The sequence below is a fragment of the Cinclus cinclus genome, chromosome 14, assembly GCF_963662255.1.
Source record: "Cinclus cinclus chromosome 14, bCinCin1.1, whole genome shotgun sequence".
NCBI lineage: Eukaryota > Metazoa > Chordata > Aves > Passeriformes > Cinclidae > Cinclus > Cinclus cinclus.
In genome coordinates this window covers 14,297,735-14,546,762 of record NC_085059.1, presented here as the reverse complement: position 1 = coordinate 14,546,762, position 249,028 = coordinate 14,297,735, and the positions used below count along the sequence as shown (strand labels likewise).

At 43.8% G+C, this 249,028-nt stretch overlaps 11 protein-coding genes and 1 long non-coding RNA gene across 27 annotated transcripts; 5 read left to right on the top strand and 7 right to left on the bottom strand.

Moving 5' to 3' along the window:
• The first annotated feature begins 7,813 nt into the window (after positions 1 to 7,813).
• TBC1D9B (TBC1 domain family member 9B) lies at positions 7,814 to 29,835 on the top strand. 4 transcript variants are annotated; one of them, XM_062502511.1, is made up of 23 exons: positions 7,814 to 7,931; positions 10,206 to 10,316; positions 13,168 to 13,286; positions 14,288 to 14,516; positions 15,180 to 15,438; positions 16,095 to 16,302; positions 16,435 to 16,647; positions 16,801 to 16,962; positions 17,524 to 17,674; positions 18,021 to 18,235; positions 19,007 to 19,124; positions 19,811 to 20,096; positions 20,767 to 20,896; positions 22,063 to 22,161; positions 22,865 to 22,933; positions 23,711 to 23,951; positions 24,241 to 24,306; positions 24,455 to 24,526; positions 24,935 to 24,985; positions 25,171 to 25,185; positions 26,047 to 26,085; positions 26,531 to 26,637; positions 27,419 to 29,835. In XM_062502511.1, exons 1-23 carry the CDS (start codon positions 7,814 to 7,816, stop codon positions 28,103 to 28,105), a joined length of 3,765 nt encoding a protein of 1,254 aa, XP_062358495.1. In that variant the 3' UTR covers positions 28,106 to 29,835. The 4 variants fall into 4 exon arrangements, with proteins under 4 accessions (XP_062358495.1, XP_062358498.1, XP_062358494.1 ...); XM_062502514.1 differs by lacking the exon at positions 24,935 to 24,985; XM_062502510.1 differs by lacking the exon at positions 25,171 to 25,185 and having other exon boundaries at positions 26,038 to 26,085.
• A 236-nt stretch (positions 29,836 to 30,071) lies between these two features.
• On the bottom strand, positions 30,072 to 31,107 carry LOC134049836 (uncharacterized). Its single transcript, XR_009933631.1, has 2 exons — positions 30,702 to 31,107; positions 30,072 to 30,345 (listed from the first exon to the last, which is right to left on the bottom strand). It is a non-coding gene; the product is annotated as an uncharacterized LOC134049836 (long non-coding RNA).
• Positions 31,108 to 31,306: 199 nt separating this feature from the next.
• MRNIP (MRN complex interacting protein) lies at positions 31,307 to 35,084 on the top strand. Its single transcript, XM_062502129.1, has 7 exons — positions 31,307 to 31,471; positions 31,558 to 31,617; positions 31,741 to 31,838; positions 33,048 to 33,117; positions 33,419 to 33,555; positions 33,799 to 33,901; positions 34,114 to 35,084. The coding sequence occupies exons 1-7, from the start codon at positions 31,412 to 31,414 to the stop codon at positions 34,675 to 34,677; spliced, it is 1,092 nt and encodes a 363-aa protein (XP_062358113.1). The 5' UTR covers positions 31,307 to 31,411; the 3' UTR covers positions 34,678 to 35,084.
• A 126-nt stretch (positions 35,085 to 35,210) lies between these two features.
• SQSTM1 (sequestosome 1) lies at positions 35,211 to 39,593 on the bottom strand. 2 transcript variants are annotated; one of them, XM_062502121.1, is made up of 8 exons: positions 39,348 to 39,593; positions 39,119 to 39,214; positions 38,107 to 38,336; positions 37,842 to 37,998; positions 37,283 to 37,372; positions 36,515 to 36,759; positions 36,098 to 36,305; positions 35,211 to 35,513 (listed from the first exon to the last, which is right to left on the bottom strand). In XM_062502121.1, the coding sequence occupies exons 1-8, from the start codon at positions 39,523 to 39,525 to the stop codon at positions 35,356 to 35,358; spliced, it is 1,362 nt and encodes a 453-aa protein (XP_062358105.1). In that variant the 5' UTR covers positions 39,526 to 39,593; the 3' UTR covers positions 35,211 to 35,355. The 2 variants fall into 2 exon arrangements, with proteins under 2 accessions (XP_062358105.1, XP_062358106.1); XM_062502122.1 differs by lacking the exon at positions 37,283 to 37,372.
• Positions 39,594 to 46,176: 6,583 nt separating this feature from the next.
• MGAT4B (alpha-1,3-mannosyl-glycoprotein 4-beta-N-acetylglucosaminyltransferase B) lies at positions 46,177 to 96,107 on the top strand. Its single transcript, XM_062502052.1, has 15 exons — positions 46,177 to 46,273; positions 81,321 to 81,500; positions 82,179 to 82,319; positions 83,146 to 83,279; positions 85,825 to 85,871; positions 87,954 to 88,067; positions 88,521 to 88,596; positions 88,972 to 89,086; positions 89,824 to 89,954; positions 92,793 to 92,900; positions 93,816 to 94,009; positions 94,397 to 94,475; positions 94,926 to 95,013; positions 95,881 to 95,993; positions 96,069 to 96,107. Exons 1-15 carry the CDS (start codon positions 46,177 to 46,179, stop codon positions 96,090 to 96,092), a joined length of 1,641 nt encoding a protein of 546 aa, XP_062358036.1. The 3' UTR covers positions 96,093 to 96,107.
• Positions 96,108 to 97,670: 1,563 nt separating this feature from the next.
• On the bottom strand, positions 97,671 to 104,840 carry LTC4S (leukotriene C4 synthase). The gene is made up of 5 exons (XM_062502279.1): positions 104,783 to 104,840; positions 100,646 to 100,745; positions 98,793 to 98,863; positions 98,057 to 98,138; positions 97,671 to 97,818 (listed from the first exon to the last, which is right to left on the bottom strand). The coding sequence occupies exons 1-5, from the start codon at positions 104,838 to 104,840 to the stop codon at positions 97,671 to 97,673; spliced, it is 459 nt and encodes a 152-aa protein (XP_062358263.1).
• A 3,981-nt stretch (positions 104,841 to 108,821) lies between these two features.
• MAML1 (mastermind like transcriptional coactivator 1) lies at positions 108,822 to 128,884 on the bottom strand. Of its 3 annotated transcripts, XM_062501889.1 has the most exons (6): positions 128,442 to 128,884; positions 127,277 to 127,291; positions 118,236 to 119,633; positions 116,837 to 117,097; positions 113,819 to 113,927; positions 108,822 to 111,660 (listed from the first exon to the last, which is right to left on the bottom strand). In XM_062501889.1, the coding sequence occupies exons 1-6, from the start codon at positions 128,739 to 128,741 to the stop codon at positions 110,669 to 110,671; spliced, it is 3,075 nt and encodes a 1,024-aa protein (XP_062357873.1). In that variant the 5' UTR covers positions 128,742 to 128,884; the 3' UTR covers positions 108,822 to 110,668. The 3 variants fall into 3 exon arrangements, with proteins under 3 accessions (XP_062357873.1, XP_062357871.1, XP_062357872.1); XM_062501887.1 differs by lacking the exon at positions 127,277 to 127,291 and having other exon boundaries at positions 118,236 to 119,636; positions 128,373 to 128,884; XM_062501888.1 differs by lacking the exon at positions 127,277 to 127,291 and having other exon boundaries at positions 128,373 to 128,884.
• A 2,810-nt stretch (positions 128,885 to 131,694) lies between these two features.
• CANX (calnexin) lies at positions 131,695 to 149,749 on the bottom strand. The gene is made up of 15 exons (XM_062501950.1): positions 149,708 to 149,749; positions 141,822 to 142,010; positions 141,275 to 141,348; positions 140,640 to 140,698; positions 140,272 to 140,413; positions 138,892 to 138,973; positions 137,571 to 137,763; positions 136,505 to 136,694; positions 135,664 to 135,777; positions 135,054 to 135,210; positions 134,536 to 134,751; positions 133,990 to 134,109; positions 133,748 to 133,886; positions 133,485 to 133,567; positions 131,695 to 132,894 (listed from the first exon to the last, which is right to left on the bottom strand). The coding sequence occupies exons 2-15, from the start codon at positions 142,005 to 142,007 to the stop codon at positions 132,841 to 132,843; spliced, it is 1,809 nt and encodes a 602-aa protein (XP_062357934.1). The 5' UTR covers positions 142,008 to 142,010; positions 149,708 to 149,749; the 3' UTR covers positions 131,695 to 132,840.
• A 13,180-nt stretch (positions 149,750 to 162,929) lies between these two features.
• Positions 162,930 to 169,228, top strand: LOC134049671 (leukotriene C4 synthase-like). Its single transcript, XM_062502254.1, has 5 exons — positions 162,930 to 164,077; positions 164,870 to 164,969; positions 165,946 to 166,016; positions 166,251 to 166,332; positions 166,777 to 169,228. Exons 1-5 carry the CDS (start codon positions 164,020 to 164,022, stop codon positions 166,901 to 166,903), a joined length of 438 nt encoding a protein of 145 aa, XP_062358238.1. The 5' UTR covers positions 162,930 to 164,019; the 3' UTR covers positions 166,904 to 169,228.
• Positions 169,229 to 176,206: 6,978 nt separating this feature from the next.
• Positions 176,207 to 191,211, top strand: HNRNPH1 (heterogeneous nuclear ribonucleoprotein H1). 6 transcript variants are annotated; one of them, XM_062501860.1, is made up of 16 exons: positions 176,207 to 176,444; positions 182,356 to 182,415; positions 183,162 to 183,299; positions 184,149 to 184,304; positions 184,506 to 184,649; positions 186,179 to 186,317; positions 187,303 to 187,481; positions 187,699 to 187,770; positions 187,849 to 187,982; positions 188,149 to 188,284; positions 188,454 to 188,537; positions 188,670 to 188,720; positions 189,053 to 189,136; positions 189,578 to 189,640; positions 189,747 to 189,839; positions 190,427 to 191,211. In XM_062501860.1, exons 1-16 carry the CDS (start codon positions 176,396 to 176,398, stop codon positions 190,549 to 190,551), a joined length of 1,707 nt encoding a protein of 568 aa, XP_062357844.1. In that variant the 5' UTR covers positions 176,207 to 176,395; the 3' UTR covers positions 190,552 to 191,211. The 6 variants fall into 6 exon arrangements, with proteins under 6 accessions (XP_062357844.1, XP_062357845.1, XP_062357847.1 ...); XM_062501861.1 differs by lacking the exon at positions 189,578 to 189,640; XM_062501863.1 differs by lacking the exons at positions 189,053 to 189,136; positions 189,578 to 189,640.
• Positions 177,053 to 182,349, bottom strand: LOC134049432 (deoxycytidine kinase 2). Of its 3 annotated transcripts, XM_062501868.1 has the most exons (7): positions 181,451 to 182,349; positions 180,722 to 180,837; positions 180,126 to 180,319; positions 179,760 to 179,907; positions 179,396 to 179,511; positions 178,027 to 178,126; positions 177,053 to 177,344 (listed from the first exon to the last, which is right to left on the bottom strand). In XM_062501868.1, exons 1-7 carry the CDS (start codon positions 181,548 to 181,550, stop codon positions 177,306 to 177,308), a joined length of 813 nt encoding a protein of 270 aa, XP_062357852.1. In that variant the 5' UTR covers positions 181,551 to 182,349; the 3' UTR covers positions 177,053 to 177,305. The 3 variants fall into 3 exon arrangements, with proteins under 3 accessions (XP_062357852.1, XP_062357851.1, XP_062357853.1); XM_062501867.1 differs by having other exon boundaries at positions 177,053 to 178,126; XM_062501869.1 differs by lacking the exon at positions 178,027 to 178,126.
• A 1,091-nt stretch (positions 191,212 to 192,302) lies between the features above and the next one.
• Positions 192,303 to 207,603, bottom strand: RUFY1 (RUN and FYVE domain containing 1). 3 transcript variants are annotated; one of them, XM_062501858.1, is made up of 19 exons: positions 207,336 to 207,419; positions 205,760 to 205,836; positions 202,479 to 202,652; positions 202,059 to 202,176; positions 201,320 to 201,421; positions 200,881 to 201,004; positions 200,423 to 200,481; positions 199,623 to 199,688; positions 198,959 to 199,028; positions 198,418 to 198,519; positions 197,859 to 197,975; positions 197,375 to 197,542; positions 196,478 to 196,575; positions 195,912 to 196,031; positions 194,994 to 195,123; positions 194,485 to 194,579; positions 193,982 to 194,030; positions 193,747 to 193,824; positions 192,303 to 193,100 (listed from the first exon to the last, which is right to left on the bottom strand). In XM_062501858.1, the coding sequence occupies exons 2-19, from the start codon at positions 205,767 to 205,769 to the stop codon at positions 192,957 to 192,959; spliced, it is 1,824 nt and encodes a 607-aa protein (XP_062357842.1). In that variant the 5' UTR covers positions 205,770 to 205,836; positions 207,336 to 207,419; the 3' UTR covers positions 192,303 to 192,956. The 3 variants fall into 3 exon arrangements, with proteins under 3 accessions (XP_062357842.1, XP_062357841.1, XP_062357843.1); XM_062501857.1 differs by lacking the exon at positions 205,760 to 205,836 and having other exon boundaries at positions 207,336 to 207,603; XM_062501859.1 differs by lacking the exons at positions 205,760 to 205,836; positions 207,336 to 207,419 and adding an exon at positions 205,654 to 205,669.
• Positions 207,604 to 249,028: the final 41,425 nt, after the last annotated feature.

Genomic DNA, 249,028 nt, shown 5'->3' with positions numbered 1-249,028 from the left:
GGTTGTCTGATGGAAATTGCTGAGTAACAGCATGAGGAGCTGTGTCGGCCCAGCCGCGGCGATGCAGGAGAGGTTTTACAGTGGCCCTGGGAGTTTGTGCTGAACTGCAAATGCGTCTCTTACAAGGGCGTCTGCTGTTTCCAATTTTTTGGTTGTCCAGATGGTTGGGCAATGTCAGAAACGGAACTGGTTGTAGAGGGGATGGCCAGTGACTGGTAAAAGCACTCATATATCTCAGTCAATCCATACCCTTACTGTGAAATAACCCCTTCTGAGAGGGACCTTTACAAGTGCATTGAGTTTCCTACAACCCACTTAACCCCAGACAGTGGCGAGCCAGTCTGACGTTCAACCTGCAGAGAGGACCTGCATTTGCAGAAGGATTTCAAGGAACTTGATGCTTGGGTATTTTTCTCCAAGTTGATTGAAGCAGGAGTATAATGGTATACACAGAATATACTTTTGGTCCTTCTGTGTGCTGAAGTCAAGTGAGTCTCTTCCTGTAGAGGACATTCACAGAACCAGCACCTGATCTACCTAAAAACCGTTAGACTTTTTGAAATACGCAGGAATCAAATTAGCTTTCTTTCTCACGTAACTTTTTTTTGGGGGGGGGTGGGGGGTAAAAAATCCACCAAATTTTTCACTGAGGTTTTTTAAAAGCCAGCATGTTAGCATTACACAGAGAAGAAAAGAAGTAAGCTTCTTATCCCGCTCTCCTGTTGAGATCTGCAACAGTTATTTAACAAATAGGTTCTCTGAGCTGTGCCCTTTCCCACTGACATCAATAACAGGAATGCAGAAAGCAGGAAAAGAAAGGAAAGCAGCTACTGCTTTGACACGCTGCAGGAAAAATAAATTTTTACCAGCATGTGAGAAAAGCTGTGGGGAAATGGATATTGTTTGCAAGCTTCTGCGAGAGCAATGCAGAAATGGAGAGTGAGAGAGGAACCTCTGGAGCTAAGTCATCCCCAGCATTCCTCAAATGAGCCGACGTGGAGGAGGAAGCACTTCTGCTCCACCGTTTCCTACCGGACAATAAATAGCTGTTAATGAACGTTTGAATTCTTCTCCATTGCAGTCTGAGTTACTGTAGGTGTAGAAACTCATTTGTGTCCTTGTAATGTGAAACATAGTTTCACTCTCTGTATAGGAATCTTGAGAAATCAGTTAAGCCAAAAAGAAAGGTAAGACTTATCCTGCTATGCTTTAATTTCACCTGCTTTTGCTACAAGCAGGGGAATTTCCCATCCTTTATAATGTTTTTAATTGTATAGCAGTCTGCTTAACATATATCCTTTTCTGAAGTGTGGTTCAGCTGTGTCTTTAACATGGATGTTCAAGAGAAAAAGAAAAATCCAGCTCTGTAAAATGAGGAAATGAGCCTCTTTGCCGAGCATGCTTTGACTTTTGTTGCTGTGCGTCAGCTTTATTTAATCTGATAATTCAAGAGTGGGTGGCGTGAAGTATAGGGAGGTTTTTCTCATAATACCCACATTGATATTTACCAAATGCACTTTTATTGCCATTCAGCTGAATCTGGAAATGCGCTGAAGCCCAAAAGTTTTTTAAGAGCACAATTTTGACACCCACTTCCTCCTACAAAGCAGAAGTGAAGGTCACAGGAAGTGTCACAGGGGCTGGGGCAGCAGCGGGTCGTGGTCAGCATCCCTCCTCTGCTGGCAGGTGTGTGGGGCAGGCAGCGACAGCTCCGGGCAGCGCCTGCGAGCCCAGGCACAGCTCCACATCCCAGCCTGGCTGAGCTGGGCCTGGGCCCGGGCACAGCTCCCCAGGCCAGCCTGGCTGAGCTGAACCAGTATGGGACTTGGGGGCGGCAGAAGGGCTGGTTAAGCAGCCCCCGTTTTCATAATTGCATGTGTGAGATCAGCAGGTTCACGTGGGAGCAGCGCCCTAGGAACGCACCCAAGAGGAAAATCACTGTCTCTCAAGGATTTTCTGGGGCTTGTTTTTATCCATGAGGGCAGTCAGGTTATGTAAACCCAGATACCTGGGCGTTCTGGGTTAAATACAAACATGTCTTGGTGTCTCCAGCCAGCACAGAGCTGGTCCAGTGGGATTTTGGGTAGGACAGGCTCTTGCAGCACTGCGTGGGGTGCTGATGCTCCAAGCAAATCCTTCTCATAGTGGCTGCCCCATCCCGACACAGGGATTTCCCCTAAGATCACGGGAATGTCACTGGGGCACAGTTTCAACATGAAACCAAATCAAATCATTTCTCAGCTCCAACTGAGCCCGTTTGCACAAGCTGTGTGCCAGAATATACAGAAAAGCTAGAAGATGCATGGAAATTAAAAACTAGAAAGCACAAAGCCCCCAAAAACAAAACAATAAATAATGTAATTTATATTTTGCTAAACCATATTTCTAACTGAACATCTTGGTTTTAAGCACGGGGAGGGCAGATTTGCCTCAATGGAGATTAGAGTCTGGCATAGTGATATAAAAATGGATTTGTGCTGTAGCATCTTGGATAGGGGAGCTGGTATTTGTAATTGACATCCTGGATTTGGGACATCTTGCAACACTGGAAAAATTAAAAGCTTGTTCAAGCAATCGGTCCCTATGTGCGTGCCAGGACATGCTGGAGCAGGCCTTCCCCAGTTAGTTATATTTAGGATGGGGAAGAGGTACCACAGCAGCATGGGTGATTTTTCTGGGTTGTGCTGGTAAGTTTGAGGTTTTCCTTTCAGTATTAATCAGTATATTAAAAAAAGCTTGATGAGCATCGTTCTTGTTCTGCTGCAGTGGTGCTGTGTGTGGTTGAGTCATTTCACAGAAGTAAAATACACAGCAACCTACCAAGTACTGTAAGTGCCAGGAACTTGGAAAATCATTTTCAAGGTTAAAAAAGGTGCTTTTTTAACAGGAAAACATTCAGTTTATGACTTCTGCATATTAAAAAAAAAGCTCTTCTCTCCAAGTGTTTTCCTAAACTATTTAAACCCCAACACTTTGCCTTCCCTTTCTCAGCTTCCTCTTCTATGAAAGTTTTGCATGTTCCCATAAGACATTTGTAAAATCAAAGTTTGCTTGTGTTCTTAGAGGATAATTGCCAGTAAGAAACCAGACTGTAAGTGTGCTTTTTACCTATAATATACAACATTAAATATTAAATTTGAAGCATGTTAAACTTTACCTAATGACCCTCATAATTGCTCCCTCCAGTGAGCTCATATGTTGGAATCTGCATTGTCCCTTTGCTCTAGGATGCTTGTTCTGGCACCTGAGGATGCTACAGGAATAGCCAGGTATCCTGCATTAGCCAAAGAAAGACTAAAACCAGTTAATGAACATGTATAGGACTATGTTATGAGACTTCTACACATCTTTTTTCTTTAAACACATTAATGTAAAATAGTGCAAAGGCTTGGGAGAGCCAAGAGCTTTTTACTAGCTCCTGGAAAGCAGAGGGAATTCTGTAGGCAACATGGGTCACACTGAGGTTTCAGGACTTCTTCTGTCCAATTTAGGTTTAAGGTAGTGCCACAGTCAGGTCATGAGCTGAAGGATGAAGGCACCAGGGTTGAGCTCTGCAGCCTGATTACTGGCGAGTGAGTTGACTTAATTATTAAAAATATTTGTCATTTGCTTTGCTAATAGTAATTTGTTTTTTACAGCGGAGAAAATAGCACAGCAGCTCAGAAGCCAAGGCACAGTGGGGCAAAGGCAAGAGCCACAGGGCTACTGCCAGCCCTGCAGGATGGGGAGAGGACAGGAGAGCTCAGGGCAGGGACCTCAGGAAACACCTTCAAATTCCCAAGTAAAGCTTTTTCTCCTTTTTCACCCTGTGTTACCCAGCTATACTTGACCTAATTTTCCAGCCTGAGCGGTGCAGAAGAGTGTGTGATGTGCCATGACAGCTTGCATATGTGTTGTTATATTTAAAGATATCTTCACTTTTTCTTTTCCCTGCTAGACTTGCTGCACCACAGGGCAGCCTCAGCTCTGGCACATGCAGTGGGAAATGGTGAGCAGGGGAGGGAGAGAGAGAGGGAAAGATATTCCAACTAAACAGATTGGGGGAAATCAGGGGAGAGGTAGACAGTACTTCAGTGTGCTGGTGCTAATTTCTGATTTTATTTCCTTGTCATGGAAATAATTAAGAGAAAAAGCTGTGCTCCCTACTCCTTCCTTGTGGGATGCAGTGACAAGAGCAGAGTTCCAGGTAGGATTTTGCTCCTCATCCAGGGCCATGATGCTCTGTAACTCCTAGCCAGTGATGTCTGAGATGTTGACCAAAAACCCCCAAATTCACAAGGGCGTGTCAGGTTTACCTGGTGCTTTAGGGGGTGAAATCTGCTCACAGAGCCTTTGCAAAGCACCACTAATTGACACCTTGCTATCTGTCAGTTGATTGGTCTTTTCATTAACCTAGTCTTTTTAAAAGTCTGCAACATTCCCAGACACTCTTAATTCTCCCAGTTAATCTCTATCTTTCCACTCCGTTGGTTACCACTGGCTTCCTCCTCCTCTGGAGAGCTGGGTGAAGGTCCCTGTTGTGCAGGCACTGCTGTTCACCTGTTCTCCAGCATTTTCTTCAGCACTGTGCCATCACCATGCCCATCAGCCCCTCCCTCCAAGGGGATGCATTGATCCAAACCAGAGTCACAGAGGTTCTGGTGGGCTGTGCTCAGCCAAAGCAGGGTGTATGGGATGTGGGCTGTTGTGGGATGCTCGTCCCCTGGATCCCTAAATGGAGCATCCTTTTGTTCTTCTGCCTGTTAGCCTCATGGAAATGCTCACATTAACACAAATGGATGTGTAGGTTGTGCAATAACATCTGAATATTTTTTCTTTCTTACCACAATAATGTCCAGGGTCTCTGGGCTTGGGGGCCTTGTGGTATAAAGTGTTGCCCAAAAATAGTCCCTTTCCTAAGGAGTTAATAATTAAGTATTAATATTCCTACAAAGTAAGAACTACATAGTGTTTTATTGAAAGTTGAAGCTACATAGAGTGATTTCAATGCAAGGCTGAGGTGTAACATCAGCTAGTGCCATACAGCTGGGACTGGGGGTTTGCAGTCCAGAAATCAGATGGACATGTATGTGAAGGCTCCCTCACTCATGCTGGGCTATTCCTTTCTCCACTTGTCTCCACAGACCCCTCAGGACTCAGGAGCTTTTATTCTTTTCCCTGAGCTCAGCTGTGTGCATTTATGTGCCGTTTGCCTTTTTTCTTTTTTTTTTTTTTTTTTTTTTGCTGCTTCTCACATACTCGGGGCTCATCTTTGCTTGGCTCCTTGGCTCTGACTTGATCTTCAGCTGCCCAAACCTCTCTGGGGGATAAGAGCCATTAACTCCCAGCAGAGCAGCTCTGCTGGGCCATGTTAAGGCATGAATCACCAGATTTGCTGTGGATCCCCCGTGCCTGTGTCTATAACACCCTCACACTGTCTCAGGCAGTAAGAGTTTAGCTGCCTGCAGCCTCCCCACAGACCTGGGCTGCACTGGGAGAGAGGATCATGCAGGAAACAGCTCAGCAACCCTCTCATGCTCCAGCACAGGAGGATGGATGTGAAAGTAAACTTGTTCTTTGCTGCTGTTAAGCCAGGGATGTTTAATAGAGTGTTTGGGGCTGTCAAAGCAAAGCTCCTGGTGTAGGTTTGTGAAATCCCAGCAAGGCAGCACCCCAGCCTGTTGCTTTCTGCTTGTGCTGGAAGGTGCTACGTGAACGAGAGGCCTTCCCCGTGCCACCACTTCAGCAGGCGGACTTTGCCCACCCTGTATGTCCAGGCTTAACTCTCAGCACTGGTAAGGTCTGTCACACTGCTCTTATAAAGGGGAATAACCTTTCCGAGCAAAATGAGAGGTAGCATCACTCTTCTGCTTGTCCCATCAGCCCTGCTGCAGTTTGCAAGTAGTTGTTAGATACTAAAAGCTTCTCTGTATGACCGTGCCTGTCCAGGATCACCTGCTCGAGGCCATGGCTAACTATGCACTGACTCCACCAAAACAGGATCATTTTATCTCAGCAGAGAGGGGACCCCCCCCCCAGCCTTTGGGCTCAGGAGACTGCAGCAAACAACAAAAACCCCAATTAGCGTGTAAAATGAAAAGTCTGTTTGAACTGGCTTGCTGCCAGGTGGGTCACACCGGTGTGACCAGGTAACCTGAACTTGCTAGCAGCTGCCAGGGGTCTGGGGACACTGCGGGGACACAGGGACACACAGTGCCCTCCCGACAGCCAGAGCTTTCCAGCCCCTCTGGAAGTGTTGCTTGCCAGCAGCAGAACTTGTTGACATGTTTTGATGTAAGTATAACACTGTATTGTAGTTACGTGGTATATGCCGATATGTTCATAGTGTATACCGACTAGTTAGGGTTTGCATATGTACTACATTTCAATAAAAAGCAATTTAAAAATACGGAGTTTGTGAGTTTGATGTCTGAATATATGGGAGAATGAAAGCATCGCCCAGTGACTCCAGTCCCTCCTGCATTTCTTATAGTTCTGTCTTAGAGGACAGTGTGGAACAACATTGTCAAAAGATCAATTTTCAGAGAGGATTTTTCCTACTCTGATGCATTTTTAAATTTATTTTTGCTGTACTAGTGCCTAGAAATCCCAGGCCATTAAGGGCCACATGGTTCAAAGTGGATTATGAATATGCTGGAGACACTAGTCCACGTTCCCACAGCATTTGCCACCTTAAAGATGGCACAGAATGAGAAAGAACAGCAATAGTGAAACAGGGAAAGATCCTTCAGCACCTTCTCCCAGTGCTCAAACCCTTCCCACAGGACACCCAGCCTTTAGAAACCACCCTGCTGCTCCCCAAAATCAGCCGTGCCATTGAGGTGAAGGCACAGCCCTGCAGGCTGAGCCAGCTAATGAAGATTTATATTACAGTAGTGTACAAAGGCTCCAGATGGGATTAGAGCACTGCACTAACAAAGAAGACAGATCATCCAGGGTTAGGGGATTTACGACATAAAAAAGCCATGGCATTCCCACCTTCCTGGGAACTGGGCATTAAACACAGAGATGGCAGATGTCAGTGTTTTCTGCTGTTATAACACTTTGAGAGTTTGCCTGGAGGCTCCGTAATGGTTATTGAAACAAGAATAGCGGTTCGCTGGATTATTGGTAAGCTGCTCTGGGGCCAAGGGACTAGAGGGAGCTGCATCTCCGATTGTCCTGTGTGCTGCAGAGATCATCCTTGGACTGGGCCACAAGCTTTGAGAGGGCTCCAGAGCTGCAAGGCGAGGACCAAAATGAGCCAGCTGCCAGGAGGGGGATGCAAGGACCCCCACCCTGAGCTCACGAGGCTGAGATGCTGGAAATGCATGTTCTTTGCAGCAAGAAGGGAAAATTAATTCTCATCCTTCCAGGGGGGAGATGCCTGGGCAGGAGCGCTGGACATGTCCCTGCTGCACCTGTGCCCGACCACCCTCTGGGGTGGATATTTTTCTAATATCCAACCCAAACCCCCCCACCCTTCCCGACACAACTTCAGGCCGTTCAATTCAGTTCTTTTCAATGCCACAGGGTGCTACCGGGAGGCAGAGGAGCTTTGCACAGTGGGGCAGTGACCCCCGACTGCCCACCGCGGACAGTCCAGGAGGCGGCACCCGGCACCGTCCGGACACGGGGCTCGAACCCGCGACCTCAGCGCTGCGGAGGCAGTGCGGGGGCCGGGCCGCCAGAGGGCGCGGTGGCGGCGGGCGCGGTGCGGGCCCCGTGACCCGGCCCGGCCGCTCCTCCCGCACCGCTCCCGCCCCGGCCGGGCCGGCCCAGCCCCGGGGGCCGCTCCGCTCCGCTCCGCTCCGCTCCGCTCCGCTCCGCCGCAATGTGGCTGGGTCCCGAGGAGGTGCTGCTGGCCGGCGCACTGTGGGTCACCGAGCGCGCCAACCCCTTCTTCCTGCTCCAGCGCCGGCGGGGACACGGCAAAGGGGGCGGCCTCACGGGTGAGGCGCGGCGGGGCCGCGGGGAGGCTCCGGCCCGGCCCGGCCCGGCCCGGGGTCCGTGAGCGCGGGGCGGGGCTGGGAGGGCCCGGCGCGGGGAGAGAGGAGCGTTCCGCCCGTCTCCGCGTTGGGTACGGGCCCGGAGCCGCTCGGCCGAGGTGTCCGCCCGGGGCCCGTGTCCGCCCCGGCCGGCGCTGGCAGCGGTCAGGCCCGGGCAGCTCCTGCCGGGGAGGACACAGAACTGACGGGGTGCCTGGGACCGGCTTCTTCTCTCGCCAAAAATGGTTTCTCAGCCCTGCTCGCGTTGCTCTGAATTATTAATATTAAGGTGGTTTGTTTGCATACTCTGTGTGTGTGTGTGCGCGCTTTTTTAAGATGTAGAGGAGGACAATAAGATGTGGTTTATAATTAGTAGCAGTATGGAAGTTGTGCTGTACGTGGCCAGGGGTGAAGATGTGTGGGTGCAGCCCAGTGGAAAATACCCCTGGGTAGGAGGGACAGCCGTGTTTGTGACATAAACTGCTAAAATAGCATGACTGTCACCAAAGCATAATATTAACAGCAAATCCCCTCACTTTTAAAAACCGCATTAATGTGCAGAATGCTTTCAATTTATGTGAATTACAAAAATGTGAATTTTACTTTTGTCAATTACGCATAAGGACTGTCATGTATTAGCCCTTCTAGAGAAATTTTGAAATAGTGCAGCTCATAAATATCATTAGGATATTTCATCTTTTCAGTGTTCAAAATTATTTTGAACTGCTCTGTTTGATGTCACATAACTTGTGCAATTTTGCATATAGGCCTATACTTGTATTCTACAATTTTCGAGTTTTTTTCTGGAAAGAAATTATGCCTGGTGCTATTCTGGGAACATTTAAACCGATGTGTTCCTGATGTGTTGAAGCTTTGAGCTGTGTTTTACTTTTTGAGTTAGTGTGGCTCAGTGAGAGTCTTCTTCAGAGCTCTTGCAGGTTAAAAGCCACATGTCCTTAAGGAGCTGTGCAGTTGCACAGTGACATCTCAGAGTTAGAGTGGGATGTTCAGCTGAGCTGGAAAGGTGTTTGAGTTGCTGTCAGGATCAAGTTATTAAACATCTCATTACAGGTCTGCGTGTCAATATTTGACACGTTCAGCATTGTCATAGGAAGGATTCAAAATTAACTTTTAATCCGTATCCTGCCTAAAATTGCACAAGAAGCCCAGAGCCCAAACAGATCCTGCTGTGCTGGTTACATACGTGTTTGGTTCAAGTTTGTCACATGGGCTTGCTGTGGGTGATGTTTCACTGCAAGGACAGTCAGTGGTATATTCTTAATTTGTTAATTGCTACATAAATAGCCGAGAGAGATAAGGGAGAGGAAGTGGCATGTTTCTTGATAAGGAATGAGATATGGGTGACTACAGTTTGCACAGGCTTACCGAAACCATGAGAGCTGGGAATTGAAACTGTATCCTCCACAAAGTCAGAGCCTGAGGAGCAACCATGCTCCCTCTCCAAGTTCTAATACTAGAGACCTTTTAGTCATGTGTTAGAGATGCTTATAATGCATTGTCTAGAATAGCAAAGCAAATAATCTTCTTAGATATGTTTTATCTAATTGAAATATAGATTCCATCGAAGTAAATTGATTTGCATTGCAATGTCTGGTCCATCAACATTTGAAAGTGTCTCCTTTGTTATTTAACATCATATAAAAATATTTTGATTTCTGTATTGCCAAATTTTGAGTTGCTGACATCTTTCTTTAAAGTACTTCTGGAAACCTCCTTGAAAACTGTGAGCACCAGTTTTTCTAGATCAACTTGATTCCATTTGGACAAGTTACCTACTTTTGGCATTGGTGATTCTGAAAAATACAGTGTTGAAAACTCTTGTGTCTTTTAGCTTGGTAGGCTTAAAAATCACTGTTAGAAGCAGAAACCCCACAGAGGAAAATACATTTCACTTTCACTAGAAAACTCTTTACGAAGGTGGGGGGCTATAATGGTGGGGGGCTACTGAGGCTTAGTAGGCATTCAGTTGCCATCTAAACTTTGTCCATTACCAATGGGACAGGCTGTAGTAGGTTTTTAGGTAATTTATCTCCAGTGACTGGATATGTATCTGCATTTTCTCAACCAAGCGCCGCAGCTCTTCCATCACAGACTGTGTGCGTTCATAGACTGTGAACATCAGCATTTTCTGCAGTGATCATCCTCCTGTGTTTTTGCTTAACCCAGTTCTTAGCTTTGGTATTACACTGCTGTAATTTCTGTCTCTTTGCTTCCTAGGTCTCCTTGTGGGAACACTAGACGTGGTTTTGGATTCCAGTGCCAGAGTTGCCCCATACCGGATTCTGCACCAGACTCAGGACTCTCAAGTGTACTGGGCAGTGGCCTGTGGTATGTGACTCTTGTTGGGGACGGGATTTGAGTTATTCTCTTGTCTTTTTGGCTCAGATTACTGATTATCCCACATAGGAGTATCCTATGACTGCTCAGGACACTTCCAAGAGCTTCCGATGGTGTAGTGGAAGATTGCAGAAATGACAAAACTCAGTGCTGTTTAAACTCTAATTGAGGAACTTGAAGCTATGCAAAAGCTTCTGTTTTTGCAGATGTTAACGATTTTCTTTTTTCCAAGATGTACCTTTTATTTGCAAGGTTGTAGTGAGATTGTGCAAAGAATAACACACGGTGGTTTTGGTGGGATGATGAGTGTTGCACTGCTGCTTACCAGGAGCATGGCACAAGATGGGAACATGTAAATTGTTCAAGGTACCAGAGGTACTTTGGGGAGCATCTTGGTCTGGTTTATGTTTTTTCTATTATTTCTGGCCTGGAATAGATGTGTATATAGATCTGTAAAATGGACTAGAATAGGTTTTTTTTAACATCAAGGATCCTTGGCCTCTTTTGCTTGAGAAGTGTAACTACTGTTTTAGAATATATTATGGAACCATCTGATGCCTGTTGGTGAGCTTTGATTAAAGCTTTAGGTCCTAATGCTTGCTAAAGAGGAAGTATCTCCAGACATATTTGCTAGACCAATTTTGTTTATAATAAGAACCTTCACTTCTCGCTTTGTGGTGAGACATAAAATCTGATCAAGGAATCATTTGCTAGGCCCACAGAGGCTGATGTCTTGTTTTTCCTCTTCCCACCTTCTCCCCAGGCAACCAACACAATATTCTCCGTTGCAGAGCTATTTAAATTCTGCAGAGGAGAGGTTTAGCTATTGCTGTGTCTCACAGAAACTCAGGTTCCCCTTTGAGGAGGGTGGAGGCAGAGAATTAAGAAAGACAGAAAACAAAATGGTAGGTCAGGAGCTGCATAGAAAAAATGGAGAATATTTAGTGCAGATCTGTAATTCTATGGTATCTTGACACTCAGTAAGTTATTTTTGTTCAGTTTCAGGAGTGTTTTAGTTGATACCCTCTGTAGCTCGGTTACTTTTAAGCAGTGCAGCATGTAGAAGTGAGATGGGCTGGGTAATACCCAAATAGAGTTTGATAAATTACTGTACTGGAGTAAATATGTTGTCTTCATCCAAAGTTTTGCATGTTTTTTTTTTTCATATCTGGTTCTCATTCTGTCAAAGTAAGAGTACTGGCATTCCTTTAAAGTTGTTGAATGTATGCTGCTCTCTAGTTGAAAAATGTTAATATTTTATTTACAGTTCATTTTGTGTAAATACTAGTTGGCAGCAATCTGGTCACACATGCAGCTTCAGCTCTTCAGCACTTTATTCTTATAACTCATAGGAATCACAAACTTTTACTCCTTCATGTATGTCATTCTAATGTTGTTCTTACAAAGATGTCAGTTAGTGAGGTCAGGATTATTTTAGCAATTTGGCTGCTGTCACTTGGTAAGAGATGCAGCTCATGAAACAAAACAGGACACAGACTTTATTCCACTGCTGTTGTTGCTGAACCTGTGGAGTTTTTTTCACAGTCAGAGCATCCTATAATTGATAATTCTGTGTCCTTAAAATAAACCATTTTGTGTTACTCAAAATCATTTATGCTCTAGAAACATTGCCAGATGCTGCAGTAGATGTCAAGTAAATTTATACACAGAGGCAACAGAACAAACTTTTGTTGTCATGCACATTGGGCCATACACACAAATCCAAGTTCATATCCCTGCAGTCCTCTCAGATAGGACAGTTCATTTGCTTCTAGTTTAGTCTCAGATTAGCTGGCATTGTGTTTTTATGGTTTGGTGTCCAACTACAAATTTGTGAAGAGGATTTCATGGCTGAAGCTGCCTTCCAGAGAGCTGTTTGTGTCATTTGTTTTTCTTCTTTTCCATCATTAACTACACAGAGTGGTAAAATGTATTCATAGAGAAACTGAGTGGTGGTAGGCATGCTGTTAACATTTTTAGATATCCCACTGCAAAAGTTTGAAACTAGAAGGTAAATTTACTGGAACATGGCAAAGAGAAACTTGAAAATGTCTTTGATTTTCATTTCAAAAGATCTGTTTTAATCTGCATTTAGCACTGTTTTTTATCTTGTTAGAAAAAAAACCGATTTTTTTTATCTCTTCTCCTTTTTTTCTGTCTACAGTGTAGCCATAGCTACCAACATAGAGGAAGAAAAGACAAATATCTGAAATAATTAATGGAAATTAAGGCAACTTTCTAAATAAAAGTTCTTTAGATTGGTTTTTGAACTGTTGTAAACTGTATGGTTGAGGACAACTAACTGTTGGATAGAAAGTTTGCTGAGAAATCTTTCTCTAAGAAAGTGGAGAACTTTTTGACATAAATATTTTGACTGCTTTTTGATATGTATACTCCCTGCTGACCATTGTCCCTGGGAAATGGAATCTCTTTGTTGGTGTTAAAAAATGCCAGTTGTTCCTGAAAGTTCTTCCAGTTCTAAGGTTCTTCTGGTAGTTCATTATTTTTATTCTAGAATGCCAGTAATTAAAAAAGTGCTTCTTGACAGGAACATAGGAATGCTTTTTGTCTGGGAAAAAGGCTGTGTTTTGTGTGCATTGGAAAAACAGGATGATCTCTTGGTCATGTGCTGAATATCCTTGGTGACAATGGAGACATTTTATTAGAAACATAATGTTGGTGTACATAAAATATCCTTGACATTTACACAGTTGGTGAGTGCGATTTATCCTAGTCACTGTTCAGTAATTAATAGTTTCCTGCTGTGAACTTGAAGGAAAAAAGACCTTTTTCTAATAATTTTTTCTTTGCTCTTGGCATCATCTTTCTCCTCTTCAATTAGGATCATCTCGTAAAGAGATCACAAAGCATTGGGAATGGCTGGAGAATAACTTACTGCAGACTCTGTCCATCTTTGACAACGAAGAAGATATCACCACCTTTGTCAAGGGCAAGATACATGTAAGTGGCATGTTTCCCTGAAGGACTTCCAGATTCTGGGAAAGGATGGGGAGATGGTTGTAAGAATTTTTTATCCTTTTCAGTCATATATAGGTATGAGGGTGAAGCGCATACAGCATTGTCAGCATCGGGTCACAGTCAGAGCAAATACTGAACATATGTGTTTGAAGGGGAAGGGTTAAGAGCAGTAGGTCTTTAAGAAACAGCCTGCTTAGGATGCTCCTACTAATCCAAATATAATACATCTTCAAAATGGTTGCCAATTATGCCTTTGAAGCAGGGAGAATTGTTTAACAAGGGTTCGTCTAGCAACAAATGGAGGAGAGAGAATTCTAGTTTGCAAACAATGTACTTGCCCTGCCAGTGGTCTGATAGACACCTGGGTTGTAAAGGAGCTGCACCCCAGCTTCCACTGACTTTGGAGTCAGGTGTCTGCTGGTTTTGCAGTTAACACACTTCAAATTCCCAGCCCACAAGTCCTCCAGAGCAGAAACTTACAAACAGAGTTCTTTATTGAACTGCAGGAAGTTGCATCTTTTTCAGCTCTCCTGCCAGATTCTTTGTGTTTTCCACGTGTGTCTGGGGACGAGAGAGATTGTGGTCATTTGTTTTTTCGTCTGGCCAGTCAAGATCTGACAGACTGCAGATCTTGCAGTCTTGCATCCTGACAGATGATCTTCTTCCAGTTGAAGAAGCATGTGTGCAAGTGAAAAAAGACTTCAGTTCTCCAGCAGGGTGTTCCAAGTGTTCCCAGGCCAGCCATGAGGAACTCAGTCAAACATTAAACACGAGTGCTTGTGGCATGTGTTCAGGAGTGGATCCCAGACTCCCACAGTATCTGACTACCCTTTCTGCATGTCTTTGCTGTTTCTGACATAACAGGATGAGTGCTGTGTCCTGTTCCTTTGTGCCTTCTAGATTGCTGCTGTGACCCTGTGCTTTGTGCATTATTTCTGTCAGCAGGCACCTTCACTTCTGTTTCTCCTCCCATGTCCTTTCAGGGCATTATTGCTGAGGAGAACAAGAATGAGCAGCCCCAGAGTGAAGAGGATCCAGGCAAATTCAAAGAGGCTGAGCTGAAGATGCGGAAGCAGTTTGGGATGCCCGAGGTGGAGAAGTTGGTCAATTACTATTCCTGCAGCTATTGGAAGGGGCGTGTCCCCAGACAGGGCTGGCTGTACCTCACTGTCAACCACCTCTGCTTCTACTCCTTCCTGCTGGGCAAAGAGGGTGAGTTATGAGCCTACAAGTTTTGTTTCTGTCATTTCCCATGGTCTTTTCAGTGCAGTTGATCTTTTGTGTGAACTCATTTTTAAGCTGACAGGTTTGTTTTTTTTCCTTTTATGAATCCTTGAGGAAGGATTAGCATGTCTGTCTTAATATGTAAATCAGTTCTTGCTCTCACAGGCACTTCAGTGCTGTTTAGACTGAATGCCTGAGTAATTTTTTAAAACATTTCTCAAGTTGTCTGTTTTACTCAAACTGGACTACTTTTTACAAGTTAGACTGGGTTAGAGAACCAAGCAGTATTTTTACCTTGGTGAGTTTTATCTGGAACACCTGCCAGGACCCAGTATGTACAAAGACTGAACTCCTGAGTCCAAAGCTAATTTGCTGGAAAGAAAGAATGAAAACTCAAGTAATTGTAGCTGAAAGTATTTATTGGATTCAGAACAGTCCTTTTGGAACTGCATTATTTCTAGTCTAGTTAATCCCAAAGGTTATTATTTTTGGAGAATCCAGTAAAAGTATGACTAAAAGAACTGTCCATGTATGAGAGGGGGGGAAAATGCTGCTCCATTGAGAGCTTGCAGGCTGTTTGACCTTCATTTCTGCTTGGTTGTTGTTTTGCCTCAATTGCAATAATAGTATTTTTTAAATTCTTTTTCTCAGTTACACTGGTGATCCAGTGGGTGGATGTAACCCAGCTAGAAAAAAATGCTACACTGCTGTTCCCTGAGTGTATTAAAGTAAGCACGAGGGACAGTGAACTCTATTTTTCCATGTTTCTCAACATCAATGAAACGTTCAAGCTGATGGAGCAGTTGGCCAACATTGCGATGCGGCAGCTACTGGATAATGAGAGCTTCCTACAGGACAAGTCTCTCCCAAAGCCCAGGAGGCCTCTTAAGAACATCTCTGCATTAAAAAGGTACATGTTCCCAGCAGTGAGAAAAGAAGACAGGTAATAAGGGATTGTAAAAATAAATCCGCATTATTTTGTAATAATAGTAGCATCCCCAGGTGCTACTGGGGTTTTATTACTCTAGGGGCTGCATCACTTAACTTCAGTCATTAGCGTTCTGCTTGTTCTCTCTTTTCCCCCATCCCAAATTGAAGCTGAGTTCATACACACCCTCGTGTCTTCCTTAGGCACGTCTAGGCCTGTCAGAAGGAATCTTCAACTAGAAACTGCTGAAATTTAATATCTAAAAAAAAAGGTGAAGGAAGAAAATTGCACCAGCCCCTTTGTCAAGTTAAGGATTATAAAAAGAATCACATTTTTATTGTAATAAGTCCTCCCACTGGGGACTGTTCTCTGCAGTTTCAGGATCTGATGTAACATTTCAGTTTTGCAGATGCACTTGCATATTTTATCTTGTATTGCAGGACATACCTTGTCAGGGAGGCATGTCTGAAGGCTAAAAGAGGAGTCAGAGGAGGGGTGGCATCTCAGTTAGAGAAAGGAATACTAAGAATACACAGCACAGTCTGAAGGTTGTGATTGGAATGAATGTTTGACATTAGTGTTTAGGTTTTTCAAGTGAGTAAGAAAGCTTCAGGATACTACCCTTCACTTTTCCCCAGAGACTTGGATGCTCGAGCCAAAAATGAGTGCTACCGTGCCACTTTCCGGTTGCCCAAGGATGAATGCCTGGATGGACATACAGATTGTACCTTGTGGACACCATTCAACAAGATGCATATTCCTGGCCAGATGTTTGTTTCCAACAATTACATCTGTTTTGCCAGCAGGGCAGAGGAGGCCTGTCATCTCATCATTCCTCTCAGGGAGGTAGGGATTTCTTAGCTATACATTAAGACTACAGGCCTCTCCTCTCTCTCGTGTCCTTCTGTCTTTTGTGCTGTGCTTTATGGATAATGGGAAACATGCCCGATCCAAGTGGCTCTTGTCTTTGTCTTCTAGGTGACAATAGTTGAGAAAGCAGATAGCTCCAGCGTCTTGCCCAGCCCTCTGTCCATCAGCACTAAAAGTAAAATGACCTTCTTCTTTGCCAATCTGAAAGACCGGGATTTCTTGGTACAGAGGATCTCTGACTTCCTGCAGAGAACACCATCCAAGAAACCCTGTGGCATTGACAGGGAATGGAAGTGGAATGTGGCTGATCCTAGCAGCGAGGTAAAGAGATAGCTGGGAGGAGCTTTATCAACTTTTCAGAGCAGTGTGCCTTACAGTGTGTTTGCAGTCCGTGTCACCAGCCAGTGCTGTCTCTGTTAGGCCATGAGCAGAGGAGGGAGTGTGAGCTCAGATGTTTTCTGTTCTCTTGCCCAGGAGGTTCCAGAGCTGCCTTCCAGCAGCCTCCTGCCTGTTAGTCCCACATCTGCTCTTGGCCATCGACCCGTCAACTTCTGTGCTGGGCAGGTGCCAACAGCCTCACAGGGACTGCTCAAACTCTTCAGGAGGAATTCTGAGGAGCTCTCTGGACCCAAAGGGGTAAATAATATTTTTATGTAAAACAATTAACTATAAATAGTTTGCCGTAGGTTTCTGATTTCCTGGCCTGCTCTAGAATGGAAATGCATTTTGTCCCTGCTCCGTATCACTGCAAAGTGTGTCACAGTGGTAGTCCTGCATAGAATTAACTTGACTGTCAGTTTACACTGTTTGTTCTGACACACCTGAGATACTTGACAAGAGACGGAGAAATGAGTGTTACCAGTGTTCTGGGATGTGAATTCATGGCTGTGAAGAAAAACTTTTCTTCAGAGAAAGCAGGAAGTTTGTATCTCTGCTTGCTAGTTAATCATAGTGATCCATGGTTCTTCTTGCATTTATGTGGAGATTTGCAAAGTGTGGTTGTAAGGATTTGACTTTAAGCAAGGTTATAATTGGGTAGATTAGTACTCTTTTCTTCAGCAGAAAAAAGAGGGGTTTTTAAATGTCACAATGTATTTTTCCTGTGAAGTGCAGGCCTGAGTATACCCAGAAATCATTTGTCCTACCAACATCAAAATGCAGTAATCTCCTAAAATAGCCATATTTGTTCCTATGAAGGCAAAGGAGAAGATGAAGGAAGAGTCTTGGAACATTCATTTCTTTGAATATGGGCGAGGGATGTGTATGTACCGCACTGCCAAGACGAGGGAGCTGGTACAGAAAGGAATCCCAGAGAACCTCCGTGGAGAACTGTGGCTCCTTTTCTCCGGTAGGATGTTGTGCTGCGTATTTTGACAGCAGGAATAAGCTTTCTGCACATCTCAAAGAAAAAGGTAGCTCATTTCAGAAGAAATTAATGACAGGTTAATTCCATCTGAATGATACTTTGTGGTGGCTTTCTTTAATATCCTAGTAGTTGTTTGGCTTCTTTTGTCTGTATTTCAGTGTTAGCACCTAAACTCTAACATGATTTAACAATAAGTTTGTTGCTATATTTTCACATCTATTTGTAGTTCATGAGTTTTTGCAGTGCTTTTTGGCTCCCTCATCTCTGAAACTGGGTATGAAATCTGTGTTTCAATGCACCAGAGGTAAAGCAGTGTTTGTCATTTCAGGGGCTTGGAATGAGATGGTGACTCATCCTGGTTACTACGCAGATCTTGTGGAAAAGTCAATGGGAAGGTACAATCTTGCTACAGAGGAAATTGAGAGAGATCTGCACCGCTCTATGCCAGAACATCCTGCCTTCCAAAATGAATTGGGAATTGCTGCTCTCCGGAGAGTCTTAACTGCTTATGCATTCAGAAATCCAACAATTGGGTACTGTCAGGTAGGAAAGAAATCTTAGACATGTTAGTCCTACAGTGACCATGATTGGCTTGGACTACTTCTGCAGTTTTTTGTTCAGTTTCAAGCTTTTCCTTCATGCTGTCTATGTAGTGGTGAGAAAATAGGAAAGAAGTTGTGCTGCATCATCTCTTAAATATCCTTTGAATACAGTATTTAAATAGACTTTTCACAGTGCTGTTAGGCGTAATGTCAGAGTCTTAAGAATTTTCCTGCCCAAGTTTTCCATAGTTCAGCAAAACCATCTTCTGGTTTCATTAAAAGGAACGATTGAATCAAATAAGTGATGTTGCATATGGACAATCTATTGAAAACTAAGCCATTTCCTGATTTGTGAAAAAAACTTGGTAGAAATTCAGCTTCATTTTGTGTATTGCTAGGATGTTACAGGTTCTCATTGTGTTGTTCTTTTATGGCCAAGTTCTTACAAAGATTTTTACGAAGACCTTGACAATTATTCTTGTTCATGTTGTTTACTGAAACTGTGTGACTAAAGGTCATCAAATCATTTGCTGTCTCATGAACAGAGGAACTGAAAACAGGAAGAAAAATTGGCTTAGGGTCATCTATTGTCTCAGATACCAGATATCAGAAATACTGTAAGCTTCTCTTCCAGTAGAAGCTGGAAATAGATGTGATTCTTAGTTTGCTGTATTCATGCTTTGAAAGTTTAGCTGGTCTGTAATAGCAGAGCTTTCATGAGGACCTCCATGTTTTTGCCCTGTACCTGTGTGTTTGCCATGCTGGCTCCTAGGCCATGAACATTGTCACCTCAGTGCTGCTGCTGTACTGCAATGAGGAAGAGGCTTTCTGGCTCCTGGTGGCTTTGTGCGAGCGGATGTTGCCAGATTACTACAATACAAGAGTAGTAGGTGAGTCCTTGTCAAATTCCTGCTGCAGTATGGATGTGCAGCTGCACCAGCATCTCCCAGGAACATTTTGTTGTTCAGAATTAATTAAATGTGATGCATTTTAAAGATAATGAAGCACAACTCAGTTGCTTTTAAAGTGGCAGGGGTGTGATGGAGACAAAGGAGGAGACACTGCAGGTCTCCAAGGTAGTAGTTCTGCCTTGTAGTAACAAGGAAGATGAAGTCACCAAAAATCAATATCAGGAGGGATCATTAGCGGTAAGGAGTAATATCTGGAAGAACATTACTGAGTTTTAGTTTTCCCCAGTTAAATCTGTGGAACAGGCTCTCGGGGAAGGTTAGTGAAAGCACCACTTCATAGGCTTTTAAAGTTAGTTTCTATAAAAGACTGTAGTCTGGTGTAAATAGCATAATATCACTAATTCTCCACTCCTCCATTCAAGGCAAATGCACAAATGAGTGAGAGGTTCTGTGTCAAGACGTTGTGTCTGCATGTTCTACAATGTTGGAATACTCTCATTGATTTTACTGAGAACAGGAAAAAATTGATGTCTTAATTTTAGTTACAGTGTGCAGAGGTTTTCATGAAATTTAGTGAACTCGTAGTGTTTTGTTTAATAATTGCTTAGCTTGGTATGTGACACCACCATTTTGAGTTCTACCATTGTTTTGTTCATCTCTTTCAGGTGCATTGGTGGACCAAGGCATCTTTGAAGAACTTACACGAGAGTATCTTCCACAGCTGTCTGAAAAGATGCAGGACCTAGGAGTGATCTCCACCATATCCCTTTCCTGGTTTCTCACTCTCTTCCTGAGTGTGATGCCCTTTGAGAGTGCCGTGGTCATTGTTGACTGTTTTTTCTACGAGGGAATCAAGTTTATCCTGCAGGTGTCGTTGGCCATACTTGATGCCAACATGGAGAAGTTGCTACACTGCTGTGATGAAGGTGAAGCCATGACTATTTTGGGCAGGTACCATTCATTGTTCTTATTTATAACAGAATAGTAACAGTGACCTTTTAGTCATCATCTCTTTCTACCTAATAGCAGGTCACAGATAACACTCTAGGATGAAACCTGTGCTCCAGAGAGGTTTTCTGTTGCTTTCTGCAACAGCTGAAATTAATTGTTGGCTCAATGAGTTATGGAGGAATCACATACTTCTGGAGCTGTTTTGCAGTGTAGTGAATTCCTGCATCTCAGTTTGAATTTGAATCTTAAAAGTTGTTTATTTGAAGTTTACATATTAATTCTGCTTTACTATTTAGGACAGATTCTGGCAGGAGTCACCTTCTAGAAACTTAAGACATTATCAAGCAGATAGCTCCCAAGTCTAGTAAATGTAAGATTTTCTTGTTTGAAATGGGAATCTCTTCTATGTGCAGCAAGATCTTCAGCATATAACCAGTAGCCTACTTTTGAAAGAGCAAATACCCCCAAAATAGGGTGAAAATCAACTTTACTTCAGGTACATTGAGGGTAGCATTGCAGATTATATGGGAAAAATTAAATTCTCCTTTATGTTTAGATTAGTGATACAAAGAAGTTGGGAGTAATGCATATAGGATATTATTTCTTTTTCTGGACACTAATTCTGGAATCTTGCATCTTTTCTCCTTTTTATCTCCTTTTTATCTCACAGATACTTGGACAATGTAGTTAACAGGCAGAGTGTCTCTCCTCCTATTCCACACTTGCATGCACTGTTGACCAGTGGAGATGACCCCCCACTTGAAGTTGACATCTTTGAACTCATCAAAACTTCATATGAGGTAAAGTTCTGGCTTGGGTTTTGCCCAAGAGATTTCTTCTCTACTAACATCCCATTTTATGCTTTGTGTAGCCAAAATCCGAGGGATGTTCATAGAGTGAGATGCTTAAGGAGTGCAGGCTGAAGCCATTGTTCCACCTGCTTGGTATGAGTAGAGCCTGACACTGTTGGCTGTTGCAGACTACAAAGAGTCTGCCCAACATCAGAGGGTCTAAAATGAAGACTGCAAATAAGGAAGAAGTTGTGGACTAGAGATTTCTTCCTGCTTTGTCAAAAAAGTCTCCATTATTACTTCTATTGAGGGTTGTCATGCTAAGAAGTTAAGGAGGGAAATTCAGTGTAAAAATCGTGAAGAACTGTGCAGAAACATGGAAGAATCCCAGTTCACAGTGACTGGAGTCCTCTCCTGTGAACGACATTATAGCAATAGGGAGTTGGCTCCAGAATGGTGCCAATGCTGTTAAGATATCTCTGTACTGATAAAGGTGTTCCTCACAATTCATACTGAGAGCAAGCTCATAAGAAATTTGATTCTGAACAATTGAAAGAACACAGGCAAAAGAACTGATGTTTGGCAGTTCTCTGCTATTCTCTGCTAAGTGTGGGATCATTTCCCTCCTTATCTCATTTTTCACTCCATCCCCTTCTAGCTGTGCAGTCAGGCAGCTATCATTTTCCTGGGTGTTCTGTTTGCTTCTTCAAATTGGCTGTCTCTGTTCTTGGTTTCTTATGTGTCACTGAATTCAAATTATTTGTCTGACCTAGTCCATAGAACAGCTTCTTCACTCTGACGTTTCTGGCTGAATCTCATCCTAGAGGAAAAAATGACAGGGCTGGAAGGAATGACAACCTGTCCTCTTATCTCTGCCACAGTATGGGACCTGTATTTCTGTCAGTCCTGACAGATCTTTTTTTAGCTTTTCTGTGGAGATCTCTGATGTTGGATTTCTCATGAACTCTGAATTACTTTTCTTGCAGGACAGAAGTGAATAGGGAATAGAGCTCAAGTTTTTTCTCATCTTGCTGCTGGTAAAAGGCTTCTAGTGGGTTTAGGTCATCTCTGAGGGTATAAGTATATAAGTATACTTGTTAAAGAATTTGTAATTGAAGATGGGTTGTTATCTCTTCAGGAGATGATGTTGACCTGATCTACTTCCTTTCTTGTAGAAATTTGGCAATCTGAAGGCAGATGACATTGAACAAATGCGTTTCAAACAAAGGCTGAAAGTGATCCAGTCTCTGGAGGATACAGCCAAGAAGAGTGTGGTATGTGACTCCCAGACTGAATGAGCTACCAAACTGCACATTCTTGGGAAGTGTTTTGCTGTGAGCATTCAGAAACTCTGTGCTGTAGCAGACCAGGTTTTAAGTGACTGAGAGAATGATTGAATGAGATGTTTGGCATGGAGGGAGTTAAAAAGCATCTGTAGGCTTTGACATAGCCTCCCATGCCTAGTGCTATCTGTTTAACTGCTTGCATGGAATCTTTGAGAAAAGCTGTCTAGCAGATAATTATTTTACTGCCATTTAGAGAGTGCATTAGGGAATTTTACTGAAGGGTTCATGGCCAAAGGGGAGTGTCCACATTTATTGCCATTATCTCCCATGTTCTAGGTGGAGAATTTCATCAGGGTGTTTATTTCACTGTTGTTCTTTAATGCATCCAAGTCAAACATCTGAAGATAAAAACATGAGAGAGGGTGAAACAATCTGCTCAGCCAGGTCTGCACAAACAGGAAATAAGCACAGTAAACTACTGAAAATGTCAGCAGTTTCTGCTTGACTGCAAACTGCCTTCCTGATTGGTTTCCAGAGGTATTAGAATGGTGATGTTTTTCTTCCCATTCTGTGTGATATCTCCTTGTACTTGTTTTCTTCTCTTCTGTGTTACACAGATTTTTCAGTGAGTTGTATTTGATTTTTCTGCTGTTGCAATAAATCATTCACTCTGTTTTATATGTAACTACAGGTCCGAGCTGTGTCTGGTGACATTGGTTTTTCTATGGAAGAGCTAGAAGAGCTGTATGTAGTGTTCAAGGTAAGAAGCCTTCCTTGAGAGTGAGGAAGAAATGTTGTCACACACAGTACAAATAACAAAATAAGTTGAAAGGGAAGCAATGACTTTGCTTTAATTCTTAGTGTGACCTATCAGAAACTGATGCGGCATTGTTACACATGGTGCCAGTAGGACTGGCCGTGTTACTATCTGATTATTTATTTTTCATTTTCTTCTCCCAAAGGTGGCCAAACCACACTCACATGATTCACAGTACTTGAATGATACACAGAAAGAAGCAGTAGAGTCAGTGGAAGAGAATGTAACATACCCCTGAGAATGGGGAGCTAGGATTGACCGTACCAGTTTTTATTCTCAAATTCCCCATTAACCTCATCTGTAATTGTAACAAGATTACCTAAGGGCTTTGCCTCTATTTGTCAGCATATATATTTTTATAAGAATGGTATTACCCAGCTGCATTCACTGAAGTTGGTTGTGCTCTGTTGTAGACTCGGAAAGAGAGGCTTAGTTCTAAAAACTGCATGTTCCCTTTGCAATAAAGCCTAAATGACATTTTGTTAAGACCTGAAATCATGTTTTGTATTTTTCACTTTAAATAATACCTTGTGTTTTTCCTGAAATCTGTCTCTTCCTTCATTTCATATTATTTTGTAGCGAAGTAACACTAGGAATAACAAGGCAGATAATGTGTTTCCTGAAATGTCTTTTCTTTGCTTCCTCAATGCTGTTGAGCTGTGACAGTCTCCACTCCCGTGGAGCAGCATAATCTGCCCTGTTAATCCTTTCCATGCAAAGGCCAAGTACCTGATGAGCTGTTACTGGGGGAACAACCGTGCGGCCGCTGCCCGCCGGGACCAGAGCCTGCCCTACCTGGAGCAGTACCGCATAGACATGGAGCAGTTCACAGAGCTCTTCATCAGCCTCACCCCCTGGGCCTGTGGGGCACACACCCCTGTGCTGGCAGCACGGCTCTTCCGCCTCCTGGACGAGAACAGGGATTCTCTCATCAACTTCAAGGAGTTTGTGACAGGAATGAGTAAGTGGTGTTTTTTGGAGAAAATGGAATGTTGTAAAAAATGTGTCTCTCCTTTTCCAAGAAGAGAACTAAAAGGAAATAATGGTGGGTTCACTGTCATTGGGGGAGAGGGTGGCAGGAAGCCTCGAGCTGGGCTAAATACACCTGTTTGGTGTGGATTTCATTATTGATTCTGCACAGGACTTGGAGCAGTCATTGTATGGGAATTCATTCTGGTTTGAACCTGTGAGCAGAGGGTGATTCTTATCATTAAAGTGCTTTTTTTTCTTAACTTTTTTTTTCTTTCCAGGTGGGATGTACCATGGTGACCTCACTGAAAAACTCAAAGTACTGTACAAACTGCACCTGCCTCCTGGTGAGTGACTGCTTCTGTGCACTGCTGCTATTGAACACGAGCTGCTCTGACATCAATTGACATGGGATGCCTCAGGAGTTTTGGTAATGAAGTGGGTCATACTGCTGTTCAATTAGACATTTTAACATTTGCTTCTCTGTGAATACAGCTCTGAATCCAGAGGAGACAGAGTCTGCTTTGGAGGCCGCAAGTTATTTCACAGAGGATGTGACAACAGAAGGTAATGCAACACTGCTGCCTTTACCTCTCAGTTAGGCAGCTGTTGCAGCATAGATCCACATGTTCTGAACAGTGATTTTGTGCAAGGAGTGGTCTCGTGCTGGTAGTGTTAGGACTGCCAGTGTGTTTGAGTTCACTGTCTTTGTTGCATGATGGGAAGAAGTTTGAAGCTAAAACTCCTCAGTGCCCATTCTATGCAGGATACAACATGCTCTGAAGCATGGGCACAGTGTGCTGAGGAGGAGCTGTGTGCTTTCACCAGCCCCTGTCTCTCACCATGATGTAGGTTTATCATGCAAATCTCATTGTCTCTCTTCTTGTTTTTGTTTCCTTCTCTGTGTCTGTCTATGTCTGACTTTCTGTTTTATCTGGCATATTGTCCCCTCAACCCTTTTTTCTGCTGCTCAAGTATCTCCTTTTGTCTCAGAGCTGGATATCTGCCTGCACTGTGAGTCTCAAGGTCAGTCCGTGGATTATGTGCATGCATTGAGCATGGTTGTGGTGCTGATACCACCTGCCAGCCCAGTGAGCTGATGTAAATACTCTGAAATTATTGTTGCTGCTCCTCACTCATGACACTCACTATTAATAAAGTGCTACAAGTAATTAAATGTCTTCCGGTATATTCTACCTATTGAGTTTCAGCCTTGGTCAAAATAGGTTTTATCTGGCTTTCAGTGGAATTCATCTCATCCTAGAAACTGGTGGTCAAAAAGATGCTCAGAACAGAGTGGGGGGGGATGCTAGGCTTGCTGGCCTGGGTATAGGTGATGCCTATTCCAGTCTTCCACTTTAAATGAATTAGGATGTATACCACTGAGTTGCCAAACTGTTGGTAGACTAGTTTACTGCATTTTTTAAATTACATTAGGGATTGTCAGATAGGAGGTCAAAGTATGTCAATCATGTTAACCATTCACCAAAATACAATGATGCTCAAAAAAATCTGAGTAACTACAAGAGGTAATTGTGCAGTTGGATGCTAGGTGGCTGATTTAACAGTCTGAGTTGAACCAAGACTTCTATTTGCTCTAGTGACAATATAGGGAACCAGAAGTAAAGTTCATGAAGTTAGACTGCAAATTGCTCCCAAAATGTCACTTCAGGCAGTGAATAATGAGGAGTAGGCATTAGTCACATATGTGCTCAGTAGTGGTTTGAGTTTTTTCCATTCATTATCTTGCTTTGGATGACTGAACATCCTTGTCTTTAAGCCATCACACTGCTTTTCTGTCCTTCATATCTGTCTTTTCACACTTTCTTTTAAGACCTCTGCCCTCAGCATTTCAGTCTACTTTTTGAGTGTTGCTCTTTGTCCAGTTCATCCCATCAGCCTCATGCTTTCATCCTGTTCTGTTCACTCCTAACCATGATGTGGGAGTGTGAGATCTAACTCCTGTTAAATGTACTCTTGTATAATTTATATGTGTATATTGAGCTGTATTAAGTTCTTTGGGTGTTGTATTACTGAAAATCAGCTATTAATTATTTTATAATTCTATAATTCTTTAGAAACCCAAGAAGATAAAGGAAGGAGAAATGAGAATGGTCCAGACAAAGGTAATTTCATCATCAATAGACCACATTCTAATCTCTCCCATATTATGACCTGTTCATTGTCTCATGCTGATCAAGGAGACCTTGTAAAGTGTTCCTTGTGGACAGAGGTAAAGCAGGAGGTGAGCTGGGAAATAAGCATCTCTTATACCTTACTGCTCCAACACTTTTACATACCAAGATGACAGCATTTGTAAATCATGTTGGGTAAGTTGTCAACTCACAGAGGTCTTCTGTGACAAGTCAAGCTGATGCAGCACTGTTAAATTTTTTGCTCTACTGAGCTGCATCAGATAAACCAGCAGAAAACAATGCAGCCTTTCCTGGCAGATGCTTTCCTGGGCTGTCAATAACACCTTCTTCAAGCCTGATATTTGTTTGCTCAGCATTCATTTTTTAAGTCTGAAATCATAAACCTCCTGACTAGTGGCTTGTTCTTGCCTTGCAGAAGAGAAAGGTACCAGTCCACAGGACTACAGATACTACCTAAGAATGTGGGCCAAGGAAAAAGAGAACAAGAAAGAAACCATTAAAGATCTCCCCAAAATGAGCCAGGTAAGAAATGAGTATGAAGGTTTCCAGTTGGGTCATTGGCAGTTTAGTGGAATTCTGCAGAATGTGAAGCCATTGTGCCGGTATGTTCAGTCCTTGCCCATAGCTTTCCCTGCTTTTTTTCTGATCTGGTGAGCTTTAGAACCTCTAATTCCACACATTTCTGTTGAATTCTGCAGTGGATATGGACAAACTGCTTTGTATCAACCAGTCAAATGTAATGAATTCACTCTGCCTCACAGACCAGTTTTTCCTGTAAGAACTGCACTCTGTTTTCAGGACGTTTCGAATATGCCATTAGTCACAGAAACTTGTTCAGCTTTTTTGATTTTACATTGCTTTGAGTTACAGCTGTTTGGTGGAGAATGAAGAATGTGGTTGCAGAAGAAAGTGTCAGATGATTGGTGTGATCGTTTCTGTCTCTAATTTCCTTAATGGGTGCTACTTAAACCAGTTCAGAAATGCTTAGAGGCTGACCCACAAGAGTAGCAGAATAGAAGTAAAACTTCAGGTTTTCTTGGCATTGGTGAATATGTGACTAGTCTGTTCCATCTGTCAGCAGAAAGCCCACCACTGTTAAATTACCAGCTGTGTCTCAATTTAGCCACAACAGAGAGGAGGGAGTTTGTCTGTGTCAAACTGTTCTTAATCAGCACAGTAAGTTGCCTCTTGGTGAAGAGGCAAATAAGCACTGAGTCATTTGAGATGGTGCCTTGTTGCTACATCTGCCACTGACAACTTTTTTCAGCCTGATACATGACTATTTGGTCTTTGTCTTTTAAAGGAACAGTTCATAGAGTTATGCAAGACCCTTTACAACATGTTCAGTGAGGACCCCGTGGAGCAGGAGCTGTACCATGCCATCGCCACTGTGGCCAGTCTGCTTCTGCGGATTGGGGAAGTTGGAAAAAGATTCTCCAACAAGCCCGTGAGGAAGTCTGAGGACTGCAAAGCAAACAATACCCAAGATCCTGTGAGTGAAGAGGAGTCACCAATATCAGAACAGAATTCAGCAGTGGAACAGCAACCCCAAGCTGACCATGAGGACAAAGCCAGCACTGATACTCAGCCTGAAAAAACACAGCAGGAAAATCAAACTCTAGGAGATGGGTCAGGGGAAGGACAAAGCTCTCCTTTACAGCTGCTATCAGATGATGAAACCAAAGATGATATGTCCATGTCTTCCTACTCCATGGTCAGCACGGGCTCCCTGCAGTGCGAAGACATCGCGGACGACACGGTGCTGGTCGGCTGTGAGGGCAGCAGTGCAGCTGCCAGGTATGGCAGCACCATTGACACTGACTGGTCTATCTCCTTCGAGCAGATCTTGGCCTCCATGCTGACAGAAACAGCCCTTGTAAACTACTTTGAGAAAAAAGTCAACATTCTCCAAAAGATAAAGGATCAGAAGAAGGTAGAGAGGCAGTTCAGTTCATCCAGTGACTATGAACTTTCCTCTGTGTCAGGGTGAACTCAAGAAAGCAGGAGTTGTCTTTGGGAGATAAAACAGGAAATAGTGTGGCAGATGGCAGGATGGTTTGGTATTTTCTGTTTGGGGTTTTTTTGTTTATTCAGAGACCAGTAACTACACAATTACAATAGAATCCAATTGATAAGGGGCTCCTGACAGTGACTGTGTAGGTGTTTCTTTGGCTAGTCTGGCTGAGAGAATTAGATTTACATTCTTGAGAGCCATTAGAGCCTAATAGCCCCTGACATATAGAATTACCACCATAAATTATGCATGTCTGCCTTTTGCTATCTTTTATTTCAATGAAGTTTTATTTCAGACAGTAACTGCTCCTTGCCTGCCCTTGTTTGCTGTAGGTTCCTGGGTAACTTGCACAGCAGATGCAGCCTGGCTTGAAACCATGCTCACCTCTGGCTGCCAGTCTGAGGTCTGAGAGCTAATGCAGTGTAGTCAAGTGCTGTAGGACTCCGAACTATAAATAATCTTGTATGTTCTTGTAAGCTGTTCTGTGACTCAGCAGCTGTAAAGCAAATGTGCCCCACTGCTCCCAGCCCAAGATCTAAACACAGACATTGCTCAGACCTGAAGGTTTCTTTCACATGTGATTTGGCATTTTTGTAGTGTATGATCACTTGCTTTCTCCTTCAGAATTCAGGAATTTACAGGCAGACCTGATTTTCTAGCATTTGCTTTTCTATTTCTTTGAAAGCCATGGGTTTTAGTTTGTCTGGAAAGCCACAAGCTCCTTGACTTCAGTGCAGAAGTGATACTGAGTCAATCAGCGGGCCCATGATGGTTATAATGAGGGAGTAAGTTCCTAAAATAGAAGTCAGTGAATCAGCCTCAGCATTCCAGGGCAATGGCACACTGGTTTGCTGGACTTTCCATGTCAGTACATTCACTATTTACTGCTGATTCCCTGTTTATCCTAGCTAGTGATGGGTCCAGTTTTTAGGAGGACCTCTAAGCATACTCTGATCAGTCAGCCCTCACAAATGCTTGGGGCAGGAAGTTGTGCAGGAGCACTGTGCCACCCGCTGTTGCTCAGTGTCCTTTCTTGAGAGTGTAGCAATGGACGTGCTCTTAGAAATTACTGCACATCCAAGGGCATTTGTAGCTAAAGTGGAAGAATTCAGAGCAGTGTGACTCTGCCGTTAGCCCCTTATGGGAAACCTCAGTTCCAGAGCTCATTCTAGTAAGAGACAAAATAACTGGGAGACTAAGTGAATGGTCTTTTAAATCAATTATAACCAGAAGAAACTATGAGTTACCCTTCTGGTAGCAGGTTGTGTTCTCCAAGGGAGAAGTAATGCTGTTACTACAGGTGAACTCATCTCAGCATGGAGGCAGTGGCCTTGCAGGGGCAGGGCAAGAGATGCTGCTGCCCTGCCAGAACAGACCCCGCACTGAAGGCAAGGTTTGATCCAGCTTTGGCTGGCACTTGGGATCTAAAGGTAGGAAGGACACATGTGGATGTTCCCATTTAACACTACTTGGTGTGCTACTCAGTGTTAATTCATCCTCGTGACATTTTTGGTCTCTATTCACAGCTGGTACATACTTCTTATTTCCCTGCCTCCTCTGTCCTGTGTCACTGGAGAGCAGCCATTAGTAAAACTGCTTTTACTAATTATTCAGTAATTTATTGTAATTTTTTTAAAGTACAAATAATACATGTGATTTTACACTGTCTTACCTGTCATGTATTCAGTAAATGAGTCAGAATCCTATAGGCTATTTGACTGTCTTTTGTTTCTCTCTGAGCCCATGGAATATTGCTGGTTCTTTACCCAGTTATCAGAAAGAGTGTGTCACTAAAACTGTGGTAAAAACAAAAACCCTCCAACAACATTTTTAGTGTTAGAGAATCGAGGCATTTCTTTATTCTGTCCATGATATGCAACAAGAATAATTTCAGCCACACATAGCCTGGGCGTGCAGAGAAAATGATTCCATGACACAATGCTCTTTACTAGATTTTTCAGATACTTACACAATCAAAATCCATAGAAATTCATTGGTTCAATGTTCATTGGTCCCAAGTTACACAGTTCTTAGTGTTTGGTTTCTTATTGGTTAAGGATTTCTTCACCTCCCATGCTAATGTGGTCCGCATTCCTTGGTTCTCTTCGCTGACCATGCCAGGGCTGATGCTTGGAGTTGATGGTCGTTAGTGGTCGTTATCTTTTGTGTATCCTCTATGCTACTCCCATTCTGCTGGCATGTAAGGGTCATCATGCCTTGAGTGATGAAACAGTTCTTTGAAAAAAAGATTTAAAATTCCTTTCCCCCAAGGCAAAGGTGAATGAAACCCCGACTAAAGTTAACATAAATTTAAACTTTGTGTATTTTCCAACAAGTGGACTTCGTGTGACTTCACTCTTTGCTTTCCTTCCTTTTTTCTTTCTTTTTTTGGTTTATTTTTTTAAATTTTCTCTTGTATTTTTTCTCTTTTGTCCTTTATCCTCTACATTTTTCCTCGTTTTTTTTTTCCTTTCCCCGCCTTTATTTTCCCTCTTTCCCCTTTTTTTCCTCGTTTTTCCCCTATTATTTTCTTCCTCTTTCCCCCTTTTTCCTTACTGCTCTGTAGCCTTACTTTTTCCATAACACAGACCAAGCCATCCGCAGCTCGGTGCAGCCCTGTCCGGTGCCGGTGCTGCTGGAGCAGCATCGCGGAGGTCGCGCCTGCAGAGCTGAGCTGCCGCTGCGGGCTCTGCCCCCGTGGAGGGCGCTCCGGCCGTGACTTGATGGGTTTGGGAGAGGGGAGAGCCCGTCCCGGCGCCGGTGTCGCTGCCCGACCGTGGGTCCCGGTGCCGGTGTCCATGCCCGGTGTCACTGCCCGGTGCCGGTGTCCATGCCCGGTGTCCATGCCCGGTGTCCATGCCCGGTGCCGGTGTCCATGCCCGGTGTCACTGCCCGGTGCCGGTGTCACTGTCCGGTGCCGGTGTCCATGCCCGGTGTCACTGCCCGGTGCCGGTGTCACTGTCCGGTGCCGGTGTCCATGCCCGGTGCCGGTGTCCATGCCCGGTGTCACTGTCCGGTGCCGGTGTCCATGCCGGTGTCACTGCCCGGTGTCACTGCCCGGTGCCGGTGTCACTGCCCGGTGCCGGTGTCACTGTCCGGTGCCGGTGTCCATGCCCGGTGTCACTGTCCGGTGCCGGTGTCCATGCCGGTGTCACTGCCCGGTGTCACTGCCCGGTGCCGGTGTCACTGCCCGGTGCCGGTGTCACTGTCCGGTGCCGGTGTCCATGCCCGGTGTCGCCGCCGAGGGGCGCTGGCGGCTGGCGCGGGGGTCACGTGACCGCGATGGCGCAGAGGTTCTGGGTGCTGAGGTGCTGCCGCTGCCGCCGCTTCCAGGGGCAGCAGGTGGGGACGGGACGGGACGGGACGGGACGGGACGGAGCGGGGGCAGTGGGCTCCGGGCCCTGACCGACTGCTCTGTGCCCTCGTAGGCGAAGCGCAGCGGGCGGTGGAGCTGCAGCGTGTGCGGCCAGCGGCAGGCCGTGCAGAAGGTGAGGGCCGCCCTGCACCCTCAGCCGCGTTTGCTGGCCTCGGTGACACCGGGGCTGTCGCCTCACCTCGTGCTGTGCCCCTCCGGCTGCTCCCTCAGCCTTGTCCTCACGCATTCTGTGCAGGTTTATGGGCAGGGCTCGGGGCTGGAGTGCAGGCGCCACGTCCAGAAGCTGAACTTGCTGCAGGGTGAAGCCGAGGAGGTGCTTGGTTGGACATCTTGGTACAGTTTAACCTTTACCTGCTTCTTGCTTTTGATGTGCTGCAGCTCATGTGCATCTTCACACGCTGTGGGCCTGTTGGCCAACCTGAGCATGTCCCGGGAAGATTTTCTGGCCTGTTGAGAAACCTTGACCGTGCAGGTTTTGGCCTCACCTCACAGGAACAAGCTCTTTGTTGGGGGTTTAGTGTCCCTGTATGTTTATTTTGATAAGGATTTCTTTCAGATAACTATAGCTGATCAATAGCATATGTTCATCAGGCCTTTAGTCATTAATATGTACACAATAGGGTGTGGGTTTGTTGTGTTGGTTTTTGATTTTTTTTATTTTAATTTGTTTTTTCTTATGTACTGTTTGATGAGCTGATGGTGGAGATGTCCCTTTACAGATAACAGTCCTCATCAGATTACATCCTTAGAAAACATCTGTTTGAAGAAGTTGCTGCCTAACTGTTGGCACTTAGAGGGTTCACACTGTGGATCTGTTGAGTAATCACTTCAGCTATTGATAAAAGACTTGTTCAGTGCAAACACTTCAGTGTAATTCCTGCTGGTCTGGAAAGCTGAGTAGCACCTTCCTGTTTATTTCACTTCTGAATCTGTTTTTAAATCATCTAGTCTTGAAGTGGTCTTGAACTGGTCCAGCATTCTTTTTACTCAAAGTTATTTTCAGAGATCTGTCAAGGGTAGTTATGTAACTCAGTTGTGTCTACACAGTGCTTCACAGTTAAGCTTGGGGAAGAAAACGCATTGTTCACTTTATCAAAAAGTGTTGCTATTTTTATTCTCAGTTGTGAAATTCAAAACATTATGAAACAACTTCCCCTTTCCTTGCTTTCATGGGATAAAATGAGTGAGTTTAAACTGTTGTATCAAACAAACACTGTTACATCCATGGCATTGATCAGCTGAAATTTATCATTTCATAATTACTGGCTTTAGATCAAACTTGCAACTCTGTATAGCATCAAGGAGGACTCTAACTAGAGCCTCTAGCTAGATTTAATCAAGGATTTGTGCAATGTATCTTGCAAATAATTCATTTGGTATAAGTTTTTCCATAGGTCTGGTTTTTTTCTGATACATCTCCTATCCAGTGTTCCTACCCATGTTTTCTGTTCAATCCCTTGTGTTATGACTGGTTGATTTGAAGCCTATAAACCAACAGACAGGAGTGTGTTTTATAAATTGTAGTTTATACCTCTGTTTTAGGTGTGTAGAAGACTCTGTAAATGACAACAAAAATAGACAAGCACAACATGAGGGCAGCTCAGTCCAGCAGGTAAGATCCTTACAAAGCTGAGGTAAATACAAACCCATTCTGTTCTGAGTGAATCCCAGTGAAACCAGTGATCCCTTTATGTGGTTCAGAGAGCTGAAATGGTTTATGAAACCAGAGAGGTTCCTGCAGAGACAGAGGGAGACGTACACAGAAACTGTTCCACTGGAGACTGAACCTGAGGACAGATACAGGAGGATGTCCTGAACTGATTCATGATTTGAGGCACTCAGCACATGTGTAACAACACCAGAGATGAGAACCCCCATATTTTGCTGTTTTTAGTAATTCTCTAGTATTGTAGGAGGGAAGGACAGAAGGCAGTCGCTGGAGTAAATATCTGGACCAGGAGAGTGAGGATCAGGAAGATGACGAGGAGGAGGCAGTTCTGGAAAGGCAACAGTTCTGTTCCCAGAGAAAGAACACCGTGGGAGAACAAAGGTACAGAGAGAACTTGTTTTTGCAATTCCTGCCCCGGAGTGGTGGCACTTGAGTTGGAGGTGTGGGAGGGAGCTCATCTCTGAGATCTGAGCTAAGGTGCAGGTTGCAGTGTATGACCTGAGTTGAGCAGGGGTTTGGTATTTGGGGATAAAGAGCCATGCGTTTTATGAACCTCTCCAGTGATCTGTGAAAAGAATCACAGTGGATCTAATCTGTCCTCTTTTAAATGGTTTTCTTGGACAGGAAACACCCTAAGTGCTTCCTCTCCCATGATGTTCCAGAGCATGCAGAAGAAAGTGGAGTTTCTCAGCTCATCTGTCAGGCCAAAAAAGTTAAAACCACTGAGGTATTTTAGCTATAGAAGATGCTCCTGACCTCTTTTGTATCATCATCATTTTGAATTTTTGTGAGTCTTTCTCTGCTCTTCTCCAGCAAGCCAATGAATGACTGGGGAAAAAAAATGTGTTGGGGGTTTCTCTCTGATAGGTTTGGCTTTGCCTAAGTGTCACCTTTAATGCTTCTATGCTGCATTTATAACCAAGTTCTCCCTTCTTACAGCGCAAGAAGTGCTTTGTAGCAGTGCCTGATGGACAGGATGGAGATGCTGGTTCTGGAGGCAGTGTGGCTCCTGCTGTCTCTGAGTCTGTAGTGCCTGCAAACACACAGCCTCCAACTGCTTGTACCAAACCATCCAAGTGGGGAAAATTCCTTTCATTATCTGACAGCTCTAGTGCTGCTGCAGTGACCATGGCACTACAGGAGGGCAGTGGAGGTGTGGGACTGGACAGCACCACTGCTGGTGGGGCCTGGAGGTGCTCAGGACAGGCTCGAAGAACTCTGCCTCAGGGTACAGGTTTTGAATTTAACAAGTGTGGTGCTAGCACTGAGGATCTGGCTTGGAGAGTGCCCAGCAGGAGTTGCTCAGTTGAGGATGAGCTCAGAAAAGCTCATAGCCAGGTGCTAGGGGTGGGATCTGCTGCAGACACCACTGCAGGAATGTGCTGCTTGGATGCCACAGGGAGGGCAAACACCTTTAACTCTAACCCTGGGCCAAAGCTGAGCAACATTTCTTGCAATCAACTCTTCTGCACAGGTGATGAGTTTGATGATGATCTCTGGTAAGTTCAAGGAGCTTTGGCATGTCGTTCTTGTCTCTTAATGCATTTTATGTGTTGTTTACTGAAGCAGTTTTGAACTAAAGGTAGTTTCAAAGCCACAGAGAACTGCACTGTTAAAGTTGTTTACTTGCATGAGGGTTGTGTTTGGGGGAAAGGGACTGTTGCTCTCAGGTTACAGTGTTATTCAGCAACCTAAGCAGCTAGAAATAGGAATGGAAGTAGGTCAGCTGGGGGAAGAGAGCTCCCAGGCTTTAGGGATTCCTGGCGTGTAGAATTCAAGTTTGTGATTTATTCCTCCTTACTAACTCCAGCTCTCTTTCCCCCAACTATATCTTTGTTGAAGCCTCCCATAGCAACCCTTTCTTCCAGAGCTGTAAGGAAGCTCCCCAGTCAGTAAAGCAACTGGTTTTCTCTTGCTAAGTATAGCCCTAAGTATACAGTAAAGTATGTGCAAAAAAGCAGTTCTGGGCTGCTTTATGATTTTTAGCCTCTTCTGTAAAAATGCAGCTGTAATACTGAAATGTTCACACAGACATATCACATGCAGTAGTATTTATTTTTCCTCCATTCTACAAGCACTTAAGAACATGAGACAGAAACCCAGAGTAGGAAGAATGATGAACCACAGTAACTCATTCTGTGATATCTGCTTTCAGCTACTAAAGTACTTTTTCTGTTACTACTACAAGTGAGGTGGCTGCTTAGAATACTGGATGGCATCGAGTGCTGCCCCGATGTCGCAGTTCTTGGTCTGCAGGAGACGAGTGAGCCATCCACCCTCATCAGAGAAGCCCATGGAGAGCATCTGGGACAGGGACTCGATGAGGCGAGGGTCAGCTTCTGTGAAAAGAATAGTTCAGAGTTCAGCTATTTCATGCATGACTTTACTAGCACTCTTTGTCTCCCATGAGTGCAGATGTTTGAGATAAACAATACATAACCAGAGCTAAGCAAAGTGCTTAGTCAGGGCTCAGCTGGCCTTGCTGTGGGACTCAGTGCTGCTCATCTCAGTTGAGAGGCCTTGGATAGTGTTACTGGCTCCCACCAGAGAAGTGCTGCCCTAAAGCCACAGGATGTACTGGTCCACATCCTGCATTAAAAGGCTCTCAATCACTACACAGCAAGGACAGGATTGAGGACAGCACCCATCTCATGTTGCTCAAATGGCCTATCAGCCTAAGGTCAGATATCTGGTTAAGACTTAGCAGCCCACATTCAAGAGAGGAACCACCTAGGATGCCTGTGATGCACTTAGGATCATCTCTAACAGGGCACAAGAGCTGCAAAACCTGCCCATGTCAGGGACAGGTTTAGCTCTGACTTAAAAGAACATTGGTTTCTACCACCTCTAAAACAAGTCTGCTTGTTGGCGATTCTCAAGCCAAAGCTGCTCTTGGCTACAAAACCTGCACACGCACTCCTACCTGGGGGAAGATGTGGGTACAGAGCAGCTTCTCGCAGTCCTGTAGGTCCTGGCTGGGGAGGATCCCGAGGCACATCCAGGGAGCTGGGACCATCTGTGTCTGGCATTTGCAGAGACTGCAGTTCACCTGTGGAAGGATCCACTTCTTTGGACGATAAGTGGGTCCAGTCCTCCTCACCCCCTGATGAACTGCTAGACTCACTGTGTTCCTGAAATGGAAGAAAAAGGTCCAGGTGCTGTAGTGCTTTCCAGGCACAAAGCACACTCCTATTTGCCTCAATATTAAGAACTACATCCACAAGCAATCCCATCAACCTTTGCTGTAAATCTGTAAAGGTGCTGTATATCACTTAATCTAATTTCATTTTAAGATTCACTCCCACCGTGTGTGGTAAGTTTACTGTCATAGTTCCTGTACCTGGGACTGGAAGCTGCCATCTTCCATTTGTGTGGGCACAGGATCTACCACCATGTCTTGTATCTGTTCTGCAATGATGTTTACTTGTGTAGCAGACTCTGTATTATTCCAGTCTGCTTTGGTCTGAACATTCTGGGTTGGAACAGTGCTGGTTGCCTCAGCATTGGTCTTGTCTTGGTTGGCAGAAGTGGGAGTCACTTTGCTTCTCTGTCCTCCATGCTCCACATCAATATCAACTTCAATACCTAGAAAAGTATTTGAGATGGACTGAGTTTTAAGAGGTTTTGCCAAAGCAGAATCCTAAATGATCCTAAATGGAACAATCCTGCTCTACACCCTTAAGGTTTCTGTCATACTACAATTTACCATGTAACATGCAGGAATTAAAATGCAAAGCCTTCTTTAATAAAGAATAGCTAAGCACCAAACAGTCATCCTCCTCTACAAAGACCAGCCATATACTTAAAGGGCCAAGGTAGAAGTTACGTCTATGTCCACATAAACCAGGCAAAATCCAAAGTCACCACTGGCTTGAAGTTAGTGTTACAGCACTGACACATTAATGAACTCTTTCCTCATTTTCTCTAAAATAAAAGGCACTGACTGTTCTAAGCCTAAGCATTATTAGTATCCAAGTGTAAATTAAGCCTTTGAGGCTTCAGAGGCAGGAGGTAGTTCCAAGACCAGTCACAACAACTGACTGCTGCTCCTGTTACACAGGCCTGTAAGCCAGTCTCAGGGAGCATTAACAAACTGTAGGTCACTTACCCAGGGGGCTCAGAAAAGCTGCAACACTCTCCCCAACATTCTTTAGGAAGGTGACATTTGGGTCCTGAGGCTGGCTGTTAGTAGAAGCTTCTAGAAAAACAATTTCTGTTAGCACACACAAGCTCAGAGGGAAAGGACACCTGCAGAGGGTGTGTCCCCACAGGAGCTTAGTGCTCATTCCTGTCACTCACATACATTACAGAACAAAGCACTACTGAGAAAAACTAACTGAGCTACCTCTGGAACAGAAAGCCAGCATTAGCATTGTTATGGCTCATTAGCCATGCTGAAAGGCAGATCTGGAGTAGAATAGTGACATGCATGACCTAACAGCTCAGCTTGGTTGGGTTCCACATACTTGATCTGCATCCTCATTGATTGCATGGACCCCAACACACCTTAAAGCAATCACACTTCGTGCTGAAAGATGCCAATTACTTCAAGCAAATTAGATTAGTTCCTTTGTTTGTTTTCCTACCTAGACTCTATCCTGTGCTGCAGAACCTCAGCTAGTTTGAGGTTCCACCACCACCTTGTCTGCCAGGGCATCTCCTCTTACCTTCTGCAGCAGGTGCACTGGGGGCTGCAGCGCTGGCTTCAGCTTGCTCCGCAGTCTGGCAGGGAGCTGCGGGCCCGGGATACCCCCAGCAGTGCATCCATGGGAAGGGTGGAACACCATGGCGCATTTTACGGAGCCAGCGTCCTCGGGGAAGCCACTGTAAAGGGTGACATTCACATGACACCGGGTTCTGAGTAACTGAAACGCCTAACCTGAATTTGAGGAACTTCCCACTGATCAGTTCCCTTCCACAGATTCTGCTCACCTCGAATGGATTAAGCAGTGGGCTTTGGAACATCACCATGTTGTGCTCCTTGTGGATGCCCTTCCCCTCACAGGTGCTGCAGAGGTCATAGTCTGGACAGACACTGCACTTGAACCTGGTCCCCACCACGGGTCCCTCACAGCCATCACAGATGACATTGGGGTGCACCATGTTGCGGGGAGGCTCCTGGCTGCATTGTGAGCGGTGCTCCCGCTTGCACTCCTTTTTCTCTGTTAAGGAGAGGAAACTGTGCATCAAGAACAGGTTCCTATTTGCAGGCTGGAACTCAGGCAGAGGAGGAAGCACAAACAGCCCATCAGAGCAGTGCTGACTTATTAGGTCAGTTTATTTTTATACTGCTGTCAAACCTAAGCCAGGCTCATGTAAGAGACCTTAAACCATGTACAGAGAGGTTTTGCAAAGATACCTTCTCCTGAAACCAAGCATGCCTTATCCTAAATATCTCCTGGCATGCTTTAGATTAGTACTGCACTGTATCATCTAGTTTCTTATACTACCTTCCCAAACACTACAAGAACAAAATGTTTCTGGAGAAGGAGTCAGGAAGGCAGATGCCAGGAAACATAACATGGGAATGGGAACAACAGGTGTGGCTCGCTAGATGTACTGCAGATAAAGCTTTGAGGTCATCTACCTGAACACAAGAGACTAGGGAGCAACTATGCACCGGGGAAGTGGAACTAAGGCTAACACATTGTTGCGAATATTTAAGATACCACTGCTACCTTAGTGTATCCAGGGAACGAGAATGACAATAGAGCCTCGCACTGGGCCAGCTGATAGGGCCAGAAGGAAACCTGTGGTTTGTTTATTCCACCACAGATTCATGCTGTCATATTACACCACCCTTTATTTAACCTCCCCCCGCAGAGGCCGCACCAGGCCCTTGAGGACACGGGGAAGGGCCAGGGCTGGCTTCTCCCGCTTTGGGAGCGGTGCCAGAAGCGCTCAGCCGAGACCCGCCGTGCCCTCCGGAGCCGCGCCGCCGTACCTTTAATATAAACACGGAACACGCCATCCCGCACGTAGGGCATCGCCAACTCCAACTCCTCGTCGGTAGAAAAAGCGATCAGGTCCCCGTCCTCATCTGGGAAGGGCAAAGTGCAGGATCAGGGCCCGGTCGGCTGTCACGGGGTACCCAGAACACCGAGCCCCGAGACCTGCCACCCCCCCGGACAGCCTCCAGGGCCCGGCCCGCAGCGCACCCCGGCCCCGCTCACCCTTGTAGTGCATGCGGAAGGCGGGCGGCGGCCCGGCCCGCAGCAGGCCCTGGAAGAGCTCGGCGACGCGGTCGTAGATAGCCCGGTAGCGGGCTGGCGGCGGCAGGGAGAAGCGGCGGATCTCGCGGGCCGTCTCCTCCTTGCCCAGCAGGTAGGCTTTCACCGTCAGCGCCGCCATGGCTGTGGCGCAGCAGGAATTGCGGCCGGGAGCCGAGACACTTACACAGACACGAGGCGGAGCGCACAGCAGCGGCAGCTCCGGCGGCCGCGCTTTTATCGCGCCCCTGCTCAGGCCACGCCCCCTCCCCAGGCTAGGCTCCGCCCCCGGGGCCGGTTCGGGTTCCGGTTCTGGTTCTGGTCCGTCCCCATCCAGCGCGAACGGAAAACGGTCAAGGCACGTTTTCCTGCGGCCGGGAGAACCTGTGGATACGTGCAAATTCCCGTATCTGCTCCCTGCCCCGGGTTTGCGTCCCGGGGCCGTGCCAGGAGCGTTTAGGGGCGCGGGGTTGTTGCGGTCTCCAAAGCACCGGCGGGGAGTGGGTGCGACATGGGTGCGTTCTGCGTGGCCCCCGAGACACACGGGTGGGGAAACACCACACCAGGGGCAGCGCTGGGCTGCGCTGGTCCCGTCCCCGCTCGGCAGCGGCCACCAGCACCCCCCGGACTACGTGCCAGCACGGCGCTTGGCCATCCCGGTCCCGCCTGTCCCGTCCATCGCGGCACTCGGAGCCGGCTCGGCCGGGGAGCAGAGGTGGGAGCCACGCTCCAGCCCCGCTCGTGCAGCGCCCGCCGGAGCGGTTCGCGAGCCGAGCGTGGCAGGAATACCTAACGCTTCCCTGACCCCCTGTTTCGGAAGGGGGGGCGACTAAAAATAAAGACACTGGTGTAAACACAACTGACATTAAGGAGGATGTGCCGTGGCCTTTCCAAGCTGGTTGGCAGCAGTATTTTTTTGCAAATCAGACACAGTTGACAGACCTCTTAATCCGGCCGCAGGAGGGTTCAGCTGGCAGAACACACCGTCTGTCCTGTCCAAACATAATTAAATAATGATGGATCAATGATTATTAGGTTCCTTGTTGGTGTTAATTTCCTCTCACCTAAGGGCCTGACCACTCTGACTCTTGGTGCTGTATTTCTTAGTTTAAGATATTAAGAACTTAAGAGAAACTGTGTCATGATTTATTATCTTCTGTAATCAAAAGAAACATAAATTTTAATTTCCACAATGTGAAGGCAGTGTATTTCTTGACCTAAAGTATATATGTTAAAATGCTTGGCCTTTCATGTAGACACATTTTGGGCATATGCACGGCAATGTTGAAATTGAGACCCTTTCCAGGAAAACAGTATTTACAGTGGAAAAGTTTGCCCCTTTTAAGATAAAATGTTTTCTAGAAAATTCAATTTCTAGGTATGACGTGGCTAATATTTCCACTATGAAGCAGTGGGTTAAAGTTTAAACGCCACCAGACTCAAGTGGAAGCATGGATGATGCTGTGTAAGAAATGATTCAGCAGCTTTTACAGCAGGAAATATTGAAAGGTTTGGACAGGCAGCAAAGCCATACTGCATTCACCTTCCCTTTTGCCTGTTTGCTGTGTGTATCCTTATGTCTGAAAATGTCTGTGAAAGCTGATGACTTGACATTGTTGGATTATGTTTTTTCTCCATAAAATCAGAGGTGGCACCAGCAGAAGCAGGACATGCAGTACATGACACTGCCAGTGTTGGATCTGCCTCACCAAGCAGCACCTCCAGGATGTTCATGTCATGTCCTGTTTCTGAGGACCCCAAGGACCACTTTTGTCTTGTCTATAAAGCCAGAGATTGGTATTTTAAGACCCAGCTCCAGCACATTCATTCCTTAGGTTCCAAGTTACTGCTGTCCCAGACAGCTCCAATTCCTATTCCCTTCTCCATCCCTGCCTGTGTTTGAGGGGTGTTTGAGGCACAGGGGTTGTCCTCAAGTTCCTGTGTCTTTTCATGTCAGTTCTGTCTCCAGGCTAATTGATTGATGCATTTATAATTATCAAAAAATGCGCTAAAATAAAATCAGAAATCTGAGTTTTCCTCTGTGTCCACTTTAATCCAGCTGCCCTGGTGGGACATGCTGAGTCACGCTCAGCCTTCTGGGTGTGACATCATGAACTTTTACAAAACATAAGGCGAACAGGCTTTCACCGGTCTTTTGTTGGCTTACCTCACCGATCACGGGACAGGGGTGACTCAGTGAATCTCCTCCTCCTCCTCCTCCTCGAGGTCGGGGATTTCCTCCCAGCGAGCCCTGCTCCAGCTCAGACCTCGCCCTCCCCGTTACCTCCAGTCCTGGGGTTTTCCTCTGGCCGGTTCCTCAGCCCCTGGAGAAGCCATGTGAGGAGTTGTGCTGTATTCCCAGATCCACTTGAGAACTTTCTCCTTCTGTTTATTAGTGGATCTGAATTTTGGCATACGAAGCAGTGGCTCTGTGGATATTTTCTTATAATTCTTTTGGAATTCCAACAGCAGCACAGCAATCCCTGCCCAAAAAGTGGCTTGTTGGCCCCAGGTGCTGAGCAACCAGCTTCACAGATGGATGTAGCAAAGGAGCAGTAAAGGGAACAGGAAAAAAAAGCTGTTGGAGTTTAAAAATTCAGGTTAGAGAGGAAAGGCTTAAAAAGGAGCAATTAGCATCCCTTCAGTGCTCTGCTTTCTCTCTACACCCACTTCTGCTGAGAAATGTTTAAAAATATTTGGTGAGGTTTTTGTTCTGAGGGCACAATCACCAGAAATATTCCTTCTGTCCAAACGTCTTATGTTTGCAGTAAAGCCCTGGAGGGGGGGAAGAAGATGAGGTGGAGGAAGGGAAATGTCCAATCTTTTCCTTTTTTGCAAACTACAGCAGAGACTGATGAGGATTTTCCAGAGGAAACTTTCCCCCAGATCATTGCCCCAGCCTGAGGTTCCCATCAGTGTCCCAGCACTCCTGGTGAGGAGGGGAGGGTTTGGCCCCTGTTTCCCCCGGCTCTGGCAGGACACGGTGTGGTGATGGAGGGACCATTCGCAGCTCTCCGGACTGCACCAGGTGCCCCATCCACACACTGCGATCACACGCGCTCCTTCCAGAGGCTTCTGGAGAGGTGCAGGATCCTCCAGACATGCCGGGACAGACGCTGTGACTCAGCCCGGTCCCATGATCGCTTCCCTCCTCCTCCCGCCCAGTGCGAACGCTGTTCATGCCTCGGAAGCAGAACCTTCCTTCCTCATCGGCACACGCTGAGCAGAAAACCGAGCAGGGAGTTTTTTGCTGTCTCATTTTTGAGGCTGAGCTTTCCTGAAGTTTAGCTGTGCCACGTCAGGTGTTTACACAGGCTCAGCTGCGTTTCTCGTTGCTGTAACAGAGGGAAACTCTTAAGGGCAGAGGACTCTGGGACAGTTTTTCCTCTGAGACACAGGAGCAGATAGGAAGAACAGGTGGAGAGCAGGCACAAGGTACAAGCGTGCTAGGGGTGTCATGCAGTTCCATAAGGATTTTGTGTTCCTGGAGGTGAGAAACAGTTTTTTGCAACCTACACAAATTGCTTGGGGCAAGTGTTGCTTTGAGAACCTGACTTGTAGCTTTTGTCCAGGATTAAAGCATCAATATGTCAACACTTTGAAGGTAAAGCACCCTGTTGTCATCTTCCTCTCTCATGGCTAAGAAGATTAGGAAACATTTATACTGCAGTGAAACAAGTCATGGTGATGTTTGAACACAGCAGCCTATAAAACACACAAAATGAAATTATTTTGTTTCTTGTGTAGAGCAACCTGGGAAGGATCAAGGCTAAAGACTGGCCAAACAGCAGAGCCAAGCTCTTTAGAGCACTAGATAACATCAGCTATAAATCTGGATTACATTTTATAGCTAGACCTAATAAATGTTTTCTCCTTCTAATTTTTGTAATGGTCTCAGGACCTGTGGATTGCTATGGGAGTGTTTCCCATGAAGGCCTCTCATTTCTGCAGCATGCTCAGCATTGACAACATCAACTGTTCCAAGATCGTGAGATTACCTTAAAAAAACCCATTTTCTCTCCATTTGCTGCCAGGGTTTTGGGTCTCTGCAGTTCACATTTTAATCTTTGCTCTGCAAAAGGACCAAAGCTCAAAACTTGCTTAAAACTTTAAAAACAGAATAAAAGGCAAAACTGGGGAAAGAGGGATGGACTTCAAGAATAAAAGAGACCTTTGCAGGTCTGAGAGAAAAATGGCAGGTGCTACAATTTGGTTTAGTCTCTTTTTTTCCAAGAGAACCCAAGGTTTTTATCATGAGAGGGTGGTATAAAGCTCATTAATTTCTTCAGACTTTTATGAAGACAAAGTATAACAGCAGAAATTAGATTAAACTTTATCCTTGGGAAAGAGTCTAATTAATTTTCTTGGAGAAATTATTAATGTTTCTCTCCTCTCTTCTGCTGCAGACACACCACATGTCCCAAGTGGTGGGAGCATTTTGCACCTCTGATAATAAACAGCCAACATTTAATGGATTATAGCGTTTCCCCACTAACAGCTTTGGTGGGAACGGGACGTTGCCATTAATTCCTGTGGACCTGCTGCTGGCTCATGCTCTGGCGGGGGTTGCTTGGGCAATGCTTTGTAAAATCCAGGTCAGGATGCACAAGTCCAGGCCCCTACCCCCGGTCTTTTCCAGCATTCCCGAGAGTTCTGCTCAAGGCATTTCCCTGCTCAGGATGCGTTCCGTGTGAGCAGCGCTCACACTCGGCCCGGCAGCTCCTCCCTGGCTTCTGCCAGCGGAGGGACGAAGAAACTTTTAATGCCGTCCAAAGGGCTCCCTCTGCCGATTTCCTCCCTGGATTTTCTAACCACCGGCACAGGCCATTTCAAGATTTGAAATATGTGCTTTATTTCATGAACTGAAGAAAATTCTGAGGATGCAGTTAGGAAAGAGTGCAGAAATGGGTGACCTGTGCTTTTCCTCATAAACGTGCTCGACGAGGGACCCAGAGCACCTCGAGGCAGCCCCTGCACCCTCCTGCGTGCCGGGCTCCCTTCCCTGCTCACTTTCCACAAGGAAACAGAGTGGACGCCTGAGGACACATTTGACAAATTTTCCTTTTCAGGAGGGTTCCCATGTCTGCTGGAGTGCTGCTGGGAGGAGATGTGCCCGTGGAGGGCAGCGGGCTCCCAGCCCATCCCTGCCTGCCACCTGGGATGGCTCCAGGGTGGCACCCAAGCATCGCCACTCCTGCCTCTGGCACGGAAACACGCCTCGCTGTACCTAATTGATCCAAACATTTCGAGCAATAGACTTTGATCGCTGGAAGCCAGTCCTACAATATTTACACATCTGAGAAATATTTACTTGCTAAAAGAGCTCTGGGGAATGGGAGGTGACAACTGCCGCTGGTTCAGGAACTGTGTACCCATGTACAGGGCTGCCTCACATCATGGCCACCCACAGAAACATGTTCAGATGATGAAGGCAAATAAATGCCTGTGGAGCCTGAGCTCACAGTACAGTCTATAATGAAATTAGATGGACTCACTAACACAAGAAAACAGAAGCAAAATAATTTTGTAATCTGATTTCTTCTGTCCTTCACCCAGGCAAGCTGCTTTAGGTCATAACCCCCAAATGCCAGGTCCTTTGGAAGAGGGATAATGTCCTTCCAGGCAGCAGCTTCCGTTTGTGATACTCTTCTGGCACTGATTTTCTCTCAATAAACATTGGATGCTGTTTCCTTAACCAAGACAAAACACTTCTGTAGGAATGGCAGCCAGGATGCACTGCATGATTCTTGGGGCTGCTGCCCCTGACCTCATCCTGCACCCCCAGCTGTGCACGTCCTGTGGGGACATCCCTGTGCACAGGGGCTGGGCACCCACCTCTGTCCAGGCGCACCCACCCGTGACACCGCAGGGACTGGGCCGTTCCTGGGGGTCCAGGTACAGGGATGTGCAGCACCCTGGCACAGCCACAGGTACGTGCACACCCCCACACACTGCAGACAGATGGACCCATGTTTACACACACACGCACATATGGACACAGAGTGAGACACATATGGACACAGCCACGCACACACGCACGCAACACACACTTGTGCAGACCCACGCAGGCACCCACAGATGTATCTGGAGCTTTGTAGGGACATTTGGATGGGCATGAGGGGGAAGGCATGCATCAAGAGGAGTAAGCCAAGGATACAGATATGTACATTTAAATACATAACCCATGAACGTGCACCCTTGCACACACATGCACATGTGCATGCAGATGTACACACACACACACACACACGTACATGGATGGAAGGGACAGATACACACACACAGGTGCCTACACATGTACACACACACACACGGACACAATCAGACACAATCTCACTCTCACAGTCACATTCACAGACACACAGACACAGACATAGATAGATATGTGCAGACAAACAGATGTGCAGACACGCTCTCACACTCTCACACACACACACACACACTCACACTCACACTCACACTCACACACACACACACGCACACTCACACTCACACTCACACTCACACTCACCCCGCCCCTCTGCAGTCCCGCATTGACCCGTACGGGGGCGCCCTTCGCTCGCTGCCGCCCCGCCCCTCGGCCCCGCCCCTCGGCCCCGCCCCTCGGCCCCGCCCCGCCCGCCCGGCGGGCCCGGCGCGGGCGCTGCGTGCGGGCGGTGCGGGCGGTGCGCCCCGCTCCGCTCCGCTCCCGCTCTCGGCTCCGCGCTCCCCGCTCCGCTCCGCCGGGGCCCCCGGGGCTGCCGAGGCCGCGCCGCGCCCGGGACATGCGGCCGCCCCCGCCGGCGAGGAGGCGATGAGGCTCCGCAGCGGCACGGCGCTCACGCTGCTGCTCGGCTGCCTGTGCGCGCTGCTCTCGCTCTCCTGGTACGGCGCCTTCGGCGGGCACAAAGGTAAGGGGGGCTCGGCCGCCGCCCCGCCGCCGGGGAGGGGGTGCGGGGACTCCGCGAGTCGAGCCCGGCTGGACCCCGGCGCTGCCTTGGGATCCAGACCCGGTGAGCATCCTTCGGAACCTGGGGGATCCCGAAGGGCAGGGTCCTGCCGGAGCCCCAGGGGTGCGGACTCGGCGGGAACCTGTGGAACCCCTGGGGCGACTGCCCGTACCCGGCGAGGCGGGAGGAATTCCAGCCGGCGGTCTCTGCTCGGCACTCGGGTGCGCTGCGGCCAGGGATGCCCACGGAGGGTCGGGGGGCTGTGGGGTGATGGGCGGGATGTTATCCGGGTCGGGGTGCGCTTGGCCTGGCTTTGGTGATGTGCTTCTTTGCGCTTCCATGTTTATGGCCAAAACCTTCATGGGTGATGGGAGCCAGGTGGGTTAAATCTGAATGAAAGTGTAGTAGTGCCAGCAACTGGGGGGAACTCTCAAATGATGGGGAGAACTTTCAAATTTGGACAAACTGGTGAGGGGAGATCTGGGCATCTCTGCCTTCCCTGCATGCGTCTCTTGTGGCTCGATGCCAAGTCCAGTAACTTCAGTGGATGTGGGACAGGTGTGAAGGCTGTGGCTTCAGCACACAAATGTTGGTGCTGGCTTTGCACTGAGCAGGCACCTGCAGAGCAAAGGTGCAGGGGCCTGTCCTGCCGAGGCTGTGGAGGAATCCTGTGCAGGTGTTGCAGAGATGCTTGCTGCTGGTTTTTCCTGACAACACAGTAGTTGCTTTTCTCCACCCAGTCTCTCACTCAAGCGGTGTGCTGGACTTATTCTGACCTGGAGAACAATTCTGACAGTTGCTTCTGAGTTGAGTCCCTGTACTGTGTATGAGTGTGTAACCTCCTACACCTGTGGTAATCGCTCAGCTCTTCCAATTCCTGCACTTTTAGAGGTCATTAAAGGTGTGTGGTCTGACCAGCCAGGCCTTGACTCTCTCCTCCCACTTGCTATATAACCATTTCTCCCCGCTACAGGTGAGAAGCAGCTTTTGCTGGGCATAAGCTATGACTTGATGGATTTGCAATCCTGTGGCACACCATCACAAGGTGAAGCTTGCACACAGTGCAAGGCCAGCATCAAGGCAGCTCTGATGGGCAGGATTACATGAACCCATCCAGCCCCTTCCCTGGCAGCAGGCCAGGAGTGCCTGGGATGTGCCATTTTGTCCTGGCAGCTGCAGGTGTCTGACAGGTGGCTGCTTGGACTCCTCTGCCTCATTCATCACTAAAGGCTCTCCTGTTGTGCTGCTAAGGTGGTTTAAATCTCACCAGAACTGCCTCCTGCAGAGGTTTGTTTGCTGGGCGTTTGCAATGCAAGAGTGCTGCCTCTGTACCAGTGGATTGGTTTGCTTCTGCTGGTGATATTTTTAACTGGCCAAAATGTTTGCATTTTGGTGTTGCTGTTGTGTGTTGCTTTCAGACAGAAGTGCAAGACCACAGTAGTTGTGCAGGGGCAGAGGAATTCTCTGAGAACTGCTGTGTGGTTACCACTGAGCAGTGGCTTTGCTTGCAGATTCCTCTCATAAATAAAGCAAAAGCAGCGTGCAGTGCTGTGTGGGCTCTGAGCAGCCCCTCCTGCTTTCAGAAGCAGGGTGGCCAACCCCACGAGGCAGTCTGTGCTGTCTAGGCTGTGTTGTCCTTTGACACGCTTTTATTTTTCAACAAGAAGCTTTTCCCTATGGCTCATGCAAGTGCCAAAATAATAACCCTGGGTACCACTGTCCCTGTCCTCGGCAGGACCCTCTCCGGGATTCGCGTTTTCCTCTGGCAGCAACAGATTATCAGCTGCACACGGCGATGGCTACAGCAGGTCCCAGCCAGCACGGCTGGCTGTGTCAGCACAGCAGGTTTCCAGCTATTGTGGTCTTTTACGTATCAGGACGTTTTTTCAGTACAGAGCTGGAGACCTTGAGAGGTCATTCAGTCCATCTCCTGCCCTCCGCAGGATCGCTGATAACCGGCTCCTTCCTGACAGATGTTTGTCATATTCGTTCTTAAAAACCTCCAGTGACAAGGACTCCTAAGCTCCCCAGAGAATGTTTGACATTTAGCAGCCATCATATTAGATTTTTCTTATGATTCGTACAGAAATGTCTTTTTCTTCAGTTTAGTTTCAGGATTGCTCTTCTTTTTTTCTATTTATTTGGAACAGGCAGAAAAGTTCCTTCTGTCCTTTGCAGCAGGACAGTAGATATTTGGAAGTTGCTACTGTTTTCTCTTACTAATACAGATTAAATCACACTGGTTCCTTTGATCTCTCTCTTTTAGGTCATGTGTTCTTGGTCTGCAGTTGCTCTTGTTACTCTCTTCTGGACCATTGTCCTTGGTGAGGAATGATGCTTAAACTGGGATAAGGGGCTGAAGTTGCTGCCCCTGTATTTTTGCTCAGAAGACTAAGGGTTACTTCGTATCTTTTACAAACAATGATCCTGTTTATACATCCTGCTGTGTGTACTTTTCACTTTTGCCATAGGTGACTCATGGTTTTTTGTTTTTTTTTTTATCCCATCAACCCTTCAACTGTTCTTCTCCAGATGTTGTCCTGCTTTTCATTCCTTATCTTGTGTTTGCCTGGTTAATTATTCTTACCAAATTACATTACCTCACGCTTGTCCTTATTGAACTGCCTCTATTTTTTTTTTTCTTTTCAAGACTGTTTCTTCTAAATTATCAGGATTGTTTTGAATTCTGATCTTGTCCTGCATGCTTGCAGACCCTGTCAGCTTGGTGTAGCCTTCCAGGGCAGTCAGCCTGTTTTCTCTGTCATCAACCAAGTTGTGGATGAAAACACCAGCTGATGCTGGATCTGGGAGGGGCTCCACTGGAAGATACTTCAGTAGAACCCCCTCAGTGTGTGGTCAAAGAGCAGTGCCCCGTTCACTGGTGGTCTTCCTAGCAGTGGTGGTCTACCTTGGGGCAGCTCAGGCCACTCCCCTCATCCCTGGTTATGTGATGGGGATGTCCCATCAGGCACTACCAGAGGTCTCTGAAGTCTTTGTTTCTTCTCCCCTTCCTGCAAGTCCTGACACCCTGTCACAGTATGAAATATGAGAAATTTGATGTGATTTGTTCTTGATGAACAGAGGTTATCTCTTGCTCAAGTTCTCCTTGTCTTCTAAGCACTTAACTTCAACTGAAGTTAAGATTGTATTTTTCAAAGATAGGCTTTGTTTTTGCCAGTCCTCTGTAACTTCAGTCATCCCCTATGAGTGACTGGAGGCAATTCCCAGTGTTCCTGAGTTGCTGATGTCATTGAGTTCTGGGGAAGTCTGGCAAGGTGTCCTTATTGCCTCCAGTGGGGAATAAGATGGTATTAAAATGTAAGGCATTGCAAAATCTGCTTGTCTTCTCACTCTGTGCTGGGAGGACAAAACAATTAATTGAAAGAAAATAAACCAGAACAAACCATTTCTAGAGCTGCTTTTCCGAGACCTTTTCCGAGTTTCAGGCCTTGTTTACCTGCTAATGGTGTTCTGCTGTGCTGTGGTTATTAGTAAAGTTTTGACCTCATGGTCTGCAAAAACAGATGCTGCCTCTTTCCAATTATAAAAGGGGTTTGAAATAGTCTGCTGGAGTGGGAAGAGAAGGGCAGCCTCAAATAGCACAGCCACTCACCCAGGCAGCCAGTGTCCAGCATCACAGGCTGCTCGGAGGTGTGCCACGTGCTGTGCATCATGGTCGTGGGTGGCTTGGCCAAAGTCTGATATTCTCTCTTTGCTGATTTTAGATTTAAATATGGTTTCACTTCCCAAAACCATGAGCTGCTGTGCAGAAAGCTGTTTTGTAACCTGGTGTCAGGTGTTGGGTGTGTAGGGGTTAACTGTAGAGGATCAGGCCTTGGGGAAGGTGCAGGCAGGTTTGGGGTTAATGTGTCCAATTTTGGGGGCTCCAGGGGACTCAGGGCTCACTGAGGGATTGGTAAAACCAAGGTTTCATGACTTTAGGTGAGTCATAAGTACAGATGGGATGAAGGCAAACAATTTAACTTACCAATTAAATTGTTGTGGTTTTTTTAATTTCCAGTGGTGAAAACTGTTCAGTTCTCATCGGTCATAATGTTTGTTCTTATCTTGACTGACTGACCAGCCATGTGCTGTTTATACATCCCTTCTCTTTGTCCTTTGCAGCCTATGCTGGAGCCATAAATGCTGTAAGATATTTGGGGTTTACGTGTTGGGTTTTGAATTTCCCATTGAATGGGAAATTTTAAATCTTGTGTTGAACCTTTTTGGAGACTCCCAACATGCTGCCCATTGGAAATGCTGCATGTAGAGTTTGGCATTGTACCTCCTCAGTATGGCTGTATAGCTCAGGGCAGGCTCTGTACCCATGTTGCCTGTGCAGGCTTCCCCTGGCAAATTTTTTCTCTGTCAGCTTTTAATGATTTCTAGTTACCCACTGCCAGTCAGTACCTGGCTTCCAGTGTAAAACCCCAACTTCAGTCAACTCTGCACCCATAGATAAGCCTGCAAAGTGGGGTTGCTGTTTGCATAGTGGCTTTACACCTCTGAGATCAGTTGTAACTGTGTGGTATTTTGGATGCTCACCTTGTGGGAACTGTTTTTCCTGTGGGTGTTGTGGAAGTGCTTCAGAGCAGGTGTGCACAGCTCCTTGGAGGACTCACCCCTCGCATCCTGGCTGGGTGTCTTGGTGCAGGTGTGAGCACAGGGTTTCTCCCTTGGTTTGTGAGTGTGGTGAGGAGCAGGATGCTGGGTTTGGTGGATGTGGGGCACTGGCTGCAGCGTGGACGTTGCTCTGGTGCAGCAGGGAGGGCTCAGGCAGCATCTCTGTAAGGAAATGTTTCTTGTGCAGTGCTGCCACGGTGGGATGTTCTGTTCACTGGGGGTGTCCTTCATGGGAAGTAAACTTTCTCCTGGAGGGGTGTTCCTCTGAGTGTGTTTACAAAGTCCTCTTCTAGTGCAAAAAAAGCCATGAGCACTGATCCACTCTGGAAGCAGCAGAGTGTTGATGGTGTTAAATACGAGCCGTGTCCTGCGGCATGTGGGGTTCCTGCTGCTTTTTCATTTCTGTTACCTGCACCAGCTTGACTTCAGGTTTTTGTAGTTTCTTTGAGGTCTTGGGCGCTGCCTGTGGCAAAAGGGATAAGAGTGAAAGCCCTGGTTTGAGCTGGGATCTCTTCATGGCAACCATTGCAAGCATTTCCCAGGAGGAGAGATGCCAGCAGGAGACCCAGCAAGTGCTTTTGAGAGCTGGGGAGGTGCAGGCGAGGACGTGGCTGGGGAACCATGGAGTCTGAAAATCTGTTATTAAAATGCATGGTGAATAACAAGATGTGCAGGAGCATTTCTGAGAGACTTTTCATGGCCTGGGTGGTGCTTAGCAGACACTGTGTGAAATTGGTGGCTGGAATGCAGCGGCATTTGCAAAATTTTTTTTATCACACTTGTGACTTGAACAAATTAATCCCAAGAGCAAGAGGCACTGTGCAGTCTGTTGATATGCATTTATCAAGATAAGTAATTCATTGTCTGGAGTCACCTGTGTATCTGTTTTTATTTATTTGCAGTTTTTTAAAGGTCCTTAAATGGTGCTCTTGACCTGTATTATGTGTGCAGTTGCTGTGTCCCATTGCTGCTCCCACAGTAAGAGCTGTGGTTGTGTGATGGAGTTGAAGTTAAAAGGGCTCTCTCCTAACCTGTGTTCTTCAGCATAGACTTTTGAGTTGTGTCCTTGCTATGCTGTGTCCCTTCCTGTCTTGGAAAAGTCGACTGGCTGGTTTCATGCCTCAGTTCCCATCTGCTCTCTGGGGACAGTGACATCTCTCCTCCCAGGGGTTTGGAGGATACTGCCATGCTTCTGTGACAGCGGGGTCTGTGTTAGTGCATGGGAGAGGAGCAGTCAGAGGAGGTTAACACACACCCCCCCAGTTACATCAAGTACTGCTCTTGGTTTACTTCTGTTGTAGAACAAAACTAATTTGCAATTCCCTTTGATTAATCCAAAACAAATTATTGATTTGTACTTATATCCTGAATGTTCATTGATTATTCACTTAGTGTTTAATGTAAAACACATCTATAGCTGGCTAGTTTAAGTGAAGCTGCCAGTCATCTCTAGAAAACCTTCAAGCCACTAAGTGATGGAGAAATTGCTTTAGCAATAGATGGACAAGGCTGCTGCTGGTACACTTGGGTTATCCATGGTTCTCCCTGTTCACAAACCTAAACCAGTCAGCAAAGGACCAATATTTCTGTTTGTGGTATAAAGAAACACAAACAAATATCCATACTGAGGTGCTTGGCTCAGCACAGCTCATACACAGCCACCAGGACTTCGAAGGAAAACCTTAAGGCTGAGCCACCTGCCTAAAAATACTTGGAGATGATGCTTAATGTTCCAAGTGAAGATTTTCCATATCATTATTGTGCCCATTCTAATGTTCAAGTTTCCTTTTTCATGAGACAGAGGTCAAGAGGTTGGGATATTGGGTGGATGAAGAGGGCTGCTGTGGTGGCAGAACTCACTGGGTAAATTAAAAGATTGTGGAAAGTATTAAAATAATTAAAGAGCTTCAGCGGGGTGGCCAGGTTAGCATTGTTAGGAGGAGAGGCTTTTCAGGGAGGGCTGATCAAGTATCTGCTTAGCAGCTTCCTGATACAGGCAGAGGATTGTTGTCTTTGATGGAGGGAAAATTTTGTTCTGCCTTTTCCATTTGAGTTGCAGCATAGCGGGCTTTTATTCAGCAGTGCCCTTCTTGGGTTTATTTTCGGGCTTACGTCAGGCTTCCCTTGCAAAGCAGGAAGGTCTGGGAGTGGCAGATTCCTCTATTAAATAATCTCTTTCTGCATTAATTGTGTCACTGGCCAATTCTCCTTCTGTTTTTGTCCCAGTGTCAAGTCACATTTGAGTCTCCAGGATCAGTGCATTAGCAGGGATGCATCTCTGATGCACAGAGGTAGCTCTGTAACTCTGTCTTCTCTCTTGCCTGCCCCTGCCTTACCAGTATTTAAATATTCCATCACTCGTGTGCTACATACAGGATAAATCCTTACCTAAAGGTTAATCTGTATTTTGAAGTGATTAGACATGCACACCAGAATGTCTTGTGCAAGGTATTTTAATTTCTGCTTATATTAAAGTGGACAGCAGTAGTGTTAAATGTAAATCATTAGGATTTAATGAAGTTCCTGGGTAAAAATTAATCTCCACCTGTCTTTTATGTTCACTATGAGTTTTGTTGCGTTGCAGCATCCATTAACTTGTGGCTATAATTGTCACTCTGGTGGTTTAGGAGTTGTTGGTAGTGGGATGGATGCTGAACTGTGGGAAGAGTTGGCTTATGTCAGTGCTGCTGCCTGGTCCATACCTGTTCATCAATTAGTTTTTAGACCATCCTGATTGCATTTTCAAGTCTGCCTTAGACCACTTAGTTTTTTCTTTTGTCCCTGTGATGGCAAGAGCTTTCTGGAAGGTTCAACCTGGAGACCCCTTTTTGTCACTCACTGCTTGTACTTACATGGCAGTAAGTCCTCTGTGTATTGCCAGTGTTCTGAGGAATATCATGGCTTAGGGAGGAGGCCCTGTGGTGCCAAAAGATTTTATAGCCTTTAGAAGCTCTTGTAAATAATCAAAGAAACACTTCCAGTCCTGAGAAATTATCTCCTTAAAGATCTGTGTATATATATTATGTGTAGTGAAAACATGTGGTGGTTTAGTTAAAGTGTAGTAGTGAGGCCAGCTCTGCCAGTACCAAGAGCTTCACACAGAAGCTGGAGAAGATTTCTGAAGGAGAACTAAATTTCTTTATTCCTCCCCAAAAGACAGTCAGGGGAGCAGAGCTGCTGTGCAGTGTCCCCAAGATGTGTCCCCACGTGAAAAACAAGAGCAGAGTTTGTGTTCTTTGCTGAGTGAATGGATGGATCTGGTGGTGGCTGAGTTCTCTCACTCAACCACAAACAAGGACCTGTCAGATGAATTATTCAGTTAATGCTGGCAGAAGTGTTGGGGTGCTCCCTCTGCTCTGTGCCCAGACTGTGATCTTTTACTTTTATTTGATCTCACCTTTCATGTTTTAACTATTCCTTTTTTGTGCCATCTCTCATTATGCTCTCTAGAGCTGGCTTTGATATCTTTTTTTTCTTTGTCTTCTATTTCCCTCCATCCTTTCCTCTTCTTTTGATGTTATAGAAAATGATCAGGATGGAGATTTTCCCAAGTCTTCCCTCTCTTAATCTTGACGAGTTCAAGTTACTCACTTTTTGAAGAACTTTAACAGATACTTTCCTGAGAGTGTGGCTTTGTTAACACCAAGCATTGGTTTTGGGTAGAAACTAGTTTAGGCTGGCTGGGGGGGAGATGGTGCTGGTTGTTGCACCGAATTCCAGGGGTTGTTCTGAGTCCATCTGGGTCCTTGGAGTGATGGTGAGGCCAGGCACAGCTCCCAGGATGAACCATCCTAATCCCAGAGTGTAGCTATGCCTTGGGAATGTTTCCACAGGTGTCACATGTGGGGTGGCTGGTGCTGATGGGCATCAGGAGTTCATCCTGCACTTCACATATAGAGCTTCAGCTAAATTGAAGGAAAAATTAAAGTAGTGTTTAAAAGGAGATTAATTAACTTTGAGGAGCAAGAAGTATTTAGGGAAAAAGTGGAAATGCAGATTGTGTCTGAGCACAAGCTTTGTCATTTGATGGCTGAAATCCTCCACTTTGTCGTGCCAGTGAAACCACATGAAACATGTATTTTCCCCGAGCTAAAGAGCTGACCTGGGTGGAGAGGTAAGTACTCAGAGTGGTGGATGAGCATAATTAGGACATGGGCTGTGGGTTGGCTCTGTATAAATCAGTTTGTGTTTCGTTAATGTCTGGTTCCACTCTGTCTGTCTGTTTTATTGGATTAATTTATTACTTTCTGAAAGTGCTTCTCCAGTGAGCTAAAATATCTATTTACTGGAAGTATTTGGTTACCATGAAGAAGTGTATTTGGCATGTGTTTGGCAAATATTAAGTACTTTCTTCTGTTTCTTTTGCAATTTAATCTTCTATTTGTCTTGGGTATTGATTGCTGAAGGCCTTGGTAATTATTTGCTGATCTTGAAAACAATGATTTTAGAGGCTCGAATTGCTTTTGTAATATTAATCATTACTTTGGTGTGCTTGCTCTAGAGGATGAGGTCCCTCTGGCAGCTCCAAGATGGACATGTACTGTCTGAAATGATACTGCCATCTTAAAATAACAAAATCATTACTGGTGTTTGGTTCCCAGAACTAAGCAGATACTTGGAGAGATGCAAACCTGTCAGTTGCAGTCAGCTCACAAATTTGCTGTTCCTCTTGATGGGAGGAGTGGCTGGATTCTGAAGTCAAAGAAAAGTATGGCTGTATTCAGTTTCCAAATGAATTTCATGGTGTGTTGGTGCCAGCTCTGGCACAGGGCTGGTGGGGCGAGGGGTGGCCCTGCTCTGGTGGCAATGGAGCTCTGCCGGGGGGGAAAGAACCACTCTCCAAAGGGTCTCACACTTGCAAGTGAACGTGGTGCCATACAGAGGCACATCTTGCTTTGGGGGAAGGTGAGAAATTGAAAAGTCTCTGCTGGGAGCTGAGTAATTGGCACCTGCTATTATTGTGTCCCTCCTCCCCCTTTTAATAACTTGTTTATAGAGATACCTCTCCTACAGATCTCATTACACATCCATAAAGCACGGTTCTTTAAAAAAATACACGCATTCCTATTCACGTGGGGTCTGAATACCTACCTTCTTTTTGCTCCTTAAGGAGAAGGGATGGTTTTTGTGGTATCCAGGCATCTTTCCTCACTGCTGCTCAGAGTCACGGCTGCCCATGAGGAAACGAGCTGTGTCCTTGTCATACCTGGATGGAGATGTAATTCTTCCATTAATACAAAACCTGGCAGGCAGTTAGAGTGGCTGGGAGGGGAATTTTGTCTTCTTGTTATTTTAGGCCTTGAAGCAAGGGGCTGTGATGGCTGTTTGAGTGACGTTGGCCTGACCTCCACTGGAGCTTGCACAGTGGCACACACTGCTAGAGAGCACGAGAGGCGATGTTTGGCACACGCCCCGGGGTCTCTAGTGCAGTGAATCCCACTTCCAGCTCATGCAGCAAGTGGTACGTTTAATTGGTTTTAACAGTTTCTTCCTTGTTCTTTTATTAGTGGATCATGGTGCAAAAGGAAGCTGGGAGCGTTTTTGGATCTTGTCCTGGGTAATTTGATGAGTAAGTCTTGCTGAGCTTCATCTCTCTGCAGGTGCAGTGATGCATCTCCTGCAGGGGATGCAGTGGGTAGAGCATCTCCTCCTCCTCCTCCCAAACACATGTGTGGGGAAGGAAGAGGAGGAGAGGGCAAAATCATGTCCATGACAATTATTTTCTGATTCTTTTAATCACCTTATAGAACAAGAATGATAAAGGGAGCCTTAGAAAAGAGGGCATTCCAGCAAGCCCCGTCAGGGATGTAATCTCTTGTCTTCATACCGAGGTATAAAGATAATTCCAGTTGGGATTGAAGCAGCGGATGGCAAATAATTCTTGAACAATCCGCTTATGGCGTTCCAGGATGCGAATGAAAACCACTAATGGGATAAAGAAGGATCTAGATAATTATCTTGACTGCATTAAATCCCATCCTTTCAGGAGAATACTCTTGCCCGGACACCAATTTCATGTATATCAAATGCTAAAGCTGACTAGACATTTTCAGAAGCTGGCTTATTCCAACATAGCCATCCTCTCTTGGTGATCATCTATCTTTTATCTACCCGGTTGGTCATAATAGATCTGATTTCTGGTCTCTGCTGCCCTGTTTCCTTTTTTCCCCCTCCCTGCAGCAGGTTAAAGCTGTGACACACATTCTCTCCAGGGCAGATTTGAAACCTCCTTCATCTTTTTCTCCTTTCATTTGGTCTGCTGTTTTGAGAGACTTTCTGGGTTTTTTTTTTTTTTTGCCTGTTTTACAGCTGGCAGTGCTGTTGTTTTAAGTCTGGCAGAAGAGCTGCATGTAACATTTAGGTTTGCAAGATATTTTTTTAATTGATCAATTCCTTTTTTCCCCCATCAAGAGCTCTGCCTTGCAGTGTGGGGGATGGTGTGGTGCTGCAAAACAAATCTAGTTGTACAGTCAGCTAATGAGGCTCTTGTTGTAGGCTCTTTGTGTTTGAATCTAATGGACACCCCATGGATGGAATGGAGAGTGGCAGAAACAGAAAGGAATGGTTTTCTAGTGGCTGAGACCATGACATTTGGATGGGGTTGGCTCAGTTAACAGCATTCAAAGCTTTGCGTTACAGAAACTCTGTTCTCTGAGACCCTGTGGTCAGAGGAGAGGGTGACACAAACACACCTCTAAGAATGTGAGTGACAGAAAAGCACCTCTAGGAAGTGGCTGATTCTTCATTATCTCCCAGCAGCTCAGGCAACTGCATTTTCCAGCTGTCAGAGAGCCATTTATCTCCAGCCTCACATCAAGTGTTCCCCAAGTGAACTGAGGCATGTCTGAGCTGGCTGCAGCATCTTTTGGTGAGCCAGGCTGTGTGTCCCACAATGGGAGCAATCTGGAAACTCTCAGCTGAAGACAGCTGCCCACAAGCTCTCCTCCAGCTGGAAGAGGAGGATTGGCAGTTGGCACCATTCCTTTGCACTCCAGAGGACAGATGCTGTTCATGGCTCTTTTGTCAGGGAAAGAGTCCCATCATTCATTTGGAGAGTGCCCAAATTCAGTTTCTCAGTAGCAGACCCTCTGAAACCACAAGGTTCCCATTTTTACTTGTTGGCATGGTGGCTTTGTTAAGGCTCAGTTGTTTTTAGAAGTACGGAAGGGCTTCCTTGCTCTTCATGAGAAGTCAAAGAAGAAATTCTGTCCTGTCCAAGGTGGATTTGGGTTTCCAATCTCCCTCTTGTGGCAGAGAGAGGTTGCAAGGGCCAGTTTTGTGCTGAAATCCAAGGGGTTTGTGTGTCTCTTTTTGCTGTGAACTTTTAAGTTGCTCTTGACACCAGAATTGTTGTTCACACCACCATGAGCTGTCACTTGCCTGTCCCAACTGGTGGATGTCCTTAGAGGTACCTGAAGCTCAGCCCTTCCATCCCAGGCTTGGATTTGGGATAGATAGGCTGCACAAGGGTGTGATGTGCAGCTGGGCACACCCCAATAAGGCTCTTGCCAAGCAGGACTGTGTGTAGAGAAAAGCATACATGGGATCCTTGCAGCCTCTGGAAGGCTCTTTAGGAAACAATTCATGTTTAAAAAATGTTCACATTTTTTGTTTTGGTGACACGCTTCTTGAACAGCATTTCTTAAATTGAAATGCTCATGCAGAAGAGTCGGTATCGAGGTTTCTTCACCTTCTGATTACAGCTGTGTGCCCTGTGGCTTTAGGAGCAGGGCTGAACTTGAACACTGATGCCTGCTGAAGGCTTTTGCCTGAAAATACTGGCATTCTACAAGAGGAGTCTGGCAAGGTCTGACAGCTGATTCCTTAAAATCAATTGATTGCTGTTTGAAATAAGATATCCATCCTACGCACTCATGACATGCACAGAGATCTTGATGGGCATTTTCACCTGGGTCTTGGTATCACTGCACACCCATCAAATGAACCACTCATTAAGAAATCTCATTACTTGCTCTGTTAAAGGTGTCTGGTTAGCTGAATTGCTAATTGAAGTGTCCTTTCTTCAACCCAGTGTTGTGATGGAGCAGTTCCTGGAGCTCTTATGCCAAGTGTTACCTCCACAGAGCATTAGAAATGATCTCCTGCCATCTCCTGCTTGGATGAGCACTACCCAGAGAAAAACCGGGTTTTTTACGGATGTCTGCACAGCTCTCAAGTGACTTGCGTGATGCACACACACAGAAAGGCAGATATTTCATGTCTCTTTGGAAATCTTTCAAGACAGTGGCAGACTGCTTAGCCTGGATCATGCTGTCTGTTCATACCTTCTAAAATGCAGGTCAAGGAGTATTGCTGTAATAAAGGTCAGGAAATACAACCTTTAGCCCTTTATAGCAGTTGTGGTCATGAAAGGAAGTATTTTACTCCTGGGATTGAAACTTTCAGCACTTGTCTGTTGTTCCAAAGTGCTGGTTAGTTGTTCTGCAAGCCTGCAAACCAAGGGTGGGCATTTCTGCAGGTACCCCTGATGGTGCTCAGAGGCCCCAGCTGAGACCAGGATCCGCTCTAGTGTGCCCTGAATGTCCTGGGTGCACTGGAAACCCTCCCAGGGAGCTTCAACATGAAGGGCTGGGCCAGGAGGAGTGGGTTCCTGTGGGTGAGGTGGTTGTCAGTGGCAGAATTTGAAATCCACATTGACTCATCAGCACTGTTTGGTTCCAAGGTCACTGCAGTGCTGGGATGTACATGGAGGTCGTTTGCATCAGACTTCAGGATTTCATGGAGAGGAGGAAGGGAAGATGTTGACAAGAGAGAGCTTGTAGGTAGGTAGAATTCAGATCACCTCCAGCCAGTGCAGAAAAGGTCAAGAAATTCTTTAGTCTGCTGGTGTGTGGCATAGCACACCAGTGAGAAGGTGTGGATTTTGTACAGGCACTCATGTTTAGTTTGGCTTCCAGGAGAAGTCCTTTTCTCCTGCTGCCAGCTTCTTTGGAGCTGCCCTCCTTCCTTCTGCTCTGCCTACATTTCTTGCTGTGATTTCAATTATTTATACCATTTCTCTTCCCCTTAAACTGCTCCAGTGCCTGTGACTATGGAAGCAGCTGTCGCTTCCCAAGCCCGTTCCACTGATGTGTGAAGAGCCAATCCCTGTGCACACAACTCGTTAAGAGCATTTCAGGGCTCTTCAGTGTAGGCAACTATGTGGATGTAAAATTGCAAGTGGATCTTACCTTACAGAAGATTTTAAGTGTGGCTGGTGTAATAATGATCTACTTATCAATGTCAAACAGCAGGAGGGAGCCGCTCAGGGTAACAGGTGAGAGGAGGAAGAGTTTTGCAGAGGAGTATGTCCCCTTCTTCTGATGAAAATTAAGTGGCTTAAAACTAGAGGTTATTCTTTTCTTGGTTCCACCAGTGTGCATTCAACAGAACCTCATTAAAATAATTCAATTTCTTTTTGACACAAGTTGATGTCACAGAGGTGACAGGGAGGCGCAACCTCACCCAGCTGGTCTGGATCCAGAGCTGAGGCTGAGAGAGGCAAATGCAGCCATTCAATTTAGTCCTCCCTCATTTTTACCTTTGCAGCATTAAGCTTGGAGAATGAGCAGAAAATGTTTAAATCCCTTTCTTCATTGCTGCTATGTTAAAACTGAATTAACTCTCATCCAAAGGCAGCCTGTGCTTTAGGAAACATCTGCCGTGGTCCAAATTATGTTTTGAGGTCAGAATTAAAATGTATGTAACTGTTGAGTAGTGAGTAATGAATACTCAAATCCCACTCTGCCAGCAGTTGTTTTGCAAGATGTGATTTGTTCACATCACTTGTACCTGTGCAGGTACATGAGTGTGTTATTAGAATAGGAACCAGCACAACTGTCACAGGAAAGAATGGTTATAAGGTGAAGCAGCTTGCTAGAAATGTATTTATTTATTTTTTCCTTTTTTTATTTCGAGCTTGCATTTATTTATTTGACTTCTGCAAATATAGCTTCTGGAGTGTAATTGATGTGAGGATGCAATTGTATTCATGGCACATCTGTGTCAGGGGCAATATTTATGTGCAATGGCTGCTCCATGAAATATCTGTTCTCTCCTCTTGGCTCCTCCATCCAATAAGTAAATGTGAGCTCTCAGGGAAACTGCACACAATTTTTAGAGCTGTTCTAGATATAGTCCTTAAAGATTTTTTTGATTGTGTATCTGAAAAGAGCTCTTGAAAAGATAGAGGAAGTCTGGAGTAGAGAATGACCAAGGAGAAGCTGGTTCCCTACTGTATTTGATGGGCTTTCAGTCTGCTAATGAAGAAAAATTAAAGCTCCCACTTCACAGAGTATTGTCTGAGGACTGAGACTCTCGGGGTGTGTTTGAGTGCGTGGGCTTCCTTCTGGCTTCCTTTGGATAGACACCACTGAAGTTTGAAAAAATTGCTCAAGTTCCTTAAATTGTGTCCTGTCTTTCAGTGGGAATTGCAGAGATAATTGCAAAGTAAACTGAGGAGAGATTGACAAAAATGAATGAGGCAGAAGTTTGGGCAGGACTTGGAGTGTGCTGAAGTCATACTCCTGGTGCACAGTGCCCAACGTTGGTGCCACGTGTGTTTCAGAGGCTGCTCACATGGTTCTGCCAGATTCCCAGTGGATGAATGGATGTCTCTGCTCAGAGTGAGGACTCCTGAGGCCCCACAGCAGTAGGGTGAGGGTGGAGTAGGTGAGAGTAGGAGTTACCTGACTCCTAGACAGGAAGGTGGATTGGTGAAAAGCAAAGCCCTCTACAAGGCTGTCTGGGTATCATTCAGCCCATTTCACAGCTAAGAAATCAGGGTGCAGGAGAGGTTCCCAAACTGCCAGGTGCATAAATCCCTTTGGAACCTCTCTCTGAGCATCCCTCCTGTAGCCCCTGAAAAAGCCATGTCTACAGAAGGATGGGTTTGCATTTCTCTGCTAGCACATTTGTTACTGGGGGAATGGTGTTTATTGGATTTTTCCAAGAATCTACGCTTGTCCTGGGCTGGGAAGTGTATGGGACTCGGGTCAGGAACCTTGAGGTGTGTCAGGAGGACAGACAGAGAGAGCATGCTGTCTGCAGCATCTCTCCCTGCTCAGCCCTGTGTGGTTCAGCAAGGCTCCAGTGCCAGACAGAACACACGTGGGGAGGCAGCTGGTGCCAGAGCTGCTGGAGGAGAGGAGCAGTTGGCCATTACTGTGCTCAGAGGTTGGGTGGATTGATTGTGCTGCTGTGGAAACCCAGGGCCAGGGGACAGGGGTGGAAGGTCACACCACAGGCTGCTGTCAGCGCAGAAGAATGAGGGAGATTTTTATGTTTTGTGGCGCCTCTTTTCCTACTTTGGAAAAAGCTTTTATTTTATGTGTCTGTGTAAATGCTTTATAACCCGAATGCTGTGAGTACTTTGAGTAATTGCTCAAAAATTGATGGTGAATTTTGACCATGTACATACAGTGCCTTCAACTTCCAAGGATTCTTCTCTCAGATTGTGATGCATTTTTTTACTGCATTTAAATGAGTTGTTTTATATAAATTCTGAGTGCTGGCAGGCTTACAGTAACTCGGGTTTTTTTTAAGCTTGTTTTTAATAAGGGACTAAAACAATGTCCTCCTTCCCAACAGCTTTCAAACTCTTCGCCTCACTTCAGCCCAGTTCAGCCATGGTATGGAAACCCCAGAGATGATCTAAAGTCCTCTGGGTATTTTGAAGGTAGCCAGGATTTCTTGTTGGCTCTGTCAGGCGTGGGTGAATCTGTACAGAAGGTGTTATCTTCATAGCCCAAGCCACAAGAAGTTCTTTAATCAAAGCTTTTGGCTGAGTACAGGATGCCCAGATGTTGGGTTCCCCCCGGGGAATGTGGGATGTGTTGGGGTGGCTGTAGCCAGCAACATTCTCTGTGCCTGGTCAGCAGCTCAGCCCATCCCTCATAAACTCCTGCCAATGCAGAAAATAAACAAGACCAAGTTTCTTGTGCTTTCTCACACTTCTAGCAAGAGTTAGAAGAAATATTTGAAAGAAAGAAAGAAAATATTTGGAAAGGTGTGTGGGGGAGGGCAGCGTTAATTTGCCCATCCATTTCAGTATTCCCACCTATGGCCAGAGTCTCATTCTCTAATTTTTGTTGCTCTGGCTGCTTTGTTTTTCCTTCAGTGCAATCAAGATAATGCAGTACAACAGTGCACTAAGAATTCCAGATATTCAATTACCTTTCAGAAGTTGACTTAATTGGCTCTTTAAGTGATAGCTCTCTATTGTGTGCAATCAGCACCACTCAAGGAGGGAGCAGGAAGAGGAGAAGGACTTTGTTTCTAATCAATAAACAGAGCTCTTTGAAATAATGCTGCTTGCAATTTGTATTGCTGGTTAAATTACACTGAAGATGATCATATGCACCTTCCTGGAGGAGCACGGCTCTAGCAGAATAATAAAGCTTTGCTGTCCACAAATGTGAACTGTTTTACTCTGTGTTTCAAGTTAATTCAGTATTCTCCCCTTGAACTTTTATTCCCCCCTCAAGTATTACAGAAAACCAAAACCAAACTGCTGCACAGCTTGGCACAGATGGTTTGGAAAAGTCTGATCTGGAATGACTAATCATTTGGTTTGCACCTCATAAAGTATGCAAATGAATGTGATACCTGATGATAAATAATTCAAAATTGAGATGCAAGGAAAGGTGAGATTATAGAAGCAATAAATATATGTAAATCAACCTTAAGAATCTCAAAAGATTGAATTTGTCTTTCAAGCTGCTGTCCATGAAACAGCTGCTTCTTGGTGCAGGTTTGCTGCCAGTGCTTGAATCCAGGGGACTTTAGGCCAGCAGGACTTCCAGTTTGTAGTCACAGTTTGGCCAAAACCACAGATATAAGGGTCTGTCCCCCTTGCACAGCTCTGTTGCACTTCAGGTCATCACTGATCCTGGTTTAGGCAGCAGGAAAGCTTTGCTAAAAGGACCAGATTTCTTTTATATATATGGTTTTTTGGTTTATTTTTTTCCTAGTTATTGGGTTAAAAATGATTGTCTGCTTCATTAAAGCTAAAATTACTAGTAATAATTAACTCTTTAGTCATAATTAAAAATATTTTGAATCCAGAAAGGTCTTCTTGAGATTGCAAAGGGCACAAGACTGGAAGTCACACTCAGACCCCTGTGTTACCACTGCCTGGGGCAATTCTAGCTCCCATCCCCTCCCATGGGAGTAGGCAAAAACTTCAGATGCAGACCCATATGGAACCACAGGTTTTAATGATTAAGCATCCAGCACACTCCTGAGTAGGGTGTCTGTCTCTGCCCTCCATTTTCAACACCTTTTGTAGGGAATTTCATTCATTTTGTGGGAGCAGCCGTGGGATGTTCTTTGCAGGAACTGGTTGCTCAGGCCAAGCTGGGATTTAATTGATTAAGGATGCTTCTTCCTTTGCTCCCTGCCCCATCCTGGTAAGAGATGGATAGTCACCCTTCCGTGCAATGTTCTTGCAGCGGGCGGGAAGGTGCTGTTGATCCAGATTTATAACCCTGCACCGAAGAGCAGCTTTCAGATCATTTCACGTGTCAGCTTTGTAGGAGTTTTCGCTAAACTGTGGAGGTGTCTTGACTTTGCCCTTTTATCAGCCAGAAATAGCGACGCTACAACGTCCTGCTCCAGCTCAGCGTTTGGCAGCGTTCCTGAAGTCACCAGCAGCCTTCTCCTGGCAGCCGCCGGCCGGTGCCAGGCGCCTGCGTGCCCAGACGCCCCAACAAGGCTGCGTTTGTTCACCCAGGGCTGGTACGGTCTTGCCTCGGTGCAGGAGTGGAGCTGAATGGTCATTTTGTGATGACAGCAGTCACAGCATCCGTGGAGTGCCACCGGCCAAGTGTGTGGCTGATGGTCCCAAGTGCTGGGTTGGTTCCATGCTGACCTTGCAGGGCACCGCGGTGTTGGGGAGTGTGTGCCCTCTGTTCAGCACAGCAAGGACCTCTTGGTTTGTTCCTAACTCTGGGCTGAGTTTGGCCATGTAGGGGAAGGAAGGAAAAGAAGCAACTTTTTTTGTTACAAATTTACTCTGTGGCTTCTTCGGTTCCTGGGAGGAGCTGTTGTGATAAAGTCTGATATATTTTCAAATCTGCCTACGAAAAATGTAGGATTTATCTTTCAAATGAATTTTGGTCTGCTGCGCTGCCAGCAGGGTTTTTTTGAATAGCTATTTTTGTGAAATATAACCCGAGAATTCGTATTGGCTTAACATTTAAAATGTAGCCGGGGGAAGATGGAATATTCATCTTTATTGTATTTGTTTCTCCTGTAATGAGACCTTACTGTCTGTCATAAAGGAAGTGGTTCTCCGGCCCAGGGAGCATGCCCAGTGATTTTCTATTTGCTCCATTAGCTCGTGTGCAGACCTCCTGATTTTCTGTGTGCATGTGCTTTTCTACTTGTTTAATCCTGCCAACTGCTCTTCTGGTTAGAAATCCATTTCTATAATGCTGGGTATTACACAAATTTGTTGAAGCTCTTAATGCAGATAACGGGGAAGGGGGGTGAGCCTGCTTTGCCCAGTCAGCCTGAGCCAGCTATCTCCTTCCCATCAGTCACACAGAACTTGAGCTGCACCTCACTGAGGGCACAAAATGCATGCAGTAAAGAAAAATAAAGTTTAAGGAACAGCTAGAGTGCTTGGATTTTGATTTACGAAGTCCAAGCACAACACAAATTGGATGGCTTGCTGTGCCCTGTGGAAATCTCTTTGTCTGCCGTTTTTTGAAATATTTCCACAGCTAGTTATCATGGTATTGTAGCAGAGAGCTCTTCTATAAAGAGCTTTATGGTCACTGCTGCTGTTTATTATGACTCTGTACAGCGTGTTAATTGCAGCTCCTCGTTCACGAATATTCATCAGGAATTGCAGCGTGGATGCCAGCAGTGATGCTCTGCATTTTTGGGTTCTTGTGTGCATGATGTTTTGGGGACCAGAGCTTGAGCAGTGAGGGGCATCCTTCCTGTGTGTGATTTGCAGTGTTTGTGGAGCTGTTTCCAGCAGGACTGAGCACATCCCTGCCTGTTGTACTGTTCTGGTTGTTTTAATCTGTTGAATTCATCCGTGGCACTTTGCCTGGTGGAGAGTGGTGGGAATATTGTCAGCAGTGGTAGAGGATGCCAGGCTGCTTTTTTTTAATTATTATTGGTAGTAAAGCCATACAAAGTCCATCCAGGGCCTCATGACAATGGTTTGAGTGGCTGTCAAGTATGCATGTACTTTTTGTTTAAGCAATGGAGCAGGCAATCTGCTCAAAGTTTCCTGTGAGTTTATATACTTGTGTCAACTTCTGACTTAACTATCCAGTTCTATTAAAAATAAAAGGAGCAAAATTATTCTGGCACACTTTCATAGCTACAGAATCTGGAAACTCTTCAGCTTCTTTCTCTTTCCTGATTTCTTCCCAAGAATAGTCACAACACTTTCTTTTTTAGGACTTTGCCCTAAAAATCACATCTGTGAAGATCCGCTGGGATGGGTTATCCCACAAGCAGGATTATGCCCTTAAATGGAAAATAAGCCACCACAACAGCCAAAGTTTGGAGAAAAATATTATTGTGGGAAAACAAGGTTGCTAAATGTGTTATTCCATGCTATGGATCTGCAGAGTCAGGAAATGCTTGTTAGTGCAGAGAGGAAATGCTCATGTCTTCTAAATGCTTCTTGCATTCCTTTTTAATTGTTGTTATAGTAGGAAAAAAATGGCTCTAATAAAATACCAACTACTGTCCCCTCTGTAAAAGGGACAGGAGGTGTGAGAAATTGGAGGGAGACCGGGAGGCTGGTCTTGCTTTATGAGCTCTTTACTCACTGGGTTCTGCTCCTCCCTTTCCCCCCCAAGCTGGTGGGGGTGCAGCTCCTCTCCAGGCTGCCTGTCTGGTTCTCCAGCCCTGCTGCCTCTCGGCCAAAGATTTGGGCTAAATAATCCAATTAAGTTTTGCCTCTTACATAACTCTCTTGGCTTGAGGCAGCAGCCGGACTGACGGGGATAGAAGCACATCTGGAAATAGTGTACTAAACATGCTGGAGCCAGAATGGTTTGGACAAATTTGCTCATATGCACAAGATGTCCTTTGAACAGCAAGATGAGTGTGCATGGTCTCTCCTTCTGAAGAAGTTGAAGAAAATGCTCCTATCCATAAATTTTTTCCCTGACTGGGAAACTTAACTGGCTGTTTTCCTCTCCCTTCTCCTTTGGATGATCATCCAGCTCTTCCTTTTCAGCTCCAGAGGATCAGCCAGGCCCTGTAGTACACTGATCATAAATAGCACATATGTTTTTGGCTTTTTTATTTCAAAGGTGGGAAGGACCTCCAGCATTATTTAGTCTAACTTCTTATCTGCTACCCATCATAGCAGTTGCTTTTTATTTAATCTGAAATACAGCTGGTGTGTAACTGGAACACAGCTCTATAGACAAAAGTATTTTTTATGAGAATTCATTATAACCCTGGTAATTTATCCTAATGCTTAACGACACTGTTAAAACATGGGCATTTTCTGTTGGCTTGAGGGTTGGGGAGAAAATAGAATTCAGCCATTCTGTATTTCAAGTAGTGTACCCAACACAAGCTTAGGGAAGAAAAAAAAAAGTGCACATTTTGGCACTCTTGTGTGTCTCTTCTTTTGTTGGCATCCATTACTCTCAGTAGGAAAGTTATGGGCATTAAGAGCAGAATGCGTTTTCCTTCACGTGCAGTGATATGTGCTTATAGCTTTGTTTTATAGTCTGCTGTCTAATGTTAAGAATTTATTTGTCAGGTGTGCAGGGCTGGTTTAGCACTCATGTCCTGCCTGTTCTGGGTGTTTGGATGGCTGCTTGTCCAGCACCTTCCAAATCGGTGCTGGGGAAGGGTTTTAGAAACATCACCTCCCTGAAATCTGATATCAAACACACACACACACATATATGCACACACACAGAGTTCCTGGGCTTGTCCTCTGTAAAACATGCCCAGGGAATTGGCTGCAGTGTGTGCACTGGCCAGGCTGCCAATGAGCCGTGCCAGAGGTGCAGTGGTACTGGAGGTGGTTTGGCAGAGGGTGTGTTTTGGTCCCAAAAGGGGACATTGCTGAGGGGTCCCAAAAGGGGACAGTGCTGAGGGGTCCCCAAAGGGGACAGTGCTGAGGCAGCGCTCTGTGGCATCCGGACCTCACTGTGGCTTTTAAAATGGTTTAGCTATTTCTGGGTGGTGCACAAAGATATGTACCTTGGCAAAAACCTCCATGCCAGGGAGGTGATGCAGAACATTGGGTGGCTTCTCTGGGGCTGCTCCAGTCTGCAGCAATGTAGGGCTAATATGATATTTCTTCCAGTGTATGGATTTATAAGGCTGTCAGAATGCCCTTACTCTCACCAGACTTTGGACATGGCCATGGGAACCTTGTAGGAGTGTCTTTGTAGTCATGAATACCTACATGCAAAGTCACAATCTTACAGTTTACACATTTTGGGGTTTTCCATGGTCATAAAACTAAATAATGAGTTCCCCAAAAGAGGCTGTGTGTCTTGAAGCACTCCATGCCATCGCTGGATTTCCCCATCTCCATTGCTCCCTCACCCATGGGTTTGCTGGCAGTGGTAACACAGCTGTGCTGCCACTACTTCCACATTGCAGCTGTATCTGACTGACTGCCCGTGCTTGATGTTTTATTCCTAAAGGAGAAAGAAATCGGATTAGATTTTTCTCAGCCACGCACAGTGGTGATCCTGGGTAACAAAGCTGATCCATGAGCAGGAAGCTTTGGGAAGCTGGGTGTGAGGGTAAGTTATTAACTGGGGACTCACCCAGGGTGATTTGCTTTATGGACATATCAGCAAGGCACTCCAAGGGATTCCAGGAGGTGCTGAGCAGCCTCCATGGCTTTCACAGACCATTTTGGGTGCCTCGTGGGTACCTGAAGCACCTCAGTATAGAAATTACCTGCCTGGATACTGAAATCCAATAAATCTCTTTGTAGAGAGGGAATAAGGGCTCAAATTTTGCTCTACATAGTTGTGCTGCAGGTTCCAAGGGCAGTTTCCTTGCGGGTGACTCACAGTGTTGTTATCCCTGTGCGTGCTGAGCCTCGCTCCTCCCTGGTGGGATTTTTCCTGAATTTTGACCTCCTGGCACCCCTGAGACAGGAGCTGGGTCAGGCCCTGCAGTCCCTCACACCCACTGGTGTAGTTTGCTGTGATTTCTGCGGTTTAACTCCTTCAGTACCAACTGTGCCTTTGCTGAGCTGCTGTGCCCTCTCTTGTCTTTCCCTCGTACCTCCCTGAGCTGACAGCTGATCCCATGTCATCCTCCACATGCTGCTGTGAGGATGTACGGCTGCAATGGAGCTTTCTGGGCTGTGTGAGATGCAACTGTTTAATCATGGAAAACTCTCCCTGTGGGGTCTGATGCTGTTTGCTGGGCATGGCTTCTGTCAGCCCATCTTGCATTCTCCTTGTGGCACCTAAACATGTCAAATTTCTGTAACAAAGCTTCCCTTGGGGTTGAAGATCTGGAAAACTGATCCACAGCAGCCCACATTGCAATTAGGTTACCTTATATGTGGCACCAGTAAAGGTAACTGTGTGTGAAATACTGAAAAGCTAAATCCATTTAAATAGACATGTTCAAAGGGAATGTGAGGTGTGAACAGTGTGCCTTTGCTCACAGGGAGCATGAAGGTCTTCTTGAGGATTCAGCAGCATTTTAAGAATAGTTGTGAAATTAAGCATAAATACCATGGTCCTGTGGTCCAGGCTCCCTGAACCACTCCTATTTTTGGAGGTGGTAAGCAGCAGGCTGTGAGGCTCAGTGCACTGCCTTTAAGCCTTTAGGTAAACCTGACATTGCAAGAAAGCAAAACCTCCAGGGATGTGGTTTCACAGACATTTGAACTGTTCTCCTTTTGGGCTGTTGTCCAAAAGGGCATCCTGGTTCCCATTTGCATCACTGTCTCAGTCAGCAGGATGATCTGACCCAAAATTGAACCTGCAGCAAGGATGCTAAATTTTCCAGCTGGATCAGGCCATGGGACTGTGGGGCTGACTGGGTGTTGGTGCCCTCTGAGGAGACTCAGGGAGCGCTCTGCACATTTTGGATCTCCTGGCTTGCCAAAAGCCACTCATGACACCTTGCCTGGAGCTCGGCATAGGGGTGTGGGAGATGCCAGTGGCATTTCAGAGCAGCAGCTTGTTGAGAAGCTTTCAGGCATCATTTAATAAGCAACCAAAGGTCTTAGCAGTAGATCACCCATGTAGTCAGCATCCTCCTCCCCTCCAGCTGTTTATTTTCTACCCTTGAAATGTCCTGCAACCCCCACCTTGTGCTGTGCCATCACCAGCATCTGTGTTGCCTGTCAGCAGAGCTGATCTGCTGGAATAATGCTGCTGCTGCTGGCATGGGCTGGCAGGCACCTCTGCAGCTGGGCTGTTGTGGGGTGTGGAACGCTGATTCTGGGTTAGTCCCTGCATTTTGGAATAGCAAGAAGTTAACTTACTGCAGGTTACTATTGCTGGCAAGTCGGGAATTCTGTCTTTGTACTTACAGTGATGTATTTTCTGCAAGGGGAAGAAAGAAGGGCAGGTTTTATGCATTCTAGAGCAGCTGGTCTGGCTTTGTGGGAGAGGGTGTTGACATTGTTTGATAACCCTTTCTCATGTTTTCTTGGCTGGGGAATGACAAAAGGGAGAAGTGGGTCTTCCCACTCTTTTAGTGTTATGTTTTTCTTCCCAGGAACTATAATAGCATATAAAATGAAACAGGAGCCATCAGATAGCATCAACAACTATAGCTGGCCTAAGTGTGCTATTTTATGGCAATGTCTTGGTTTTTCTCTGGAGAAAAGAAAATGTACCCCATTAAGTGCTCATGTTACATGCCTGCACCCCAGGGGATAAATATTTCAAATATTAATGCTGAGTAATTTTTAAAAGGTTCTGCTTGCATTTTATTTTGAGCATTCTGCAAATTATTTAAGACTGCTAAAACAAAATGCAATTTAGATCAGCTCATCCTGTGATCAGTATGTGGTGATTTTAAAATCTGCTCTACCCAACAGCATGGTCGTGCATCTGATCAGGGGTTGGTACAGTAGGGAAATAATTGGAATCTGGTGGTGGCTGTGGGTCTGCAGGTAGGCAAGATGTACAATTTACATAAACAGCAGAGTGAGGGGAGTGCTCTCAATATCCTTTCACTCCAGTACAGTCACATGCATTGCAAATGAGTTACTCTTTTGGAAAAAGGAGTCAAACCTGACTTGCATTGAAGTTCTCAGCTATTACCATCAGCAGAGCCAGGGACTCCAGCCAGAACTTCTGTGATTTCCTTGATAGCCCTCTTAGTACATCACTCTAACTTTTCCATATGTGTTCTCTGATTTGTAACACAGCAATACTTTATTTCACTGTTGTAAAATTCTTTCATACACTCAGCCCTGCCAAAAGCTTCATATGTTATTGATTAAACAAATTCCCACTGATCCAGGATCTCGGCTGCTCTGAGTCTGGTGGTAACTTTAGTGGAATGATGAGTGCAATGGTCGATTGTAGAGGAGGTGGGGAAATACAAGGCACCAGCACTTACTGCTGTTAATCAATAAACTCACCTTCAATTTGCAAAGTGGATCTGCTTTTTCCGCTGGTCAGTGCCACATCTCTCCTGAGATGGACTGAGCTTGTCCATCAGCTGTGAAGTGCTGGTGGCTCAGGGTCATTTGTTGGGGGGGGGGGATAATGATGATGTTTGATTTTAGTAATGTTGGGAGAAGGATTAACAAGTTTCGTTTCCACTCCTTCACAGGCAATTACCGACAGCTGCTGCTAGAGAAAGGGCGTGATGATTAACACAGTGACCTTTGCAAGGATTGACTTCCCTTGGAGGGATTCCTTTTGGATGGACTTGCAAACCATGAGCACTAAGCACAGAGCAGGATGCGTGGGGGCTATGGGTTTTGGTGGAACAAGGTCTCTGTTTCACTATTAACTTAATTAGGTTATAATAAAAAGGGTTTTCCTGTTGGACTGTGAGGCGTTTGCTCTGCTTCAGGGTTTTCTGCTTCTGTAAAGCTCCAGAGCTGGGCCTTGCCAGCACCCATGGGGACATGGTCCTGCAGGCTCCAGCCATCAGCTGTTCCTTTGGGGTTGTTATGATTCATGAGATTTTACTCACTGGCTTTGCTGCTCGTTGTGAGAATGAGGTGAACGGGAAATGCAGTCAGGAGGGTTTGGTGAGAGCCAAGCAAATCTGATTTGGGCTTGTCCTGCACTGCAATGGTTCACAATCCATCCATGACAAGTGACATGGCTCATGGCATGGTAAATGCCCAGAGCTGTGCCTGGACCCCAGTGATGCACAGACGAGGCTGCTGCAGGTTCCTGCTTGTTCATGTTCAGAGCAGGAGAACAGCACCCTCTCCACTGCCAGGCTGTCCCTGCTGCTCTTAGGTGCATCCAAGAGCATTTTCCATGCCCATGCCATGGAAAGTGCATCAAAGCAAATGCATATCCTTTTAAACCATACACAGGTTTGCTTGGTAGGATTGACCATATGTGCAAGCTCCCAGCTTTTCCCATTCCCCGTTGCCCCCCTTCCTTTCCACCCCTTGCCCAGGTTTGCCTGTGTAATGTCTTCACTTAAAAATAATGTCGAGCTGCAATTATTTCGAGGTTTAATGACCCATGATTTCTGTAATGCTTTATTTTGTTCACTTTCAGCATGTTTTTATTCCCCAGTCAAATAAAGGGTATTAAAAAACCCACCAAGTACAAAGCCTTCACTTTCCATTTGAGAGAAAAATGCTTCGAAAGCTGTATTGGTGCTGCACAGGTAAATAATTAGATTGCTAATGAATTAGCTTTGCTTTGAAGACAAAAGCTTCAGTGTTCCTAATTAGGTTGTGAAGAGAGACATAGAAATGCGTGGTCTTTCTCCCATGGAAAAGGTATAAAAGGGGGCTCCCAACCCAGCTGAGATCAGAGACCACTGACAGGACAGTGTTTTACCTGACCTTGAGCTCAACACCTTCCAGCTCTTTGACACTGTTCAAATTCCTCAGTGAATTCAGAGAAATGATACAGTTTATCTGTGCAACACATTTCCTTTACAGTTTCAAATTAATATTTGAATGAAATGGTAACTTACTCCTATGTTTTGAAACAGGGAGAATGGAAGTCTGTGTTATATTTTCATTATATCACTCTATTATTTATGTTTTTCATCATAAACCCTATTATCATGCCCATCCTAAGATGAATTATCTCATATATTTTTTCTTTCCTCACAGAGCAGGATTTTTTCCCATGCCTTTGATCATTGTTATCACCCTCTCAAAAGCCCCTTTTAAGTCTGTATTAATACTCTTTCAGATGAGGTGAAAACTATTGTGGGATTAGGCAGCATAATTTTAATAATGTTGTAATCTTCATACTATTATTCCCCATCCTGCTCACTAACCACACTAACATTTTGTTTGCCTCCCTCCCTATCCCCCGTTTTTTCCCCCTGGATTGCTGCTACCTGCAGATGCTGTGGTTTCCTCCCTAGTTAATATTGCTTATTAAGAACCACGTGAAAAATACCTTGACTTCCCCCTCAATTAAATTGCATCTCTCAGTTTTGGTGTTGCTTTGCCATTTGGTTGACTTTTCTCCTGGTGATTTGCTCCTTTTCTGGCTTTGATGAGCTTATCTCCATGTCCATTCAATATTTGGCTACTTCACAAATTCATCTCCTTCCCCAGATCCTCACTAAATCTATTAACTGGTGAGTTTAATACCAATCCTTATGGCTTCCTCTGGATAGTTAACCTTTTGCTATGATGGAAATTCACTGTTTAATCCCATCTTTTCTCTCTTTAGATCAATGGCAGCATTTGCCCTCTTCCCCTTTCCTCCTTAGCTTTTTTGCAGCAAAATGAATTTCCTCTGATTTCTTCATCTCGTAAATCCCTTGAATGTGTTGATAAAACCCCAGGACAAATCAGAAGGACTGGTCCCTTTGTCAGATGGTGGTTTATACCTGCAGGGAATTTCCTCTCCTGCCAGTGCTTTTGTTTGTCAGGTGAAGCCCAGGGGATTCGAGGTGATCTCGGAACCCTTTGTATCCTTCACTGTGATTCACCCACAGAGCTGTGCTGCAGAAAGAGATCCCAAACCTGCTCTGCAGGTACCCAAGAGCAGTCTGACAGTTTCTGCTGCCTCCTCTGCCCTGATTCAAGGCATTTTAGGCAGCCGTGATGGGCATTGCTATTTGCCTTCCTAATTTCTGAGTTTCTACATCTGTGCTTTGGAGCCTGCATCCCCCCCTGGGGAGCCTTTGGTTTTGGGCACAGGCACCCCTGTGACTTGCTCTCCTCATTGGAATGGGGAATTGTGATGTTCACCATCTGTGTTGTGTTTCAGCATCCCCATAATGGGAAATCTACTCATCTCCATCTCTGAAAACTTACTACTTAGGACTACTTAGAAGCAAAACAAAAAGCTTATTTTTTTAAATACCGGTGTGTGTGTGTGTGTTGTCTGAACTGTCTCTCCAATGCAAACAGTAGCTCATGTTTTGGAACAACAAGGCGCAGGGGATATGAATTTTCCTCTCTCCTTCTGATGACGTATGTACAGAGACAACATTAAACTCCAGCAAGGAGACGTGCGTTGGAAATATGATTGACACCTACTGCTGCAAAAAGAAATAGTGACTTAAAGGTGCCCGTGTTCCTTGGGGAGGGACCATCAGTGGAGAGATGCATTGCATTTCTATCTCATTACACACAGCTGCTGAAGGTTGAAATGCTGTTAAATATACCACAGGCTCTTCTTAAATGTCTGTATTAAAGAAAACAACATACACACACACACACACCAGACTGGAGCTGGGGAAAGCTCTTGCTTTATTTGAGGATCATTTTTTCAGACAGGCTGACTTTTAATAATTCTCCTGCCCTGGCTGATGAGTTCTCTCAGCGTGATGCTGATTCCATGGGATGCTCAAACCCAGCAGCCAACCCAGGGGCAGCACAGGAGCCTCCAATGACTGTGGGGGATCTTTTCTGCTGCCATTTCCCACCTGGGCAACCAGTGCCTTTTACTGGGTGTGGAGGGTGGGTACTGATTTTTCTAAGATGCTGTAGACTGTGGTGCTCCAGAACTGCTCTGCATCTGATCAGGACAGGCTCCAAGTTGGAGCATAGTAGAGGCACTGAGGGGTGCATTGGCATGGTGGGTGCATCAAAATGTATTATTCAGCCCCAGTTCAGGATAGCACTGTAGTGCTATCAGAATAGTAAGTTCAGGATAGATGTTGTAGGTACTGATTGAACTGAAGTAAAGAGTAAATAAAGGGCAGAGGATGAACACAAAGAACTAAACCATAGCTGCTGGTTTTGACAGCTCTTTTGACCACCCGTGCCCTTTATACCTCATCCCTGGAAGTGTCTTGGGCCAGGTTGGATGGGCCTTGGAACAGCCTGCTCTAGTGGAGGGTGTCCCTGCCCATGGCAGGGGAGTGGAATGAGATGAACTTAAAAGCTCCTTTCAACCCAAATCATTCCACGACTCTGAAGACTGGTCCTCCCTATAAGTGCCAGTGCTGGCACCACCTAACCCAGCCTGATTGCTTTGAGCTGGGAAATCCAGATGCCATCCCTCTCCTTCCCTAGTCCCTGTCCTGCCTGAAGCTCTCCACACCTGTAGCTATTTTCCTAACAATAATCAGCTTTCTAGTGGTACTAAAGTTACTACTTTCCATGTTATTTTTTGCCTTGGTGGTAACCACAAATTACAACATAATATAATTCTAAAAACTTGAAAAATTTTATTTAAAAACTTTATTTGCTTTAGATTTTTTTTTCTTTAAAAATTTATGTAAAAACCTTATAATAAAGGCTCTTGGGGTGTACATATAAGCAGCAGCTAGAAAATGTCTGCTTTGAGTATCCAGGTGGTTTGGGACACAATGGAGAAGTAAATGTCGCATAATGTTTACTGAATAGAGCATCCGTGTTTGCTGTGTGGTGATGGCACTGCTGAAACACTCACACTTTCTGTGCAGATGAATCAGCCCCCAACAGAGTAATTACAACTGCTGGAGCCTTTTGGGAGGCCCACCCTGCCAGATACCACCCACTTCCCAAACTCTACCCTTGACAGTGCTTGAATTTGTTGCTCGGCATGTCTTGGTGTTCAATTCCTTGATGCAAATCAGGTTCTCAGTGGCTGCATATATCCCACGCTGCCAAAATATTTATGATTTTAAAAGATGAGTCTGTAACTGGGGGCAATGACCTGCTGGCTCATAGAAGGGAAGGTGATGTGTCTCTCAGCTTTCTCTATCTCACAGGAGCACCGTTTGTGTTTCTTTAGATCTGAAGTAAAAGACCTGCTCAGTCTTCATCCTGGTGGGGGGTGAGGAGGGGTTGATATTTGGGTATTTTGGATGCTAAACTATCCTTTCTTACTTAAGAGTCTCTGCAGTGGTTTTTTGAGGTATGATTTGGGGATTTGTTTATAGTGAGTCTTTAGAGCTGGTTTTTACTTTTTAAAGCTAAATGAGAAAAGGGCAACATTTTGCATTTAATGGTGTAAAAGGGTTATCGTGGAGTTGCTGCAGTCTCTGTGTACCTGCGTGCAAAGTGCTTCACACCTGTGTGCTCTACCAGCCACCAGATTTCCATGTAAAGCAGGGCTGTTCCTTTTTTGCATCTCAGGAGCTGAATTTAATTCACTGATACGGCACAGTAACTCCTTCTATCCTTTTTAATGGTCCAGTGAAATTCTGTTAGCAAAAGACCTAATGAATGTTGCTATTCAATCAGGGCAATCTAGAGTGTAATGTGTGGAGCAGTGCCAGCATTATATAAATCATTAAACATCAAAATGTTAAAAAAAAAATAAAATTCCCTCATCATACTCTAACTCCAGGAGCTGCTGGGAATGGCTGGGGCTGGAAGCAGCTGGGGCCAGCATGGGATGGGGACAGTGGCTTACCAGCCTGGTTCCTGTTCTTGCCTGTTAGCATTTTTGGATAACACAAATGCTCCGCCATGGAGAAAGGGTTGTTTGTGTGCTCTGCAGTCCCCTCAGGCCCTTGCAAGTCCTAGAGGGGGAAGTATTTATTTCTTAAAGGGGTGCTTTAATTAAAATGAGGGAGAACAGTCATTACAGAGACATTTTCTGTAGGCAGATTAATTTTCTGCTCCAACTTCATTTACATTGTAAGAGAACTGCACTTCTTTTTGCTCTTTTGGCTTTGGGAGTTTGTGCAACAGCGGTCAAAAGGTGCAGTTATGCTCTAGAAGTCAAGATTTTATAGAGATAAACAGTTTAGAGGTTTGAGAGTTGTTTTTAGTTTTTTAAACCAGGTCTCTTGAAAGTCTTCCTAATGAGAAGCAAGTCTGGCTAGCAAAGACTGTGTGTTTGCTTTTGAAAAGATTGAATTGAAGGGAAATCTCTGGCGTTAGCCATGGGTCCACTCTGCTGGGAGAGGTTATCAGCAGAGAACAAAACCAAAAGTAATTGGAACTGAAATATGGATGTGTTTAAAATGCACTGCAGACTCTCTGGGAGGTTGGAATGTGATTGGAAAGACAAATGCAAAATACAGAATTATAACATTCCCAACTCTGTGTATGTGTATATGTGACTCTGTGTGTATATGTGTGTGTGTATATATATATGTATATATTTGTGGATGGATGACTGTGTGAGATTTCAGGATAGGGATTTTATTGTCACTGGTCTGATTTTGTGTCTGTCTACTTGTTTAGCATCAGATTATTTTGCTTTCACTCAAAAACTGAAAATAGATGTGGATGCAGTTGGTCCAGCCTTCACTTCTGCAAGCAAACATAGTTTGCACTTAAGAGTCACTTGAATAAGAATGAAGACACAGCATTCTCCATGATAGAGAAATACTTTTTATTAAAGGGTTGCTGTCTTAGATGGATAAAATCTTTAAGAAGGCGCCAGGAGCTCAGCTCTTTGGGGCACCCCCAGGCTCCTGGGGAGCAGCCTGTAAACCCCCCCAGCCTGTGTCCAACCCTTGCACACTGCTGCTGGGAGGTCACAGAATCTTCTGGCTTGGAAGGCACCCGCTAAGATCATCAGAGTCCAGCTCCTGAAAGGGCCTGTTCAAGCCATCCCTGCCCTTTGCTGTCCCAGTGGCTTGTTTTGTTGCTCAGCAAATGCAGCCCAGGCTTCTCAGCTGAAAACACAAAGCCTGGCAGCTGTGTCCAGGCACAGCCATGCGGGGGGACCTCGGTCAGTGAGCGATGCTCACTGGTGACACTGATGTGCTATGGCCACTGTCCCTCAGCCTGGGGCTGCTCCCCCTGCAGGGATCCTCACTCAGAGCTGCTGCAGTGGGCATGGCATGGGCAGATGGTGACTGGCACTCAGCTGTGCCCAGCACTGCTTCCCTGCCCTGCTGAGCACCGGCTTGTATGAGGATACCTGGTTCCCACTCGGAGCCTCATAGCCAACCTGCTTCTAAAAACAGATTGTGAAAAAACATTGAGTGCAAATATGGGCCCTGGCAAGGTGAGAAATGAGCCCTTTGTGCATGTGTGCTGCAAGTTTGAGAGGTTTTTGGTCTCCCAGGTCAGTCCTGCAGCCTGTCACCTAACGCTTCTTTCTTTCTTTCTTTCTTTCTTAAACCAGTATATTTTAAGCCCAAAGCAATGTGTTATCTCTCAAGAAAAAATAAGCTAAATATTTTTTCTTGGTTTTTTTTTTTAAGATACAGCTAGGAGTTTTTGTCCTGCAGTGCTTGAGTCTAGGGATATTTTAAGAGCTCTGTTATCTTGTGCTGGGAGGGAATACAATAAATATGTAGATAGGGAGTGCTGCTGCTTTGAAAGGTATGTGAAGGGTCTGTGCTGAACTGACACTAGTTGAAAAATTTTGTTCAGCCTAATTAGCAGCAAATCACTTCTGTGTCCAACCTTGCTAGTAGAGATGGGAGTCAATCCCTCCCCCCCTTATCCTCTGCTGCCCTTTGTGGGTTTTCAGAGCCCTCCCTGGCTGATTGGTGAGGGTTTTTGTGAGGACACAGATCTGCAGCCACGTGTCATTGCAGGCCGACAAGTGCAAAATTACTGGAAATTCGTGGGAAACTGTACACCCATCTCAGGCTTTGTCTAGGATTATTCAGGCTGTCATCAGAACCAGTCACGATCGATCAGCTTTTAAATTTCATGAAATTTTAATTAAAGAATGGAAAGCCTACGAAGACATCATATGACAAGAGGGCTGGAAACAAATACAATTTCACTTCCAACCATTAACCAGAAAAGCAGCAAATGGTTGACTGCACATCACCATTGCAGTCTCAGGAAAGTACAGCTCTTGGCTTCGGAGGGCAGGTCATTAGTGACTGAATAATCAGTGACATTTCCCTTCTAAATCTGACACAGATGAAGTGCAGTGCTCTGGAAAAAGCCATTAAGTGCAAAGCCTCGCCTTTACTGTGCTCCAGGTATTGCAGAACGAGATCTAATGGCAGCCTTTAGCTGTGATTTGGCTTTGATAGCATTCACAGGATAGCAACCCCCCAGGATGCCAAGAGCCAAATGCTTCCAGCCTTGCACAAGCCATCATGTTGTGCAAAACCAGAAAGTGAGATGTGTTCCTTGCTGGTGTTCCCAGATGCAGCCAGTAAAAAATACAAGTAGGAAAACCTGTAATGTGGAGTACTGGGAAGCTGAATGTAGCTGTATTCTTTATGTCTAAGAGGTACCAGCAGGTGAAGGTCTCACTCATCGTGGGATGAGTTTTTAGAGCCTCCTGTGAATTCCTGTGGGAGCTCTCAAAGCTGGGTGTTAACCTGTTTTTCTGCACATTTGAAAATGTTTTCTTGATGGGAGTGGAAAGCAAGCAGCACCGTACAGGAAAAAGGAAGGACTGGTCTTGTTTATGTCTCTGCCTTGAATTTCTCTGAATAACGTGTTGTCAGATGGACAGAGTCATCAAATGGGTGTAACTTCCTCTGCTCCCTCCCCATGTGCAGTGGCTTTGGAAATAATGTCAAAAGGTTAATAGGAGCCAGACTGCCTTGGGGGGCTCCCTTGTGCTGAAGCAGTGAGTCTTTAAGGAGGTTTTTCTTGGGGGAAAGACTGAATAGGGGAAACTTTTTCTTGGCAAAAGCATTACCAGTAGCTGGACTGGGAAGCACTGTTGTCTTGGAAACTCTGTGCACTGAAGCTGGATATGTCTGATTTTCAAAATTCCTTTTTCTTCATGGACCCCAAAATAGAAGTTTTTATTGCAGTCAATGTATCTTTTTCAATTGCTTTGATTTATATTTAGCCCTGTGTTGGGAAGTTCCAGTGCAGTGTTTTTGATCATTAGCTCTCCTAGTCGTGTTTGGGTTAAGAATCTACTATTCAGTGGATAATCTGCTTTGGGTATAGTCCTGTGAGTTATAATCTTACTGAAAACACATGAATAACCACAAATAAAAGTGTATTTTTAATGAACAGTTTCATTAATAATGGAAAAAAATGTCCCGGGAAGGTTTGTTGTGGTTCACTGATTCCACTCCCAGCTGTTGTACAGTTAGTTCTGACTGAAAGCTCTTGATAGTTTTATTGCTCTGTTTATAGAGCCTGGGATAAGATGTTGTTTCAAAACAAAAAGCTTTGTTACCCTATCAGGAGGGTTTTTTATGCATTTATAATGTTTCCTAAAGGTGTGTATCCAAACACTTGAACTCATATAAACATCCAGGCAGCTGTTGCCGTGTGATTTTCTTTATCCTGATGTGTTTTGGAGAGGTTGGATTCCCCAAATCTCTTTTGACTGTTAAAATTTGGGGCTCTCTTCCAAAGCTGGAGGAGGTGCTGTCTGCACCCTTGTCTCACTGCAGGGCAGCATTCCCCCTTGCCAACTTCTCTTTCCATCACTCGGAGCCTCCAGGAGATGGTATTTGTGTGTCCAAAGAAGGGCAAATGAGCTGGGGAAGACTCAGCCTGTAGAGAAGGATAGATTGGCTATTAGGAAAAAATCCTTTATGAGAAATCTGCCAATCATTCACACAAGCTGCCCAGGGAAGTGGTGGAATCACCATCCCTGAAGAGATGTAAAAGATGTGTTGTTGATGTGGCACTTGGGAACATGGTTTAGTGGTGGACTTGGGTAGCTGGGTTAATGGTTGGACTCCATCTTAGAAGTTTTTTCCAGCCCAAACTGTTCAGTGATTCTATTTCTACATGACCCAGAAACCCAAGCTGAAAGAGGAGAAGTGGAAGTAGCTTTATTATTGTAGTTCTGCAACTTAAACTGCCCTCCCCGCAATCCTTTTGGCAATGGGTGCGTACTGGAGCACAGCTCCTTAAATCCATAAGTTAAGGACTGGGGAGGCAGGGGAGGTACGAGTGAAACCCTTCTGAGCACAGAGGACAAAGCTTGTCTCCCTTCTCCATCCTCAGGTGACATTGTGGACATCTACCAGCGGGAGTTCCTCGCGCTCCGGGACCGGCTTCACGCAGCTGAGCAGGAGAGCCTGAAGCGCTCCAAGGAGCTCAACCTGGTCCTGGAGGAGATCAAGAGAGCACTGTCAGAGAAGCAGGCCCTGCGGGACATAAACCGCACCTGGAGCAGCTTATCTGGTGAATAACCAGGCACTGAGGGTCTGGGGCTGTGTGGAAGCTGTTGCTAATGAGGAGGTAGAGGGGTGTGTGTGTGCAGGGCTGCAGACAGGACCTGCTCTTCTCTCCCCCCGGTGTGAGCAAATTGTGGAGTTCAGAGAGACTTGGGAGCTCTTGAACTCCTGTTTAATTAGAGGTGCATAAGCATCATTAAACATGGATTTGCCTCTGCTGAGGATATTTGCCAATTTGCTTGCTTACAAGCTTTTTTTTCCACCCTTGCAAGTCATACACTCTGTTTCCTATGGCTGTATTCAACCCATATGGAAAATGGGTATCCAAAGAGAGGGGGGAGGAAGGAGTTAGGCTGGCTGAGCACCCCTTGCCAATTTATTTGTTCTTTTTTTTTTTTTTAAGTTGCTCAGTTGAAGAAAATTGGATCTCTACAGAAAGATCTGATTTGACCTTCATTTTATCTTCATTCTCCCCTCTCCTTCCCAAATATTTTGGGACTTCTTTAAGGCCCTCCTGGCTCCTGCTGAACTTTAATTGGGTTTGTGGTAGCATGTTAAAGGTTGGCCTGATTTTTTATAACCCAGCAGTAGTCTCAGGTGGCCAGGCTGCTGTAAAGAGGCTTTTTGCCTTGCAGTCTCTTCCTACCTACCGTGCCTTGCAATTGATTCCCTTTTCCTTTTTAAGACGAAACCAAGTTAAAACTGTGGAATATCACCAACAAGAATGTGCTGCACCTTCCCACCATCTTCCATCATTTGCCACATTTGCTGTCAAAGGAGAACAGTCTGCAGCCAGCCGTGCATGTGGGACAGGGGCGCACTGGAGGTAAATGGGAATTAGTGCTGCTTCTGGTGCTCTTCCTCACCTTGGTGCCTGTCCCTGCCCTTTCCTCTGGGTCTGGCTGTGGCACAGATATGAGCAGGACTGGAGGAAGGGCTGCATGCATCATGCAAGCTTCCTTGGTTATGGTGACATGTGGGGTGGGTGAGCCATGTCACGCCTGCAGGTCTACAGGGGAGTGCTGTCTGTGCTTTTGACTGGCCTAAAATGTTCTTGAAGCTTCTGCCAGATGTTTGCTGCTTTCCATATCCAGACTTTGCATGGAAGGGCTTCAGATGAAAGCATAGTTTGTAGGGTGCTTCATGGAGACTGTAACCCAACAAAGGAGACAAATCCCATCGGGAACAAGACTTGGGTTACTTGATGATTCCCCCTGCTCCCAAATCCCAACCCAGCGCCAAAGACCTGATTTGCACCTACTAAACTGGAGTGCTTTTGGCCATGGGAGGGATTTGGAGAACAAGAGGTGGTCTTCAAGTTGCTGTTCACAAGTTGAAAAAGCCCCTGGGAGTGGGACGGGTTTGGGGTACTTCCTTAGAGATCATTCCTTCAGGGAGATAAAGCAGAGCATATCTGACTGCCCATGGGTGCCCTGCCAGCCTGGCACAGTGAGGTGCTGCTGGTTGACACTGGGCTGAGGACAGGAGTGTGGGAACCCTGCGTAGCTCAGGAACCCACCAACCTGCTGCTCACTGCTGGTTTCTAATGACAGAGCCTGGCACTGACCAGGTGAACCATGAGTTGGTCATGGGAGCAGAGCAAAGTATCCAACACTGCTCCCTCTCTAAAATCTCTCCGTGGCCCTGGGCAGTGTCCGTGGTGATGGGAATCCCCAGTGTGAAGCGGGAGGTGCATTCCTACCTGACCGACACCCTCAACTCCCTCATCTCAGAGCTCACCCAGCAGGAGAAGGAGGACTCCGTCATCGTTGTCCTCATTGCTGAGGTAAGACAGAGCTTTGCCAGTTTTCCCCATCCTGGCCCCCATTCCCCCTGGCCCCCATCCCACTGTCTGCCAGACTTGGTGCCAAACAGGATGCTGCCCACCCGGACACCAGCTCTGCCATTTGCTGGGAGATAAGCCTGGCCTTGGGCTGTCGTCCAGCGGGATCAGCAGATGTGTCTTGCCCAAAATGAAATGCTGGTTGGGCCAGAGAGAATCAGGATGTGAGCAGGCAAATGTGTCCCTTTAGCAGCTGCTGGTGTGGCACAGCTCACCTATATCATGATGCTTTGAATGGATATCCACAAAAAGAGCTGGAGCAGCCCCATGACCATGTCTAGGAGAGCTCTCAGACCTGCTCTTGCAGCAGCTCTGTTTCTCCACATACCTGTAACATGGCCCTAAACCCTTCTTGAAACCCAACAGTCAGTGATTTGGGGTTGAGACCAATATGCCTCTTTGTACTGGTGCCTGGAGCCCAGAATCAGTTGCTGAATCCAAGGGCTAAAAAGCCTTGATAAATTAATCTGCAAGAGCTGCTTTTATCTATGGGTTTAGATGGTTATTTTTCTCCATGGCTTTCCTCTCAGGATTATTTTCTTGAGCCTCAAGTGCATTTGTCTTAATTTCCAGAAATCCAGTGAGAAAGATAAACCTCAGTAGCCTGTTACTGGGAGTGGAACAAAGATGAATGTCCAAGTTTGCTGCCTGTTTACCCATAATTTGACATTTTGAGTAGCATTTGGCCTTCGGGGCTCTGGCTGGTATTTTGTACAGGGAGAAGGTGTGCACAGATGGGTGCTGCCCAGAGGGCCCAGGACAAGGTTTGGTCCTGGCCATCATTTGGCTCTCTTGGAGCCAGGACAAGTTTGGTGACTGTTTTTGGGGTGGTTGAGAGGTTTTAAGCAACGTGAGCCAGACCAGCTCCCGTTTTGGACTGCAGTAATACTGCTTTAGTTGACTTGAAAATAATGTGTGTGCATGATGTGCATGCAGGTCCTGATTTTCGGGATGTACCTATGACGAGGAAAAGGAACAACAAATAAATTAATTCTGATCCTGTGACGTGCAGGAGCATACATACCACATCCCAGTAACAGTGATGGCAGTTGTTGCAGATTCCTTTGGCCAAGTTTGGTCTTGGAGCTGCACAACATCCTTCTGTGCAAGTGTCTACCACTGCTGTGCCTGCTCTGCCTTTTCTCAAAGTGTTTTTCTCCATGTACCTGCACTTGTTAGAGCTCCTTGGGCATGGGATAAAGAGTAAATAGTGGAGAGGGTGGTATGAACCTGAAGCAAATGCTGAGTAATTTGGAGACTCAGCAGAAGTGCAGCAGCTGAATATCCTTTCTGGGATAGGGACTTCTCATTCCCAAGTGTCGCTGCTGGCCACTTCGGGTGTCATCCACAGTGGCTGGGCTACCTGGAGCTTCTTCAGCTGCCTGAGGGGAGCCCTGGGGTGAGATGGCTGGCTCGGCTGTCACCAACCCACTGTTTCAGACACTTGGAGTGGAGCTGCATGGTTCCTGCCAAAGCCAGGAGCATCTTTCCCGCTTTTGTTTTTCCCACTGCTCTTTTCTTGGCACGCTGAGGTAAGAAATCAGTCCAGAACTGGGACTCTGAGCCCTGTTTAGGAAAGGGACCTTTTCCTCTAGAGAAAACTGAGGAAGGGACCTTTTCCACTCCCTTGTCTCCATGCCAGCACAGAAGTGCTGTGCTCAGCCTGTGACACACATCCTGGTGTCTCATTCTCACCTCTCCTGCACCGAGTGCAGCAGCAGCTGGTCCCGGCTTCTGTGATGCTGCATCAGCAGATCCACCCAGGACATGCAGCCTCGTGATCCTCATGGCTGCCCAAATCAATGCCACCACCAGGAAACAGGAACAGTTTCTGCTTGTGGGTCTCCTGCCCTTTGTTCTGAGGTTTTGTTTTCTCTGTAACTGTGCAGATGGTTTCTGTCTGGTGCCTGTCCCTGTGCTTGCATTTGTCTCACCTGCAGACAGCAGCAAGCAGTGCTGGCAACCTTTGTCTCCCAAATGTTTTGGGTTGCCACATTGATTGTGAGAACAAACTGGGGCTTTAGGAAGAAAAGTGTCAAATGAACCAGAAATGAAAAACTTATAAATAGACCCTTCTTTTTCACCAAAGAGTACAGAGTATTCGCTGCCAAGAGTATTCTCTTGGATGCAAGCCAGCATGTGTAGGGAAAAACCAAATAACCCAGAGGTTAAAACTTGTGCAAACACATGGTGCTGTCAGGAGTAGAAGTGCCAGAAGTACCACATGGGGAAGATGTGCAGGATCTTGTGTGCTTTGGGATGGATTTTGGTGTGTGATGCTTTTGGTTAACACTACCCACAGAGGAGGGCTTCTGGGAGCCTGTCAGCATTGGAGAGCAGTAAAGCTGGATAAAAGGAGACATGAAGGTGAATGAAGATGATACAGAGGTGCTGACAATACCCTGGGGTGTGTTGCAGAAGATTTCTGAGCCATAGGGGACACAGGCTGAGGCTGAAGGGTCTAACACTGCTTTTCTTTTGTTTTCAGACGGATCCACAGTACACAGCTGGAGTGGCAGAAAACATCAAAAACTTGTAAGCACTTCCAAGTGGCTTCAGTGTATGGTCTGTGCCTGCAGCAAGACCAGGGAATAGCTTCATTAAGGAGAAAACACACACTTTTCTGCTTCCCTTTTCTATTTTGTTGTTGTTGCTTGGATTTTTTTTTCCTCTTTTTCAACTCTGTGCTGTCTTTGCTAATGCCACTCCCACTTTCTGCTTGTTCTAAGATACATCCCATATGTAGCTTCTAGGAGGCTGCTTTGTGCTCAAAGTATTTAACACCCGTGGTCATTTTATTTCGTTCTGTTTTGCTCCTTCTGTCCTGGGGCATTGTGAGGAGATGGATCGTTCAGACTTCCAGCGATCCTGGCAGTTGTTTCAGTGTCTGCTGCAGCCCTGTACTTGCTCTGTGCAGTTTGGGCAGCGGAATAAGCACATACAAATGCTTCTGCCTTATTTTGCTTTAAAATCCGTGATCCATCTTTCTTCCCACTCCAGCCTGTTTGTTTTCCCCTTGTTCCAGGCTCTAGTTTCATTTGTTTCTCATGCTGGCTGCTATTTATGTCCTGGAGCCTCAGTGGCTTTTGCAGCTTCGTCTGTGGCTGTTTAGGCAGAAGCTGGTGATGGATTATTAACCATGAGCCGGCCCAGGCGTTAATGGCATCACAGCTCTGTGCAAAGGGAAAAGGTGGTGAGAGAAGGGGCGGTGAGTCCCCTCCAGCTCCTGCGATTGCTCCTTCCCAAGGGATCGCAGCCACCGCACGAAGGAGAAGTGAAAGGGCAGCACATCCTGCCAGCGTCCCTTGTCCCCGAGCCAGTGATGGGAGAGGGGCCGGGACGTGCCTGGGAAGGGCTGTGTTCCCGGGTACTTGCAGAAGAGCTGAAACAGAGCCCTCCATCTTGCTGTGCAGGAGCTGGCAGGGCTCCCCTCCTTGTGCCTGCAGGCAGCAGGACGCACTTATCGGGGGATAATGGACTGATTGTCCGATGGATCCTGATGAAATTACCGGGCGCTGCTGCAGAGAGCGCCTCTGCGTAGAAGTCCTGAAACTTTAATTGACTTAATGATTTGATTTCTCATCATCCCCCTCTCCGGTGCCTCCTGCCCCTCCCTGAGTCACTGAAATGATTTTTCTTCCAAATTGAATTGAGGTGGTGTGGGGCCAAGGCAGGCTGGGCTTGCTGCTTTACTGCAATGTTTTGTCAGCTCAGTGAGAAGCTGCTGTTTCTCTGCTGCCTGAAGAAGGGAAGATTTGAAAATGTTAGCTGAAAGACCCGCCAGTCCCAAGGAAGGAGTAAGGAAGAGAAAAAGAAGTGAGAAGTTTTTGGCAGTCTCACTGCTTTGTCTCCCTCTGCCCATCTCCGGCCCTCCAGGCTCTGCACAAAGGGAATCAGCCTTGCACCAAATTTCTTGAAAATGCAGTATAAAAATAACTGGTTTTCCTGCTTATCACTCACAGTTAGAGCAGTCCCAGGGTATCACTTGCACGGCTGATGTAGGTGCCTGATCTTCAGATGGGTGACATTATTTTCTGTTTGAGTTTGACTCTTTAAAGGTTTCTTAGCCACATTATAGGAAAAGTAGATGCTGATTTTGTCAGCGTAAGAGAACTAGGTAGACTTCCTGCTGGAAGTTCCTCTCTGAACTCCAGCACAGCAGTGGTTTAAGCAACTTAGCAGAAATGTATAACACAACCTCAGCAAAATTAATTTTAATTACTGATGCATTTGGAAAATCTCTAAATGCCTGAATTGTCAAGTCCTTTCTTTGTTGAACCAGTTTGCAGGTCATTTAATCCTGTAAAGAGTACGTGGTGCTCAGGGCTGGTCTTTGAAGCTGACCAACAAGTGTGTGGAGGAGGGAGGAGGATGCTTGTGGGGAGCACATGCACATGGGGCTATTAGAGATTGTGGGAGGGAGAAGATAACTTAAGTCTGTGTCAGTCCTGCTGATGTCTTCTGATGAGGTCTGGAAGTGCACTAGATACCAGGGAAGATACCTTAGAGGCTGTGGTTTTGTTTGGTTCTGTGGCTCAGTGTTTACCCAATGGTTTGGTCTGCAAAATGTTATGTCAGACATGGAGGTATTTCTTTACTGCTGCTTTTCTCCCTCAGATTCCCCAAGGAAATACACTCGGGTCTCCTGGAGGTAATTTCCCCATCTCCACATTTCTATCCTGATTTCTCCCACCTGCGGGAATCCTTTGGAGACCCCAAGGAAAGAGTCAGGTAAGAATGAGTGAACTTATAAACTAGCAAGCCCTGAATTAATGCACTGTAGCAAGTTCCTCACTGACTCCAGCAGGGAAAGCTGCTGCAGGAAAGTTCTGCAGGGCCAGGCAAGGACTTTAAACTTGAATTTTCAAAGAGCTGGAAGGACATGATTTGGTGACAGGGGGATGAACTGGCACCAGCTTTTGCCAGGTTTCTCTTGTGCTGTGGTGTTTCCATCATCAAGCAAGGAGCTCATTTTAACCCAAATTATCTTCATTTTTGAAGTCCTTGAGATTTCCAGTAACTCTAAGCTGACCAGGGACCAAAGGGAGAGGCCGTGTGCCACCCCCTCTGCCTCCCTCCCAGGGCTGTGTCACCTTCCCATCTCAAACCCAGTCTTGGTACGTGCCCTGGAGCAGCCACTATCCCAGCAGAGACCAATGCTCCCAATGTCTTTGTCTCTTGCAGGTGGAGGACAAAGCAGAACCTGGACTACTGCTTTTTAATGATGTATGCCCAGTCCAAAGGCATTTATTATGTGCAGGTGGGTTTGGTGCTGGTGCTGGAGGGAAGATGGATGTACCTGTGAGTTCACTGTACTGGCTCATACCAGCTAAGAGAGAGCATAGAGCATATGCAATTCTGTGATGCAGCAGAGTGGGAGTGGATTTTAACCACATAGGTTCAAAAGCTGGGTTTTTAAAATACTTTTAGACTTGGAAACCTCCCACTTAGGAAAGGCAGAAGTCCTTGTTTCTCTTACCTGTTAGATTGAGTGGGAAAAAGTGCTTGGAGCACCTTCCAGAATAAACTGGGTCTGTGCCAAAGCTTTCTTCTAGTCTGTAGTGTGATTGCTCTGCATAGAAACTGTTGCTGGGACCTGGATGGGACATTGGTACTGTGCCTTTTTGTCTTACAGCTGGAGGATGATATTGTGGCCAAACCAAACTATCTCAGCACAATGAAGAACTTTGCCTTGCAGCAGCCCTCTGAGGAGTGGATGATCCTGGAGTTCTCTCAGCTGGGGTTCATTGGTAATGTTCTCCCCCACTCATCCCAGTCCTATCAGGCACAAGGCACAAGAGCCTGCTGGCCATTCTTAGCCCAAGAAATTGTCCCCACAAGATGATAAAATACTTGGACTTGATCCCCTCCTATTTTTGCAATGACCCTTGTGTTTGCACAGGGGAGAAAGATCCTCACAGCTGGTACTGCTGATGCTCACTTTTAGTAAAAATAGACCTGGTGAGTGGCCCAGCCAACAGCCAAGCAGCTTAGACATGGCCAGTAGCTTTTAGGCTGGATGGGATCTGGATTTGCCTAAGAGAGTGCAAAAGGAAGTTTACATCAGCCCAGAACTATTTTGGGAGCAGCAGTACATGGTTGCAGTAGCAGCTTGATCTGTTATTTTGGATACTGATTTGACTGGCTTGAAACTTGTAGTTTTCAGGGCAGGAAATGGTCTGTCCTGCAGCTGGCTGTGTTTTTCATCTTTGTTTCTCTTTACTGAATGGGAGAGTTTTAGACCTTTTGATACTGTTATGACCTCTGAGACTCTAATGCTTTCTAATTCTGCAATATTAAATCTGGAACTGTATTAGCAGTGTCAGCAGTGCTGGTACATGAACCAGAGCCATGTGTTGTTTCCTTTACATAGATGGACACATTTAACCTCCATAGCCTAGTCTCCCAAATTTTCTTTCCCAGCTCTGATTCTAGACCATTTCATACCATAGCTTCTCTCTCTCTTTGCTCTCTCCTTGTGCTCTAGGAAAAATGTTCAAGTCTCTGGATCTGAGCTTGATTGTGGAGTTCATCCTGATGTTCTATAAGGACAAGCCCATTGACTGGCTGCTGGATCACATCCTCTGGGTGAAAGTCTGCAACCCAGAGAAAGATGCAGTACGTAAACAACCTCTGTTGAAGGGAAATGTTTTGTTGTGTGTGGGCAAATGTATGCCTGGCTGTGCCTCCAGAGGATCTTTTCTGTGAGCTCTGGTACTAACTGACTTTGCACCGAGCCATGCCATCCCTGTGGAGCGTGCTGCAGGGTGTCCTTGTGGATTGTGTAAGTGGACACCTGGGAGTTCAGGCTTTTGTAGTCTGCAGCTGCCAGGAATGGCATTATTTCTGCATCTAAGCACTAACAGGGTATTCCTCCTGCAGTCCTCGAGGACAGGAGTCGTTCCCCATTCTTCTGTGTCGTTTTGCACTGTGGTGTGCTTCTCTCCCTGAAGCGTTTCCCACTCGCTGACTACAACCCCAGAATAACCCCTTGATGCTGGATCTTGATGTGCTGTACCAACCTGGAGCACACATGGAGACTGCCCAGAGAGCTCACCCCAGATGACCCAGAGCAGACCCTCCTTGCACAGTCTGCCAGAATGAAGCCAGATCACACAAAGCTCTTGTCAGGGTTTCTAGGAGGGTGCAGAGAGGTGAAGTGGGCTCTGTTTTTGTGCTGCCACTCCTTTTGCAGAGCCATAAGCCCCTGTGGCCTGTGGAGGTTGTGTTTGAGCTCCAGCAGCAAGGGGCTAAAGCTAGTGGGACGGGCAGAGGAGGAGAGTGTGTCGCAGCAGATGTAAGATGAGCTCAGCATCAGATACTCTCCTGTCTTCTCTCTGAACATACTGTGTTTACTCAAATTCTTGCTCGCCCTCCTCCCCCAGTGGAGAACAAGCAGCAGTCCCTGTGTAGAGCTCAGAGCCAGTGGCTTAGAACAGATTTCATGGTGACAACCATGTTGTGGTGATAAATGCTAGAGCAAGTGGTCACTCTGGGAATTAGTATTGTATTTATGTGCTGGGGGCATGGACCATCCTTAGAGCTCTGCAGAACTGGGGCAAGGATGTGGTTTAATGTGGCCTGATCCCTGGCAGAGAACGTGGTGTCAGCTCCAGTACCCCTTGTGCAGCAGGACCAGTCTCAGATGATGTCCTCTGAATCCTCCTGGCAGTTCAAACCATGTGCTCGGGTGTGACAGAGCAGTCGCCAGGACTGTCTGGCAAACCCACAGTCCACACAGCTGTGGGTAAAGCTGGATGGGTGGGATGCTGGGATGGAGCTGGGAATGATGCTGCTGTCTGTGCCCCCACCTTCAAAATCCTCAGCTTGAGCACTGATTAAATGCAGATCCTGCCTGCACAGGATCATCTTCTCCTTAACTCATCTGTGCTCATCTTTTCCTACCTGATGGAACCAAGGTTTTCTCAGGGGAAACCGTAAACCTCTTAAACATGTTGCCTTTTTGAAAATTAACCTACTTTCCATGTGGATTTCTGGCTGTTTTCCCCCAGTGTTTGCATGATTAACTCTGCACAGCGCCCTTTCAAACATGACTTTCTCTTGTAAATCCCACTATGCAGAATCAAATTTGTAACAGGGAGGATCTGTCTTTTTGATTGAAAGTTTGTTTGACCTGAGCTTTTGGTAAAGTGCTTTGCCTGCTCTGGGTATATTCTGCTCCTTCTTTTTAAACTGATTTTAGATTTACCTGGGGTAGACCTGTTTGGAAGGATGACCTTCTCACCACCAACTGAGCTATTCCCCATCCTGGCTTGTCTGTGACAAGGCTGCTTTCAGGAAATGTTTCTTTAGCAGTGCAGGAAAAGGGGAGAAAGATAAATCAGGAGATGCCTCCATCCCTCTTCCTCCTCCTCTCCCCATCCAGAGTGAGATAGCCATGATGAAGCTGTATCCAGCATTGCTAGCAGTGAGTAGGGTCTGTCCCATTAGTATGGCTAGTTTTAATTTTCTAATGTAACGTGAGTTGGATGAGGGGATTATCTCTTTTGCAGCTCACAGGGGTCATGGCTGGAATTTCCCAGCTCTCAGCCTGTGGTGGGGGTTTGGTATGACACCCTGTCTGTACCAGGCATCCAGTGATGCTGCACCCACCACAGGATTTCTTCTGGGTGGGAGGCTGCAAGAGCAGATGGCATTAGGGATGTGCATGCATTTCTTTTCTTGGAAAAAGCCAAAATTGGATAACAAATACCCTCTCCATACAGCTTTTAACCTGTATTTTTGTCCTGCTCCCCCAAACTGAGAGAAAAAAGCTATTCTAAAATGTGAGTTTTCATCTCCCCACGCTCTCAGTGATTTTCCCTTTTGTCCTTTATTCCCTCTCCATCGTCTCTCTCCCTCCACTCCATGGTAAATCACTGCCAGGATCGCAGTTGCATCTCCAAGTTTATTTATGTGGTGGATAGGCATGAAACAGCCTAGCAATGGCACGTGCTGCACATCTGCTCAAGCTCCTGCCAGCAAACTGGGAACTGCCCATCCAGAGAGAGCCCACACTTGGTGCCTGTTCACCTGGGTTCTGAGTCATCCCAGGGTTACTGTACCTTCAGACATCAGGGATCTCAAGCTCTGAGTTGTAGGGAAAAGGCTTTCCCAATAACCCAATGGCAAAGGAAACTCAGTTCTCTGGCTGTTCTTCCCTGACAGCACAAAGGGGATTTGCTCAGTGTTCTTAGCTATGCTTGGCAAGGAGAAATTTGGTGCTTAAACCTGGACCCTGCCCAGCAGAGCCTGGGGTGTGAGTGGCTGAGAGTTTCAGTCCAGTTTCTCTAGAGTGTGGTTAAAAGCCCTCTTGCAAGATTAGAACCTAAATACCACAGAAGGGCATAGAGACAGGTTTGTCTGTCACTCCTTGTGCCCTTGTCCATCCCTCTTGTGGGCCACAGTGGCCTGCAGAGGTTTGAGCCTGGGGCACTGGGGGCTGTCTCGTTTCAGAAACACTGCGACAGGCAGAAGGCAAACCTGAGGATCCGCTTCAAGCCCTCACTCTTCCAGCACGTGGGAACCCACTCCTCCTTGGCTGGGAAGATACAGAAGCTGAAGGTGGGTACCAGCTTTCTGTCCAAGCTGTAGGTGGCCTGGCCTGCGGTCACCTGGGAACTGACTGCTTCTGGGTTGGGACATCGGTGACAGCAGCTGGTGGCAGCTGGATTTCTGTGAAGTGGTTGTGCTTTATTCTGAATTACAGTGAGCTCAGGTAGGTCCTGCTCCTCAGAAGGACAGTGACATGCACAGAGAGTCACTGCAAGATTTTAAGCCTTGGTGCCAGTCCTGGGCCACCCATCCTGAGTGCCAGACCATGGTCCAGGCAAGTGACTCCAAAGAATCTACTGAAAAACCTTGGAGAGATGACTCCTGGGTTGGCCTGATTTCCTTCACACTCCACTCCATGTTCCTGGGATTTGGTGATAGGCAAATTATAACTCACTGTATAAGAGCTGGAATTGTTGATGTGTGTTTAAACATGAACAAAATGCAGCTTCCCACAACTACAAGTGCAGAACCCATGGACAGACATCCCTGGGCTGTGCTGTTCGTGTGATCCCCAGGGAAATGGATGGTATAATCCAGTTTGTAACACAGTGCAGTGCTGTCAGACCATGTAATCCAGTCATTTTATGCTATTGTCAGGCTCCCAGCTGCTTTCTCCTCAAGTGTAAAGACTGTTTCCAGAGCTCCTGGGGCAGGGACAGGCATTCACGGACATTTGGACAGTGAAATGCTCCTTGGATTGCTGGATCAGAGCACGGAGCAGGGATGTTTCTCTGCCTGTCCTGAAGCAGTGTCCTGGGATCATTCCCCTGCCTGGTGCCTTGCCCAAATTACTTCCATCTCTCATCCTCCTCTGCTCTGAAAATCACATTTTAATTTGCAATGCCTTGTAGCTGAGGCCCTGGTTCCTCACAGGCCAGAGCAGCTCATGGCCCTTCTCTGCCCTTTTGCTTTGTGCCCACCAAGGACAAGGACTTTGGAAAACAGGCACTGCGGAAAGAGCACGTCAACCCTCCTGCTGAGGTGAGCACCAGCCTGAAAACCTACCAGCACTTCACCTTGGAGAAGGCTTACCTGCGGGAGGACTTCTTCTGGGCCTTTACTCCCACTGCCGGGGACTTCATCCGATTCCGATTCTTCAAACCGCTCCGTATCGAAAGGCCAGTGCTCGAGGGGTCAGCGGGGGTGTGGGGACAGCCCAGAGCATGTGGACACACTTGACTTTTGCTCTTCTGGTAATTTAAATCAAATTTCTTGCCCGTCTCCTGCTTGGCTATCCAGGAGGAGATAGCAGTGCTCTTCCAGGGGAAGGATAATTTGACTCTTTCTCCATGGGGCCACCTTTGCCAGAGCCCTTTGCTTTCCTGCACTTGCAAGCAGCCCATGGTTTAGCTGATCAGGCACAGAAAGTGTCCTGCCAAATCGTGCTGTGGGATCTTTGGGAAGGTGCCTGTTAGGTAGAGTTGTTTGATGATTCAGATGGGGTGAAAGCCATCATGTGTCCCCTCGCTCAGTGTGCCTTTCTGTGGATTTGGTCCCTGTCACAGGTTCTTCTTTCGCAGCGGGAACATTGAGCACCCAGAAGACAAACTCTTCAACACGACCGTGGAGGTTCTGCCGTTTGACGTAAGTGTCTGATTGAGATTTGAGGTGAGGGTGGAGTGGGAAGCAAAAGAGGCTGGAGAGGAAGGAGCTGCTTAAAGCCATCAGGAAAATCTTTACAAGATTTGAGTGCCTCTTACAGGTGCTGTCAGGAAGCCAGAGGGTCATGCCTGGTGTGATGCCACCTCAGGAGTGGGGTGCTTTGCTGACCAGGGCTGTGTGAGCCATCCCTGGCTGGGGATGCTCCAGTGGGAGGGATGGCTGCAGAGGAGGGGATGGAGCCAGAGTGGTGCAGTGGAAACAGCAGTGTGAGGACTGCAACTGTCCTCTTGTTTTGGGCATGCATCTCAGGGTGCCAGGTATGGGACAAAATGCCAGGGTTTGCTGGCAAGAACAGCTCTGGGGTTGCTGCTTTTCCTTGGGGCTTTTGGGTGACTCTTGCCTCTGGCCTTGGACAAAACTCTTCTTCTGCAGAGTCTACAGTCAGATAAGGAAGCCTTGCAGGAGGGAAGAGGCACAGTCATCAAATACCACAGGACAGCGGATGGCTACATCCAGATAGGTACAGAGGGGTGTGGGGTGGTAAAGTGCCTGCTGGCTTTGATAACACAGCCCATGTCCTCACCTGCATGTCAGTCAAGAACCTTAGAGCTGTTTGCTTGGCAAAGAGTAATTTCTGCTTGCCAGGAGCCAGGTTGGAACAGGATTTAATTGCCATTGTCTCCTCTCCTCCACTGCCCTCACTCTCAGACCAGGTTGTCCTCCTCAGTTTTCAGTCCTGCATTTCTGCCAGTCTCTGCTCAGAGCTGGGACCAAACGATGCAGATTATTCCTTGGCTTATCCTGGTGTTAAAAGCCTCCACCATGGGCAGTTTTGCCTTCTCTGTACTCAGACCACTTGCATGTCAGACTTCATCTCCTGCCACTGAGCTTGTTTCAGTGCTTGCCCTGCCCTTGGACAAGAAGGAGCAATTGCAGAGACCTGCCAGTGTGTGGTACAGCCCTGGTGTCCCTGCTGTCATTTTTTTTAAAGTAGACAAATAAAAGAAAAATTTCCTGGCACATGCAGTGTTTTGCCGTTTTCTCATTCCTCTGCATGTTGGCTGGTTTCTCCCAGTTGCATTTTCAAAATAAAAGAAAAATCACAACCAGAAAGCACGTCAGGACACTCTGTCCCCTTTCACACGGCAGTGATATGTCACCAAATACTCCAAATACATTTTGTTTTGTTTACCTGATTTTTTTTTTCTCCGAAGTGTGGCATTTTGTACTGTATTGCCATCCACACTGCTGGTTTTTTGCCTGTTTTGTGTTGGGGAGCTGCAGGCAGGGGCTGCTGGGGCTGTTGGTGGTACCCTGGGGGAGAGGGGAAGTGGAGGGGCAGTGCTAGAGAACCATCCCTGTGTCAGCCTTGTGCTCTCCCCACCAGGCTCGTTCTCCAAGGGTGTCGCAGAGGGTGAGGTGGATCCATCTTTTGGGCCACTGGAGGCCTTCAGGCTGTCCATCCAGACTGACTCCCCGGTGTGGATCATCCTGAGCGAGGTAAGCCGAGCTCCCTCAGCACCTCCCCACCCCTGCCCTGCTCATCCCTCTGATCCCATCCCTCTCTTCTTTCAGATTTTTATCAAAAAAGCAGAGTGAAACAGGCGTGAGGCAGAGCGGGCACACTCGTGGATCCCTGGTCCTGCTGCCTCCCTCCCGCTCCCTGCTCCCCGCGGCGCCTTGCCCGGACCAGGACAGCGGGGCTGCGGGGCCAGGATGGGCATCGACTTCTCCTGAAGAGGAGCAAAAAGCAGAACCCAATCCCTGTGCAGAGGGGTGGCTTTGCTCCGCTCCCTCGGCCCCTTGGGACACACGGACACGGGACAGTTTGGGGTCGGGATGAGCTTTAGTGAGCGTGGGGACAAAAAGCACCTTCAGCCCCGGACAGGGCAATCTTTGGCTGTATTTGGGGACAGAGCAGGTCACACTGAGTCCTGCCAGACCCCACCAGCGCGCTGGGATGGAGGCAGCAGGGACCGAGGTCTGCCTTGCCCTCTCCCAGGCAACAGTCCTGGCCACAGCTGAGGATTAAGTGAGGGCAAAGACTGACCCTCCTTCAGCAGAGGAGGAACGAATCCAAAGGGGTTGGAGCTATGATTATGGCAGGGAAAACAAAAAAATAAAATATGCCACACTGTGCCTGCCAGCATTGAACACAGCCCCTTGACTCTCGGTGAAGTCTCCAGTGTCTTCATGCCTTGAGATTGAGTGCAGAAACTGTCTTTTTTAAAAGTAATTGATTGATGTGGGTTTTTTGGGGAAGGAAAAAAAAAAAAAAAAGCAGAGGTAGCCCAGTTCAAAAATAGTAGGGATTAGTATAAATCCCCATGTCCTTTCAGCTATACACTGGAATGCATTATACTACTTTAATGTGCTGTATTTTTTATTATTGGATACATTTGATTTTTCAATTACATCTCTCTATATAAATATATAAACCAATGTGCACTGTAATAAAAGCTAAATTTAAACCTTTGGTGCTGTAGTGAGAGTCAGTTGCAGCAGGGCTGCTTTAGGCACCTGTGAATACCAAGTTCACAGCAGAGGGTGGAATTCAGGGAGGGCAAAGTCCTGTTGCAGGGTAGGTGATAAGTGAAGCTGGGGCAAAGTAAAACTCATTCAATCAATGCCAAACACAGACTTTAGTACTTGGACTAAGATCATGCTTTTCTCCCAATATTTGGACATGGTTTTAAGCAAGCTTACCCTTCCTTTTCAGTTAATCACAGCAGCTTTTCCTACGAAACCCAGTCCCCAACTCAGATTTTCTCACACCAGTCTCTGAGCACCTTTGACAATCACAGGTGATTTCTATTGAGAAAAAGAATTTATTTTTGTGTATCCATGGTGTGATTCTTCAACACAGATCATTACAGCATTAAGGAGGAGGGACAACAGCATGTGGGTCAATCTGTGCTCCATGAGGCAGAGCCAGAGGCATTTTGGAGCAGACAGTGTTACAAAGCCCAGCAGTGAAGCTCCTCAGCAGGGGCAGGGGCTGGAAAGCATTTGCTTTCTAGAAGGCAAATTATCTCTGAGAGCAAAGGAGCGCCAGCATCCACCTCCCTTCAGCGGGGAATGCAGAGCCAGGGAAATATTCTCTCTCTGATGGTGCCACATGACCGGCTCCCCTGTGACAAGGGCAAACAGTGGGTTTTGGGAAAGCTGTGGCCCCTCTCACCAGGCACCATGGAGCTGGAGAGGCCACAGCAGTGCTGCCATCCATGTGGAGGAGCTGGGCCACAGGAAGTGTGCCAGGAGCCCGGCCAGTGCCAGCCCCACCAGCACCCAGAGCAGCCAGGCACTGGCATACAGTGGTCCCAACCTGGGTGGGAGAAAACACCATCAGACACTGCCAGCCCAGCCGGGGCACAAGGCACTGCTGTGAATCCCCACCCTCCTCTGGGACAGAGGTGACACAGGAGGGGCAGGAGGGGAGGAGAAGGAGGAGGTGGTGAAAATCTGCCTGCCTCCATGGGGAGGAAACCTGTTCCTGGGGCCAGGTCCTGCTCCCAGCTGCTCTGGGCTGGTTTGGGGTGCCCATGGTCCCATCAGGTCCTTACCGTCCCTGGGCAGCCACAGCGTAGCCCTGGAAGTACTTGAGGCGGGTGTAGAGGTACAACAGTCCACATGCTGCAGTCACACCTGGGGGGGACAGGGGAGCTCTGCTGGGATCCCTGGACTCTGCTGGAGCTGCGTTCCAGCACAGCCCCCAGCAGATGGGGCATGACCAGAAAAACCAACACAGTGATTTGGCTTTAAACCACTGTGGGAGTTTAAATGAGTTTTCTTCCTTCCCTTTTTGTGAGGGATGAACTGCTCTGCCCCACAGAGTTGCCCTGGGACTTGGGTTGGCAACGCTCCCTTTCATGGTTTCTCCTCACAACTTCCCTGTGGCAGCAACCAAATCCCTGAGCTCACTTGCTGGGATAGACAGTGGATGAATAAATGTTTGGGTTATGGTTTCTTGTTCTGACATAGTTCTGCCTCTGCTGCTGCCACCCTGGGACAGCCTGACCCTGTCTAGGAGAGGCACCAGGAGGGGACAGACAGGCTCCAGCGAAGGAGCAAGGGCTGCCAGTGCCTCCTTCTCCAGGCAGGAATGGGCTCAGCTGCTCCTAGCTGGGGTTGGGGCACTTCTCAGCTAATCCAGCTAAAGGGGAAATTTGCTTTCCATGAACAAGAGCCTCACAGGCACAGAGAGAATGCCTTAGTCACAACGGGATTTAAATTTGGGCTGGGGGTCTTTTTGTGTATTCACATGGTTTGGGTGTGAGTTCCCCCCCATATCCCTCTTACCTTGATGGAAGAAGATTCCAGCAACCCAGAGGAGGGAAATGAAGATCGGGAAGTACTCTGAGCAGTTTGCCCTGGTGAGAACCAGAGATGAGAGTTAAAACTGCCTCCTTGTACATCAGAGCCTGGATAACCAAGGCTGGAGAAGGGAACTGGAAACTCACATCAGGGCAAACTAAAAGACCTGATGAGAACAATTGCTGTGCTGTGGGAAAGGGGCCTTTTCTGTGATCAAGAACACCCAATATCTGTATTGTAGAGAAAAAAAGCAGCCAAACAACACACAGCATTCACCTCTCCTGCATTCACATGGTCCTGAAATGACAAGCTGTGGCTGAGACAAATACTTGTTTCTGCTGGACCCTTCACAGGCTCCATCCCACACATCTGCTGCACCACCAGCTGCTGGGGGAGAGCCTTCTTGTCAGTATTTAAGGAGCTTTCTCTTCCCCTTGGGTGAGCACAGCCCAAATTTGGGAGTCACACAAGTTACACTCCAAGAAGGAGCCTTCTCTCAGATAAAATTTATCAGGAGGTGATCAGATCTACAGCCAGGTTTTCCTTCTTTTTCCTTTAGTAACAAAAATACAGATTTTCTGCAAGAAGAGGAGGAGCTGTGCCATTGAAGACATCGGTTTTGCTTCTTCCACATTTTACCATTCCCTAGGCAATTTAATCTTAATGTTGGCCAAAAATGTACAAACTTTTGGAGAATGGAGCCAGACTGGGAGCTGGAAAAAGGCTGAAAAACCTTATTCTGTAAATGCAGTTTGAGCCTCAGTGTGGGGAGACTGCCAGGTTTCTTCAAGAGAGTAATACATCAATACCACTTTTTCCCTTTTTTTTTTCAATATATCAAATTATCCATTTGTATACTCTTCCAAAGGGAAAAGAGAAGAAAAACCCACAGAGAAGCACTCCTTTCTCAAGTCCAAGTTCCCCGAGGTCACCTTCCCTGCCCATTACAGCCAGGGCTTCCCGGAACACCACAGCCCATGGCATGACTTGGTTAACATCTATTTAGTATTTAATTAAAAGCCACATCAGCAGCTCCCCAGCTCGAAGAGGCTGATGTCTCCAGGCAGGCTGGCCTTCCATGGCATCACAGAAGGACTGAGGCTGGTGTTTCTGTCACTCCACAAATGTTTCCTGTGCTCTGGCAAGGGAACGCAGAGGCTTTGTTCAGGATTTAGTGCCGGGCTGGAACTACCCTTCACACCACTCCAGCCAATTCCTTTCAATCCCTTACAAAACAGAATGACTGAGATGAAAGACAGAATCTGGTGCTTGCTGGAAGCCGAAGGGATCTGTGAACGTTTCCAGTTTAGCTCCTGCATTGCTCTCTCCATAGGAATAGAGCAAAAGGAAACAGCCCTCAGCAGGGGCCCACAAGTGCTGATTCTCACAGTACAATGGCTTCTGAAAGGGAAAAAATTAAAATGCCCTCGTAGCTGGTTCTGCCAGCAAGGCCGTTTGCTTCAATTCAACAGCAAAATATTACACGAAAATATCAGGTTATTAATAAAGCTTTGGCTGCTCTTACCATTTGGCGCCATCAGTAATATTAAATTTAATGATTCTAATCGTGAATGCTCTGCACCTCCTCCATATGGCCACTAATTTGTAATTTGGCTGCCTCACGATGCCAGAAGGAGAACTATCATGGATGGACAGAAACGCCCCCACCAGAGTGCTTCAAATCAAAATGCAGACCTTTGCACACAAAGCATTGGAAAAAAAAAGCCATCAGTAGCAGTGAGTGGAAAGGTGACATGAGGGGGACCAGTCTCTCCCAACAATGATAGTTGATCCAAGTTTTATCTAGACAAAGTCACTGCAAAAAGTCAAAATCTTACTGAGCTCTGAAGGTCCGCTCAAATTCAGGGTGACCTTTTGTTTCAGGAGGGGAAATCTTGTACTTCCGACGGGCATAGATTACCTGCATTGCAAAATAGGCTGAAAACAGAACACAGGAGTGGTAACAGACTAGTAGTGTTTATGTAGCCAAGCTTTATCTGGCTTGGAATCAAGCAAGTGGTTAGAATGAAAGAGCTGATATGATCTAGGTCCATAGTCCAGGGCTGTCACACATGACCTGTAATAAATGTGCTATTTATTTCACACTCATGCTTTGAATTCAGGTTTGGTTATCCCAGCTGAGTGCCACTGCTGGATGACACTTTGCATCATCTCACGCCCAGCAGAGCCCTCAGTGCTGCTCCCCAGCAGATAAAACACACAATAAAACTTTACCAAGTCCACACTGAGTCGCAGAGTTATTTTTTAAATCTTGCACTTTGTGTTTAGAGTACATGTAGACCCTCAGCCAGTCTCATGGGAATGATTTGCAACACTTTCTGCTATACCTGGTGGGTGCAAAGGATGGCCCATATCACAGAGCAGCACCCAAACTGTCAAGAACCGGGATATCTTTAAGTTAATTAGAGGTGCTCTTAATCATGGCAATAAAAGGAAATGGGGAAGAGGGTGATTATTTCTTGCTCTTCAATCCTGCAAGGCAGCCCCAAGGCTCCAGCAATTCAAGGAGCAGAGGTGCTGCCCATGCCTGTGCCACATTTGAGCTAAGGCACTGACTCAATGTCTGCTACATCAGTCCTTTTTACATTTGTAAAGGACATGGAAAGTCACTTCAAAACAATGAAAACTTGCCAACGTGAAGATTTTGAGTGTTTCACTATTTATTGAAAGCTCCTACTCCCATGGGCAATTGCTGATGCTCTGAATGTTTTATTCAGGTGCACTACTATACTGCTGCCTTTATTGAGAACACCTATTTTCATATACGAGAAAACAAAATTATGAAAACAATTATTTTGGTATTTGTGGTGGTGTCACTGAGACACTTGAGTGAGCAAAGTCCTCACATAGCAACATTTCCAGAGACTTACAGAGAGACACAAAGAGCTGGGGTGCAAGGCTTTCTTAGTGTAACAAAGATAAAAGCAGAACAGCAGGAGAAAGAAGGGGAAGTAGGGACAGATGTTCCAAGATTAAAGACAAGACACGTGTCTGCAGAAAACATATGTAGAAGGGAATTGGAAATGTAAATAATCTGATGTTATGTGACTTGTGTATCACAAGGTTTTAGTAACATAAATACAGTCATTCCTTTCAGAACACATTTAAGAACAATTAAGCGTGTTCCAGTGTCTTCCACAGTGACCCAGCCCTAAACAAGAGGTGCTGACAGAGAAAAGTGGGTAGAAACAAGAATGTTCCCCCCTCTTTGATTCATTTGTAGCAGACTGATCAGGGGTGAGGATGTCACCCTTCTCCAGAGGTCCAGCAGGACAAGGCACAGTGTTCCCTCTGTGAATCCAGAGGTGTAACACACAACTGGAATTCAGCAGCTGCTGGCAGAGCTCTGGGAATAAGATGAAACCATAACCCACCCTGTTACCTCTCCTACTCCCTGATGCTCTCAGGGTCTCATCCCAGTCTCCTCTCCAGAAATGGACTGAGCTGAAGTTACAGCATCATGAGCAGATCTGGCTTGTGGCATAAGTGCCCTGCTGCACTGTGCAATGCTCTTCATTCTACTTTGTGCCATCTGCACCTTTCCTAAAGTAGGATTCTTGTGACTGATAGGTGAGGTAAGAGTCATTTCACATCAAACCTCTCCATCAGCTCTACACTTACCATCTTGCTTCTACACAGGGGCTAATATTCAGGCAAGTCCTACACAGATCCCTGACACTTAGGGATGGGTAACATACAGAACAACCACCCAAGAGGAGCAGGAGCCTTTTGGAGGACAGCTGGCTGTTCCCCAAACCTGGTGCAAGGGTGAAGAACTAGGATGAAGAATCAGTCCACAAAAACACTTCTCAGAATGAGGTGTTGAGAAAACTCACACTGCATGAGCCTTCTCAGCAGGGACTCTTGGAGAAAAGGAGTTCAATCTACTCTGCAGAACCTTTCAATGCATTTTTTTTGTGATTCATGTCATGAGGTTAATCACCTGTGTGGATTCCCATGTGGCTTAGGGGCTGAGCTCTCCCTGAACTTTGCTCTTCAGAGGAAATACTCTTCATTCTCTATTTGATTATGTCCACAAACTTGTCAAATCATATCATAGCTGCTCTCTGCCACATTTGAGTGAACCTGGCAAACAAGCCCTGTGGGGCCTGACAGGGACATTGCATAAGTTTTCTTTCCTTTGAAGCTGTAAAATAAAGGAGCGGGGAAGAAAACTGGAGTAGAATAATTTTGCTCTGTGGTACAATGTCGACCACAAGGCTGGGGCACACATCTACAGAGTGCCAAACTCAGACTTTCACTAAACTGAGAATGACTAAATTAAAAAGGGGAAAGTTTCTTGAAAGAATGTGGAAAGTGCAGGCTCCAGGAAATTCAAAAGGAAACATAAAAATCAACCAACGCTGTACCAAGGTCAGCCATTGAATTACATCTCCTTCAGCAGGATGTGATGGAGGAGTAGCTGTAGGGATATCTGTATCTGTAGGGATAGCCCACATCTGTGCTTCAGTGCTCACCTGCTCAGAGCAAATCCCAGACATGTAACTCACCTACAGAATGTCCTTTCAAAGCATGAGAGAAAGCCACTGCACAGCTCTGATCCCCAGTGGCACAGGCACATGTATTTCATGGTAGAAAGGAAACGCACAGTATTTTGCAACTGCTCCTTGGCTTCCCATGCAGAGATCATAAAACCAGGCTACTTCATCTGGTCAAACAGTTAGGAGGGTGCCAATGCTTGGTATTTATCTGCTTGCATCACACCTGGCTTGTATGCCATGAAAGTAAAATGCTTAATGCTCCAACCTTTAAAAAGTACTTGAAATTCTCATTAAACAAAAATACTTGAGACAAAACTGCTATCTAGGGATTTGCTACTGAGGGTTTGCTAAAGGAAAAGGGCTCAGCAGCATTTCTGTAAATCAATTTCAAGTTTTCTTAAGGTCTTTGTACATTAAACACTCACTCCACCCCCATTTAGTTTAATAAGAAAACAATTTGTAGTACAAAACTTTCTTCCATTTGTAGTTGTGGCATGTCTGTGTAAATTGAGTAGAAATTACTGAAATTTCACAAGTCTTGAGCTGTATTTTTAAAGTGGCATTTTTTTTGAAATAATGTTTCTATTAAGAGGTCTATCACCTGATGGCTAAAAGCACATGATGTTGCTCAGATATTCACATCCATTTGTAAGCAGAGGTGTAACAGCTGTATGGTGGATTAACACAGTAACAATAAAACCCACCAATTCTTCCCTTATAGAATTATGAAGATTGTATTAAAATGGGGGCTCTGTTACCATCCCAGGCAGGGGAGTGACTGTCCTGAAGCTCCAGGGGGAGAGATTTTACCCAAAGGACTCACAAATAAACAGAGTTTGGCAACAACACTGTTCCTCCTAAATGGTCTGAAGACAATGCATCTATTTAAATCAGAAGTCACTGAGTTCCTTTGAAGAGCTCTGTGTCTATTTCTAAGCAGAACTTGCATTAGTTTCCAAATTACTGTGCTCAGTCCATCTTGTCATCTGCTCTGTGCCAAACGAATGCACAAGGATCTTGGTCACAGAGCAACACCTGTGTGCACGAGGCTCTTTCCTACATCCACACCAGGTCTGTCTGTACACTGATCTCCTCATCAGCACATTTACTAACCTGTCTTCATTTGGGCTATCTATCTCCAGCCACTGCAAGTTACAATTTACCTGCTCAAATTCAATCACAAACTATTTTACTTTAAGAACATTACATTGAAATTGCTTTAAGTCTAGAAGTTTTACTTGTTGGCTTTAAGGATTATTTTAGTCCCTGTTAAATGATGAGCACCCTCAGGCATGACCCATCTGCCATGAACAGCCAAAAATTTGTACCATTTTACCATGCTGGAAAACAGTGACTTTCATTCCACAGACACACTGAGAAAACTATAGGAACCACATCCCAAAATGTTTAACATCATTAGCTTAATACTGGCATTGTACAAAGGACATTTACCTTGCTCCAGGACCCCCAGAACTGTGACCGTGGCCAGCAGGTCTATCTGATCTCTCATGCTGCTGACTGTGGAGCAAACCCCAGACTGATGTGCTGGGTACAGCTGTCCCAGCACTCTCTTCCGTCACCACCCACTTCAACAGAGCTGCCTCTGAGCACCAGTGTTTCCTCTACCACAACTTAACTCACCTTAACTCTCTCCACACCACGTGTTTTCCAAAGCAGTCACCAGAAAATGTCTATTCCAGCCAAATGCCTTTTGCTGAACAATAGAGCAGGGAAGAATTTTGCATGAGCAAGCTGTGAAATTCTTCTAATTACATTTACAGATTTTATACCACAATTGAATTGTATGTTGCTGGCAATGGAAAGATGATGGAATTCTTTCCAGACAGTTTTTCTGCTAGTTTTAATGAGCTCTGAAGCATCTCAATTATGTGCAAGGTTGTAAAATTTATTAACAACCATTTACAAATTAATGACTTGACCTTATGCTCTTATTTCAAGTAGTGGAGTTGACCACTTGAAAGATTCAATACACTCCAGCTGGAATAACTTAATGCTGTTACCAGATTCTGTGATTTAACAGAACACTTAGATACTTTATCCTACTAATTACTACTCTAAAGTTTACCAAAGAGGAATACAATTCTTTTCTAGCACTAACTCACCCTTAGTCATTTTCTGAAGTTTTTAAGAAGTACAAACCTTTCCCTGGCTAACATACAAAATGAAAGTTCTCAGTTCTGAAGGCAGGATGCAGAAACATACAGACCCTGAGAAATGTTACACTGACATCAGAGTTATAATTGTAAAATATAAAATTTGAAAACCAGCAATGTCTTAGCCCTGAATAACTTTTCTCCCCGTTCCACAAAAGTAAAACAGGCATCAGTTCAAAAAGTTACCTTACATTTTTAAGCAACTTTATATGGATGAGTACACTGACTTTAAAATTTTTAAAATCAAAGAGAAGGAAGGTGTTCACTTAATGTTGGTGGCTGAGCCATTGCATTTCTCTCTATTCAGTCACACACACAAACCCTCACTACAGAATTTATGCATGGACCAGACCTACAGTTTCTCCCAAGAGGGACACATCAAGTTCTTTTTCTGGTTTGGTGCTCCATTGCTTCAAAACCCCTTTGTGACAGCTCAACAAGTTGAAAATTCAGTTAATCAAATATCCCATGTTACACTTTTTATAAATAACCACACATGTAGAATAGCAAAATCGCTCCCTTTCTCTCAAAAAAACACTCATATGATGTGACTTCAGACTCCTCAAGGAACAGCAGACTCAGACGAAACAGAACTAAAACCTAAAAGTTAGCCTTAACTGAACCTATTGGTGACCAAAGATTTCATCTCTGGTGTCCAATATAAAAGTCAGAGGGGAAATGCTACCGGGGTCTTCTTACAGCAACATATTTCAACAAACAATTTAGGCTCAAGAAAACACTTCCATTGCAGACTTCTGTTACTCTCAGGAAAAACACCAGCTTCAAGGAAAAAAAAAAAATCAAATTAGCTTCTGAGCAAAGGTTCATGACAAGCTGCCACTGACTCCTTAAAATCTTTGGAAAATCATAGATTTCATTTCAGTGGGGGACAGTTTGGGAAAATTCTGTCTCACTCAACAATAACTAAAATGCAGCATTTTAAATGGGACAATAAAGCAAAAATTAATGTAACTTCACAGTTCCCCATGAGTGAAAAGCAGCCGATTCTGCTACTGCTACTAATTGCTACATTTGGTTCTTTACAAACTTTTGAAGTTACAGGTCTCCTCCTCTCCCTAACAGAACACAAAACTTGTAGAGTAGAAATACATTAAAAATACACTCTGGTAAGTCAGGATGCTGGGAGGAAACCCAGAGGCTGAGCTGGGGCTGCAAACACAACTGCACAATGACACCAACTGCAAAGCCTGGAGATGACCCTTCAATGTCTGAAGCTGGGCAGTGGCTATGGGACTTTAGCAGCCTTAAGCCAAGACCTCCACACACGTTGCTGCCGGTCCTTTGTTCCTTGTTCAGAAACATCAGCTCCTGCTTGCAGCACGTGTCCCACGTCTCAGCTGCATCCCTGTGTGTGCCATGTGCCTGCATCAGACAAGTCTTGAGGAAATCAGTTTGAACCTCTAAGGGTTGTTATTCTGAGGGATTTGGCACATTTTGGAGCTCTACAATTTTGCATATGTGAGGCCTCAATAGTTATTAACATATTTTTCACTACTAACAACCACCTCTGCAGTAGAATTTCCCAGCTTAAGGCCTACAGTGCATTCCAAAAAAAAAAAAAAAAAAAAGCCCGGAGGGAGTGGGAGTAGCACAAAGTTAGGTTTTCTAAGGCCCCTTTATCCACATTGGTAAGACACAGCAGCAGAATTTGAGCCTTAGTAATAGCTAAGCAAAAATTGTGTGTTGGGATGAAGGGAAGGAACCATCTCACTGGGAAGGACAACACTGAACTCTGCTCAGCTCATGCAAATGTATCAAGTCACACCATGTACATTTAATACACTAGCAAAATATTTATTTTATAATGATAAAACAGAAGTGAAGGATTTCTTTTTGGTGTGCACCAGTAATTGTAGTAAAAGAATAAGGGGATTAATGGACTCTTTATACATTTCAATGACAAAAATTCATAAAGGTTAGCATCAAATTCAACTGTTTTCCATTTACAAGCATAAAACTTACCATAATACCCCCCCAAACACATATATAAAGAATTATAGTTTTAAAATCTATAAAAAGTAAAAAATATACAGTCAGAAGATCTAACTCTTATTCAAATCTTTAATATAAAATTGTAAACATTTATTTACACAAAGGAAATGTGTATAACAAAAATTTGAGCACCCTTTTCAATTGGATCATGGTTTTTGGAAGGCAGTGGATGTTGCACAGTGACACTCTCACCTTGCCTGCCCAACCAAAACCGCAGTTTATAAATAAAGCCATGGGCGGCTGGCTGGGTTCAGTTCAGGGGAGATTGGTTTTATTGCTCTGAAGCTGCAGCAAATGGAAAGCCCGAGTGCAGACACAGACAGTGACACGTTTCAGGGCACCAGGGCAGAGCCCAGCCCTGCCCATGAACCCACACACATCAGAACCGTATTTTCATTTCCATTGAGCTGTTCCAACCTTGTTCCAGTGGCACCGTGTTCCCAACGCTCCGACTGCGTTCCGTGCACAGGGACCAAAGCCAGAGCCAGGGGCTGTTTGGATCCTGTTCACACACGGAGATCAATGGGCACTATAAGCCAGTTTGTCTAGAATCACACTGTTTTACCCCAACAGTACCATGAAAAGGCCCTGTCATCAAACCCAGAAACCTTCCTGAACAAACCCTCTGGTCAAGCAGAGCAATATCCACCTTAGCTTCCAGAAACAGTGGAGGAAAGAACACACCTGCATTTTCCTGGACATTTTGCTGGATTGCCTTTTTGGTAGTAATAATGCAAACAGCAGATGTTCTTTTCCTCCAGTTAAGAAATCACAACTGGATGGACTGTATTTTGACTTATTCAGAACAAAGTATATGTGCAAAATCTACTGGAAAATAGAGCAGATTTCACCACAACCTAAACAGGGAGAAAGAAAAGCTGAATCCTACTACCCTGTTATTTCTGTCAAGTGTTTGTAAGGGGGAGAAAAAACCAGTGACATGGAAGGATGTCACTTGAAAGTGAGGTCCCAAGCACCCCTGACAGGAAGGGAAGGCACACTGGTGCAAAGTTAACCCTTAAAATTAAAAATACAGCAAACACTCCTTCCCCTGCCATTGCTAGTTTACATCTATACTCTTCTAATGATGCTTACCTTGGACCAGTTTTTGGTTAACTTAATAGTAAACCAAGCTCACTAGCTCTTTCCATAGATTGCCAGTATGGGAAAAGCTGGCATCAGTTAGTTGCATCTCAATTACTTATTCTAGAAAATATCAGAAGTGTCAACAACCAAAGTCACCAACACCTTCATCTTCCCATCCAAAGACAATCTTTGTTACCTTTTCAAAAGCTCTACGAGGGATTAAGCCTGCTTCAGTGAAGTTTTATCCACTGTTCAAAGGTGGGATCCACTGATCAATGCACATCTTTCACCAACAATTCAACATGATAAAATAGCAAATCTGATCAACAGAGCAGAATTCATCCACGCTAGCTAAGTGTGCTGGACAAACAATGTTCCATGCATATTTGGAAAGGGTTAAACTATTAGTGTTAAAAAAAAAGCAGTTTTCAAAGTGCAAATTGTCTCATAAAGGAGCTGCAGATAGAGCAAAATATTTTCCTTCTTTGAAACCAATGATATCTTTCACTTCCCCTCACCCCCTCTGGAAAAAACCCTCTCTCATAATTCTGCAATGCAGAAAACTCCTGGAGAAGCCAGTCTGTGTTGAAGGAAATTGCTTTTAAATCACAATGGTGGGTTTGGTTAGAAAGTTTAGAGGAGTTTTCCAAGAAAGTGGATTTAGAAAGGGAAGAGGTATTTGTGCATTTAGAACAAAAGCTTTCAACTTCATTTTCATTTTAAAATAAATGTTAAGGCAAGGTGGTTTGTTGGTGGATAAGGGATTTTTTTGGTAGAGAGTAAGGACTTTGGAACATTGACTGTTCCCATTGTGGTTTCTGTCCTTTCTGGGATCAACCCCAACATACGGATAAGAAGTCTCCTTGGGCTGAGCTGAAGAACAGCATCTGCTTCAAGGGTTATTAAAAACATAAATCCACCAGTCTATAGAAAGATTATCAAACTTGTAAGCCAGTATCAAAAAAACAAAGCATTTAAAGGGGCAGACTTCCACACTGGAGCAACCCTGATACAAGTATTCTCCCAGGCTGCCTGTGCTATTATTGCTAATAAGGACTTTCCATGTCCCAGCCAAATTCTTTTTTCCTTATTTTTATCCTGAAGTGACAAAGTCTTGTGCTCACTGCTAACTTCGGGGGATGAACTGATCTCAAAGGTTAGTTTTACTTTTTACAACAAAGAAAACTAGATGAGCTGTCATGAAGCAAAGCCTTCATTTAAATACAACTACCTTTGGAAATAAGTTATGAAGAAACAGGTGCAAAGTAAATGGCTTTATAATTCATGTTAAACCTACTATAGTTTAAAAGTTCTCCCATAAGAAATTCCCCCTTTAAACACAGCAAGGTACAAGCCAAGAACTGTGCCTCTCTACAACAGAGTGCAAACTGCAGCTTAGAAGACTACAATCTATGAAGATGACTACCTAGACTAACTGGCCAGGTTTTAATACTTTCTCTCATCTATTACCAGCATCTAGAAATATTTACTGTGAAATATCACTTGCTTACTGAGAGTACAGGCACATGCTTCAGCAATGGGGAAAAGAAACAATTCCAAACATTTTGCAAGCATACTCAGGTGCATACAGCCTCTTCTCAAACAAAAATCAGAAGTTGATGGACAGTACTATAACAGCATGTCAAGCTATGAACAATTAATTATTGCAAGTAATAGCTGCAGACTAAGCCCTAAACACAATTTGTGCAACTATTTGCGTTCTTTCTGCACTACTTCTGTGGAATTTTTGTTTTTAAATAATTAAAATATTTAGTCTTGGAACACTGCAAGTGAGATTTGTGGAAGGCTGGCTAGGACACACTATTTTTTGACCTGTTCAAGTGTGCAACTCCTCAGAGACTGCAGACAAAGCGCACTCCTCCTGCAGACCTGCTTGGTGCGCCGTGACCACGTGTCAACACTCATTGAGAAGCAGCTCCAGTCTTTTTCCCAACCATTTACCTCTAATGCCTGCAAGTCTCCTCAATGCCACAGGTTTTTTGGTCCAAGAGTCGTTTATATCTCATGAAATAATTAAAAAAAGTAGAACCCCCCCAGCCCCATTTTAATGAGTTCCTAACAACTCATCCAAATCGTTCATCCACTCCTCTGAAGTCCTGTTTTTCAGCAAAGAGTCTATCAGATCTGTGTCACCAGTTAAGTTCTGAAGTCCATTACTGCCTGACTGGCCGCTGTAGGCGAAAGGCAGCTCCTGACTGGTCGTCCTCACGGGGTACCCTTGGCTACAGTGCAGGTTTCCTCTGTTGGGAATTTGCTGATTCGGGTTCTGGTTGAAAGCGTTCAGGTCTGGAACAGTCTGGTTCATGCCAGGCAAGACTTGCTGTGAGGGTACCTGCTGCTGTGCGGGCGGGTTTGTCCGCGGCTGCGCTCCCAGGGAGGACGACAGCATCTGCCCAGAGACAGCAGCGTTCATCGAGCTCATGGGCCTGCTGGTGCTTAGGCTTACCTGAGGCATTCCCTGGGCAAACTGCTGCGTGGACATCTTTAGATGTGTTTGCTGCATGTGGAAAGAGGAGTTGGCAGTAAATGGTCCTAAGCCACTGTTTGCTTGTGTCTGGTTGTTAATGTTAGGGATACCTTGGTGTTGCCAAGATGAATTTTGAGCCCCCATAGCAGCTGGTACTCTCGCCATCTGTGGCTTAGATAAGGTTGGATTCAGTGCACCCTTGTTGTGCTGCTGAGAAATAGTAGAGTTTGGTAAGGTGTTCTGCCCGTAGGCAGCAGGAACGGCAGTGCCCTGGCCCAAGCTGCCCTGTCTCTGCATCGGGGTCTGTCCATTGGCACTCGGAGCCGTGTGCTGGGGAACCATCTGGGTCATGCCAGGTGCCAGGTTGTACAACCCCCCACGCTGCATGTTCTGCATGCTGGGGTACTGGGACACCCCCCGCTCCTGCTGGCTGGAGCCCGACTGCAGGGGAGCAACAGGAGCGTGTCCAGGTCCCATCTGAATCATGTTCTGGCTCTGAGGAAACATCCGGGGACTACCAGAGCTGGACTGTCCTAAATTACTGACCCCGGGCATGGTTGAAGATGACCCTGAAATACAAAGAAATATTTTGCACATTAAACACCTCAGGTTCAACCAGAGCCAAGCCAGGCTTGTAGGCACAATAACCCAGAAGACAGGTGCAGCTACATTTGTATAAACTGACCTCTGCAAGCAACACACAGAGAACAGGAGTGTAATTAAAGAGTGTCAACTGTTGCTCCAGTTAGCACCTCCACCTTGATCTCAAACACAGATATGCCAATGTCCTAAAAATATCTGAATACCACTTCTAAGAGTTCAGCATCATTAATTTACAAAGAATTATGACTTTAAAGGCAGGACTCTGATATTTCTTTGTGAACAAAGGTAAACACATATACTTTGAAGTGCATACACAATTTACTAAGCTGTTAAAAAATACCTCTTACTACACACACAGTCAGTCATTCCATGCATACACAAGAGTGCATTTCTTATCATACAGCTGTAGGGTTGCCAGTTCTGCACTTTGCCACTTCCAGGAATATCTTCTATTTATCTAATATAGAAATATCTAAATCAGAAATTTTTGGTGAAGCATCTTTTGGATTTCCACAGTGAAGTATTCACTATGTTATTATGCAGTGCTGATAGCCAAAGAAAGTGATTTGGAAAAATGTCTTCTGAGCAAATCAAATACAGTCCTTTGTTATTGCAAATTCTGAGCTTAAAATTTCTTCTTGTAGAAGAAACAGCCTCCTATTTGAAGCAAAAAAGCAGAAAAGCTCTGTGAAGTGTAGTGCATATAACACCCCCCACAGTCCTTACAGTCAACCACGGGAAACCTACCTGCACTAATAATTTCTCTACTTTCAAAACCAAAAGTAAACTGCTGAATTTTTTCAGATTTTATGACAGCTGAGGAGTACTGGCTCTCCACTGTTACTAATATGGTATTTGAATAAAAACAGAATTATGAAAAACAAATTCAAATAGAATTCAAATTATACTGAATTAATTATCAACAAAGCACATAATAAAAACATCAGTGTTGAGGGAATGGATAGGTGGGGGAAGAATCTTACTGTGACAATATTTACAGTGAAGAGATAGCACACATATCAGGATTTAAGATGCAAAAAATAGTTACAATCATCATTACAAGGAAAAAATATTTTTAATAGTACTGATGTTCCTTATAGCAAAACCTACTCTAATTCTAATACTTGTATGCCTATCTTTCTGTAGAAAAGTGGCAAGATAAAAAAAATTTCAGTGCAATATATAAAGGATGCTACTGATCCCTGTCTTAGCACACAATCCTTTTGTACTGGCGTCAAGTTTTTCAGTTAAGTAACAAAACCCAGTTGTAGCTGCACTTGACACTGCCCAGACACGAACACTGTCAGGGTGAGGGTATTACATTTCCATTTGCATCTTCCCCCTTCAGTATTTATTTCTAGAGGAACATGGAGAGTAAGAAAACAAAACAAAGGGAAATTTTCTTGTACTCTAGGTTTATAAAAAAAAAAGACAGGTGGCTTCTTGATGATCCCTCAAGTAAGAGATTTTAAGGTAGAAAGATGAGCTTGTATTACTTTCTAGTTCTGTCACATTTTGAAGCTATTCAAGCTGAATAGTTATAACATTTTATTTATCAGAATTAATACGCTACAGACATACTAAGCTGCTTCTCGTACAAAAAAAAAACCACATAAGACACTTAACATGCAATGACAAGAATTCAAACTGCATTCCCTTTTAAAGGCAGCAGGGATAAAAATGTTAGAAACTTTTAAACTCATCATAGAGATAAGAGAAATAACACACCACTTATTTTTCTTTAATGAGGGCCTGTAAGAGATACAGGCAGTAGTGATGTCAGGCTCCAGAAAAAAACCTTCTGAATCTTAATATATCAAAGACAGAGAGAATTTCCCACCTGCACAATGAAATATAAAAAAGGCCTGTAGAACAATGAAGGTACTTAAAAACTTTACACATTTTCCAAACAACATTAAGAATCAGAAGCTTAAGTTGTCCCAGATACCTGTGACCAGGGAAGCTGTAAATTTGCAACTGAATCAGAGTATAGGTCAAGAGCTCTTAAGGCAGAGTGACTTTAATAAATTAATTAAAAGCTATCCAATCCAGGAAATTTGAAGACACCTTGTTTTTCACTCCTGGTATTTTTCTGCTATTATTTCAATTGCCATGTTTACTGACCTGTGAACTGTCCAACCTGCTGCTGGTATGGATTCTGTGGTTGATCCTGGTACTGGGGAGGAGGCCGTGTCAGATGCCGCTGCAGCTGCTGCTCCTGCCGCTGTTTCTCCTAAGAAAGATCCAAGGAAAGATAATCTGAAAACAGATCAAGCTTTTTCCAAGGGCTATTGTGCATAAAAACAAGCTGCCTGCATAATTCTATGCACAGCTGGTTAACAAAGGGGCTTCTGCAGCCCTACAGTCACTTCAGACTTTATTCTCAAGGCTCAAACACAAACAGTTTAATCTGATGAGTGACGAGATCAGGATCTCAGAGACAACACCACGCACTACAAGAGTTACTGCAGTGCATGTCTAAAGCCTTTCAAAAGGTCGAAAATCTGAGATATTAGTCTCCTAATCAGTAACATAACAGGCATTTTTAGTAATACCCTAAAGACAAAAAGAGATACAGATACAAAAGGAGCAAAAGTGAGTGTATTTTTTAAATCCCCATATTTACTTCTTTGGTCTTATTTCCGAATCAATGTATTTTAGACCCCTCTTCAGAAATCAATGAAAGTGCAAGTCAGAAACAGCAAAAACTGAAAATGTAAACATTTTCTAGTCCTTGTCTGCAAACATGAAAAGATACACACAAATCCATATTCTCATACATCACAAGTTTTCCTAAAAGATTATGGAAAAATGCAGAATTAAATCCATAATAAAAATAATACAAGTTTTGCAACCCTTGTTTCAAACCGCTTCCTTAGCAATGCACTGATCAACTGAAACAAACCCTACTCATGACACAAAATAATGTGCCTTTTTAAAATAAAAGCAAATTCAATCCATACCTATTTTATGATCAAACCATTTGAAAAATAACCCAAGCAATTTTTCTATTAGGAAACTTTGGGGGAAAATGAAATTTAAAATCATGAGGGGAACATATATGTAGTGACAATAGACTCAGATTCTGACAGCGTTAACTTTGTGTTCAGTTAACTTAGTGTTAACTAAAAGTGACTGCTTTGGCAATGTGAAATATATCAAGCACAGCATTTCAGTCTCTTCTTCCTCAGATACCTTCAGCCAGACTGAAATTCTGAGTTACACAGAGCACATCAGGGGACAGAAATTCCCTTCCAAGAGTATCGGGGTAAAGCCAGAAGCCTTTCCAGAAGGGACTGGTGCAATGTAACAAACAGCAGATACACATCACCACAAGCTGTTGAGACATGCACAGAACTAAGAGGGCAGGACTCTTGACAGAGGCCCTGCTGCTTGCAGGACCAGTCAGACCTGAAAGAGGCTGACCACGGAAACCAACAAGAGATGCCATAGTTCTGAGGGAAACTAAGAACTGCAGAACCTGGCTTGGGGGAAAAAAAATAAAAATACACAGAATGCCAAGTGAAAAGACAAATTTATAGTGGCAGGGAATGGCACTGGAGCTACCTGAAACTACAAGTCTCCTGCAAAGTAGACATCAGCAGATTCAGAAATCTTTTTGTAAAACCGCATCCAGCATCACATGCATCCAAAGAAATATCAAATCAGAATGCTAACAAGACCTAGCTTGACTAGGCAGTGCAAGGCCAATAAATGTGCCAAATGCAGTATCTAAAGCTGTTCAGCTCTAAGGCAAAGCCACTCCTTATTTGGGACCAGGGTGCCAGCATCACTCTAGAAAAATGGAGATTTCAGAAGTTAGTTCTAGTACTTAGTTAGTTGTAGTTACCATAACTAGGACATGAATGAAGTTTTTTTCATGATACTGATATTTACTGCAGCAACATGCGCTGGCAAAGCAGAAGCAAATAGATTGGGAAAAAATATTTCAATGCTGTGTTTGAGATATGCTACTTATCCCCTCCCTGCTGTTCAGAGAGATCTGACACCTGTTAAGTCCATTATTGTCCTAAGGAAACCTGTGGGGCCACAATTCTAACAAAGCTCTAATGATCACCATCCACGAGACATGCAAAACCACAAGCAGAAGGTCACACCCCATATTTCCTTTCTCCCCATCTGCTCTCAAAGAATACCTGTTTGTTAACATTTTGGAAAGTAATGATGACTCATCTTTGATGCCTGATATTAACATACAAGTAACCAAAGACTGACTGATTTACTAAAAGGTATTCTAAGCTTACAGATCACATAACTCATAGAGAAGATGTGATTTTATTCATGATTTGGGCATTTTCTTTCAGTCTTTAATAATATAATTCCCCTATAGTATTCCCTTAGTCCAAATTGTTTTAACCCAAATATGAAAAACATATCTTTACCAACACTCATACACTGCCAACCACATTACTATGTTTTGTCTACAGTGGCTCCCGAACTGAGGGAGTTTTTCTGTCACCTCTATCGAGACCTCAATTTTATCAGGATGTCTCCAGGTGATAAAAGAGTCATTGGCTAGGACTTGGCACAGCCATAGCTCCACAAGCTCCACAATCATACATCCACAATGCATATTATACTACAACCTTCCCCACAAAATGGGCTTCCATACATTTTCAGTTCAGAGGAGACTGTATAATTTCCTTCTTTCTTAAAGCTTCTGATGGGCAGCTGATTCAGGGAGACCTTAGAGCACCTCTCAGTACCTAAAGAGGGCTCACAAGAAGGGTGGAGGGGGAAGGTATCTCAAAACAGCACGAAGTGGTAGAGCAAGGGGGAATCCAAGACCTCCAGCTGAAGGAGGTTAAGTTCAGATTAGGTATTAGGAAGAAATTATTTACTGTGAGTGTGGTGAGGCACTGGAACAGGCTGCCCAGAGAAGCTGCGGCTGCCCCATCCCTGGAAACGGGAGGGTTTCAAGGCCAGGTTGGATGGAGCTTGGAGCAACCTGGTCATGTGGAAGGTGCTCCTGCCCATGGCAGAAGAGTCGGAATTGAGATTTTTAAGGTCCTTCCCAACCAAACTATTCTCTGATTCTAAAACACCAAATGCTATTTCATGCACCAAAGCAAAGCAGCACAAATTAATAAAACAGATAGCTGTTTCTCTCACCCCTCTCACCTGTTCTGCCAGCAAATGCTGCTGCCTCTGTTCCATTAGGAATTGCTGCTTCTGTTGCTCCATGAGCAGGTGCTTTTGTTGTTGCTCTCTCTGCTTCTGCTGGTCCATCAGCATTTGGTGTTGCTTCATCACTGCTGCTTGCTGCTGATAAGCTGGGTTGCTGTGGTTACCTGCCATGGAGACATTTGGAGCCTGGGCACCCACCCCAGGGCCTGAGACAGAAACAGGAACACGAGGAACAGTAGGAGCAGGGTTCTGATCCTGCAGAACATAGGAAAAGTGACAAAAGTTACAGAAATGCAGTAACTTCTTCACCTGTGAAGCTTCTTATGGAAGTTCAGCTAATTAAAGACAGCCAAACACCCATCTATACAGCATCAGACACAAAACTGCCACTTTGGAGTTAGGGTCAGAAGCTCCACAACATGTAGAAACAGAGGCTTTGACTTCAGTCTCAAAGTATTTCCCAATTTCCAGTTCAAACAGGTGCACACCAGTGTGGTCTTTATCACAGACTAATCAGAGCTTTTTCACAGGTTTTCTGTTTTGTTGAGGGAACATATGACTAGAGTTGATCTCAAACAGCTTTTGCTGGAGAAACTTTAATCCTTGTAACAAATACCTTTTTTCCAACAAGCCCTCTTGTATGTGCATTGCAGGTACATGTTACAGAATTCCAATGAGTCTATACTTCCACCCACTACAGAAATTTTCACCTGCAGCATAACCTACCTGCAGTAAATGTTCTATATAAGGCAAAGGAGCACCATCTGGAATTTTCTGTTACAGGAAAACCTGAAGCATATGCTTCAAGCAAACAAACCTTACCATTATTCATCTTAATGATATATTTCTCTCTTATACCATGCTTCCCCAATGCCCAGAGACTTAACCAATAAAAATCCATAGAACTGAAAGGCTCCACAGAGCACCCAAGAAATCAGGAATGCAGCCCCCACTTCCACCCCTCTGCAAAAGTAGGTCTTTTAATAGCAAGCCAACTCTGATACAAGTAGGGACTAAAAACAAGGTAAAGAAATCAAAGCTTCTTTGAGAACAGTGTGTAACACTACAGTTTTATGAGTTATTTTAGTCAAAAGTTTACAAAGCATCTATTTATCTTTGTAAGTAGAAGCTTCTGTGAAACATGACATAATTTGTTGCCCACAAAGTATATTAAGCTGGAAATCACAGGTTACATGACCCAAAACCCAGTACTAAAAACTGTCCCCAGTGGAAAAAAGACCTCATGATTCTTGTCTAAGATTCTTGTATACAGGATTTTTCTCTTTAAAATCAATGAAAACATTTGAAACTATACCAAGGAATCTGCACTCCAGCCTTACCTACACAATAACCTTAAATCTGCTACTGAGCAAAGGTAATTCAGGACATTCACCTGACCATGTGGCAGTCGGTAGGTGATGTTTCCAGACTTGGGTTTCAACAGGATCATCCCATTTTGGTCATCACCTACATGGGACAGTGGTGGCTGCTGGCGCTGCTGGATGTATGCCAGCATGGGAGTCTTGTTCTGCCCAGGCACTGCCACCCCCTGCTCACACTCTGCTTTGTAATGGGAAAGAGGTTTGGTGTTCCCATAGTCCAGCATAGAGCCTTGACTATTCACAGGGTTCTGGTTCAAACTGTTTTGCTGATGACCCAAAATGTTCACGTGATAATTGCCTCCAGCTCTCGGTGAGCTTTTATTTCCCAAATTAGGCATCATGAGTTTCTGATTGTTGAAGTCTGGCTGATAAACGGATGGGCTAGTAGGATTTTCCATGGTATATGGGACTGCCAGTGGACTATGGGAAGGCCCAGACTGTTGCCACGTTGACATCTGATTTGTTTGGTGGACTTGTGAAGCTTGTTGCTGGTTCTGCAACATCTGATCTCTCTTCTGCTTGGCAGCAATCTGCTGAAGTTGATGAGCAGAAGACATTTCTTTGGCACTTCCTGCACACTTCCCAGGTAACAACACAGGCCTCTGGATGTTCTGAGAGTGATTTGATGCCTGCATCATGGGCTGATTAGGATTTTCAGTCATTGACTGACCGGAAGGCTGGAACATAGCCTGAGAATTACCAACTGTTGTAGAAGCGGCACTTACAGGTACAGAAGCAGCACCAATAAATGCTGAACCTGAAGAAGTGGATCTAACCTGGGGAGATCCCAGCTGCTCTTGTTCAAAGGGTGCTGGGGAAAACTCAGTCTTTATGTTAATATCTTGTGGCAATGGAGTCTGTGCAGCTGAATTTGAAGAATCTGCATCCTTTTTGTCTTCAAAGTCATCATTAAAGAGATCCTTCATGTCTTCATCGGGCACTGATCTATTGAGCTCCTCAATAAGTTCCTTCCATTCTTGCTCATTTAGGTTAAGATCGGGCATCAGGTTATTCTGAGATATAGAACCCCCTGCTACAGGATTCATACAGGGAAGCTCATCTACAGGTTCCTGCTTCAGCTCTTTGTTCAAACTCAGAGGAAATGAATCATCCGCATCACCACCTCCATTCATCTGCAGGCTGGAATCTGGAAGACACTTCTTGTTGATGCCATCGAGCCCCATTGGCTGTTTCCCGTTAAGTTGTAAGGTATCACCAGTACCAGATTTCTTGTCAAGATGATGGAGTGGAGACACAGGGGGCATTCCATTGGAAGAACCACTCACTCCCAGACCATCCTCACGACGCAGTTTCTTGGACACAGAAAACACATCACCATAGCCATTCTGCTGGTCTCCATTCTGAGGGGAAGCAGCACTATCAAGCTTTCTTTTCACAGTCTCATGAAGCTGCTGAAAAAGAAAAGGAATATTTTAGTTATGTAGTTCTGTATTACACAGATCTGGATTTGTATTTCTTACCAGAACACTGTCTTGCTCTGAATAAAACATTTCAGAAAAAAAATTTTAAAAAATCAACGACTGGATCTTTGTTTTGGTAACATTTTGTTTTACAAGTTAGCACACGAGATGACTTCCTCACTATAATCTCTTAGGGAAATTTTTCAAAAAACACATACTACTTCAAACAGAGAGCTCCTTCAGACAAAACTAAAAGTCACAACAATAGAAAGTTGAAAAATGGCTGTGAACTGGAATATGTAATGATTTTTCCCATTCAAAATGAGAAAAATATTAAAGAATGTTAAGAATAAAATTTTAGATGAGAATAAAAATCTGTATTTTATTTCATCTATCACACAGTATAATTGTTCCATGAGACCATTTTATAAAAGTCTCACATTTAAATATTTATAAAACAGTCTCACATTTAAATATTTAGAAAAAACGAGTAATTCTCTTGTGATAATAACTTTCAGAGAAGAACTATGTATATAAATTTTGTACGTAATCACACTTCTGGCACTGAAGCAAAACCAATTCACCACTTAGCGATCGTTGCTTCACACTTGTGGAAAATGCAATTCAGAGTTCAGTTCTATCACAGCAGACCAAGTTCATTCCTTCCCTCCTTTCTCCTGAAGTATTTGCCAGCTGCTCTGACCAGCAGAGCCCCAAGCAGCTCCACAGTTGGCCTCTCACAGATGGTGAAGGCACAGATTCTCTTTCTCGTGGTGCCACCTAGAAGCGACCAGCGGCTACAGCAGCAGCTTCACAGCCAGAGCCCGAGCGCCTTTGTTCGACTTCTCCTTCCTGCCAGCATTCTAGCAAATAGAAAGTTCTTTCTATTGACCTCAAAAACATCTGAAAACAGAATTCCTGCACACATCAAAGGTTACTATAAACTTTTCCTTCCCTCGGGTGCATTGTGTAAAAAAATCTGAGCTTTGCTGATACTGGAAAATGCTCTACCAACACAGACAAACCTGCAGGGCAGAGACGCTGCTCCAACAGAGTCGGGAGCTTGAAGGGGGAACAGCCATCAGCTCCCGACCTGGGTGAGACACCCTGGTACATCTCAGCAGGATACTCGACAGGAATCCCCACCAAAAGCCACCCATCTGGGCTGTGGGGTCACTGAACAATAGGCCTCTCAGATGGCAGGAGAGTAGCTCATTAAACAAACCTCAAGACAAGTATGGTGCTTTTCATATTACTTGCAGTCTTCACAAGGCAGTCCACTAACCCCTGGGGGAAACTCTCATCCAAGGGAAAACAGGAAACCTCAACATCTCAGTATTCAAGCAAGTGGCTGTATGTAGGGCCAGCATAAATTATCAGAAGAATTTTGCACACTTGCCTGAGCAACAGCATTCTTTGATTTACAGACAGAAGGACTGGTTCACAGTTAATTGTTTATATTTTTTTAACCGTCTAAAGTGAGCTGATCTTTGGGGGGAAAGAAACCCCAGACCATTTAATTCCTGCACAGGTAAGAGCAAAGCTCCCATTATTTGTTTAAAGCTTGCATAGCTAACAGCAAAGCCTTATTTTTATCTGTGGGACAGACTCAAGCTTTCCTGGAGACTGTGATCTTCTAGATGGCTCATGGAAATAGCAGCAGAGTAGCAAGATCAGCAGAAGACTGAGTAGGATGAGATGAGGAGTACATTTGGAGAAGAGGCTGGAACTTGAAATCTCTTTAATCTGAACATCAGGTCTTCAGCTTGGAGTAGCAGCTCTTCAGTGAACTTTTCAAATACCAACTTGAAAGAGTAACAGAAATTTACTTTTTTGTAAAAAGTACAATTACTTTTTAATTAATTAATGTACTTTTTAAAAGTAAGAAAAAGTGCAAAACAACAGAGAGCAAGAAAGCTCAGCTCCATCACAACATTTGGCTTTCAGCATTTCCCATTGTTTACTTCATACTCCCACCAGGAAAACTGAAGCTCAAGGTGGATGAGTAACTTGCCCAAGGTTATATGATGAGTCAAATTACTCAAAGTTTGGGAATAGGTCCTCTTTAATTCTAAACAGTTAGGGGAAAAAACCCACCCCCTGAAAACTTACATCAAAAAAATAACTTTGTTTTGTGAGCTACACTCATGGCAGTCTAGAAAAAGATACAAACCAGGATATCCAGCACAGGAACTCTCATATCTCCACGGGTTTTAACAGTCATAACACTCAGATATCTGATCCTTGGAGACATTTTGACTGTAAGTTGCTCGAGACAAAATCCTCCTTTCACCTAAAACTGTATTCCTTTGGTGAAAAAAGGGAGATCAAGTTCCTCCCCAGTTTGTCTGTGTCTATCCAAATAATCTGGTCTGAGGGGGAAATAATAAGATGCATGTGAGATACAAGTCAGACTGCAAGCTATCTACATATCAAGCTGCTCAAACAGAGTTCTCAAGGCAAGAAAAACCTGTTCTGTTCTGACAAAACTCAGGAGAAAACCAATGAACACATGGATGAAGTAAAGCATAGCTTGCTACTCACTAAGAAAACCCCTTCAGCTTTAATCTTCCTGGTCATTTCCACCCTGTAAGGCACAGTGTTCCTCCAGTATGCTGTCCATGGTTTCCTTAGCAGAATCAATCTATTTTATTTGTAGCAGTGAGCCAATCATTTCCACTGTCACAAGATCAGATACAGAAGTGTCTTCTCATTTTCTCAGCCTATTCAATTTTCCAACAAAAGATGAACTCCCGAGATCACTGCTATTTAGCTATGCCTAAAAGTATTATCCCAAAAGCATTTATCTGAAGTATTTATAGCAATATAGAAACAGTGAAAGGCAGGGGATGTCAGCAGGCCTTGGTCCTTTGGCCCAGGACAGGACAGAGAGTTTGTCAAAGAGCCACTGAGGGGCCACAGGCTGCACCTCCTCCACATCACATCACATCACCTGAGCTGCATTTCATTCACGTGAGCAGAACACATGGTCCTCAACGTTTTCATAAACACTTCCTTGGCAGGAACACACATGCCCAACTGCGCATGCCTCACGCACAGAACACAAGCTGACAAAACCCAGGTGCTATCCACAAGAGCAAAAGGTGTCCAACACAGCAGCCTGTGGCCATGTAACTCACAGGCTGACAAGGACACAGGCTGCAATGCCAGGGAGGTGTGCCCAGGGAAATGACAAAGCTTCCAGCAGAAAACAGGGAGCACACAAATCATTTTGATATATTCAATCTCTGTTTGAAACACACCAGTTTTATCACAATGATGCTCGGCCCAACTGTGGTCTCCCTGCAGGGGCAAATTGACTGATTTCATAAAAGCTGTCCAAAAGCGACTACAGAAGCCCAATGAGAAACCACAAATGCTTAAATCTTAATCTATTGCCTGTCTGTTAGCACTGGCAGAGTTCAAAACTTCAGATGCCAGGGCAGTGCTCTCTTACTGCCTTGGTGGGAAGGGGTATTAATCACTGATCAAAACAGTGGCACAAAGTTGTTGTGATTAGTTTTGTTGGATTTTTTGCTCAGGTGCTTTTTGTTTGGTGTTGGCTATTTTGGTATAGACTTAATACCTGAAACTAGATTTAGATAATCATCTGAAACCAATGACATTTCAATGTGTTGGAACTTAACAGGCATGAAAGTTTAGTTCACATTGTTTGCTTGAAAGCAAGAAACCCTTTACCATTCAGAACAGCTAAACTGAAGACAATCAGCTAAAGTCCTTTTACAAAAATCCAGTACTTTGCTATACTTTGAGTCCTGTAACTGAAGATGGTAAATACATACATATATAAATACATACATATATATAGACAAATATATATATATAAAACAATACAAACTGTTCATAGGTTTCATTTTAAAAAAAACAAACTACCTCATGAACATGACAGAAAAGAAACTTCTTAAAATTCTGGTATTCATATTGTGCATTTCAGGCTCTGTATAATGTTCTTATTTAGTTTTTTTAAGCTAGAGATTTAAACAGATTACAGAGATTTAAATATTCTTACAGGATTCAGTAGAGCTTTAATTTTTTATATTTTATTTTAAATTATTTTACCATTCCAACACCACAATTAAGTCTACAACGATTTATCCTGATATACCAGCAAGAGAAACATAATGCTGGACATTTTCAAAGAAGAAATGCTGTATTAGACTACAAACATAATACAAAAACTAGCTCAAACATGGCTCCTAGCAATCTCACCTAGAAGGGGAAACCAAATCAGAACACATACATACATTTTTCTGCCATGGAAGTGGCAGTATTGCAGCCCAGATAAACTCCCATGTACCAGAGTTCACACTAGGTGCTCTATAGACACTGATTCTCCTCTCCTGCCTCACCAAGGACAGGAGCAATAAACACAGCAACTCCTTAAACTGGAATAACAATGCAAATACCAGACATTGTAGCATATGAATTCTGGATAGGAAATATAACATTTTGACTACACACCATAGTAAGAGCTCCCCCTTTACTGTGCATCTACCCTCAGCTTCCAAAGCTGCATTCCCCCTGCAAGGAAAGCATTTTATTACCAAATGTGTTCCTGCATTCCACTGTGCTGTCAGAACCAAACTGCTGGACTAACCTTAATTTTTACTTTAATTCCAGCAGACTTTTGTATTTGGGTGACTGCCTGCTGGAGTGAAGAAGGGCTGTGGATAGGCATGTCTATAAATATCCCAAGCCTGCATTAGTCACAAGGGGCAGCTTCTGCTACAGGAATTGTTCTGCTGAATCAAAAAAACTTCTGTGCCTTCAGCAGCAATGCCGGATCCTCCACCTCACTTGAACTTAAACAGCAGCAGCAGCAGCTCAGTCACTCCCAGATCCTTACAACTTAGGAAGCATCACTGCATATCTAACTAATCTGGTAAGGGAAATGTTTCAAACATAAAACAATACCTCACAGAGAATTAAAAGGAGACAAAGAAAAACCTGTCTGAGTTGTTTGGCAACAAACTATCAGACTTGTCAGCAAAAGCAAACAATGGTGGCAAGACTACACTGCATCATAGCTATATATAAGTAACATGTAAATAATTTGCTATTTTTGTGGTAAAGCATAATTTCACAATTTAACACCCCTATACTGAAGCTTACACAGAAATGAGGTTTTCTGAACTGTTAGAGTACCAGCCTGAGCTTCGTTAGAGGAACATCATTAACACTTTTCAGTACAATATGGGCAACCTATTCCCTTAAATTTATTACTTTAGGTCTTTCAACCAAGAAACACTGCATTGCTCTCCTTTGATGTAAATTTAATTTTAAACTCTTTACTTGGTGCCTTTGCTTAATTCAGTATTTAACTAATATTAATATAAAACATCTATCACTCCCAATTAAATGCTGCTCTTCAGCTTCAACACATAGCATTCTCAACACAGGCCACTGACTAGACCTTCTGTGCTCATTCCAGAAATACTGTTTGTGGTTTTGTGGCAGTCCTAGACAAAGCAAGCTCTTTGCACAACAACTGCTCTCAGGTGGGGAAAAAAAAACAGTAAGAAAGAGAGAGCAGCTCTCCTTCCAAGACACCACATCATAAAACAAGGAGTGGAGATGAAGATCCAGATTTGCCATTCTCATTCACATGTCAATGAAATGCCTTCTGTTCAGCTCAGCCACACACTGCCTTATAGTCTATCACAGAAATGTAAGGAAGCCAACCTTTCTCTTGCAGAGAATTTAAACAGCATTATTCAGTAAACTTTCATGTATCAGAACCTAGCAGAGAAAAAACTGCTCTAGGAGACAAGCCTGATCTCTTCCCAACTTCCCTGTTTCTCAAAAATATAAGTTTAACACAGCAAACACATTATCCAAATATCAAGCATCTTCTACTTTGAACACAGCCTTAATATTGTCATGTTAAACCACAGAAATGTGAAGTAGATATCAATATTTGGATTTCACACTAAATAATGGTCTGGAGCTTTTTTAGAAGTAGGAAGCTGGAAGATTTTTCAACATTTTCCTCAAATGAAGGACAGGCCTACATGATGCAGAAATAACCTACGGTATTTCTGTATCAACACTGTATTCTCTCAGTTTCTGTAGCGCAAATCTTACAGTTGCTTAGTAAGAAAACAAGGAAGAATCTACCCCTTACTTCTGCCTGTAAGCATGATCCATCCAACTTCAGGATCTAAACTAGAGAAAAAGACTAATGGAACAGAAAATACCTGATCTTGTCCACGTGACAAATCACAGAAGACACTAAGGAGGAAGTGGCAGTGTCACCCTGTTCCCTGTGACCATGGTGGATTTACAGAAGGTGCTCTGCAGCACAGCACCTGGCAGTGCCCACACTGTCCATACCTGGGGCAAAGCAGCTTCATGTCCTACTGCTACAAGACCTCACAAAAGCCTTCAACTTCACATGAACTGCTCTCTCCTTCGGGGACCAAAATAAATACTTCATTAACAGTCAACATAAAGTACCAACTTACAAGTGCAGCTTCATAGAAAAATCTGGATTGTTACAGCAGCAACAGCTAATATAATGCATGTTGCACTGAGCTAGCAGCATTCTTTGGAAAGGAATGTGTTCAGGATGTTTTAAAAGATAATTCTGGTGTTCATCCAAATTTTACTGAACACTGGAAATCAAGACCATGTCCTTCCCATTCAAAGCACATGCTTAGTCTTGATGTCAACCTCACGGGCAGAGGTAAAATACCAACCTAGAGAGTGACCTTCTAGGCTAGAGGAATCAAATTAGCAGTAGAGGTGTTGTTGTGTTTTTTCCAAGACTCGAATTACTAAGCAAACCAACTTTATACCCCAGTAACGAGGTGATGAATCAGCAGCTGCAATTAAGCTCACAGTCATGGATCCTAGGAAGGAAACAGCAGGCCAGCCCCGAGGAAGAGTCATTCACACACTAAACCCCTCTTCTGTTGTGTAAATTGGCCACTGGCAGCAGCTTCCTGTACAAGGGCTTCCCCAGATGTGCAGTGCACTACAGAACCTGCTGCTGTTGAGAGCCCTCACTATAATGGATGCTAATTAGATCAAATCCACATCCAAAGTGATTTAAGGGAAACAACACCAATGAATTAGAGACATCTTTCTTTTAGACGATCAATATGAAGTCGTGTGGTGACAGTCTAAGCAACAGGATTTGACATGCTAAAGAACCCTGAATGTAATGAAAATACACATTATTAAGGGGTAGAGCCCCATATGCAAAGAGCCCAGCAGGAAATAAACAGAACCCCTCACCAAGTTTTCAGATAATAAAAAACAAGTTTGAGTCATTTTTGTTTTGACACAAGTTTACATTCAAGATGAGTCAGTTAAACAACAGGTAACTGTAAAGTTTTGTAGAATCAGTGTCAGGAATGCACAAGGTCTCCTCTCTTCCTCAAGCACCCTTCTGTAGCAGTCCTCTGAAGTGTTCTGTGTCACAAGGACCTCAGTCTCCCCAACAGTCAGCAAGTCCTCAAGTCCCATACGTGTATTAGCAAGAAGAGAAACAATTCAGCTAAGTAACACTTTCAGTTCATCTTGTAAATACTACAAACTGCACCCAGGCTGCCTAATGCTGGTCACAGTAAAGACGACATTGATAAACCTCTGTTTCACTATTTCACATTATGCCCTGGACGCTCGAGTATACAATAAGCTGCCATGATTCCATTTTAAAAACAGTAAATGAGGTCCAAGATGGAGAGAAGTATATCCTCCTTCCTTTCTAAACCAACCAAATACACGGAGCACCCTAAAAATATGATTTATGCTATATATTAACCTGGAAATAGTTCAATGAAGTGTTCCCTTTCAAAGACACTCAGAGTGGTATTGAATCATTTTCATGCAGGCCACCATTTAAAAATACCTGATTTTAAGGCAGACAGGTATTAGGACTGACAGCCTTTAAGAGGTTATCCTACTAACCTACATTACTGACACATTAGCACACAGCAGTATATTTAAAGAGCCCAGAATAAGTTAAGCAATAGCTATCTTGATATACAAGCACGGCTATGCGAGTATGTCCCGACAACCAGAAATGCTAGAGAAGCCAGAGAAACATTAAGATTTTGAGCTAAGCCAGTTTTTAATGGGTGGAGTGGGATTCTCATAGTGTTCACACCCACTAGAATGAGTGGCAAACAAGCAGCTGCCTTTCCACTGAAATTCTTTCCAACATGTACCAGAATTAACAGACACATTGCCTTAGAACCCACTCCCCCAGTACAAAGCCTATCCTTATCAAATGACTCCACAAAACCCTAACACCCCAAATTAAAGACTTAAGCAAGCAAGCAAGCAAAAATCCAAACCGCAGTATTAACGCCCCTCTGACAGTTTCTGCAGGGGCATATTAGATGAATTAGCCAGAAATATGATTCATAAAATACTCTGAATGGTTAAAGCATCACAGAAACCCTACCACTATTACTACCCCCCCCCCCCCCCCCGCCGCAGTTTTTATACACTTTTCCAGCGTGCAGAAGTGACGACCGAAAACAAATCAGACCTCATCGGCTGCGAAGTTTTAACACAGCAGACAAGGTACTCCGCAAAGCAGCCCCAACCCCAGCCCTCTCACCGGAGGCCACCAGGCCGGCCGCGAGCGCTTGTTTTCCTTCCCCCATCCAGCTCCAGACAAGAGGTCCCGGTGCCAGCCGGGCATGACCGCCGGTCCCTCCCCGGCCCCAGCACCCGGCCCCGAGCGGCGCTTACCGCGATCAGGGCGCTGCTGCGGCCGTGCTGCTGCTCTCCGCTCGCCGCCTCGCCGTCCAGCCCGTTGGCTCCGCTCCTCTCGGCGCTCCCCGCGGCGGCGGCGGGCGGAGGGGGCGCGGGCGGCGGCGGCGCCGGGGGCGGCTGCCGGTGTTTGCCGGCCCGCTTGGCCTTGGCCTGCAGGCAGCGCTGGTGCAGGGCGAAGGTTTGCTGGCGCTCCAGCTCCAGGCGCTCCGGGGACACGGCTTGGTAGCGGGACTCGCAGGCGCTGTGGTGCCGCCGGCAGAGCTCGATGCGCCGGCGGAGCCGCTCCATCACCGCGCTGTGCCGCGGAACCACGAACTCCGCCATGGGGCAGGGGGGCAGCACCATGGGCCGGGCGGCGAAGGGGCGGCCGCCGCCGCTCACGGGCTGCTGGCTCCGGCGCCCGCCATGGCGGAACCTCCGCCGCCCCTCCGGCCGGCCTTACCTGCGCTCCCCGTCGGGATCGCCCCGGGTCTTCCCCCCGCCCGGCCCGGCGCCCGCTCCTCTCCCCTCCGCCCCACTTCCTCCTTCTGCCCCGAGCCCGGCGCCGCTCCGCTGCCCCGCTCTCCCTCGGCCCTGCCCGCCCCCGCGGGGCCCAGCGGAGCCCGCCGCGCTCCCCTCGCCGCCGCCTTCAGGCACGGGTCGGCTCGGACCCCCGGCCCCCCATTGTTGTCCGCGCCGCCGCCATCTTGAAATTGTTTTTCCCCTCCAGAGCCGAGTTGAGAATAAATGGGCGGAGCTTCCTGGGTGGGGGGCACGTCACGGCACGCGGCGCGTCACGAGCCGTGACCGATGCCCCTCCCAGCCAATAGCAGCGCGCGGAGGAGCGAATTAAGCGGCGCAGGCGAGCTGGGGGCGGTGCTCGGCGGGGTTTAAAGGAACAGGTAGGGAGGGGCGGGGCGACAGGAAGACAGCCAATCAGAAGAGCCGGGAGGCGGAGCCTAGGGTGACGGAGAGGGAGGGGCGGGCAGGGAGCGCCTCGGGGCCGGAGCGGAGCCCGGCCCAGCCCGGCCCCGTGCCCCGGGCACCGCTGCAGGCTCCGCTCTGCCCTGCACAACCGCCCGCTCACCGGGCAAAAAACTGCAAGAGAGGTACAGCTCACATCACCCCGCTGAAGACTGATCCAGCTTTACTAGTTAAACAAAGAAAGCCAAACAGAGTTAAGTGTCTTTATTAATTAGTTTTTACATTTTTTTTCAAGTTGCTTCTACAAGTACCACTTTGAAATGGACATGAAATCACAAGAGTGTCCAGCAATACTAAAAAAACCCCAAAAGAAAAACCTAAACCAACCAAACACCCCTTTTACAAACCATGAGGCAAGAGGGGTATTGCATAAACCATGAGTTTGGGATGAGCACAGCAGTCACAAACCCCGTATCTGTACCCACAGCCTCACTGGAGGAGCTAAGTTTGTGAGGGAGGAGCAAGGAAAGAGCAAGAGAAAACCATGGACATGTACAAGTAGTCAGTACTTGCAAGAAACCCTTCTCAGGCCCAAGAGCCAATCTCAAAAACAGATATGGATAACACAGTGGAGAGGTGAAAGCCTCAAGCTGTGACAACTCAGTACTGAGCAAAGCCAGAGAGGGTTGATCACATCCAGGGACACTGCTGGAAGGAGTTAGTGGGTTAGATGCACCCTGACCTATCAACTGCCCCTACCAACCACTGGCTCCAGGAGAAAAGCTCCTCTCAGCACTTCTACCTTGGTATCAGAGCCCAGGTTTTGTTTTGATTCACCATGTCAGCCTAACACCCACCCCCCATTCAGACAGCACATCAAGCCCACCATCCTTTTCAAGAGCTGCCACCCTTGGCTGCACAGACACAAAAGGCCCAAATACACTTTCAAGGATCTGAAACAGTTCCAAACACAGGTCCCAGGTTACACCCAGGTGAAGCTTCACTACTCTAAAAAACACAGCTATGCTTTATGCACTCAGGATAAGCAGGTAGCTATATTATTTTCCTCCAAGACTTGAAAAATAAGAGCAATTCTAAGGTTAAACTGAGGCACCCAAGCCAGAAAGCAGGATAAAAAGTAACTTGTCTATCCATTTTGGAAAGTCTTCATTTATTGTAGTGATTATTTAAAGCATACACTATGGTATCAAAAAGAGCCATAACATGCAGACAGGAGACGTTTTCAGGAGATTTAGCAGAAGCAAATGTAGATTTACAATTAGCTTTAATATAATGCTATTTAAAAGCTGATAGCAGATCTCAAGTTCACTTTTGATGCTTTGAAAGAACACATATGCACACATGGATTGTTTGGGAGTTTAAGGCAATTTGCATATTAAGATAAAAACCCATTAGATTAATTAGATTTTTATGTTGTGCTCAAAACGTTAGCTGAATTGAAACCATTTACACATACTTCATCTCAAAGGACTGAGAGTCATAAATAGCAGCTGCTCCTTTATAAAAATACAGTCCTGAGAACAAGCTAGTAGCAAGGCTTAAGCTATGACATCTTCCATGTCAAAGTATAAGCTATTTTTGCAATAAGGAGCAGTATTGACCAGGTGTTCAACAGGCAATGGCATTCTAAACATGCAATAGCTCCCAACATAAGTCTGAAATTACTTCCAGTATCTTGCTTACAATAGTTTATTTGTACACTGCAGAGAGATCAAGAAATCCTGCTATGCATTTGTGATCACTAATATTTCAAACACAACAACCAAGGGATACAACGTAAGGACAGGCAGCAAAAGGTGTTTTACAAAAAAAAAAAAAAAAAAGACAAAACAAAACCAAAAAAAACAAATCCAAACCCAAACCTTTTAGTAATTGGTTAGACCGCTTGCAAGGTAATTGGAACACTCTTCCCCCCCACAACCCCTGGGAATTATTCCACACACTATACCTATCATATGACCAAACAACACTGGAGTGTTTAAGTTCAGTGCAAGAAGAATAATTTCAGGACATTTAATTTCATTCTTAATTTCATTCTAAACAAAGGCAAAAGTTTATCTATACAGACATCCAAACACTAACATATTTGGTACAGTATAATGAATTACATCCATCTCACCCTCAAAGGTAATGCTTTTGTAGTGCTTACCTGTGTTCCACAAAAAAAAAAGGTGTTTGAAACAGCGTAGTATGGTAGACTCGACACTTTAAAAAATTTATTCAGCTGAAATTGGAATTTCCTAACATTCACAATATAATTTAGAATGCACTTGTTACATGAAGAGCAGATAAAAAGACTTAAACAGTTTCACATACAAGTTAAGAGATTCCACATGCTCCTTTCCCACTTACAATACTGACATCTTGGTTGTGGTTTTTGTTTTTTTTTTTTTTTTTTTTTTTTTTTTTTGGTTTTTTTTTCCTTAACAAACAGTTCAACTTGCCTACCTGTCTACCTCCCCCATTTCTACAGCAGACATACAGTGACAACAGTGAGAGGATATGGGACACTGCCTTATTCAGTGTTTGGACCCTGGAAATGAGTAGGCCTAGCTATGAAATCGAGTTTGACAATGAGCTGAACATGAAGTGCTTCAGCAACTGAGGCAAAGCTGCTCTCAGGAAGAGCCGTATCATCACAGAGAGGAAAACACTGGTGGCTGAACAGAGGGCAAAGAGGGAAGTAGCTTAACCACACCTCCCCAGCAACCCTCAGCTTTACAAAGAGTTCAAGAACAAATAAACTTGGTTGTCTGAAAGCTCTGCAGGATTAAATGCCACATTAAGATGACCCACTCCAAATCCTAGATCATTTGTCAACATTTAACATGGCTTTAGCCATGCACAATATTCATATATCCTATAGACTGCCTGACCCCTTCCTTCTACTCCCCTTCTTCCTCTTTTACCTCCTCCACAAAAATGAAGTTGATTGATTAGAGAGTTTCACTACTGGTTTCTCCATACATCCCCTCTAGCTGTCTTTTCTTTTGAGGGCAGGGGTGCTGTTAAATGCATTGACAACTTTTCTTCAAACAATTACCAAATTTTAAGGGGTATGAAGACATTTAGGAAATTACATATTTGTAAAAAAAAAACTAGTTATAAAACTGCATTTTTATCACCTAGCACTTTCAGGATTCATTGTTATATTTCACTAATTAATATATTAAATTAAGCCAAGGTTTGAGACTGGAAAAATTCTACCAATCTACTTAAGAACAGAAAAGAATATTTAAACCAAAAATGAAAAGGTTAGTTATGTTACATTCCAAAATCCACAGCCCATTATATTAAATGCTTTCTTTCTACAGGAATGATGCTCTTTAAAACAGATGATTGCAAATATTTTACTGCTAGACACTCCTTTACATTGGATAGTGTGACTGGAACCTGTGGATGGTGAAATCTTGAGGTTTGTCCAAGTTTCAATGTAAGGTGTCCAAGGTCCTCTCCCAGAACCATGTTTGAAAACAACAACAAAAAAAAGAAATCACAGATCAAGTTCTTATGACTTTTTTCAATCTTTCCTTGGCTTTCTGTTTCTGGGTGATCTATTCACAGTTTCCTCCTCCTGCAAGAAAGTAACTTGTGTAAACATCAATAAAATAAAATCTAAATCTACACCTAATAACCATTTTTGAGAAAATATATGACGAATAACCCACTTACACTTCTACATTAGAATTTAGTCTTTGAAAGGACCTAGTGCTTTGTGTACTTTGTGGCAAACAGGCAAATTCTTTGTTTTCACAATGGATGCACACTATTTGTTGGGAGTGCTTAACAGCTTCTGCTGCTGGGAGAATCCTTTAACTTCAAACAACACTCCACCCATTCTTGAGTCAGCCATTGTGTCAGTGTGGAGCATCTAAGGTCACATCCTGACTGCACTTGAATCTGAATAAGCCTTTTGCCTCAAGAAGATGCCTGCCAAGTCCCACTCCCATCTCTACTGCTCTACAGCAGTGCCTTTAGCAGGGTACCCTGCTGAAGTCAGCCACAGCAATTCCTATTCTTCAGGGTGATTAAGTTCTCCAAAGATCTGAACTGGGAAGGAGGGTCACATGAACCAGGTTAACTTTTAACACTGTAGTAAGGCCTGTTCTACATAACCTATGAAAGAAAATGCACAAGCTTCCTTGAAAGATTAAGCACTCTTACCTCTGATGCAGGTTTCCTGTCTTCCTCCTCCTCTTCTTCCTCTTGACTAGCACTTCCTAGATCAGCATCACTTTTCTGCTTCTCTTCAAGGGGAAATTTAAAAAAAAAAAAAAAAAAAAAAAAAAAAAAAAAAAAAAAAAAAAAAAAATCATTCTCCTTCCTCACTTATCTTCACTTCACCATTGGCTTTACTCCATATCTGCCAATCCTGCTGGTTTATTCCATCATGGAGAACATCGTTCAAGATTATCTAGTTTACCTACCAAGCTTTTCCTCATTTGCATCCTCCTCTTCCTCCTCCTCTTCTTTTTCCCCTTTATCTTTTTCTTCTTCTTTCTCATCATCCACTATGTCAGGCTGAGGAGCATCGGTCTTCTTGTACTCTGCAGCACTTGGCTGTTTCTGAAAGGCAATGACAAACCCAGGCAATTATTTGTGACATTCAGGCACATTTTACTGAACCTACTTTTAAACATGAGACTAATTACCAGAGGAAATGCATTACCTTCCCAGAACAGCAGAAAAGGACAACAAGGAACACTGGCAAAGCCACAGTGAGGATGTAGACTACCCAAAGCCAGGGACGCTCTTCAGCAGCTGCCATCATCTGGCCCACAACACCAGGCTGTAAGACCAAAAAAACTCTCAAATTCCACCCCATACAGCAAGCTCTAGCAGCTAACTTTAAGCTACAGAATTTTCAAAGAGGCTTTTTGCAACTTTCAACGTTGTATTTCAGACCTCAAAAAATTCAAGCTAACCTCTACAAGTACTTTTTCCATAGTTTACAAACTAAGAATTAGGCTAAACAGTCCAAATATCAGAGCAAAAACTCAGAAGAGAGCAGTGAGTACTTAGTTACTTATAGCAACCATTAACACACTGTAATTATGAATTGAGGCTCTGACCTCGTTTAGCAAAACCCTCAGCCCAAGCAGGCTACATATTGTATGTACACATACAGGTATATATTGACAAAGGCTGTGAGGGAACAGCAGAAGTGTGTGCATCTACTGTTCCACTCAGCAGCACACAAACCTTCCTCTCTCACCTCTGCAGCACCATCAGCTGCCTTTTTCAGTCCCCATCCATCACTGGCCCAATCATCAGCCACAGCTCTCTCAGTACAGATGATAAAGTTGTCAAAAAAGATGTCAGATGTCATGGACCATAACTCAAGTCCCACAGCACTGAAGGGAGTCATCTTGAAAGGTTCTAAGTCTTCAAAAAAATCTGGGTTTGGGATCTTTCTAGGTTTCCATATACCCTAGAAAAGGCAAAAGACATCCAGCCTCATCTACTAGAAGACAAATTTTAGTTTTCAGCCCATTATGAATGGAGAGATATAAAAATCCATTGCACTTAATTACATCTACAGCTGCAACTCAGTCTTTGGGAATCAATACAATGAAGCGATGCCTGGTAAGAAAGCACTTTCAATCTGTACACTTCAAACAGTACAGTCATAACAGCACTTGAATTTTTAATTACATCTGCTGAATCTAAATCATTCTGCTTTTTGTAAGAGATGCTGTGTTGGCCACCAGCTTAAGCCATGAAAACACCAACCTGATAGTTCACGTTATCAATCATAGGAGGTTTCCATTTGCCTTTGTAGTTTGGATTGTCGATCATTGGGCGCTGCCAGGTACCACAGCCAGGAGCTGTCTCACATTTAGGATTTGCAATCTGAGGTGCCTCCCATTCACCATCCATATCTTCATCCCTGAAAAGGCAAATTCAGTTTTGAAGTCCAACCCTTGCCTTCATACAGAATAAGGCTCAGACAACGTCTAATTTCTGGGAAAATCAGAATTCCTACCACTAAATGGAGACACAAACTTTGTATAGCATAGGTCTATAGATAAACATACTGCAGAAGGAAAAAGGACTTCAAAATCTAACTGTGGTGCACAGAAGATCAACAGAAGTCAGTCCCTGAGCACAACCTCCCCCACTGCCCCTTCCAAGCAGGTTCTACTTCACAGTAAACATCCCCGCCCTGTTCTGCTTACAGTCACAGAAAAGCTGAAAAATTCAGAGGTGAATGCAGGACATGAATCCTCAGACCACTGCCTTAGCTCAGCAGCAACTTTGTCAGCAAGCAACAATGAACTGCAAGAGTCAGTACCAAAGTCAGGAAATATTTCCTGCCATTTGCAACAGGCAGCAAACTCACCAATCTTCAGGTTTCTCAGCATCAGGGTCTGCTACATACTCAGGCTCATCATCCAGCCAGCCCTCTGGTTTCACAGCGTTTTCATCCGCAATCTTTGCGGGAGCATCCTCATCCCTTGAGGGCAGAGCATTATGTATTAACATACACAACACGTACGACTTCTTAAGCCTGTGGCATGACTCCACAGATTCTGAACAAGCCCACTGTTCTAGACAGCGAGTCACCTTCCCTTCTGTCAGGGTCACCCCATGATTTCAGAAAGGAATTGCCTTGCAATCCTAACACATGCCTCATGGCATATCAAAGCGCCAACTGCAAAGTACTACTACTACCAATTATTTTTAAACCAATTTAGAAGGGGCATATTACAGCAAACACCACTTCTTAGCAGCAGCTACAAAAACACATTCGTGCTTGAAATTGAGTCTAAGAATTACAAAGCCAGAAAAGCAAGATCAGTTTCTGATTTAGGCAATCAGGTTTTTCAATTACCTTATCTATACACCACACAAATTACAAAGATCCTTCAGTTATACCTTTTGCAGCTCATCTTTTCATCTCATCAAGGATGAAACCAACAGGTAGCATAGGTATTTCTGTAAAATCTTTGTCTGTGGCCAATGTAGGAACAGGAGCACTAAACAGAAGTTCCCAGAGGATGTGGAACCTTTTTTGCTGCCTTTGTCTACTGAAGTGCTGTTAAGGTGCCTAAATCTACAGTGTTTTGATTACAAGGGTGAGACTCAAAACCTTCCAGAAGTCATGTGAGAAAGACATTTTGATCAGGACCAAATTATGGGGCTAAGGACTCCCTCAATTCCACACCCTTCCAACACTTTACCAGTCATCTGGTTTAACAGCATCTGGGTCTGGGATTTTTGGTCTCTCATCCCAGTCCTCAGGTTTCTGGTCATTTGGGTCCTCAATCTCTCGGGGTGGATTCACAGGAGGAGACATATCATTTAGCAAATTCCCACTGTTGACAACCGTTTGATCAACCAGTATCTCAAAACTATTGTCAGGATTCAAGACTGTAAAGAAAAAAGTTGATGTAATCATTGCATGTACGATACAAATGAGTCATAAAGCATCACTCATCCCCACTGTACAACCCAAGCTACCACCTACCCATCGACTGCTTTAAAGAACTGCTAAGAACCCCTCTCCTTCCACCAAAGTGCAACTAGTGATGATGCACCACATCTCACCCTGTGAGAAGGCAGACTCCTGGCAGAAGTCCTATGTGTGTTAGAAGCAGAGGCTTGTAGAATAATTTAGCAGTAACCACAACAAGTTGACTTTGGCACAGTAAGTATTGCTTTAGTAGTAAGAATGTATATACTCATATTTTACTCCAGACTAAGACTTCCTACTACTACAAGATTTTAATCTCACTTTTTTATCTACTGCTGTCTCTGTAGTACCAAAAGCTAGAGATGCCCCCAAGTGCTTCCTGAAAGATTTTGATCATAGCTTATGTATCAGACACTATTTCAAGAATGCCTGAGTTTGTCCGGTACATGAAACCAGAAAAAAACCCAAACAAAACTAAAAATATGATGCCTCTACATCTAATGATTAGTGTACCCCACTTCACCCATAGGCAGCATTCCGGAAGTTTATAAATGCTGATAATTATTTCAAATATACTTAGTTCAAGTTACAACTACCCTGAAATTCAGTTCTCTTTTAAGTATCAAGTTCAAGTCACATGATCTTTCTTACATGAATCAAGACTTCCTGGAAAGATGAAATAAACCTTTGCATAGACAATCACTTTCTGCATTTGAAGCTTTCAAGTGTGGTGCACTGGCACAAATATTCACCTGTTCATCTGGCTCACTTTATGAGCTTTTGGTGCAGAAAACGTAGTAACTATTAATACACGTAGTTAGCAGTCACCATACCTAGAGTATAAAGATGAGTCTTCTTATCAGTAAAGTAAGTCTTCAGATCTGCATCTGGACGCTTTGCGTGCTTCTCCTCGTATTTGCCAGTCTTTGGGTTTTTGTGCCGGAAGATGAAGTGCAATTTATAGTCCTCTCCACATTTGTCTGGGCCAAACATTATTGTATATGGAGTTTTGTCATGGAACTGGTCCTTTGAAAACAATGCAATACTTCACTCCATTATTTGGAATACAACTTAAGTCATTGTCTGGCATAAGAATCGCCAATTCATTAAAAACTATTCTGCAACTTGTGTATCAAGCCCATGAAGTCCCCACACTAAAGCTTATGCTCCTCACATAAGTCTCCAGAAAAACTAGTGTGCAGATAACTATCCCAGCTATTTCATTTTGCACCTTTGGGCTCTACTTTCCCACATGGAAAACAGCAGCTATTCAAGTCTTACCCAAAAGATTAGTGTGACACCCACAGTGTTTAAGTATATCTCCACATTACAACCAAGTATTTTAAAAGCTAACAACTAAAAGTATCAGCTACTGGCAATAATCAAAGCTAGCAAGGCCACTGAGTTTCTTCGATACAAAGTGAAGCCAAGCTGCATTTAGTCTACATTTATGAACTGGGGTGCTGCCTCAATCTAACTGGATATAATCACAACTAAACTCTGCAAGTCTATTTGCTCTCACTAATGTTATCTGAAAATTCAGTGCACATATGAAACTGATTAGGCAGCCAAGTTGGTGTTTGTTTTGGAGTTTTTTTAATAGTTTGGAAGTGGTATTAATAATACTGATACCTTGGGTTTAAGCTTTTTTAGCATAACTCCAGTGACACTGCAGAAGGAAAGAAGGACGGATAACAAATCATAAAAGGTACATCCTATAAAGTTGAGGAAAATGGCTAAAGAAAACCCATAGGCTACAACAGCCTACACGAGGTTACCCAGCAGGTCAGCTTTGTTTGAACAGGCTGAACCACTTCAATGAGAGGACAAAATGTAGTTCTTAGGCCTCAGGAGCTGGATACTCTCCTAAGCACCTCCTGTTTCGTTCCAGAACCCAGGAAAACCTGAAGTACTGCCAAGTTTGGCAAAGGTCTACAACTGCTCAGCTATTAGGGAACTTCAGTTTCCACTCAAGGGGCCATCATATTTCAGCACTTATCCTCTCCAAGTCAAAGCACTGGTAAAATGCTGAGTGCAAAGCACTTGGGCAATCAGGCCCCACTGCCTTAACTAAAAGGGTTTCTTCAGAAAGAAGCAAAGAAAAACTTCCAAGTTCTTTCACAGCTAATACCCAAAAGTAGTAGCATTACTCACCAGGTTCAACTCAGGGGTTTTTGAAAGTAGTTTCACATAGGCCCCACCACACTCAATTCCATTTTGGAAGTTTACTTCATACCTAATTTTAGTTTTGGATAGAAGAAGGGAGAGCACATTACACATGAGGAAAAAATACTTTTGTAATATACAACTACATTTTTTTCAGTACAAATTAACAGTAACACTGTTTTGTTCTTGTTTGCTTTAAATCACTTACCCAGTGAATACTAAAGATACAGTCATACAGATTTATAAAGATTTGTAAGGATAAGGACAAAGAAAATACTCACAAGAGCCTAAGAAACAGTTAAAAAATTGAAGATTTAGAAGAATTAGCCTGACAAAAGATTAAAGAAATTGAGTGCTGGCCTAGAAGACAATGACCTAGAAGTAGAGAGAAGAAAGAAAAAGCTTTCTGGTGCATGATACTTCAGCAGGGATTGAGGCAAACCAATTATTTTCCCCACAGCTAGTACAGTAAACAAACAACTCAACTTGCAAGACCACAAAGCAAAATCAATTGGATATTAGGAGAAGCCCCTTTAGGGTTATAAGCATGCAACAGTATATTTAGGGATACCAAGGAGCCTGAAAAAGGCAAAACATCTGTCAGGAATAAGCCAAGTATGCTTGATTCTCTCACAATGCCAGCAGCTGGAGTGGATGACCATTGGGCTTTATTTTTAGCCTTGTATTTTGAGCCAAAACTAAACACTGCAAAGCAAAGTGACCAATTTACTATCTTGTGCAAATACAAATTAATTTACTCTTTGTTTAAAATTAATAGCATTACTAATAATGCACAGTTCAACTGTTCTCACTGAATGTTTTCCCCCTGACTTGCTAGTCTGTCACACATGCAAGTAGATTCCTCTACAACAGTCAAGACAAGAGCTATATAAGCTGTTCATCTTCCATGGCAAATTAACTAAACCACAGGAAGGAGGAAACAAATGCGTCTTTACCCCTCAGAAACAGGGGGCAGTTTACTGTATAAGAAAGTGCACTGACCTACTTACAGACCAGTGTTCGTTCAAAAGGCCAAGGACTTCCACAATTAGCAGTACAAAAGTCAGTTGCCTGACCTTGTTACGACAATTAAATCAAATGAACTGAAGCCACAAGACAGGTTACTAAGTCTAGTTTGCAGATATTTCTTTTTCCAGGCTTCAGAAGGACCCATGCTGTTACTAACTCTCCACTTTGGGAATCAGTTTCTATTTTACTCCTACTCAAAACAGTTTAAAATAGTATGTTAGAGCATCTTGTGTCATCTAGACCCCAAGACAACCCAAGCTCAGTTATGGAAGTTAGCTAGCTCAGCTTGCTACCTCGTCACCCTGGAATCAACAGAACACCAAATTATTCTTTACTTACTGTATAATAAGGGGTTTAGTATCAAACACAAATGGCTTGGAAAGTTTAGATGAAATTGCATGATGCTTGGCTCGAGTTACCATTACAAGCCCTTTGTCTCCTGGAAGCTTTGTTTCCTTCATGTCTTGTACTTCCCATTTACCTGGGGAAAAAAATTGACCAAGCGTTCATTCATTTTAAAATCTGAGTGGATATTTTTGTTTAAACCAGAACTATATTTTATATTGTTAGCCAGGTATATAAACATTCCTCCAATTTTCTTCAGTGAATATAATTTTAGATGAGATACAGAAAAGACAGACCACTTTTTTCATATATGACAAGCAACATCAGCAACATTTATTATCCAAAACCTGGGTTGGACTCACCATCATATTTGGCAATCTCATCATCTGTATCGTCTTTCTTGGCTCTGGAAAGGATCCATCTAGAAGACAGATATCCAATGGTTGGACAGACATATTTCCCCCCAACCATACACACTAAAAATCCTGCCCTTAAGATAAGGCAGCCCTTGCTGCCTCATGACTACACCCCTATATCTTGATGTCCTGAAGAGTTCTGTTCCCAAGCCTGCAAACTTTTCTTGTTTGCCACTTCCCACCCCAAGGTAGGACCATGGTCTCATGAGCAATTACCTTGCTCTTGTAAAACTACACCACCACAAAAAAAAAAAAAAAAAAAAAAAAAAAAAAAAAAAAAAAAAAACAAAAACCACCACACCAAACCAGAAGTAACCCCTTACCATCCTCACATCACCTGAGGAAAGTAAAAAAGCCAAATGTAATGGCCTCACTTCCCCTTTATTACTAGAACTTAAGGAAATAGTGGTTTAACTCAGCACTTGAACAGCTAGCTTCAAGAAGCCATTACTGTATTCCCAACTGAACAGTGGCCCTTGGATTCAGTTTCGAATAACACAAGTTCTGCAGAGAGGGTGGCATTGCTTTTAACAGATTTTACATTATTTGCTGTACTGAATCATCCTTTGCGTTATACTCACCCATCCAGAGTTCCTTTATCGAAAGATTCTGCAAAATACACTTCACCAGTTGGGACAGGAGGCCTGTAAGTAACCTATTGGGAAAGGGGGGGGGGGGGGGGCATTTATGAACCTTTCAAGACACATTCTATATTCTACAGAAATATAGGCATATAAAAGCTCACACTCCCTCTTACACTCAAGTACAGCTCACCTGGACATTCCTGAAGCACAGATACAGAAATTACATAAATATTGCTGATTGTGCCAAGTTGCTGTGCTGTTGTCTGCAACCAAAACTCAAGTATATTCCTAGCTGGAAATTTTAGCATTAACTCCTGATACACCACAGATTTCAAGGTTAGATCTAAGTCTTCTGGAAGAACATGGGGAGCATGAGAATAGGAACAAAGCAGCCAACCTTAATTTCAAGCCCTACTCCCAGATAACATCTTTAATAATTTTACAACATACTAATGGTTAAGAAAGTAAAGACAAATCTGATCAGACTCCCATTAACCAAAACACAAGCAGTAATTTAATTGTTAAAAGAAGTTCTATGCCAAACCTTTGGAGCTGGAGGAGGACTGCTTGTTTCAGACTTTGACTCTTCCACCTCGTCAATACCATCATCCAAGTCATCCTCAATATCAACTACATCATCAACATCATTGTCTTCATCTGTATCATGTGCCTGAACAGCAAGGATCCCAAGGGCTAGCAGGGTCACACACAGTAGCCATTTCAGCTTCATGTTCTGAATAAATAAGACAAGGCAAAGTGGTCAAGCCAGCACTGCACACAGAACACCACACTGCTGCTTGGTACAAACCCGAGCATCCAAGGCAACAGGTGAAGTGCAAACTTATCTGTCCAGCTCTGTTATTTACTGCATCTGCCTGAGACAGCTCTAAAAGCTGGGGAGGAACACAACATAAAGCTAAGTATTTAATACCAAATAGACATTAACTGAGTGGAGAACCACATGTGCATGTTCTGCAGCTCATGCTGCAGAAGTGTCATAATTTTGGTCTTACACTGCCACAGCCCATAAGCAGGACAGAAGACACATACATGATACCACAACATATGTGGCTGTAAAAGCCTAAAAATAAAATCTGTTCTGTGCTTATGAAGGACTTTAAATACACCATGCAGGAACTCAAGCTTCCATTCAGTCCAGAAATTGAAATAAAATTTTCTACTTTATTCAAAACTAGTAATTTTTGCAGAGTAATCAATCCTCATCTCCTGTTTGATATATTTTTTGGTCCTTTCAAATGCAGAGCTCTGTTTTCAGTCATCAAACCTCTTCCTCAGGTTTTGTTGTAGAATTACTGCCAGCCAGTCATTGCTACTACTGGCAGATGCCTATAAGCAGGTGCCTTGAAGCACCTAGAAACTGCCACTTGATTCAATTCCCTTCTTTCAATCTCTAATTTAACAAGATGACCACAGAAAGAGTAGCTGTTAACCAAAGCCTTACAGACCTACATTTTCACACTTAAACTAATTCATAAGGTGCTCAGCACATTGTCACACCTAAAACACCATAGACATTGGCAAGCCATAGCTTAAAATATCATGCAAGTAAAATGGGTTTCAACCTGATTTTCCTCCCAGAAAAACAAGACCACTGTATCTTTAGGCTGATATAGAAAGCAACACTCCCAGAATGCTGCTCAATTTTAGCTGTCCAAAACCCTCCTAACAACAACCCGCACCTTGCTCATCTTTCCTCCTATGAATCCCACTCCAAATTTTCCTTCCAAAACCAGAGATATAACTGAGACTGAATTATTTTTGAAAACAAGTATAAAACCAAATATTCCTCCCTCCTTCCCTTAGACACCTACCTCATGCTACAACCCTGCAGACTTACAAACATAACTCAAGCAGTTAGCACTGCCTGTAGGGGCTTAAGATCATGCTAGGAAACAAACTTTCAAGTTTCTAAAGCATGTTTAGGCAACTAAAAGAGTTTAAATTCTCAAAGGCTTATCAGCACTATCTAATATTCTAAAACTATGCTCACTCTAGATCTACCATTCTTAGATTATTCTTTAACTTACTTCTAATGACAGAGAGGATTCTACAACTTTATAACTGTAGTTTTATAACTACAACAAAATTGTATTTTAAAGACTTGAGCTGAAGGCATGGCCAGTTTGTCACTACAGCAACATGCAATTGCAGCTGGTTTTCCAACAATAGTGATGGCCTTGAAGGTTATGATCCAAATGCATATGCACCAACATACCCTACTCAGTTCAGGCAACTGCACCCAAACACCTCCGAGCCAAAAGGACAATCATTCCAGAAGGAATAGCTAACAAAAACTTTCAAGGGCTGTTATATATGAGCAAAGCTTGTTTGCTTAATGCACAGTGTACAGCCAAAACTGAAAATAGTTTCAGACCTCAAAACAGCTCATAGCTCTTAATATTAGTGTGAGATCCACAATACAAAACCAAGGACTGAAAACAGTCAAGCAGACATCAATACCCTTGGAGCTGCAAATTCTTCTTGCACAGATAACATGTTCTTTGAATAAACTCATACCCACCAGCATAAAAGCAGTATAGAAACAAGAGTCTGAAACTTCATCTGAAAAAATTTTCTTTAGAGCTCTGGATGTGCCCTGTGTGACTGAAGCAACCACGGATGAGATGGCACAAAAACACCTTTCCATGGAAAGGGTTTCATTTTGTCATACCTTACCAATAGGGCATCACTAAATATTTTTAAAATAGAGCTCAATTCAGGAAGATAATAGAGCTTTATAACTGCTTTCAAATTATCCTATGCAGACAGAATGAGCATGTCATGATTTGGAAAGTGATATGACAAAGTTAATCTTAAAAATACCAAGGTTAAAAATGAGCCAATTATCTCCTAAAATTCTTTCCTTTCCTAAAAGGAAGGAGTTTCTGCACCCCTCCTCCCAACCTTGTGCAAAGGGTATTAATGGTTTAGCATGCAAGTAATCCTTTAAGTAATCTCATCAGTAGCCAACCAGCATGGCAGTTTTGGTGAAAGAATTAAATCATCCCCCACAACTTTCCTACTAGTACTGACTTCATATGTAATAATTACCTACTTCACAATCCCACCCCAACTACAACCCTTTGAAAATATTTGTCAGCAGCAAATGGACTTCGGTAAACACTCACACCCAAGTGGCAAAGTCACGTGGCTTCAGAAATTCTTCTGTCAAAGCATCTTAGTGAAACCAGACAATTCTGCCAGGGACCACACAGCAGGAGCAGAATGCTGCTGCATGCCTGTGCTCCTGACAGAGCCACAGGTATCTACCCTGCTGTACTTATTTAATGCTCTGTCTGAATTTGAGGCCTTGATGAACCTCATTTCAAGGAAGAAGTATTTAATGGTCAAGTTCCCAAGCAAGCTTCTCCCCCCCAGAGAGAAAGACAGCCAAAAAAGTCTGAAGAGAAGCTAATCTAGTTTCATGTCCTTACCTCCTTACAGTCATTGGGAAGCAACTGTCACAAATTTATATCCCTGCAGAAAGCTGCTTAGGACACTTCCTACATATTAAATCAGTCCCAAATTCAACATAAGCTACCATTCATATACCTTGAGTACAGGCTGGTAGCTTATTCTGCAACTGCCAGTTATCATGCCAAAATCCTTATTCTGTTTAACCTGAAACAATATAAAAAGCTGACTAAAGAGTAGAAAAAAGGCACTATGTTCTCAGAAGAGCAATTTAAGTGAAGCACACATTTTCGATATTTAAAAAGCTACTTCTATCCATAATGGATGCACTACTACAGGAAAAAAAATTCAAATTCACTTAACACAATCCTTAGGGACACAACATAAACACAATTATGCCCTAGTAAATTAGGTTATTCCTAAATAGAAGAGGAGGGGAGGGGGAGAGAGATGCAACTCAGGTTTTATACAAAACAGGCATAAATCAGTTTTTCAGTGGAACTTTAAATTGTTGGCAACTACAGCTGTTCAATTAGTCACCTCAACCATGGTCTACCCTTCAGACACTCTCACCTACTCTATTACAATCAGACTTCTCCCTTAAAGAAGTGTCCAGTTTCCAAGCAATTACCATCTTTAGCCATTTTTCACTCTGCCTGCACCTCCCTTCTTCAGGTTCAACTGTGAAGTATTTCTGAAGGTTGGTGTATTTCTGATCATGCAGTTGCTGAAAGCCAATAACAAAGGAACACTTTTATAATAAGGGAGAGCTTCTGATGTCTCCATTCTACTTCAGTGCAACCGTCACTTTCACCATAACAACGTTTCAAGTCAGAGATAACAACTCCATGTACTTTTTTGTTAATAAGGTCTTTAGTCACTTACAGTCATTGGCACACCACTCCCATTGACGGGAAAACCACTGCAACCCCAGAGTTCTAGATTGTCAGTGTTACAAATTACTTGTTTTCTCTCTGCCAATACCCATGGCCAGCTTCCACCCCAGAAAACTTCAGAGCTGACATTTAAGCACTGTTCACCTGATTGTCAAAGGGCTGAATTTTACCCCAGTATTTACAATATCTATAGCAGTGCTGGAAATAAACTCCTGGATACCTGTACTACAGACTTTACTCTTCCACAAAGTAAATTCAAAATCTAATTAGAGAGGGATTCAGAAAGAGAATCAGGATCTTACCCTAAAAACAGTACTCCTAACATGTAGGACTAAGTGATTACTACCTTTGGAATTCAAGGCTTTCAAGAAAGTCATGCATCTTCAAACAGTAATTTTTATTTATAACTCCCCTTTCTCTGGGCATAAAGGAGAAAGTTCCTCTTAATTATTGGCACAACACTGGAAACTCATACAACAGACAGTAGTCACTATTCTCCCCAACATACACATCCCCTGGAATTGAGTGAAATTACCCATAGAAAAGATCTTCAAGTCCTGTGGCATCATTCTCCCAGAACATACTGTTTAGTAACTTCCCTGTCAGGTCAAACAGAGCCTGCAAAACCAGTTTGATCATCTCCTTGGTTACTAATCTATTTCAGTGGTTCATCAAGCCAGTTCTTAATACAGTGTATTTCAGCATGTATAACTACATCTGAATGGCTACTGGCTATCTGGTTTACTACGCACTGGTTTTCTTACATAATTAGCAGTCAGACTAAATAAATCTTACGAAAATAAGTCACTACAATCAGACAATTTAACTGGATGAGCATCAATGGTTTCTGTTCTAGCAGTACCTGAAATCTCAGCTGAGTGACTTAAGCAAAGGAAGAACAAAACCTGCTAGCAAAGTCCTGTGCTCCAAACACTGGGTTTCAGTGTGGTGTTTGCAGCAGAAGCACACCACTGAAAACAAGGACAACACCTCATGCAAGCCAAGAATTTGGGAAGAAGAATTTTAAGTCAAACATAAAGATGATTCTTCAACACACAGAAAAAAAGAAATTTGCAAGGAGACAAGAACAGAAAGGCTGAGACACAGATATCTACTTTCCCTCTCAAATGAGAGTTCTGTGGGTTTTGAGCAAAGGCTCAGTTATCCTACTTGGTAATGCACCAATTTCCTAAAGTCAGAACTACTGAAGAGCAGAGGAAATCTCTTCTACATCTCACAATCCCTGCTGCCTTCCACATCCTCCCTCCTCTGCGGTGCCAGGGTAACTGTTTACACAGCCTCATGATGAACCAGCGCTGGTTTAAGATGGCTCGAAGTCCTTCTGCCATGTTATTTTAACCCTGAATCAATACCCCAGGCCAACCCAGCAGCAAAAGCAAAAAGAGCTGTAGCAGTACCAGTGAAAGTAAATAGCTAAGGACAGAGGAAATAAAGCTGTTGGCAGCTCAAGGCCACAATTTCAAGCGCAGGTCTGTCACCTGCACCTGCCTGACCTGTTTTTAGGCAGACTTGGGGGATGGACACCATGGTGAATCTGAAAAATGTGGCCAAATACTGTAATTTCAACAACCAATAGTGTCTCAGCACCCCTCAAAAGGGGATATAATAAAATTATTTTCATGTATATACAACTCATAATGCAGACAACACTTTTTCTCCCTGAAATACTGTTTTTCAGCTGGACAACTTCCAGCATTGTGAAGACTCCGTCTTTAACATCATAACTCAATGAACAGCAGATAAAGCTAAAGAAAACCACCTCACTAACAAGAGAAGAGAGGCAAGAACTCTCCATGGTGGTGGTTTACCCTCCTACACACCTTTTTTTTTTCTTTAGTAAGGGGTGCCTGGGATACACTTCTTCATGAGGAAGAAGTCTCCTGTAAAGGATTAGCCAAACCTCTTCTGGAGAGTCCCACAGAAAAGGCTGCCTCCTCTTTGGGTTGTAGAGAGCACAAACCAGGCAAGGGATAAGGTGTGAAAAGGGAAAGCAACAAAGCTTGCTTTTAATAGGCATTTCAAATATGCCAGTTTCTAAAAATAATTTACAACAGTGCAGATAGAGGATAGAAGCAAAAAGCAGATATTGTTTGTCAGCATAGATATCCTTCCTGCAGAACTGGAAGTCCTTGAAGGGTAAAGACAGAACTGTGAGGCTTTTTGACCTCATAAAACAGATGGGCAGCTAGAAAAATTATATTAGGTGGGAGTAGATCTGGAGAGACACCAAGATCTTTGAAACCATCACACCTAGAAATCAATTCAAGTTTGTCCTGCTATAGAACTGATTCCAGCAAGAACAGGCTGCCACCATGACTACTACCACGGGAAGAAAATCAAAGGCCAGAAAAAGAAGTAAAAGGCAGAGCTAAATGCAAGTTTCAGCGCATTCTCTGTAAAGGATTTATTCATTTACTCAGGGGAAAGTGCTACAGCACAGCCAATGAGAGGGTAATCTGAGAGAATTTGAAAAAACTTTCTTACTATTTTACACTAGATTCCCTTCCGAGGAGGACAGGTGATCTCAAAAAGCAGTTTACATATTATACACAGCTTGTGATGCTGGCGATAAAGCACAAGTAGCTTCTTCACGATGTTTTTTTAGACTAGAAATACTAGATATTAATACAAATACAAAGTTTTACTCAGACGTCTTCCCAATTTTATTAAGTGTTTTGCATAAGCCCATCAAACACAGTCAATACAATCAAATTAACAATAAAGTAGTCTTTAAGTCAGGTACCTCAGCCTGAACCTAGAGCAACATATATATACCAACCTATATTTAGCCATTATTTTATCTGCATTAGCTCATACATTATTATAGTTCTGCTATCTCTTTGCAGTACTTTAGTAACAACCAAAACCACAACTGCAAAACTGTCCCATAAAACCCACGTGCTAACTGTGCTTACTTGACGACGTTAAGTAAACACACTGCATTTAGAAATACATTACATGCCTAGAGACCAGTTTTCAGACATCTAACATACTCTAAATAAGTTCCAGAAGGAGTTTTCCACGATGATCTGCAGAAGCTCTGCAGCATTTATTATGTTAACACTGATCATGTTGAGGTCTGGACCCTTATGATTACTACTACCATTAATACACGTCCTTTTCCCTTCACAACCAAACCACCTGCAGCATTTCTCTTTCTGCAGCCTAGAAAGTTCTGAACCACAAACCTGAATGTGAAAGTTCACACTCTAGAATCGGTACAGATAAGAAAGCAGTGTGCTCTACACGCTTTAATTCAAAGGTGTAGGGTCTTCTCTTTTCAAAGCACACAATACAATCCTCAGCCAAAAAATGAGATGTCATTTATACACTATTTTAAAGACACCCAAAGCAAACAATATTTGGGGAACAAAAACCAAAGCAGGCATTTCAATTCCTTTAAATTCCCGTAACTTCCTGCTGCAGATTCCTCGCCTGCACTTCACCTGTTGGGCCTCCAACTCCGCGCCCTAAGCTCCCCCTTTCCAGAGGCTTCTCCTTCCCCTCGCACAGCCCCTACCAGGCCCCCGCCACGCTCCGCACCCACCTCCTGTTCTCCCCTTGCGGGACTTCATGGGGAGCACATTCAAGATTATTTCCGACACTGAAACACGTAGCCAGATAAAACCTGAACCACGCGCTGCACACATCTACGCCCGACCCTCGCCTCCCTCCCGGTTCCATCCCGCGGCCCTGGCACCAGCCGCTGCCCAGAAGGGCGCTCCCAGAACTTACCAGAAGAGTCGCCGCTGCCCCCAGGCCTCCCCGAGCCCTGCGGGTGCCGGGCGGGACTCGGCGCCGCCGCCACAGCCCCGCGCAGGCCCCCGGCCTCAGGGGCACCCCCAGGTCGTCCCTCTCGCCCTAGCTCCGGGGGTCTCCGCCCCCTCCCACCCCCAGGTTGGGGCCGGGACCACGCACGAGTCGCCCAGCCCCGGGGCCCAGCAGCGCCCCGCCGCACGCCCCACGACAGGCCCGGCTCCCCCACCGCCTCACGCCGCGGGTAGGTCCGTTCCCCGCCCCGATGTTCCGGAGGCACAGCGGCTGTGGAGGGAGGGCAGGGGCGGACAGACACACTCACCCTCCGCCGGCCCGGCCACCGTGTCCGGGCTCCCCTCACCTCCGTCACGTGCCCGCGCGCCCGCCGCCGCCCGCCTATCTGCCGCGCGCCAGCCCCTCCCCCGCCTCACGGCGCTCAGCCTCTCCCATTGGCGGAGAGCGCGCCCAGCCGCCCGCCCAGCCGCCATTCGTGCACTTTGATTGGTTAATATCACCGCCGCTCAACAGCCGGCCCGCCTCTAAACACGCCCCCAACGGCGCTGCCCTTCGTGGAGCGCTGTCATTGGTTGGCGAGGTTGCAGGAAGTACTGGTTGATTGGGTGGCTGCGGGCAGGCCGTTGAGATGTGGGCGGGGTCCCACGGGTCTCGGTCCAGGGGCGCTGCGGAAGCTGACAGAGCATTGAGGGCAGTAGGGGGCGGTAAGGGGCGGAAGGGGGCGGGGCCAGCACTTCACGCCCTCCCCGCGCCCCCCCCGCATCCCCTCACGCCCCTCACCCGACGCTTCGTAAAATTCCATTGTGTTAAACAGCTAAGCCATCTTTGTGTCTCCTCGTTCATTAGAAAAGGCGTTCAGGTTTTCTTGCCTTTTCAGAAAATTCAGTGTATCTGCTGGTTTTTTTCCTCAATTACAAGCCGAGGGGGCTCCGGTGTGTTCGAAACATGGCAGTGCTGCTCAGCAGCTGCTTGCTCAAAGGCCTTGTGCAATTCCAGAACCTTTAACCTGTGCTGTGTTTTGAAAATGAAAGTAACGTAGTTTTGTAGAGGTGAAATACTGTGTGAATGTTGAACATTTGTATGTCAACTCAGTAAAGAAACACAGAAATAAGTGTCCCTGCTGGGCCGACAGACAGGCCGAAGGAGATGCCAGGCTTGATGGCACCACATGAATGAGGTCAAGATTAAACTTGAGGAGTCTCCCTGTCCTGCTGCACGCATAGCCATGTGGGAGGGCAGGGAACACAGCCCCACAATGAGGAAAATAGGCTCCTGGTACCGTGAAAGTTACAGCACCTTTGAGTTGTCTCTGAGCTGCATCAGCTGAGAGCAGTTCCATAGAAAGCTGTGACCAAACCACCCAGTTCAAAGCAAGCTCCTGTGTGGTCTGTGGACTGCAGCCTGTTCCAGGAGATAGGTGGTATTTTGTAAGAATAACAAATCCAATATTAATAGCGAAAAGTAAGAAAGAAAAAGGTGGTGGTTTTTTTTTTTCCTTTGTAAACATTAATCTGTTTTGAGTTGATGCAATGAGTCAGCAGTTTAAGTTTCCCCACAGAGAAAATTCCACCGTGTTAGGACAAAGCAAGCAGGGCCCCAGCGTTCAGAAATAAGGCTCAGCATAAATGAAATCAGCAAATCCCTTCTTGCACTGAAGTTTGGAATCAAACGCATTTTTCCAGAAAGACACCAGGCTGATTCCTAAACTGCTCTGTTGAGCTATATCCAGACTAAGCAGAAGATGCAGACAGGCAGGGGAACAGTTGCAAACAACAGGCAACACAGGAATATCAAAGGCTTCAAGAAGAACCTAAAAACAATATGGAAAAATACTTTAAAGAGTAACAAAGCAGTATATTTTAGCAAGTGCTCTCCTCAATCCAGGCAAACCCATTTTTCCACCAAATATCTTTCAAGCCTTTCTTTTGAAATAGGTTATTAGCTCCAACATGACTGCAGGACAGCATAATACTCCTGCTGAAATCACAGAAATATCAGGAAGTCAATATACACAAACTTGTGCTTCACCTTTCTCTCCCACCCTTTCCCAAAAAAGAAAACATTCCTTCCTTTTACAGCCTGCTGAATCATGGCACAGGCAGGCAGCCCTGGAGCTGGCTCTTGCCTGTGCTGCTTTGTCATTGAGGAGAACAGAGCAATGTAAGAGTAATGTAAGTTTATAAAAAAAAAAAAATGCTAAAAGCATATCCTATGCAGGGATTTTCAAGATGTTTGAACTTAGATGAAAGAAATGCAGAATGAACACGGAAGACATAATCCAGAAGGAAAACAAAAGGGATGAGCAAAGGAAACAGAAGAATCATGCACCAGAGATTTAACTTCTTTGGCAGCTGAGAAGGTGATATTTTTAGACTCTAGAGTGCCAGGGCAGGGAAGATGAAAGAAAGAAAATGGCAGCTAGTACATGGCAAACACTACACTGTCAAGGAAAAAACATTTTGGTGTGTTCAGGTTTTATTGCAGCAGATTTACTTTGTCCCTCTGACAAACACTCGGGAAGTGTGTTTTTCTCTGACTTCGGCAGTGCAGTTGGAAAGGCAGAAATCAGGCAGTGTGGTGAGACTGGCAGAGCCTGAATATGCACGCCTCAGAGGTGAGAGGCAACGCTTAGTTTATAAGTGCACTAGAACTTTGAGTAATTCCATTTTGGGGAATTTTCTTGTCCTGAGTGTTATCAGACAGAAACCTAATGTGCTTTCCACTGGTTCTTCCTTAATTGCCTCTAACTTGATCTTCAAAGTGTTCCTCCTTTCTAAATCATTTTAGTGCATTGTCACATTGCTAGAGTTCTTCTTGCATTTCAAGCACTAGTAGTACATCTTTTCAGATTTGTCTCCTCTGGAAAACTGTCAAGAAGTGAGTGGAAAATCCAGCATGTCAGCGTGACAGGAGGGACATCACACTGGCAAGAGAGCAGGCAGTCAAGACAGACAACCGATGAGAGAACACTGACTTTTGCTCTTTCAAACTTTGAACTGCAGGAGGGAAGGCAAGCCTCACATCTCTGTACGGAACAATGTCCATGTGCCCTGGAATGCTTTCCATGGAAAACACATTTTGTTACAAAGACATCTCTGGAGACAATGCATGAGAGAAGGATGGGTAAAGATGCATGAATGTTATCACAACGGGGGAGGATAATCATCTTAAAGGGAAATAATGAAGTCCCATCATTTTCAGAGCTAATAAACATGGATGTAAGAAGTGTTATAAATTAACTGTAATAAGCTGTAGCAGATAAACAGAAGAAAAATTGACAGAGAAGCAGTAACAGAGCACTCACAGATGGAAAGAGACAGGCAGACACAGTACTGAGGTGGAAGAAGACAATCTATCCACCTGATATAATTTGCACAGCCTGGGAAGTGTCCCTGAGAACAGGAACTTTACAGACAACTTCTGGAACCCAGAAATTCAGAGTTACCCAGGACAAGACAGTAGGTGCAGGTTTAGTCTGGACGTAAGTTAGGGAAATCCTGATGGTTGTACCCAGCTCTCCTGGCTCTCATAGGCATTGCACCAGTTTGCTGGGCACCATTTGCCTTCTGTTGTGCCCCTCTCTGCCAGTTCTTTCATGGACCTGGTGTAGGTTTGCTTGAGAGTGGCCCTTATATATCCCCAGAATTGTGTCCTTGAGGGTCTCACACTTGAGGCATTTGTATCCAAGCATGGTTGCAACATTTACAACAGGAGTTATTCCCTCACTAGGGAAATGCAGGTTGCCCTTTGGATTTAAACACAGCTGAAGACTTGCCAGCAACAGCAAGAGACTGCCAACACCTTGGTGTTCTGAGGGCATCAGCAATGCCCAAAACCTTTTGCAAAGAAAATGCTCGATCCCCACAGCTCTCTGAGAGCCGGGGCACAGAGAGGGGCTGTGAGTGTGATTAGGAGCAAGGCCAAAAGAGACACTGTGCTGGAACAGTCTTTCCGCTTTAGCTCACATGTTTCAGATTCACCAGATCAGAGACTGACTGACAATAGCTGCTCTCCCCCAGCTGCTCATGGCTCTGTGATAATTCCTCTACGATAACCTCTTGAGTTGGTACCACCTTGCATAGTACCTCTGGGGGCTGTCTGGCTCAGGGCTTGTGCTTTTTGTGTTTGGAAGCAGTTGTTTGTTTTGGGGAACACTCCCCCCCCCCAAAAAAAAAAAAACACCAAGACACTCCCCCCCAAAAAAAAACCTACAAAAAACCCAACACAAACCCACAACAAAACAAACAAACAAAATCCACTCCTCCCCCCCTCCAAAAAAAGAAAAATAAATAATTTTTAAATGGTCAAGTTTCTGAATGTCTTAAATTTTGACAGATTGATTGGATGTGATTAATTCCAACTGAAATTCAGTTAAAACTGAAATTCCATTAAAACACACAATATCCTAGGGAGAAAGGAGAGAGGTAAATGGGTTTGTTATTTAGGGGGAAGAGGGGCAACATGATGACCAGAATGACCCTAGGAAGGAAGCAAGGAAGGAAGGAAGGAAGAAAGGAAGGTTATTCTTCTCCCATAACAATGTAATTGCTCTGGGGCACGTGCCCCAGAGAAGTCCCGTGGCCAGGATTGCCCAGGAGCCCCCCACCCACATCCCACTTGTCCTTTGGCTTCAGGGGACAAGAGCTCCTCCAACCCTGCACAAGAAACCAGGCATCTGGAGCCAGATGCAACTCTGGGTTAACTGAGCTGGCCTCAGCACAGTGTTCCTCCTCAGCTCTCTGCTTTCCCCACCATATCCTCTTAAAAAACAAGCAAAATCATGGTAGAGTTGCTGCATTCCTGACATGCCATGTAAATAGCACAAGGCCACCACCTGGAAGCCCTGGCCCACCCTAATCCAAATTTACTGAAGTCAATAAACAAAGAATTAGCAGCACTTAACTCAGTAACCTCTCCAGACTGGCCACTCTCCCACTTGCAATCATCAGCTGCTGGAACTGAAGAGGCTGGAAAGCAGAAAACACACATTTCATCCATTTTAATGGGTTTTTGTCTGTGTCTGATGAAAAAACTCTCACCACTCTCTTCTTTTAAGGAAGACAGAGACCCAGATGTGGTCGGTACCCTGCACACTGTCTTTTGATCCGTATTTTTTATACTTCCCTACTGTTTTCACTTTAATCTTGCATGTGGTTTTACGCTGCACCTCTTTCTATTACCAGCATGCCGCCCTCCATGTGGCTTCCTTCTGCGTGCTCGTGTGGCTCTCCCGTGGCTGGTGTTGGGCCCCTGTCCCAGCTGTTAGCAAATCAAGTAAAAGACACATGGTTTGATCTCTGCTGGATTAGCAGAATTGGCTTTTTGAGGAGATGTGCCTGAATGACTTGAGAAATTGGATTTCTAACACCCAATGCAACTTGCTGATGAAGGCAGGTAGGTGCTGAAATACTCCATTGTCAGAACAGCCCAGGTGGGATATACATCCTATTCAGTTGTCCCTGCTATGGAGCATCATCTTCTGGTGTATGGCCCTCAGAGAAAACTGAGGCAATCTATTAAATTGCCATCAAGAACCCTGTAAGTCAGAGAACTCTGTAATGTGCCGGCACTTGCTTCTGAGAAACAACCCCCCAGGAAAAAACACTTCCCAATAACAGCTCCTTCCGCATCGTGTATCAGATGTATGGAGGAGCAAGTGCCCGCAGGGAGGGTCACGGCACAATGCTCTGTGGCCACGGTGGCTCCAACCAGCTAGCAAGGATTTCATGTGCATTCACTGTATCCCTAATAACCACTGGGTCATAAATTGGAGCTGCAGGGCAGAGGGACTTTGCACGTTTAGCTCCCTCTTTAAAAACAACAGCAGCGCCGCAGCTGCTTGAGGGGGTGGTTCATGCTGGGGTGGGGTCTACGCCCAGGCTCACCCCAGGAGGGTTTCCGCAGGCGGGAGGGCAAGATAAGTCTGATGCATATCTATTTTCTAAAGAAAATCATAAGAAAATTGCTTTCTCTATATATTGTTGTATCTTGCGCTTTCCTAAGGACAGCGAAGGGGGCTGGACAAGGGAACTGTAACAAGGCAGGTTATAATTAGCAGAGGGAGAAGCTCTTTCTGTTGTTTCTCCCTGGGGTAGGTCTTGCGAAAACCAGCTGTTCCCAACCGCAGCTCCCCGCTGCCTTCTGGTGGCAAAAATGCATTATGGATCTCTCTCCCGGCCCGGGATCCTCCTCCCAAGCCGGCGCCAAGGCACTTGCATAGGGCGTGTGGTTCGGGGCCCCGTCTCGCACCCTTCTTGGCCTCTCGTGCCCTCCCCTCCCTGCAGAGCCGTACTGAAAAACCGCCTCTTGAGAAAAAAGCTCCATTCTGTGCCAGGAAGGAAGAGGACAAACAAACCCTGTGTTTTGAAGGATCTAACTCTGCCTCCAGAAATTAGACATGTCTCCAGCACTTCTCTGCTTCACAGGAGCTCCAAGATCCTGGCAGCCCTTTGTCAACATCCCCAAAAAGTGCAGGCACCTCCAAGGCTCTGGATGCCCAGGGTCAGCTGGTCAGAAATGGTGAATGGATTTCCACTCCTGGTTGCTGGGAACAAACCAGCCAGCAGTGAGGGGCTTAGAGGATTTGCTGCTGCTTGTATTTGTGATAGACTTCTCCTAGGAAAGGATTAGTTGCGGGGTCCAGAGGTGGTCCCGTGCCTGCCTGGCCTCTGAAGCCCAGCAGGAGCAAAGAGTGTGTCCAGGACTTTGTCGCTGCCAGAGTGCCCGGCTGCCAAGCTGTGCCGTGCCCGGGGACAGCAGTGAGTCAGCACACATGTGGCAGAGCGATGAACAGCACCACGGCAAGCCCCTGCTTCCAGCCCACTGCATGGGGCTGTGTGCAGTGGAAGTGACCTTGGGGGTCCAACCCGGGCTCCTGCAGAATTTTCTGTGGAAATATGCTGAGTTTTCTAGCATTGTTGTAGAAAAAACAAAATAACATTACAGTTAGATGTGCATTTCCTCCCTTGGTTACAGAGGAAAATTTACTGTCAGTCACTTGTTGTCAGTCTGAACTCTTTCCCAAAAAGTGTCTGGAAACAGGCAAAAAGTGTGCACTGTGGAGATGTACCGGAGGTTTCTTTTATGGGACTGTCTATGTTTTTATTGCATCTCACCCAGCAGGTCTTTGAAGTGTACGGTGAACCTGAGACACAGCCTGTGGTGTCCTTATTATCTTTGTATAAATACAAAATAAAACCCTTTGGCTGGGAAGCCAAGGCTGTCCACATCATCAGCAATCATCCTGAGAATCCTTCAGCCCTACCCCTCACCAGAGGGCTCTGCTTTGGAGCTGCTTGTTCATGACAAAGTAGAGACAATGATGACTGTATTAACACCAAACATTTCTGCCCATTCTGACTCATTCCAAGACAATAACAGAGCCTGTCCTCCAGGCTCACCTACCGAGTTTGAGCCTTGCTGCCGCTGCTGTTTGATTGTGGGGGAAGGAACAGAAATTGTGCTTAATGCTATTTCAGAAATCAAATAGCCTTTTTTAAACAGCAGATGTAGGCAAGAGCATGTCTACCAAGAAGATCACTAGTATGATAAATTATAAATTCTGAAGTGTTGATCATTTGAGGACTTTGAGAGTGATTTTAGCTAATTTTCACAGGAGTTTAAAAAGTGCTCTGCCGATAGTAGTTGACTGTGTTAATCTACAGCAAATATTGTACCTCTGGAAATTATAGGTGAAGATTTTTCTGTTTGCTTTAGTAATAACTTAAACGCTGGTCCCTGGTAAGTGCTGTACCAACAGACTGGATTCATTTTGTATCCCTGCAAATGCTGGACAAAAGCACTGAATTGTTATGTAAAACAGTGAATACCAGCACTCATGCCAGGGCTTTCAAATAGCACAGCCCAGGTTCCTGCCTACTGTGCTGAACTGTGCTTTGCCTCCCCAGGCCCTGGACAAAAGGCTGCTCCCATCCTGCAGTGCTGGGAGGCAGGGAACGGATGCTGGTCCTGCAGACTGAAGTTGGCATAGCCAGGAGGCATCAACCACTGATTTGGTGCTGAGAATTATCCTAACAGGAGAGGCCACCATCAGAACATGTCAAGTTAGACAGCATCCCTGTCCTGTGCAGTATGGAGCAGATAGGTGTTCTAAATTGAGATACAACAGGCAGCAGAATGCACACCCCAGTACTGTTCATATCACCTTACTGCCCTCACAGGCACAAATCTAAACCACTATGACCACATAGTTTGAGGACAAGTATGATGGCTTCTGAGGGATTTGTATCACTAAGAAAGTCTTCCTTAAACGTTAAACACCCCTTTCTGTAAGAGGGCAGTGGAATCATGTCAGGAAACTGGAAGCAGTGGAATTCTTCTTGTGTAAAGGCTACAGGAAATTCTGTAATTACAGCAGGTTCTTTCTGCCTTTTTCCCAAGCAGAGGTCCAGGGTGCCAGTAGAACAGTTCTAGCAAGGAGCTGAATAACTGCCCTGTGTCACTCAATGGATCCTCTTGTTGTCAGAGCACTTACAGACACCATCCATCCTGCTTCAGGCTTTGGGAGGCAGAGTCACCAAAGTAGCATCATTTCAATTGCCATTTCAGCCTCTCAGTAGTTAAAAGCAAAGATGTGCAGGCATGTCTGGTATTTAGCACTGTTCCATTAAATTCTTTAACACAGTTGTGTCATGTAACCATTTCATACCCTAAAAATAAACCCAGCTGGTTCTAAAGCAAGCCCGTTGTCACAGTGTGGAATTGGTCACCATTTTACGACTGCTGAGAGGTGGTTTCTCAGGTTTGGCCAAAGCTCCCTGTTATTGATGCTTCTTACAGGCCTCTGGGAAAAGAAAGATTTTCTAACCCTGTCCCGACTTCCCAGGGCACAGCTCCTCACTTCCTGCTACTGTGGGCCAGCACTCCCACAGCTGGGGAGGCTGAAGTCACTCAGAAGATGCTAGAAGACCTGTACCAGGCCTGGTCCCAGTGGCACCTCTGGGATTGTTCTTAGCCCAGCTTTACAACCCAGAAGCTGGGACAGAAAGGGAAAGGCTCAGGAGTGGTCTCCATTGTTGGTACTTTAAATGGTGCCCTCCCAACTTGAGGTGCTAGAGTAGGAGTTACCTGCCCTTGCTGGGGGACAGCAGAGTTGGGTCAGCCTTCACACAGCATCTGGGCTCCATATGAGGCTGGAGGAGTCACATTCCTGTGACAGCTCTCCCCAGGGACTGTGCCCAGCCCCACTCTCCCTGCAGTTGCCACCACTGTCGAGTACACACAGGTCAGCTTGACCTTGGCCAGTCCCTGCCACACAAAGGCCACAAGAAATGATGGCCAGTAACCAAAAACCTGTCTGCTCCCACACTCACATCTTGCTCCCATGGTCTGTAGGTCCTGCTGTCTCCCTGGTCTGGTGCCAGCAGGTGTTGTGGAGGCTGGCTATGTTTAATTTCTCATTTGGAGATGGGAGAAGAAGCAGAGCCTGTTTATGTTCCTCTGTGCTCAGTGCTATGTGACTCAGGCAGCCTCTTCACTGTGCTTCCAGTGCACTGCAGCCTCCCAGCTGCAGAACAGTGTGTGTGCCCCTCACTGGCTGTGTCCCACCCACCGCCTGGGCTCCACTCCCTGCCCAGCACATCACTCGGAGCATCGCCTGGGATGACAGTAAATTAGTTCAAAGAACAGTCCAAATGATGGTCTGCTTTCATCCACAGAGTTTGCCTTTGATTCATTCTGAACATATATTTCAAAACTTTTTGAGACTGCTGATGTCAATGGAGGTCTACAGGAATACCTGTCAGTTTCCTGTCCTCAGTGCCTTCTGCCCTTGAACAAGTTTGTGCATGGACCTTGTGCTGATGGCCGGACACTCCATGGTCTCATCCTCTGTATTTATATTTACAAAATGTAATTATTTATTATTTATATAGTGTATATCTCACCTGGCTGATCTGTGCCCCAGTGTTATGGATGGGGTGACACAGGGCAGGATGCTCAGCAGGACTCAGGTTTGGGCACAGTCCTGCAGCACTAAGCAAGGAGAGAAGAGCATCTTCAGTGAGGACCTATGGCAGATCTCCCCCAAACCATCTCCTTTCCCTCAACCCTGTACAGGACAGAACTTTGGTGTGAAAAGTCACCATGAGGCAGAGGGACCAGTGCCCTCCTGATTGCTCCATCCCTGAAGATATGACTTTGCACAGCAACACCTCCCCACTTCAGGTGAATTCCCCTGACTCTTTCCCTGTTTCTGACAAGCCAAGGGGCTCTCCTTTGCAGGAGATATATTAGGAATTCCGGTCTTCCCCCTGGAAAATGTCTCCTTAGAGCTGTCCTCACTCTGCCCCTCTCCAATGCATTGCTCAACTTTATCTCATAACCAGCTAGGTCCAGTCAGCATCTGGGTGTGCTGGTCCAAATAAGATAGAAATGCTGAACAGCTCTATTTCTTCACCTCTGTAATTCAGGAAAAGGGAAGCTGCATTTCATGACCACTCTTCAGACTTTGAAGTATTCTGATGTATCCCATACACTTGCAATTTTTTTCCCTACATCATTAGAGGATAATACTAAGTGTACATTAATATAAGAGCTTCCAAAGATGTTTGAAAGGCTTGTTTGTCCCTCTGCAAAGGGAAATCCTCCCCCTCCCTGACATATGCACTTACTGCTCCAGAGATTTGTTCTTCAAGCAAGCCACTTTCTGGCATTGTTTCTTTTTGTTTATTAGCTATTCCTGACTCTCTGTTGAACAGGAGGTAGGAAAATTGGCAAAACACATAGGAAAGGCTTTCCTTGTGTGACAATAACACAAGACAAGGCAGGGCTAGAGAGACATTTAATTAATACTTTTAACAGATGTTGATCATAAATTAAGGAGTATAAATTATTTGCTTGTACCAGTGCCTACAGATGATGAATTAAGGGGAGAGTTTTGGTATTGCTTTTGTACTGATGTTCCCTTCAGTCAGACTTAATGTGCATATGGATAAAGCTCACCAAACTCCATTAGAAGAAAGCTTTAAAAACATTTCTCCGAATTATCCCTTAATAAATGAGTATATATATTTACTTATTTGGTTTTCCAAAGACTCAGCTTTCCATCTTGCTTTCTAGAAAATTACTTTTTATGTTTTCCCCATTTGATCTCTAGAGTGAAGCACTTTACCTTTACTGAGACAAGAAGTGCTGTCAATAGGTGCTTAGCTGTGCTCCTGCTCTATGCAGAAGCATTCAAGCAGCCCAGAGACTGCCCCCTAGAAATTTTGCTATAACTGAACAGTGAACATTTATGTGACCTCTTTGATCTGATCTTTTTTATATATATATAAATGCCAGGAGTATGGTCTCAAATCAGTCTGGATGAAAAGGCTAAGGCACATCTCCAATATACACTGAGTTTGTACTCCAAGAGATGAGCTGTATAATGGCAACCTGGATGTTGCTGACAAAACCAACCACCTGCTCTTTTACCTTGTGAAAGGAGGACCCTCTGGAGAGATGCTTATTTTAGAAAGACATGGTAATTCTTGTTGTGCAAAGTCTTTATTTTTTTTTCAAAATGCAGGACACATTTCAATGCACTCAGAAGATCTGATCCAGCTTAGGCCTTGCTCTGAGTCTGTTTGGAATCACAGAGCAGAAATTGTCTGCAGCTGTTCCCAGGAAGTGGGAACATCTGGCCAGTTGTGCCTTCCTAAGGAGTAAAATAAAGAATTCTTTTTTTTTCTTGCTGTATTTTTAGCATATCCTTCCTTTCACAGATGGAAAATTAAAGAATTCCAGCGAAACCTCAACACATGTAGGTCTGAGTTTAAGAGAAGCCTCCAAGGGAATGGGAGATCAGGAGGGAGCATTTTCAACCCCACCATCCTGCCCTGAAGAGCTGTACTTGAACAGACTGAGTTGCTCAGGGCTGAGCGCTCTTTCTTTCTCTCCAGCTAGAAAAAATCTTTCTTTGTGAGAAAAAATTCTTTTGAATTAACCTTCCCCTCCTTTTTTCTTTGTGGTTGTTGCAAAGACAGTAATTGTTCTCACAAGCAATCCCACAGTCATGGGTTTGGATGTACATAGTGGCTGCAAGAGGATACGGAGGGAAACGAAGCCCAAGTACAACCTGCATTAGAAGATATTTCCATATTTGTGCAATAGGATTGGAAGAACAAGGTGCCTCCATGTTTCACAGCTGAAGGGTGAGTTGCTCATCTGCAAAATGTTCTCCTTTCCACTGACAGAAAGCTCTTGAGCCATTGTGCACTCCTGAAATACATTTCCAGGGAATGCTACTGCATGTAATGGTGCTGGACTCAGCACTGCTGGCTTCTCCTTGCCCTGCTGTTCTGGGCAAGTAATAGGTGCAGTAAACTCTACGGATGCTTAAAATTCCTCCAAGGCATTGTGTTGATAATTTTTCTCCCCGAGATTATTTTAAATCCCTGTTGGTGTCACAGTCCAGCTCAGAGTGTATCCCTACAGTAAAGTAGGAGGCAGAAAGGATTGTTGGCTGCAGGAAGAGGTGGCAGAAGAAACCGTGGGCACAGACAAATGCCTGCAATGATGACTCAGTGGGAGGTGTAAGGACTTTGGTCTGTGCCTTTTGACCTCTAATGTGGGGCCACATTCACAGAGCATAACCTGGAATGCAGAGCCAGGGAGTGGGAGAGGGGTACAGCATCTCAGTAGCTCCCACACAGCAAATCCACCCTGAGGTGGACCTGGGACGGCAAGACTTGTCTTTGCCTGGAAGAGAACTTGTCTGTGTCAGCCTCGGAGGGTGAGGCATTGCAATACGCTGCCTGCTCATGACAATCTCACCCACGGGCTTTTGGTGCTGGGACCAGGTACTTGTGCTTTTCTTTCTAAGCACTGAGGGAGAATGGAAAATAAAGTGAGTTCTGATGGTGAGACACAGGAATAAGGAAAGGGTGCTCTTCAGGAGTTTAAAAACAGCTTGAAAAATTATGCTTATGGAGGAGGGAAGAGGAGGGGGGAGACATCTGTGCTTGTTTATTCATTCATGTTTCTATTGGCCTTTATTTTATTTAGACTATGCTAGTTGATAACACTAGAAGTATTTTGTGTTTAGTGATGATCCAGAGAGCAGGAACTGCTCTGTGGCAGCCTGTGCAGCTCCTGCTGGCCCAGATTCCATTACACACATTTGACACTGTTAATGCAGCTTACAGAGCACTGTCATCTGATGGAGGTGTAAGCTCAAATTTTCTCTACTCAGTTGTTTTCTTTATTTTCTTTCACTAGCAGGCTGTTATCAGACAGGAGCAGAGGGAAATCAAACATCTTTAAGCACTGCAAGACCTCTGCCCTTCTTGAGCTGTTGCAGGGGAGTTCTTAATTTCCCTGACAACTAAATAGAAGAAAACAAAATAAAGTGTTCCTCATATTTCTAAACAGTCACTGCAATGAAAAAGTTTCAATTCTGAAATAAAGGAATTAATCTCAGAGAAGGTGTTTGAAAAACAATGGGGTGTGTATTTGATATTTGGAAAAATACTAAGCTGGGACATTATTATAGCCATTTTGGGTGCCTTTATAGCTTATAGAGAGGCAGAAAACCAGAACCAGTATATTGCTTCTTAGAAAACCTATTAAAGACATCAGGTGTACAACGTAATTTCTGTAAACTGCTTTAATACAACTTTCTATAACAGTGGTGTTCAACGACCACTTTGTCTTAACCTACTTTCTTTTTCCCTGGTCTGATGGGAGAATTCTTTGAATGAAGGGAGAGGAAGGAAACAAACCTGATGGTCCCAGGAGCTTCTGTCTGTGCCAGCTGTTGTGCTGTTAGATGGGAACTAGATAAATGGGTCTCTTCTGATATGTGAAAATGTAATTCTCTTTTGGTGATGTCCTGATTAATTCTGCAGGTTTTTCCCCACAAAAACTCACTCCGGTGTTCATGGTGAGAATTCATTAGGCTGACAATTGATCAGAAGCCTTTAATGCTCATCTCCCAGCCTTTCTGGGATGACGGCTGGCTCTGAAACTCCCTTGGTGTCTGACAGTCATTCTGCAGGACTCATCATCACATCCTCTCTTACCCCCTCCGAGCTTTTTTCACACAGGGTCTCAGCGTTGTGGCTGTAGGTCATTCTCTGTACCCAGTTCGTGCTATCCAGAGTCTGTGTAGGATTATGTAAACAGGGATATGTACCTTGGAATGCTGCCTGTGCTCTGGTGTGACACAACGGACCAAACACAGCTTTGGTTTCTCCTGCAACATCAGCAACGGGGATGTGCCTGGCCTAAGGCAGATACTCTGGGGGGAGTGGATTAGTGGACTATTGAGATTTGTCCATCCATTCAGCTCCCAGTTCCCTTATCTCTCACATTTGTCTCTCTACTGGCATTTCCACTTCCTCATAACTCTGTTCCTGGAAAAGGGAGGGCGGGAACGGAAATACTCCATTAAACTTGTCTCCACTGATTTCCATTTCCACAGTGCATATGATAAAGGCACGCCAGGCTCATTCTGGATGTCAATACCATAGACTAAATCTTTGGTTGGTTTGTTTGTTTGTTCAATTAGAACAAACCTAGGCTGCCAGATACCACTGAAAACTGCCACATCAACAAGGACTGAACCTGGCCAGAGGAACTTCTGATCAAGATTTTTTAGGGTCTGGAAAAGTCAGTATGTTGGACCAGATTCACTGGCTGGCAGCTGTGACAGTCCTGGGAGTTCTGGAACAAGGTAGGGACGATTGAATGTGTGTGCTCAAATACTGGCTGGATAAATCTACTGTAATTTTACAGATTTTCTTTTGCTTTCATATTTAATGCCTCCAGTTGCACTGACATTTCACTGCTTTTCAGACAGTGAACTGATATCTTGTCTGGGTTCTGGAGAGCATTCAACCAAACGAGTGCATGCAAAACCCTTTTTCTGAAATAACCCCTTGCATTCAGAAATTTTTGGTAGGTCTTTCCCTCTACAAACATGTAGAATTTCCTTCTCTGCGTTTACAGCAGCTCCTGAAGTGCATGTACATGTGAGCCTACAAAGAGCTCTGTGGTGTGAAAAGGTAGAAGGATGGGCTGTGGTGGGTCACAGAGAACATCTCCCAGCCATGAGTCCACATTGCATGACAATTTAATTCAGTGTCTGGTTGTCTTACCTGTGGCATCAGTTCCATCCCTACACAGATATCAGAATTTAGAAGAGGAAAAAAATAAAAATTAAAACCCCTTGAAATTGTCAGTAATAAAGTGCATCTGAATTGTGCAACAATTTTACCCTCTACTGATTATGCAAGAAAGCAAATAACACTAGTGGTACATGACTGTATATTCCTTGTTTCACTATAGCTCTGGGTCATTCTTTTTCCTTATCTAAAAGGTGCCTGGAATTTTATTCTAACTTTCTCTGCTGTGTGGGGTTAGGAGAAGACTGCAGATCTTTTTTTCCCAGCCTCTGGCCAGCTCCTGATTCCACTGTGCCCAGCCATTGGACTGACCACTACTACTTTTCTGTCTTTTGCTGCAGCCTACTTCTTCCTCCAGGTGATCTATGCTAGGAGACTGTTTGGCATTTCACCTCCAAAGATCTCAGGCCCTCCTGAATTTGAAAGGATCTTTCGAGCACAGTAAGAAACTCCTCTTATTTGATGTTTGTCAGATCTCATGTAACAGCTCTGCCTTTTCCCTGATTTGCTATTCTTTTCCTGGAACTGTAATTAAACAATTACCTCCCTCGAGGTTAATTAATGGGTTGGAGAGTCAACATCATGATTGGGCTGGCTCTTGAGTCCTAAACCAGCCATTGCTGATAGAAACCACACAGGAATCTCTGCTGTACAGCGAGGGGCTCCTAAAGGCATAACCCTTGGTGCCTGAGACTTAGACTGGTTTTATCCAAGTGGTGTCCAAACCTCAGGCAGCTTCAGCCCTGCTCTGAATCTCACTCATGGGGAAGATCCTAGAGAGATCTTAGCTGGAGCTGGGATGAGGATAATCCAGCATCTCTGCTATGACTTCTGCACTTGGGATGCAGTGAGGAGGGAGGAGCTTCCACTTTTGTTATAGCTGACCACAGGCAAAAAAGCAACTGAGTAGCTGGAGCTGGATCCCCTCAGCCATCCCCTTCTTTGCTCCTTCACTAGCCTAGATTCAGCTTCATCCAGCATCTTTTGGTGGTACTTTGGGAGGACAGGGCACGGCATACAAACAATCCCAACAGTTCTGTGCTCCCTCCAACTCCTACACAAAGCCCAGGCTGCTCTGACCTTATCTACTTGAGGGACTTTCCTACAGCTCAGAGCTTTGGGGCATCAACAGCAGGGTTTGAAATGTAGCACTTGGGAAGAAACAGTGGGAGCCTTTCTGTGCACAGTCTGACCTGGGAATCTTAATTTCTTGTACCCTGGAGACCCTATTCTTTCCACTGTTTAATTTCTGTGAATAAAGCTGGGACAGCAAGTGTGGGAAAAAGAGCAAGCCTGGAGGCTTTTTCTCACAACATCAGTTCTAAAAAGCAAAATCTTCCAGTGCCTGGAATGAGGATGAAAAGGAGGAAGAGCTTCCTTCCTTTCCCTAGTTTATGGTCTTTCTCTTTCCTGCCAGGGTGAACTCCTCTGAGTATTTTCCCATCTTCCTGGCACTTCTGTGGCAGGCTGGACTCTTCTTCCATCAAGGTGAGAATATCCTATTACCTGGTTTGTCACTGTATCTGTTCCCCTGTGTGCTGCCTCAGTCCTCAGGTCCTGCTCAACTTCTGAACAACAAATTTAGCAGTAATTCTGTCTCTGATGGGAGGATAGAGCCAGAGGACATGGAGTCTCTGTTCCTTCACTTTGGACTCCCTCCTTGGTTCCAAGTAGCTCTGAAAAGCCTTTGGAGATGGTCACTGTGATCTCTCCTAAACACAGGTCTGGCTGCAGCCTTGGGTCTGCTTTATCTCTGCGCCCGCTACTGCTACTTTATGGGATATAAGGCATCATCCTCAGAAAGGTAAACATGCTCACACACACTCTTGCATGCTCTTACACACTCTTATACACAATTACACACTCTTGCACACTCTTATACACTTGCTCTTGCAGACTCTTACACATCCTTGCACACTCTTACATGCTCAGACAGGCACACACAGAGTTACACACACATACACACAGCAGCATTCAGGGGAGTACAGAGTAACTCCTGGGGTTATATATTTGGGAATATAATGTGCTTTGGGAAAGCTCAAGGCTCTTGGGTGCTCTGGGGTTCCTGCATGACTCAGTCTTGTCTCTGAGCCATAATGTGAACATGGATATAGGGCTGGGGCAACAACACAGGTAGGGGGCAGGGGATAACCAGGGGCTGCCTTTCCACCCACTTCTGTGGGAAGGAAGGGACTGGTCCCTCCTTCCCAGGTGCTCGTTTTCAGCAGATGCCTCTCTCTCCCACCAGACTCGCCCCGATATACTTCAGTGCTGGAGTTCTCTGGATTCTCATTGCAGTGTCAGCCCTGGGCATCCTGCATTTCTTCCTCTCTCACCATGTGGGGCTGAACATCCTCCAGCTTCTCACAGCATGACCCACTCCTCTGTGCTTCATCACTGTCCTCATCTTCAAGTCCTGCTCTTTCCTGCCTGCCTTAATAGACTGGCTGCAACTCAACAGCCTTCAATGAGAAATCCACCTGAGCCCAAACTTTTAACACCTCCTTCCTCACTGTCCAGCACTGGCAGGAATCGTTGAGTTGTTTAGGAGATATTTTTCCTCCATGGTATTTTGTGTGCCAAGTGTTTCACATCTGGCGGCTCCAGCGTGTCTGACGCAGAAACAACAATCCCAGACAAGGACATATAAAAGCAAACTCTTCTCTCAGTCTGAGTTTTCCAGGGAGTTGCCAAAAGGAAGTGCCATGTGTTCCCCATTCTCCGGCATCTCTGCCCTCAGCTTAGGCACAGAACACAGATTCATGCCAGTTTTCCAAGGCCCACACCTAAGAAAGGCATTTGTTTGGAACCAGATGTGGGCTGAGACATCACAAAAGAGGTGATGGAAAACTGGAGCAGCCACCAACATGTTGTGCAAAAGTCTGTTGGTACTCTCATGATGGTTATCTGCCACTGCTGTAAATCGGACTGTGCAAACTCATCACCACTGCTGCACGTGCCACTTCAAACTTGGCTCAGTGACAACAGGCACAAATAAAAGGTCACTGAACTTGCTGTCCTGGGTGTCTCTTTGTGAGTCCACAGCTAGCAGAGAACAGAAACATGAGTGTATGAGTGCAAGGTGGATGCCTTTGTTTCCCTGACATGCAGTCCAGTGAAGCTTGTAATTCTGTGTGCCATGGGAGGAGAGCTCTGAGGAAGGCGAAGCTGATTTCTGGAGATGTTGAGCTCATGGATTGGGTGGTAGGCCACTCAGTACCAAAAAGTGGTTTATCCAAGTGGTCAGGTCCCTCCTGCATCAGGAGGGGCTGGATTTTCATGACTCCAGTATTCACAATACTGATGCTTTTGGCCACTGGTGTCCTCATGTTAGTGCCACAGCTCAGGAAATGCCAGCAGTGCTCTGTGTGTCATGGGAGGAATTCACACCAAACCCAGAGAGTAAAAATAATTGCATGAGCATGATGCCAGTCCTATCACATTGTAAAGCCCACTGCTCTCCCCTCCTTTTCTCACCAGTAGGCATATCTGGACTGTAAGAACAAAAGGCATGGCTTTTTGGTGGAAATGACTAATTTTTCGCATTGTTTCTTTTCCTTCCATGCAATTCAAATTGTTTTCTCCAGCAAAGCCCCCGGTCCATTTCCTTTTCAGGCTCTCCTGCCTTGGAGACATGCTGCAGCATTGAAACTGGCAAATGCTGCAGAGTAAGGCTTAAAGCCAAACAAAAATAACTGTACAACACTTGTCTCTACAAAGTGTGCAGTGCAGTAGGGCCCCATCCTCGCTGGAATCCTCAGGTGTCACAGCAAGATAAACAATAACATGACAATTTTTCTACTGTCATCTTTGGTGACACATTTCAGAAACGTCTGAGCAAAGTTTAACCCTGGCTATGCCTTAGCAAGATCAGGGAGGAACAGATTTCACAGTGAGATTTCATTTAGCCTTTGCATTAACACGTCCTACCATCTCCAGAAGTTATTCCCCAGACCTCACCTTTTTACCAATATAACCAGCCACCTTCCAGAGAGTTAATGCAGAAGGACCAGCCCCAGCTGCTGGTGCAGGTCCTGACTCTGCATCCAAATTCTGCTTTCTGGGGTTAGTCCAAGTGAGTGCTCACTGGTTCTGTAGACACAGTCTCTGTCTTTTATCCTACAACCAGTTTTCTAAACTCGCTGTATCAACCTGGAGCCACTTCCCACCTCAGCCCAGCTTGTGTCCGCTCTGTGTGTGACAGGGCTGCAGGATGACTCAGAGGAGGGAAATTAACGATTCAGCAGTGAGATTGTAGCCAGCTTCTCCCCCTGGATGCACAGAAGACCATTAAAAATCCTGGCACGGTGCAGTCAGGTTCTGGCCTTGGTGGCTGCCATTACCAGTTCTGCCACAGAAAATCTGACGGGCATATCATCAGCCCTTCAAACCTTTGTCAGAGGAGCCATTTCAGGTGCTCAGAGCAGAGGGGAAGCTTCTCCCTTCTGCCAGGGCTGCTGTCATTGCTCTGGTGCTTCATCAGTCAAAGAAAACCATTTTACACAATTGATGATTCAAACAGTCGATGATTTTGGGATTCATTCAATTCATGATGCTGCTGCCCAGCGCAATGTGCTAGTGCTGTATGGCACCAGTTTACCCCGCTGAACCTGCTTCAGAAGGGCTGAGAGACCGCTGGGCTGGCACAGGGTGTGCTGGGGAGCTGCTCCTGCCACCCCGGGTCACTGTCCCGCAGGTGTGAAAGCCACCCCATGAGCATCAGCTTAAAGGCGATCCAGCCGCCAGCGGCACTGCTGCGCTCCAGTGGGCTCTGGTCCAGCACTGAGAGGAGAGGTCCCACCCCTGTCTCCGCCACGGGGGCAGGGCCAAGCCGTCAGCGCCGCTCCCGCCGGGATCCGTGTCCCTCTTCCCCCAGAGATGCTGTCCCGGTCCCTCCCGCGCTTTGTGCCCGCTCCGGCCGCCCCGGCTCCCGCCGCTTCTCCCCGGTGTCGGGAGGGGGCGCTGGTGCCCCGCGGCTGAGCGGGACGGGGCCCGGGCCGGGGGGTCCAAGGACAGCGACCACCGACAGCTCCGGGCCCGCCGCCTGTGCCCCAGCACGGCCGGCTGCACCCCGGGACCTGCCCAGGACAGCGCTCACCAGGCAGCCGGCACAGCCGGGCCTCTGGCACTCACCCACGAATCAGCCTGCTTCGAGTTTCATCCGTGCTGGGCCAGGCTCTGGCTTTAAGGTATTGGGTAAGAGAGTCCTGGAGCCTCGCGGGAAGCTCTTAGGGACGCCTACGACACACGGAAAGCAAAGCGCTCTGCGGACTCCAGAGCTCCTTCCTGCTTCCACCCCTTACGGCTGCCAGTTCATCGCCAGCAGCGGGGAGAAAAAACGTTTGGCGGGCGGCGTTTGGGAGCAAATCCACTCTGATAGTGCCACAGGCTCCCATGATAAGCAGCCGGCCGGATAGGAGGCCAGCAGAGAGCAAAGGAAACCAGCAGAACCAACGAGAACTTTTTTTATCACGAGAGGTGCAGAGGCTGAACTCGTAAACAATCCTCTGTCCCCGGCGGGGCGGGTTCCACGCGAGTGACGGTGGAAATGCAGAGCTGTGTCCCCGGACAGCGTGGCTGCCGCCCGCACGCAGGTGTTGCCACCGCCGTGTTCCCAGGATCCCAGACAGGTGCCTGCAAGGCTTTTGGATCACGGTGCAGAAGTTTGTAGCTCATTATAGTGAAAAGTCCGAGGGCACCCAAGTGGGCTTCCTTTTCCGTGAGATGCTGGGCCCGTGCTGGATACGGGCAGGGATAGGTTTGGTGCGGGCAGCGGGGGCTTTACAAATGGCCATCAGACCGAAATACTGTGCCCTGGCATGAGGAAGAAGAGCGCCGGTGCCCCCAAGCCCACGGAGAAGCACCCCCGTCCCTCCGGAGCGCGGCTTGGTGGGACGGATGGAGGACACTCTTGAATTTCCCCGGGAAGCAGGACTGCTAACTTTCTTTGGCCGGGTGTTTGAGAGGGAAACACCCGTGGGGCCGGGAAAGGAGGGTGCAGCTGGTGGCCCCGGCTTTGTGGCACTGGCGTGTCAAGCAGGTTTCCATAGCACCAGCATCCATAACACGGGGCCAAGGGGAGGGAGAGAAGTAGGTCAGACAGGGCTAACAATACCCAGACGTGTCTATCCGTGGCTCAGTCTGACCCAGGAAAGGGGTGAAACGGAGAAGAATGGGAGAGGGAAAGGAAAAAAAAAAAAAAAAGAGTATCCACAGTCTGACCAATGCATTCATTTCCCTCAGAAAAATAAGGACTTTTTAAAGCCACCTTTGTGTATCAGCGCTGAGCAACCGAAACTAGCACCCACCTCCTTCCCATCTGACAACAGGCTACAAGGGAATTCAAATGCTAATTTGGAGCCAGACTTCTCAATGGGCCTTTATTTCTGCAGCAGCACCAGGATCAGAGCTTTCGGGAGCCAGCCGGCAGGGGCTGTGAGGATGCAGTCTCCGAGCAGAACTGTGGGACACTTCCCCTTCCCCTCACCATTCCTCACCGTCACTTTGTTACCCCTTGTCATAGTTTTATTTGTTTACATGCAAATGACTTCAAGGGCAAGGAAAAAGAAAGGCGGGCACATGGAGTTGTGTGAGTGAAATTCCCCACTAGTGACCCATTTTATGTGCCGAGTCTGCAGAGGCCTCGCTTTCATTGTCATAGCATTTTGGAGGTTGCCTGCTTTGCAGTACGGTCGTTTTGAGCTATGTGTCCATCAGTGCCAAAAGTAGGAAGAACATTATGGGCAGTAAGATACAGAACCCTCTTGATCCAAGCAAACACATGGATACACAGATCTGCTGGGCATGTAACAGAGCAAGGACAGGGGAAGGAGTACTTTGCTCAGGGGGAACTGGAGAGTGTGGGCACAAGAGCACAACCATCACTGGAGAGGCTGAGATGGACTGGGGTGAAGACTGTGACTGCGGCTGACCTGTGTCATACCTGCATGGAGAACACCGTGCTTGGCTTAAACATCACCCCCACACCATCACGGAGGAGATGCAGCAGTGGATGCAGGCACAGGGTGATTTAGACTGGCCAGTGAGAACAGGCCCCTCACCTGCAGGCAAGTTCTCGCTTTATATTAACCACAGGCCACAACCCAGGGCAGTAAAAAACATTCCAGTACTTGATAGCCCAGTAAGGTCTAAGCAAAACCAAAGCCATCTGCAACTTTGTATGTTAGCAGGTTGGGAGGCCAGGAAAATCTACACTCTAAAGTTACAATTTGCCTAATTCTCATCAGTTTTCTACCTCCCAGCTATTACCCACCTATTTCTCATAAGAGAGCTCCAAGAATTCACCTTTCCCCAGATAAGGGCAGAGCCACAGTATAAATAAGAAAGACAGGGCTTAACATGGCCCTTTGTGAATGGCTCCCTCCAAAGAAAACTGCCCACCTGCTGTGGAGCCTTAGGGAAGGGCATGCCCAGCTCCAGCCCCCCACCAGTGCTGTGCCAGCCTCTGTGCTCAGGGACTAAAGGTAAAAGTTATGTAGGAAGAGACAAAGGTCAGCACTCAGGAGGACTCACAGAGCACTTCTGGAGTGAGAGAATAAAAGAAGATCTGTGCCTGAGCACATGCATCAGCTGTGTTGCTCTGATGTGGCACTGGTTGACAAGAGAAAGCTTGGTAACCCCAAATTACTAAGGCAAAATTGCCTGCAAGGGGTAAAAGTCAGGGATCATCATTCCTGTGAGGTCGAAGCCAGTGAGCTGTTGTGGTCTCTGCTTCTGAGCCTGCATTTGGCGAGTGGCTAAAATAGGCTCAATTTCCTGAATGTGGATTGCCAGGATAATAACAGCTCAGGACTGCTGTCTGCCCTGATACAGTACCACAGCACACTCTCCCAGCATTGGACTGAGTCACTTCGCTGTCCAGTATCTACAGCTTTACAGCTCATTCTCCATTTTGGAGGGTGTAAAGAAATGCAGACAAGGCTCCTTGGAAGTACGTGAATGGCCACTTTCCCATCTCTCTCCTGGCAGCATACGGATGAAGTGCCAAGGTGCTGCAAATGTTCTGCCTGAGTGAAGAAACCTTTCCCTCGAGCAGCCTGATGAGCTCAGCACGACGCTGCTCAGCCAGATGGCTCCTGGACCAGAGCTGACTCATGCCCACAGAGCTCAGGCAGCAGGACAGGCAGATACCTGCAGCACGCTGTGGGAGACACCTCATCCCGGCTGGCCCTGCACTCACAGTGGGGCAGGTCCAGCGGTAAAAACCTGGTGCTCTGCCCACTGCTATAATTCTAATGCTGCAAAACTGAAACGGTGACAGGCCTGGGTTCCACTGTCAAACAGAGAAACACCAGGCTGGTGAACGCTCACCCCAGCCCTGAAAGGGCTGAAACCATCGAGGGAGCAGAACTCTTCATTCTCACAGTAGCAAAGCTGTGGATAAGCTGATGGCACAAAGGGAAGGGTGATAGCTTCTAACAGTGCAGCAGTGGCCTCGGAGAGAAAAAGGGACTTGGGTATCTCCTTTCCACTAAAACAGTGTTTATCAACCTCCCCAGCTGTTTTCCAGTTTGGCTTCTTAGTGAATTACAATTTAGGAAAACTGGGAAACATGAGCTACATCCAATCCATGCTGCAGACCACCATTTCCAGATAAATTAATGAAGGTAAAAAACTAAAGTAAAAAGGAAGAAAGGTGAAGTATAGCCAAAAGTCCACTTAAATTGTCCAAAGCAAACATGTGAAGGAGACTGCACTGGCAAAGCTGTGAACTGGTGGCATTAGTAGGTGATGAACATGGCCACGTTATCTAATATGGCAGAACACATATCATGAATTTTTAATATCATTGTTTAGCTTCTGTTTGTCACAGCATTACAGAGAGAAGCTGTTTCAAAAGGCATGGGAAATAACAGGATTATAATTGAATGTTAGGGCTTTTGACTGGAGATCACACACACAGAGAAACATACAAAACATTGGTACTATAAGACTTCCATGTATTCCCTGTTTTCAGAGCCCACATGAAACACAAGTCAGCTGCAGCAGTGTTTACTGAGAGTTAATCAGGTTTGCAGATTAACTGTAAGATCCTGAATTGTTGGTGCTTATATGCAAACATGAGGCACATGCACCACACGTAGCTGAGACATGAAAAATTAACTCTGCGATGGCAGCAGCAGAAGAAATAGGTAACATCTAAGGAGGAAAGGGAAGATGTATACAGTGATGATGGACTGAGTTCTGTTGTCTCTTCAGAGCAGGTACTTAAATTCTGATCAATTCTACCTGTAATGGCAAATGCTGATCCATGAAAGAATCATTGGTAATTATTTTTCGCATTGCAACAATCTCCAAAACCTACTCAGAAATGAGCTTCTGCTTCACTCCCAGACACAAAAAGTGTCTCCATATGCTTGGATTACTGTGGAATTCTCACAGAAGATTCTTGAGCAGGTAGCTGGTTTCAAGAGCTTTACTTTGGTCCAGCTTAACATTCCACATGTGTACTCAGCTTTATGCATCTCTCTGCAGGCTGGACTGGGGCTCCTCTCCATGAACCCGTAGGGAATTTGAGGTGTTGCACAGGGGCTGTGACTATCTGGCAGACTCCTACTCTGGAGGCCACCTCTTTGCCCATTTTCTACCGGATGCACTACAACATCCAGCAGGCTGAGTTTGAGTTGGATTACAGCCCTCACTCTCCCAGGTGACTTGAATGAGGCAAAACCTGGTTTTGAGAGCACCTCCTCCCCCCTGCTATCTGGGCAGTGGGTGTGCCTTTCACCTTTGCAGGAATGAAACAGTGAACTTCTGAAGTAGAACAAAGCCCTTTCAGGAAAAAACATGTACTCAGAGCTGCAGAGTGAGCTGCTGGGCCAATTGGAGAGGAAGGTGCAGGCTCACACCATAAAACAAAAACCAGATAAACATGAACCTGAATCCTAGAAGAAATCGTGGAAGGAAGAAACTGTACCAATGTTTTCATGAAGATTTTTGTCTCCTGTCTCCCTCTGTGCAAGTGCTCACATACCATGGGACCACCCCCATGTGAAAAAGCACTTAACCAGCCAGGGCCTCTGAGGAAAAGGGCTGCTCTGTTAGCAGTAATTCCATTTCAGTTGTTAATTACTTTTGTCTTTCAAACACAGCATATACATTGGCTAATCACAACTCTTCAGATAACTATTTATGTCTTCCCTTGCTCATGCTGCTCACAGTCACATTCTTCCCCTGGAAGTGGCTGTACCGAACTTACTGTGGGATATGTCAAAGGCAGGCTGAGTTTTTTGCCTAAGATTAGTAGCAGTTACGTATTTGCAGAAAGAAGTCATATGATCTTTATTCTAATACTGGAAGGTTATCCAGAACTTCTTGTCAGTGTGAACACAGGAAGATTTTAATTTCCTAAGAGACCTCTAAAGAGAGGTCTTACATGAGAATCCTGTTTAATTAAATAAACATTAGATCAAGAAAATATTAGGCAAATCAGGCTTCATTTCTCACTGCAAATTAGATAGCAAGCGAACAGTCATTACAGCTCTCTTTAAATCCATTTAACCATGTAGATCATGATGCATAAACAACAGAAAACCCATTTTCTGTCATTTTCCAGGTGCATTAATGGGGACTAAAATTACCAATCGGGTCCAATGACACATAGTAAATGTACCCCAGTGTATAAATATTAATACATACTATAAAAAGCCAAAAATTATGTCGCTACTAGAAACGCAAAGGCCTCAATGGGGATTAGCAAAGGGATTTGCTTTGCACTCGCTAAAACTCGGCCAGAAACAAAGCTCGGAGTCGATGCCGCACCTCCATAGTCCTAAGGTCACCTCTTATCTGTTCAATCCCACAGCAAGGCTCCCTTGCAGCTATTTTAACCTGAAGTTGCTTCAGCTCGTGATTCGTTGCCGAGACTTTGGTCTGGTTGGGAGAGCGGGGTCTGAGGGCGCAGAGGGCATGTGGGAAATGGCCATTCCCGGGGATTCCAGGAGCAGCTCCAGCACAGGAACCTCCTGCAGCAAACCCACACAGCCCCAGCCGTGCCTGAGCGGGGCCTGCTCAGGTCGGGCTGTGCTCCCCACAACCGGGCAGCCGCACAGCGGGCCCCGAAGCTGCGGAGGACGCCCAAGGCCTCCCAGGCCGGGCCCGCGCAGGCCCCGCCGCGCCCTGCCCCCGCCGCGGCGGGAGGCGGAGCCGAGCCCAGCTGACACCGGCGGCGGGCGGTGCTGCAGTGCGCGGAGCCGCAGATCGCCGCCGGAGTCCCGCGGCTGCAGCACGCCGTGAGCACGGGTGCCGAGGGAACGGGGACGGGTGTGGGGTGGCGGGGCAGGCGTGGGGCGAGGGACGAGGCTGCCGCCATGTTCGGGAACCGGGGAACGGAACGGGCGGGGGTGGTACTCGAACCAGAGCCGAGGACCGGGGCAGGTACTCGAGCCTTGGTCCTGGGGGACTCGAACCCGGTCCCGTGGGGAGCACAGGGGCGCGCGGGACCCCCGGGGCGGTCGCGCTCCCCCCACTCCATTATTCCGCCCCCCCCCACCCCGCGCGCGGAGGGCCGGACGTGACTGGCTGCGTTCAATTTGTCACGCGGCCATTGGCTGGCGGGGGCGGGCGGTGCGTGACGTCAGCGCGCGGCGCTGCGCGGCCGGCGGCCATTTATAGGCGCGGAACGGACGCTGCGCAGCCGGAGCGAGCGGGAGGTACCGGGAGCGCGGGCGGCTGTATCGCGGCCCATCCCCGCGGGAGTGCTGAGAAACCCCCCGCGGAGCGCCGATCCACCTTCTCCGAGTGCCCCTTCGGCCGCCGCTGAGCTTTTGTTTCTGTTCGCGCAGCGCCTGAGCGCCCCCGCCCAGCTTTGTTCTTCTTGCGGCCCCTGCGGGGAAGGCGCGGCCAAGATGGACCCTTGTCACACCGAAGAGACCGAGGGGGAGATCCCCGGCCTGGGTAAGGCCCAGCAACGGGGGGCAGGGAGGGAGTGGGGGGAGGGAATGAAGGGCGGGTGGGGGCATGGGCGATCGGACCCTTGTGGTACCGCCCGCCTGGGCCCGGTGCCGCGGAGGTCCCACGATGGCGCGGCGGGCGGAGGAGGAGGAGGGGGGGGTGGCGGGGCCGGGCCCGGCCGCGTGCGCCGCTCACCCGCCCCCCCCCCCGCCGCGTGCGTCGTGTCGGGCGGGGCCGCGGGGACTCTCCGGGGTCGCTGTCCCGCCTCCACCGACGCTGCCGCGCCCGCGGGTCCCTCCCCGTCCTGGGGGGAGGGGGGGGGGGGGGAGAAGGGGGGGTGGTGGTGAGATCGGGAATGAGATAAGCGTAAATTACAGTTTATTACAGGTCTAACGTCCAGCTTTTAGTAGCGTAAATCCGGTGGAAACGGCCACTCAGTAAAGCAGAAGTTGAAAGTAAAGGTTTCTGGACGCCATAACAGTCTCGTCTTAAAATGGTGAACCCATGCCAGTTATTGCAAAACAACCCTGCTCAGCGCCTGCTGTTTACTGGGTGTCGGCCTCTGACAACCGCTGAGCTCCCCCGCGGGGAGAACCACTCGAGAGGCACTATGATTTTAAAACCTTTATTAAATAGCAGAGAATATACAGAAAAAAGCATTATCAAAGCTCCCCATATTTGTTCTTTTTAGCTATACAAAAACTTCTAACAAAACTCAAACAGCTCAGACAAGATAAAAACAAACCCCAAACCATGTTTTTACATTTCTGGCTTGCTTTCAAATAAGCTATATAGATAATGTATTTATATAGTTAATATTTGAACACAGATTTTTAGGTGAACTTTAGCGACTTGTTATCTGAATTAATTTTCATCTTCTAAAGAAGCCAGGAAAGACTTGACCTATGAGAAAAAGAAACAAACACATATTAATTCGGCGCATTAAAAGCGGAAGTACCGAGATATTCTAGTTCTTTGTGAAGAAATGGTTTGTTACTATAACTTTCAGTCATGTTTTTGCCCCTACATTTAATTCATGACCTGAAATGCATGTGGCCTTTCAGAGGGGCAAAGGTAGAAGACACCCATGTCTGAGTGTCTGTTCAAAGCAAAGCTATTAACTGCTAGCTTCCATGAGGATGTAATGACAAATACCTCCACAATTGATCACTGTGTGCCCCTTCCCAGTTTATTTAGAGCTGTTTAACTGAGGGAATTCGGCTCAGCTAAAAGGAGTCATTCTCCAGTAATCTCAAATTGATGACTCAGAACAAGATGAGGAAAATGGTTTATAGGGTTTGCTAGGAGAACACTTCCTCATGCTTTTAAGTATTAGGAGGTTTTTTTTTTGGTTGGTTTTTTTTTTTTTTCAATGTACTGGTCAAACAACACCACCAGAGTTGCTTTTGGCGTTTACTTCCCAAGTCTTGCCTTTAACTGGTAAACACCATTTTGACTCAAGCGACCTCTTGATTATCACCTTGCTTCCTCAAATGGTTGTTTACTCTCCCTCCCAACTCTATCTGGAAGTGTCACTGCATGATAACCTCAGAAGAAAAGCAGATATAAATGCCCTGATACTTACTTTATCAATCAGGTACTCCTGTTTAATTTTGTCGTTCTTAAAATCTTCATTAACATCCAAAACTAGAATAGGAATCTCCTTAATGTACTCAAAATCAACTCTGTTCAATAGAAGAGCATAGTTTGAGTAAAAACTACATAACATACTGTGTATACAAGACCTCTGCTCTTGATTACCATGTGCATCCAAGATGTTAAATCTGATGCCCATAATTTTAATGTAAAGCCCATGTCAAGTCTGTCCTTAATTGGTCTTCATATATTTCACAAATGTGGTTTTTTACCTTAATTTCCATGACCTCATTCTTGTCATGGAATCAATTACCAATTACTGATTTTGTAAGATGAAATAATTTTTTTTTAAAAAATCTCCCTTGTCCTGTGTCTTCCCCACCTAATCCACTTATCAAGATAAAGCTTCCTTTTACGAGGATGATCTCTTTAACAGGTTAGAAGACTGGTATTTAAAATGTAGTTAGACATAAGCAAGACCCTTTTGGCTTAAGTTTAGGAGCAGATGGGAGCAGCAGTTAGTCTTTCTTCTGAGCGTGGAAGGCACTTCTAAAACACAGGTGTGCTGAGCAACATTCTAAGTTGTGCTTGCACACTTCAGTGTTCCTATTACAAACACAGGAAGTGCTTGCTTATAAGTCTGGAATGAGTACACAATATAAACATTCCCAGAATTCCACATTATGCACTGCCTTCTGTCTCCTAAGCATTTGGGTCATGCTATGTGACAACTTCAGCAAGTAGATCAAGCTGATAATGAACTTTCCTGGAATAGTAATGCTTCCCATTCACTAGAATATTTTGGGTTTCTCTAGGGCAAAACCTAGAGTGTGTTTTCACCTTTAGGGATTCCTTAAGTGAGAAAACCAGTAAGAGTCAGTAAGGAAGTAGACATCACTCAGCTGCTGATTTGGTTTCTTGTGTATAACAGGTCTGTAAGACTTTCTGATTATTGTTTAAATTGAAGTTAGGATTAATAGTTAAACTTCACTGAAATACAGTCCTGCTAGTTTAAAAGTAGTTGGGGCTTTGTCTGCCCCTTGTATTGCAACAGAAACTGCATGGTGAAAAATTTATGTGAATACCAGAACACCATTTTAAGTGTCCTATTCCTAAATTCTTCCAATTAGTAAAATCCACGTCCTTGCTCAGTTAGAACTGTAAAGCTTCCTAGTTGAAGTTAATGCTTAACAGAGTTTTTGAATTATATGAAGCTCCATCTCTTTAAACCTGAAGTGGGTGTAACTGTAGGTCTGTCCAACTGCCTGAGGGAAGCTGAACTCGATAAAACTAAGGCTTAATGTGGGAAAGAGCCTTGCCTGCAAGTTGAAACTTGCTGTAGGAAAATGGGTTCCTACCTCATAGTCCTTTCATGAAGCCACATTTCATGTTTGTAGTGGAGGTTTTCCAAATACTCAAGCTCAATTCCTTGCTCCTCTTCTCTTCCTCTCATCTGTAGCCTTTCCATGCATTTCTGGGATTAAAAAGAAAAAAAAAACAGTATAAACCTGGTCAATAATCATGTGTTGTAGGTTAAATCAGCTAAACGGATCAAGTGGTCCTTAACTTGGAAGGACTAATGCGAGACATTAGTGAGCATTAATTTTAACTACTTGGCTGAACATAGATGAGTTAAATCTAGAATAACTTTTTTAAAGTACCCTCTTAAGCCTCTGGAAAATGAAATTGGAACTGAAAAACCTCCATTTTTAGTGAGCATACCTGAGGTGTGGTTCTGAGATAGATCATGCCATCCAGTTCTATATCTGATTGAAACTGATTCAAAAGCCATGTGTGCCAGTCCTGATAAATAGACCACTCTGTTTCGTTAATGTTTCCAGACTCAAAGAGGTTGGAAGCAAACACGTATCTGCAATGAAAAGCATCAGTCTCATGCCAGGAATGACAAAAGTGAACTACCAAAACACTTGTCATTAGAACAGAATGATGGTATTGAAAAAAATGCCTTAATAAAGCTTGCTCCCTTGCAGATACTAGTTTAAATATTGAGTGTTACCTCAGCTCCACGTCTTTAGAAGACCTGGAAGCTGATAATGTGAGTTCTTGCCTTGCTGTGAGAGTAATTACCTGTCACTGTACACAGATCTTTCGAAAAATTGCACTGGATGTTCTGCTTCGTGTAACTTGGCTGAGACAGGTTTTAATTGTGCCTTTACTCGGCTCAAACAAGCATAAGTCTGGAATGTGTAAGCCCATCTTGTGGGTTTGTCGTACAACATTTGAAGCAAGTTTCCTCCACTCTTCTGAGATGTTGAAAGTTCCTAGAAGGCAAGAGAAAAAGGTTAACGTGAATGTACTGCTTTTCTCAGTCCAGAATTCTGAATGTGTAAGAATTCATGGCTTTCTTTCTATCACTAAGAAAATGCTTAGGCATAGGATCTTTGAGACTTTTTCCTCAGGTGATAGTGGTTTTTGTGACAGTTTCTTTGATTAGTTTGTTTGAGTTCCAGATTTTAGTGCGATTCCCGTGAAGTAAGGGATGTTATTTGGAATATACATTCACTAGTATCTTGCCTTTACAATACGAGTGAGTGCCTGACCAGCTGTGGTATGGTAGTGGGGATGATCTGGCTGCTGTGCACTAAGTATAGCTGGATTCTGGCATAGCTCCCCATCTGTGGAACTCCTTGCAGTTTCTTTCGGCCCAAATCCTGCGCACCTACCTCATACTCATCCTCGGCTGTCTGGATGTTGCACCATTTAGCGATGGGCTCGGGGATGATCTCCCACTCATCGCAGTGTTTCTCCAGCAGCCTGACAAACGTTGACTTCCCCGCAGCTGCGGAAAACGAGAGCGGTTCACAAAGGGGTGGGGGCTGTTTGTTCCGGAGCAGCTGAAGGCCGGGGGCAGTTGGAGGGTGTTAGCGGCTGCTGCGGCGCGGGGCCGGCCGCGTGCGCCGTGGAGCGAACGGCGCTAACCTGCCGTGCCGGAGGGGCCGCGCCCGGCCGGGCGGGCCATAAGGGCGGCCGAGGAGCAGCCGACATTTTAGGAGCTGCCGTGGCGGGCGGAGCCTGGCGAGGGAGCGGCCGCGCAGGCGCTGGGATTTGGCGCGGGCGGGAGGGAGCAAAGGAGCGCTGGCAGCCGGGGAGCAACGGGAATTTGTGGTTCCGAGCCCGCCCTGCGCCTTGGTGTGACTGACGGGCACCCTGTGCGGGGGACTCGCCATCCACGCCAGCTTTGCTCCGGGTTCAGGTCCCGGTGCCGCTCTCCCTGCAGAGCTCCTCCCCGCTGCCCGCAGAGTCGGGGACCGCAGCCGCTCCTCTCCTCTCCCAAGCTTCCCCGGCATCCCAGACCCTTGGGTGCTCCCGGTCTGACACCCCCCCCCCCCTGCCCCCTCCTCCCCCCGGGTTCCCCCACCACCCTGAGCCGCCTCCCGCACCGCCGAGCTCACCGATGTTCCCCTCGATGGAAATTTTCCTGAGGCGCTTCTGGAAGCTGGATTCGAGGGAGCCGGCGGGGCTCTGGCAGTGCCGCTTGGCGGGAGTAGACATGTCGGTGCCGAGCGGGAACTCAAGGGGCTCCCAGCCGTTCCAGCGCACTTTAAGCTTCCCGCCAGGCGGGTGGGCGGGATGGCCACTTCCCGCCAGTCCTCCCCGGGAAGAGGCGGAGGCGCTACCTCCTCCCCCTCCGATCCTGCCCGGCTCCTACCGCCGCGGTGTTACAAAATGGGCTTTCGGCAAGTGAAATGGCGAAGAGACCTTTTTGCAGGAAGTGACTGTAGCACAGTTCCACTTACTGATCTGATTTGCATTTCTGTAAACGAGTTCGCTATGTTATTTTATTTACTTTCGTAAATTTGAGCATGCACTTAGGAAAAAAAAAAGTCAAAAAGCCTCCAGCTGTGGGGGTGGGGGAGTTGTTAGTAGTCCCGAACACATCAAACAGTTACGTGAGAGGTGAGGCAGTGTAGGCTCACAGTCTCTTTTATGTACTGACGAGAGAGGAAACACTCTGGATGAAAAGTGTTCATCTAGAGACTACTCAGAGCAGCTTCTGGGCTCCAGATACCTGTGTTAGTACTCTAGGAGCCTGCTTAACTCTAGGCATGGGTTCTCTATCACCTGTGTAGACAAACTGAAACGTGAGCTGGTTATCCAAGGGGAAAGGGGATGGAGGATTCTTAGATGATGAGTTACTCCACTTTCCTCTTTCCTCCTCGGTAATACTGAGATTCAGGATGAAATCTAGCTAGGTCTGGTGTGTTTGGAGGAAATGGGAGGGAATTAACTTTTCCGTTCTTTTATGGTAATTGTGACCCATTGTCTCTTCTTTCCCCATCTCCTCCAAACACACCAGGCTTCAGTGACCGAAGCGAGCAGATTGTTTCACGTGGGGTAGCGTCAGCCTTTGAAACTGGTAAGTGCTAGTTCCCACGCACGGTGTGTGCAGCCAGAGCGCTCCGCTGTCCGCGCCGCGCGGGAGCCGGGCGGGGCGGGGGCGGCAGCGCGCGGGGCATGCGCAGTGCGGCGAGCGGCGCTCAGGGCGCGCGGGGCAGGGCCTTTGTTCGGCAAGGCGGGCGGCGCGTGCGCACAGGCGGCGCGCGGGGTCTAGGGGGCGGGGCCGGGCCGGGCCGGGGCACGTGCGCTCCGCACCCGCCCCGCAGCCGGTCCCGTGCTCGGCGCGGGGCTCGCGGTCCTCGGTACCCGCTCGCCGCACGGCGCTCTCTGCGAACCGGCCGCGGGCGCTTCGCCATCGCCGGGGGCCTCGGGCCCGCCAGGGAGGCGTCTGGGACCGCGCTCTTTGTGCGGAGGAAGGCCCGGCCCAGCGGAAGCGGGAGCACCCGCCGCCATTTCCTAGCGCGCTCTCGCCACAGGCTCGCCCGCTCGCTGCCGCCTGACCGGGACTAGGCGCTCTCCGGACAGCGGATCAGGCTCGGAGCCCTAGAACCAGCGCGGAGCCCCACCATGTGTGCGTGCGGGGAAGGGGCAGGGCGCGGGCCGGGGGCGGGAGCGGCGCCGTGTGTGTGAGGCGGCAGCGCCCGAGGCAGAGGAGGATCAGGGAGGGCCGGGACACAGGCCAGGGGGGCCGCCGGGCGCTCTGAGGGGGTGCGGGTGGCGGCCGTGCTGAGCAGCATCTCAAAGGGCCCTTTCTGGTCTTTTCAGCAACCACAGAAGCGGAGACGGAGCAGAGCCTCACCCCCAATGTGATGCTCAACTCGGAGAGCAGCGAGGGATACGTGGTGAAGGTCCGGGGACTGCCTTGGTCCTGCTCCACCGAGGAGGTGCAGAGGTTCTTCTCCGGTAAGTGGGGCTGAGGAGAAATAAGAGGTGTGGGAGAGGGGCTGGGCTCTGCTGTCAGTTCTGGGTCCCTCCTAGGGACTCTGTGCCAGTGGGAGTGCTGTAGCAAGTAGTTCCAGGAGGATTCAGTAGCCAGTGCAGTTTGTAGCACAACAAGTGCTTCAGCCAGAACCTGGTAGCAAAACCATGTTCATGCTAGCAGGAACTCAACACAATGGGGCTTGGTCTGGGTTGCTAGGGTAGCCACAACTGCCTTTGCTCCTTGAGCAACTAGGAGAAAGAAGGTTCCATTTTAAAGAAAGTTCAACCTGAAGCAAGAATTTTGAAGCTAAATCACTTTAGTTCTTGTATTGTCCCAATAGACTCTTTTAAAGTGCTTAGTGTGTGTGTATCCTCCCCCAAATTATTAGCATTCTGCAGTAATAAATAGTGATAAATGCGGGCTTTCTGGAGCATCTGCAACTTAAAACTGCTTCAGGAATTTGATGTATTTGACTTGGTTCTGATTAAGTTTATTACACTTGCACTGATTGTTACTATTACTTATTTCACGCTAATAAGAAAGTTACAATCAGAAGCAGATAGTATATTCAACTTGAAGCAGGAAAGCTTTGGAAATAGTTAATTTGCAGTCAGCCCTAATAGTGATCTGTAGGCTTGACTAAAAGAGTAATTTTAGTTAGTGTCTTTGTTAATTGGTCATTTTAAAGTTGTAACAAGAATGCTGCTGTTTTGTTGTCTTGATACAATTGATACTCGGTACATTTTTGGTTTTAGGCTCTCTGAAATTTTAAAAATAAAACTGTTTCTGTAATAATTAATATAATTACGGCCTTTTTGTTTCATTTTCAGATTGCAAAATTCTGAACGGGGCTTTGGGTATCCGTTTCATCTACACCAGGGAGGGCAGACCAAGTGGAGAAGCATTTGCTGAACTTGAGTCAGAGGAGGATGTGAAATTGGCCCTGAAAAAAGACAGAGAAACAATGGGACACAGATACGTTGAAGGTTTGACTCAGTCGGTCTAGTAACTGACTACATTGTGTTTGTGCTTGATGGGTTTTTGGTTAATTGCTTTTTTTTGTCTCTTTAAAATGCATGTGGAAGGACAAATGGACTTGCATATCATAAGTTGACTAGTTTCAAGGCAAATGACTTTAAAAGCTCTTCCTTACTCCAGAATGCATTAATTCTAAGTGCCTTTTACAGTTTTCAAGTCAAACAACGTTGAAATGGATTGGGTTCTGAAGCATACTGGTCCCAACAGCCCTGATACAGCTAATGATGGTTTTGTACGTCTTAGAGGACTCCCATTTGGCTGTAGTAAAGAAGAAATTGTACAGTTTTTTTCAGGTATGTGGGATAAAAGTAGTAGCTATAGCACTATTGGTTTATGCTAAAAAACCCCGACAAACCAAACAAGCATGGATTGCCCAATAGTACTTCCAACAGTATTATCATGGGAATTAAAAGTAAACAACCCAATTCTTCACTAATTTTCTGGGCATGAGGAATCCTTTGGATCACTTCCTAAAGTACCTGATAATGAAATAATTTGGGGAATGCCAAAAAGGTGTTGGATTTTATACTTGGTGGGACATGCTGTTCCAAGTAAGGATTGTAGAAAAGTATCTTCCTTTCCAAATAAAGCTGAACAGTTTTCATTTGGGAGGGTATTTCCTCCCCCAGCCTAGGCTGATTGGCCCTGGTCAGTGCAGGATGTAGAATACCCTCCCCACTGGGCTCTGTGTGAGGAACAGGTTCTCAGTAAGGGCCCATGACCTCTTCCCAGCATAGAGCTAGTATTGAATGAAATTCAGAGAAAACCTGCTGAACTCTACCCAAGTACAGATTTACAGATTTGCCCCTTTCTCTTCTTAGGGTGCAAAAAGCCCCACCAGACCCTTGATGTTGCCTAGCTCAAAGTTTTTATGGATGAAGAGATAATGTCTTGTTTTGACTAATTTTTATTTTTTTGCAGCTGTTTTATGTTTTGCAAACTGGAATTAGACTATTAAAATGTCCAAGAATGGAATCTGTTGATTGTTTAGTATTTCACTTGTTATTATTTTCAAAATACTGGATTTCTAAATGTTTTGCTATAACAAGATATGATTGAGCTTGCTGTTTTGCTTTAAAATACAGTAGAAACTTTTCCAGTTTTACAATCTCAGAACTTGTTTTTATTTTCTGAATTGGTGATATGAACAAGAGCAATTTCTAAGCATGTGCATTTTAAGATGTTTTTTTCTTTTATCTTTTTTTTTTTACATGGTGAAATAATTGAAGCTTTATAGTTGTTAATGTGCTTAATATTCAAAAATGTGTCTCTTCTGTTCAGGAACTAATACTTAGAAATTACTTCATGATTTTTTTCTTAATTAAGCACTCCTAAAGATTAAAAAAAAAAAAAACAACAAAAGCAATGCTGAAACTTGATGTTTGCATAAGACTAATTATTTTACCTGAGTGCCTTCTAGTAAAATTACTTGTTCTATATAAAGCTGTTTCATTTGCTGTGTTTGAATTTAAGTTCTCTTAAAAGTTCATCTTAAATACTTTCACAGAATTGACGAGGTTTGTAATAATGTATGAAGGTCTTAATGCACCCTGCATTAGATGCTTTCTCTGAGGGGCTGTCCCTGGGCCCTCAGAGTGTTTCTGAGCTCTGCAGGGTGGGTTAAGAACCCGAACTGAATGGTATGTGATCATGGAGCTCTTTTTTGACATGCCTATTTTATTCTGGTGTTCTAGAATCTACATACCATTCTCTTAAAAGTGTTTAAATTCTGGTGTTTTTAAAGCTATAAGAAAAAACTCATGACTGGGCTTGTGATGTTAATATTGCCCCCCTACTGGGGTTATTTGTCCTTGGGTTGAAGGGTTGGAAATCGTGCCAAATGGGATAACATTGCCGGTGGACTTCCAGGGGAGGAGTACGGGGGAGGCCTTCGTGCAGTTTGCTTCACAGGAAATAGCTGAAAAGGCTCTAAAGAAACACAAGGAAAGAATAGGGCACAGGTGGGGATGGATGGTTGGTTGGCTCTGTCACTTTTCTTATGGTAAACAATTAAATCCATATTCTCTCTTCTGAAAGTGTTAATATCCAAATCAAAATAGTATTTTGGTCTCTAACTTGGTAATAAGTATAGGTGTTGATTGCCACAATGTGTGTGGCACGGATTGCTCAAAAATACAAGATAAAATTGGGCTAAACTAAAATATGTTTTGTAAAATGAGTAATAACAGATGTTAAAACTAGCTTGGAAATGACAAAGTTGAGAGACTATGGCTTTAACTTCTCAAATAGCACCAATTCTACCTCTAGTTCTAAAGACATGCACAGTATTCTTACTACCATAAGAAAATGTGATACTTTCTAAACTTGTTTTATAAGTTGAAATGTAACAAATTTACTTACTTGTATTAATCTTCAATGTAATAAGCATAGCTTTCAAGAAATTGTCACAAAGGGTTTTTATTCAGTTTTACTTGTGACTATTGTTCATTGAGGCATGCACCTTTTGCCTACGCTGAATCTCTGAAGCATAGGCTGGGTTCAGTTGTACATGCAGAGCTTTTTGTGGCATCCTGATGGGTTAAACTCTCGGTGGAGATCGGGTTTTTAACCCTCTGTTTCCGTTGCCTTGAGCAACAGTGCTGAGTTGAGTGGACACTGGTCCCTCCTACATTGTTTGACTAACATTTTAAATCGGGGGGAGGTGGGTGGGGAATCAGTATTGCTCCCCCACCCTTAAGGTTGGGTTACTGCAAAGTATGAGGAGCACAGAAACCCTTCAGTAATTTTAATTTCTTGAAAATAAACTGATATAAATGTAATGTAGTGCTAATAATAGAATGTCATTGCCTACATAATGTAAGGAAACCTGGCTTAAAATTACTGCCAGTGTCAAGGCTATGACTAAATGGCTTGTTGTAATGTGAAGTTGTGAGGTGTTTGTGGAAGGAATCAAAGACTGACCTCTCCCTGTGCAAACACTTGTAGGTACATTGAGATCTTCAAGAGTAGCCGAGCAGAGGTGCGCACTCACTACGACCCTCCCCGCAAGCTGTTGGCCATGCAGAGACCCGGTCCGTACGACAGGCCCGGCCTGACGCGCGGATACAACAGTCTGGGTAGAGGAAGTAGCTTGGAGAGAATGAGGCGTGGAGCCTACGGAGGAGGTAAGTGCACAGAGGCCCAGGGAGCTGCTCGTTTGAAAAGCAGCAACTCCCCCCAGCTGTGTACGTGTCCTTGGCTTTAATTCTTGTAGAAGAAATGAAATGTTGTAGTAATTGTTGTTTGCAGTGTGTACTGTGTATTTGGATCTTTCTGTAGTCAAAATGAAAGTTTATTTGGATCTTTGTGTAGTTGAAATGAACATGTCCAATCTGTTTCTAGGTTATGGAGGTTATGATGACTACAATGGGTATAATGATGGCTATGGGTTTGGTTCTGATAGATTTGGAAGAGGTAAGGATCTCTAATAGGAACAGTAACTGAACTTACGACATGTCCCAAAAGAAACTAAAATACATCTGAAAGACCTAGAATGGACTCTTTTCTCCGCAGGGATGTCGGACCACAGGTACGGCGACGGATCGTCCACCTTCCAGAGCACGACCGGCCACTGCGTCCACATGCGAGGTCTGCCCTACAGAGCCACGGAGAATGACATCTACAATGTGAGTGCCACATGCCGCTCCCCAGTGCGTGGCTTCGGGTTCCGGGGTCCTTGTGGGACACGGCAGCTGCGCTGCAGCTGGGGTGTTCCTCTGGAGAAAATGGCTTGCTGTAAACCCGAACTGTTGCATTGGTGCGTTTTAATCTGTGTGACTGTTCCGTGTGTAGTTCTTCTCACCTCTGAACCCTGTAAGAGTACACATTGAAATCGGACCAGACGGCAGAGTAACCGGAGAGGCAGACGTTGAATTTGCCACTCACGAGGACGCAGTGGCTGCTATGTCCAAAGACAAAGCAAATATGCGTAAGTCTGACTGCTTGGAAGAGGTGACTTTAGGGAGCTGGCAGCACTGCAGTGTGGTGCATCTGCTGCAACTGGAATGCCAAACATTCCACTCCAGCTTCACTTGCAGTGAGAGAAGCTGTATGGGTTTGGTGTGAAATGCTCTCATGGGAAAACTTTCTTCTTCCAGAGCACAGATATGTAGAACTCTTCCTGAATTCTACAGCAGGAGGAACTGGTGGTGCCTATGGCAGTCAGATGATGGGAGCAATGGGTATGTAACACTCTCAACTGCACTTCCAAACTAGCGCTTGCTATTGAAGGAAGCTGGCTTGTTTATACAGCTCCTGCTTATTGTGTGCCTGGCGTCAAAACTGAAATTGAACATTCTGTCTTAATCACACAGTCAAGGAGTCGGAAGGGGTAGTTCAAGATTGGAACACTAGCACACTGCCAGGTATATATAAACTTTTTGGGAATACGTTTGAGCTTTAATAGGTTGAATAAACTTGCGGTGTTGTGTGTGGCATGTCTGGTGGGATGAGTGGCTTCTTTGGGAGAGTGGTAGTGCAAAACCTGGGAGACACCTGTCCTTTTTATTCTCCTTCCCCTTCCCTATTGGGGATACCAGAACATAGTTCGGTGATGGAGGATGTATCTGTGGCACGTGACCTGCCACTCAAGCTGAGTCTTGGTGGTGAGAGAGAGATACTTGGAATTGGGAGAAATTGTCTGAATTGCTCTGGCAAACCCCAAAATTGTTTAAAAATCTAAAATATGTGTTTTCAGCACAAGTCTTAAATGCCTGTTGCTGTTGTGCCTCTAAGACAGATACCCTCCTGACACCCAGCTGGGCTGGTTTCGGAGATGAAGGTGGGGTTGGTTTCTGGGGGCTCCTTTCTTGAGGGTGTTGGGGGTGGGGGTGGATACACTGCTGCTTTTACATTATTTGGTTACAAAATCCTTGTAGTTCTAATGCTGATACTGAAACTGCAGAAAAGAGTGTAGGCAAGTGATGAGGTGAAGAGCAATTGTTTGTTTATATAGAGGTATCTGTGTGTGAGCCACAGCACTTTTGTGATGTGATGCACAACCAGTCTGAAACAGAAATAAGTCTGTCAGGGCCATGTGCACATGAGTGACTCCAGTTAAAGAGCTGCTATGCTTCTGGAAGGGCAGCACTCGTGTGTGAGGCCCCTTAAAGCCAAGTTTAAGTCTTTTGGGGTGTGTTACAGTGCAGATGAATCCTGTTTAGTATAGTCCACAGAAATTGTAAAAGTAACTTCTAAAGTTCTTGTTGCTGCTTGGTTGCAGGAATGTCTTTAGAAACCCCATCACTTTCCTTGAGCATGTTAAACTTCCCTTGGTGTGAGCAAGGTAGTGCCAGAGTGCAGGGGCTGTTGGTTGGGTGAGGGCTGGGTTTGTTGATGATGAGCAGATATTGACCGGCAAGTTCTTAATGTTTTTACCCTTGACTTAAAAGGGAGCCAATCCAGTTACGGTGCTCCAGGCAACCAGCAGCTGAGTGGGGGTTATGGAGGAGGATATGGAGGTCAAAGCAGCATGAGTGGCTATGGTAAGAGCGTTTCTTTGCTGGTTTCCATTGGGCCAGGTGCAGCAGGCTTAACATACCCTTCAATGGTGTTGAAGGGTTGTGTTATAACCTGGGCATCACAGGCTCTGAAAGTGTAAGATGTGGCTACTGTGAATGTTGGGGAACTGGGAGGGGGAATTGATTCAAAGCTGCAATGGGGATCCGAGGGGGGGAAATGCGGGAAACTGTTCTAAAAGGGGCGAGAAATGCCAGTCTCAGACTTGCATTGCTCTGATCACTTCTTAATCCGAAAGCTGGGGACCAGACCAGCTTTGTTTAAATGCAGTACAAATGGTGGTGGTGGGGGGGGGGTCATGGGAGGCTGGGTCCTCCCTATTCCCCCAGAGCAGTGGTAAAGCTCTGGCTTGGGAAGGGGGATGATGCAGAGCTCGTGCTGTGGTTGAACATCCGATAACTGACTTCGGGTACGGAGCTGTAAACTGACACTTTGCAGCGTTGGGCACGGTAGACGGTATTTACGAGGTGGCCCAGCAAGGACAGGCGTTGGGGCAAGGATGCTTCGAGTCGGCCTGAGGCAGCTGTGAACCTGCTGTCGGTTTCCCCCTCAGACCCCGGGAGCCAGGGCGCCATGAACAGCAGCTACTACAGCAGTGGGAACCGCGCATCCATGGGAGTGAACGGCATGGGCGGCATGTCCAACATGTCCAACATGAGTGGTGGCTGGGGAATGTAACCAATCGCTGACTTTTGGTCACATCTTTTTTAAAAAACAAAAAAACAAAAAACTAAGTTTAACAGTTTTGCAATACAAGCTTGTGATTTATGCTTTACTGTAAGTGAATTCAGGATTGTTTTAAAACCTTTCAGGTTCAGTATTTTTGAACATACAGAAATGAACATTCATCTAGGATGTAATAACCAAGTAAAGACTATAACTGTTAAACAATTTGGAGCGTTTCTCAAGTTAGTTTTGTTGTAGGAGTGTATTTAAGCAGTAAGCGTATTTAGGTTAAAGCTGTTCGAATTATGTTAAATGTTGCTCTTATACCATATTACATCCAACACTGTTTTGAATACATGTTGAAAGAGACATGCTTTTTTGTAAAGAACCAATATAGGAGCTGTGTCTGAAAATCAAAGTGAACATTTGGCATGTTAGTTCTAGTTTATTTCTTTTAATATCCTGTAAGGCATGTTAAAGCTTTTTTTTTTTTAAGTTAATGGGGGAAACATGTTGAGACGCAATACGGCTACTTTAGGATTTTGGTCTTGGTGTTCGTATAAAATTCTGAGGCCTTGATTTAATCTTTCATTGTATTGTGATTTCCTTTTTAGGTGTATTGCGCTAAGTGAAACTTGTTAAATAAATCTTCCTTTTAAAAACTGGAACTCACTCCTTCTTGACCTCCAGCTTCTTGTAACCACACTTGCACCCATGTCCTCTGTGGCTGTTGTGCTCTTGTGGTGCAGCTGCGGCACAGTGACTCCTCACAGAGCACTGACCCACAGAGTGTTACAGTGACAACGGGGGGGGAGCAGAGGAGCCTGCCCCTGCTGCTGGGGCTGCCCAGTGGGCCATGGTTCAGAGCACTGCTGGGCTGGGCCCTAAAACTGCTGGGGGGTGAGGGGTGATTCTGTACTTCGATGTAGGCAGTGGTGGAGTGGGCAGCTTACTGATACTGTGTTTCAATAAATGCAACTTGTAAAACATCCTGCTTGAAGATGTGGTTTTGTAAGCAACATAGTTACAGCTTTTTTAGCACTGTAACTTCCCCTGAAGTAATTGGGAATCTGCTTCCATGCAGCGGCCCTGGTGTTTTATTTGCCTTTGGTAATTAACTGTTTGTCCTGAAGGGTTAACAATCTGAGGCCCCTTTTTAAAGTGACGAAAACACTCGTGTTCTGTAGTAGAGGAACTGTACGGGTGGAATTGATCACATGGCTGTCTGCTATGAAAACAACCTCCTTCCTACAGGGAATGCTGCCTGAGCCCAGCCCAATGGGCTGGTGACCCTGATGTGCCTCTGTCAGAGCTGGGATCACCCCTGGGTATGCACTGTTCCACATGGAGCCTCTGGAAGAAGCTCACTTGGTCAAAGAGCTGCTCTCGAACCTGGGACACTCCCGGGTAGTGTGGGTCCTGCTGGGGCCAGGGCTGCCTTCACCGTGCTGCTGGGTGAGGTGACAGACCCGCGCACTGGCACAGGAACCCCAACTGCTTTGGGATCCCCAGTGCAGCTGAGCCCAGGCCTGGCAGAATGGACCAGGTGCCCCTGGGGCTGGGGCAGCAGCTGCTCCCCTCGGTCCCAGGGTGGACACAGTGAGCTGGAATCACTGCCCTTTTTTTTTTTTTTCCCTGGAAGAGTGAAAGCAGTTCCAGCTGCAGTGCCGAGGCTTTATCCAGCGCCTTCCACAGTGTTGGTCAGGTATCCCAGACACATTCTGGTGCCTTAAGCTTAAACCCTGGCTATTTGTGGCTGGACAAGAACATTCTCTTCTAGGATCTGTGACTGACAGGTGTTAAAAATTAGAACTTCACTTGCTTTCAGTTTTTGCAAAAGACTTTATTGTGTAACTATTGCACTGTGGTCACAGCGACTTCCAGAACAAGTATCATGTGCAGTCTTTGACTCTGCAGTGAACTGAAGGCACATTCATTGACACTCCTTATAAAGCTTTCTATAGACAATTCATAAATTGACCTTTTCCTCTCTGACTGACTTAGAGCAAATACAAAACTGTACACGAGCCAGGGCAACACACAGGAGCACCTACAGTGAAGGTAAAGAAATTAAGAGTTTATGTACAGAGAGACAATGCTGTCTACAGGGATCAAATAAATGTAGAAATGCCATATACAAATTTTAATACAAATACCTATAAAAATCAGAAAAATGAATCTTAAGTTTCAAATAGAACTTTTGGGGAAATTACAGTTGATATAAGCTTCTTAATTATTTCAGTTGGAGAAGCATTAGTTTGCACAATCCCTACAAATTAATTTACACTGATCTTACAGTAGAAATTTATCAGACCAGCCAATCCAGTCTGCTGCAGAGAAGACACCTGCTATTCAGAATTTTAAAAATAATGGCTACTTTCCAATGTTAAAGTGGCTCTGTCAAGGGTGGGAGAGCCTTAGGAGGAGTTAGAGGAGCACTGCTGGAGCAGTAGCGTGTGACAATTATCACAGACACGGACGGGTTTTGGGTACGATGGCAGCGCGAGTTCATTACTGGAACAAGTGTTGCAGAAGATGTCCCCGCAGTTTCTGCAGTGATGCTACAAAAACAGAGTCAGAATGAGCAGAGCTGGCTAAAAACAGCACCAGGACGAGAGAAGTTAGGCCTTGGGAACTGTGTCCGAGTCCACCGAGTGCCTCCACTTCCCACCAAGCCCAGCGCTCCCAGCAGCACTTCCTCCTGCGCAGGGCCGAGCACAGGGCGCGATCCCAGCGCAGCCGCGCTCTCTCCGCGGCCATGAGCTGCACCCGCCCCGGTCGGGAACGGCCAGGAGCGGGAACGGGAACGGGAGCGGGAACGGGAGCGGGAGCGGGAGCAGGAGCGGGCCCGGGCCCGGGCCCGGGCCTGGCCGCGGAGGGAGGGAGGCGGCGCAGGGAGAGGCTGCGCTGGGATCGGCTCCCCGCGGCTGCCGGGTCCCTGCGCTGGCCCGCACCGCGGGACGGGCACTGAGCAGCGCCTGCTCAGCCGGGAAGGAAGCCTGAACGCAGCCAGAGCAGCTCTCCACCGAGAGCACCGAAGCAAAAGTATTACTTTTTTGGGTGGTAAATGCCAAATTATTCCCTACGCATTTATGGCACGAACAAGATTCAGGATTGTACAGGTTCAGTCTTCCCTAGCAAGGTATGCAACAGCACCACTTTTGCTTTCCAGGGATCATTTAAAAATAATCTGCTGGACAACATTACCTTCCTTCTTGAGATGGAGAATTCCTTTTTACATTGTTTGCAGTGGGTTGCTTCATCATCCTTCAGCCAAGTATGACCCTGGAAAATTGGAATGAAAACTGCACTGGAGATACAGGCATTTTACCAATGTTGTTGGTATTTTTCAAATGCCACCTTTTAAAGCAGAATAACCAGGCTGAAATTTTAAGGTGTGAAATGTAATTAATTTGCTTAAAAAATATTCACTAAAGAGTACCTTTAGTGCTTTATTTACTTCTTTAATGTCTTCCATCTTCAGCTTTGATCTGGAAGAAAAAATTGTTACTTGCATGACTTTTTATTTAGTTTGGTTTTCCCTGCATTCCACTGTTGAGCCACTGAATCCAAACCCAAATTCTTCAGTCAGCTGAAGCTCACCTGAATGATACCTGAAAACCACTCACTTATCACTGAGAAACTTTGTCAATCCAGGGTCTGCCCCTTTTTCCGTATAAACAGAGGAATGTAGGAAAAGCACAGTTCCACTATAAGAACTAAACATTTCCTTTAATGTTGCCTCTCAGCCAGCTCACTCTGACAAGACCCTCCCTCACTTTCATTTCATGGCTCTTTAGTTTCTCATACATATCCATATAGTAATTGCCTTCTAAAATTCTCGCATCAATTGATTTTTATAAGTAAATGAGGTTTAAAATTCTTGTTAGTAGTCTGATACTCCAGCTTATGTCACTTATAGGAGTTCTGTTCCCTAGAACTTACTGGCTGAGATGAAGTCCCATTTCTTGCAGAGCTTGCTCCTGCTCCTCACGGACCTTCTTCAGCTGCTGCTTCTCATCTTGCAGTTTTCTTAGCTCCTATAATATCAAGCACAAAATCAAGTTTTTTTGTGAACTGTTTGACCTAAAACCTTGATAAGTCTACCCAAACTACCCAAGCAGTTCACAAGAATCAACTCCTTTGCAAATACCCCTATTTCTAAGGCTTGATTTTTAAAATTACATGGGGGAACTATCCACAGGTTCTGCACAAACAATGGAACACTTTAACGATATTTACCAAGAAAAGGAAGATTTTCAGGCTTTGAATATCCTTCAACATAACTAGAACAAGGCACTCCTGTGCCAACACAGGAGCACACAGACAAATACAAGTGCACAATTGTGAAACTGCTCCATATGTGGCAGCAAATCCTCTTCAGGTTAACAAGAATATTCATGCTTAAAAATAAATCACATTCAGTTGTTTTGAATGCTTGAAACTGTGCATACCTTTTTCAGTCCTTCCATCTGCTGCAATTCTGTTTTAAGCAGAGTGGTGGCATCCTTCTCTTGGTGCAGTTCTTTCTGCAAAGTTTGTCTCTGTTCCTTTTCAGATTTTAACTCCTTTTCCAGAGTTGAGCTATTTAAAAATAATTCATTCTACAAAAACCCTATAGCAGAAGACTATCCTATAGCACTTAAAGATAGCAACACTGTGAGAAGTAGAAATCTTGTCCAAAAGGGGGCAAAACTAGAGTGGTGTTCTGGGAAAGGTAAGAACAGGCAGCAGACATTAAAAATGTTAACACTGTTAGCATCTAACATATGTTAATATTTTCAGGTCACAGAAAACAAACAGCAATGAAGGGCTAGAAGAAAACAACCAACCCAAAGACCCCCAGAGAAACTAATCCCCACAAGTAAATATTTCACTACCTGTGTTTAAACTGTTGTGTTTAAAAGGGACACTCTACTCTGAAGTGTGAACAGTGAAAGAAGCTTTTTCTATCGGCATTAAAAATCTTTAGAGGATTAACATTCCCTAAGAACACACTCACACTCCCTTCAAAAGTCCCAGTCCCTTTGGATGGCAGTCAGTTATATGCACAGCCTACAAGCATGACCATACCTATTTCTTGACTTATTAAAAAAGCAATTGAAAGCTCCATTGCTAGCTGGAATGGGGCAGATTTTTGCTGCCACTCTATGCTCTAAATTAAACATTCTGGAAAAACACATGTCAAAATCCTCATGCTAACTGCATGCTATAGAAGTGCTGGGATTCCCTGGGTCCTGTATACATCTGTCAATGCTGAAGCCAACAGAATTTCAAACTCACCCCGTCCTTAGACCTGCACATAAAAGGAATAGAAAACACTCCTTAAAGAAATGGCAAAGGGAAGGAAAACACCTGCTCAGATTAAATACCATTTGCTGTCCAGCTGGGCCATCTGCTGCCGACACGAGTCGAGCCTCCCAGCCAGCTCCTGCTTCATCTTATTGCACCGTTCCTCTGCTGCCTGCCTGGCCTTCTCTGCCTGCTGCAGCCTACACGATAAGGAACACAGACATTTGTTTCCAATTCACTCCTTCTCTGCACCCTCTCACCCTCCTCTTCTAGAGTTACCACAGGGATCTTTAGAAAAGCTTGAACTGAAAATGCTAGTGGAGGAAAAAACCACTTTTGAAAGTGGGTGTTTCTGAAAAAAAAAACCAAAAGCAAAGTCACACCTGTTCTTAAAGTGAAGTTAACATGTTTTTCAACAGCCTGCTTATGGAAAGAGCTATAACTTTCCAGTGGCTCAGTTATTGGCATGTTTGCCTGGGAAAAGAGAACAGCAAGCACAGAGGGATGAAGAGGAGAAAATAAAAAAGCTTATGCTGGCACACAGGCCCAAATACCTATGGGACATATGGAAGGTCATCCTGTAAAGATTTATATTGGAAACTTTCTACTGACTTCAATGTTGACTTTCTGATCTGGCAATTATTACCTCTCTTCCATTCGTTTCATAGAGGACATCATCTCATTTGTTTTTCCTTCAAAAGAGGATATTGCTTCTGTTTTCTGTTGTAATGAACACTCTGCATTCTGTAGGAAATAGTGAACAGTGTTTAAAGTCTGCCACCAGATAAAGAATGTTCAGCTTGCTAAAGGCCATGCCTGGGTCTGACTGGAATGTGCAAACAAAATGCTGATAAATGCCAGAGCAGACATTGCTCCAGTTGTTTTGTTACAACCTCAGAAAAAACCCAAACCACCTCAACTAAGTTTTGATCTATGAGACGAGCTACAAGCTAAAAATGTTCTCTCCAGAAAAAGCCAGAAGAAATAAAACCAGATTAAACTGACGGGAGAAGAATACCAATGATGATTTGAAGGTAACAATTTTACTCAGTGGGCATGAAACCAGGAAGCAAAAAAAAAAACCAAACAAACAAACAAACAAAAAAAACCAACCAACCAACCAAACAAACAAACAAAAAAAAAAAAATAAAAACTGCTTTTAAAAGCAAAGGCACACCTCAGCACTGGGGTTTCACTAACTTGCAAGTGTCTGGGAAGGAGGCAAAGACCTGGGTAAAGCCTGAGCAGGCAACAAGAAATAGGCCATAAAAATTGAGAGAAATCCCCTCTGGAATTCTGGCACCAGCTGTGGGAGAGTAAGGCTTGCTGAACTCTTACTTCATGCAGGGAGAGGCTAGTTAAACTTTTGTTTCATTAATGGAAGCAAGCTCTGTATATTTTGTGTGAGCACTGCTAGACCATGGTTTCCTTGCAGAAATGCCTATCATACCGTTTTGTACAACTGAAAAAAAAAACCCATAAAACTACAACCCACCCAAACAAGAGAAGCCCCACAAAACCATCCCCAGCCCCCTGTACATACCTGAGATTTGTGAAACATCTGCAAGTTAATGGCCTTCACTTCTTCTAACTGTTGGCGAAGGGCAACTAAAGTGTCTTGTTTTTCATGAGTATCTTTTTCCAGAAGTTTCATGGCAATTTCCATTTCTGTTTTCATTCCAATTTGTAGCTCCAATTCTTTCTCTAGTTCCTTACAAAGAAAGTTGCTACTTACTGCTACGTAGCCATAGGTCAGGGATAAAACCTAGATAACCCCATATACAAACTATGCCTCTGCTATAATAATGCCAGTGGTTTATTAAAAAGAGACCTTTTCTTTTAAACATTCCAAAAGCCCGGTTCCCAATTCTTTGCAGTCACTGTTAATGACCAAAGCATCTTGCAGCAATTGCTCTTTGAATTCTGAACAGCTGCAAAGGTGCACAGCTGTCATCTTGTATTTGTAATGTTACAATAGACTGAATCCCATGTCTTTCACTTCACTTTCTATAGTTAAATTTCCTTACCAGCCTGATCTTTTTTTCTTCTTTCAACTGCTTCCAAACATCACTGTACATTTCATCAAGACCTTGGCGGGACTGCTTGTAAGTATCCAATTCTACTTTTGTATCCTCTTTTGTTACCTACAAGGAACATCAGCTGCATAAGATCACAAAGTATTTAAAGTATCCCTTTAATTCTTGTGTGTAACACAGTATTTCAATGTGCTACTTCAAGTAAAATCCTACTGTTTTACAATCAATGACCTGGCAAACATTAATAAACTGAAATTTCAAACATACTGTAATGACAAGAATACTTTAATACTTTACATTTTTTACTTTCATAACTCTAATGCTTTGAATTTGTTCTTCCTTCTGCAAGTGTATTTTTGGGTGTGTAGTAAAGAACAGTAAAATCTAATGCCTGAGCATACAACACCCAAACCCAGTGACCTGCATAACAATGTGCTCAACTGTGCTGAGCATTCCAGTGCACCATGGGCATGGAAGAATTCAGACTACAGCTGATCAAAAGAGCTCACTTATTGTAAGGATCCTCATCATCTCTAAATAGGTGTCCCACCTCTACACTTTTTTGACTCCGTTCACGAATTAATTCATTCTGTTGTTTTAGCTGCTGCTGCTCTTCCTGAAGGGATCCAATTCGGTCGGTAGCTGCTGCAAGCTGTATGAAGAGAAGAGATCTATATTTAATCACTGGGCAATCATGCAGCATCTGGAGCAATTCTGAAGTCAGCAGCTCAGTCTCTGCAGCAGCTGTACTGTTCACTTCCCCTTTTGCTACCCCCAGGAGCTGCCCGACCCTTCTGCAGCTGTACCCACTGTAACACAAAATTACTGTACCCACCATTTGTTCATCAACTTCTGCTTCACACCCTCGTCAATTTATTTTAAATATTAACTGAGCAAAGAAATGCACCACAGTGTAAAAAGCTAAAATCCCCCCTGGATCTGTGGTATGAACTAGAAGTCACACCAACCCATGCCAGTCTGTCCAGTCCCCACAGCTCACCAGTATCTACTCAAATATTTTAGGTGTCTTAGGCAATTTTGTCTCTGATGGAGAAGAGCTGTGAGAAATATTTAACAGACTAGATACAAACCTCTTCCTGGAGTTTTGAATTGGTCTTTTCCAAACAGTCTATTTTGTTCTGGAGATCTGCAACCGTGCAACTGCAGCAAGAAAGAGAGATGCATAAAAACAATAAACGGAGTGTCAGTGTTCAACTTTTATTGCTGTCCCCAATAGTATTTTTACCATCTTGCATTTGCTAACAATGAAGTACTTTGGTGAGCTGGGCAAAACTCTGAGGAAGAACAACTGTCACTCTCAAGCACTGAGAGAACCACGTCTTTCTGCTGGCAGCCCTGTTCTGGATTAGCTTTCACAGTTTGAACACCTCTCCTGCTCAAGAGGGCAAGGGAGGCTGCTCCTCCCACTGGGCAACCTATGGGGGAAGAGTAGAGACTCTTCCTCTAAGGAATGAATTTCCAGATGCACTTGTAATAGCTTCTCTTGAAAAAAATACTTCTGTTAATCATTCACTCCCAAAAAAGTAACCTATTACATACACTTGTTTTCTGCATTGCATGTACCCGCAGAAGAGTAGGACTACAAAATGAAACTAAGATTTTTGGGAATTGATCAGAAAAGGCATTTCAGTATCAAACAAAAATCTAAAAGACTGGAAGCAGAGACATTCAAAACCATTCTGGAAAAGCTAAACAGGACAGGTGTTTGTATATGAGAATAGATGAAAATCCCACCTTAGATGTCTGTTCAGTTCTTCCACATAATGCTTCTGGTCAAGGACAGCTGTAATCCCTCCATCTCTAGTTGTAAAAGCAAGAATTTATTTATTGACAAGAAACTCCTTCATTCTAAAGTGCTATTCTGTACTAGGACTTTCAGCATATACTTGAAAACAGAGCTAAAACCTTTTACCCTTTCCTTATAAAAATATTTGTGTCTGAGCTGGATCAGAAGCACCAGGGAGGTGAAGCAGCTGCTTGGCTGCTTCTCAGCAGCTCCACAGAGAAGTGCTCTGAAGTGACAGAAGCACACAAAATACACATAAAGCACATAAAGATCCCTTCATTTGCTACAGGTCTTAGAAGACCTGATCTGTGCTGCTAACTGCAGTCTCAAATCTAATATTTCACTTAAAATTACATTTTTTCCTCCATAATTGATGTCTCCCTCAAAGACAGCTACTTAGTTGAGAGGGTTTCTGAAACTGCTTAGAAACAAATCAGTGAGCTGGCAATGGGTGACTTGGCAAATCATCTCTTCTAAAACCAAATAAAACCACAATCTAATATTTTGTGTACTTTTAATTTGGTACAAGCTCAAGACTCAAATTCTCCAAACTGTTGTTAAAACCACCAAAAAATTCAGTCTCTGAAAGATATTACTTTTGTTTAGTTAACAAAATCTGGTTTGGGTTCTCCTTTTTGGATGATTAATAGTTTGAGATCTCCAGCACTCCCATTCTCCCACACACTGTCTGACAGGTTTGTTCTACAAAGACTGTAATGTTTTAGAATTATTAATCCACCATACATACTGTTTGCCATCACTGTCCTGTGTTTCCTTAAGGTACAAGGAAAAATCAATCACTCCAACCTGAAAAATATATTTAAGATATTAACACACCTTTACAACGCAATTATGTGTACAAGTAGGCATTACTGTATATTTGGAAAATGATAAAAATTTGAAGTTTAGGTTTAGAAAGACAAATAATAGCTGTATTCTTCCTAGCAGATGCAAACATACAAGCCAGCATTTGTCATAAAAGCATCAAAGTAACCATATTAAATGTGACCAGTTTCCTCGCAGTTATTGACAGTATTTCCATAAACTGCTACTCATGTACTTTAATTCACTGAGGGAAACCCAACAAACTTCAACACAGGCCACACTGGAAAGAAATCTGGACCCATCTCAATAAAGTATTTATAGAGGTACTTAATTCTACTAGAACCTTATACCAACTGATCCTATTTAAGCTTTAATCTTCACCTGGGAATCCAAGTCTTCTCCTTTCAAGCAGAGGTTTGCATCAATAACATTCAGTCCAACCAGCAGACCCACAATAACTGCTCCTTCCTCCTCCATCATCAGTGCATCAGGTTCATAAAATTCACTGGAACAGACAGTATAAGGCATCACTGCACATCAATTATAATGGCACTTCCATCACTGAAATCATATAAACAACAATGCAGCCTTTACAAAACTCAGCTGAGTTCTCACTCATTTATTGCATAAGGCAGAAGATTTAGAACTCTCTCAGAAAACTCTGCAAATTCCTTTGTATTTTCACAGCAAAAACAATTAACCACTTGCTCCTCTGCAGGCAGCAAGAACAAGCTTAAACTGGTCAATTAATGACTCTCCCTGGAGCCACAGGAGGTGTCAATGATTCAGGAACATTCAGGAATACAGTCTGTGCTGTTACCTTAACAGGTGCTTATGGTCCAGGAGTACTTTGAGATAATCTGCCAATTTCTTTTGCATGAGTGCTAGATAAAGCCAAGCCCTCCCTCTGCCCACAGCAGTCCTAAAATGAAAAGTTGCATGTTTTAGTAAAAAAATTAATTAGATTTGTGCAATTTAAAATTCTCAGTTTACAAAGTGAGGGGAAGGACATTATTTACTAAAGAACAACAACAAATCTCTGGGAAAATGAACTGTTGTCTCCAGAACACAAGAATATTTAAGTATATTCTATTCTTCAGGGAAAGTATATTGTAAAGTCTTCTTAATTTGAAAAAATATACATATTGCAAACTACCACCATAACCCAACCATTAATACATCCTAGTATTAATATCAAGTATATTTCAATCATCCTGAATTACTCAAACCAAATACTATCAGCACACACACAAAATGATGTAAAATCATGAAAGTGGGAGAAAGAAGAGGCAAAAATACCTGCAAAAACTTTAGTTATTTTTAGCAAGGTTATAAAAGTTTCCAAATGCTGTTTTCAATCTGACAGTGTTGTTTGAGTCAGAAACTCTGAATATTTTGAGATATCCTTCTTATCTCTTGGAGAAGTCAATGCCTCCTAGACACCCTATATTTTTTTTTCTTTGGGAACAAAAGCTTGTTAAGGAAGTCAAAAGACTACATGAAAGACTCCTTTTCTCAGTGGTATGAGCAAAATGCATCATCTCCAACAATTAACTTACTTCAGCTCTGGCAGATTTTTAACACTAGTTGCTATATCTGATGCTTCTGGACAAAGTTTTTCCACTAGTTCCAAAGGACCAAAAAACGATTTGCTCTGTCCAATAAAAGTCTTCTTCACTAAAGGGAGCATACAAAGAGATTTGTGAGGAAAAACGACAGGCTTCCAACTCCAGAATTTTAGACAAAATGTACTTTGTTACTTTGCCTTATCAGCTTACAACATGTCTTTGGAAAGGGGGCATTAAATATACTCTGACAGTTTAGTAGGCACAAAATACAGGGCGTACAATGGTAACCACATAATTATATATCTGTATTATTGGTTTAATAATGTCAGTCAGAAGTCAAGCTGGAGCCACAGCAGGACATGACAGACACTTCTTGACCTGCCTCTCCTCTGCCTGGCAGCTAGTGCCCACCTTTGAGCCCGTGCTTGAGGCAGTGTTCCAGCACCACAAAGAACTGCTGCAGAGGTGGGAAGTCGGAGTCCAGGGTCCGGCCCAGGCTCAGGGCTGACTGGATGAGGATTTTGATGCTGAGCTTCATCATGTTCATGAGGTTGGCACGTTCCTCCATGGTGTGACACCGTGTACCTGGGGGCGCATGAGTGGGGAAAAGAAAGCTGCTTTACAGTTGCAGAATCAATTAGGCTGGAAAAGACCTCTGAGATCATCGAGTCCAATGTATCATTAAATGAGGCCAGAGCAGTAAGTACCACATCTAGTTTTTCTTTAAACAGCTCCGGGGACGGTGACTCCACCACTTCCCTGGGCTGCCCATTCCAACGTATAATCAATCACCTTTCTGTGAAAAATCACTTCCTAATGTCCAAAATAAACCTCCCCTGGTGCAGGGTAAGATTATCTATTGTAGTAAGATTATCTACTGTCGTCTTATCACTGGTTGCCTGGGAGAAGAGACCGACCCCCACCTGGCTACAACCTCCTGTCAGGGACCTGTGGAGAGCGACAAGGCCAGCCCTGAGCGTCCTTTTCTCCAGACTAAACAACCCCGGATCCCTCAGCGGCTCCTTACAGGACCTGTGCTCCAGAACCTTCCCCAGCTCTGCTGCCCTTCTCCGAGCCCGCTGCAGCCCCCCAATGCCCTTCCTGAATCGAGGGGCCCCGAACCGATCACAGCACTCAAGGCGTGGCCTCCCCAGCGCCGAATACGTGGGGAAAATCTGCACGGAGTCGCTGCGCAGCTTTTAAAGACCCCTGTCCGCAAAGCCCCCGCTGGGCCTCCATCCCGCGGAGTGGGCGAGCTGGGTAAACCCCCCCACCCCGAGCGCCGCGCCCGGCCCCCGGGAGGGACACGACCCCCGCCCCGGCCCGCGGGGTCCGTACCTGAGCGGCGGGGCCGGGCCGGGCGCCCCGCGGGCTGAGGGACCCCGGCCCGCCGCGTTACCACGGCTACGGCACGGGGCGGGGGCGGGGCCGGGCCGGCCGCCATCTTAGAGCAGCGTGAGGGGCGCGGGGCGGGCTCGGCCCGGCCGGGCGTGTTGCAATATGTGGAATACGTACAGAATTACTTAAGAAAGGATGTTTTTCGATGTTTGAACAATTTCAAGCCTAAGCAACGATAAGGGTGATTTAACATCAGCTAACGAGCGAGCTGTAAGTGACGCCCCGGTGTTACAAAGGTGAATCACTGGTTGGTAGAATTGCCTTATTAAGGTTTAGGGCTGGACACGCTTCAGTGACCTCAGGCCTACGGGAGGTTAATAAAAGGGGTAGCACTGACAGCGTACTCAAAGGATGCAGAATTTACGCACCATAAGGATAGCCTGAAGCTGAGTCAGGGGAGGTTTAGGTTGCCATCAGAAAAGGTTCTTCACCCAAAGGGTGGTTGGGCCCTGGAATGGGCTCCTCATGGAAGTGGTAACAGCACCAAGTCTGACAGAGCTCAAGGAGCATTTGTACAACACTCCAGTGGTGACTCTTGGGGATAGTGCTGTACAGGGCTAGGAGTTGGACTCAATGATCCTAGTGGGTCCCTTCCAACCCAGCATATTCTATGATTTTATTACATTTGGCAGAACCCCTAAGATAAGGAAAAAACTCATAAATCCAACACAGCAACTGTGCTCAATCAGCTGTGACTGGGTAGAATATAATTCTGGCCACCGACCAGATTTGATTGTGACCACCCACCCAAGAAACTCACTGACCCAAAAGAACAGACAGACTGAGCATGTGGAGTAATGAGCGTGAGAAATGAGGATTTCATTGACCAATAGACAAGAGAACAGTAATTAATAAGAGAACTAGGGAATTTGTAGCCAATGAACATTAATGCCTTTGAACATTAATTTCTAATGCCTAAAATAGTAAAAAGTTTTGGTAGTTGTGCTGGCTTTGTGGATTTGCCATCCAGCCCCCTTTCTGTGCAAAACCGTAAAGAAATCAAATCCTTTCACTCTGTGCATGGATTGGCCTCTTGCAGACCAAGTGAAAGGACCTGTTTTGGGACAACAGGGGAAGTGGGACCAGGACCAGGACTCCCTTGCTCCTTAAGGTACCTACAGGCTCTGACAGGAGCTGCCAAACACAGCCCAGTGGCCACCAAAATCATGTTTTAAGCCACTGATGTTTTAGTAGGACAATCTTGCTGTCACCTGTGGGTCACACATGGCCACACTCTGCAGAAACAGCAGTGGCAGAAGCCCCATCCCTGTGTCAATCCCACTCAAGATGGTTAACAATGGATTTTGCAGAATTCTCTCCAGCATTTTCCTTTTTGTGCACACAATGTTAATTTAGGGTTAAAAATGAGCAAAACTCCTCCTTGTGTCTCAAGAGGGAAAACAGAGTAATTCTAATCTAACTGACCTTAATAACCACAATACACACAAAGTGCTGTTATCTCTTCAGGCTACTCTATAGTTCACTGTATATATATTATGTATATATACTATATAATAGTATACACTATATACACTATACTATATATGTATATACACTACATACAACAGTATATATAGTATATAATCAATAAACACTATATATACATATATATAGAAGGAGAATACAATGGATGCCTCTCAAAATTGTATATAATGTGTTGACATGAGGCTGAGGATTAGAAAACACCGTAATATTTAGAATTTTGACCTCAATATTATCAAGTTACATATTAGGAACAGAAGAAAAGCTGCACAAACAGAAAAGCAGTGAGCTTTTTGGGGTGTTTCAAAGCAATGCTAACCATTTTAATGGTTTTTAGAATTTGAATTTTACTTACCAGTTATACTTTGCCTCTACACCTTGCTCAAGATACACATATTACTCACAGGACATAATAAAACACCATGAATGAAATGCTCTTTATGAACTAAGAAATGCCTTGGTATCAGTTTGCATTAAGTTAAATAATTCCTTGAACAATATTTTTTACACTGTTGCAAATTTACACAGTCAAGTACATCCTTTGCAAAACTGTGCTGGTTGGTACATGCATAAGAAACAGGTATTAGACACACTACCAAAGCCAAGCTTCAAAGATTAGAAATCAGGTTACTTCAGTGCAAAAGATCACAGATGTGATGCTGCAATCTTTAAGAATGCAGCCACACAGTTTTGTATCTTACTCAACTCAAGAGATTTGTTTCGATGTCTTTTTGAAGCCACACGCCTTGTTTACTGTAATTATTCAGCACACTTTGAAGTCAGAAAACACTGAAGCACAAAGGAAAGCTCACAGTTCTCCATCCCTTGGTCTTTGGGACTGCAAGTCTTTCTTGATTCGTTTTCTTTAGATTTGAAGCTTCTGGCCTCTCTGCAAGTGGCAGACACTGGTTTTAGGATGGGGTTTATGCGTTTAGAACATGTGATCAACTTCAGATCTGAAGTAACACACAGAGGTTATAAAATCTCTGGAAAAAGATTACAGCAGGCAACAAGTTCCAAATTTTCCACAAGTGGTCTTGCAGGTCTTGACTAATTTCTTAAACACACCCGCTTTAAATTATATTTAAGCTCTTGGTCAAAGGTAAATAATATTGAACAGGTGCCTTAGTGCCTGTTCACATTTTATATACAAGTTATTAACTGATTTTTCATATAGAATTTTTCATAAATGCATCAACATATTATCCAAATCCTTTGAACAATGTGGGAAGGTCATGTTGTATTCCTTTACTTGACAAGGAAGAAGCTGAAAGATTACGGTAAAAGTTCCATTAAATGTGGGAGCTTCATTTCAGGTAAGAGAATATTTTATTCCCTGCCCCTTGCCAAATGCTCTATGTTGTTTTCAGTTACATCTATCCACAGCATTATTCCAAAAGCAAACAAAGAAACTGGGATATTCTGCACTTTGTCAGGTTAGATCCCAGGTCCACAAGATGGGCACTTGGGAAACAAACCTGTGAGAAGGTTGGTGTGACACTTTGAGATGCAGGAGAATAAAAGAGTCTATTTTTTCAGGACAATTAATCTTCAACTCTGACTATGCAACATTGAGGAATTTTCACAAAAAATGCAGAAGTACATCAGCAGTGCCCCATGTTGTCCCAACTGAACTCCATGGAACTTCCCTTTGAATACTCGGTACCATCAAAAACAAAAAGGGCAGCAGCAAACAGAGCAAAGCTGAGCTCCAGTGCTCCAGAACAATTAAGAACCAGTCTGAGACACTGGAGTACAAGGCTCCAGGCCCAATTTCTGCTGCATTTGAATGGGGTCTGTGTTTTCTCCCCCTCGTTATGAATATGGCTGAGATTTATTTCCCATATGATTCAACTGTCATTTTAATTCAGTTCTAAGAGAGCTGTTCCACAGATCTGTAGGGCTGCTAGATCCACAAATGCCAATGCTGAACAAAGCAAGCTGTGGTTAAACTGAAGGCATTTTTAATGTAGTTAAAAAGTAACTTAAAGCAAATTTGTATCTTAGTTTGCTCCTCTAGTCTCTGACATGAAAGGTACAGAGATTCCTTCCCGGAACCAGCAGCACTCGAGGGAGGATGTGGAATTTTAAGATACCTCAGTGCAGCCAGGCTGCTGGAGCTTTAAGGAGAAGGAGAAAAGGCAGCAAATAAAACAAAAGACAATTTCTCCGAATATAAGAATTTAGGTTTCTTCTGGTTATAATGCGTTTCTTAAGTTCTGCATCTGTGTCGCTTGTTTAATTTTACTTCACTACTAAACTGCAGCATCTTAAAAAAAGAAATTCAAAGTAACACCCATGCACCACTGACACGACCCAGCAGCACTTACGGGAGCGAACTCATTTGCGCACCACAAAAGCGAGTTTACTAAAGAAGCGGAGCCGTACTTGTCTTTGCAGGGCTGTCACTGCTGCCGGGCTTGGACACCAATCCCACCAGGGATGCGGACTTCAGGGCGCTGCCATAGCTCAGCGCCAAGTTTTCCGAGGCTTTCCTGGCCAGAGACAAGATCGGAGCGGACCACCGCGCCTCCTCCGGTTTTGCCTTCTCCTCGTTCCTCAGCTCAGCCGCGTCAGGGAGCTGTTTTCTGTCAATAATCTCAAAGTCTTCTTCCTTTCCCGCGGCGGGCGCGGCGCAGCGCTCTCCGGCAGCCATCTTGGTCGGGTCACATGACCGCGGCCCGGGGCGAGGGAGCCGCCCCCCCCCGGGTTTGGGGCAGGAACCGGGAGAGGACCGGGAGGGAACCGGGAGGGAGGGCTGCGGGGTTTGGGGAGGGAACCGGGAGGGAGGGCTGCGGGGTTTGGGGAGGGAACCGGGAGGGAACCGGGAGGGAGGGCTGCGGGGTTTGGGGAGGGAACCGGGAGGCCAGGAGGGAACCGGGAGCGCGGGCAGGCCCGAAGCCCGGGCAGGTCCCGGGAACCGGGGCGGATCCCGTGAAGCACCTGCACACAGAGGCAGGGCTGTAAGACAGGCCCGGCCGGGACTGAGCACTTCGCTTGGTGTTCAGGGTCAAAGGGCATGGGAGATGAAGAAAGAGTTTACCTTTGAGCAAGTTAGGAAAGGAACGAAAAGTACCGGTTTTTACTGCTATCTGTATCCCCAGACATAATTTTCAATAAAAAAGGTAACGTGTTTTGACATCTTAGATCTACCCATTAAAGTTCTGACAGCTTGAGATCTCTGTTCTCTCTGCCTGTGAATCAAGTCGTTGTAACTTAAAGTGGAGGATTGAAATAACAGAATTACTGCTGTGAAAAGGGCTTGTCACTGTCATGAAAACAAAACTACTCGGTAAAGCCACTTCATTAATGTGTGTGGGCTGGGTTTGGTAGAAAGGTCTGTCATGAAGGGGACCTGAGATTTGCCCAGTATGAACATTTTATCTTGCTGTGTGCCTCAGATACTGATTCATGGCTTGTTAGCTGTTTTTCAAGCAGCAGCTGCATGTGCTTGAGATACGTAACTCGTTCAGTCACGAGGTAGTAGATGCTGCTTATGAGTTTTTTGTGCTACACAGAGGGAAGTTTTTGGCTGTTTGTTGTGTTTTTTGTTTGGTTTTGTTTTTTTTATTTGGTTCTTTTTTTAAGAGATAGGAGAAAGAGGATTGAATAGGAGAGTTGAAGATCAATTTCCTTATTCTTGCAGCAATATAAATCTTCAGGTCTATATATATATTTTTTTTTCCTAATATGAGTTATTTTATGATCATTTCTGTCTTCTTGGCTTCTTAGACCCTGAAAATTTAACAACTTGTGTTACACAAAGCCCACGGAAGCTCTTATATTTTTGTTGAGAATTCAGAGATCAGCAGCCTCTTATTCACCCATGATTCAGATGAGCTAAGTGTAGGCTTCAAGGTACTTTTGCTAAAGGCTGCTAGAGATAAGTTCTGGTCCATCTTGTGGACTCCAGCAGTATTGGGCTGCTTGTAAGGAAATGGCTCAATTTTGTACGTTGCTGTCTTCCAGTTGAATACATGAATATACCTCTTGACAGGAGTAAGACTTGACAGTGATTTTCTGCCTTTCATTAACTACCCAATATTAGAGGCAGGGTAAAGAGAAGGTAGTCTTAGCTTAAAACAGAATTCTAAGCATTAAAAGAATGTTTTTTCCCCAATGCATCTGAAGAATAGGGCATAAAAGTTTTGTAACTGAGAACATAAGAGTCAGCCAAGGCTCCTCTGTACCTCATTATGTTGCTCCCTTAAGATAATGATGCCTCAGACTCCTCTTTACAGCCTCACAATGAGCTATTTTGTAAAAATATGAAATGAAGCTATCACATAGTCTGTGATACCTTTTCTTATGTTACTCTTAAAGAAGCATTTGATAATTTTATTTCAAGTGTCAGATGAGGAAACTTTATACTGTGCATAATAAATGTGCTAACACTTTTGTTACACGTGATTTAATTTTGCTTCACTTACTACTATTTGGTCAAAATTATTTAATCAGCCACTGATTGCTTTAAATATCCTCTGTCCCCACACTTTTCATTTAAAAGCAAGCAAGAGGTCTTGTGGCATTGTAAGGGAGCCCTAAATTACAGAGATTTATTTTGTTTACAAAGTACAAACCTAAGGAGTCATTTGGGGCAGTCAAGGAGGGTGAAGTTAATACAGAATACAGCTTTAAGCACGTTAAATAATAAATGAAAAAAATCATAAGTGATGTAACTTTTGTTTTGGTTCACTGGTTTATCAGGGTGGGGCACTATGCATGAATAACATTGCTTAGTTTTAGCTTGGAGATTAGGCTTGTTTTGGTCTTCTGCAGATCATGATATTTCACCACTCTTCTTTTTGCAGACCACTGGTCCAGCTCTTGCCACTCATGTGAAGATGAATAATATTTTCTTTTGGAAACCCATTTTGTAGCTAGTTTAGGTCTGCCATAAATGTTAGTTCTGTGTAATCACAAAAATACTTAAAAGAGTTAAGGCTTATTGAAAAGTTAGGGGACTAAGTGACTCACTTACTACTTTGTTTTTCCTAACCCTAGAAATCAAGTTGTTTCTAAAGAAAAAATACCATTACGAACCTGAGATAAATAAAATTCAGTTCTTTGTGCATGCAGATCTTGCACAGCCTTGTTTGGTTTTACTCTTCCCCCTCTTCTCTGTGTTTTTATGTGACAGAATAAAAATTCACTTTTGAAATATTTAAAAAATAGTGAATTCAAGGTGTAGAAAAAGATTATTCTGGAAGAATTCCTATTTTAATCAGGAAATTTTATATTTAATACAAAAGTCTGGCTAACAGAATGGAAGATAAATAATTTTAGAATAGGAGAAACTAATTTCTTATTCAGTGGTATTTAGCAAGACTGTTTCTTTGGCTAATTCCTCTTTATCTCAGATTTATTGTTTTTTTGGGGGGGTAATGTTTTAAGAAACTTTTTTTTGCCATTTAACATTTCGAGTTAATCACACACTATAAATATTTAAAAGCAGCAAAATGCCACTGTGTGCTAAAGGGTAAACTTCTGTGATTAGCTGTTATTTATACTTTTCATTCCTATAACTTTTTCAGTCAGCAAAACAGATTATATTGCAAACGATCTGGTTGAGTTTTTGACCTTTAAAAGGCTGGTGGGAATAAATATCAAGTGCAGCTGTAGTTGGGAATAACATAACACCCCCCCCAAATTGTGTGTTATGTGTTTGGCAGCATATTACAGAAGTTTTACAGAGCAATACAAATGACAGTGTTTGTTGGCAATTCAGTGGTTGCTGAGTAGTGATGCATCCACAAGTCCTGAGCCACCACTTTGTGCAAGCAGGACCAGAAGCCGTGCTTGGACACAGTGCAGCCATCCAGAGTCACCTCCCAGTGACTGCAACACAGTCAAAGAGCAGTACAGTGTTCCTTGTACTCTTCTCTCCCTCCCCATTCCTCAAGCTACTGAAACATTCTTCCCTCTGGCTACTGGGATGAGTGCCACTTGAGGAAAAATAGCATTGGGAAATGATAATGTTTCCTTTGGGACATCATCAAAAAAAACCACCCCAAAGCCTCAACAATTTTCATGGCTGTGAATGAATTCCTCCGTGATTAAGTAATGATAAATGATTAAGCAATTAGAGAGAAAAGTTTAAGCTGTTGTTCTGACTCTAGTGCAGCTAATTAACTAAGATACTTTCCTATCACTTCTAATCAAAATGTGTTTTAAAGAAAACCAAAATTCCAGTTGCGTTATTGCACCTGTATTGTCAAATAATTTTTTAAAATTTCAAACCCACAGCTTTATGCTCTCTGATCCCACTGCACCAGCTAGTGCCGTCCTTGCAAAAACTCAGTGGTAGTGATGGAATCAGCTGTTTGAAACTCCTTTCTAAAATCGTTAGAATCCCTAAGAGGACATGGAAATATTTATAGATGGAAATGTGTGTCATTGTAGTAAATAAAGGAAAAGGCAGTAAAATATGGAAGAGAAACTTGCATTGAGATATTGGTGTCGAATCAAAAAACCAGCATCTCACTTAGTATAAGTTTAAATCAGACACCCAAGTATAAGTTAAATCAAACACCTGGCAGATCCATATTGAATGACAGTCTGAAGAAAAGTCCAGGATATTTATTGTTCTACTCTGAACTATTGCCTGGTTTTTAGACAAAAAAGAAAAAAAAAATCTTTCAATAGGACTATAGTGGATTAGAACGTGGAGTATTAGAAAGAAGGTAAAAAAGCAAACACACCAATTTTCCTTTAGTTATTTAACATTTGTTGGCCCTGTAAAAAGAGGCAGGGGCAGAACTTCCCAGCAGGTGACACTATGGCACCACTATTCAAGAGCAGCCTCTAAAGCCCAGCAAACACAACGTTGTGCAGCCACCTGAGAAAATACCGGAGAGCTCCCAAGAAAAAGAAGAGAAAGAAATTGAGATGCTCATCTGAGAGACCCCTGAAGCTGCTCTGTGGTAGCGGCTGTGCTAATAGAGACCTCTGGGGGGAAGGAAGGGGCTGCTTGGCTCCTTTTACAGGAGCTTCAATTTGTGACTGTGGAGTGAGTGTCCCAGGAATGCTCTCTAATGGAATCATGGAATCCCACCTGTTCATGAATCAGGGTCACTTACCAGTTCTAGAGTTTCATGTGGGATTATGAAATTATTAGTGTTTTACAAAAGATGTTTTTCTGTTAGAAGTTGTTACAAAACATTCCAAGGACTTTACGAGTAGGATGGTTTGGATAAATGGTATAATTTAGTCTGGTCTACTGAGTAACTTAGAAATCAGAGCACATCTGTTTGAATACCTTGATTTCTAGACTTCATTACTTGTGTAGTTTTGGGTTACATTTTTCATGGCTTGTCTGGTTGGTTTTTTGTTTGTTTTCCCCCCTTTCTTCTTTTTTTGGTTCTTACTAGTTTTTTTTGGTTTTTTTTTTCCTTAATTTAATTCTTCCTACTATTGCATGCAGAGACAGTTTTGTATCAAGTACAGTTTTGAAGGTTTTATAAGAGTGCTGTAAATTGACTCGACTGGGGGGCATAGGGTCAAAGGAATTATAAATGTGATTACAGGCTGAATCCTAGTAGGATATGAACACAGTATTTTTGAAACATGCTGACATTTTTGCTACTTAATGCAGTTCTCAACACACATGAGAATACTTATATGTGACTTAATTAGCTGAAAAAATGGGCTTACATAGTTCCGTTAGTGTAACAGAAATTATGCAAATTGCAGAATAAAATGTTAGTTATTATATCAATGAAATACATTATATACTCCCTAGACAAGTTTAGGAAAATACCTTGATGCTATACAAACCCAGTGTTAGGTATTTTAATCACCTGTTTCAAAAGCAAATTTTGGAAGTTCATAAAAGATTTAATAAATTATCTATAACCTAAAGAAGATTTAGGTGCTTGCTTGCAGTTCTAGTGAGGCCGCACTTGTGCACTTGAGGGCGCCATGTGGCACAAACTGGCTCAGGTTTCTCCACAAAAAATTGAGGTTTTATGACTGAGTCCCCTCTGTAAGGTGCCGGACAAAAAGAAAAATTGCAACAAGTAGTATGAGAAATACAATTCCTGCTGCCTTTGATTTTCTCATTTTCTGATTTCTCTCTGAGTGACACTGCATACTAATTAGTAAGGTATTTAGAGAGCTTAAACCAAACGTGAAGTCAATAAACCTTTAGCTGGATTTTTCTTTGTTTTAAGTAAAGTAATATCTTCTCTCTCTTCTTTCCTTTCATTCCTCAGAGTGCTTTTCCTTGCAGAGCTGTAACTTAAATTTGGTATACCACACTAAGGGATAACTCCCAGACCCTTTGATTCAATAGGAATTTTTATAGGGTGAAAAAGGGAAAAAAATGTTTAACAGCTGTAAAAAAGAGCACCTTAGTTATTGACAGAATCAAAGGGAAACCTGAACTTTTGGTTAATGCAGGTGTGCAGCTCAGCTTCACCATATCTCTCTTATCAGTTCCCCTCACATTACAGTTTAGACTAATTTCTCATCAGGCCTTTCCATGCTTGACAGAAGTTTGAGTGGGCAGGTTAGATGCTAACAGTGAGATGGTTTAGCACCCTCTGACCAGAAATCCTTTCAAATATCTTCACTAATCCATCTGAGGGAATTAATCGTATGTAAGCATGTCACCTTTGGAAACAGAACTGAAAAACGTAGGGCTCCAGTCACTCTAGTGGTTTAAACTAGTTTAAAGGGCCACTGGAGTGCTGCTGTTCTCCTTTTCCTGCAGCTGTGTGTTCCCATTTCCTTACATAGCCTTGCTTCCCATCTGAGCTCCTGTGGCAGGTGAAAACAGTGGGAAATACAGGCTGGGGCTCTGTAGCACACCAAGGCCACCTGACTGCAGACTGCCCACTTGTCACCTCTTACCTCTGGCCAAACCCCCTTCTCAGCTCCCTTGTCTTGCTGGGCCATTTCAGTGCACTAAGTTGGCAGAAAACTAATACAACAAAAGTGTATAGTTGTTCTGTTGACTTAATACACCAAAACAGCTAATATTTTTCAAATGTGTGTTGGAAGAATCACTTCTTATATGGATGTCCTGTTCAACCCCCAGTTTTCTGCCTGCCCTGAGTTCTTCACAGAGACTCCATTTGGCAGATTAGCAAAACAGATGACAGAGTTACTACTGGAGTGCTTTATCTTAAATATCCTTCTTCCCATCTTTTCCCAGTCATAGAGACTCCTGGCATCATACCAGCATGGAGAAAAAAAGGACCAGAAACACAAACAAGAATCATTGCTTTGATAAATCCCAAAAGTTTCTAGTAACCAATGGATCAGAGACTGTGTGATTAGGAGTTGTATCTGAAGGAGCCATCTTTAGATAAAGGGGATATAGGGAAAACAAGATGTGGGTATAGATTGAAGGCTCATACATGCAATAGCAGAACATCTCCAGAAACCACCAAATTATTAATATTTCTGTTTTTTTCTGTTTAGATCTTCAGTTTATGCTGTTTATGACTCACACATTTACATTGAATGCTGATGATATTGTCATATAGGCACACGTAACTTCTTTCCCCAAATACTGAGAAACAGAGCAACCGAGGAACCATGACAAAATTTTCAGCTAGGAAAAAAGGATGGAAGGGTCTAATAATGCCAAATGCATTTAGAGTGCTACAGGTGGCCTTGTTAGAAGTGCATACCATGGCAAATTTCTGTTGACACTTCACCTGATATAATACAGGTATCTTTAAAAGCACATAAAGATGAAAGTTACAGAATTGTGAGACCCATAATTTATAATAACTTGGGTGGCAATAAAGAAGTGTAATGATGGCTTCAATGAAATAAGGTGGAGATCGTTAATCTTTTTAGGGGAAACTTGTTTAAAATTTCTAGCAGTGTAGAAGAAAGAGACCTCTAATTGAATTGCCACTTTGTGCAAGTGGGGAGGCCAAGACACCTCTGGTAGATGGCTGTGTTTTGTTAACAGAGTGGTAATTGGCATCCTACTGATAAGATACAGTGTCTCATCATCTTTCCTTTTCTTCTTTGGTCAAATAATTTCAGAAGATTTTACACATTGCTCTGACTGCTGTTGGAAACTGTTTTAGTAACTATTAGTATTAGAAATAGAAATAGTAACTGTAGCAAAATTTTCAGGACCTCTTTTAAAAAGCAAAAAAAAACCACCCCAAACCCTCATCTGAAAATGGCTCTATTGACTGAAGTGAGGAAGGAAAATGCGAAGCCCAAATGCAGTAATAAAGGCTTAAGTTGAAGAGTTTTGTTGTTTTTCTAATAAACAAAAAACAAACATGTTTGGTTTTTAGGTACAATAAGAGCAATAAAAAAATCCCACCATTCTCTGCCAATTATCACTTCAGGCTGTGATCTTGTCAGAATTCATAAGCTCTCAGTGCAGTATCGAGTACTGCCAGGATATGTTGGTATTGATCTCCCCTGAGTCAATGCTTTATAATGGCTGAGGGCATGAGGCCACCCAAGGCACTGTCACATAATCCTGTGGCCCTGCTTTGGTCTTTACCTGTGTCAGAGTTTCCATATGCAGTCTGTAAACACCGAAGGAAAATATCTTTTCTTTCACTGTATTATATTGGTGGGTAGCCACTCCCACAACAGGCTGACATTTATAGGTGCATCTCCAAAAATTTCATTTATGATGGTTCCTGCCAGTCAGGCATTCCCTCCCTGGACCTCAGTAGTACTATTGGTGTTTTGTTTCTTAAAGATCCACCATCATTTTCGAGTAAAGGAGAAAATCTGGAGATGCTGTGGAAGATGAGTAAATGGGATTTAAAGGCAGTTCCATTTGTTGTATTTTAGCTGTGAATTGAAAAGTCATTTAGGGGTTGCATGGTGTCATAAAAATAGTTGGCTTTGATTTTTGGAGAAAATGTTATGTTTATATATAAGAGAAAAACTGTTTGATTAAAAAACCTCACAGTTTACCATTAAGTGATACTACTTTTTACTCGTAAGAAGAAGCTTTATGGCTGAGACACTGCAGGGAAACTTAGATATTTGTTCAATTCTCAACTCTTGGGTAGTTTATTTATGTTATGACACTTATGTTGTTTATGATTCTAAACTTTCCCTTAGTATTCTTTCTACAGAATGGTCACTATCTTCCTTAATCTTCTCTATGTAGGCTGCAGGCTGTTTAGAGCAGAGGCTTCTCATTGTATTACTAAATGCATGTATCATGCCTGGCACAACCAGAGCTAATGTGGTTTGGGTAAGCAGATATATATTTAATGCTACTGTTTAAAAAAATTATTGTAAAGTGCTGCTGTTGAATTGGAGTGCTTCCAGTTAAAGTTACTTTTATGTCTGGTTGTAGAGAAAATGTTTCACAGTAAAAGCTATAAATTTTCATTAACCAAAACCAACTAAATTTGCCACAGGCTTCTAACTTCAGCTCATTATTTGTCTGAAAGTAAAGTATTTCTGTTATTTGTTATTTGTAGAGACTGAGCTGCAAAATCCATAACTGCTTGAGAAATTATGTAGATACAATGGATTCCAAAATAAGAAAGATAGAGGGAAGGAAAGAGCAAAATTTTGTCCTGAATAAACAGAATGTGAGAGAAGATTTTTTTAACTAATTTTAGACTGTAGGATAACAGAGAAAAGTTCTACTTATTCTCTTCTATGACTGACTTATGATTTCTCACCATTGTGGTCATATTTTATAAAACCCAATTAAAGAAAAAAAACAATTTGATTCCTAATATAGGCATGGCCACTATTTTATCATAAATCCAGCTTTTTTTCAGGCTAGCCTCTGGTTAGTGCAGATACAAAAAATAATGCAGCTATGGATCTAGGTGCAATTTAACTTTTTCAAAATAATTTCTGATACAGATCTCTTTTCATTTGACTATGACATTCTGTAGAGATTCCTAATTAGCTAAACTTCTTTTTAAATTCAATTTTAGATCAGAATCAGAACAGTCAGTTGTTTGATTTCCCACTGGTGGGGAAGTGAGAAGCTCCATGGTGCTTAGTTGCCAGCTGGGGGTAAACCATGACAACTTATTATGTAAAGCTTTACTTCTAGAGCAGCTCTGAGATGCACAGAGCAGAGTCCAAAGGGAAATATTTGCTTTGTGCCTGAAGTATCTCTGAAATTTATTAGAACCAGTTTTGCGATAGTTTGGAGGTAATGCCTAGATCTGAACTTTGGGCCTTAATCCTCAATTCTGCTGTTTCTATTTACCTTCCTCCTTTATGTTCCCTAAGTGGGCAGAGGTGATGGTATCATGATCACATTGCTGTCTTAACTAAAATTTATATTGCTTTATGAAGAGGGCCTTCTCTGGCATTAATTAAAGATATGATCCCTGTTTGTTGAGAAGGACAAAAAAAAGAAGTGATTTTAGATCTTGCTAATCAAAATTTCAATCTCTCCAGTGAATAATTGACATGAGATCCAAATCTCTTTAAAGTAACTTTAATTTATACTCATGAATGGGACAGAAAACACAGGAAGCTGGTAAGAATTTGCTTTTAGGAGTTTCCTCAGATTGGGGGCCTTTTTCATGGTAACAGTTGTGAGGTTCATTGTTACTTTAATTTAAAATTCCAGAAAATATTTATATTTCAGGGCAAATTAAATGTAACATGCATTGTGCTTAGGGACCATAGGAAGAAGAGATTGGGGTTTATAACAAATTGTAAGAAACAAAAAAAATCCTCAGCTTTTCCTGCACAGGTTAATAGATGTTCATCTTTGCTATTAAGTCTTGCATTATGTCTGACCCAGAGCAGGAGCTCATAACCTCCCAAAGAACATAACTTCTTCCTTCTGCTTGTTTGTCATCAGCATGTTCCTTCCTTCATCTTCTTCCCTTGGCTCATCCGACACTTACCACGAGCTGATTCAGCTAAATCTTACTAAATGAGCAGAAAACTACAGCCTCCAAAAAAACCCCACCACAAACAATCCCAACCAACCAACCAACCAACCAACCAACCACAACAAACACTGCCCCTCCTCTGCAAATCCTCAGTATTTTTCTGCTTAGTTGGAGAGTTGTGTGAACTCACCAAAAGTCAAATGAGTGGCAGAGACAGTGCAAGGGTGAAAACATGTAATTGGAAGAAGGTTGTCTCCATGGGAAATTATATCTCAATTCAGCTTCAGGGCAGGAACTTCTGTCATTAAATTGAAAACCTAGGTGTAATCCTTTTTATTTTCTGGTAGTCTTCCCCTCATGCAATTTAAAAACTTTTAAAATATTACAATATGCATTTTTAAAAAACCATGTCAAATATTAGTTTGGAATGTTACATATTTTTCTCCTTTTAGAAGACCATCAATACAAAAATCTAATCTTTGTGAATCGTCCAAGCTGGCAAGGACATCTGTGGTATCTGCTGCAGTCTGAGAAATCTATAGGTGACACTTCACAATCTACTTTTCTTTAGTGTATGCCTAATTTTTCTGATTTGAGTGATCTTGCTTAGGAATAAAATAGTCAGAATTTGAGCCTTACCAACACAAAAAATTAGGCGTCTCAGGGAATGCCATGTTCCCATTTTTTACTGATTTGACCTGTTAATGACTAGTTATGGTCATAGTTAGACCAGTCTGATTTCCATATCTCTGTCTGCACATACTTGACTTTTTCCTTTGACTGTAATAGTTTCCTACCTGCTGTACTGCAGTCTGATGAAAATTCAGCTGCTGTGAGAAACATGTGGCACCAACACTCTGCGATGACTCAAGAGCTGGCAGGGAGCCCTACAGTTTTGCTGAGTAAGTTGTTACTCCTGAGTTTGCAATTTAATGGCTTATATTTTTAAAAAATTTACTATGATGTGAGAGTTATTATGGCTTGTTTTTAATCTTCGCGTTCTCCTACCTATGACTTTTTCTGATGTTTTATAGTATCAGTGTAAAATAAGCATTTAAAAACAGTGGTCTCCTTTTCAGAATCTGAGAATCTTTCACACACTTTTTCTTTGAGTTATTTCTGAATAATACACTGAATTGTAAAGCATAAGATAAAGAACCTGATGTTATGGCTTTTTATGATGATAGTAGAAAATATTATGATATACAAGAACTATGCCTTGATATAAGTAGCAATTTTTACTGGACTGAATTTTTGTGTCTCAAAATTCCCAGACCTTTCAATTGTAATAAAAGGCTTTTTTTTTTTTTGTACTACTTGTAGAAACACTGCACTGTACAAGAGGAAATAAACAGATTTCACAAGGTTTTACATTTTTCTTTACAGAGATACACTCAATTTTTATCTCAATCATGAAATATTGTAACAACTCATGGGATTAGTTTAAAAAGACCTCAGTGTGCTGCTACCTCCACATTTGCAAATGAAACTTAGGAAACCCAACCTGGGAAACCCTTTTTTTAAAATATAGTTCTGAGTATACAGTTCATTACTGTCACTAAAACACTCAGATTTAGGTTGACTTAAATGTCAGAAAATATTATTCAGGTGTAGAAGACACCAAAGATCACATCTAACTGTTATATTGAATCTTAATTAGAAGGGAGACCATATAAACCTCAGAAGCTTCTATGAACTAAGAAAACAACCCTGACATTCTCTGCTCAGTTCTGGATATTTGTTACTGACTTTGATCTCCAGTGATAATCTCCAAAGACCCAGGATTCTGGCTCACTTAAAAATTGGGTTTTCTTTCAAACTTTGCTCTTAGGTCATTATTAACAAATAACTGGAAGGACTAGAACCTCAGAAAAAGCATTTTGTTTCCCATTGCAAGAGTTAGAGCTCAGGCAACAACATTACATAAAGCAAAGCTTGTTTCTTCTCTGCAGCTCAGTTTACTTAGTGTTAAATATAGTCTTAAATATAGTGTTAAACATAGTGCATTGACACTATGTCCTGTTTGGGTTTGGTAACAATCAGCAGGTTTTGTGCAGGCCCCATGATGTTTAGAAAATATCACAATATTTTCAAAATATGTAATTACCAAATAGTTGTGAAATGGCCTAATGCATCTTTGCCTGAGATAAGACCACAGTCCACATCATGGTTAATGGACTCATCTGGCAAGTAGGTAAAAATAAATCAGTTTTCTCTTGTAGATTTTCTTATTTGATATTTGTTCTTGGCAGGATTATTTCTAATTAGATTGTTCTTTTTCCCTGTCTCAGAAGGGACATACACAGTGAGTGAACAAGAAGACTTTGTAGCTTGTGCATCTGAATTGCAGCTAATAAAGTGCACTGACACTGCAGCTAAATTTGCATTTTTAAGAAATCTGCTGTCACAACTAATTACATAATTTCCCTTTGTTATATGAGAACATTATGGGAGCAATCTGTGAAAGACTCTGCATCAAACTTCAGATTATTTGGACTTCTATTATGGTTAAGTTTATGAATTTGCAGTATGATCTTGAAAAATACTTCAGATGCTCAGAAGCCTGAGGTGAATTTTATTTGAAAGGGCTACATTAAAATATTCTCTATTCTTCTATTAATTTGCACCATACCACCAGTACTATAAAAAATTAGTTGGATATCAGAATCTGTTTGTTTCTTCCTGACATTTCCATCGTTATGAAAAGCAAAGTTGAAATCTCATGCCAAAGAAGTTGGAAAATATGGTTGTGTTCATATCTAAACACAAGCAAAGCAGCTCTAAGCCTGTTTTGTCACTTTTGCCTTGAATAAGTAAAAACCATTCTTTCTATTTTCTGGGCAAGATATCTATCAAAATCAATGAACTAATACACAGGTTTGCATGAAGTGCAAAAGTATATGGACCTGGGAATGTTTCAGAATATTTATGAAATGCTCCTGTTGCTATGCATTCTTTGGGAATGTTATGTGTGAGGACAAATGGGATCAGGACTTAGATGCTGAAAGTGAAGCTTGGAGAGGATGAGATCGATTTGCCATTTTGTAGCTGGCTTGGAAACCTTTTGGGTGGCTGCAGCACACAAACCCTGACTGCTTGGTGTTACTGAAGCTTATGTTTATCACAGTGCTGTGAGCAGGTTTCAGTCAGTGCTCAACTGGAATTTTTCATCAAGAATTGAGCTGATACAAACTTGCAATTTTCAGTTCGTGGGACATTCTGAATTCCACATTTTGTTTTCATCTCAGGATATAAATCAATGCACTTTCCAAAACAAATCTCAGTGCAGCTTTGTTTAAACTGATGCATTGCTGACAAAAATGGTCTGTGATAGCCCAACATAATTTTTCCTGTGGCTGATTTGCTGTGTAAAAATTCAATCTGGTGTATTCTGGGAAACTTCAGGTATGTAACTATGTGTCCTCTGTCCTCTGGGAAACAGAATGATACCATTGTCACAAAAAATACAGGACACTATGGACACTGTAAGTTTTACTTCTGAAGTGTAACAGTGTTGCCAATTTTACATTTTGCTTTGGATTATTCATATTTTCCTACATTTTGGATTGAAAACTCCATTTAATGGCCAAATTCCTTTATTTTCATAGCCATTTTTCAATGTTTTCAGGAAAAACCTGTTGAGGTGTAAATTTTAGATCGTGACCTCACTCTGATGGGTCTTCTTAAAATGGAAAGTAAAGAGATCTTGTCCCAGATCTTACCATCACAGAAGTTGTTCTGTGGCTCTGTTTGACAGAGTATGGTCAGTCACACTGATTGTTTTAGATCTTACCTGGATTTATAGGTTATCAGTTGCTGTGTGGGCAAACATTTCTGCAAAACCTGCTGAAAACTGCTGCCCCCACTATTTCTGTTACATTGTCAGGTGCAGCATTTCAGTGATGTGGATGTGTCTTGAAGCCTAAACTTCACAAACTTACTTAGATGAAAATTATTTTATATTTTTTAAATAAAATAATTATTTTCTTAAATGCTTACTGTGCAATTGGGTAATATGACTTATTTTAATGTTGGGAAATAGAAATAAGAAAAATAAAAGAAGCTAGAAGCTAGGTGTGTTGACTTCTATGAAATTTGTGTTCCTAAGGCAATGATTTGAAATAACTTATAATACTGTTACTTGTTTTTATAACTGGACGTAATTTAAAAACTTTTAACATCTCTTTCTGTGGCACTATGCAGTATAGACTTTAATTGTCACTGTCAATGCCACTGTACATTAATCCAGCCATATTCCACAGGCGTTGATGAGAGCACAATATTTTGTGCATGGTGATTTTCCCAATCCTTTTGGCACATCCACTCTGTGATCTGTGCCTCAGCCTCTCACAGGGTGCCATAGGAGAAAATGTCTAGGAAATGCTGATGGATGCTCCTCAGTTGTCATGATGACCATGGAGACAGACAATTATCTATGTTGTGGGCTTCAGTTTTGGTGCTCATCACTGGTTACCATATTCAGGTGTTAGGGCTGAAGAGCAATTGTATCTCTGCCATCTGTTTGGGATAGTTTAAACTTGGAAAATAAGAATAGTGAGAAACTTTTCAATGACCATTTCTAGTGGCGGGGTGGGTTTTCAGTAATTTTTTTTGTAACTTTTGATTACCTTCTGGTTCTCATTGATAAATATTAAAGGAAAGGAGATAGTATTTGTTCATCTGGTGTGCAGGAAGTATGGTTTGACACAACCAAGTGGATTTTAGGTGGTATATCCTTATAAATAATTACATAGGAGTTACTTTAACTTAATTTTACTTTATTTAGGAAACAATGCAAAATGTAGGTACTTAGTTGACTTCCAAGAAAGAGGAAATGTAGGGCATATAATAATATGTTACATTTATAAATCCACAGGAACATGACTTTTCATTGCATTCATTGTTTTACTACTATTTCATATATCGATTTTTTATTTTCTAATTTCCACCTTTTACACTATCTCTAGATGAAGTCACTCTCTTGTAGGCTGTGATTGTCAACTCTTCTCTTCAAGAACAGATTACTGACCATTTTTTGAGTTTGCTGTTGTTGAAGAAGCCATTTAAAATAATTTTAGTAGGATTGGCTAAAGTCCATAAGTCACATGCTATTTGAGCTTTTTATCTTACTGAATTCAGGAGCTGAAAGTGACATAGTAATGAAAAGTCAGAACAGGGAGAAGTGGATCAATATATTGCTAAATTCTTATTGAAATTCTCATGCTTAGACTGTTCTGGGTGGTTTTATTTCTGCTTAACATTTGCTGAGTAAAAGTCATTGCCCTAGAGACGCAAGATTTATTGACACACAGAGATGAAAATGATTAGCTAAAAGGTTTCTGCACAAAGAGAATCAGAATCAGCTGAAGCACTACAGGGTGGCTCATATACAGGAGCTGAGCTATTTCAAATAAGTTATTAATGTTCAAAGCTGAAAGCTGAGGTTGTTAATATTATATCAATTGGTTGTTTTTTGCTTCTTTTGCAGAGACCATAAAATTCTGAAAAATTTCAGCTACATATATATAGGCTTATATATTCTGTACACACACGTTTTGCTTTTTAGAGTTTATAAAGGCTACATTATTTTTCCATAGATTTATTTTCTAATTAAGCCCATGGCTGTTTATTTATAGATACCAGCTTTTGAAGAACTGACTTTATGGATTGTTCCTGCAGTCCTGACAAAGGTAAAGCTCTATGACAATACATTCTGGTTCATTAGGAATCATGCACACTCGTTTTTTTATTTGATTTCATATGCCACATACTCAGCATCTTGGTACACCCTGTTTAGCTTTTCGAACGTCTGAAAGATGTCAGCATGATTTGGCTTGCAGTGCACATGGGCCTGCCAGGAACACAAGGCAGAACCTCTGCTTTTTGGCCTAATGAAGAGCAGGTTTTGTCCTCAGACTTGACTTTCTCTTGACTTTGTACAGGCAGAGTGTAGTAAAGCCTGGAAAGTTTAATTGTCAAACAGATCAAATTAAATTACGGTGTGGTTCAGCACTCTCAGAAGTCAAACACAGGGAAAAGTTAATCTTCTAAAGAGAGTTTACTATTCTTACAAAAGCCACTTAAAATCCCAGTGTCACTGCATTTCTAGTGATAATCTCTAGTGGGTCACATTTTTCTTCCTTCATCCAGTTGCTGAATGGACAGTCACCCACGGGAAATTTGTGATACTCTGCAAAAACCTGCTGTGTCCTGTCCTGGGCTGCCAGCACAGGATGGTGCTTCCAGTCACAGGGCCTGGGAAGAGCAGAGAAGGTGCTGAAAGCTGTGCCTTGCTGCCCTGAGCTGGGCTAGAGGAAGGAGACATCTCACTGTTGAGTTTTGACCCAAGGACAGGACTTTATATATCTTGCTGTTTCTCCTTATTAAAGCTGGAACATTCTAAGCAAAAAGTACTAAATAAAAAAAGATTAAATACCACTCACAATTCAGAGAAAATGAGATGAGAGATTACGGAACACCAGACAAACCTGGAAGTATTGAATAATTATATATACTGTTGCAGGCAATGTTGTATGAAATTTAATTCTAGGTTTCTCACAGGTTTTAAAGCTCTGGGCAGGATTTATTTGAAATAGAAATGATTAAATGTAATTTTTCAATAGTTTTACATGATTAATGTAATAGGCTGATTTTCCTTTGAGTACATCATAAATACCACTCGCATTGGTGTACTATATATGGAAAGTTTTATTGCTGCAGCACTTTATGAAATTATTCTTTGGGAAATTATAGATATTCAATGAATAATTCAAGGGAAAGAATAAAACAAAATCTAATAAACTCTGTGTATGACTGAACTTTGACATTATTACAGTAAATGTGTATACACAAACCTCGCTGTTATTGTGGAAAAATGATCCAAGTACAGACTGACTTGTAAGAAGAGATGTTTCCACACTTTAATTGTCAGAGTAGAAAAGTGACAATTATTAACTAATTGATAACCTGAACACCAATAATGTTTCTTCTCTTTCCAGAGAAGTGAAGAGCAAAAGATATAAAACATAAACTGTTGAGGAAATACTGGAATTTTGCCTGGGGTTCCAAGCATTATAACATTTTCTGTAAGTCTAAAATATTCCTGTAAATCAGAAAATTTTAAAACCTTGCAGAAAGTCACATCTTAGAGCATTATACAAAAAGTGCCTGTACCTTTTTCTCCCTTCACTACTTTGGGGAAACTACAGGGGTGAGACAAAGGTGGTTACAACATGTAGGGAATGGAAATGAGAAGACTGGGGTAAGTAATGAGAGAGACTGAGCAGGTACCCTCTTGGTGCTTTTTTTTTTGTGTACAGCTGCAACCCGATTTTCTGCCCATACTTAATTACTCAGCCATGGAAAATAGTTCATAAGCTCTTTAACGTGTGCTTTAGTGTGAAGTGTCCCAACCTGAACATCATGTTTAACTCCTTACAGGAGCCTTGGGTGCTCCTAGAAAGTACACTGAAGAATACACCCAAAAGCTTCTCACGTTTTTACACTCTCATCATCCTAAAGGACAATGGAGCAGGGCAAGAGAGGGGCATTTCCTTCTCAAAAGGGTTAAAGTTGATTTAGCACCATACTCCTGCTCTTACCTGCACTCAGGATTTGGTGCTCTTTCCCTCCTCACTGCACAGAGGAGCTCACTGTAGAGTTGACCTCCTGGCTTAGCATAGAGGGGATATGAATGCTGAGGTAGCTTCATGTTATGCACTGAATTTAGAGACAGTTTTAGGCAAAAACCCCATCACTTCAGTGGTCCTTGAGCCTGGGAAAAGCACAGAGTCAAAATCAAGCCCACCTTGCATTTCAAACAGATGCAGCAGTTTCAGACGCTTATTAAAACAATAAAGTCCTGTAGCTCCTCTTCCAGAAATTTCCTACAAATATGTCCAATTTTCCTATTTTATTTGGTATATAACGTGGCAGCACTTCTTTAGTGACTGTAAATCAAAGTCACAGCATGGATTTTAAGAGCAGTATATGAATTCATTCCAACTGGTGGGCACGTGAGTAACTTCAGTGGTCCCAGGGAGAGTTTGTCAACTGGAGGATCTAATCCACTGATTTCAGTGGAGCTGTCCAACTCACTCCAGGTGGAGAGCTGCCTACATTCTACCACTATTTCTTTCAAATTTGTTAAACTTCAAAAAATAATCACATGACAGAGAAAAAAAAATTTGCAAGTTAGACATGTTGATGACTGTCATGGAGTTTCCTTAAGCTGAATGGATCTTTAGGTATGGAACTGAGTCTTGCTTTCTCTCTACTGTAGATCCTCAGGTCTTCACTTTGTCCCTAACTTGGATCAAATGAACAATCTGACTGCAGCTGAACCAGACATATGCCTTGGGACTGTGATGCTACTGAAGTCCTTCCACTGAAAACAACTGACAACATTCTCTAAAATAATGTAAATAAGAGTATGATCAAGTCTTTTTCTGATAGTGTTTCCTTGTAGTAGAAAAGGGGAAAAAAGAGGGAATGGTGAAAAAACAGGTAACAAGTGTTCTTATTTGCCTGGAAAAGTCACTGGTGTTTTTTTGGAATTGTCTCCTGATTTGTTATGAAACTCTAAAATTTTTATTTTTAGTTCAGTTTCATGACTAATCGCAGTTTGACAAATATGGAAATTTGTAAGTGTGGGGGAATTGATGTGCAGTAGTTTTTGTTCTTTCCCCTGTTCAGTTTGAGGATCTGCATGTTGATGTATTTATTTTGAATTAATGTTTATTTCAGTAAGCTGAGGAATTTGTTATGATTATTATGAAAGGGCCTGGTATATATGTAAATGAAATGCAGAGAAGTAGGAAAAAGGAACTAATTTACTCTTGGAATTTGAGGATAAGTTAGCTTGGTCAAAGCTTCTAGATAAATATTATTCCACATAGCAAACCTGTTTCTTCCTTGTCTTTATGAATTCTTGTATTGTAAATTTGTGTAAGTGAAATTGATTTGGAACACCAACATTAGTTTAGCCAGTCATTTTATATGTTACTGGAATATTTTCAGTTACAAGCAGGGTAATTTATGTCCACCTTATTTTTAAGGAATTTAAGGAAACAATATTCTTGTCAATGTGTGGTGTCTGGGTAAAGATCTGGGTTTTAAAGTGTAACTAATTTTTATTTCAATTTATTTTGCTTGCAAGGATTTTACTTAGCTAAACTGCATAGAAATGTGGTTTTAGGGGACTTGCTTCTTTAGATTTAAGACAGGGAAAGTGCTTCTTTTTTTTTGTTTGAAGAAAACTTGTTTTAATGTGAATTACTTTGATACTTGCAGTGTAAACAACACACAGTGGGATCAGTTATCAAAAAGGTGACTTTCTAATGCAAGTCAAAGGCTGAAATGATGAATTTCACATCTGTTAAATAGACTTAATTTCTGGTGACATTATAAACTGAAAAGGGCAACAAGCTCCTTCTTCATCACATGCAGATCTCTCCAAACAGATTACAATTTAGAATGTGTTCAGAATTGAAGGTAAAACTGTTGAATGGTTTGAAGAATGCAAGTTACCCTGTTAGGGGAATATTTGCTGACTTTTTAGGATTTTGGCTCACTTTCTTGACAGATGGATGCAGTTTTACAGTTGTAGAGATGGGCTGTTGGAGCAGATACTTGGTATCAAAAAATATCTACAGTACCTTGCATTATGTGACACCTGTCAAGAGTCAGTCTGATGTTCTGATATGCTAATCCACTGTGTGGTTGAAAGATATGAACATGAGAAACATACATGAATCATAACTTATGCTTAATATGTCCTATGAAGGACATAGTCAAATTTCTTACATCGGGATGGGCTATGGAATTATTGCCCATGTACACTCTGAAGGAAGCATTGACAAGTTACAGCTGAATCCATTACATTTATACATCTGTGTCCAAGGTGCAAGAAAAAATTTGCAGAATCAAGTTTGTAATGCAGTTTTTCTGAGGTACTGCACAGTGGAATACCTGCAGGTTTGATGCATTCTGTAACAATTACTTTTGCAACAGAACTTCCTATTGCTGTATGATTTCTCTTCGTGTTTATCTGCCCCATCTGTTTCACAGATACATTTTTAGTCCATTTCCCTCCTAACCCCTTTTCTCTCTTCAAGGCAGTGATCATATATCTTCTATTTGTACTTATCTAGTGAGTCTGTTATAGTACTAATCTAATAATTTCCCTTTCATTTTATTGCTTGTGAATGAAATATATTCTAGCTTTACAGCTAAAATTAATTTGGAAGATTTTTTGTAGCTGATTATTTTTGTGTTCATTTCTGAACTATAATTCATGTGCTGCTAGTTAAAATATTTTGTCATGGATACACTTCCAAGTCTTTCATTTGGTTGTATTTTCAAAGACATTTCAATTGTTCCAAAGCTTTCTACCAGAAAAATACACTTGTGGAATAGGCTTAGGCCATTTTTTCATCTTGTGGTTTTCATGATCTGTACCAGTTCTGATCTACATTTTCAGAGAAGTTTTTCCTCTTCCAAAAAGACACTGTTTGTTTGATGTAAGAGCCAGCTTTAGAGTCTGAACCATGCAAATTAGCAAGGTGGCATCTGTGGAACAACCACACGTCCTCCTCAGTGCATTTGTCTCAGCTGTTACCATTTCTCTGAACCTGAGGAAACAGAGTTCAGGAAAACATGGCTATAAAGGCACCACACCTTGACCCTTCCAGAACTGCACACCTGAGAAGCATAACAAGAATTTGTAGAATAAATGTTCTTTTTAAACATTTCTACTAAATAAAAATACACTGCAAAGTCACAGCTAAGAAAAGGATAGAAAGAAGTGCTCAATTCATAGGGGCTGACTTGTTTTCCAGCATTGCTATTTTGTAATCCTTCCACTTCATCCCCACAATTTTCTTCTGAGTTATAACATAACTCCCCATCCTCACAATTCCTTTAGTAGATACCATAATTTACTACCATTCAGAAAAGTGTGATTTCTTCTTGACTTATGTACTAAAGGGCTCAATCATGGGCCTTGCTCTGATACAAAACTGGCGTCAAGCTGCTTTGAAGATTGCAGCACAATCTCAGCACATCCCATCCCAACATTTTGAAAACAAGGATTCAACAATATTTTAATATCACTTACAGGAATGTGGCAAGATCTTTGTAACTTTTGAGAGAGGGAATGTCAGCAATGCGATAATCTGAGAGGTCAAATATTTAGCATGGTAATACTTTGATAATTTCTTCCTTCCATTTTTTTTCTTCTTCAGAGGTTATTAGTTCAGTCTTTTACCTTATACTTGTGCCCTGTACATTTTAATTAAAATCCCTTTCCCAGAATAGAAGGGAAATGATAAGTATGAAATTTTAATGAAATGCTTATTTTTTATGAAATATTTATACTTTTTCATTCTAGTAAATATTTTTCATTGTAATTTTGGGACAGCAGCTGCTTGAAGGGCTTTTGTTTTGTATTTTCAATGAAAGTTTGATGTTATTTTATGTAAAGATCTTCTGACAAGCTAAGGCTATCACTGGGTCATAGCAAAGGTAGTCACCCAGAGGACAGATCCACTGAGGTGTGCTGTCAGACTCATTTTCCATGCAGCCAGTCATTTAATAGGCAAGATGGTATCACTCCTGTTTAATATAATGAGTTTTACATTGGAGAACCAACAAAGAACCTTGCAGAGTTTGACATTTACTGTTAGACAGAGAGAAGAGTGATGCAGTTGCTAATAACCGTGTTGTCACCAGGTGTCTAAGAATCAAACATTATAGCAACAGGTTTTTCGCTCAGGCCTAATAATTCTGTTTCAACAGTGAATCGATGACCAAAACAGAAGCTAATGTCCTGTTCAGGTGTACCTTTAGTCCTACAGAGCTTATTTCTGAGAAAATCTCTTTTATGAGTACTTTATAGCCTGTTTTAAATATCCACTTATATGTCTAGGAAGAGGGTTTTAATGTAGAATACAATGTGACAAATGATTACAGAGGGCCAGCTGTTGGGAAGACTGAGGTCTAGTAGCCAGTCCCACACCTTGAGTTCCATCCTCATGGTTTATGAGTAGAAGGACCATCACACTGTTTGTCCTGTATATTAACATAAAAAAAAAAAGGTAAAATGGACCAAGGCAGAGAATTTCTGTCCACACTGGATTGCAAGCAGTATGTTTTATGTTTTGCGTTGGTGCCATCCATGGAGATGCATTGGAATCTGTCACACACAGGGATGGCAACGTGTTTGTAGTAACAGACCCTCAGAGCTGCTGAGACAGAATCTGTTTTGCACAAGCAGCCCTGCTAGTGAGGTCTAGCATGTGGCTCTCTCTCTCTGCTTTGGACAGGTCTGGCTGCTCAGTTCCCTAAGCACTAAGTGTGATTCTATCATTCAGCTGTCTTTGCTGGCTCTTAGACACTGCCATTGCCCTCTCTCAGCAGCCTCAGCCTCTCTTGCAGTTGTTTGCAGTGGCATCCAACAGTAGTAGAAGGGATGGCTGAGTAAAGACAGACAGAAAATTAATCTTCGGTGGGATTTTTTTATGTTCAGTAAGAGCGCTATGGAACATTGAGCCAGTGTGGCTCCAAAACAGAAAGTCACTGTGTAGTCACAGAGTACTGTGACCAAAAGAAGGGTTGCTACTCTGATCAGGAATAAATAAATGGGCGAGATATTTCTGTGGGACCAAAGCAGAGGTGAGACCTGTGTCATCTAAGACATTTTCTCCTTGAAAGCATTGGATTTCTTCTGATCTGGGACAAAGTGTGAAGTTTGGGCTCTTACTCAGTCCTCACTTTAGCAAGTGTTCATCCAAGTTAGTGCCAGAACTGAAGTCTTCAGTCATGAGATTGTTCTCAAATTCTCATAGAATGCATTGCTTTTTCTTCCTCATCATATCATGTCATATCATATCAAGACAATGCAAATATCAATGCCATTTAATGAACTCTAATAGCAGCTCATTGGTTCCAGGCAATAACTTTTTTATTTAGCTATATTATGCAAAGATTAATATTAGAATGATAACTTCATCTGATTATTATTTTTAAGCTGTCCCAATTTTATGGACATTATATGACTAAATTGTATTTGTTCTTCTTCTTCCCCTTGCAAGCACAGCATCCCTAATATTAAATCTTGCAACATCCTGCATCCTTTCTATCAGGGTGTGCTGTTGCTGAGCAACACCAGATTTGCTCTTTAAAATTATCCAGGTTTCTTTAGCCAGCTTTGTGAGTTGGTGCAGTGGGGAAGCAGTAATATGTCTAAATGCTTTAAAAATATACATACTTTTTATTCAAATGATTTATTAACATTTCTTGTCTTTGGGCCATCATAGATAGGTATGTGGCTATACATTTAAAAATTATACAGTTTCACATAGTTTTAAAATTCTACTATGAGGATTTTTGTAATTATATAACTGTACTTGTATAACATACATTAACTCTTTATACATAGGAGTGAGAAGAGAAAAAAATTAAAACATACATGTACTTGGGAAAGTTCTTATCAGACACACTGTTAATTGGTATTTTCTCCCTAAGGCATATATATTATAGCTTAGCTGTCTGTGTTTAGATGGCCATAAAAGATGACAAAATCTTTATTTTGACTGTATAATTGAGTGTTGTCATTTTCTTGTAGATTAAGTGTATTAACTATTTCAATGCAGACCCTGATATAGGACCATGTATGTTCCAAATGTTTTATTCTTTAGTGTCAATTTATAATGACAATAGCAAAAACTTTCATTACTTGCTTTATTGAACTGTTCCTGTGAATATGACCATTACCAGCAAGGTTATAAAATATGTCTGTAATATTTGGCCAACATCTGATTAGTGGGGTTGCAAAGCAGGAGAGAGACTGAGGTCTTGCTTACCTGGTGGAAGCTCAGACTTCTGAGAACCCTTGTGAAAATTGGAAACCTCAGCCTCAGCAGAGGTTTGTCAGTGCCTTTCTGCTGCTGTGCCATAGCACAGGAATGTTTTTGGAGACAGGAGCTTTGATCATCTGAGCTGTGTACCAGGAGCTGAATCTGTTAGAAGCATGTTCTTCTCTGTGTTCAGCAGAAAGCAATGTTAGCATGAGTTCAGACTGGTTAGAACAAGGCACTGAGAATAAACCAGTGGCAATAAGTTTGGAAATGAAGCTGCACTTTCAGGCACAGAAAGGAAGAGACTGGGCTGCAGCTTCATACCTGTTTTCAGTTGATTTTCAGCTTGCTGTTACTAAACAGAGCAATGTCTTCAGTCCCTGCCCTTCATCCTCAGCAGCATATGTTCACTGTGCTCCAGAGCTGGTGCTTGGAGTTTTGCAATGAGTTATATCAGGGAGCTTATTTGACTAAAAATGAATGTTCGAGGGGGCTCTTGCTGGTTTGATTTGCAGTTGCACCAGTTTCTGTGTCAGACTCACTGTGCAACCATGGGAGAGCTAAAGCCAGGGTTAGTGAGGGAATGAGAAGGAGCAGTTTCATAGAGAGGGGAATTTAGAAGCCCCCCATTTCCCTGGCAGACTGGCTTTATGTTGGATTAAAGCAGCTGTGTAACCATGGCCACAGATCTCCTAGGATAGCTAAAGGGTTTTACAGGTGCTCTCTGTGCTTTTCTGTGAAGCTTGTAAATACCTGCTTTGCAGAGCAATAGTGCTGCAAGAACCTCGTGTGTGAACCCATGAAGGTTTATGGGACTTCTTTGCTGTTTGTGTGATATAAGAAGAGAGAGTCATGGGAAGATATTTTTGCATAAACCAACAGTGTAGCCATCAGATGAATGCCTAAAGAAGAATCTTGCCTATTTTCCATCATAGCTTCCTTCTTATTGACTCTCTTCTTGTGTGCTCAAGTCAATTTAATGATTAGAGGTCAATTTTAAATTAAAAGCAGAGAATCTCCAACCCCTGGAAGATGAAAAGAAGTAGGCAGTTGAATACACATGCAGAACATAGCTAAAACAAATCCTTTGGCAGCCATTGCAGAGGAGGCAAGGAAAAAAAGCACAGCAAATAATGATCTGAAAACGTTGATTACCACATTTTTAAAGCTGTGAGAGCTCCTTGAAAATGTTGACCCAAGCAATGATTACACCTAAGAGAAACAAAAGGTAATTACTTTGGAGATAATAAATCCAAGAAGGAAGGCAAAAATAGTATCAGGGGAAAGTGTTAAAATGTTGTGCAAAGGATGAAAGGATATTTTAAGTCCAGATGTTCCTTTATGAATTTATGAGAAATGAGCTTGCATTTGAATAGTACTTTGAAAGCTCTCCAAGGAGAGAGGGGAAAAAAGGGCATTTTAAAATTCTGTAATTCTAACATAGCTGGGAGAAGTCTTTTTATTAATCAGCTCTCAGAAGGATGTTCTCAGATGCAACTTTGTGTTTCTCTTTAAGAATCTCATTTCTAGCAATATTTGTGAAAAGAATTGGCAGCACTTGGGTTTTTGATGTACTTGCAACACAATTTATGACACTAAAAGGCAGTATCTAGACGTGCCTGTTTCATTGTGCTCTGCATGTGGTTACTCACCTGTCTCTCACCTCTTTGCATGGATGATAAGTTCTCTCTGGACAGAGATAATTGTTGATCCTGTGTTGCTACACACGTTGTGTGCCTGGGTCCTAGCCCTTGGCTATGAATCCTGATTTGTGTCAGAACAAGGAAAATGCCATTCAAATACCACTAAACTTTGCCATGTTTCAAAGTCTTCTGGCCTCTAACCTGTGCCCATAACAGTGAATTTCTGCTGCCATTTCTGAAGTAAGTTTGGCTGCTTTGGACTCCCGACCCAATTTATCAAACTGAGTGACAGTAATTCCATTAAGTTGAACAGCTAGTTGGAGAAGAGAAATAGACTAAGAAATGAATGACATGGGCTCAAAAAGTATTAAAACAAAGAAAATAGCTCAATATTTGTCACTAAAAACACTCCCAAACCCTAAGATTTTTAGTTAATCTCTTTATAAGGTATTAAACAAGCAGATGCTATGTGCTTTGCTGAATCATAGTAGCATGAAAGGAAAATAATTTGAAAAATAATAAATCCATGCAGTGGACACAAGAAGTGGCATTGCACATGTTCCCCAGGATGAAAGACAAAGTTAAGTGTACTACCTAAGTTCTGAAGTTTACAAGTCACCTTGTATTTAGTTTCCTTCTTAGTAGAGCACTGAAGGTATTTGCATGTGGCCAAAGTCTCTGGCAGCACCTTTCAAAAGCTGACGATTTTCTTGCTGCCATTGGTTTACATTTTCACATTACCAGCATACAAAGTCTTGAAGAAAGACCATGGCCAGTTAATTAACTGGAAGAGTTAGCTGAAGATGGAGGAAAAGTGGGTTTGATAAATGAGGCTGTTGTTTACTCAGTAGCTGGAGGGATTTGAAGCTTCTGGCACCCTGATGCACAACACCTCTGCATGTCAGAAGAGCAGCTCACCAGTTTGGTGTTATGTACTTCAGTTCTTATGAAATCAAATTATAACCACTCAGGTAAGTGAAATTATGCTTAACTCAAATCATATTGCAAAGCATTCAAGAAAATATTTCTTCCAATTACATGAAAATGAAGCTAGCAAAAGTCTTGAGCGATGAAGGATATTTTAATGATATGCTTGGTATTTCAAGATCTTTAATTTCAGTTTTTCAAAGTCACAAGTAGCCACGAATGCTGCACATCATTATCTAAAACAAACACTTCATGATTTCCCTAAGCACATCCTGGAAATAATGATCAGTTGCCACCTACAGAAGATAACAAACAACAAATACTGCACTGTAAAAAGAATGAAATTTTGCATCGAACCGCTTACCCTCTGCCTCTTTTAATTTGCACAGTATTCAGATGGTATCTAACAGAGTATTTATTTATACACCAGAAGTTAAACTCATTAAAAAGTGCCACCACACAGGCAACTCAAGATGTATATTTATTTTCCAAAATCTCATTAAGCTCAGGTAGTTCTTGTACAGTTCCTTTTATAATAATGAAGCACATACAGAGTTTCTGCTAACACTGAATGAGGAATTTTTTAAAATAAGGTGTACAATTCTCAGAGGCAAATATGTTAGGACAAATGTATTCTGCTTCCCTTCCTACTTTTGACTTAGTGTATCTGCCAAGGACTTCTTTCAACACTTTGCCTGGTTCCCTTCTTCAGGTACACTTTACTACTGCTACTGAACTTCAAATGCTTAATTATAATAAAACTGTATATTATTAGTATTTGGAAGGGAGCATGAGACAATAACAAAGGCTTTGAAGTGTAAAGTTTCCTCTTAAAGTGGAGTGTTTTGGGGGTTTATATAATTAAAATCAGCACTAGATCACAGAAAGGCAGTTTGGAATTTGTCAGTCAAGTTGCTCCCTCAACAAAATCATCATTTTATTGCTCTGCCAGAAATGTGTGTATTTGTCCACACGTGTCAGTAAATCCTTGGTAGTAAACCTGTACTCACAGGTATATTTATAGAATATATAAATATATAAAAATAGATAACATTTATAATAAATAAATAAATAAAATGTCAAAAACTCAGATGAACACCCCACTATCTATTAGCAATTGAAAAAATGTATGAACTTTACATAACTGACTTATCTAAATGCTTTTGCCTATCCTGTCCTCAAAAGTTTCACATTTTTCAAAGTTGTTTTCAACTGAAATAACATTTTGAATTCCTCCTAATATGAATAGTTGGACTAAAGCCTGGCAAGTATTTGTTAACAGTGAAAAAAAAAAAGATTTTTAAAAAAGGTGCAATTTCCAGTGATTTTTTTTCTTCCCCTCACTCCCTGTCTTTTACCTGAAAGGTTCTGTAATTTAATCCAAAGAACAACATCAAAAGAAAAAAGTTAAATCTATCCTCTCTCCTTGTTAATGTGACAGTGATATTTATTTTTGGCTTTTTGAATTCTCTGTAGATTCACCTTATGTTCATTGATGAAATAGTCTTTTGAAGAGATGTTCAAAATTGAGATATTCAATGGAAATGTGTGATTAACACCCAAGCCTACCTGAAATGTCCTGGGGAAAAAGTCTATTGTCTGTAACTGTGCTTAAAGTATCTCTGTAAGTTCTCTATAGCCAAGTTTGCCAACTTCTTTATAGCTCAGTCTCCATTGCAGGGGGAGAGCAGGGAATTAAGGACTGGGAATTACACTTCTTTATTTTCATTATTGTAATAAAAGATAAGTATTGTTTAATAAGTATGTGAGGATGAATTCAGCAGTAGGGCTTGAAGACTAATGAAAACATTAACTTCATAATCTTCCTAGAATTGCCATTTCCGTAATCCAAGAATATTCCACTTAATCAGAACTGTTATAGCAGTTCCTGATTCTCTTTTCCCTGGGGTAGTGCCACAACCTGACATCACTTCCTGAAAAGTCATGGGAAAAGTTGTCATTGTGTAATGTGAATGTCCCTTCTCATGCCCAGCCCAACATCTGTGCAGATGTGATGAAAGTGAATTATACAGAACATCATGGGGCATCATAATATTAAATGAGGAGGGGCCTGTTGCAGTCATAGATGTCTCTGCTTTTTGAGATTTTACTCTGTACCAGAATAAGGGTGACTTAATTTTCCAAAGATCACCAGCCTGTCGTAAGGACTTGGTGGCAGTGCTTGTAACCTTTTTTTAAAAACCTGTTATTGAGTTTCTTTCTAGTGATGAAGTATTCACTGCTGAGAAACAGCCCTGAGCACAACCATAAAAGATTGCAGATGCCTAGCTGGGGATGTTCATCTGTAAAGGTGCTGTTATTTACAGCTGAAATATGTTATGCTAAAATACTCCCCGTAGGCTTAATTAAAACTGGGAAGCAAGTGAATGCCATATTTGCCATCTTTATGTTCTGATGCTCTTAACCTATAGTACATGCATTTATTTTTCAATAAAATTAATTAAGAACAACACAACTCAGAGATAAATGGCAGAAATTGTAATCATTGGATTATAAACCCATGACAGTATTTTACAGTAGCTATAATGAATTTCAGAAAACTCCTTCCAGTAACTTTGGGTTTAATCCAAAGAGTATCATAAAGCACTAAATGGTCCTTTAAACGAACAAATATTGAATTTTCTTCATGTTGTTGTACATGTGAGCTACTGGCATACAAACCACAGAGAAACTAGAGAATCCTTTTCTCAAGGTATTATGGTGAACTAAAAAGAATTTCCAGAAGGGAAATGTCCTTGTCTCTCTGCCTTCAGTGCAAATGACTGAATGCAGTAACCATTACTCTCCTGTTTGGTTTGATATTGGCCTTCAGATTTCCAGTTTCACATCAGATCTTACTGGATTGGGACAAAATTTTAAGTCATCATTATTTCTGCTGATCCTCTGTACTCATTTGAGGCATTGCATCCAGATTCAGATCTCTTCTGAAAGTACATAACAATTAGTAATTACTTAAGAATTAAAAATCCATGTTAAAAAGAGAAGCATCTTAAATACAGTATTTCTTTGATAATTATTAATTATTATAAGACTGTCTACCCAATATCTTACTAACCTTTAAGCACATATGATTGTCATGTTCTACTAGACAGTCTTTATTTTGCTTGATTGTTTTTCAGTTTTCTACAGGACCTGTATATCGACAAGCTCTTTTTAATCTTGATTTAAATAGTAGCTTGTGTCTTTAGTGTTTATTAGGCTTTCATGCGCCTCGCATGTGTCCAGTGGCTGGGTCCTAGGCAGGACAGTGACCTCTAATGGTAAATGAGCAGCTCACAGAATGAATGGCTGCTATTTTTCTCATTGTAATGAGTCTGCCTTTTCTGTGCCTTTCTTCAGGGCCACAGGAGGCACAGGCAGACCAGTGCTCTCCCAAGGCAGCAGGAGAATCAGAGGCAGCAGCCAAGAGCCCTGAGCCACTGCCAGAGCACTGGCAGGTCCTTGCTGCTGCCTCAGGAGAAGCTGGTGTGTGTGCCATGGTCGCTGCAGGTGTGACAGCAGAAAACCCTTTGCAAAGCCTGTCACCTCATTTTATATCATCTCATCCCTTTGAACGGTGCCAGAAGAAGCTGAGTTTTGCTTCCTTTACAGGTCTCTGCCTGGTTTTCCCTCCTTTTTACCCCTTCCTGGCAAAGGTGTGCCCTGGTTGCTCTCCTAGCAGATCCCAGTGTTTCTTGGTTGTACTGAAGTGTTGAGAAACCCTGGGCCAGTTTTACTGCTCCTAAAAAGGCACTGGAAGCTTTTTATGGGAGAAGGTACAGTCTAGAACACAGCTGGAAATCGTGGGACAGACAGGGATCTGCTTGAACCCAGAGAGGAGTTGGGAAGTAATGTGATAATTTTTCTTTTTCTGGTTAAATGTGGCAAAACTTCTATCATTCTGTATGCAAAAATTGTGACTAACACAAATTCAGCTCTGTATCTAATGTATAGAAATCATAACTTTGTGATTATTTTGGGCCTTTTAATAGCATTTCCATTTTGTCTTCATAGTACTAGATCACATTACAAAATTACCCATTGCTACTGGAACTGGGATGATGCTGTGTTGGTAGCTCACACACAGATGTGCTCCACCTGGATCTTTCAGCACCAATCCCACCCTGGTGCCAACAGAATCCAGTAGTGCCATCACTAACACGGTGCTTGCTGTTGCACTTGTGGGTGTAATCATCAGGTCAAGATGAGAAACATTTGTCAAGGTGGAATATGATCAAAAATGAGCACATTTCTTCCCCAGTGAAATCCTGAGCTTCCTGGGCTAAAGAGTTTGATTTGTTCACTTTTAGCTGGGTGGGAAACTGGAGATGGTTTATCCAGGACATGTCCCAGAACCTCAAACAGGAACTGCTTTTCATCTGCTTTGGCTGAACTTACCCTGCATCTCAGGACTGTCATCTTTTATTTTTTGCTGAAATTCACATCTTGATTTTTCTAACAGTTGGCAAAGATTTTATTTTGCCACTTGGTGTATTACACAGATATAGGCTGCAGATATAGGCTGCAGTTCCCAGGAACTCAAGGTTTTTTCACACTTATTTCTAATATTACTGTAATTTTGTGTGTTTTGCGTTCTGGTTTTCTTTTTCTTTCCCCCACAGCATTATGATCTGGTTTGCTTTTAGCGGTTGTAACAAGAACATCAGTGTTGACACCTTCTGGTTTCATCAGTGAGATTGTCAAAACTAATCTGAAATCTCAAATCTGTCCCTGACTGCTTGCTTCTGAGCCTACCTTCTATCAGAAGGGGTTTATTACTCTACTTTTTTATTTTTGCAATACTTGATCTTGAATATTTCTAGCATCCTGGGTAAAAATTTTGTGGAAAAATCTGTGATTTGAGCCTTAATTTAAAAATGGATTTCAAAGAACAGACTGTTCCTGTACAGATCACTGGATAGATACACATCACTGCATAGATACACCACTGAGAGCATATGAAATGTTTGTACTAATATTTAAGGCTCCTATTTTAAATATAAATAAATAAATAATAGAGATTCATTGGGAACTGGTAATCAGTGGACTGAAGAATTTCACCAAAATAGCTAAATTTCCATCGTGGGTTTTTTCTGTAGTAAGAATAAAAGTGTTGCAGAGACTTACTAAATTAGCCAAAGGAGAGGATAGCAGAGTTGGTATCTTCCAAAAATTTATTCCTTTGTGAGGTCAGGAAGTCTAATATTTTGAGACTTGTGTGACGACAGAGAGTAGATTAAAAATGTGCAGAGAAATAATGAAAAAATGTATTTTATTATTCTATCTTGGTAGAGTATTCCTTTTTGTCAAAATTGCAAACTTCAGGTTAATGTTATAAACTGAGATTTAAGTCAAGGAAGCAAAAGCAGTACTGTATGGGCTTTCCTTGTGCTCAGTATAAGCATATTAAACTTTAGTGATTATCTTGGAGTTTTCTAATCTACACTAACTGGATCGTTTGGGGATAGACTTAAAATTATTTGATATGATAATTAACTCTCCCAGATATGTTTTTCCTGAGAACTACTGGAAGATTCAATTTAACAAATAAACGCTTTGTGACAATTCCCCAATATGTTAAAAAAATCCAATTACTGTTTCATAATCCTGTAAAAAATTGCAAGAGGTTAGATTGTCAGGAAACTTTAGTGCAGTTTCAAGTTTTATGTGAGCAATTACATTGAGTGCTCTTGTATAGTCAGTAAAAGAAGATATAAATATTTACTGTTGCTCAGTTGTTGTAAAGCAGTTCTTTATAATTCGCTACTCTTTTTTGCCTGCATGTTTCCATCTTTTTATATAACATTTGTGTGTATTAGATACAAATAAAATGTAATCCGGTGTAGAGGATATAGGTAACACAAGTATTTCTTGTGGTGCTCTTTCTGTGGTGCTCTTTCCATCAGTTTATATGTAATACTTCCTGCTTTCTGGTCTAAATTCATGGTGGACTTTAGAAGTACTTGCTAGAATTGTTTATACTTTGCCTTTAAAATCCAATGTGATACATGGTGATATGGAGAATAACTCAGTTTAATTAAAAAAAGAAATTAGTTCATAGTCCTTTGTAGATGTGACAAATACAGATATATATACACCCCAGATTTGTGTATTCACATCTCTGCAAATTAGGAATGATTATGTTTGAACAAGACACAAACAGCTAATAATATAATAACAACACTTTTCATCTGTGTTCTGAAATTACAACCAGTAAACAATCTGAAGCTAATAACTGTGAAGTGTATTTGGAGCTTCATAATGGTTTGGGCTTCTCTGCAGTCTTTCTGGGGACACCCATGTGTGTGTTCAGCAGTGGCAGAATGAAAAGATAAAAAAGTGATAAGGATTAAACTCTACAAACTAATATACAGGAATAATAAAACTATTGTAAATGACCTGACCTTTGGGGTGTAATTATACACTAACAGTGGTGGATTATTAAAATTTCCTGTATTGTTCTATCAATACAGCTTAAAAATGGGCACTGGGGAAGAGCAAACAGAAAAACATTGTGATGCATGGACGTAGGTACAGGTGCACTGGTGTTTGAAAGGCACCCAGGAAGAGCTGCCTGCTTGTATCCTGCCTCTGTGGTGCCACAAGCCTTGTTCTGTGGGAGCTCAGAGCCTGAAAAACAAAAACCTCACCCAGTTAACAATAAATACTTTTCCAGAGCCATTTTCAGGAGCTGCCACCCATTACAATGAGGTGGAAACAGAGTCCATGTGATAACTGCAGTGGCCTATCCAGGAGTCCAGGTAAAACCCTGGTGCACTCCAGGACCTAGCTGAATCCCTGTTCCAGGTGTGGAATGCTGTGCAGAATGGTGGAGCACAGCCTCAGTGTTAAAACTGTCTCCTGTACCTGTTCTCTAAATCCTAGACGAACTTCTACATGTAACCCTGATTTTATGATAGTTTATGATCTTCTGTTAAGATTTTATAATGTGGAACTTGAATTTTCACAGAACACATCTTCTAAAAGAAAGCTTTAAAAATCACTAAGAAATGTTTTGACTAGAAAAGTGCAGTCATTGAATTACACAGCATCCAGAGACACAAATCAGTCACACAAGATTATTTAGGCAACATGACTTAAGTCCTTAAATTCTTGAACTGGAAAGTCTATATCGCAAGCATGAATATGCACTATTTAAAAGCCAGAGAAAATCTATGATGAAAATTTTTTGTGGCTTGTACCTTGAACTACAGATTTGGTGGAGAGAACATATTTTTTATATGAAAGGAAACAGTTCAAATTTAGGACAATAACCACCTGGAGGCTTAAAGAGTCTAGATACAATGAAATTCCACAAATAACCATAGAATCTACCTCTGTAGAACTGCAGATTAATCTTGTATCTCAATGAACCATGAACAAGCAATACAGTGCATTGAACAAAAGAATTGCATATTTCAGCATAGCAATAAATTGGATTCTTAGCATATCTGTAATAGGAAATTTAATCCTGTAGTTCCTCAGAGTCACTAACTTTATTTTAGGTTATGGTAAATGATCTCCAAAAATTTCTTAATCTGTTCAAAACCCATATCAGATAAGATGGATGTACATGTCTTGTTTGACAAGTGTGTATTACTTAGAAACACCTTTTACTTAACTATAAACATCAAAATAGCTGCTAAGAGCATCATACATCATTGATAGGTTGAAAGCACTATTAAATTTGTCAAAAGCACTCTGAGACAGATTTTCAAATTTAATTTGTACACCCTTCAGAATTGTAGCTGGAGCTGGAAAAGGAGCTTGATTTGCTCTACTGTGAGAACAGAACACTTAGCAATCCAAGTAGACTAAACCCTACAATGACAAAACGGGGAAAAGACATTTTAAAAAAGTAATTTCTAGGAAACTATAAAGGATGTGAAGTTTAAAATACATGCAGTCAATAACTGCACTTTATATAACATAGCTGTGAGATTTTATTGAGTTTGGATGGGACACATTTAAGGGTTAACACTGTTCAGGTGTCCGCTGTGGCTCTGAAGTCAGTCAAGTATGAATTTGTATGTCTCATGCTGAAGGAGAAGTGCGATGTGATGTGATGGTTTTTCTGCCTTTCTTCTTGAAACAACCAGATTTATTTGAAATGGGTGAGCTGTTGTATTCAATCTGTTCACAGTAGCTCCCTTCCTATCTTCATACTTAGCTGCCATTAACATTAACTGCAGGTATGCACAAAGAAATTAAATGTCTTAATTTTCTTGCATCTGGTAGACAGCTGTACTTTAAAAGCACAGCATAGAGGAGAGTGAGGAGAGAACAGCACTTTTATCTACTGATCCCTGCTGTAATAAATATAGGGTAGGGAATGAATATTACAATATCCAACTACTGCGGAAGATTTTACAACTAAATCCCTGGGCAGCATGTTTGAAAGGAATGAACAAATTACTGTTCAAAAGTCACTGTGGACAAATTCAAATAGTACATGGCAGCTTGGGAACATCCCAGTCATACGACTGGACAGAGTTAATGTGGGAAAAGATGTTCCCACAGTCTGTGCATATTTATGGTGAATCCATGACATTCCTATTTTTTTTTTCTGAAAGTGAGACAGCAGCATCATTTCCCTCAAACCACCTCTGTACCCAAGAATCTAAAATTAGCTCGGTGTTATAAGCATTGCCTGTGACAGGATCAGACTCACAGCACCAGAGATCAGGGCTGCTGGCTCATAGAGAAAACCAGGTTAAGGAAGGAGTTGTTGATGTTATAAACTCTGACTGAGCTGCCCATAGCTGGCTCAGACACCCTCTGTGTGTGCAGCCACACAAACACATATTCAGTGACCAAACACTTGATACAGATCACAGTACAAGCAGTTATCAGGTGTTCTAGCACCCACTCAAGTTAGTGTTTGCTGCTCTGTTGTGGATGCAGTTTTTTACTTTGGATCCTTTTCATGACCAGACTGAGGTGATCTATGATGAATGGCCACTGATCTCCCATTCTTCAGCCTGCCCAGGGCAGAAGGTGGGACAGCCCATTTTGGTGACAGTGCTGTTTTAGTTTGGATTAAACCGATTATGAAACCACATCCTTACACAGCAATGTCAGTGCAATAGGAATGTAGAAAACAATTGCATTGTCATACGAATTAGCAAATTATTTTCTTCAATAAAAATACTAAGTTTTTTATCCTCATACATGTCTTTCCATGTCCTGCAATTTGGCATTCACCATAGTGTAATGGCAGCAATATTCCTAGTATCCTAACATCCATAACAAACATAACAAAACTTGTCTTTTACCCAAAAGGCTTCACTATCTGATCAGGAAAAAATAAGATCCAACCTCAACTAATCCTTTTCTCTCAACTCCTCATTCAGATTAATATGTGCAAATTCCCTCACAGAATCCCTAGTTGCTTCTAAATTTTTCCATCTATGGACACAATTTTGTTTTATTTTTGTTTGCAGTGGAGAGCTCATCTTAGTGTATGCATTTTCAGCACATCCAAATAATAATCTTCATTTTTCAGTTGCTGTATAGCTTTAAAGAATTGCCAATTTACAAGTGGTCAGTCAAACAGTACTCAGTGTGTGATCTCTAGTAGAGTGTGATAATTTTTTGCAAATTTTACTATGTGAAGATTATTCTAAAAGGGAAAGTGGGCACTGACAATTCCTCAGAGTGGTATGTGGTTATTTTTGCTTTGGACTCAAATAGGCCAATCCCTAGCCACTGTGGCAGATATATCATCTGAGTTACATAATAAATTTGTCACTTTTAATTCTATTTGGGAAGATTTAAAGAATTTAGGGCTTTATGATTTGGGACTCAGTCAGTACATAGTGTTCTTTCTGCACCAAGGGAGGAATAAAAGGTCTTGTTTTATGGCTTGGCTGCTTGTCCTGCCTGTGATAGTTTTCTCCATTGTGCGTGGGGGTTTTTTTTTTGGTGGTTTTTTATTTTTTTGGTGGAATTATGGATGACAAAAGAGAACCAAGAGTAGCAAATTGCCAAATGACAACTTGACTGAAGACCTGAACTGACCATGAATGTAGTGAAAACTCTTTCAACAAGTATAAACACCTAATTCTTTTCTCACGTAAGTGTCAATGAGAATAACTGCTGTGACCTGCAGTGATTGAGCTCAAAATAAAAGATGTGCAGCAGCATCTTTGTCTCTGTTTCTAGTATAATGCTGTGTTTGATGGGACATGGTAAGTGATGTCAGAATTAAGACATTCAAAGTAACAGCAGAGTGTAATCTCAAGAACTAAATTTAAACAGAAGTAGAGCCCAGACATGTCTTGTTCCATTTGACGGATGGGATTCTTAGTTCATTTAAGCTGGCTATGCAAAATCCAATTACTATTAAATAAATGTTTAAGGCAACAATTTTGCTGAACCCAGTTAGAGCATATTTGAAGCAGATCTCAGCTAACTTCTCTCACTTTTCCTTGTTTGCATCTTATTGTTCCATCTTGTGCCCTGTATAGCTTGAGAATCACAGTCAGCTGACAAAAATTCCTGCTATAAACAGAAAACCTTTTTTCACTCAGTTTTCAGAGAGTGTAGTGCTTCACTGAAGCAAGGGAGACCTTCCCAAAGAACAGGGCACTGCAGAGATCAGCAATGTAATTACTTGGCTGCTGTGCACCTGAAAGCTTATACAGGGCTTTTGAATGCCTTGGCATAAGGTGGGGTAAAACATGGGTCATGTTTACAGGGTGTTATTATTCCTCTGTAATGATGCCAGTGTGCCTCTGCTTTCCTGTGGGAATGCTCTGTTCCAGAATAATCCTTTAAATCCTTTATTTGAAAATAGAATGCCTGCAGAAAGGAGAAACATGACAATACTTTGGATCTGTGTTCATCTGCAGTTCTCCTGGGTCAATATAGCCGTGCAGGCAAGATTTTATCATGGTGTGAAAAAACCAGAAGGGTTTCTCTGTTTTGAACTGATATATCTGAATCTTACAAAGATTTCCTCCCCATGTTAGAGTATGCGATGTAGTAGGCAATGCTCTTTTAAAAACATCCTGTCACATGCCTAAAGTTATTTTAAAGAAGAAAACAGGGATACACCATTACAGCTACTATCTTATCTCCTTTATATCTCTCAAATATTCTTTTCAGCCTTGATGAATCTTCTGGGTATCCAGATCCAGCTGGTGAGCTTTGACTGTCCTATTCATTCTTTGCCTTCTTTTACCTCATATGATCACCTAATTCTCAGTGCCAGCTATTTGTACTCCATCCTTAAAAAGAAACAAAGCCTAAAAGAATAAGAAACATCTTCTAACATATACATCCAACTTTTCATGCTGTTCACTTGCCTGTTTGCAGTGGAGAGCTCATCTATCTGATCACCTTGTACCCATTCCTCTGTTCACACCTTGCTTGACACTAAAACCTTCTGAGGCAAGGCTGGGTTTTATTCTGTGTGTGCATAGCAAAGGGGTGATTTTTTCCTTGTCCTCCAACTACTGGTAACATATGTATTTTCACAATAGTAATGAAGAAAGGTTTTAATACTCCAGAGAATAAAGAAAGAAGAAAAAATACAGTTGAAAGGAATGGTGGTAGAGATGCAGGATTCAGCAGAATGAAAGTAGAAAGATGGAAGAATATGCTGGACTTCCCAAAACTCCACAGTTATATAACTCCATATCAATTTCAGAGGAATGTGAATTTATGTCCGTATCATTATCAGATGATTCTACTTTATAATAATAATAGTAATAATAATAGTAATAATAATAATAATAATAATAATAATAATAATAATAATAGGCTTCTGAAGAGTATGTTTATCCCTGCAGAGTCCTTTCAACAAAATAAAATGAAAGGTAACAGCTAAATCAGTATCCTACATCTCTTAGGTCTACCACAGTCAGAAAAAGAAACGGAAAAAAGGGATGGAGTAAAACTGTCTGATCTCATTTTACACTCAGACCTGATTAAAGTTCTGCATAAGATGATCAGTCACAGTAACTCTACACAAATATAATAAAGACTTTTAAAAGGCATAATAAACTGAGTATTTTTATTTGTCAAATAGCATCTTCCACTTACTAAAAACACTCCCCTGACTGAGATTCACTAAAACTGGATTAAAATCTGAAGTAAAGTAAGTAGGAACTAAAATAAAAATATTGATTGCAGGGAGTTGGGACAAAGCACAGTTCTTTGAAACAAAATCAAAGCTGCTATAGGGTAGTGACTTGCCCTGGCCAGGAAGAGGTAAGCAATTTTAATTTTCCTTTGGCTTAACAAAATACATTGGGGAGATCATTTAAATCAGATGAATTCATCTGATCCCAGCACTCTTTGCTATCCCTTATGAAATCAGTAAAAGAAAGAAAAGAATAATGGACTGAAATGAAACATTTTCAGTATGTTTGCCAGTGTGATTCATGCCTTCTCCAGGAGAGAAGTGCCACAGAAATCAGGAAGCTCTTCTGCTGATCCCATCACACTTTGGAGGCTGGAGGTAAAAGTCACTGGCCATGGTCCAGATTCCCAGAAGTTTCACTGAGTAATCAATAGGGTTTAAGTAGAAAAAGAGAGGATAAAACTAATTCCTTTAGAATTCTGTCACCATTCACTAAACCAAGCAAGTAATAGCAGTCTTTCAGTTGAATTCCATTACATTTTGGATGTGGCCTTAATAAAACATAGTGCTTCATGGGGCCATCACAAAGCACTTAACTAGATCTGTCTTTGGGAGCATGTTTATATTGCCTAGATACACTACTGACAGAAATTTTGACTGAATTATAGCTGGCTTAAATAAAAAATTCTGCCTCATCTCTTTCCTTATGAAATAATTTTACAACCTTAAGTGAGAAACTAATCTCTGTATGATTTTTGAAACTTCTTATAAATTTTAGTGAGGGATTATATCCCTATCAAATTCCACTGAGAATTTGAAAGGCCCATTACAAATGTGGAATTCTCTGGCAAGATCAATAGTTCTCCAAATGTGTTCTACAGAGTCCAATGATATTTCAATGAAACATTATTGTTTTATTCCACTTGGAAATCTTTGGTTACTCAATTAATGGAGCAAAACTGTCTTCCAACACTCATTATCTCTCTCTGGTAGCTGCAACCCATTACAGGAACCACTGAGCTCCAAGGCAGGAATAATGGCATGAAATTCCATTGAATTCCATGAAATTCTCTCATGTTGGCTCTCCAACCACAGGCCTCAGGTAGCTTTGAAAGTCACAATGGTCTTTAAAGCTCTTTCTTCCATATGAGCCAGGTCCTACTCCTGGAAAATCTAATTTAAGTTTTTTACATGTTCCTCTGAAATATCTCACTGGCCATTTCAGGTGAGTTCTTCTGGATGCAAGGTTCTGAACCAGCTACTTAAGTCCTTTTTTTTTTTTTCTTATGGAAAATTTATTTCTTTTTATGTAATTTTCCATTGTTATGGCTGGAGATGTCAGCAGGGAAGTAGAATTTTGCAACAGTTCTTCAGATTTCACAGATGCTGATTTGGCCAGAATTGAAGCAATGTCTCCAGAACAAGGTGTCCTAGCTGAAAAGGAATATAATAGAACATAAAATATAGAAAACTGAGCTGGAAAAGCATGCACTAAAAACCTATTCTAAGAGACATTTAGAAAATGTTATTCAAAGTTATTTCATTTATTTAATTTTCATTCAGGGGCAAAATACAGTTATACCTGAGTGTGACTGCCTCTGCTGTGACACTTTCTGTAAAAAATAGTCATGGATCAACTTGATCCCTGGTATAATTGTGTGGTATTAAACTATCAAATATGCTTAGCACACACACACACACAAAGACAGGAGGTCATTTGTGACAGCAAAGCTTGAGAACATGGAGTCTTCTGCAAGTGGTTGTTGTTTCATAAGTGATAGTTGTCACTTCAATAGCTCTTCTGTTGTCAAGACTTTTGGTTGAAGCATGTGAAGCAATTCCTCGTTGGGCTCAGTGCTGTTATTGACTGGGGGATGGAGTGAACGTGCTGTTGCTGGGAAACTGAGAGGGAGAGGCAGAAGTAAAACATGGCAGGTGGGAGCAGCATGTGGAAATGGTGGTGTTCCCTTTCAGCCTGAACAAGATGTCCTTGGTTTTTTGTTAATATGTTCCTGTTGTAGCTGTCTATACACAGGTTGAGGAAGGAGGTGCTTGGCTGTCGTTGGGAAGTTATGGTGTGGTCAAAGCACAATGAGGTGTGATTTCAAGTAAAATGTTACATTACTGGCAGAATGTTAGGGGAGAAAATGTTATGCATGTTTCAAGAGCAAGAGAACTATCTAAATTGTGAATTTATATTTTCTCTGCTCATTTAAGGTAAAGTTGTACCCATTTAGTGGACTGTGGGGTAACAAAGAACCAAAAAACCCCAAACAAGCCAAAAAAGTACAGAATAACTTGAGATGAGGTATCTCAGTTTTTAATCAGAGGATTGCCAAGAAAATGCCTTGACTATCATTCCAGACAGAGGTCTGCAGATGCTACTAATATGTAAATAAAAAAATAATGGAAAGATAAAGAAGAGGGACAGAAAGCCTATTGGAAACTATTTATGTTTTCAAGAGCAGGGCACAGTGTTGGTGCATCATGTTCATCCTGATGGAGTAAACATTTTTAAAAAGGATATGGTAGGAGATAAAAATTACAAGAATTTTTACTTAGAATAAATGTGTATGTGAAGGCTGGCATCTTGGTGTGAACTAAATCATGTTGTCCAGAATGCAAAAATTTAGATAAATTTGCCTAAGAGACTAAAAGACCCTGAATGAGATTGTGGGATTTAAGCTCTACAAGGTGGACAAAAAGGGAAATCTTGAACCCATATTCTTCAATGGCAGAACCCAACAAA

Coding starts and splice junctions, on each gene's coding strand:
- TBC1D9B (XM_062502511.1), top strand. CDS start 7,814: ATGTGGCTGGGTCCCGAGGAGGTGCTGCTGGCCGGCGCACTGTGGGTC. Junction 16,648..16,800: donor TGGCTGATCCTAGCAGCGAG/GTAAAGAGATAG, acceptor TCTCTTGCCCAG/GAGGTTCCAGAGCTGCCTTC. Junction 20,097..20,766: donor GCCATGACTATTTTGGGCAG/GTACCATTCATT, acceptor TTTATCTCACAG/ATACTTGGACAATGTAGTTA.
- RUFY1 (XM_062501857.1), bottom strand. CDS start 207,603: ATGGCTGCCGGAGAGCGCTGCGCCGCGCCCGCCGCGGGAAAGGAAGAA. Junction 194,031..194,484: donor ATGGGACTTCATCTCAGCCA/GTAAGTTCTAGG, acceptor TTTTTCTTCCAG/ATCAAAGCTGAAGATGGAAG. Junction 193,101..193,746: donor TCTCCATCTCAAGAAGGAAG/GTAATGTTGTCC, acceptor CTGTTTTTGTAG/CATCACTGCAGAAACTGCGG.
- CANX (XM_062501950.1), bottom strand. CDS start 142,007: ATGAAGCTGAAATGGCTACTGTGTGTGACCCTGCTAGCCCTTGGGATC. Junction 140,699..141,274: donor GATAAAGGAACTCTGGATGG/GTGAGTATAACG, acceptor TCTGTCTTCTAG/ATGGATCCTTTCCAGAGCCA. Junction 138,974..140,271: donor ACTAAACCCCTTATTATACA/GTAAGTAAAGAA, acceptor AACTAAAATTAG/GTATGAAGTAAACTTCCAAA.
- LOC134049671 (XM_062502254.1), top strand. CDS start 164,020: ATGTTGGACCAGATTCACTGGCTGGCAGCTGTGACAGTCCTGGGAGTT. Junction 164,970..165,945: donor GAAAGGATCTTTCGAGCACA/GTAAGAAACTCC, acceptor CTTTCCTGCCAG/GGTGAACTCCTCTGAGTATT. Junction 166,017..166,250: donor TGGACTCTTCTTCCATCAAG/GTGAGAATATCC, acceptor TCCTAAACACAG/GTCTGGCTGCAGCCTTGGGT.
- SQSTM1 (XM_062502121.1), bottom strand. CDS start 39,525: ATGGCGGCGCTGACGGTGAAAGCCTACCTGCTGGGCAAGGAGGAGACG. Junction 38,337..39,118: donor GTTCCGTGTTTATATTAAAG/GTACGGCGGCGC, acceptor TCTCCTTAACAG/AGAAAAAGGAGTGCAAGCGG. Junction 37,373..37,841: donor CAGTGCACCTGCTGCAGAAG/GTAAGAGGAGAT, acceptor TTGTTTTTCTAG/AAGCTTCTACTAACAGCCAG.
- MGAT4B (XM_062502052.1), top strand. CDS start 46,177: ATGAGGCTCCGCAGCGGCACGGCGCTCACGCTGCTGCTCGGCTGCCTG. Junction 89,955..92,792: donor GCAACCCAGAGAAAGATGCA/GTACGTAAACAA, acceptor GTCTCGTTTCAG/AAACACTGCGACAGGCAGAA. Junction 92,901..93,815: donor GGAAGATACAGAAGCTGAAG/GTGGGTACCAGC, acceptor GTGCCCACCAAG/GACAAGGACTTTGGAAAACA.
- HNRNPH1 (XM_062501860.1), top strand. CDS start 176,396: ATGGACCCTTGTCACACCGAAGAGACCGAGGGGGAGATCCCCGGCCTG. Junction 182,416..183,161: donor AGCGTCAGCCTTTGAAACTG/GTAAGTGCTAGT, acceptor TGGTCTTTTCAG/CAACCACAGAAGCGGAGACG. Junction 187,482..187,698: donor GCGTGGAGCCTACGGAGGAG/GTAAGTGCACAG, acceptor ATCTGTTTCTAG/GTTATGGAGGTTATGATGAC.
- MRNIP (XM_062502129.1), top strand. CDS start 31,412: ATGGCGCAGAGGTTCTGGGTGCTGAGGTGCTGCCGCTGCCGCCGCTTC. Junction 31,839..33,047: donor GTGCTTGGTTGGACATCTTG/GTACAGTTTAAC, acceptor CCTCTGTTTTAG/GTGTGTAGAAGACTCTGTAA. Junction 33,902..34,113: donor AAAAAGTTAAAACCACTGAG/GTATTTTAGCTA, acceptor CCCTTCTTACAG/CGCAAGAAGTGCTTTGTAGC.
- LOC134049432 (XM_062501867.1), bottom strand. CDS start 181,550: ATGTCTACTCCCGCCAAGCGGCACTGCCAGAGCCCCGCCGGCTCCCTC. Junction 180,838..181,450: donor TTCCATCGAGGGGAACATCG/GTGAGCTCGGCG, acceptor CGTTTTCCGCAG/CTGCGGGGAAGTCAACGTTT. Junction 178,127..179,395: donor CTTCATGAAAGGACTATGAG/GTAGGAACCCAT, acceptor TCTATTGAACAG/AGTTGATTTTGAGTACATTA.
- MAML1 (XM_062501887.1), bottom strand. CDS start 128,741: ATGGTGCTGCCCCCCTGCCCCATGGCGGAGTTCGTGGTTCCGCGGCAC. Junction 119,637..128,372: donor GCAGCAGCGCCCTGATCGCG/GTAAGCGCCGCT, acceptor TTTCTTTTTCAG/CAGCTTCATGAGACTGTGAA. Junction 113,928..116,836: donor AGCATTTGCTGGCAGAACAG/GTGAGAGGGGTG, acceptor GATCTTTCTTAG/GAGAAACAGCGGCAGGAGCA.
- LTC4S (XM_062502279.1), bottom strand. CDS start 104,840: ATGAGAGATCAGATAGACCTGCTGGCCACGGTCACAGTTCTGGGGGTC. Junction 100,746..104,782: donor TCTGGGGGTCCTGGAGCAAG/GTAAATGTCCTT, acceptor TTCTGTTTTCAG/CCTATTTTGCAATGCAGGTA. Junction 97,819..98,056: donor GCTGTGGCTGCCCAGGGACG/GTAAGGACCTGA, acceptor TCTCCCACCCAG/GTTGGGACCACTGTATGCCA.